The sequence below is a fragment of the Macaca nemestrina genome, chromosome 20 (assembly GCF_043159975.1).
Source record: "Macaca nemestrina isolate mMacNem1 chromosome 20, mMacNem.hap1, whole genome shotgun sequence".
Lineage (NCBI taxonomy): Eukaryota > Metazoa > Chordata > Mammalia > Primates > Cercopithecidae > Macaca > Macaca nemestrina.
In genome coordinates, this window is record NC_092144.1 from 37,896,495 (window position 1) to 38,184,852 (window position 288,358).

The following is a 288,358-nucleotide window of genomic DNA, read 5'->3' on the forward strand; positions in this document are numbered from 1 at the left end:
TCAAATTAGCCAAGATTTTAAAACTCTGTGTTCAGTGCCAGTGACCATGTAAGAAGATGCTGATCCACAGCCAGTTGAAGGCCGATTCTGGGTTCCCATTTCCCGGAAAGCGACGCTTAGTGGGACGGGTAACTTGCCCACGTGACGCAGCTGGTAGCAATGCGGGCTGGCTGTGTTCCATGTCTAAAGTCGCAGAGGCTACATCAGGCTGGCACCGTGGTCTACGAACCTGCCACTCTCCATCACCTTTTTATTCATAGGGATGAGATGGGTCACTCTCAAAAATAAGAGGCATAGCTGTGGGCAACGACAGAGCACCAAGCAGGGAAGGTAGGTAGGTCCCCAAATAGTGGCCTGAGAGGAAGGACATACATGTGTAGTGACCCTAGCTTCACTCAGACGCTGTGCATAAGTAGGCGGCAGAGAAAGGCGTGTGGCAGAGGAAGGCCCAGTTGCAGTGTGTTCCCCCAGGCAGCTCTGCAGGTTGAGGACACAGCCAGGTCAGTCCTTTCTGCTCCCACATCCCTCCCTAATCACACCTGTTACTGGGGAACCCCAGTGACAGGCTGGGTTCTAGGTGCATCTGGGGACTGCCAAACCTAACATGGCCTACTACTTGGGAGGACTGCAATATCTGATAGTCCAGTGTTTCCAAAGGTTGGCAACTGAAACAGAGAAGTTAAATAATTTGCCCAAGGACACACAGCTGAGTCAAGGAAGTGGGGCTTGTTAGGCATTTCGGCCACCTGCAATCTACCCTCCAAATTTTATTCCCATCTTTGTGTCTCTTCTATTATTTACCTTAAACAGTTTTAACCTAAGTAAAACTACTTTCTAAAGATTTGGCTCAATAAAAAGGTTATAGGTTTTCCAAAAAAAAAAAAAATTAAGTTACAGTGATAGAGGCAGGAGGCAGCCAAATGCCTAGACAGATAGAGAAGGGTCCCCACTGAAACCCACCTTCAAGTCTAAAACAGCCTGAGGACTGAAAGACAGGACCGCTAGTTTGCGATGAAACCCGTGACCCAGAGGGAGAACTTCTGCCTCTATTTGCCTGCCGCTTCCTGACTGATTCTTTCTGAATAATGCCATTCAACCAGTCAAATGTTGCCTTTTCCGATACTACCTATGGCTTGCCTGGGCATGCCCACACGTGTACTAGGAGAATGGGTGCAGCCACCAGGAATTCACGTCTGATGCAGGGGAGGAGCCTGGGCCTCTTCACCTCCTATGCAGTTGCCCTGGCATTCAACTGTGAAGGGAAAACCTGCTTTGGGAGCTCCTCTCTTTGCTGGGAGCTTTCCTTTTGCTTAATAAATTCCACCCTCATCACCCTTCAATGTGTCCATGTGACTCATTTTTTTTCTGGTCATGAGAGGAGAACCTGGATTTAGCTGAATGAAGGAGCAAAAATCCTAAAAAAAAAAAAAAAAAACCATAATCGTAGGTTTTATATATATTTAAATTCACTTTAAAGTAAATACATAACTATTAAAATTTGTACAAAAATCATCTCACACACAACCAGCAATTTTTGACACACTTAGGAGGTGAGGGCTCTCGCGACCTCTGAACCATCCTGTGGGTACAGCTGCAGGGCTGTTTGTTCACACGTGTGATACATGGCCTCTACTTGTTCACAAGAAGCAGAGTGAGAGGCAGACAATTTGCTCACTGTCAGCCTCGACAGGAAGGAGGCTCACTGCTGGATGCTCCTGTGTGGAAGGTTCCGCTCTGTCCAGGCAGGCAGGCAGGCAACAGAGCCCAGCCCAACAGACAGCCCCCATGAGGCTCCAGTGCACCCTCGGCTACAGTATTGAAGGATGCTCTGTTTGGACCAGGGCCTCTAATTTCCCCTTTGTGAGATGTGCCTGGTTTGTGGTGTCTCTTTCCCAGTCCCTTGACTTCCAAGCACTGCCCAAGGATCCCAACCCCCACCTCTCTGTTTTCTGCTTTTCAGAGTGAGAACTGTTCTACCCCTGACTGTGAAGTCTAGTGACTGATCCAGAGGCAGCACACTCTGATGATTAAATCAGGAACAGGCAGACAGAGGGGTGTGTGTGTTTCAGAGAAAGCTGGTGATTTGCTAAACCAAAAATGACAAGGAGAAAAAAATCAGGATTTTTATAGCACATACAGAACATTAAACATGGAGAGACTTTATCCTTCTAGAGCATTCGTTTAAAGCTCATGCCTACAGTCCTGAGTGTTTCCCTTCCTCTAAAAAGCATCAAGAAGATAGAAAAAATGGTCTTCAAAAGTTAAAAAAAAAGAAAATTAAAGGGTCATTTCTGAAATTAGCCTGGAATGTTTCATTGCTTTATAGTGAGGCAGCAGCCTCCGAGAAGCTTAGCAGCATCCGCCTCTTGTCTGAGCTTCTACGTCAGTTTCTCCAGGGCAGATTTTATTACATAAACAGCAAAGAGGCCGGGCTCCTGAGCAGCTCAGAAACTCTTGCATCTTTGAGGAGCTTGCACATGCTCACGCCACTCTGGAAAACCAGGTAGAGAGGCACTTTTCAGGGAGACCCCAAGGTGCTGAAGCAAGAAGGGCAATAATTTGGTTTTCTTTAAATATATATATATGTGTGTGTGTGTGTGTGTGTGTGTGTGTGTATATATATATATATATTTGAGACATAGCTTCACCAGGCTGGAGTGCAATGGCGTGATCTCGGCTCATTGCAACTTCCATCTCCCAGGTTCAAGCAATTCTCCTGCCTCAGCCTCCTGAGTAACTGGGATTACAGGCGCGTGCCACTACGCCCGGCTAATTTTTGTATTTTTAGTAGGGATGGGGTTTCACCATGTTGGTCTGGTTGCTCTTGAACGCCTTACCTCCAGTGATCTGCCCGCCTCAGTCTTCCAAAGTGCTGAGATTACAGGTGTGAACCACCGCGCATGGCCAAAAAATTGAGGTAAAATCTTCCTATATAATTTATCATCTTTACTATTTTTAAGTGTACAGTTTAGTGCTCATAAATATTTATAAGGAGGGTAATGATTTGAAGAGAAATTCAGTGCTCCCAGGCCCTCTGTGTCCCTGCTGACTGAGACAGGATCTGAAGCAAGGCTTGAATCTCTCTGGGATCAGTTTTCTTGTCAATAGAGTTGAGATGCACTTGTCCCTCTGCTTCCTTCCGGGGGCACAAAGGAATTACTGGCCTGGAGAGACTTGGAAACACACAAGGAGCGGTGCTGATGAGAGGAGCTGGTTTAGAATAAGGCAGAGACAGAACAAAGAAGGATCTTTCCCGGGGTAGAGGGAGGGTGGCGGGAGGACAATGGGGAATGCAGGGTTGAGATTCTTTCCAAATGTTCACAAGAGACTGAAAATAGACTCAGTCCATTCATCTCCTTTATGAAAACCCTACAATATCAATGGGATGATTTCTATGAGTAAAAATTAGGAAAACTAAGAGATTCAGCATTGGTCAAGGCTTATCAGCAGTCTTAATTGCTTTAATTTTAGTCAACAGACATCATCTTCTTGTATAAGGCAATGCTTTTGTCCTGGTGACTGGCAGGCCTGGTCCACTAAGTGCCTTAGCAAAGCAAGCTGGGCCCTTTGGTCATTAACACTGCAAACATCCACACGTTCCCTCCAATGCTCCCTTGCAACCTCGCTAAAAATAAAATGGACTTTTAATAACCTCCACAGCCCGCCACTGTCTCCTCTGTTTTGAATGTTCACTGAGGACCCCAGTAAGAAATGGAAATTACCTCGAATGCTCTCTCCTCTGCCTTGACAGTGCCGCGGCCGGCCGCACACTCTGCTGGGGGAAGGGCAGTGTTGATCAGAAAGCGAGCTCCTTGACTGACGTTATCTCCTCCTGGGCAGAAACCAATTTCAGCAAGAACTTTGTAATTTGGAATTCAAGGATATAAGATGCATTCAGAGAACCGTTTTCCCCCTACAAGTTACAGGTCTGTCATTTAAGAGGTTTAATATCACAAAAAGGGCCTGCTTCTGCCTTTTTTTTTTTAATTTTAAAAAATGCCACACTGATGCTCTCAGAACAGAGGCTTAGGAATGAGAAGAATGGCCTGTACTTCAAACAACCCCATTGTTCCTTACTAGAGGCAGAAGAATAATGTCAGACAAAAATAGTTATTTATTCAGCAAGCTCTTGAAGTGCTCAGACAGACTGGTGGACCTCAATGCCTGGCATATAGCAGGTGTTCAATAACTATGTGAAGGAAGGAAGAAGGGGAGGGAAGGAGGCAGGGAAGAAGAAATACATGTGTAGTAGGAATTCCGAGACATAGTACATTATTTTATCCAAACACAAACACATCTCACAACGCATAGTATTTAATCGAGATCTTCCCATGATGCACTGGGGCAAGGCAATCATGTGGGAGGAGGGGGCCCAGGCAGCAAATGTCTAGAATGAGAAAACTGGGTCACAGGCCAGGCTCTCAAGTCAGAGTGATGCTGAAACCTCCTCCCTTTCTTTCTTTTTTTTTTTTTTTTTGAGACGGAGTCTCGCTGTGTCTCCCAGGCTGGAGTGCAGTGGCGTGATCTTGGCTCACTGCAAGCTCCGCCTCCCGGGTTCACGCCATTCTCCCGCCCCAGCCTCCCAAGTAGCTGGGACTACAGGCGCCCGCCACCACGCCCGGCTAGTTTTTTGTATTTTTAGTAGAGACGGGGTTTCACCATGTTAGCCAGGATAGTCTCGATCTCCTGACCTCGTGATCCACCCGCCTTGGCCTCCCAAAGTGCTGGGATTACAGGCTTGAGCCACCGCGCCCGGCCAACCTCCTCCCTTTCTTACCAGTTGTATGACAATAGGCAACCTGCTTTATCTCTCTGAGCCTCGGTTTCTTCATTTAGAAAACAGAGCTTACACCTATTTTGGAAGACATTGTTAGTTCACTCAAGACCCAGTCAAATGCAGTGCCTCATGCCTGTAATCCCAGCACTATGGGAGGCTGAGGTGGGAGGATTGCTTGAGGCCAGGACTCTGAGACTCGCCTGGACAACAAAGTGAGACCCCACTGCTACAAAAAATTAGCCAGTTGTAGTGGAGTGCACCTGTGGTTCCAGTTTCTCAGGAGGCTGAGGCAGAAATATTGCTGGAGCCTGGGAGGTCGAGGCTGCAGTGAGCTGTGACAGCACCACCGCTCCCTAGCCTGGGAGACAGAGTGAGACTGTCGCAAAAAAAAAAAAAAAAAAAAAAAAAAAAAAAAAGACCCATTCCTAGCCCTCTTTCTTTCTTGTCTTTCTCAGTTTTAAAGAGTAGAACACTCAGTGCCGCATTTCCAAGTGTGATGCTGGGGGAAGATGGCCACGGGGCTTAGGAGAAAGCTAGCACCTTCTTGGTAAAGGGAAGATGTGGGTTTGGTCTCCTGAAGAGCAAGGCTTCTGAGAGCAGAGGCCATATCTTCTTCTCCCATGGGACCCCAACTTGCCAAACCCAGGGGTGCTCGTGGAAAACTCAACTTGAAATCAGGCATGACCGGACCTGCATTGAGCTGTGTGTGTGTTTCACTCACCTTTGAATACAAAGGCCAAAAAAATTCTTTGTGGTTGGCTTTGGAGAGATTGTCAGGAAGAGCTGTAAGAAAGTGATGATCCAGAGCAAGGAAAACAATGGACGAAATAAAAAGGCAGCCTGCAGACAGGGAAAACATATCTACAAAATATCACATAAGAGGTTCATATGCAAGATTTGTTAAAAACTCATGCAACTCTGCCGGCACGGTGGCTCACACCTGTAATCCCAGCACTTTGGGAGGCCGAGGTGGGTGAATCATGAGGTCGGGAGTTTGAGACCAGCCTGGCCAACATGGTAAAACCCTGTCTCTACTAAAAATAGAAAAAATTAGCTGGGCATAGTCACAGGTGCCTGTAATCCCAGATACTCGGGAGGCTGATGCACAATTGCTTGAACCTGGGAGGCAGGGGTTGCAGTGAGCTGAGATGGCACCACTGTACTCTAGCCCAGGCAACAGAGTGAGACTCCATCTCAAAAAAACACGAAAAACAAAAAACAAAAACCAAAAGAAACCCCACAAAAAACCTCATACAACTCAATAGCAAGAAAACATATAACTCAATTAACAAATGTGCAAATGACTTGAATAGGCATTTCTCCAAAGATGAAATGAAAATGACCAACATCATTAGGAAAAAGCAAATCGAAACCACTATGAGAAAACACCTCCCACCTGTCAGGGTGGCTACAATAAAAAAAAAAAAAAATGATAACAAGTGGTGGTGAGGGTGTAGAGAAAGGGAACCCTTGTACACTGTTGATAGGAGTGCCGAGTGGCGAAGCAATTATGGAAAACAGTATGAAGGCCTCAAACAAAATTAAAAATAGCACTACCATCTGACCCAGCAGTCCCTCTTCTGGGTACACACTCAAAGGAGATGAAATCACCACCTCGTCAAGGCATCTGCACTCCCATGCTCACCGCGGCACTTCACAGCGGCCAAGGTACAGACACACCCTAGGGGTTTATCAATGGACAAATGAATAGAGAAACCATGGTGTGTGTACAAAACAAAATGTTACTCGGCCTCAAAAAAGACGGAGATCCTGCCACTTGCCACAACATGGATAGGCTTAGAGGACATCATAATAAGTGAAATAAGTCAGACACAGAAAGATAAATACTGTATAATATCTCACTTATATGTGAAATCTTAAAGGTCAAACATATATATATATATATATATATATAGAGAGAGAGAGAGAGAGAGAGAGAGAGAGAGAGAAAGAGAGAGAGAGAGAGAATAAAACAGTGTTGGGGTAGGGGAGCAGGAAGAAACAGACATAGGTCAAAGGCTCCCACATAGCAAATATACGGGATGAACGCGTCTAAAGATGGAATGCACAGCAGGAGGGCTGTGGCTGATAACAGTGGATCCTCTTCTTTGCTAAATGAGAAGATTATAACTGCTCTTGCCACAGGGAGAGGGGGATGCCTTAAAAAAATAAAATGATTATTGACAAAGTGATAAATAATGAGAGTGAAGGAAATTTGATGATTAAGTTTGCAAAGAGGGGAAATAAAACAATTTGTCCGGCACTACACCATAGCACAATAACGTGTTTAAAATATAAAACACAATAAAACTGGGTCAGATGTATTTGTTTTTTGTTGTTTTGTTTTTAATTTTAAATTCAGCCGTTCTCTCAAGGGCCCGTGGGCATGTGCTCATGATGAAAAATACATTCCAGTTTTTACAGCTTCCATAAGACCACATAAGAGCAGTAGGTAATTTCAAGTGACTTCTCCTAAACTACAGCTGGGGCCCTTGGCTCTGTGTTTCGTGAAGTCTTGCAGGAGCCTTGATGATAAAAACCACATCTGTGGACAATTCCGTCTCTGGGTCCCCTGCTAGGATAGAGCTTACTCCAGCCCCTATTGGCAGTCCACTCTCCAAGCTGCCATTCCTTTACCCAGGACACTCACAGATACATCTCCAACCCACACTTTGGGTGAGACATGTCTTGGGCTAAACTGCGAGTTATTATTCAGAAACTGAGAGCTCTTCACAATACAAATCCATCCTCCTTCCCTCCCTCCCTCCCTCCTTCCCTCCTTCCCTCCTTCCCTCCTTCCCTCCTTCCTTCCTTCCTTCCTTCCTTCCTTGACAGGGTCTCACTCTGTCACCTAGGCTGAGTGCAGTGGCAAGCTGATAGCTCACTGCAGCCTCAATCTTCTAGGCTGAAGTGATCCTCCCACTTCAGCCTCCTAAATAGCTAGGACTACAGGCATGCGCCATCATGCCCAGGAAATTTTTAAATTATTATTATTTGTAGAGACAGAGTCATGCTATGTTGTCCAGGCTGGTCTCAAACTCCTGACCTCAAGTGATCCTCCTGCCTCAGCCTCCCAAAGTGCTGGGTTTACAGGTGTGAGCCACCACACCTGGCCTGATTTTTTCTTTTAGTTAACATCAGGTGTTCATTCTGGTCCCCAAAGTTCAGCAAATGTATAAATACTAAGCAGCAGTGTGCCCATGCCCCTCTCCCTGGTCAGGCTTTACAACACTGAACACATGTGTTATGCTCCCAAAAACTCCCCCTTAAGAATGGAAATATGCAAGGGAAACACAACACTAAACCTCTTTTGTTAGCATTCCTGTTAAATTCACATTTATTACTCCAGTGAAAATTGTCTGTATGCAGAGAAAGTGCTTTAAACAGAGCAGATTGGTCAGCCTCTGGTCCCCTCCGGCTCCTACAAACTTTCCAGTCCTTTCACTTTGAAGCTGGGTCACTGCAGTGAGGTGCGTGTTGTTGTTCTGAAGAATCCAGTTGCATTTCATCACAGAACTTTCATAAGAATCCATTTATCAAATCGTTCCTTGGAAAACTGGAGTGGCACAGATCAAACCAACTGAGGAGCTGCGTGACATTTTAAGTCCCGATGTCAGTGCTGCCCAAATACAAACTAGATTATCAAGCGCTTTTCAAGAACACTTTAATGCCTTGTTCTCATAAACTCTGACAGTCTGACGATTAGGATTACAATGAGCCATTTGTAGGAACTGTGTAAGGGCCTGGAAGTTACAGCCCTTTCAGAAAGCACTCCTGCCAGCCCTCCCACCAGGAGTCAGGGGTGGCCCAGGATGTGCATGTCACCTGGGCTCTGGAAGCTCACTGTGGCACCCTGTCTGCAGCAGACATCTGTGGGCGTCCTACTTGCACCCCCTTGGTTCCTGGCATCTGCGTTTCTGCTGACTAGAGGGCCAACAGCCCGACTGCACTTCTTTTCCTGCAGGCTTGCTTCTGTCCCGGGAACCCACTCTGCCCATAGATGTGGCAGGCCAGAAATGCCAGGGAATTCGGCTCTCCAGGAGTGACCCTCAGCCAACGGCTGACAGAAGCTAACGAGGTGTGCCCCAGCTCTCTCATTCATTTGTGGGTAACACTGAGTCCTGAGTGTAAGTTCCCCCAGAGTTCCCAGCAAGGCTAACTCCAGTGACCCCTGGGTGACTGGGTGGTTACTCACCTTCTGCTGCTGTCTTCCCCTCCATGCCTCTCTTCCACACTCCCCTATCTGTGCTTCCTGGGTTCACTTCCCAAATAAACCACTTGCACTCACATCTGGGCCTCGGGGTCGGCTTCCAGGGGAACCCCAGTCTAAGACATCGCTATCCTTGCTGGGATTTAAGATGCAGTGCACATCTCCCAGACTAGGGAGGGAACACCCACAGCCACCGCTCTCCCAGAGGCTCTGTCCCAGCTGGGACCATTACGAATTTACATCACTTGACCCTAGATGTGAAATCAAGAGCTGGAAGAAGCCATCACAGCAGACACAGCAGTGGCCACCCCATGAGTTTCCAGAAGCTCTTGTGCATGCTCCAAGGACTGGAGTTGAACAAATGGGAGGAGGAAGAATGAATTGTTTTCCTGCTGTGTCTCTTTCTACAAGCAGCTTTCCACTGGCTGTTACCCCTCTTGTCATATTCTGTAGGCTTAGAGAGAAAATCACAAGGTAAGAGAGAGGATCTTGCAATCATAGAGCTGTGAGCCGTGACGAAAATGTCAAGTTCCTGTGAGCCTGCATGTGAGAATAAAGGAAACTTGCATCTTTGTTGCTGACAGAAACACCAGTTCTGCTAGCAGAGGCCTCCCCAGGAAATTCAGTGTCTGTAATTCTCTTATTGTGAGAAGATAAATAGCATTCTTATTCTGTGAATTTGAACCCATCAAAGTTTTGTATTTGAGAATGCTACATTCATGTCCATCCAAGGAGCATTCCCTGACTCTCCACGGTAGGGCTGGCCTGTGCTGAGAGTGGGACACAGGGAAAGAACACACAGTCCCAGCCTCTTCAGCAGCAAACAGGAGGGAGACATACACCAAGACACAATGGCGTGAAATGACATTCACCACAGCGAAAAAGCAATGGGCCATGAAATATGGGGCACTGATTCAGTCACTGAAATCGGGGAGGTTCCAGAAGCAAGTGACATCGACGTTGAGTGTTGAGGGTGAACTGTTAGCAGAAGAAGGGGCATGAGCAGACAGCATTCCAGGCACCATGAAAAAGGCAGAGAAGCAAGAAAAAGAGCTCAGGGTTTAAAGAGCATCATCTGATTCCAAATAATTGAGAAAATATTGCTGTTCATGCAAGTGAAAATGATGTGGCTATGTTAACGTAAGTATGTTCACATTTAACAATGCTTTCTTTTTTGTATTAAGTAAAATACAGGACTCAGTAGACAACCCTGAGGCTCCATCCTTAAGCTTCAAGTGAGCCTCCCCAGAGCTGAGAGCTGCAGTGCACAGGAAGTAAGGGATGCCATGTGGAGGTGAGGGGTGGAGGAGGAAGTGAAGGGTGGGAGCAGGCAAAGAAGGGCAGAGGTGAGGGGTATGGTGAGTTGTGGAGTGTGAGAGGTGATGCAGGGAGCGGCAAGAGATGGAAATGGAAGGAGGGTGGGGATGACCTATTTATGTTTTCTTAACGTAATTGGTTTGGGAACCATCACAAAACATGCAACTTGTCAGATTGCCCAAGGCCCTCCAGCTCTCTCGCTCTCTCTCTCCCCTCTTCATGTAACATGCACACAGACGTTCACCACACGGAGCTGTGTCCCTGGATGACCAACCAAATGGACTGTCTAGGGCCTGTCATTACATTTCCATGACTGCCTCTAAATCACTTTGTCCTGGTTTCAGAACCAAGGCACTAACCTCCCAACCCAATTTCCTTGAATCTTACCAAGGTGATGATGAATTAGTGTTGATAGTAAATAAAGTCAGAGCTTTGAGACATTACTGAAGAAAAGACACGGGAAAATAAAAACAATACAATTAATTAGCTCCAAGTCAGTATAATTTCCTACCTAAAATAATAAAGAGGCCTTAAAGAAAATAACCACTAAAGCCTCTCTTTGTGCCAAAAAGTCCACAGAGCCTTATCGTCTCACAAAGGCCCCTCCAAAGGTCATCAACCTTATTCCCATTTTAGAGAGACCTCAGCCTCTGGAATTGCTGCAAGAAAAGTATGACTGCCCCAAAGGACTGAGGCATTCAGATTTCATGAAAAACATCTGTTTGCCCTTTATGGCTGGTTTTACAGAAGATGGAGATGTTAGTAAATATTCCATTTTTTAAAAAATGACAGTAATTTTAGTGACTTTGTCCCTCAGTAACACATGAAAAGTGAATAGATGATGCAAATGTTGAAAAGATAAACATCAGTATTTACATAACGAGCATTAGTCAACGAGTTGAGTGGAGCACAGAGGGGATTCTTATAAAAAGAGACTGTCCTGAGCCTCAAAACACTTTCAGTATTTGTGGAGACAAAAGTCACAACAAAGAACACAGAATCTCACATGGCGTCACGTGGGGTGGACTGGAAAATGGTGGGAACCCACGTGTTCTCCAGAAGGAGCGAAGCATGTATACATAGAGCACTTTACAGTTTACAGATGACTTTCATTTTTCACCATCACATTTACCCCCCCACAACAAGCAGGCAAGCAGTCTTCTGTTCTACACAAAGCTAAGAGGGGCCCAAGGCTGTACAGCAATTCTGGAACTTGAAACCAAAGTCTTCTAGGACCAGCCCTGGGCCCTTTCTCCAGAAACTCTGCAACAGGCCTCCAGGGTAACACCACTCTGCCCTCACCACAAGGCACAGTGAACGTCTTTAAAGGATGGATGAGCACTCAGAAGAATGAACGAGTGAACCCTGCCCCCGTGGGCGTCTGGCTCACTCCCCTCTGATCATTCTCTAATCCCTAAAACTCCAGGACTCCAGGTTTTTCACTATTCAGTGGCTGCAGGAAGACTCCAGGTTTTTCATATTTTACGCATGCAGCTCCTCAGAGGGTCGCTTTCTAAGAGAAGCACTGAGCATTGCAGAGAAAAATCTTTCTTTCTAATCAGGAGTAAAGGGCTTTCAAGGTCCGAGGCTGAAATCTGCATTGTGAATGTTCAGAAATGAAATGCATGTTTCATTTGCATCTTTTGAAAAGGTCTGCGAGGATGCATTTTGCCTAGGTTTAAATGGAAAATACCTTCAGACTTTAATATATACAAAATAAGATGAATTAGTTTTTCTTGGATGAAACTTGAATCATGCAGCTTTTGGAACCCAACTTAGCACTTCCATTTTGTTCTCTTCTACACACAAACACGCACACACACATACTTGTGTGCTTACATATGCATGCATACACAGTCACATCTGCATGCATCACACACATTCACGTGCACACCTACACACCTGCACATACGTGCACTCACACTTCAGACTTCTCATGCACAGACTGATTTAGTCAACACAGAAGAGTAGAAATAATCAGTATTGGTCTGTACTGCCTGCTGTGTTTGAATATTCAACTATTTAATTCCAACTCTTAATGTACTTCCCCCTTGCTATTCTGCTGATGTTTCACTTCTAGAGACTCCACTCTGCTGAATCATTGTACCACAGAATTCTGAGTTAGGGCAGCTTAAGGCCACCTGAGGCTACTTTACCCCTAAAGCATGAATCCTCTCCCAACAGTAACCAGACCAAGAAGTTCAGACTCTTTGGGATGCATCCAGGAATAGAGAACTTGTGCCCTGCTGAAGAAGTTCATTCTTTTACTCATGTCTCTTGACTGCAAAGCTTATCAGGTCATAAAGTTCAAGTCCTGTTTCTGCTTCTGCCCTGTGGATTACCATGGATACATCAGTTTCTGTTCTAAGTCCCAGGTTTTGCAAGAGGGTATTGGAACAACTGATCTTCAAGGTCCAACTAAAATGTTTTAATAATGCAGACACTTAAAATATCCTGCCTTATTTGGAGCCAAAAATCTCCTTCCTTACAGTGTCCACCCCCTGGTCCAAGCTCTGACCTCTGGGATTATACCTTCATTCGTGTGCAAGTGAGTGATTGCTGTACCATTTCCTCCAGGTGGGACTCCCCGGATCTCTCCAGGGAGCTCTGTCCCGGGTACTTCTTGTGCCTGCCTCCCATCATTGTGGTCCACCTTTCACTCCAGCCGTTGCTGTGGCAACCAGCTTGTGAGGGTACAGCTCAACAGCTCCTCATCTCAGCTGCACTGTATTCCTCCCACCTTCTGCTCTAGAAGTAGCTCACGTTCTGATGCCCCATTGTGGAGCCTGCAGGCCAGCCTGGACTAGAGGGACCAAACATCTCGGTGTTTTCAGGACTGAGGGGATTTTTGGGTTGCAGCAGTGTTTTTAGTTGGAAAATCAGGACAGTCCCTGGTCAAGCAGGATAAGCTGGTTGCCCCAGCATGGGTTTAGGAGGGCTTTAACATCCATGGAATGACCCTCAGCAATGGGGGGCTCCAGGAGCTGGTGGCTGAACGCTCCCCTCCTCCTGCCCTGGACAGACTTGGTGGGTACATTCTATACATACAGCTCCTCAGAGGGTCATGGAAGCATGAGGTCCCATTGCCCACAGTGGTGATTAATTTGATAACTCCCCAATTAGAAAAGGCTTTTCCTCCTATCTTGTTTTGTGCTCCTCAGTATCCCCATGTCTGTTTTCTGGAATAGGATCTCACAATGAATGAATTACACACAAGTTCAGCCTTGGGTTCAGCTTTGGGAGGGGATTCCAGGCTCTGGCAGGCACCTGGGAGATTTGGATAATGAAAATGTCACAGGGTTGCACATTTTGGATGCTGGACTTCTCATCCTAAGGTCCAGATGGTTATTCTTCTCGTGTGAATACCACCAGAAAGGGTCTTGGTTTCTTGACAGCTTCTCAGTATTCTTGCTTGCACATCAAGACAGCCAGGTTACTGCAGAAAATCATTTCTGTAGTTGTTGGTTCATTTCCTCAAAATATGGGATTTGGGTGCTATGTCTGAGAACCACACAGGGGATCTTGCCTCTGATCAAAATAAAATCAAAACACCTCCTGTGGCGACAGAGCAGGCATTTTGTTTCCTGACAATATTTCTCCCATCTGATTCAATTTCAGCAAAGCAAATTTAAGTAGATGCAGGTGAAAGAATTGAGAACCGAGAGTTACCTGACTTGTGTTCCTCAGTAACAAACAAACAAACTGAAATATGTTTAACAGAAGAGGGGGAGAAGCCCACTTACACATATTCTGAGTCAAGTTGAGCTTTTCTGGGGGCAGGATGAGGAAACAAGGTGACTGAGTATTTCTCCAGTACTCATCACTGCAGCTTCTGCAGCACTTTACACATAATATCTTACTTAATTCCTTAGAATGACCCCAAGGTGACCTTTGCCCTTGTGACCCCATTTTATAGCTGGAGAAACTGAGAGTCCGGAAGGTAAGGGAATTTCACCTACATCACATAACTAGTCATCTGCAGACTGGGGCTCAAATCTGGGCAGTTCCAGCTCCAAAGTCTGTATCCTTCACCAGTGCACTGCCTGGCCTCTCTAGAGAGGTAGAGTCCAGACAGGGTCAGGGAGCCCCTTGTGGTATCATCTCCCCCTCACCATGCCTGCCCCTCTATGTCATTACTCGAGTTCTTTCCTCTATGGAGAATTCTTTTCCTACCCACCCCCGCCACCCCTACCCCACCCCCCTGCCCCACAGCTCCGGCTATGAAAACTCTGCCAGTCCCTCTTGGCCCAGATCATGCCCCACCTCCTGAAGCTTCTTCAGCTACGTGCTGGGCAGCATCTCTCCCTCCACTGAATTCTCAGAGTTGTTCACATTGATGCTACGTAAATGCACACATCAAATACTTAATGAACACTTACTATGCACCAGGTCCTACACTAAGCATTTTACACATATTATCTCTACATCAAATCTATCTCAAGTTACTATTATCTTTCCTATTTCATAACTGAGGAAAACACCATCCAGAGAGGTTAAGTATGATGGGGCCCACTCTTTCACTCCCTTCCAGACTCCAGGCTGGAGAAAGGAGTGTTCACAGTGACACAGGTCACCAATGCAGCCGGCTGGCCAGAGGTGCTGCAGCACAGTAAGTTTTCACATCAGTCTCGATTTCCAAAGCTTTTTCCTGGCCCCTTGGTACTGCAAACCTTCCTCCTGGATCTCCCTCCCACTATGTCTAGCTTCAGCCTTCAACCAACAGAAATGTATTGAGTGCCTGCTACATTCTAGGTACTGTTTCAGGTGCCCAGAAGGTTCTTTTTATTGGGAGAAAGACATGATAGATAGGTATAAAATAACAGAGAGAGATAGAAAGACCTATCACTAGCTTCTGTTTGTTTGTTTGTTTTGCTTAACATAAATTATCCAGAACTTGGTAAGAGACATCTGAATCTTTCTACAATCCATTAGGACCCAGGCATTTTACAATTTTATTTATTATTTATTTTTATTTTATTTTTTTTGAGATGGAGTCCTTCTCTGTTGCCCAGGCTAGAGTGCAGTGACATGATCTCAGCTCACTGCAACTTCCGCCTCCCGGGTTCAAGCGATTATCCTGCCTCAGTCTCTGGAGTAGCTGGGATTACAGGTGTGCGCCACCACGCCTGGCTAATTTTTGTATTTTTAGTAGAGACGGGCTTTTGCCATGTTGGCCAGGGTGGTCTCAAACTCCTGACCTCAAGAGATCCGCCTGCCTCGGCCTCCCGAAGTGTTGGGATTACAGGCGTGACCCACCACACCTGGCCATTTTACAATTTTATAAAACTGTTAAGGTGCAATAAATAATTTTCTGTCTAGTAGTGACGATAACTTCCAAGGTTGGGATTTTATTGCCCTGTGTGATATTAACCAGTTTTGATCTAATTTCATACTTCTATCTTAGCATTTATTTTTTCCCTGCTGACATTAAAATCCCAGTTCCTCATATTTCTTTTTTGAACTTGGCTTGTCATTAATGAGTTAAATAAAATGAAGAGACATGTGAAAGCTGCAGCTACCAGGGTAAAGTTGTTCTTGTCAGACCTGGATAAAACAGAGCCAGGGAGGCACAAAAAAGGAGGCGGGACGGGTATGCTTTCCTCTCTGAGATGAGAACTGTTCCAAGGACTGTCTGAAAACCCCACAGGAAATCCCTCACGTCCTTCACGCATCTCCGGTTCTGCACAGCTTGCATGTTTCTCACGTGTGCACATATTTCTATGACAAGGTTTATGACTAGACAGTCTTTAGGACCACAACAATTCAGATAAGATGCTCTCAAAGAACACCTGCTCAGGAACGGCATCTCCACCAACAAATTCATGCCGACTCAGGCGTTGAGCCTCCGGTGCCCATGAATTCTGTTCCCACGCAGTGTACGTAAACTTCCCCCTTCTGCCAATAAAGCTGCTCTTTACCTTTCCCTCAGCAGATGTACCCAGGGCTTGCTACAGTGCAACCTGGATTCCAATGCAAGAGGAAAAAGAAGATCCTCTTCTTTTTCTTTTAGACATGGGGTTTTGCTCTGTTGCTCAGGCAATCATAGCTCACCATAGCCTCAAACTCCTCAGCTTGATTCTCCTGCCTCAGCCTCCTCAGTAGCTAGGATTACAGGCACGAACCACTGTACCTAGTAATTTTTAAATATTTATTTTTGTAGAGACAGGGTCTTGCTATGTTGCCCAGGCTGGACTGAAGTTCTTGGCCTCAGGCAATCTACCTTGGCCTCTCAAAGTGCTGGGATTACAGGTGTGAGCTACTGTACCCAGACGTCTTTTCTAATCACTGAATAAATTCAACATATTTGGATGTATTTTTCTCTGATGTCTTTTTTTAGGTTGACAAATGCATACTACAACCATATGGGAATTATGTTTTTAACATTTTTAGTATCCTAACTGATAATCATATTCAGAGAATTAAAATGATTGATGTAATCATGAGTCAATGAGTTGGTCCCTCTAGAATGTGGTCAGGAAAGACTTTTCAGAGGAGGTGGGCATGTGAGCTAAAGGCCAAAAAAAAAAAAAAAAAACTGGGCCTGCAAAAATGAGGATGAGGTTATTTCAGGTGGAGAGAACAGCTTAAGCAAAGGACTAAAGCAGCTGGCATGTTCAGTGGTATCCTGATAAATGCTTAGCAGCTGGCTGGGTCAGGGGAGCCCTGATCTGTGGTGTTTGCCCATTTCCGTGGTATAAATACTCCTAGGATTTTGAGTGATGATGCAAGGTCACTGAGTTTGGAGTTGGAAAGCAGTGAAAATAAGCCAATCTGAGCTAGTTCCACCACACCTCTTGGCCTGTTCCAAGAAAAGAAATAAGGCCAGAAGAGCAGAGAAGACAAAGGAGACAGTTGCAGGAGATGAGGTCAAAGAAGCATGCAGGAGGCAGATCTTGGAAGGAGTTTAGACTGCATTCCATTTATAACAGGAAGCCATGCGGAAGGTGTTAAAGCACATAGTGATGCTCCCTCTTCCTTTTTACCTTCTTGGTGTTTTTCTCAAAAGGAAACAAAAGCAGAATGAGGAGTAGCACAAATTCCTCTCCTCGTCTTATGTATCAGCAATGAACATGTCCTTGGCATCTCACCTCCTACCTCCTGAGGCATAGCAACAAACACCATGGCACATCATTTTCCAGTTTTTCTCAATAGTGAGTGCTCAGTTGTTTTTGAGAGGAGGTAAGTAAATTCATTCTCTTAAGACTATACAGAAAAGTCACTGTTAAGTAAAATTGTTTTAAAATGGCTTTTACTGTTTCAAACTGTTAAAAATGGTCACAGAGGTAGTTTAATGCCTTTTAAAGGGCAATTGCTGTCAGCCACAGTTGGTTGACTGCCTGCGCACTGAAGCTGCTGGAAGAGAAAGACGGCAGCCATTGTGATAATAAAATGGCTGCCAAGAGATGTGACTTCGTTCATCTCAGGCCCAGAGCTGAGGGTGGACGCTGTGGAAGACCTGTTGCCAAAGCTGTTGGGGAGCTTCTTGCCTCTGTGGCTTATCCCATTTGATCTGGTGGGTTACTGGCTCAGGCATCAGGGGCCTAAGGAATGGTTATAACCTTTCTTCTGAGTTTCACTCTAAATTGGGCGCTAGAGCTGCGGCCACAGAAAATGCCCTTTCCAGTTTGCCTCCTACTTTCTTCTCCCAACTGTGATCTCCTCAAGGGAAATGTTAAAGAAAAAGTTAGTCAGTGCTATTTGTAAAGCATGGTAAGTAAGACTTTATTCAGGACTATTGCAATAAGTATGGGAGCGGGGAGCTTGGGCTCAACTCCGAATATTGCATGAGCAAGTGAGAATTTATGGCCAAGGAGCAGCATAAGTGTCAGCGAATGGAAAATTACATCAGGCGTGAGGGAGGTTCTGGGTAAACTGACCTAATAGGTTCTTACTGAGGCATGGTGGGGGGTGATCCTATATCACCTGGGGGATGGCGGAGGATGAGAAGCCCGATCAGATATCAAGGGCGATCAGATATTGACGGTGGCGGGTGCTACCCTGACTTGGCAGAGTTCTTTGCTAAAACTAGATCTTACAAGGCGGTGCATGAGTGAGCCCAGCAGAATATTCAGAAGCCTGACTAAACTGGCACAGCAAAGAATCTTTGCCAGAGGAGCCACATATGATTTATTCCCATACCTCCCACAGTGCCCAGTGAGTGCTTGGTCAATAATGAATTTTCATTAAATGCGCATCCACCAGCAAGCAGATTTCACTGGATATTCCATATGTGCCTGGCACTAGATAATTGCCAGGGACTTAGAGATAAACAAGATACCACACTACCATCAAATGGAAAGAAACGGTCAGAAGACAGAGAAAGGAGGGGGCACGCAGAGAGAAACAGAGGCAGAGAGAGATCGAGATAAAGAAAATAATACACCATAAGAGTTCTACAAAAGATCTAACAGGGTTAACAGGTTTATAAAGAGATCAACAATCAGAGAAAGAGAGCCAACGAGATCTACAGAAACAGTGGGTGCTGAAATATCAGTTAATTAGAAGGTTATGGCCATGGCAAGGAAATGGCAATGGTGCTCTAAATTGTTCCAGGTAACATTGTTTTCACTGTGCCTAATAGTATAGAAATTCAGCAGGGCTGGGTGTGGTGGCTCACACCTGTAATCCCAGCACTTTGGGAGGCTTAGGCAGGCAGATCACAAGGTCAAGAGATGGAGACCATCCCAGCCAACATGGTGAAATCTCGTCTCTACTAAATACACAAAAATTAGCTGGGCATGGTGGTGTGCACCTGTAGTCCCAGCTACTCGGGAGGCTGAGGGAGGAGAATCACTTGAACCCGGGAGGTGGAGGTTGCAGTGAGCTGAGATCGCACCACTGCACTCCAGCCTGGTGACAGAGCAAGACTCCATCTCCAAAAAAAAAAAAAAAAAAAAAAAAAAGTCAGAAATTCAGTAGCTTAAATCACGTGTGGGAGCAATCCCAGAATGGTTTTCTGATGAGCATTCAAGCCCTGCTTGCACAGCCAGGCAGGATCAGGGTGGCCGTCACCCTGTACAGACTCTGAGGACCCAAAGTGCCATCAGCCCCCATGTGATATAAGTAAGGAGGTACGGGGGTCAGGTGCTAAATGGAGTCCTGGCTCAAGTGTGTCTCACAGTGGAGTGGGTCCCCATGGCAGTCATTGCTCCAGCTCTTGAATTTATCTTTGGAAGGGCCAAATAATGGCTGCAGAACCCAATAATTGGTTTCCTGACTTATGGAATAAAAGCTATCACAACAGGAATAACCAAATGGAAGCCTCTGAAGGTACCCCTTATCCTTTAATCCTGATCCAAAGAATAAATCAAACACACCACATCCTAAGGAGAGTGAAGACAGGTATCACTCCCAAAGACATAAAGGATGCAGGAGCAATGGTCTCTGTTTAACTCACAAGTCTAACCTCTTCAAAAACAAGATAGGGCATAGAAGACAACAGCAAACTACTACACATTTGAGCAAGTAGTACCCCTACTCACAGCTATGCTGGGTGTGTGTTTTTACTAGAACATATGAATGCACACACATGTGGAATGCAGCTACTGATTTGGCAAATGCATTGTTTTAACACCCACCACGAAAGAGATTCAGAAACAGCATTCTTATGGATGGACAACAGTAGACATTTAGAGGCAGGGCAGTGTTAACTCTGCTCTCCATTACCATATAACCAGAAGGGACAGTCCAAAGAACATCACACTGGTACAGTATGTTGATGACATCATGTTAATCAGACCTATGAACAAGAAGAAGAGCAAATATTCTAGATGCTTCATTAAGAAACACGCTAGAAGGTGGGAGAGCAACCAGAAAACCTTAGGGTCCTGCCATTTTGCTGAAGCTGCCTTTTGGGTCCAGTGGTCTGGGGTTTTCTCAAACATCACTAGAGAACTATGGGCCACTCAAAGAGAGTTCCTGACATCCTGCTGGGCCCTGGCTGAATGAGTGTCTGACCATGGGACATCAAGAGCTTCAGGGAAGAGCTATGTAGATGGACACATGAGGGTGGGCATGGAGTGTGAGGATCTTAGTGTTGTAAGTTAACCCTCACTAGAAAGCATCCACTGCTGAGACAACAAGGAATCAAGTGGATAGAATGATCCAGCCAGTAGACATCAGCCAGCCTCTGGCCCTGGCTACTGCTGCTCTTGTGAAGTGGGTTCATGAGTGGCACAGTAGTGGAGGCAGAGATGGTGGCAGATTGAGGCTAACATGACCCAACATCATGGGCTCCCTCTCCCCAAGGCTGATCCAGCCACAGCTACTGATGGGTGTCTAACTACAGCCACAGAAGATGCGTGTCTCACTAACCAGTCACTTGCAGGCAAGTTGATTACACTGAATCTCTTCTACCCTGAAGGGACTGTGAGTCATCTTGACTAGAAATGGCATATATCTATGAATATGGGTTTGTCTTTTCTGTCCACAGGCCCTCAGCCAGTCCTGCAATCCTAGGGCTCCTAGAGTATCTGTAGATCTACTCTATGCATTCAGTGACATAGGATTTCACATAGCATCACCTCAGACCAAAGGGTCCACTTTACAGCAAGAAAAACATAGCGGTGGGCACACAGCCATGGCACCCACTGGTCCTACCATGTGCCACACCACCCAGGAACTACTGGGGGATAAGCAATGGGATAGCCTATTGAAGACACAGCTGAAGAACCAGCTTAGAGATGACACCCTGCAAAGAGAGTAGCACCCTTTAAAATGTGGTATGCACTTTGAACAAAGGGCTGTTATATGATGCTTGGTCCCCAAGAGGCAAAATGCTTGGGTCAGGAGAGTGGAGGCAAGCCACCGAAACCAATGGAAGTGCCAGCCTCACCAAGAGACAGGGAGATTCTGAAAGCCTGATGAAGAAGGTGGGTGATGAGTATGACGCATGGCTTCAGGAGTGGCAACAGTGGAGGGCTATGGTTTGTCCCTAGTTCTCTTCTTGTGAGTTTCTCCAGAAATGGTGATCAACCAGAAGCCTGGAGAAGCTGTGCACCAAGGAGGAGAACTTGAAATATATATATTTCATATGGTGATTCTGATCTCCAAGGATAAAGTTAAAATTCCCAAGAACTTTTTCAAAAGTAAAAATTCAGGTTACCTTAAAAATAATAAAAATCTGACTGCCATCAAACTGCTCATTTGCAACATGGTATTCTGGAAATAATAAAACTTTGCCTTCAAACTTTTTAGGGAAAATTATTTTTACTGATTGATTGAGACAGGGTCTCCCTCTGTGGCCCAGGTTGGCATGCAGTGGTGCAATCACAGCTCATTGCAGCCTTTACCTCTCAGGTTCAAGCAGTCCTCCCACCTCAGCCTCTTGAGTAGCTGGGACCACAGGTGCACAGCACTACACCTGGCTCATTTTTTTTTGGAGAGATGAGAATCTCTGTGTTGCCCAGGTTCATCTCAAACTTGGGTTCAAGCAATCCGTCCTCCTCAGCCTCCTAAAGTACTGATATTATAGGCATGAGCTACTGTGTCTGGCTGGGAAATTATTTTTAGCCCAGAATTCTATATCCAATATCAAGAATAAGGTTAAAAATAAACATATTAAACTCATAAAAATTATCATAAATTCACCTTCTGTGCGAAAATAAATTACTGGAGGATGTTCTCTGCCCCTCAGGGTCTGGGGCCTCAGCAAAAGCAGCAGGAAAAGGCTGGCATCATTGGGACACACCTTCCCTCAGGTGTCTGTGGCTCCTACCAGCCCGGGCTGGGGCTTCTGCAGGGCTGTCAGCCACAACCTCTCCTGTGGGCCCTCCACGTGACCCCACCACATAAGCTAGTTTGGTTCCATGGGTGAGCATCTCAAGACAACAAAGCATATAGGCATGGTCTTTCACGGTCTGGGCTCAGAGGTCATATAGCATCACGTCTGCTGCACTCTGCTGATCAAGGCAGTAATCCAGACCCAGCCAGGGTCAGGGAGAGAACATGGTGTAGCTGTAAAGCATGGGGGCTGGCAGACATTGCTGCAATCATTTTTAGAAAATATGACCTGCCACAGCAGTGAACGAGGGCACCAGTGACATCCATAGTCAAATCCAAGTAATTCTCAGTGGTGTGACTGTGAGACATAATGCAATTGACAAGAATGAGAATTTTTAAAGCTTTGGCCTATATAAAAAAATTTAAAAATGAATGAAATATAGAACTAAGATTCCAGGTTATTTCAAAATAATGTGGATGTTTGGAGTAGAGGTGGAAAGGAGAGTATAATGTGTGCTAAGTGTCTTTTTCATTTGAAGTGGTTACAGGTAGAAATTAATTCTGGACATTAAATTATGACTATATTCACATGAATTGGTAAAATGTGTAAAACTATTGTATAATACTTTGGCATTAAAAATAATAATTTTGAGGCCAACCATTAGAAGACTAGACATAAGATGTAATTTCTAAAACAGTAAAATAATAAAAGTGACAAAAAACAATACAACAAATAAGAAGGTATTTTAAGTCCAAAATATGAAATAAGGTGGTAGTAATTATGTAAACACATCATTTAGTCACAATTAATGTGAATTTAATCTCCCTTTTAAAGACATAAATTTTTAAATTGGAATGTTTTAAATTCAGCTGTATGTTATTACAAAAGAGCATGACTAAATTTTGGGGAAAAAAAAGAGAGAGAAGAAAATTTGAAAATAAAAAAATAAATGAAGATATACCGGGGAAATGCTAACTAAAAGAAAGCAGAAATGGCAATAGCAATAGCAGTCAAAATAGAATTGAAAGTGAGAAGCATTAAATGCATTAAATAGGAATGAGAAATATTTATATTATAAAAATTACAGTCACCCCCAAAATATAATAATCATTAACCTTTATGAACAGAACAATATTATATTGATAGAGTTAAAACACCTGGAAACATAAGAGACACTGACAAATCACAATCTTGGCGAGAGATTTTAAAACCTCTCCAAGAAATTAAGATACCATCTAGAAGAAAAAAAAAATTAAGCCATAGAGGACATAAATAGCTATTGTACTTTCATATAAATTGTCTGTTTCTAATTTAATTAACTATATAGTTGCATTGCTAATATGAGTCGTTCTCAGTAAAAAGGCTGCACATTTTTTTCAAATACCTGTTGGATATTTTTATTTTTTGTTTATTTGTCAAACCAGGATATTTAGCATATCCATTACCTCCTACAGATTATTTCTTTGTGGTGAGAACATTCAAAATGGTCTCTTCTTGCCTTTTTAGAGTATACAATAGAGTAATGTTAACCATAGTCACCCTCCTGTGTAACAGAACACCAAAACTTATTCCTCCTATCTAATTTTGTACTCATTGACCAACCTCTCCCTATTCCTGGTGGAACAGTCTTTAACTGCCCTTTTATTAGTCAAAATATATAAATAAGTTGCCAAAAGTCAAAAACCACACAGGTCACATTCACTGAAGTGATCCAATAAAAATAAATTTTGCAAAAACCTCGTTTGGAAATTAAAGCAATTCTAAATATATCTTAGTTTAATGTGAATATCAAAACTGAGATTACATCTCTTGTATGAGACCTAAAATAGTAAAACACATGGAAGAAGACAGCAGGATGGTGGCTACCATGGCATTGAAGGAATGTGATGTGGGGAGTTGTTGTTCAACAAGGATAAAATCAGGTTTTTTTGTTTTGTTTTGCTTTGTTTTGAGACAGAATCTTGTTCTGTCACCCAGGCTGGAGTGCAGTGGCACGATCTTGGCTCACTGCAACCTCCGTCTCCTGGGTTCAAGTGATTCTCCTGACTCAGCCTCCCAAGTAGCTGGGATTATAGGCACGTGCCACCATGCCTGGCTAATTTTTGTATTTTTAGTAGAGATGGGGTTCTGCCATGTTGGCCAGGCTGGTCTCCAACTCCTGACCTCAGGTGATCCTCCCACCTCGGCCTCCCAAAGTGCTGGGATTACAGGCATGAGCCACTGTACCCGGCCAAAAACAGTTTTAAGATGAGTAAACTCCAGAGATGTGCTATACAATGCAGCCCTTGTGGTTAACAATAATTTAAAGGGTAGATTTCGTGTTAAGTGTTCTTACCACAAAAGTGGGTGAAACACAAGGAAACTCTGGGAGGTGATGGGGATGTTTATTACCTTGACTGTGGTGAGGTTAGCATAATATAGACACAAGTCCAAACTCACCAAAGTGTATGTATTAATTATGTGCAGTTTTTTGGTATATCAATTATACCTTGATAAAGCTGGGACAAAAAAATTTGCTTACACTAAAATTACAAAGTAAATAGAAATAAATGTCAGTGAGAGTACTAAAGATAGTTACTTTTCTTTGGTTACTTTTATTCTTTTAGTATTTTAGAAATTACATCTTATGTCTAGTCTTCTAATGGTTGGCCTTAAAGTTATTTTTTTAAATAACAAAGTATATGGATGTCACCAAAGTCATATTTGATGCCAATTTTGGTCACATTTGCATTTATTAGCACATAAGAAAGACCAAAAATAGAATAAGAATTCTACTCAAGAAGGTAAAAGTAAATACATCTTTAAAAAGTAGAAATTTAATAAAAATACAGCAGAAATCAGAAAATTCTTTCAAACGAATGCTAACTCATAACCAAGTATGTCATCCTGAGAATGCAAGAACATGGCAACATTAGGAAATTTATGAAAAAAAATACACTGTATTGAAAAGGGGATGCCACGTGGTCAGCTCAAGAGGCAGAGACACATTCTGTTCCCCCCTCCTCCAATATTTTATTATCCAGGAAAAAATTGACTTTGTTAACTTGATAAAAGGTAGCTTTCAAAACCTATAATAAACAACATACTTAAAATGGCAGCATTAGAAATCTATTAAACCCAATATACAGTAACTATCATCTTAACTATCCAGCATTATTCCAGAAGTCCTGGAAAACCCCAGAAAATGAAAACAAGAAATGCGTGTTAATATTCAAAAGGAAGGCAGCGGGGGTGTGGTGGCTCATGCCTGTAATCCCAGCACTTTGGGAGGCTGAGGCGGGTGGATCACTCGCAGTCAGGAGTTTGAGACCAGCCTGGCCAACATGGTGAAACCCCATTTCTACTAAAAAAATACAAAAAAAGTTAGCCAGGCATGGTGGCGCGCGCCTGTAATCCCAGCTACTCAGGAGGCTGAGGCAGGAGAATTGCTTGAACCCAAGAGGCAAAGGTTGCAGTGAGCCGAGATTGCCCCACTGCACTCCAGCCTGGGTGACAAAACAAGACACTGTCTCAAAAGAAAAAAAAAAAAAAAATATATATATATATATATATATATATGTATTCAAAAGGAAGAGATAAACCTATTTTAATCTATTGATTATAAACATGATTGTTTATACAAAAAATAATCAGCTACAAGTTGTTAGAATCTATGAGTTCAGTAAGGTGGCCAAATAATTAAACAACATTCCTAAACCAATAGGTTTCCTGTACACCAGTAGTAATGAATTAGAAAAAGTTGAATTTCGGTATTTATAGTTTTCTAGGAATTGGTCTATTTCTTCTAAGTTGTTGATGTTATGAATATAGCATCATCCTTTTCACGACCAAAAGATCTGTAGAGATATTTCCTGTTTTATCTGGACATTGGTGATCTGTGTCTTTTTTTCTATTGTATCAGCCTTGAAAAAGATAAAAAGAAATTGACCAGGAGATTTGTCAATTTTGTTGTTTTTTTTTTTTTTTTTTTTTTTAAAGAACCGCCTTTTAAATTTTATTGATGTTCTCTCATTGTTCACCTGTTTTCAATTTTATTGATTTCTGGTATCTTTCTTACTCCTTTCTGTTTGCTTTGAGTTTACGTTGTTCTTTTTTTTTCTAGGTTTTTCAGGTAGGAACGTGGAAAGCCTCTGAAACATCTACCTGGAGCTCTCTGTGTAGGTGTGTGGATACCTCCCAGGTGTGCCTCTCTGGGAGGACAGGTCTGCCTTGAGCTATAAACGTGGCATCTGTCAGCATGCACGCTGTTGAAAGCTGTGGGATTAGGTGGGGTGATAAGGTGCAGTTGTGTAGGCAGGGCCCAGGACAAAGCTGCATTGTTTTGAGGTCTGGAGAAGAAAATCCAGCAAAGGAGACTAAGCAGGACGGCCGGGGTGAGGAGGAAGAGAATCAGTCAGAAATAATGTCACTTTGGGAGGCAAGGTGGGCAGATCACTTAAAGTCAGGAGTTTGAGACCAGTCTGGCCAACATTATGAAACCCCATCTCTACTAAAAATATAAAAATTAGCCAGGCGTGGTGGCGGGCACCTGTAATCCCAGCTACTCGTGAGGTTGAGGTGGGAGAATCACTTGAACCTGGGAGACGGAAGTTGCAGTGAGCCGAGATTGCACCATTGTACTCCAACCTGGGTGACAGAGTGAGACTCCATCTCAAAAAAAAGAAAAAAAGAAATAAAAAAAAAAGAAGTCAAAAGAGCAGCACTTTTCAGAAGGAAAATATGGACAACTGTGGAAAGGCGATGAGAGATCAAACAAGGTGAAGTCCTAAATGGTTCACTGGAAGCAGCAACGTGGAAGCCCTTGGTGACTTTGACATGAGCAGTTTCACTGGAGTGTGGCAGAGAGAACCCGACTGAGGAGCAGGGGGTCAGGGTGGGAGGGGATGCTCAGCAGGGAAGGGTATCACATTTGTTAATGAAAATGTTCTCTCCTTTGAATGAGATGATGCATTTAGTGTGTAACAGTGTCTGGCTCACGGTCGGGCCTTGCTAACACTTTGCTTTCACTCACTTCCTTATCTTTCATTCATTGACCAAAAGGTTAATGGTGGCTGTTCCTCTTTTGAAAAGCAGGTTGGGAACCCCAGCATAGCTATTTTAACACTGGGATTTCTGTTAGGAAAGTAGATGTGACTTATTCCCTTTGGGTGGAACTCGTTTTCTAGAAGGGGAGGCAACACACACGTTGGTTAAATCTCAGTGTCTTGAGTCAGGCTGTCACAAGTTAAATCTCAGTTCTGGCACCTGAGCCATGTAGCTATGGGGATTTTACATGAACTCCTGAGCCCTCAGTTTTCTCACTATCAACCATTCATCAGAATAGTGCCTACCTCACCAGTGCACATCTTAAGCACCCAGCGCCTCTGTTAGCTACCATTTAAGTTGAGAATTTCCCTGTGAGGTTTTTTCAGAGGAGGTTCTCTCTACAGTAAAACACCAAGTATTTGGTCCCCTTTTGCAGAAATCCATCCACACCATGTATAAACACAGGGGCTGGGAACTTGCATGATAAACCAGGTCAGCCAAACACGGATGAACAATGCCAGGCCCGTTTCATCTGCAGAGTATCAGCGACTCTTCAATCGGCAGGTCCCCAGCTGCCTTGCAGCACAGCCAGGGCCTAGCATAGCGTTGCCTCCTTCCCTTTCACTTGCCCCCAGGAATTCCCGGAGATCCGGGTTGAGGCTTCCTTAGTCTAATGAGAAGGAGGCATTCTGACTTTTTAGGTTATTTCCTCTTCCCAGTCCCCGGCAGATGGAAAAACAACAACAACAACAAAAACAAGCAAAAAACAAAACAAAACAAAACACAATAATTGCTGCTTGCATGAATGACCTCACTAGGAGAAGAGTGCTGAGCACCTAAGTCCTTGCACTGCTGCCAGGCCTGGCGTCATCGTGATTAACACAGCAATCACCGGCCAGGGAGCCGGGCCGCTCTGCCTACCAGACACCCTGACGGGGTGACTTATGGCTTTATATTTTTAAATTGGCCTCTCTAGCACCGTCTGATAAATCAACACACAAGCCATTAAATGGTTCATTATCCCAGTAATATGATTCATTCTTTGTGCCAAGAAATGCAGGAGATGTCAGGAAACTTAAAAATATCTCATTTGAAGCCATGAGCGCCCATCCACATAACAGATTAACTGGATGAGAGAGAGAGCGGTTGGACACAGAGGTCAAAGAGAAGGCTCAGCAGGTGGTGGTCTTCCCTGCAGCAGTCCTTTACCTCCTGCTGAAAAATGTAAGTCACGATCTCACTAGGTAGGCTCTGTGCCTGGCCGCACTTTCTCCCTCATAGGCTCAGAAGGCGGTCATGCTGGCTGCAGGCAGCTGCTAGAGAATTTACAGCCGAGTGCACTCAGCTAGGGTCATTTCTATAGGAAGAACACCAGGTCCAGAAGATGATGGGGCCATGTGCTATGGAAGAAAGAGCACTTGGTCTATGTGCTATGGAAGAAAGAGCACTCAGACCAGCACTCAGGCCACCAGGTCTGAAACTCTGGGTACATTGTTTGAAATGAAATCACAATACTTTGTTGTCATCATCTGTCAAAAAAGAAAGTCATTCTCCATATTTTTCAAGTTCTTTCTAGCTCTAAGATTCTATGACTCTGGTGTGTTGGAGAAGAGAGGAAGGCAGAGTTGAGAGCTTGGTCAGAGCTGAGCTCCAATGTATCTGATATGTGGATTATGTAGGAGACTCTTCCACCAAATCTACATACACTATTTTGCATGAAGATTGCTAATTTATGTTGATTGTATCAGTGATGGCTCCTTTAGTAGAAAGAAGAAAAAAAAATGTAAATGAAACTGGTTTAAGCATTAAGGACATTTATTTGCTTGTGTATTCTGCAACCTCTGAATGTCTGCTTTGATCTCCATTACAACACCTGGGACTAGAACAGAGTCCCTAGACTCATGGAACTTAATTCTAGTTGGGGCAATAGATAATAAAGAAAACATATGTAACTATATTATCTAATGTCAGGTAATGGCAAGGGCAATGAAGACAAACAGGACAGGTGACTAGAGAGATTCTTTTTCACACAGGATGGTGATAGAAGGCCTCTTTAAGGCAATTAATAGCTGATACAATGTTGGTAAATAAAGGCATAACAAGAAGACTATGAGACCTTCAGAGAAGATTCCTGCCAGGAAGCATCACTACCAAGAGCACAGATATGTGATTAGGCATACGGGGGGAACCCAGTGAAATAGGTTTCTGTGGAGGATGGAAGGAACCAGCATGGTCTGCCCTGTTGGGGAGCTCAAAATGGAGCTGATAGTGTTGGCTGAGAAGTTTGGAAGTGTTCCTATGACAGGGCCACATGTTGCTATAACCAAGAGCTCAGCATCTGCCAAGGACTCAAGTGAATCTTCAGGCAGATTTCTACAGCCCCCACTTGCTCAGCTCCCTCTTCTCCAGTGGCCTCCCTCACAAACGCCAATGGTCCACAATCCTGATCTTTGAATACTTGGCTGAGTGAGATCACTGCTTTTGTTGAGTTTCTACCTCTGTGCATTTCAGAAAAAAAAAAAAAGGCCCAAGAAAGAAAGACCCCTTTTTCAGAGGCATGTGAACCAGAACAACTCCATCTTGAATAGGGGCTGGGTAAAATAAGGCTGAAACCTACTGGGCTTCATTCCCAGATGGTTACGGCATTCTAAGTCACAGGATGAGATAGGAGGTCGGCACAAAGTACAGGTCATAAAGACCTTGCCTATAAAACAGATTGCAGTAAAGAACCTGGCTAAATCCTACCAAAACCAAGATGGCCACAAGAGTGACCTCTGGTCGTCCTCACTACTACACTCCCATCAGTGCTAAGACAGTTTACAAATGCCATGGCAACATCAGGAAGTTACCTTATATGGTCTAAAAAGGGAAGGTATGAATAATCCACCCCTTGTTTAGCATATCATCAAGAAATAACCATAAAAATGGGCAGCTAGCAGCCCTCAGGGCTGCTCTGCCTATGTACTCATAACCCATTCTTTTATTCCTTCACTTTCTTAATAAACTTGCTTTCACTCTGCACTGCGGACTTGCCCTAAATTCTTTGGGGTCTGGATCGGGATTCCTTTCCTGTATTTCTCTGTTCTGTAACACCTTGAGGCTCATTTTGTGTGTTTCCTTTCTCTCAACAATCACAGTTCTGCACTGCGTAATGTTCAGTGTCTGAAAACATCTGCTTCATATTTGTCTAATTTAATAGTAGTTTTCTGTGGGAGTGAAAGTCTAGTACTAGTTACACTGTCGTGGCCAAGACTGAGGGCCTTTTGGGTGTCTTCTAAAACCCTTGATTCTTATTGGCAGCTGCCTACTCTGAGTAAATGCTCAACAAAATATGAAACAGCTCAGCTTCATATCTTCCAACCAACCTCAGAAAAAACATAAAGTCTGATTTAAATTTCATATCAAAAGCAGTATTTCAACTATTAAAGCTACAATAAATATACAACCATATGGAAATCTGTAACCAAATATAAAACTTTCTAAACTAAAACATTTAACACAGCAGAGACCACCAATGTAACACTGGGTTAATTCATTTTTATGTAAAACTTGTAGTAAAGTGTACCACCACATTTATGTTTAATTTAAGAGCCTCTTTACTCCAGAAGTATAAGGGGCCCAAATCAGAAAACCCATTGATATAATTTACCACATTAACAAACCAGGAGATTATATGGTTATTTCAATAGGAAAAGAAACAGTATTCAATAAAATTCAATCTATACACATAATAAAACATACATTAACAATAAGAACAGTAAAAATGAAAGACTTAATGAAAGGTATTGAATTTAAAAGCCACAGAAAACATCATATGTAATAGTGAAATTTACAAATTATTCTCATTAAAGTCATGCTCAACACTAAGGTGTCAAGTGCCTCTGCTTGTATTCAACATGTCATTCACCATTGTTTTTTTTCCTGTGGTATCTCTTGACCTGGTCTCAAGGCAGCCAGAACTCCAGAAACAGAATAAGCATTGATAAAGAGATCTCAAAGAGAAGTCCTCTAGTTCAGGCTCAAGAAGAGGAAAAGGGGTCTCCTGTTAATACAAGTTGTGGCAGCCAGAACCCACAGTACTAGAAACCTGAAGGAAGAAGAGCCTTCCTCTTCAGTGAAAAGAGCTACAGTCCAAAGGCGGTGAGGCAAGTTCCTGTTGATTTTTCCTCTCTGCCCCACCACCCTCTCCAGATACACATTGGTTGGCCTTGGATATAGACACAGTTCCAGAAAGAAAGTGGGAAAGCAAAGTAAATAAAACTCCAGGTTTCTGGCTAGAGGACTAAAAAAGGAGAGTCCCAGGGAACCATAAAATACCAAGACTGCGGAAAAGGAGGAGCTGGGGAAACAATACCATTAAGGTATTTATGAACTCCTGAAATCAACCTCAAGTTTAGCATTCAGGTTCTGATTCAAAGCAGCCAGAACTAAACTAAGATACCATGACCCATGTCCCAGATTGACCACCAGAGGGTACACACGTAGGACAAATTTAAATAGGACTGCAAAGGCTGTTAAAATTAAATTAATATAGAGACTTTATTCCAGAGAAGGCCACTCAGAATTTACAATCTAAGCCCAATCAGGTCAATGGCTGCTAAAATAAAAATGTCAATATTCCCCACAGAGTATAAACAAGACCCAGTCCTATATTACACAATATTGAAAATGTCCAGAATATAATCCCAAATTACATCGCACATGAAGAACCAAGGAAATTACAAATTGCATGAGAAAAGACAATCAACAGATGACAACAGTGAGATGTTGGAACTCATCCAACAGTAAATCTTTCCAACTGATGTTAAATTTATCCGACAAAGGCTTTTATAATGATCCCACTAGTAAGGGTAAACATATTTATTTTTATTTTTAATTTTTTGAGACAGAGTCTGGCTCTGTTGCCCAGACTGGAGTGGAGTGCATGATCTCTGCTCACAGCAACTTCTGCCTTCTGGGCTCAAGTCAATCCTCTCACTTCAGCCTCCTGAGTAGCTGGGACTATAGACAGACACCACCATGCCCAGTTAACTTTGATTCTATCTGTCTGTCTGTCTGTCTGTCTATCTATCTATCTATCTATCTATCTATCTATCTATCTATCTATCTATCTATCTAGTAGAAATACGGTTTCACCACGTTGCCTGGGTTGGTCATAAACTCCTGGGCTCAGGCAATCCACTTGCCTAGGCCTTCCAAAGTGTACGGAATAAAGGCATGAGCCACAGCACCTGGCCTAAGCATCTTTAAAATGACTCAGGTAATAGAAAGTCTCAGTCCAAAATAGAGTCAAACATACACAAATGTATATACAATACACAAAAGAACCAAATATAAAATTCAGAACTAAAACATACAACGAATAAAACTTTAAAACCCATTAGGTATACTCAATAGCATAATTCAGATGACAGAGTAAAAAGTTCACTGGAACTTGTGGATAGATCAATAGAAATATTCAACCTTAAAAACTAAGAAAAAAGATTGATTAGAAATTAATCGGGGCTGGGCGTGATGGCTCATGCCTATAATCCCAGCACTTTGGTAGGCTGAGGCAGGAGGATCACCTGAGTTCAGGAGTTTGAGACCAGACTGGCCAACATGGTGAAACACTGTCTCCACTAAAAACACAAAAATTAGCTGGGTGTGGTGGTGGGTGCTTGTAATCCCAGCTACTCAGGAGGTTGAGGAATGAGAATTGCTTGAACCTGGAAGGCAGAGGTTGCAGTGAGCCGAGATTGTGCCACTGCATTCCAGCCTGGACAAGAGTGAGACTCTGTCTCAAAACAAAACAAAACAAAACAAAATTAGTCTGTGGGATAAAACAGAAATGTCTAGCCTTTGTTTCATCTGAGTCCCAGAAAGAAATAATACTGCAGTGGAGACATAATATTTAAAGAAATAATGTATATAAACTCTTCAAGGTTTGGGGAAAAAATAAACCTACAGATTCAAGAAGCTCAGAAAATTCTAAACAGCAAAACACAAATAAATCAATGCAAAGACATATAACAATCAAACTTTGAAAATAAAGATAAAGAAAAAAATCTTAAAAGCAGCCAGACAAAAAAGGATGCATTGCTTAAAAAAAGAAAGCAGTACACAAGACAGTGGATTTCTCATCAGAAATTTTTGATGCCAAAATTAAAAAAAAAAAAATCTGTCAACCAAGAATTCTAGGTCCATCAAAAACACTCTTCAGAAATGTACATCAAAACTACAATAAGATACCACTTCACATCCACTAGGATGGCTATAATAAAAAGGATAATAACAAATGTTGGCAAGCAGGTGAAGAAATTGAAACCCTTACGCATTGCTCATAGGAATACAAAATGATGCAGGTGCTTTGGAAAACAGTTTGGCAGCTCCTAAAAAAATTAAATATAGAGTTCCATATGCCCCAACAATTCTACTTCTAGGTATAGACTCTAGATAATTGAAAACACATATTCACACAAAAACTTGCACATGAATACTCATAGCAGCATTATTCATAATAGCCAAAAGGCAGAAACACTCCAACTATCAATCAATTGATGAGTAGATAAATATAATGTTATATCCATACAGTGAAATGCTATTCTGCCATAAAAAATGCTTAAGTTCTGATACATGCTAATATGGATAAAACTCAAAGAAATTGTGCAAAGTGAAAGAAGCCAGAAAGAAACGGTCACATATTCTATGATTTCAATTATAGGCAATGTCCAGAATAGACAGATTCATAGAGACAGAAAGATTATTGGTGGCTAGCGGGCTAGGTAGAAAAGAAGAATGAACTGCTAATGTATACAGGGCTTTTAGGGGAGGTGGTGGTGATATAAAGGTTCTAGCTTTAGATAGTGGTGATAGTCGCACAACTTTGAGAATATGCAAAAAAAAAAAAATTGTGTACTTTAAAAAGGTACATTTTATGGTATGTGAAGTATGTTTCCAAAGAAAAGGAGAAAAAGTTCTCATTTGAAGTAAAACCAAGAGAATTCATTGTCAGTGGACCTGTTCTAAGAGAATTGCTAAAGTTGTTCACCAGACACAAAGGAAATGGTACCAGAAAGAAACTCTAGAGCAGAAATTTTAAAAAAGCAAAAGAAATTTAAAATACATGAAAAAATTGAGTAAACTATTCTTCTGTTGAAATCTTTAAAATATGTTATATGCTTCAAGGTAAAACAATATTTTTAAATGAAGTTTCAAAGTATGTAGATGCAATATGTAATAAACATATAAGAAATTACAACATAAAGAGGGAAGAAGAAACCTATAGACAGGTAAGATTTCAAAACACATGATATAGTAAAATACTGATTCTGTGTAGATAGTGAAAATTTAAATGAAAATATTGTAATTCCTAGGGCTACCACTTTTTAATTTTAAAAACGTACATACACAATGAGATATATTCAAAAACACAATATATAGAATTGAATTAAAAATTATTAAATAAGCCAGGCACGGTGGCTCACACCTGTAATCCCAGCACTTTGGAAGGTGGAGGCGGGCTGAGGCTAGGAGTTCAAGACTAGCCTGGCCAACATGGTGAAATCCCATCTCGGGCAGGGCGCGGTGGCTCAAGCCTGTAATCCCAGCACTTTGGGAGGCCGAGACGGGCGGATCACGAGGTCAGGAGATCGAGACCATCCTGGCTAACACAGTGAAACCCCGTATCTACTAAAAAATACAAAAAACTAGCCGGGTGAGGTGGTGGGCGCCTGTAGTCCCAGCTACTCGGGAGGCTGAGGCAGGAGAATGGCGTAAACCCGGGAGGCGGCGCTTGCAGTGAGCTGAGATCCGGCCACTGCACTCCAGCCCGGGCGACAGAGTAAGACTCCGTCTCAAAAAAAAAAAAAAAAAAAAAAAGAAATCCCATCTCTACTAAAAATACAAAAATTAGCCAGTCGTGGTGGCACATGCCTATAATCCCAGCTCCTCGGGAGGATGAGGCAAGAGAATTGCTTGAGCCTGGGAGATGGAGACTACAGTGAGCCAATATTGCACCACTGCACTCCAGTCTGGCTGACAGAGCAAGACTCTGCATAAAAAAAATAAAAAAATAAAAAAATAAAAATTATTAAATAACCCAAAAGAAGGCAGGAATGGGAACACACAGGGATGATAAACAGAGGAACAAAGAGATACAAACAATAAAATGATAGAACTATATTCAAACATATCAATAATTACATTAAAGGTAAATGATCTAAATGCACCAAATAAAAGATTGTCAGAATAAATTCTAAAAAATACATAACACAATTACATACTGTCTATAAAAATTCTGCTTCAAGCATAATGATATCAGTACATTAAAAGTAAAATTATGAGAAAAGATACAAAATGCAAACACTAACCAAAAGAAAGCTCAAGTGGTTATATTAATATCAGACAAAGTAGACTTCAGAGCAAACACATTTAGCAGGATATCATATGATAATAAAAGAGTTTACTTATAAGAATTACATAAAAACCCTAAATGTATATGAAGCTAACAACAAAGCTTCAAAACATATAAACTGAAAATTAATTTTTGGACAAATTAGACTACATCAAAATTAAAAACTTTAACTCCGAAACAACACTGCTAAGAGAATAAAAAGATAGGCTACAGATTGGGAGAAAATATGTGCAAATCACATATCCAACATAAGACTCGCATTCAGAATCTAAAAGGAAATGTTAAAATTCAACAGTAAGTCAGCAAACAACCAAATTAAAACATGGGCAAAAGAGCTGAACAGACACTTTACCAAACAGTATTTAAGGAGAGCAAATGAGTATATGAAAAGATACTTAACATCATTAGTCGTTATGAAAATGCAAATTAAAACCTTGTTGAAATGCAATTAAACACATAAATAAAAATAATGACAATGTCAAGTGAGAGTGAACATGCAGAACAGAGAGGAACTGTAAACATTGCTGTGGGAACACAAATGGTTCAGCCACTCTGGGAAACAGTTAGTATGTTTCTTATTAAACACACACTTACCATATGACAGACATATCAGTCCTACTCCTGAGTACTTAGAGAAATAGAAATTTATGTTCATACTAAAACTGGTACAGGAATGTTGACAGAGGCTCTCTTTATAATTGCCCACTGGAAACAACTCAGGTGTTCTTCAAGAGATGGATGGTTACATAAATGAGCCAAAGATGGCCTCTGTGTTTTGGCCCCTATGTTGTTTATTTCTTTACTGTAGGTTGAGACCAGTTAGCTCAAAATCCTGCCCAAACCAAACTCAAATTTGTACATGCCCAATTATTTATAACATTGCTTGAACAAGCAAATTTTTAGCTATTTAGACCTTTCCTGCTTTGCATACTCCAAGAAACCTCACCCAACAGCTGTTACCTATTGATAAATAGGGCCTTGCAGTTATAAAACCCCAGATTCCTGCTGCCCCTGGTTTGCCTGACCCAAGACTCCCTGCTGTGCTGCTGTGAGACATCCCTGAGACACATACATAAGCCTCATCTTCAACCCTCCCTCCAGAGTTCTCTTGCCTTATTCCCTTTCTCATTGGTGGTCTCATTAGACTGTCTCATGCAACCCTGTCTTAGTGCCACTCAATAAAGTTGTGTGTTACTGCCTCTCATTGTCATATGTTTTTCCCAGCTCAGCCCCCAAATCCCTAAAACCCTTACACGAATAGATAATAGATAAGCAAACTTTAGTACATCCATAAAATGAAACACTACTTAACACTAAAAAGCAACAAACTATTGATACATGTAACAATTTGAATGCCCAGTAAAAGAAGCCAGAATCAAAGTTGATATTACAGATTTCATTTATATAACAGTTTCCAAAAGACTACAGTGATAGAAAACAGGTAACTGATTGTCAGGGATTGGGAATGGAGGTGAGTGTGACTTACAAAGGAACACCATCAGGAAAGTTTTAGGGTTGATAGAATTATTCTGAATTCTGACTATAGTGGTGTTTACATATGTGTTAATATGCATGCATCTGTGTACCAATATACCAAAAGGGCGAATCATGCATATTAACAACATACATATGTTAATATGTAATAGCATAAAGGACCATAAGAGGAGAGTAGACTTTTACTGTTAGAAGGTGTCTGTACTGTATAAGTAGTGGCACAATATGCACTCTAAGTGGACTATGATAAGTATATGTATATATAAACACTTAGAAAAATCTCTAAAATATGCAATGAAGTTAAGCTAAATATCAACGGATAAATTAAAATGAAACACTGAAAATATCTGATTAATCCATACGACAGCAAGAAAGGAAGAACAAAGGAAAAAATAGTTGGGATGACTAAAATATAGCAATATGATAGATACACTTAACCTAGCCATACCAATAATTACATTAAATGTAAATATACTAAACACTCCTATTAAGATGCAGTAATAGTCACACTAGATATTAAAAGTAATATCTAGAATACCTGTCCTAGCGATCGTGGGCGGAGCAAGATGGCTCAATAGGAATAGCTCCAGTCTCCACCTCCCAGCGCCAGTGACACAGAAGACAGGTGATTTCTGCATTTTCAACTGAGGTACTGGGTTCATCTCACTAGGGAGTGCGGGATAGTCGGTGCTGGTCAGCTGCTGCAGCCCGACCAGCCAGAGCTGAAGCAGGGTGAGGCATGGCTCACCTGGGAAGCGCAAGGGGGAAGGGAATCCCTTTTCCTAGCCAGGGGAACTGAGACACACAACACCTGGAAAATCGGGTAACTCCCACCCCAATACTGCGCTCTACCAAGGATCTTAGCAAACGGGCACATCAGGAGATTATATCCCACACCTGGCCGGGAGGGTCCCACGCCTACGGAGCCTCCCTCATTGCTAGCACAGCAGTCTGCGATCTCGATCTCCCGGCAAGGCAGCAGCGAGGCTAGGGGAGGGGTGCTCGCCATTGCTGAGGCTTAAGTAGATAAACAAAGCTGCTGGGAAGCTCCAACTGGGTGGAGCTCACAGCAGCTCAAGGAGTCCTGCCTGTCTCTGTAGACTCCACCTCTGGGGACAGGGCACAGCTAAACAACAACAACAACAACAACAACAACAAAAAAGGAGCTGAAACCTCTGCAGACGCAAACGACTCTGTCTGACAGCTTTGAAGACAGCAGTGGATCTCCCAACACGGAGGTTGAGATCTGAGAATGGACAGACTGCCTCCTCAAGTGGGTCCCTGACCCCTGAGTAGCCTAACTGGGAGACATCCCCCACTAGGGGCAGACCGACACCCCACACCTCACACGGTGGAGTACACCCCTGAGAGGAAGTTTCCAAAGCAAGAATCAGACAGGTACACTCGCTGTTCAGAAATATTCTATCTTCTGCAGCCTCTGCTGCTGATACCCAGGCAAACAGGGTCTGGAGTGGACCTCAAGCAATCTCCAACAGACCTACAGCTGAGGGTCCTGACTGTTAGAAGGAAAACTAACAAACAGGAAGGACACCCACACCAAAACCCCATCAGTACCTCACCATCATCAAAGACCAGAGGCAGATAAAACCACAAAGATGGGGAAAAAGCAGGACAGAAAAGCTGGAAATTCAAAAAATAAGAGCGCATCACCCCCTGCAAAGGAACGCAGCTCATCACCAGCAACAGATAAAAGCTGGACAGAGAATGACTTTGACGAGATGAGAGAAGAAGGCTCCAGTCCATCAAACTTCTCAGAGCTAAAGGAGGAATTACGTACCCAGTGCAAAGAAACTAAAAATCTCGAAAAAAGAGTGGAAGAATTGATAACTAGAATAATTAATGCAGAGAAGGCCATAAACGAATGGACAGAGATGAAAACCATGACACGAGAAATACGTGACAAATGCACAAGCTTCAGTAACCGACTCGATCAACTGAAAGAAAGAGTATCAGCAATTGAGGATCAAATGAATGAAATGAAGCGAGAAGAGAAACCTAAAGAAAAAAGAAGAAAAAGAAATGAACAAAGCCTGCAAGAAGTATGGGATTATGTAAAAAGACCAAATCTGCGTCTGATTGGGGTGCCTGAAAGTGAGGGGGAAAATGGAACCAAGTTGGAAAACACTCTTCAGGATATCATCCAGGAGAACTTCCCCAACCTAGTAGGGCAGGCCAACATTCAAATTCAGGAAATACAGAGAACGCCACAAAGATACTCCTCGGGAAGAGCAACTCCAAGACACATAATGGCCGGATTCACCAAAGTTGAAATGAAGGAAAAAATCTTAAGGGCAGCCAGAGAGAAAGGTCGGGTTACCCACAAAGGGAAGCCCATCAGACTAACAGCAGATCTCTCGGCAGAAACTCTCCAAGCCAGAAGAGAGTGGGGGCCAATATTCAACATTCTTAAAGAATTTTAAACCCAGAATTTCATATCCAGCCAAACTAAGTTTCATAAGTGAAGGAGAAATAAAATCCTTTACAGATAAGCAAATGCTTAGAGATTTTGTCACCACCAGGCCTGCCTTACAAGAGACCCTGAAGGAAGCACTAAACATGGAAAGGAACAACTGGTACCAGCCATTGCAAAAACATGCCAAAATGTAAAGACCATCGAGGCTAGGAAGAAACTGCATCAACTAACGAGCAAAATAACCAGTTAATATCATAATGGCAGGATCAAGTTCACACATAACAATATTAACCTTAAATGTAAATGGACTAAATGCTCCAATTAAAAGACACAGACTGGCAAACTGGATAAAGAGTCAAGACCCATCAGTCTGCTGTATTCAGGAGACCCATCTCACATGCAGAGACACACATAGGCTCAAAATAAAGGGATGGAGGAAGATCTACCAAGCAAATGGAGAACAAAAAAAAGCAGGGGTTGCAATACTAGTCTCTGATAAAACAGACTTTAAACCATCAAAGATCAAAAGAGACAAAGAAGGCCATTATATAATGGTAAAGGGATCAATTCAACAGGAAGAGCTAACTATCCTAAACATATATGCACCCAATACAGGAGCACCCAGATTCATCAAGCAAGTCCTTAGAGACTTACAAAGAGACTTAGGCTCCCATACAATAATGGGAGACTTAAACACCCTACTGTCAACATTAGACAGATCAACAAGACAGAAAGTTAACAAAGATATCCAGGAATTGAACTCATCTCTGCAGCAAGCAGACCTATTAGACATCTATAGAACTCTCCACCCCAAATCAACAGAATATACATTCTTCTCAGCACCACATCACACTTACTCCAAAATTGACCACATAATTGGAAGTAAAGCACTCCTTAGCAAATGTACAAGAACAGAAATTATAACAAACTGTCTCTCAGACCACAGTGCAATCAAACTAGAACTCAGGACTAAGAAACTCAATCAAAACCGCTCAACTACATAGAAACTGAATAACCTGCTCCTGAATGACTACTGGGTACATAACAAAATGAAGGCAGAAATAAAGATGTTCTTTGAAACCAATGAGAACAAAGATAAAACATACCAGAATCTCTGGGACACATTTAAAGCAGTGTGTAGAGGGAAATTTATACCACCAAATGCCCACAAGAGAAAGCTGGAAAAATCTAGAATTGACACTCTAACATCACAATTAAAAGAACTAGAGAAGCAAGAGCAAACACATTCGAAAGCTAGCAGAAGGCAAGTAATAACTAAGATCAGAGCAGAACTGAAGGAGATAGAGACACAAAAAACCCTTCAAAAAATCAATGAATCCAGGAGTTGGTTTTTTAAAAAGATCAACAAAATTGATAGACCGCTAGCAAGACTAATAAAGAAGAAAAGAGGGAAGAATCAAATAGACGCAATAAAAAATGATAAAGGGGATATCACCACTAACCCCACAGAAATACAAACTACCATCAGAGAATACTATAAACACCTCTACGCAAATAAACTAGAAAATCTAGAAGAAATGGATAATTTCCTGGACACTTACACTCTCCCAAGACTAAAGCAGGAAGAAGTTGAATTCCTGAATACACCAATAGCAGGCTCTGAAATTAAGGCAATAATTAATAGCCTACCAACCAAAAAAAGTCCAGGACCAGATGGATTCTACCAGAGGTACAAGGAGGAGCTGGTACCATTCCTTCTGAAACTATTCCAATCAATAGAAAAAGAGGGAATCCTCTCTAACTCATTTTATGAGGCCAACATCATCCTGATACCAAAGCCTGGCAGAGACACAACAAAAAAAGAGAATTTTAGACCAATATCCCTGATGAACATCGATGCAAAAATCCTCAATAAAATACTGGCAAACCGGATCCAGCAGCACATCAAAAGGCTTATCTATCATGATCAAGTGGGCTTCATCCCTGGGATGCAAGGCTGGTTCAACATATGCAAATCAATAAACGTAAGCCAGCATATAAACAGTACCAAAGACAAAAACCACATGATTATCTCAATAGATGCAGAAAAGGCCTTTGACAAAATTCAACAGCCCTTCATGCTAAAAATGCTCAATAAATTCGGTATTGATGGAACGCATCTCATAATAATAAGAGCTATTTATGACAAACCCACAGCCAATATCATACTGAATGGGCAAAAACTGGAAAAATTCCCTTTGAAAACTGGCACAAGACAGGGATGCCCTCTCTCACCACTCCTATTCAACATAGTGTTGGAAGTTCTGGCTAGGGCAATCAGGCAAGAGAAAGAAATCAAGGGTATTCACTTAGGAAAAGAAGAAGTCAAGTTGTCCCTGTTTGCAGATGACATGATTGTATATTTAGAAAACCCCATTGTCTCAGTCCAAAATCTCCTTAAGCTGAAAAGAAACTTCAGCAAAGTCTCAGGATACAAAATTAATGTGCAAAAATCACAAGCGTTCTTGTACACCAGTAACAGACAAACAGAGAGCCAAATCAGGAATGAACTTCCATTCAGAATTCTTCAAAGAGAATGAAATACCTAGAAATCCAACTTACAAGGGATGTGAAGGACCTCTTCAAGGAGAACTACAAACCACTGCTCAGTGAAATCAAAGAGGACACAAACAAATGGAAGAACATACCATGCTCATGGATAGGAAAAATCAATATCATGAAAATGGCCATACTGCCCAAGGTAATTTATAGATTCAATGCCATCCCCATCAAGCTACCAATGACTTTCTTCACAGAATTGGAAAAAACTGCTTTAAAGTTCATATGGAACCAAAAAAGAGCCCACATTGCCAAGACAATCCTAAGTCAAAAGAACAAAGCTGGAGGCATCACGCTACCTGACTTCAAACTATACTACAAGGCTACAGTAACCAAAACAGCATGGTACTGGTACCAAAACAGAGATATAGACCAATGGAACACAACAGAGTCCTCAGAAATAATACCACACATCTACAGTCATCTGATCTTTGACAAACCTCAGAAAAACAAGAAATGGGTAAAGGATTCCCTATTTAATAAATGGTGCTGGAAAAATTGGCTAGCCATAAGTAGAAAGCTGAAACTGGATCCTTTCCTTACTCCTTATACGAAAATTAATTCAAGATGGATTAGAGACTTAAATGTTAGACCTAATACCATAAAAACCCTAGAAGAAAACCTAGGTAATACCATTCAGGACATAGGCATGGGCAAGGACTTCATGTCTAAAACACCAAAAGCAACAGCAACAAAAGCCAAAATTGACAAATCAGATCTAATTAAACTAAAGAGCTTCTGCACAGCAAAAGAAACTACCATCAGAGTGAACAGGCAACCTACAGAATGGGAGAAAATTTTTGCAATCCACTTATCTGACAAAGGGCTAATATCCAGAACCTACAAAGAACTCAAACAAATCTACAAGAAAAAAACAAACAACCCCATCAAAAAGTGGGCAAAGGATATGAACAGAAATTTCTCAAAGGAAGACATTCATACAGCCAACAGACACATGAAAAAATGTTCATCATCATTGGTCATCAGAGAAATGCAAATCAAAACCACAATGAGATACCATCTCACACCAGTTAGAATGGCGATCATTAAAAAGTCAGGAAACAACAGGTGCTGGAGAGGATGTGGAGAAATAGCAACACTTTTACACTGTTGGTGGGATTGTAAACTAGTTCAACCATTATGGAAAACAGTATGGCGATTCCTCAAGGATCTAGAACTAGAAGTACCATATGACCCAGCCATCCCATTACTGGGTATATACCCAAAGGATTATAAATCATGCTGCTATAAAGACACATGCACACGTATGTTTATTGCGGCACTATTCACAATAGCAAAGACTTGGAATCAACCCATATTTCCATCAGTGACAGACCGGATTAAGAAAATGTGGCACATATACACCATGGAATATTATGCAGCTATAAAAAAAGGATGAGTTTGTGTCCCTTGTAGGGACATGGATGCAGCTGGAAACCATCATTCTCAGCAAACTTTCGCAAGAACAGAACACCAAACACTGCATATTCTCACTCATAGGTGGGAACTGAACAATGAGATCACTTGGACTCAGGAAGGGGAACATCATACACTGGGGCCTATCATGGGGAGGGGGGAGGGGGGAGGGATTGCATTGGGAGTTATACCTGATGTAAATGATGAGTTGATGGGTGCTGATGAGTTGATGGGTGCAGCACGCCAACATGGCACAAGTATACGTATGTAACAAACCTGCACGTTATGCACATGTACCCTAGAACTTAAAGTATAATAATAATAATAAAAAAGCAATATCCAACCATATGCTACCTATAAGAGGCATACTTTATATACAAAACTGCAGATTGTTTGAGAGTACTAAGATGCAAATATATAATCCACACAAAAAGCAAGCCTACGAAAAAAAAGCATTTGTTTGAATAACATTATTAGCCAATTTTACTAGGTTAACAATAAACACTGCATCCATACCCTATAAATATATGACTTGTTCATGTGCACATGAAATATATATTTAGACACAATATGCTGGGACACAAAATAAGTCTCAATGCTTTTAAATGATTGAGATGTTACATAGTATGTTCTCTGAACACAACAGAATTAAATTAGAAATCAATAAAAATAAGATACCTGGAATCATACAAAATATTTAGAAATTAAACAACTACTTCTACCTAATGCATAGGTCAAAAAAAAATCTCAAAGGAAATTGTCAAGAACCATGAAGGGACTGAGTTTGTATTCTGTTTGCAAGCTAACAAGTTTGCCTGCCACAGTTTCATAGATGGTGGCAGAGGACACAAAACTCCTGAGTCAAATGTAAAGAGATTAATTGTCCGTAGCACAGCAAACGGCATGAGTTTCATATTTACCCAAGCCCCTCTTACCCCTCCAGTCCAGGGGAGAGATGTGGAGCTGCCCAGATTAATGTTATACACACGGTAGTTTTGTATCACATTTAAAGAACCCTAAGTTTAGGAAATTCAGTAAGCAAACCTGTACAACATTTTCTCCAGCGGTAGATATTATCCTTATTACATTAGGCAGCAAAACTTCTCTCTGCTCCAGAGAACTGCTGTCTCTATTTTCTAATGATATTTGCTATTCAAACCTCCTTGAAATGTAGCCTAAAACTAAAGGTGCCAGTGCCTCTATGTGTAAGACAAACAAGAATTATTTCTAAATGGAAATAATAAAATATTTTGAATGCTAAAAAATTAGGCATATAAAAATCTGTGAGATGCAGGTAAAGCAGTTTTTTGAGGAAAACATATAGCTTTAAATGTTTAAAAGCAAAGTAGATTTTAAAACAATTATTTAAGCTTCTACTTTAAAAAGCTAGAGAAAGAAAAGCAAAGTAAGCCCAAATAAGTAGAACACTTGTTTTTTTATATTTTACCTGAAGTGATACATTCAGAAAAAAATAGTATGTTGAAGGAAGAAAATAATAAAAATAGGGTAAAAATCAATACATAGAAAACAAGCAGTAAAGTCAATAAAATTAAAAGCTGGATCTTTTCAAAGATTAAAAAAATTGATAAACCCAAGTGAAACAAATAAAGAAAAAGAGAAAACACAAATACCAACATTGTCAGTGAAAGAAGGGGTTATCATTAACACAACTTACCAAAACTAAAACAAAAGAGATTTAAAAAATCTAATAGCCCAATCTGTTAAAGAAGCTGAGTTCATTTCAAAACAATTTATCATAAAGAAAACTCCATGCTCACATTGTTTTATTAATGAACTCTATCAAGCATTTAAAGACAAAATAGTGCTAATCTTTTTTTTTTTTTTTAATACTTAAATTCTAGGGTACATGTGCACAACATGCAGGTTTGTTACATATGTATACATGTGCCATGTTGGTGTGCTGCACCCATTAACTCGTCATTTACATTAGGTGTATCTCCTAATGCTATCCCCGCCCCCCAACAATAGGACCTCGTGTGTGATACTTCCCTTCCTGTGTCCAAGTGATCTCATTGTTCAATTCCCACCTATAAGTGAGAACATGCGGTGTTTGGTTTTCTGTTCTTGAGATAGTTTGCTGAGAATGATGGTTTCCAGCTGCATCCATGTCCCTACAACTCATCCTTTTTTATGGCTGATCATAGTATTCCATGGTGTATATGTGCCACATTTTCTTAATCCAGTCTGTCACTGATGGACATTTGGGTTGATTCCAATCTTTGCTATTGTGAATAGTGCCGTGATAAACATATGTGTGCATGTGTCTTTATAGCAGCATGATTTGTAATCCTTTGGGGTCCCAGTAATGGGATGGCTGGACACTTCTCAAAAGAAGACATTCATACAGCCAACAGACATATGAAAACATGCTCATCATCACTCGCCATCAGAGAAATGCAAATCAAAACCACAATGAGATATCATCTCACACCAGTTAGAATGGCAATCATTAAAAATCAGGAAACAACAGGTGCTGGAGAGGATGTGGAGAAATAGGAACACTTTTACACTGTTGGTGGGACTGTAAACTAGTTCAACCATTGTGGAAGACAATGTGGCAATTCCTCAAGGATCTACAACTAGAAATACCCTTTGACCCAGAAATAGTGCTAATCTTAACCAAACACTTTGAAAAATAGTAAAGGAGGGAATATGTTATAGGACCAGCATAAGTTTTGACGTAAAACTTGACAAGGTAATTATAAAGCAAAACAAAACAACAAAAAATACAGACCAATGGTCTCTCATGACTATAGTTTAAAAAGTCTTAAACAAAATATTAGGAAATAAAATCTAGTGATATTTTAAAAAGTATAATGACCAACTGTGATTACTCCAGAAATACAAAATTGGTTTAACATTTAAAAATCAACCAATGTCAAAATTCAACACATTTTTTAAAAGCTTTCAGAAAACTGAGAATAGAATGTAACTTTCTTAACCTTATAAAGAGTATCTGAGAAAAACCTACAGCTAAGTCATTTTTAAAGGCGAAACATTAAATACTGCCCCTTTAAGAATAAAAAAGTCAAGATATCCACTCTCATTATTCTTATTCAACATTGTCTTGAAAATCTGATCTACTTCAATAAGGCAAATAAATAAAACAAAATGCATAAAAATTGAAAAGAACAAAGTAAAACTGTTTTTATTCATAGACTTGATGGTTTCCATAGAAAATTTAAATAATCTACATAAATATTTAGTATGATCACATGATACAAGGTCAATATAAAAAAATAAAAAATAAATTGTATTTCTATGTACTAGCAGCAAACAACTAAACATTAAAAATTTAATTTATAATAACATCATAAAATATAAATATATAGGAGTAAATTTAACAAAAGACATACAAGACCACTGAAAACTGAAAACATTGCTGAAAGTAAGAAAAATTTAAATAAAGAGATATGAAATAGTTATTGATTAGAAGACTCAGTATTTTATTTTATTTATTTTTTTGAGATGGAGTCTCGCTCTGTTGCCCGTTGGAGTGCAGTGGCACTATCTCTACTCACTGCAACCTCTGCCTCCTGGGTTCAAGCAATTCTCCTGCCTCAGCCTCTGGAGTAGCTAGGATTACAGGCACACACCACCATGCTTGGTTAATTTTTCTATTTTTAGTAGAGATGGGGTTTTGCCATGTTGGCCAGACTGGTCTCAAACTCCTGACCTCAGGCGATCTGTCCACCTCGGCCTCCCAAAGTGCTGGGATTTCAGGCTTGAGCCACCGTGTTGAGCCACTGCGCCCGGCCAGAAGACTCAATATTATGAATATGTCAGTTTCCTATACATTGATCTACATAGCTCATACAATACAAATCAGAATTTCAACAAGAACTGTAATAGAAATCACAAGTTAAGCCTAAAATTTATATGGAAATAAAAAGAACCCAGAATCACTAGAACAACTTTTAATGAGGAGAAAAAGTTTGGAGGAGTCTCACTAACTGAATTCAAAATTTACCATAAAACATATAGTAAAAAATAAGACAATGTGATACTGTCATAAGAATAGACAAATAGAGAACAGAAAAGAGGAGGAATCCAGAAAGAGTTCTACACGTTTGATTCATTAGGTTTTCAACAAGCTGCCAAGGTAATTCAATTGGCAGGGAGCTGACAGCAGCCCTCCTTGGAGACCACCAGCCACAGCTCTTCTGCAGCGAGCAGAGTAGGAGACACCCTGGTCTTGGAGGCCAGTGCATAAGTCCCTGGGGCTGCTTCCTGTTGGGAAGAGGAGACCAGTTCTAAGCCTTAGGTAGAAAAGCTCTCTCTGCCTTGCCTACTTCTCTAAGCTTGCTTTCCTCTGAAACAATATGTCTCCATCTTTGAGTGGTTACTGGGCCTGTGTCCATAGAGGGAAAAGACGAGCTCAGGCTACATTTGGTAATAGAAGCCCTCCCAGCAGTCCTGCCTCGATCACCAAAGGATGACTTTCAGGTTGGGGCCAAAATCCTATTACAGAACTCACATTTGGGGTATCTTCCAAGCTCCCAAGAACCCATTAGGCAGGGGCTGTGCTGGAGCAGGGTTCTAGAATTTGGAGGTCCTAGGTCTCAGCCAGATGCTACTAGGACCTCAACATATCTGGGCTTCTGAAAATGGATGTGTTTGTAGGATCTGTTTCTGTTCTGCGAGGTAGTTTGGTGGGGTGAGATGGAATATGGCTGCACTGGGTTGGCGGGGGAGAGCAAAGGGAAGCTTGGCTTTCCTCCTCCTGACCCAGAGCAAAGGCTAGGGGATGGGCCACTTCAAACACTGTATGCACAGCAGCCTCCCTGGATCTCAGTCAGGGGTATTCTGCAACCTCCAGGGGACTCTGGCAATGTGCACAGATCATTCTAATTGTTACAATTGGGAGAATGCTACTGCATCTAGTGGGTAGGGGCCCAGGGACACTGCTTAACATCCTCTAGTACACAGCATAGTTCCTCACAACAAAGAATTGTTCGGTTCAAAATGCCAGTAGTGCCAACGTGGAGATGTGCCCTGAAGAACCTTCAATTTCCCCTTTTGGAAAATGTGATACATGTATGTGACAGAATACTATTCAGACATAAAAAAGAATGAAATAATATCTTTTGCAGCTACTTGGATGGAAATGGGGGTTATTATCCTAAGTAACTCAGGAATGGAAAACCAAACCAAATCCTGCATGTCCTTACTTATAAGTGGGAGCTAAGCTATAGGTGCACAAAGGCAGAAAGGGGTATGATGGACATGGGAGACTCAGAAGGGGGAGGGTGGGAGGGCGCAGGGATAAAAACTACCTATGGGGTATGCTACATTATTTGGGTGACAGTGCACTGAAAGAACAGACTTTACTGATATACAATTTATCCATGTAACCATAAAACACCTGTACCCCTAAAAGCTATTGAAATAAAATTTAAAAAAGAAAAATGTTTTAAAAATTCCCCTTTTGCCCTTACATAGCTATAGGGAAGCTACTTAGAAGCGGAGGAAAGGACCCTACATTAGAAGTGTGTTTATGCGTTTAGCTGAATGATCAAGAAGGCTTGTGAAGGCAGCCTGATTACTGCTTCATCTCCAGGCAAGGCTCTTTTGCTTGTTTCCATTTTACTACTCCCTCGGTCTTTGAACGTTGTTTCTGCTCTCCCATGACAGGCAGCACACGATTGCAGTAGGTTTTCATCTTTGTTTATTACCATTTCCCCTACACCCTCACCGATTTCCCTCCCCTATTAAAAGATCTGGTTCTCTGTGAGAAGCACAAGCCAGGCTAGGGCTGCATTAATAATTGATTTTCTACTTCTCTCTCAGCAAGCTATGGTGTTTGACTTTAAGCAGTGGCTTTTTAAAAAGCCACAGTGTCCTTCCAGCACAACTTTGAGTTGCAAGGATCTTTGGTAGGTGATTTCTTTTTCCTCTTATTGTTCAGCTATTAGCAGAATAATAATGATCATAACATTTTCATCCTTTCAGATCTCATACAGGGGATGACACCTGTGAAAGGGCCTTGAGCTTCTCCAATGATATCTTTGTAATTTTTTTGAGCTCTGCCGCAGCAGCTCCAGCTACTCATTAACCCGCCACTGGTAATGAGGTGTCACTGATGTATCTGGGGAGTCTGATTTGTCAGGGGGCAGCAAACTGTGGCCTGGAGGACATGAGCTACGCCCTGTCCTTCCCCTGATGTGACAATCCTGACATTTTCACAGCTGAGATGGCATGCGACTCTCTCCTCAAGCTTGCACTGGATTCTGGTTACTCACCTGCATCATTCCAAACCATGCCCCATGCCCAGCACTGATTAAACACATTAGGCTACATTCATTCCTGAGAATACCATACAGACATTAGATACGACAAAGCATATCTATACTAGTAAGGCAGTAAAATAACCAAGGTCTATGAAGTGCAACAGAAAATTGCCTAACAACACGCACAGATGATCTCACTGAACCATATTACCTACCATTCATATATTACCATAGGCACAGACAGCACCTGGAAAAACACAGTAACAACTGTTCACAGTGACTACCCTGCAGTTGGCAAGGAAGCGGGGAAAGTTATAAGGAACTTTCCTCTTCTGGGTTTTGTGGGGTTTTTCTTGGTTTTTTGTTTTTTTCTTTTTTTGAGATGGAGGTTTTTTATGAGATGGCGTGACCTCGGCTCACTACAACCTCTGCCTCCCAGGTTCAAGCAATTCTCCTGCCTCAGACTCCCAAGTAGCTGGGATTACAGGCGCACACCACCACGCCCAACTAATTTTCTGTAGTTTTAGTAGAGACAGGGTTTTACCATGTTGGCCAGGCTGGTCTTGGACTCCTGACCTCGGGTGATCCACCCGCCTCGGCCTCCCAAAGTGCTGGGATGACAGGCGGGAACCACCACACCTGGCCCGCTGCTGGGTTACTGGGTTTTGTAATGAGCACATCTGTGGTGGAAATGTGTCAACTGCCTTCCCAGTGTCCAGTCCACACTCTTCTGAAGAAAGAGCCTCCACCTCACCCACCTCAGTCCATGTGCTTAGGTGGGGTCATGTGATACAGGTCTGAGCCAATTGCAACCCCCAATGCAGTGATAAGGTCAGACATGGGCATGTGACTAAGGTGGTCCAATCAGAGTGACTCTCTGGATTTGTGTGGAAACCACCCCAGAGAAACCCTTTTGCTGCCACCAGAGGTGCATCCGGAGTGGAGAAAAACAGCTGAATCTAGAGACAGTTGTGGTGGCTCACACCTGTAATCCCAGTAACTTGGGAGGGTGAGGTGGGAGATCGCTTAAACTCAGGAGTTTGAGACCAGCCTGAGCAATGAAGCAAGACCCTGTCTCTACAGCTAAAAGAATAAATGAGTACATAAATAAAGAAATAAGCTGAATTCTGAGGAGGCTTTTACCCTCCTTAAGACCACCTGAAGTCAACCCTAGCCCTCAAGCTGTTCAGCTACAGTAGCCAATACCTTCTGTTCCCTGAATCCACTTTGGCTGGGATTTCTTTCAGTGGTGGTCACTGGTTTCACTAGGATTCGTTATATGCTGTTTCTTTGTTCCAGGCTCAGAACAAGGAGCACCTCCTTCTGGAAGCTTTTCCCCAGGGATCACTCCTAATGACAATGCCTATGCCCCTCAATTTGGTCCCACAAGATGAACAGTTTCACAGAAGCCTCAGTTTCATTCACACAGATCTGGTTTGTCCTGAAGAAACCAAATCTTTAAGGATAAGAAGTAATAATTAGCATAACAGAGAACATCTATTAGAAGCTTCCTAAGAACTAAATGTTTTATATGGATAATTTTATTTAATTTTTATAATATCCCTAGGAGGGATTTCCTTGTCTGTAAATAAGTAAGTCTGAGAGATGATAAATGGCACAATTACCTTTTTTTATCCTGCTGCTCAGCAACGACCATTCCTTTCAGAATGACCACCATGCCCCTGCTCTGTAAGCTGCTACTGGAACTGACTGCCCCACAAGTTTAGAGGCAGAGCTTACAGCCCTAGCCTGGCCAATCAACGACCCCCTTCCCCCAGTGCCATATGATTGGCTCAGGTGGACATGGAATTGAAGTCAGTCCATTCAGAGTGGATCTCAGAACATTGCTAGAAAGGCTAGACTTGTGCCCAGAAGTAAATGCTGCAGAAAAAATGCTAATGGCCATTTTGCAACCAAATGATGACAGATGTTAGAATCTGACAGTTCTTTAAGAAGCAAAGTCATCAAATGGAGAAAGATTCCATTCTGTCACACCAGTTGAGCCATGGATCAAGCTATATCTTAAACTTCATCTAGCCCTAAACTGCTCAGTTGACTGAGACCCTCTGATAGGCACCAATCCCCATGGAGGCCTTTGTTTTCTTAGATCTTCTGTGGATGGAAGCTGGGATAGGGGTGGGCAGGAGCCCAGTGACTATGCAAGCACAGGACTGGCTACAGAAATGGAAAAAAACAGCCCTAAAGGATTCTTTATGAAGATTATGGAAGAGAGGCATATAAAAGAATTAGGAAGCAAATCAACAAAACTGTAAACAAAGATAGAAATACAGCTGGGCGTGGTGGCTCACACCTATAATCCCAATACCTTGGGAGGCCAAAGGGGGTGGATCATGAGATCAGGAGATCGAGACAAGCCTGGCCAACATGGTGAAACCCTGTCTCTACTAAAATACAACAAATAAATAAACAAACAAACAAACAAATAAAAGAAAATAAAATAAATTAGCCAGGTGTGGTGGTGCTGCCTGTAGTCCCAGCTACTTAGGAGGCTGAGGCAGGGGAATCACTTGAACCTGGGAGGCGGAGCCTGCAGTGAGCTGAGATTGGGCCACTGCACTCTAGCCTGGCAACAGAGTGAGATCCACCTCAAACAAACAAACAAACATAGAAAAACAATTCTCCCCATGGACCTTAAACACAGGCCAGATGGTCATGCTTCACACACATGACTGTGTGCACACACATATCACACATTTCTCACTCACTCCTCTCTCCCTTCTCCCCTCTCTTTGTTTGAAAGTACCCAAAGGCCTTCTAACCATTTCCTTCATTTCACACACAGATGATTTTATAATCTCATCTAAAAACTGTTGATACGAAACATAACAACAGAAATACAAACAGTGAAAACAAGGTGAAAACAATAAAATAGCCAAACTGGAGAAGACTTTGATTCCAGCACAAACCCTTGATGCAGAAGATCTTACAGCCTTCAGTTAAATAACCTGTGTGGTTCTGAGGACACAGAGTACCATGAGGAGGTGGACAATGATCAAGCCAGTCTGTGAAGGGCTCAGCTGTCAGCCACCCAGTGATGCCATTAAGAGACCTGCTTTCAGGCAGCTGCAGAGAGCTCTGAACTGGGCTCCAGCCTGTGCCCCATCAGGCTTTAGCCACACAAACTTAAACACGCCTTAGAGCACGTCTACACAGGAAACCTGAGGTGACTGTCCACATAATTCTCTCCTGGAAGATGAACACGCTCCAAGCACACTGGCCTGAACCACCCCCAGGCCCCTTTCATTGGGCCTTGAAGGAAACTGCAATCCTCAGCTGCTCCCACCTCACAGAAGCCTGTTACAGGAACTAGCACAAAAACAGAGAAACAGTTTGGTCTAGAGAGCTCCTCTGCACAGGGCTGATAAAGGAAATCCAGGAGGCCACACATGACCTTTCCCCCAGGTCCCGCAGCAAGAAGAGTTTTTGAATCTGATCTTTGCAGCCAAAGTCAGGACCCAGCAGAACCGCATCCCTCCCTTCCCACTCCCTGGCCTTGCTATGAGCCACAAGATTGCACCTTTCCAAGGAGAAGGATATTGGTCATCCAGGGGAAGACAAATGGAAATCTCAAGGAAAGTATTTCTCCAGAATCATTATTTCCCCTCTATCTAGTAAGCATCTTCTGTCCTGCACGCACGTGTATCAGCAGCCATGCTCTTCTCCTCCACACATATTCTCTTGGCTTCTGGGCCCTGTGCTCTTCCTTCCAGCTCTCTGGTCAGGCTTTCTCAGTCCATCCCTGGCCCCTCTTCCTCTCCCTGACCCTCACACCTGCTGTGGTCAGGGCCTCGTTCTGAGCCTTTCTCTCACTGCACACGCCTTCCTCCATTGCCCTCCATGTCATCTCCTTCTATAAGGCCTCTCTTTTAAGCTTATTGTGTTCAAATAAGTGGGCTCCCTCAGCCGTGGCATGTTGTGGGAAGAGCACTGGGCTAGAACTCAAAAGACCTGCATGTGACCCCAGATTCCCTGATATCCACTGTGAAACCCAAAGAAAATTCACCTGCCCTGTGAGGATCCAAATTGTCTTCTGTAAACTGATGCCAGGCCACAGGATCGTGTGAGGATAGTGACATCACATGGGTGGGTCCTTCGTAAAAGAAAAAGGCCAGCCCTGTGGGGGCTACTCTTCCTGATACCAGGTAGTGGACCAGCACCCTCAGATGAGGGAGGTCAGCTGGGGCCCTGTCCTGGGCAGGGGACATTCTGTGAACCAAGTGTTATAAGTTACTGTCACTACTGAAAGACTCCCCACCCTCCTCTTCCAAATAATTCTGAAAACATTTTGAAACAAATGATTTTGGTAGAGAAAATATTTATGCAAGGAAGATATTTTAAAACCCCTTCCAGGCTAATTTTCTAAAATATTTCTCACGGGAAAAAAAATGCCTTTTGAGAAAGTTTCAGGCAAGATAGAGCTTGGACATAGGATGTCTGTGCTAGAAGATTCTTCATAGAAACTCTGGGAGCTGCAGAAGTCTTAATGTTAAAAAAATAATTTTCTAGAAAACCCCATAACTTTAAATGCGTTAATATGAGCATTAAAGGATGCCAGGGGCTGGGCGCGGTGGTTCACGCCTGTAATCCCAGCACTTTGGGAGGCCGAGGCGGGTGGATCACGAGGTCAGGAGATCGAGGCCATCCTGGCTAACATGGTGAAACCCTGTCTCTATTAAAAATACAAAAAATTAGCCGGGCATGGTGGCGGGCGCTTGTAGTCCCAGCTACTCAGGAGGCTGAGGCAGGAGAATGGCGTGAGCCTGGGAGGCAGAGCTTACAGTGAGCCGAGATCGAACCACTGTAACTTCAACTTGCGCGACAGACCGAGACTCCGTCTCCAAAAAACAAATAAATAAATAAATAAAAATAAAAAAATAAAGGGATGCCAGGGTCCCTGGACCCCTCCTGCTTGCCCACTTCCTCACTCCTTTAGTTCTGGAAATCCCTGGGGAATTCTTGGTTTAGACAAATTAAGTTTGAGAACATTGCTCTAACTTACCCCCTCCTTTGGTGAGTTAAGAAAGGAGAGATGACTGGCCAGACACTGTGGCTCACGCCTGTAATCCCAGCACTTTGGGAGGCCGAGGCGGGTGGATCACGAGGTCAGGAGTTCAAGACCAGCCTGACCAATATGATGAAACCCCATCTCTGCTAAAAATACAAAAATTAGCCGGGCATAGTGATGTGTGCCTGTAGTCCCAGCTACTTGGGAGGCTGAGGCAGAAGAATCACTTGAACCCAGGAGGCGGAGGTTGCAGTGAGCAGAGATCATGCCATTGCATTCCAGCCTGGTTGACAGAGTGAGACTCCATCTCCAAAAAAAAAAAAAAAAGGAAAGACAAGAAGAAAGCTGTGTCTATGGCCATATCGACAGCAGCTCAGAGCAGATCAGCTGTATCCTGGGCCACCAAGCTCACATGGTGCCCGCTGGGGCAGCTGTACGACCTCTAGCATGGCAGTCACCCATGGACTTCTGGCAGGAATGATGCCCATCTGTGATCCCAAATGCTGCTCAGTCATCAAGGGACAGTGTTTGTTTAACGGCCTAGGACACTCATGGAGAGAGGGCAGAACACAAGATTTTTGCTCAGAAGCAACAGAAAGAGAGGCTAGAGATTTATATGAAAGATGAGGACTAACTAAAACAACAGGAACCCCAAAGAACCAGACTCAGAATAGGCCACAGCCTTGTCAGGGTGCCAGAGCTACAGGGAATGACCTCCAACTCCTTCTTCTATCCTCTGATTACCCAACTCAAATGCAAAGTTCTTGAGTCATAAGTTCGTCTCTATGCAGGCAGAAAACCTTGACTGAACATCCCACCAAGAAGGAAACCTTTAAGTGTATTATGGAGTTGATGTATTTTTCTTTTCTTTTCATTTTTTCTTTTTTTTTTTGAGTTGGAGTCTTACTCTGTCACCTAGGCTGGAGTGCGGTGGCATGATCTCAGCTCACTGGGACCTGCAACCTCCACCTCCCAGGTTCAAGTGACTTGACTGTCTCAGCCTCCTGAGTGGCTAGGACTACAGGTGTGCGCCACCATGCCCGACTAATTTTTGTATTTTCTAGTAGAGATGGGGTGTCACCATGTTGGCCAGGCTGGTCTTGAACTCCTGACCTCAAATAATCTGCCTGCCTTGGCCTCCCAAAGTGCTGGAATTAAGGCGTGAGCCACTGCACCTGGCCATTAGTTTTCACATTTCATATTAAAAAGTACAATGGGGCTGGGCATGGAGGCTCACATCTGTATTCTCAACACTTTGGGAAGCCAAGGCAGGAAGGTCACTTGAGCTCAGGAGTTCGAGTCCAGGCTGAGCAACACAAGGAAATCACGTCTCTACAAGAAAAAAAAAAAAAATTAGCTAGGTATGGTAGCATGCGCCTGCAATCCCAGCTACTTTTGCCTTCTTTATCAGAATGTTTCAGGCAAACATGCATTTGGGCATCTGAAATATTCCAATAATTTTCTGGTAGTTAACTTTCTTAAATTTCTTAAAAGCCAGGAAACTTCCTTACTTTATTCCAATAATTTTCTGGTTGCTACATCCTGATAGTTAAGGAAGTTCAAATAGCTCCTGTAATCTAGGAATCCATTTTTGCTTCAGTGGATGTAATGACTGCATGAAACTGTTGGTGAACGACATTTGCTCAATGCAGACTCCACATCGATACTGCTCCAGGTGCTTTGTCTGTATTGACTCCGTTAATCCACTCAACATTCCAGTTTCTTATCCTCATTTTGCAGATAAGGGAACTGAGGCACGGAGTGTAAGTAAGTCACTTGCCCATATTCCCAGAGGATGTAAGTGGCGGAGGCAGGATTCAAGCCTGACAGTCTTGGCTCTGGAGCCTTTGTGCTTAGCCACTCATTATCCCCAAATCCCTGTCAACCAAGGTGAATAGTGAGCAAAACTTGACAAGCCTTAAACCACTGCGTGCTGCCCCTGACCTAGGACCAGTTAGACCACAGCTAGTGCTGCTTTGAAGACAACACCATCATTGCACACCTGCTCAGTGCCCTTCTCAGCACTGGTGAATAAACCCAGTCTGGAGTCCGAGAAATGGGAAGTGCAGCTCACATGCCTGATGTTCTCTCTCCCGAGTGAGGACCTGAAGCTGCTGTCCCAGAAGTGGGTTCTTGATGGAAGGCACTCATAGGCTCTCTGCAGAGGAGACCCTGCCAGTTCTATTTTAATTGATTTTTGCTTTGCACAAAAGCCTCTTAAATCAAACCGAACTCACTAGGAAATGGGGGAGGTTGCAGGTGCACTGCCCTTTGTTTGTCTACAGTGCTTTAAAGGTGTGTCCTTTCTTCTAAATGGCTCAGGAGGCCAAAAGCTGTCCTGAAAGCATTACCTCAACTCTCTGCCTTCACCTCTGTCAACCTTAAGGCAATTCTTGATGCATTTGATGTTGTTGCTTCCTGCCAGCCACACAGTTCATGAACTCCGAGGACTCTAAGACAAATGGTGCTGCTGCTGCATTTCTTTCCTTGGCTGTCTGCCCTCTCTGCTGCAGTCTAACCTGAGAGGGAAAGGAATTTGTGGTTCCAAAGTCCCAAGCAGAGGGGTCAGCATGGTCACCTGAGATGCGTGCCCGGGTTCCTGGCCCTCTCCTTGGCATCCTTTAGTGCTCAAGTGTCACTTACTCAGAAAGCCCTTTTCTAGATTTCCACTGTTAACCAAAAATAATATTCTGAGCCCCCCCAAACAACTGAATGTATCCCCCTTTTGACCAAGGGAATCCCAAAGAAAGCTGGAAAACTAGTTCAGGCCATGAAGGAAAAAGAGCGTCGGACATGCCTCCCTTTGGAGTTTAGGTACAGTCGATAAGCATGAACATTAAAACAGATATTAAGACTGACAAAACAGACTGCAGCAATAAGACACTGAATTCCAACCTGACTGTGGCAGAGCATAGCATGACAGATAGCAGACAGCAAAGTATCTTAACCCCAAAAATGTTAGTCTGAGATGTTCCTGAAAGGCTGTCTCTTGTGGGGGAAATGTACATTCTGCAGAGAATCTCCTTCCCTTAGTAGGTTTTTTTTGGAGAGTCTGACATCTATTTATTTTTTATTTATTTATTTATTTTTGAGATGGTGTCTTACTCTTGTTGCCCAGGCTGGAGTGCAATGGTGCAATCTCTGCTCACTGCAACCTCCGCCTCCCGGGTTCAAGTGATTCTCCCACCTCAGTCTTCCAGGTAGCTGCAATTACAGGTGCCCACCACCACGTCCGGCCAATTTTTTATATTTTTAGTAGAGACGGGGTTTCACCATGTTGGCCAGGCTGGTCTCAAACTCCTACCTCAGGTGATCCAGCCGCCTCAGCCTCCTAAAGTGCTGGGATTACAGGCATGAGCCCCTGCACCTGGCCCAAGTCTGACACCTTTTAATGTCCAATAAGAGACATTTACCATCTATTCTCTGTGATGGCTGCAACCTGGGGGCTTAATCCACGTGACAAGAACCTAGGCTTTCACAACCCCCTTTTAAAACTTGAGCATTTATTTCTGCTGACTTCAAATTCTTCAGGCAAGGCTTAATTCTTTCAACCAATTGCCAGTCAGGAATCTTTGACTCCACCTATGACCTAGAAGCCCCTGGCTTCCAAATGTCCACCTTGCCAGGCCAAACAATGTGTATCTTCCATGTATTGATTTACATCTTTGCCTGTAACTTCTATCTCCCTAAAATGCATAAAACCAAGCTGTAACCCAGCCATCTTGGGCACATGTTCTCAGGACTTCCTGAGGCTGTGTCACAAGCCATGGGCCTTAACTTTTGGTAAAATAAACCTCTAAATTGACTGAGGCCTGTCTCAGATACTTTCTGGTTTTCACACTCAAAAAATGCCATGTCTTTATGATCTTAAGGTAAGTAAAAATATTTAAACAGGGCACACACATGAAACATATAAGGCAAACTCGACAACCTGGTCTATATTAAAAATAAGAACTTCTGTCTACCGAAAGAGACCATTAGGAGAGTGCAAACAGCAAGCATGAGAGCAGAGTTGTATACTCATTATACACATGGCAGCAAAGGCCTCAGGGCCAGAATGTGTCAACCAGAAATAATAACACCCTCCCCATGTACCTCAAATTCCATGATGAATGTGGACAGATTTTGAAACCCACAAAATGCTTCATCAATGTAAGGAATGACAGGCTTGGTCTTCCTGGTGGGTCACTGCAACAGTCCCAGAGGGGGCCGAGGCAGTCTCTCCGTTGCGCATGGCAAAACCAGGGGTCACCACCCTCCCACCGATGCCCATAACCTACCAGATGCCACCCAGGGTCCTTGGCATGTCTTTTACAGATCTTCATCCTTTAGTCCTTGCTGTCATATCTCCCCTTATCCTCACCATGGCCCCATCCGTGCTGAGATCCAGCCCCAGTGAGCTGCTTCACTCCGATTACACCATACTCATTAACATCCCTGGGCCTTCCGCAAGCTCTTTCCTCTTCCCAGGATACTCTTTCCTCCCTGCACTGGCAAGCTACCACACTCAGCTGAGGATTTCAGGGGTTCAACACGACAGCTGCTGTGTGGCCTGCTTTAGAGAACCATACAGACAGGGACTGTATACCAAGCAAGTCAGCCCCACTCCTTGGTCTTGGGAATGGATACAAAGAAAGCAGAGGTGCCACCGAAAGAAAGGAAAAAAAAAAAAGCCTGGCAGGGAAGTTCCAGATGATGTTGTGTGAGAGGGGAGTCTCAGAATAATCACAGCAGACGCACATGCACTTCCTGCCTTCCCTACGAGACTTCCCTGTGAGACTGTGACACAGCCCTGAATCCTGGCTTTGGTAGCCGACAGACATGGGTCCAAGTCCAAGCTCTGCCAGTTACTAGAAAAATGACCTTGAGCAAATTATTCCAGCTCCCTCAGTTTCCCCATCGATCACTTGGGGTAACAGAGCCAACCCTGCCACTACAGACATCAGACTAAGCCACTCTTGTGTTTTGAAGATAGTGAGGGGTATCTGTTAGATTCTAGTTGAGCATGCTGATGATGCATCAGTTCAAACATCATGTGGCTTTCCTATTTCCTGTGTCAGTTGCAGGGCCTCTAAAATGGCCGTGACTTCCATCATCTGCCCTATTCGCGGCTGTCTCCAGGCATTGGAAACACCCTAACTTCATCTGCTGTGCCAGGCATGCTGGCCTCCCCCAGGCTTTTCAGAGACTCTGAAGATTTCCCAGGCATGAACACCTCACACATCCCAGACACAGTCCATTGCTTGCAGCACATGTAGCATCAAACACCCTTTGTGCTTCTGAGGTTCATAAAAAAACATTACCCAAAAAGTTTCCTTTTAAATACCAATGGTTTTCTCTGCCATGCTGCCCAGATTTCAACCGTATGCAGCTTCATGCTAAGAGCTTCACTGAAAGTAAATGAAAGCGACAGCTTTAGAGTTGGCTGAAAACTGTTTGTTTGAAGGGAGACGGTATAAGTTAGTATAATGTTTAATTCTGGATGTCTGGTGGAGAGATCTCTCTTAGTAGCTATGGGAAGAAAAAATAGATAGGTATTTAAGGGTTTTGAACTTGGAAACAGAGTGGAAATAAATGAGCAAATGTGCTTTGGATAAATCCAAAGTGACATGTTTGAATACACACACACACACACACACACACACACACACACACACACACAGAGCTATACTGAAGATTATAGCTGAAGATTCCTAAACAAGTCTAAAGCAAGCCCTTCTTAAAGAAGTGTACAGTTGGGATATATAACTGCTGCAACAAAACTCAAGATTTCAATAGCCATAAAGAAATAGTATCCCAGGTCAGATCACAGTGGTTGAGCCACTCTCCTGGACAGCCCTCCTCCATATGATGACACAGGTGCCCAAGCTCCTTCTGTCTTGCAGCTGTGCCCTGCTTGGACCTTCCACATCTACCCCATGAACCCAGTGGAAAGTTTGGGAGGTTCCATATGCAGGGCCGATGGGAGCCCATGACACTTCTGCCCACATTTCACAGACCCCATCTCACGGCAGCAGAGTCAGACATGAGTCCCCTGTGTACCTGGGCTTGGTGAACACATAACCATCTCCGTCATTAGAAGCATCCAAGCTAGCAAAAATATTTCCCTTATCATTTGATGTCTAACCTTTACTGACCTTTTAACAACCTGTTGAACATCTGCCCTGTGCCAAGCATGTTAGGGCAGGAGACCAGAGAAACACACGTGCATGTGAGAAGGGACGGCACAGGAGTTTGGGGCCCCGGCTCTGCAGTTGGAATCTACAGGCTCAAATTCTGCTTCCATCCCTTTTTAAGCAAAATAATACCATGGGCAATCAATTTAATCTCTCTGTGTCTCTATTTTCTCATGGGTTTAGTGGAGATAATAGTGCTTATATTACAGATGACGGTGAGAACCAAACAGGAAAATACAAACTGGGTGTAAGCCCTGCCCAGGCCTCCACAGTCCTACCTCCTCCTCCTGGGACCAAGGGATCCCCGCAGGTGGTGAGGGGTTTGCATGTTTGTTTCATCTTTAAAGGTGGGGAAGAAAAGCTTCCCCGAGGATGCCGGGCTATCCTAGAGACAGCTGGGCCAGGCCCCCTTAAGGCCAGCATGCAAAGGCCACAGTGAGGGGCCCTGTGTAAGTCACATATATCCAACTGGTTACCAGTTACCAACCAGTTATTATATCCCCAATCCACAGGCTTAGAGCCCTGCTACCATTACCTGGAGAAGCCTGCCCTACCCTGCTCCTCTCTACATGGGTGCCAGTCACGATGCCCTGGCCCTGCCTCTCCTATAGCTTCTCTCCCCATGCCAGAAGCAGGCAGCCTACAAATGTTAAGGCTCATCTTAGGACAGAGCTGCCCAGGTGGGCAACCCGCAGAACAGACTTTCCCCTCAAGGACAAAGACGGCCTGGGAGGAAGGGATGGCAGCCACTCTCCAGCCTGCCTGGCCCAGGAAGCCCTGTGGTAGGAACCCACATAGACAAACTAAGTTCTCCTGTGTTTTTTTCTCTGCCCATCAGGGATAATGTGGTTTTAGTTATTGTTGTTATCCATGCTATTATCATAGGAAAAGGATAACACTTTTAACAATAACAACCACATGTAAAGCGCTTTATATTTTTCAAATTATTTATGCCAGCATAGCGGCTTCATTCCTTGAAGCAAGGTGTGACAGGCTGGGAATGTATGCACCAGACGTTTTAAGTTTCCTCAGCAGAGGGGTCAGTGGCTTGCCCAGGGGCCCTGGACAGAACTGCAAATCAGGGCTGCTGACTCTTCCGACCAAGGCCAGAATCAGGGCTAGAAGGCACTTTTGGCCTTGGTATGGACTACTTCATTAGACAAAGTTTTTTTCTGGCCCTTATATCCTTTCCACTGTCAGCACAGCTGTCCCCCAAGATCAGAGATAAAAGGCACTGCCAACGCACCATTAGACACCAGGAAAGAAGTCATTGCAAGAAGGTGAGGAATGAGGCTCTGGAGTCAAAGTAAATCAGGCCGAAGGACAATAGTTATTGAACCTACCACCCTACCCGCTTCCCATCCCAAATGGATAATGAGAAAGTTGAATTAGGATAACCCTGGGTTCCTGATTCCAGCCAAACCTTGATCCCTTAACTCAGCCAAGTGCTGCACTGAGTGCCAGGGACAGGGGTATAAGAGGACTGGGGGAGGACTCAGCTCTGCCCCCAGGGAACTTGCAGTCTAGCACCGATTTTCTATTCTGGTGTCTATCATCAACATTTCTCCCCAAATTTCCACAATCAATCAAAATGTGCTAAGCTGTAAAACCTTAAGTAGAAATTTGCTCCTAATAGAGTCTGGAAATTTTGATATTGCCCTCAGCACAGTCAGGCGGAAAGTAGGAGGCTACATAGAGATGGAAGGAGGCTTGTGAGAGGTAACTAAGGAGCAGACTTGGTGCTTCTGATTTTCTGCAGGGAAAAAAAATCAGGTATCAGGGACCTTTTAGATACACATGAGAGAAACCCTACCCCAGGGTGGGCCTTGCTGCCTCCTATAACGGAGGAGCCTGGAGGCGTGCCGGCTTCAGGTACAGCGGGATCAAAGAGCATGTGTGTGTTTCAGGGAAGCCTCCTCTCTCTCTCCTCTCCATTAACTCCCCTCTGAAGTAGACCCTCCTCAGTGGCAGGAGCAACTCCAGGGCACCCAACCTGTGCTGTTCCAGCAAAGTGGAAAAAAACAAGAGTTTCTCTCCTAGAATTCCCAGCAAAACCTGATGGCATCTTATTGGTCATAACTGGGTCACATGCTAACTCCAGAATCAATCAAGGAGGGCAAGGGAGCGGGATGTGAGGACTGCCTCACACCTACCAACCAGGCTACCACCTCCCAGAACCTGAAAAGGGTCACATGATCCAGACACAAGGAACAGTGTAGTCTCCCAGGGACCCCAGTGGTGCCCAAGCAGAGGCCACATGTCAGATATGTGGTGCTTATCCAAGGGGCAGGGTCTTCACCCATTCTAATGTGTAATCCTCTGAGTGCAAGGACTCTCTGAAAGTCTTGGCGCACATCTGAAACCTTTCAGGGTTGTTGTAAAGAACCATTACAGCTGCAGACAGCAAAACCCCTGAAAGAGGGCACATGGCAGGTTGCCAAGTCCCCTCCTATTCCTCTCCAGAGCAGGAACCCCATTTCATCTTCCCATGGAAGAGAATGCTGCAGGCCCCCTGTCTCCCCTCCCACAGCCTTTCCTGCTTATCAAACACATCAGAGAGCCATCTCTAAAAAGTCCACAAAACCCAATACACATCCAAGAAAATAATAATTAGATATCTGAAAGCTGGGCTGAGTCTAAATGAGTCACATAGGTCTCATTCGCATCACACGAAATAAAGTTAACTGTCTCAAAAAAGAGAGGAAGAAAAAAACTTTGTGGCATCTTTGTTCTTCTGGCAGCAGCCAAATGTGAGCAAGTAATAAAACAATTCCGTTTAAATTGCACCTGCTCTCAATTCCCTCGCCCTCTTTGCAAAGCAGATTACATTGTCTTATTTTTTTCCAAATCAATGCCCTGACTATAATGATGTTATAGAGTAATAATTAATCCCGATGATCACTGGGAGCCTAATCCTCAAGGCTGCTGGTGTTGGACCATTTCCTCCTATCCTGAAGGTCAGGTCCTTGCAAGAAGTCAAAGCCCATTGAAAGGATTAAATCAATTGTTGAAGCAGTGAGATGGTGGGGTTCACCAATTTCCCTTTCATGGAGGAAGATTCTGGAGAGAGGTAGTGAAACAGATGAGTCCGGGCCAGAAGGCCCCCATTTGCCAAATCTTAGCATGCAACTTTCTTTGGAACTCAGAACAAACTCTTTCAACAGTTCTCTGCAGTATATCTTTGCCGGCCCTTCAGCAATATATCAGGTGATTTTGCAGTGTGTTTTAAAAATAATTGAATCCAGACATATTTTCACTTCAGTCTCAAAGTCTTATGGTATTCTCAACACAAATGCCAGATCAAGTCTAACATGAATTATTGCTCAATCTTTTTTTGGTCATTATTTAAAATAATATTTGACAGCACCTTGCTGGGTGAGGAAAGGCATACATAGATATTTGACTACCTCTGGTAAGTACATATTAGATATACAGGTGCTCAATCATTTTGCTGGGAGTTTCAACTGGCACAATGCTTTTGACGGCCATTTGGCAAATGCCAACATTTTAAAATGCATTAACTCTTTGACCTGGTACCTTTGTTTCAAGAAATTTATACCCCAGATATTCTTGTGCCTATGCAGAAAAATAGTCTATACAAGGATATTTACTGTAACATCAATGTCTGCAGAAGCAAAAGACAAAGCATCCTAAATACCCATTATTGGAGGAGGTGTTAAATAAATCATAGTGCATCTAAACAATAATATATTTTACAGACATTAAAAACAGAGAGTCTGCTTTGTATGTATGGATTTAGAACAAATTCTAAGATGTGCAACAAAATAAAACAGCAGGGTAAATAACTGTGTATAGGATGCTATCATTTGTCACGGGGAAAAGAAGGTAACTCATATACACTTATGCTTGTCAATATAGAGACAGTCTCTGAAAAGATTCAGTAGGAACTATTTCCTTGTGAAATCTTGGTCTTCTGATGGAGAACGTAAAGAGACCAGGGGACTTGATCCAGGAAGATTTGCTTTTCACTCTATACCCTCATGTGCAGTGTGAGCTACCTGTTGAAAAGTCTAATTTAAACAAAGTAAAACAAACAAAAAAATTACTGTTTTTATTGAAAAATATCAGTACATGTTCACTATAGAGAAATAATAAAACAGAGATAAACAAAAGAAAAGAAAAATTGGCCACAGAGAATCCTTTCATATCCTTCCAGGAATGATTCCAAAAATTCTGAAACTGGTTTCATACTCTTCCAAAACTATTTCTATGCACTTTTAAATTAAAAGGGGATTATACTGGTAATAACATGTTTACATTATAGTTTTATTAAGAGAATTAAACATGTGAGTAAAGATATAAACATGCTATTATCTGCTCCACACTGTCCTAAGTGACATAAATATAAACATACATATTTATAAATATAAATGTATAACAGTAATTGGCTTTGTAAATTTTTTCACTTAAAACATTGCAAACAACTTTTAATGTTAGTAAATATTCATCTAAAGCACCATTTTTAAGAGAATAAACTTTATTTTTCAGAGAGGTTTTAGGTTTATAGGAAAATCAAGAGGAAAATACACAGTCTTCATATACCCCATCTCTGCACACACAATCTCCTCACTATCAAAATTCCCCACCATAGGGGTGCATCTGTGTTAACTGATGGACCTACATTGACACATCATTATCACCTAAAGTGCATGTTTACATTAGGGTTTCTCTTGGTGTTGTACCTTCTGTGGGTTTTGACAAATGCATGATGACATGTATCCACCACTGTAGTATCACACAGAATAGTTTCACTACCCTAAAAATCCTGGGTTCATCTATTCATTCTTCCCTCCCTCCTAACTCCTGGATATCACTGATCTTTTTACTGACTCCAAAGTTTTGTCTTTTTCAGAATATCCTATAGTTAAGTGATGCAGTATGTTGCCTTTTCAGATTTGCCTTTTTCATTTAGCAATGTGCATTCTCTTAGTAATATTCACTTAGTAATATCCACGCCTTTTTATGGCCTCATAGCTCATTTCATTTTGGCACCGAATAATATTCCATTTTCTGAATGTACCACACGGTTTATTTGTCCATTCACCTACTGAAGGACATCTTGACTGCTTCCATGTTTCAACGATTATGAATAAAGCTGCTATAAATATCCATGTACAGGTTTTTGTTTGAATGTAAGTTTCTATCTCCCTTGGGCAAATACCAAGCAGTATGACTGCTGAATTACATGTTTTGTTTTATAAGAAACTGTCAATCTGTCTTTCAAAGTAGCTGTACACTTTGCATTCCAACCAGCAATGAATGAGAATTCTGGTTGTCCCATATATTCACCAGAATTTGTTGATGTCAGTGTTTTCAATTTTGGCCATCCTAACAGGTGGGCAGTGGTATCTCAATGTTTTAGCTTGAAATTCTCTAATAACATATAATGTTGAACATCTTTTTATATGATTACTTGCCATCTGTAAATATTACTGGGTGAGATGTCTATTCAGGTCATTTGCCTAGGTTTAAATTGGTTGTTCATTTTTTTTATTATTGAGTGTTAAGAGGTTTTTGTATATTTTGGATAAAAGTCCTTTATGAGCTATGTCTTTTGATGATATTTTCTCTCTATCTGTGGTTTGGCTTCTCATTCTCTTTGCATTGTCTTCCATAGAGCCGAAGTTTTTAATTTTAATCAAGCTCAAGTTATCAATTATTACTTTCATGGATCATACCTTCGGTGTTACATCTAAAAAGTCATCACCATACCCAAGGTTACCTAGATGTTCTCCTATGTTATTTTCTAAGAGTTTTATAATTTTGTGTTTTACATTTAGGTTTATATCCATTTGGAGTTTAATTTTTGTGAAGGGTGTAAGCAGATAGTGTCCAGATTCACTTCTTTTGCATGTGGATGTATAATTGTTCCAGCAACAATTGTTGAAAAGACTATCTTGACTCCACTGTATTGTCTGCTTTGTCAAAGATCAATTGATTCTATTTATGTGGGTCTGTTTCTGGGCTCTCTATTTTTTTCTGTTGATCTACCTGTCTATTCTTTTACCAAACCATACTGTCTTAATTACTGTAGCTTTACACTAAGTCTTGAATCCAGAGAGATAGTGTCAGTTCTCTAACCTTGTTCTTGTCATTCAATACTGAGTTGGTCATTCTGGGTCTTTTTCCTCTCCATATTACTTTAAAATCAGTTTGTTGATATCCACAGAATAACCTGTTGAGATTTTTATCTAGATTTCATTTAATCTATAGATGAGTTGGGAAGAACTGACATCTTGACAATGTTGACTCTTCATTCATAAATAGGGAATATCTCTCCATTTATTTAGCTCTTTGATATCTTTCATGAGTCTTGTAAGTTTTCTTGTATAGATCTTACATATAATTTGTTGGATTTTTGCTATTTTCAATGTTCAGGGTACTAATGTAAATGGTATTGTGTTTTTAATTTCAAATTTTACTTGTTCATTGCTGGTATATAGAAATGCAATTGACTTTTGTATATTAACCTTGAATCCTGAAACCTTACTATAATTGCTTATTCCAAGAATGTTCTTGCCAAATCTTTTAGATTTTCTACAGAGAGGATTATACTCTGCAAAGACAGTTGTATTTTTTTTCTTACCAATGTGTATACTTTTTGTGTTTTTTTTCCTGTCTTATTACATTAGCTGTACTTTCAGTGCAATGTTAAAAAAAAAAGCGGTAACATTCTTTGCTTTGTTCCTGATCCTACAGGGAAAGTTTTGAGTTTCTCACCACTAAGTGTGCTGTATTTCTTTTACTTGTTTAATGGTTGCCCTAGAGTTTTCGATATACATTTACAACTACTCCAAGTCCACCTTCTGATAACACCATAGCACTTCACAAAGTGCATGTGTTTTATAATAACAAAATATTCTTAATTCCTCCCTCTGCCCCTTGATACACATTTTGTAGTTGTCTCACAGTTCTTAGACACTCTGTTCTTTTTTTTTCCCCAGTCTTTTTTTTCTGTTTGCTTTTGAGTTTTGGCAGTTTCTATTGTTATATACTCAAAGATCTTTCCTCAGCTTATATTATCCATCTGTTCTTGCATGTTATGTACTTTTTCATTAATACCCTTAGCATATTACTTATGTACATATTTGTAAAGTTTCCGGGCTGATAATTCCAACATTCCTGCCATATCAGACTCTGATTCTGGTACTTGTTCAGTTTCTTCAAACTGTGTTTTTTTCCTTGTAGTATGCCCTGTAATTTTTGCTGCAAGGTGGACATGGTATACTTGGTACAGGAACTGAGGTGAACAGACGTTTAGTACTGCAATGGCAAGGTGTGTGGAGAGAAAAACATCCTATGATAAAGTCAGTTTTTCACTTGTTATTAGAACAAAGTGGAGACTTCTGAGCTCCAACCTGCCAGATAATAAACCAGAAGTCTGAAAAGCAGCATTTTAAATTTGCATACTATACTTTATCCCCTTCTTTTGTGTGTAATGTAATTCTTCTTTCTTTTAAACAAATTCAAAGACCACCTAAAGATTTCAAGCTGACCTACTTGAATTTGCTTTACCTCTTATTTTCTCCTCTTGTTTTTCTTAAGTGCAGCTGATGTGATTTTGCTTCTGAAGTCTGACTTTAGAGCTGGAGACTTAATTTGGATACTGGGCTAACAAGCTTTACAAAGGAGTTAGAGGATTCAGCTAGCAGCCATTGAAATTCAATATATCTTGTGTTTCTTAATTCCCATAAAATACTTTAATGTTCCATTGATTGCCAACTCAACTGTTTTAACCAGTATCTAGAACCTACTTGGCAGACAGTGAGTTTTGCAAGATATTATGCCATTTAATTGCATGATAATATTACATTCATGATGGTAATATAAATGAGGCAGTAAAAAGCAGTTGTGAATAATTAAATGTCAAGGACTAAGAAAATACATTGGAATGACACTGAAGCATGGTATAACTTTAGAAAGACACCCTTCAATTTTGAACACAGGCAGGCAGCGTATTTAATGAGCAGCCTATATTCTTGTTAAGTTTCACTGCTACAACCAAACCTATTTTTTCATAAAGGTTCACCAGTCTTTAGATTCTGCTAAAACTCAGTTGGAAAATTTCTTTTCACAGCTTCTAGTGTCTAAGGTTTCACAATATAAGAAATATAAAGTTTCTCCTCTCCTAAAGTTTGAAAGTTTTATATAAGAATTTTCTTGCTTCTCCATTTTCCTCCTCTACTGATCATGACTCCCTCCTGCTACCTCACATCCTTTGGTTCCTAGGCAGGGGAATTGTTCAGAAAATAATCCTTCCAATCACTCTCTTTCTGTCCTTTTCCCCTCAGGTCTAGATAAGACAAGTCCCCTCAGGAAGCCAGGGCAAAGACGTGGGAGAAAGGCAGGTAGAGTGGTCAAGAAATGTTCTTTTCAGGCAGGAATTGGGGTCCTCAGTCTATCTTGACAGACTCCAGCAAGAAAAATATCTAATTCATTCATCCAATCAAGTGGCTCTTAAGCACCTGTGTAGGTTAAGAGCTAGAAGAGAAGTGGACGGGCAAAGATAAATACCCTCCATCCGATGTAGCAGAGAGGAAAAGTAAGGATCCAGGGAGTAAGGCAATAAAAAGGAGAAATCTCTAATTGCCAGGACTCCTCTTTGAGCAGCCAGAGCCCTGTTTTTGGGGGGATACGCTCTGATGAGCTGCTTGGGGTTGGTGTAGGAATGAGGGTGACCCTGAAGGATCACAAGACTGACATCCCGTGGGGTCAGGGTGAACAAGATGGAGGCAGAAGCTCAAGCGAGGATAACTGTAATCTCCAGTATAGAAGAAAGAGGAGTCAGTCAAGGTAGTGCCTGCTGGGAAAGAGAAGAGAGCAAAACAAGACCACTCACCTCCAGGAGGCTGGCCAAGCAGGGATTGAGAGCACAGAGACCCAAGACATCACTGCAGCAGTGGGCTCTCCTATGTGACACTCCTCTTCTTAGTTTCCACAAAATATCTTTGTATGAGTGTTTTCTTTTAGGAAACCACAAAATAGAATTAGATATAAACTCAAACAAGTGCAAGACTTAGTCAACTGGGGTTGCTATAATAAAATGCCACAGACTGGGTGGCTTATAAACAACAGGAATTTATTTTTCACAGTTCTGGAGACTGGAAAGTTCAAGATCACGGCGCCAGCCGACCCAGTGTGTGGTGAGGGCTGCTTCCTGGTTGGCAGCTTCCTGTCTTCACTGTGCTCCCACATGGTAGAGAGCAGAAGGAACAGATCTCTGGCTTCTTCTCATAAGAATGGGGGCTCTGCCCTTGTGACCTAATTACTTCCCAGAGGCACCACCTCCAAATACCATCACACTGGGGGTTGAGATTTCAACATTTAAAGTTTGGGGGAAACATAAACATTCAGTCTGCAACACAATACAAAGAGAATCATAAGATTCACAAGAAACAGGCAGATAAAGAGACAGGCTACAAGAATTCAGGGGGCAAAGTGGTCATTTCCAGATGGAAGTTAAAGGCAGGCTTCGCAGAAGTGGCATTGAAGAACAGAGGAGTTTTGAGGCTAGGCAAGGGGAGGGCGTCAGCACACTAGGAAGGGAATACCAAGCATGGGGAAGGGTGTCAGCAAAGGCATCAAGGTAGGAAAGTGCAGACCTGGGCAGGTACCAGCTTAGGGTCAGGTGGTTTTGCACCAGCTCCTTCTGCCCCTTCCCACAATTTCTGTGGAACAAGGTAATGGTCTATTGGCTTTGCACAGCTGTGGCAGATTCTCAGGTTATCCAGATACATCCTCTAGAAGGAATGTAATTAGGGGACAGAAAGGCATGGGGTAACTTTAATCTTTCTAAAGAGCTGCCTGTCCCTCCCTGGAGCCAACAGCTCATTTTCATTCCTCAACTCCTCAGCTCCCAGAACTGATTGCTGATGCTGGCTGTTTGGCAGAGGGCGATCGTGCATGTCCTGGGAGTGCTGGCCAGCTTCCATTTATTAATGGAGACTAAACTTACCCCTGTCTACCTCCTCTCCCACTTAACAGAGGAAAGTTTTCTCAGTCCCTGTCATACACGCCACTGCTTTCAGAGCCTAAGACAGGGCTGCACCTTAAAATGAACTGGATTGTCACTAAACCACCACACTCTGTGATCACCTGTGGAGATCTTTGTTGAGGACTCCTGGGTTCCCGCAGCAGCTGGAGAACAAGCACCAATAGCTAAATGTGCATAGTCATTGACATGCTTCATTTTTTTATCAAATGAGTCTAGCGGGTCTCACACCTCTCCCACTTTCTCAGCAGCCTCTCCTCTTTCCTAATCCAGTGCTCTTCCACATTCTGCAGTGGCAACTACCCAGTTCCATCGATAGCCCCAGATGCAGCGTACTTGAGAATAAAGAGCAGGCCTAAAAGAATTGTGATCTGGCAGCTGTCTCTTTCCTTGCTGTATGACCTTGGGCGGGGCAACTAACCTTTCCGAGCCTCCGTTAGCTCATCTGTAAAATGTAAATAGAATGCAAAGTTATTATTTCATATCTCCCTTACAAGAAGGTTTTTCAACCGTGACACTTTCGGCATTTGGGGCCAGATAATTCTTAATCATGCATGGCTGTCCTGTGCATGGGCTATTTAGCAGTACTGCTGGCGAGCAGCACCCCCTGAATTGCAGCCATTAAAGATGTCCTCAGGCATTGTCAAATGTCCCCTAGGGGGCAAAGTCACCCCCAGTTAAGAACCACTGTCTTACAACCATCTTGTGAGCCAGGCAGAATAAAGGGTAGAACATGTCCAGGTTTGGCAGGATAGACATTTGGGAATCAAAGAGAATGCTCTGGCAGTGGTGACATCCTACCCCAGATGGCCCAGGAAGTGGGGGTTCTTCTGATAAAAAGCAGATCCAGGAAAGAGATGAATGTGAGAGATGACAAGGGTTTTGAAACCAGTTCAGATTTTCTTTAAGAGAAAAGACAAAGGTAGGTTTATTTCTGAAACACCTAAGGGCAAACCCTCTTCATTACTGTGAATAGTAACCTTCTTCCAAAGACTCTGTCAGTCGAGTCTCACCAGAGGAGCAGACATTTCTCTTATTAACAAGACCTTGGCCCTGTTTTTTTCAAAATAATAACCGTAGCACTATGTGTCTAAAGAAAGAAAAGATGGTCTTGCCTTGAAGGAGCTTCCCATAATAAACTATTGGGGCTAAAATTTCTACTAATACTATATTGTTGTGTTATAGTACAATTTCAAAAAGATAAAAACTTGACTTTTATGCAAACACAGGATAAATATGTGTCAAAGGTTTCACTTAACTCATTAAGAGGCAACCAGCAAGACGTCGAAACTCTATCAAATGAGAATCTGAGGAAGAGGGTATTTTAGGCAACTTAAAAGAATGTTAGGACGAGTGCTATGTTAGATGCAAAACTAGGTAATGCTCTCAGGGCCGATACCCATAACCATTGGGGTTACCTGTTCTTTATTGTTTTTCTTAGAGACAGGGTCTCTCTCTGTCAGCCGGGCTGCAGTGCAGTGGCATGATCATAGTTTACTGCAGCCTCAAAGTCCTGGGCTCAAGCGATCCTCCTGCCTCAGCCTCCCAAATAGCAGGCACACAACGCCACACTCAGCTAATTTTCAATTTCTATTTTTGTAGAAATGAGCTCTCACCATCTTGCCCAGGCTGGTCTCTAACTTCTGGGCTCAAGTGGTCCTCCTGCCTTGGCCTCCTAAAGTGCTGGGATTACGGGCATGAGCCACTGCACCTGGCCAGGGTTATCCTTTCTACCATTTAGAAATTATTTGTATCTCAACCAGACCAAAATCTATAGGTTCACTTCTGCCCGGTGGAACTGTAATGTAGCCCTGTCAGTAGAAAATCAATGAGAGGTGTCAATCCAGCACTCCCTAGAAAGAACACCCAGCAATCCCTTATTTCTAAGTTTGGGTTAATTCTTCTAATAGTTGAATGAATGGACGCTGCCCTCCCAGGCTCTGGGCGAATCCCCTCTGCCCCTGCCTTCAATAATTAAAGTCTAGGAGAGCAACAGACACAAAAAAGTTAATAACAATTATGTTGTCAGATAAAAATATACATTATCCCATCTGGAATTTGTACACATTCCTGGTGAAAATCCACACTGGTACAACTCTTTAGAACAAGTTTTTTATATATATAAATTAGACGGGGTCTTGCTCTGTTACCCAGGGTGGAGTACAGTGGTGCAATCATAGCTCATTGCAGCCTCAAACTTAAATTTTTTTGTAGAGATGGGGTCTTGCTTTGTTGCCTAGGCTGGTTTTGAACTCCTGGGCTCAAGCAATCCTCCCACCTCGGTGTTCTAAACTGCTGAGATTACAGGCATGGTGATGCCTGGCCATACTTCTTTTTTTAAAATAGTATTTTTTTGTAATTTTTAATTTTTGTGGCTACATAGTAGGTGTATATTTTTATGAGATGCATGAGAGATTTTGATACAGGCATATAGTGCATCACAATCCCATCAGGGTAAATAGGGTATCCATCTCCTCAGCATTTATCATTGCTTTGTGTTATAAACATTCCAATTATACTCTTCTAGTTATTTTTAAATATAAAACAAATTATTGGTGATTATAGTCCCCCTGTTGTGCTGTCAAATATTAGCTCCTATTCATTTTATCTGACCATATTTCTGTACCTATTAACCATCCTCGCTCGCCCTGCCAAGTAATAATTATTAATGGAGACAGGGCCCCGGCCCTCACCTCATGAGCTGTGAAGCAAACATAAGTCACTGTCAAAGTTGATGCAACAAGAAATGTAGAGGCTTAAATATATAAAAGTAGCCAAATATAAAAACTAAACATAATAATAGGAATAGCAAACATAGAAAGGAGGAGAGAGGTACTTAAAATGCCATCTGTTGATACACTGGGGTACCAAGACATGTCTAAGAAAATTATATTTTATGTTGTATTTTGGAGGTAACCTCCAGCAATCAGAATAGAAACGGCTAGAAAGGCTGTCTGCAGGGTGGGCTTGTGAATAACGAGGAGGGGACGCCCTGGCTACAGCAGGACACACGGGAAGCATGCTCATGTTTGCCTGTAGGAGTGTGGGAGGCTCCAGTGAGCAGCTGCATCTGAGTAAGGCCCAGAGACTGATGGGAGATCGCTAGTTTGTCAACTGGACAGTTGGAGGAAAAGCATTCAAGGTAGAAGGAACAGAAGGTACAGCAGCCCAGAGGCAAGAAAGAGCAGGATGTTCAAGGCTGGGAGATGGGTCCAGGCAGGTATCGGCTGGACCACAGAGGCCTTGTGTGATGTGCAACAAAGTTTAATTTTACCGTGTAGACACAGGACACCAAAGAAATACAATTATTTTTGCTGTGTATCTTACTTTGCAGGAATGGATATAACCTCAGGAAAGTGAGACAGAAGAACACCCAGTCTCACGGAGGAGACAGAGCAGAGATACTTATATATCTTCTGTCTTCACTCTCCATTTCTCAGGACTCATCACACCCTATATGCTAGATACTAGGACCACAATCTAAATCAAATACAGTCCTTGCTTCTCAGAGACTCACATTCTAGTAAAAATTAATTTTTAACAAGAGAGTTAATAGCAGTACCAGTGATTTAAAACAAACAAACAAACAAACAAACAAACAGACAAACAAAACCACCACCAGGCAGTTCCAAATGAGAAGCAGAATGAAGCAGCAAGAGCCCAAGACACGAGACGTGGGTGGGACTGATACCAGGCCCCTAGATGCAGGGTGGGCTTCCTGGAAGAGGAAGGCCTTACAAGAAAGTCAAATACCGTCTAGCGCAGACAGGACCAGGGCTTCCAAGACAGAGGCATGGCACGGGCAATGGCACGAGTCTATAGGATCGAGTTCCATCCCTCGTCCCCAGTTTCTGATTCCTGCTTTTCAGAGCTTCTCTAACCAGGCTTGATGGGATGACATTGTTGAGATTTAATGGAGGCTTCTTCCAGGCCTTCAACTTTCTTAAATTTTCTCTCTAGATCATCTCTACCCTGAGGGCAGTGCAAAGAGTCAGTTCCTGACCTCTGAGCTTCCAGAACACCTTTTGTGTTTCTAAGACAGAGGAAATCTTTCAGAGAAAGGGCTTCTTGAGAATCAAGAACTTAGGCAGCAGAACGAGCACGGGTCTGAGCAGCATATGCCTTCCAAATCCTCCTGCACCGAGAGAGGTGGTTCAAGAATAATAAAATGAAATGGAAATTAAAAAGAAACACCTCTTGGGTGGAAGAAGGGCAGATACTTTACTTAGAATTAGAATAGATGAGCTTTAGGGTGAGTGTCTGAGGGGAGAAAGAGCCCAACCCCTTCTTATTCTGAGATCAAACCCCTGGGTGAAGCCAGGCGTAGTGGCTCATGCCTGTAATCCCAGCTGATTTTGGAGGCCAAGGTGGGCAGATCACCTGAGGCAGAGTTCGAGACCAGTCTGGCCAACATGATGAAACCTCATCTCTACTAAAAATACAAAAATATCAGTCGGGTTTGGTGGCAGATGCCTGTAATCCCAGCTACTTGGGAGGCTGAGGCAGGAGAATCGCTTGAATTACTCCCAGGAGGCAGAGGTTGCAGTGAGCTGAGATCCCGCCACTGCACTCCAGCTGGGGTGACAGAGTGAGACTCCGTCTCAAAACAAACAAATAAACAAACACACCCCCGCCCCCCGCAAACAAACAAACAAACAAACAAACAAACAAACAAACAAAACCCTGGGTGAGAAGGGAAGTCCATAGGACTCCCCAGAAGTTTAGGAAACCTGACAGCATAGGAGACCTGAGCTACCACTTTTGGGGGTACAGATGCCAGAGCCTGCAGGCCCTCCATAGGGGCTTCATGAAGCTGGCTGGGCAGAGGGGGCTGTCTAGGCAGGTGCCCCCTTGCTAAGGCCCCTTGGAGAAAGAGAGAGATGGGGAACAGGTCAGGGGACCCTGATAAGTTCTGAAGTTATGGAGAGGACACAGAAGTTCTGTTGGGTGGACCCAACAGAAACCGAGGCCCATACAGGAGATGCCAGCCCAAGTGTCAGACCCACTCTCATTTCAGGTGACAGTGCTGCTTGCTTGTTCCTGACCTCCCTCTCCCTCCCGACCCACCACCCCACAGCCTGCACCATTCACACCTGAGCCGCTCACAGTGATTCCCTGGGGGAGCCACAGAATTCTAAGTAAGTTGAGGGATCAGAAGGAAGGAAGTTTAAGCTTCAAGATTCCCCGAGTCTACCTCAATGGGTACCATTACATTTTAAGTAACATGTGAGGATGGAAAATGAATTCTGGTTATAAAGAAAATTCCTTTTTTTTTTTTTTTTGCATGCCCAACTTCCAGGCCCATGAAATCCTCACCTGTTAGGTAGGAAGGTCTCTTAAATTGTGCTTTCACGATTCAGCCTCCAGCCCAAGGGCCAGAATCAACTGCACTTTGGAAACTCCTGGGGTGCTTTTATAAGATAAACCAGCGCCATGGCCCATTCCAGATCAATTAGGTAAAGATTTCTGGGAAGGGGGCTCAGGAAATGTATGATTTTTTTTTTTTTTTAAACCTCCCCGGTTTATTATAATGAACTATCAAAATTGAGAACCAGTCTTCAACCCCAAATCCAAAGCCAAGGCTCAGCTGAAGTCCGTAAACCAGGCAGGCTGCCCTGGAGGCCCACTGCCCGGGGCTGCTGTTTGCAGGATTTACGGCTCCATCCTCCAGGAGTCTCTTGGGCACAGGGTAGCTCTGGTGCTGCTGCTCTTCCATTTACGTCCATGATTGTTCCTCTGCCTTCCCAGGTGCAGCCTGGCTCACAGCTGGGCCCTCCCAACCGGCCCCTTCCTCCATGCAATGTCTCTCATGGAAGCTTTCAAATTCCTGCAGCATTCTGACCCCTGAATTTATTGTCTATTGATTGCCTGGGATTCATTACTTTCTATTGACTGCTCATGCTGCTGGTATTATGGAGAAATGCTAATTTCTCAATAAATTTATTCCATATGTGGATCATCCAAGGCAAAAAACACTTTTTTTCTCCCTTTTATAGATTTTGTTCATTTCCTTCTGGGGAACATCATGATCCACATGAAATCCGGAAAAGAATATGTCAAATTATTTTGATTTGCAGCCAGGCTGACAATGCAGCCTTGGCTTCCCATTGACACCGTTATCGGACGGTAACTCAAGGGAAATTGGGGCCTTCAAGGAGATGAGCCAAGAAGTGGGGTGCTGTCCACAAGAGAGGGGCATCAGGCAGGGTTGAGATAGCCCTGAGTCTCCCAGCAAGCCCTCAGCCCTCTAGGAGGTTTCTGTTCTCACCCCACAGACCCAGCTTTCTCTCTGCTGGAAATTAGAAAGGCAGTGAACAGAAAAGTTTTCTTTGTCCTAAGAATAAAGACCCCCCCCTCCCCCAACCTGTGTTCTCACGTCCAGAATCCCTTCCCACAAACTAAGCCTAAAGAACACCTTTCTAAAAAAAAGGTAATAAACAGAAAGTCATGGTTTAGAGTACAGGCTCCAAAAAAGTCAACCTGGGTCTAAATCCTGGCTTCTATGTGAGCTTGGACACATTACTTCACCTTTCCACTTCTACTTCCTCAACTTCAAGTCAAGGATGCTATGGAAATGAAAAATGCCCCAGCTTAGTACAGCTTGCGTAGGAGACAGTGAACCTGAACTCTATCCTCCCCAGCTTGACCTGTGAAAGGGCCATGAACTCTGAGCGTCCTGGAGTTCCAGACTCTGTATTGCACCTGTCTACAGTTGCTCTCGTGAGCAATGCCCATGGTTTTTGTTTAAACCAATGATGTTCAGACACATGGACTTATTCCATCTAATTCAGAGTGCTAGCGTCCAATCCCTAATCAACAGAACTGCCATGAACTATATGCCCTTCTCCCCTAGCATTTCAAAACCACAAACTGCTTGGTAAATTTCTTCATTGGTGTGTATTTCCTTGCTAACTCCCAGAGTTCAGGAATCAAGCTGTTTTTTTTTTTTTTTTTTTTTTCCTGGGTGGTCTTTGTTTTCATCATTGACAATAGCAGCAGTACTTTTGCATAGGATGTTGAAAGAATTAAATAATGCATATGAAATGCTTAGCACAGTGCCAGAAACAAGGAAGGGCTTCTCTCAGTATTATTCATGAGCCTGGCATAAAGTAGTGTCTCAACAAATGTTTACTGAATGCATGAAGATAGTCTTTTTTTTCTTCTTCTTTTTTTTGGGGGACAGAGTTTTGCTCTTGTCTCCCAGACTGGAGTGGAATGCCATGATCTCAGCTCACTGCAACCTCTGCTTCCTGGGTTCAAGTGTTTCTTCTGCCTCAGCCTCCCCAGCAGCTAGGATTACAGGTGCACATCACCACACCCAACTATTTTTTGTATTTCTAGTAGAGACAGGGTTTCACCATGTTGACCAGGCTGGTCTCAAACTCCTGACCTCAGGTGATCCGCCTGCTTTGGCCTCCCAAAGTGCTGGGATTACAGGTGTGAGTCGCCGTGCCCGGCCTTTTTTTTTTTTTTCTTTTTTGAGACAGGGTCTTGCTGTGTCACCCAGACTAAAGTGCATGGTGTAACCATGGCTCACTGCAGTCTTGACCTCCTGTGCTTAAGCAATCCTCCCACCTCAGCCTCCTGAGCAGCTGGAACTACAGGCACACACCAGCATACCTCGCTAAATTTTTAATTAATTAATTTACTTTTTGTAGAGATTGGATCTCGCAATGTTGTTGAGGTTTATCTCAAATTCCTGAGCTCAAGCAATAGTCCAGCCTCAGCTTCCCAAAGTGCTGAGATTACAGGAGAGAGCCACTGTGTGTGGATAATGAAGGTAGTCTTTTATGCATTTCACATCTGTTATCTCATTCGAATCTCTTCCAAAGCCTAATAAAACAGGCTATATAGATAAGAAAATGGAGGCTCAGAGGCCAAAGTGGCTTGCCCGTAATTGTACGTGTAGCTGGAGTTGATCCATAACTCAAGCGTGCACCCCAAGCTCCAGGCGAAATGTGCTCTCCTTCACAGAGCACTATGACTTCAGGTGGGGACACTTATGGAAGCAAGAACACGGTGTTCACACAGTACTTCCACACTTTGCCTTTCTTCCATCCCTTGCCTTCCTTTGCTTTTCCTCTCATTTGTCAAAATCTCCCTTATCTACCCTCCCCAGTCCCACTTTCCCTCTGAAATCAGTTTCCCTATGGGAAAAATGGGGGACTGGACAGATAATTTCCAAATGCACCATCACCCTCTTTGACGGGACATAAGTTCTTGAGGTGTGGGTGGCTGATACCTAAATGCCTGTCCTGGAAGCAGACCAAGTGGGTGACCTGGGAACACAAAAGACCCTGATTCCTCAAATGTGATGCTAGAAGGTGCACTGGGCTGAGGAAAAAGAAAGGAGACTGAGGGCAAGAAAGGAAAGCTAAGCAGCAGGAGGTGCAGGAGTTAAGAGCAAGGGCTTTAGACCAGACAACACAGGTTCAAAACCCAGCCCTGCCACTTATTTGCTGTGTGATCTTGAATAAGTCACTAAACCTGTCTGTGCCTTAAGGTTTTTATTGGTAAAATGTAAATGATGATGATAACACTACCCAGCTCATAAGCCTATCGTGGAGGTAAAAGGAGGTCATACAGGTAAAGGACAGAATAGTGTCTGGCAATCAACTGACATCTATTTTTATTATTTCAGGTTTACTCATGGCAAGGCCTTCCTCTCAATGAAGCAATTCACCCCTTTTATCTGCAAAAAGAAAATACTGCTGGTTAACATGGTGAAACCCCATCTCTACTAAAAATACAAAAAATTAGCCGGGTGTGGTGGCGGACGCCTGTAGTCCCAGCTACTTGGGAGGCTGAGGCAGGAGAATGGCGTGAACCTGGGAGGTGGAGCTTGCGGTGAGCCGAGATCTTGCCACTGCACTCCAGCCTGGGCAACAGAGTGAGACTCCATCTCAAAAAAAAAAAAAAAAGAAAAGAAAAAAAAGACTGCTAGGCATGGCCACACATTCAAGCCCTCCAGGATCCAACCCTTGCCCATCTCTCCAGCTTCTATCTCGTCACCTTATAAAGTCCCCTGTCTGCTTCCCCAAGCCCTCAAACCTGGCTCTCATTCTCTCTGGAGCTCAAGCCAGTTCCCTGATGTTAGTTCCTATCTCCCTTCAGGCCTCAACTTCTCAGACAGGCCTTGCCTGACTCCCATGGCACCTTGAGACATTCAGCAGGCTAAATGGCATCTTTCTGCATGAAAATGTAAACTCCAGGACAGAGAGCCTGCAAGGTGTGGTAACATATGCAATAGTTTGGGGCTGAGTTAGTTTTTGCGTGTTTCTTCTTAAGGAACACACATTGACATGCTTGCACACGCATAAGGCATGTGTGAAGGATGTGCAAGAGCTGGAAGCACAAGCTGCACTGAAATCACCTGCTTTTCACCGTAAGTCCTGGGTGCCATTTAAATTACATCATGGAGAATTAGTACTTAATCAAAACAAATTCACAAATACACATTTTTAAAAATTAAATTTGAAAGGCCGGGCTTGGTGGCTCATGCCTGCAATCCCAGCACTTTGGGAGGCTGAGGGGGGGTGGATCAACTAAGGTCAGGGGTTCGAGACCAGCCTGGCCAACATGAGGAAACCCTGTCTCTACTAAAAATACAAAAATTAGCTGGGTGTGGTGGCGTGCACCTGTAATCCCATCTACTTGAGAAGTTGAGGCAGGAGATTGCTTGAACCCAGGAGAGGGAGTTTGCAGTGAGCCAAGATCGCACCATTGCACTCCAGCCTGGGTGACAAGAGCGATACTCTGTCTCAAAAAAAAAAAAAAAAAAAAAAGTTAAATTTGGAAACTATGATCCTTCAAACAGGGTAACAGTGAAATGAATTTTAAAAAATTGGTCAATAAAGAACAGAACAAAGAGCCCAGAAAAAGATGCAGCAGGAGTTGCTGGAAGGCTGTTGTTCCTGGCTTCCTGACAACTAGCATTGCTCAGGGGATGCTTCTGTACCTAACCAGCAGCAGTCACAGAACACACCAGTACACACACGCCCAGGCACAAAACGGCCTCATAATTCCCAACCACAACACTAGAACTTTAAGAAGACAAAGCAGTGTTGATATGGTTTCGGTCTGTGTGGGTGACAGTGAACAGATTTCGGTGAGTGAGTGGGTGACAGTGAACAGGTTCCCACTGTGGTGAGTAACTGACAGTGAACAGGTTCTCATTATGGTGAATGAGCGGGTGACAGTGAACAGGTTCCCACTGTGATGAATGAGTGGGTGACAGTGAACAGGTTCCCACTGTGATAAGTGAGTAAGTGACAGTGAATAGGTTCCCACTGTGGTGAGTGACTGACAGTGAACAGGTTCCCACTGTGATGAATGAGTGGGTGACAGTGAACAGGTTCCCACTGTAATAAGTGAGTGGGTGACAGTGAACAGGTTCCCACTGTGGTGAGTGACTGACAGTGAACAGGTTCTCACTATGGTGAATGAGTGGGTGACAGTGAACAAAGCTCATATTGAACTGTAATCCCTAGTGTTGGAGGTGGGGCCTGGTGGGAGGTGATTGGACCTTGGGGGTGGTACCTAATGGTTTAGCACCATCCCCCTACTGCTGTCTCATGATAGAGTTGTCATGAAATCTGGTTGTCCAAAGCACGTGGAACCTTCCCCTTCGCTCTCTCCCTTCCTCCTGCTCCTTCCATGTCAGATGGGCCGGCTTCCCCTTTGCCTTCCACCTTGACTGTGAGTTTCCTGAGGCCTCCGTAGCCATGCTTCCTATACAGCCTGCAGAACTGTGAGTCAATTAAATATCTTTTCTTTATAAATTATCCAGTCCTGGGTAGTTCTTTGTAGCAGCGTTAGGATAAACTAATACAAATATCTTTAAAATTGCAAAAGAAAATTCTAGAATTCTATACACAAGCTATCAAACAAGTATTAGGGTAGACTTAAGATTCTTTCAGAAATTAAATGCCTCCAAATATGCATGAATGAGACATGCCTCCTTAGCAAGCTACTAGAGCTTGTGCTCCCCCAGAATGAGGGGGTAATCTATGAAAAGGTAAGACATAAGGTTCAGGAAACATAGGATCTAGCAAAGGAGAAAGGTGAAAGAAACTTCAGACCCTCCCCTTTTGTCTGAGATTGGAGTACCCCAAAGCTGACTCTGAGACAGGAGCTCATGCGCAGGCAGTTAATTTAGAGGCAATCCCAAGAATCGCAATCAAAGCATGGGGAGGTAAGATGAGGAGGCAAGAAAGGCCAATGAGTGGGTGACAGTGAACAGGTTCCCACTGTGGTAAGTGAGTGGGTGACAGTGTACAGGTTCCCACTGTGGTGAGTGAGTGGATGACAGTGAACAGGTTCCCATTGTGGTGAGTGGGTGACAGTGAACAGGTTTCCACTGTGGTGAGTGAGTGGGTGACAGTGAACAGGTTCCCACTGTGGTAAGTGAGTGGGTGACAGTGAACAGGTTCCCACTGTGGTGAGTGAGTGGATGACAGTGAATAGGTTCCCACTGTGGTAAGTGAGTGGGTGACAGTGAACAGGTTTCCACTGTGGTGAGTGAGTGGGTGACAGTGAACAGGTTCCCACTGTGGTGAGTGAGTGGGTGACAGTGAACAGGTTCCCACTGTGATGAGTGAGTAGGTGACAGTGAAGAGGTTCCCACCGTGGTGAGTGGGTGGGTGACAGGGAACAGGTTCCCACTGTGGTGAGTGAGTGGGTGACAGTGAACAGGTTTCCACCATGGTGAGTGGGTGGGTAACAGTGAACAGGTTCCCCACTGTGGTGAGTGGGTGACAGTGAACAGGTTCCCACTGTGGTGAGTGGGTGACAGTGAACAGGTTCCCACTGTGGTGAGTGGGTGACAGTGAACAGGTTCCCACTGTGGTGAGTGGGTGACAGTGAACAGGTTCTCACTGTGATGAGTGAGTGGGTGACAGTGAACAGGTTCCCACTGTGATGAGTGAGTGGGTGACAGTGAAGAGGTTCCCACCGTGGTGAGTGGGTGGGTGACAGTGAACAGGTTCCCACTGTGGTGAGTGAGTGGGTGACAGTGAACAGGTTTCCACCATGGTGAGTGAGTGGGTGGGTAACAGTGAACAGGTTCCCACTGTGGTGAGTGGGTGACAGTGAACAGGTTCCCACTGTGGTAAGTGAGTGGGTGACAGTGAAAGGTTCCCACTGTGGTGAGTGGGTGACAGTGAACAGGTTCCCACTGTGGTGAGTGGGTGACAGTGAACAGGTTCCCACTGTGGTGAGTGGGTGACAGTGAACAGGTTTCCACTGTGGTGAGTGAGTGGGTGACAGTGAACAGGTTCCCACCGTGGTGAGTGGGTGGGTGACAGTGAACAGGTTTCCACCGTGGTGAGTGAGTGGGTGGGTAACAGTGAACAGGTTCCCCACTGTGGTGAGTGGGTGACAGTGAACAGGTTCTCACTGTGATGAGTGAGTGGGTGACAGTGAACAGGTTCCCACTGTGATGAGTGAGTGGGTGACAGTGAACAGGTTCCCACTGTGGTGAGTGAGTGGGTGACAGTGAACAGGTTCCCACTGTGATGAGTGAGTAGGTGACAGTGAAGAGGTTCCCACCGTGGTGAGTGGGTGGGTGACAGGGAACAGGTTCCCACTGTGGTGAGTGAGTGGGTGACAGTGAACAGGTTTCCACCGTGGTGAGTGGGTGGGTAACAGTGAACAGGTTCCCCACTGTGGTGAGTGGGTGACAGTGAACAGGTTCCCACTGTGGTGAGTGGGTGACAGTGAACAGGTTCCCACTGTGGTGAGTGGGTGACAGTGAACAGGTTCCCACTGTGGTGAGTGGGTGACAGTGAACAGGTTTCCACTGTGGTGAGTGAGTGGGTGACAGTGAACAGGTTCCCACCGTGGTGAGTGGGTGGGTGACAGTGAACAGGTTTCCACCGTGGTGAGTGAGTGGGTGGGTAACAGTGAACAGGTTCCCCACTGTGGTGATTGGTTGACAGTGAACAGGTTCTCACTGTGATGAGTGAGTGGGTGACAGTGAACAGGTTCCCACTGTGATGAGTGAGTGGGTGACAGTGAACAGGTTCCCACTGTGGTGAGTGAGTGGGTGACAGTGAACAGGTTCCCACTGTGATGAGTGAGTAGGTGACAGTGAAGAGGTTCCCACCGTGGTGAGTGGGTGGGTGACAGGGAACAGGTTCCCACTGTGGTGAGTGAGTGGGTGACAGTGAACAGGTTTCCACCGTGGTGAGTGGGTGGGTAACAGTGAACAGGTTCCCCACTGTGGTGAGTGGGTGACAGTGAACAGGTTCCCACTGTGGTGAGTGGGTGACAGTGAACAGGTTCCCACTGTGGTGAGTGGGTGACAGTGAACAGGTTCCCACTGTGGTGAGTGGGTGACAGTGAACAGGTTTCCACTGTGGTGAGTGAGTGGGTGACAGTGAAGAGGTTCCCACTGTGATGAGTGAGTGGGTGACAGTGAAGAGGTTCCCACCGTGGTGAGTGAGTGGGTGACAGTGAACAGGTTCCCACCGTGGTGAGTGGGTGGGTGACAGTGAACAGGTTTCCACCGTGGTGAGTGAGTGGGTGGGTAACAGTGAACAGGTTCCCCACTGTGGTGAGTGGGTGACAGTGAACAGGTTCTCACTGTGATGAGTGGGTGACAGTGAACAGGTTCCCACTGTGATGAGTGAGTGGTTGACAGTGAAGAGGTTCCCACTGTGGTGAGTGGGTGGGTGACAGTGAACAGGTTCCCACTGTGGTGAGTGAGTGGGTGACAGTGAACAGGTTCCCACCGTGGTGAGTGGGTGGGTAACAGTGAACAGGTTCCCCACTGTGGTGAGTGGGTGACAGTGAACAGGTTCTCACTGTGATGAGTGAGTGGGTGACAGTGAACAGGTTCCCACTGTGATGAGTGAGTGGGTGACAGTGAAGAGGTTCCCACCGTGGTGAGTGGGTGGGTGACAGTGAACAGGTTCCCACTGTGGTGAGTGAGTGGGTGACAGTGAACAGGTTTCCACCGTGGTGAGTGAGTGGGTGGGTAACAGTGAACAGGTTCCCCACTGTGATGAGTGGGTGACAGTGAACAGGTTCTCACTGTGATGAGTGAGTGGGTGACAGTGAACAGGTTCCCACTGTGATGAGTGAGTGGGTGACAGTGAAGAGGTTCCCACCATGGTGAGTGGGTGGGTGACAGTGAACAGGTTTCCACCGTGGTGAGTGAGTGGGTGGGTAACAGTGAACAGGTTCCCCACTGTGGTGAGTGGGTGACAGTGAACAGGTTCTCACTGTGATGAGTGAGTGGGTGACAGTGAACAGGTTCCCACTGTGATGAGTGAGTGGGTGACAGTGAAGAGGTTCCCACCGTGGTGAGTGGGTGGGTGACAGTGAACAGGTTCCCACTGTGGTGAGTGAGTGGGTGACAGTGAACAGGTTTCCACCGTGGTGAGTGAGTGGGTGGGTAACAGTGAACAGGTTTCCCACTGTGGTGAGTGGGTGACAGTGAACTGGTTCCCACTGTGGTGAATGGCTAAGTCCTGCTGGGAACCTGCTATATGAGGCCATTTCTGCATTGCTATAAAGCAATACCTGAGGCTGGATCATTTATAAGGCAAGAGCTTTATTTGGCTCACAGTTGTGCAGTCTGTGCTGAAAGCATGGTGCCAGCATCTGCTTCTGGAGAGGACTCAGGAAGCATCCACTAATGGTGGAAGGCAAAAGGAGAGCAGGTGTCCCACCTGGTGGGAGTGGAAACAAGAGGGTGGGGAGGTGTCACACACTTTTAAACAACCAGATCTCATGAACACTCACTCATTATTGCAAGGAGAGCACCAAGGGGATGGTGCTAAACCATTCATGAGAAATCCATCCCCACGATCCAGTCACCTCCCACCAAGCCCCATCCCCAACACTGGGGGTTACGTTTCAACATGAGATCTGGGGGAACAAATATTCAAACTACTGAACATTTAAGAACTCCACAGAACACACTTCAGAATTATACTGACAAGGTACCAAGGGCCAAGGAATCTGGATTCAATCCCTCACATTATGTCTGGGGGCTATCACCACCCATTCCCATCCTATACTGACTGAGGATTACTCTCTTAACCTCTCAGCCTTTTAGGGCTGAGCCCCATGGGCCACAGGCCATGAGCATTAATGGCAGAGAAAGTGCTCAGAGAGACACACAAGTATTCAAGATAGGATGGCATCAGTATGCATGGAAACTGCTGGTGGCCTCTGGTGTGGGTCAAGGGGATATGCGTGGGGCACTGGTAGTGTCTGCTGCATCTGATAAAATTCAAGCTCCTGAGGATGGGCCTGCACTGCTCCAGCATCCAGCACAAACGCAGTTACTTAGTCCTGGGTGGATGTTTGGATGAATGGATGGATGGATGGATGGATGGATGGATGGATGGATGGACGCAGGCGGTTGGATGGATGGATGGACAGTTGAATGGATGGATGGATGGATGGACAAATAAGCAAAAGAATGTAGTAGAAAATAGGATGAACAGCAGGTGCCTGGGGAGAGAAGGAATTTGAAAATGGAGCTTGAGCTCCAGGCACACTAAACTAATTGTCTTTATAATTTTGAGACAATTTTGCTAAAAAGTGGCCCCTGCCGACCCCTCACACACACCTTCAAAGGTGATGGGGACTCCAAACCATGCCACAAGCTTCACTCACTGTTGGCCTCTGTCCACTCACTTTAAGCCCATATTTTGGTTAGAAACTTTCTGTGGCAATGCTTGCATAAATCATATTAAATATATTCTTTGCTCAATGGTATTGTGCACCAGGGTAGCCAGCTGTGCCAAGACAGCTGCTAAATTAGAATGCTCTTAAATCAGCTGCAGATGCCTAAATGTTTATAGCTCTCAAGTTCCCCCAGCCATGCCTCCTCCTTCTCCTCCCACCAGCCTGATCTTTATGATGCTTTTTACAGCCAGCTGCAGGGTAAGTGATGTTTGAAACTTGGCACACGGACAGAGGGCAGCAGTGCACATGTGGGGTCAACCACACCCCCAACCAGCCCCAGCCTGTGAAGGAAGACAGGGAAATGAGGGAAAGGATTCTTTCTCGGAGCAGAGTCATGGAAAGTCACAGCAGAACAGGCACCAGGGGACATCCAGGCCTAGAACTCTCCAGCTTTTTTTCACTCAAGGCCCTGAGCTCAAACACAACCTTAAGCAGAAAACATAAACAAATGCACCAAGAGGGTGGAATGAAAAGTAATTTTGTTTATTTTCAAAAAAAGCTGCCAGCAGCTTCTCAGGCTGGGTGGAAGAATGTCACGTTGGAGAAGGTCTTTCTGAAAAGCATCATGTGAGCAGCCCCCTCTGGCATGCAGTGGAAGGTGGGGGCACCAGCAAAAGTGGGATGGGACATTTCGTGGCATCATGCCCCCGGAGTGGAAGGGGAGGAGTGGGGTGGGAGGACACATTTGCAAAGGAGCCAAGGAACCTCCAGGGAGGAAGCATCAAGACTAACTCTTCCTTCTGGAGCTCTGACATGATGAGAACCTCTGGGGGGTTTGGATGGTCCTCACTGAGGCTTAGGGCCCCAGAAGAGAACCGCGAATGAGCTGAGTCCAGACTAGCAGTGGGGTGGGAGGATCTGTTCTAGGACATCAGGAAAAGAAGGCCACCCGGGCCCAGTGTTTTCTCCCTGGGAGGAGGAAGCATGGCAGTGACTGACAGGAGACCCCTGCTGCTGCCTTGGACTCTAAACGATGCTGAGTTAGGGCATCAGGAAGCACTGGGCTTCCCTGCCAGACTAGACAGGTAAATGCTCAGAAATGGAGAGGAAACAACTGTACCTGCACCTCAGGCTGATGGGTTATGCTAAACAGATGCAAGAGACCAGGTGGGGTGGCTCATGCCTGCAATCCCAGCACTTTGGGAGGTTGAGGTGGGAGGATCGCTTGAGGTCAGAAGTTTAAGAGCAGCCGGGGCAACATAGCAAGACCCCATGTCCTCAAAATTTTTTTTAAAGGAGATGGGTGTGATGGCAGGCATCTGTAGTCCCAGCTATTCAGGAGACTAAGGTTGGACGATTGCTTGAACCCAAGGCTGAGGCTGCAGTGAAGTGTAATCGTGCCCCACAGCACGCCAGCCTGGGCAACAAAGAGAGACCCTAGCTCTAAAAACAAATAGCAAACAAGCAAACAAAAAAAAACAAAACCAAACAGAGGCGAGGCTGAGTGTAGAAGAAGCAGATTTTGCCAGGTTAGCTTTAAGTTGGAATCCTAAGTCTAAAGGCAGAGGTTGCTCCCTGGCACTGGTCATGTCACTGTGAGATGCCCAGAAAGTACAGATACTTGGGAGAAAATAGGTTTTACTACTGGAGACCCTCCCCATGCACACGGTGGAATGCTTAAGGGTTCCAGTTCTTCCCCTTTCCTGTGTCCACATTTTTGAACCAAATTTGCCTGGGTGCAGAAGGAAATACCCTGACACAGGATGCAGTCACGTGACTTGTTCTGGCCAATAAGACACTGGCAAGCATGGCCCACATGCTACACCTGCATGGTGGAACTTCTCAACCTGTGCCTCTACCATCACCTGGGAAGGCAGAGACTTAGAGAAGAGCTGCCCGGCCCAGAGCTCAGTGCCAGCCACGCGAACTGCAGAAACCAGTGGCTGGGATTTTGAGCCACTGGTTTTTGGGCTGCTTTGCTGTGTAGCATTTTTGTGGCAATAGCTGACACAAAAATTCAAGAAGAAATGGGCAGACCAGTCAGCACTCCAGGAAGCACTGTTGCCTCTCTCAGCTGAAACAATGGGCTGTCCTGGAGCAGCTGGCAGCCCTCTCCTGAGGGCAGAACCATTAGGATGGTGTCTCCCAGGCCCTGCCCTTAGCCCCACTCCTCCTCATCTCTGCCCACCTCTTCCCCCACCCCAGCCCCAGAATCCCTGTGGGCCACACCATCTGTGCACCCTCTTCTGGACATTGACTTGTCCCCAAGGCCCCTGTTATTCCAGAGACGAGGCTGGAATTGAAGCTGCTTCCTCAGGATATTCCAGCAGAAGATAATGGAAAAAACCCAGCTTGATTCTCTAGGATATGGGTGTTATTAATGTTCTCCTGAAAGCAGAACTGAGCTGCGGACTTGGGTATAGGTGGTTTCTTTAGAATTTGATCCCCGGAAGCTGGAATAAGAAAGTGGAGAGGGTGAGGAAAGAAAAGGAGAGAAGCTACGGTGGGTCTGCTGGGATCGTTGCCACTGTGGGAAACTGAGGCTCCATCCTGCTGGGGACTGTCTGGGGAGCTGTAGAGAAAATATCTCAGACTCATCCCTCTAAAACACAGGAGGCCGGGGCATTTACCCACAGGTCCTATCCCCACGGACAGCTGCTGCCCCTGGTATCTTAATTCCCTCCCCCCAACCACAGCCATTCCCACCCTGCACCTGCCCTCCCTAGGGCTGAGTAAGTACACAGTTTGGAGAAAGCCTTGAGAACTGCTGAGAGCCTGGATGGCCTGAGGTGAGAAGCTTGCAGCCTGCAAATGAAGGCAAAGACAGGGCAGGAGACAGCACGGGCACCAACTAGGTCTGCTACACTGAGGCACCATGAGCCAAATATGTGAGCTTTGCACTGTGATCTTGCTAGACCCTCAGAGCAAACCTAAGAGGATGCCAGGGATCATGAACCCTGTCTTACAGGTAAGGAAACAGGCTCCAAGCAGTGAGTGACTTCACCAAGGCCAGCTAGCAAGTGATGACTTTTGTCCCCAAAACCCTGGCAGACAGATTCTGAATCCATTGTTCTTACCCTGATCTCAGGGCTTTCCCATTAACTAATTAATTTACTCAACAAATATTAATTATGATGTAGACACTGTGGTAGGTGATAGGGAGGGTTGCCGAGTACAGTTGTACAATTTGTGCACTGTGAAAAGACACCATATCTAGGTCCCACCACAACAGCATAGAATGCTGTATTATGCTAATTTTCTAGCAGATGGTAATAATGTGCCTTGTTCTAGAAAAGTACTAAGACAATGTTCCAGCAGATACATCAAGTGTCCTGAGGAAGGGCCCCTGTCCACTTTGCAGAAAGGTACCATCTGGGCTCCTGGCAGTCCTGTGATCAGGGGAGTACAGTGTACAAGTGAAACAGACACAGTTCCCGCTCTCATCAAAACTGTGGATTAGCCAGAGAGCCCCATATCCAACTAAACATGTCACAATTTGTATTTATGCATGTATTTATATATACCGTGGATGAAAATAACCTAGTAACAGTTTTTGCTCAGAAAGCCTTTCCCGGCCTATCTCCCTGGATGAAAGAAGAATGAGAAGAAACTACTCAGGCAAAAAGTGAGAGAGCGTGTTTCAGGCAGACGGAACAGCAGGGATTCAGGCAGGAGGGAGGTAGGCATGCCTAGGGAGCTTTTGGAAGGAGCCAGGAAAGAAGTGAGTTCAAGCGGAGGTGAGGGAGAGGCCGACAAGGCAGGACACGCAGGGCCCTTAGAACAAGGTATGTGACTGAGGGCATCGGAAACCACAGGAGGGTTAGAAGCAGCCTCATGGCACTAGCATCTGCATCACCATTTTTTTTTGACAGGGTCTCATTCTGTCACCCAGATTGGAGCGCAGTGGCACGATCTTGGCTCACTGCAACCTCCGCCTCCCAGGCTCAAGTGATTCTCCTGCCTCAGCTTCCCGAGTAGCTGGGACTACAGGCAGGTGCCAACACACCCAGCTAATTTTTGTATTTTTAGTAGAGACAGGGTTTCACCATGTTGGTCAGGCTGGTGTTGAACTCCTGACCTCAAATGATTCAAAGTGCTGGGATTACAAGCATCAGCCACCACGCCTGGCCATGCACCAGCTTTTTTTTAAAGCAGCCTGACCTGCTAATTTGCAGGATTGGAGGGAAGCTGAAACGAGGTAAATTATCAAATAGAAGAGCCTTTTTTTTTTTCCTGGGGTAAGAAAAGGCCCTGTCCTTGAGCTCCATCCATTCCACCAGCTCTGTGGAGTCAGCAGCACTGGGCAAAGTAGCAAGTGTGACAGGTAAACAGTCAGCCTGGAAGAAAATTGGAGGGAAAGCAGCAGTGGTGTTGATTATTGTGTATGGGAGAAGAGATAGAGAAAGCTAACTAGGTGATGGGAGATCTCACCAACTGCAATTTCAGCTGTCCACAGCACCCTGAAGGCTGCAATACCACTGAATTATGCTGAGAAACTGAAGGAAGGAGACCACAGGGGGTTCACACCCTCAGGTGATGAATCGACTTCTAGCCCTGAATTTTTTGGTTTTTTAACTGCTATTCAGAGTAGGGTCTGGAAAACTCCATTAGCAATACTGAGATTCACCGCACACCTGAATAAGACCTGGAGCAGGCACAGAGCAAGAGCTGAGTTGTTAGTGCCCAGCTCCCCTCACCTCACGGGTCTCAGAAGAACTCTGGGAGGTACCGATTCTCTACCAATGACGGAACTGAGGCGTGGGGCTAGGGTCATTTTCTAGGATGACACAGCCAGTGAGTGTTCCAGTTGGGATCTGTGTCAGTTCAGCAGGTAAGCTCTTGGGTAAACACTATATGACCCCACCCCCTCGCCCACCCCAGGCCTCCACCTTAGTCTTCTCCGAATTCCAGCTTAAGTCATTCCTAATATCTCCTACTGGAGCTTTTTCATCTCATGGCAGGTACATAAAATCGCCTTCCCTCTTCTGTCACAATTTGCCCTCCTCTCCTGGATTCAAAGGTCTCCCCTAGGAAACCTTCCCTGATCCCGTGATGGGGCTGTCAGCTCCACATGTGACTCTCTGTACACGCATGTGCATCTGAAGTGATGCGCCCCTTTTTCATGAACTGAGACTCAAGGAAGTCAAATGCAAAACACGTGGCCAGACATGGTGGCTCACGTATGTGATCCCAGCACTTTGGGAGGCTGAGGCGGATGGATCATTTGAGCCCAGGAGTTCTAGACTAGATTGGCCAACATGGCAAAACCCCTCTCTACTAAAAACACAAAAAATTCCTGGGTCATGGTCATGCGCACCTGTAGCCCTAGTTACTTGGGTGGCTGAGGCACAAAAATCACTTGAACCTGGAAGGCAGAGATTGCAGTGAACTAAGATCCTGCCACTGCACTCCAGCCTGGGCAACAGAGCAAGACAGTGACTCCAACAAAACAAAACAAAATAAAACAAAAAAAAAAAAACAAGTAAGAATCCACAAAGAAACATCCATGAAATTAAAAACAAAATGCAATTCTCATTGAGATGGAGTGTTTCTAAGACAGTAGGATCTCATGTCTTGTGGGAAAAAAAAAAAAAGACTCAGGACCTCCATGCACTCTGCCATAAGGAAAAAATTAAGATGAAAGCTGAGACAGGCAAGAAGTTGCCTCTGCATTTGTTCCTGAGCAGAGCTACATAAAAAAGGTTAAAGATCAGCTTTTCTTATTTAAACTGCTGATTTACTGAGCTAGAGAGGACTTGTGACTGACTACTCCCCCTACTACTCCTCCTTTTCCCTTGCCACATGTGGATTCAGTAATGTGACCATGCTCTTCCTCTTTCCTCTCCAGCCTGCTTTTCCCCTTAAATAGTGAAGCCCTCAGGGTTATCTTTGGAGAAGGCACAGATCACAGACTGTTTTTGGGATTCTGTATTCCTTTCTTCCAGGCATGTCCTTAACCTTGGAAAATAAACTTCTAAGTTGATTGAGAACTGCCTCAGATACTTCTCAGTTTGTCTGCCGTCCACTCTCCCATCGTATAGACATTTGAGAAATCAATCCCAATGAAATAAATATAGGCCACTGTAATTGTGGCAGTTCATTAGGAGCAGAGAATTTCTTTAAGGTTTCGAGGCCAAATACCTGCTGATATAGTCAAGAGCAAATACTAATAACTGCGTGCAGAGAACAGCAGTGACAGACCAGGCAACTGCGATATACATGAAGGCATATTCCTCATGAATATTTAAGGCCTTCTTCTAGGAAGAATTAGGCACATGGTTGCCTGACTGGGTAAACAGGTGATCAGCATTTGCAGCAGATCCGATGTAAAAATATGGCAGCTGATGTCGGCATTGAGGCCACATGCCAGAAAATAGTATGGGGAAAGTCTTCCTGGTAAAAAAGTACTCCAAAGATCAAAACAGTCCCCTCAGTGATAGCCCTGAGCAGTCATTTTGATGTTTGTCCCTAATGGAGTGGGAGAATGTCAACCAAATGGCCTGAAATTAATGGCAAATAGGCATAAAGGAGGCAGCTTCCAGGCCTGGCAGGAGCCAGGAGGCCCCGGTCTGAGTCCTGCTTCTGCCAAAACCCTTTTCATCTCCTGCCCTCCTTCTAAGGCCATTGCCACCTCTGACGTTCCATAATTCATGCATGGAGGAAATGCACACTCCTCTTCCATAATGCCAATGCGGCTTCTGGCTGAGTGTGGACCGTGCACCAGATGTTGTGCTGAGAGCTTCACAGTGGAGCACACTGCTTTGACCTCGGGCTCCAGCTCAGTGTGGAAGATGTGGTTCCACTCTCTTATTTGATCTTCACATCAAGAAACAAGTCTATTATCCAAATTAACATTCGAGAGGCTTATAGTAAAACAGAATGGCATAAACTCTGCAAGGATAAAGAGCCATCTCCTTGCTCTCTTGGAGCGATTCAATGGGCCTCACAGGGGAAGAGGCCACCAGCTGCTTACTGACTTTGTTGGTTCAGCACCATGTGCACAGTTATTGCCCTACAGCGTTGCATAAACAAAGCCTGTATGCTCTACTGGGTGGTGACTGAAGGGATTTTTCAAGGCCTGATTTAGCAATAGGCATTATACCACCAGGCCTGGCATTTCATTTCAGGTCGGAGTCTGCAAACACCTTCAGGGCCAGTTAAGGCATGACTGGCTAATCCACCTGGAAGGACACAGCCTGACTGCCTCACCTTTTCTAAACAGGCCAACAGTGGTGTGCATGAGGACACCACTCCCCCAAAGCTGCACCCTAACACACACACACACTCATACACACATGCACACACCCACACACACTCATACACACACGCACACACAGGCTCATATGGTACATACCTTCCTTGAGAGAAACTGTTCTTGACAAATCACTACTACCTCCTACCATCAATGAACTTGAGTCTTTACAACTAGGAGGAATGGAACCCTGGCCCACTGGGAAAGGTAGAAACTGAATATTAGGGCGGCGTGTAATTTGGAATAATCTTATGACTCATTAAACCTTCAAAACTTAAAGAGATGTTTATTTTACACTCGAGCTAAAATTCAGCAGTCAGCACACCTTCCAGCCCCTTCTTCGTGGGCAGGACAGCAGTCGGCTCTCGCCTCTGTGTGAACTAAATCTGTCTTCAGTCACAACAGACCTAAGCTTAATAAGTTCCATCTGGTCTTCGTAGATAAGCGACCTGCACCACACAAAAAGACAGGGAAGTTTCCCTGGGAAGGCGTTGGGACGTGAGGGTTAGGGGACCTCTGGGGCTGGCACCAGCCCTCAGGTGGCCTTGATCTGGAGACAGCACTGTCTCAGGGCTTGTAGGGGCACCATGTGGGCTCCCGATAGTGCCATTCCTCACATGAGTTCCATTCTGTTCCACTAGAAGCCTCTCTAGATGGCCAGCTCTCCAGTAGCCATCTTGACTTTCCCCTCTCCCCAGCTCCTAGACTGGTAGCCCACTGGAGGATTAGCTTGTGTTTCTAGCTGGTGTCAGGAAGCTATCCGGGTCACCCTTGGGGGAAGTGATTGCAGGGTGGTGCAGGATATTCCTGGGGGGGGGCTTGTTGCAAGGGTACTGCCTGAGGAAGCATCTCTGCTCCTTTACAGACCACCTTAGGTGCTGCCAGGCGCCACCCTAGAGGAGAGAAGCGTTATAGTTTCATCAGAAGAAGTTGTTTCTGGTGACGATGGTTGCCCCTTATCCCACATCAGTCCTTTTGTGTCTGGAAGGCTTGGACCCATTGCAGGCAACAAGCTCTCCCGTATATGGAGGGTGTGGAATGCCCAAGAGGCTTTGGGAGTGGTCCACAGTGGACCTGGGACTGGAGAGTGGGCGGGGAACAAGGTTCTGAAGTAACTGAAGCCCAGACCTCTAGGCAGAGAGGCTGCTCAGGGAAACAGTTGTAGAAGTGATGAGACCCGTCACTATCTCATGTTCTCAGCCTCCATCACCGCTGCCGCCCCTGTCCCCAGCTCCAGACTGGTTCTCTGTTTCCAACCCTCAGCTCCCTCTATAACCTCCTGACTGTTAACTTATGCCTCAGTTCTCTCTAAAACTGAGTACTCTCCCTAAAACATCTTTCCCTTTAGCACTGCCAGGCTGGAAACTTCAGGGGCTCTTCACTGATGCCCAGATGAACTCCACATGCCTTGGTCCTCTGCAGTCCGGGCACACTCTGCTCCCACAGCCCTGCCCCTTCCTATGCACAACTTGTCACAGCCCAGCTCTGGGCCCACCAACTCCATGAAGGCTTCCTGGCCTGACCACTCCAGCCTACACCACTTCTCCTTCCCCAGGGCCTGTCCCCTGCACCCTTCCCTTGTTCCTGCCTCTTGATAACACTCTTGGGAACATGTGATTATCACATTTCTTTGATTCTAAGACACATCTTTTCACACAACAACCCCTCTGAAATGGGGATGTAGCAGTGAAAAGGAGGCCCACCATGACTAGCTGCATGTATTCCAAGCTCACTATGGGATAAATTTTGTTTCTGGTTTAAAGCAAGGATAACCACAGCAGGGTCAGTGATGTCTCCTGGCCTGAAGCAGCTTTAGGCTGCAACTCTCCTAAACAGCTCTGAGGGGGACCCTGCACAGGCCACCAGCCCCTCAAAGGGACAGCAGCAAGACATTGATGTGTCTCTTCTTCTCACTCTCTATTGTTTCTGGAGACGAAAGAAGCCCTTGAAATATTTATTGAAGTAAAAAAATGTCATTTAATTCCTTGAGTCTAAGGAAGAGAAGATGGAGACCTGTTCCCAGGGGTTGTCTTTGAATTTCCCCCCAGGACATGCCAAGGCTGCCTCAGATACATTCTCTTAAAAGTGGAAAATGTCTCTGCCTGATGCTGCAGAGTGACTGCTAATGGAAGAGCCCTAACCTGCTTCCTGTCACCACCAAAAGGTTCGTGATTTTGACAGCTCAGCCCTGGGGAGGAGCTGGATTCGGGCCGGGTCACCAGTCCCTCACATGCTAGATATGCTCTTGGCGATTAGTGTCACAGCAGGCAGAGGCGTGAGTGTCTCCAGGAAAGGGCCCTTCCCCCTGCATGTATCAGGAGAAGTAGGACTGGACGCCAGATACAGCAAAACAAGCCAAGAAGCCAGGCCTGGGAGCACCATGGTCAGTAGATGCCGGCTCTTCCCGCTGGAGAGATCGGCAGTTTTGGACCTTAACTTCAGGTGAGTGAGGCTTAGGGGAGCAGGCTGGCCCCAGGTCATGCAGGGGCAGGGCCACCAGCCCTTTACGCTGTGGGGTTAGGAAAGCCCAATATTGGAAACAGGGCCCAGAGGAGATAGCATCCAGGGGCTATTCATGGAGACCACAAATCTGGCCCTTCTGGGAAGAACAGAACCCACCCACCCAGGAGCCCTAGAGCTAATTCCAATACCAGGCAAATAGAAACCAGCATCATTAGAGAGGGCCAAAGGGTGAGGAAACAGCCACTTTCACTTGAGATAGTCAGGAAGACTTCAAGGAGGATTTTCAGTGCACAGAGTACAGGATGAAGAGAGTGAGTTTTCCAGGAGGAGCACGTGGCAAGAGCCAGGGCCCCATGATACGATGTCCCCAAGGGTGCCCAGCAGCCTCTGGGGAAATATCTGCAGGTGCATCAGGCCCTTGGGGAGGCATCAGAGTTTTCAAAGGCCTCTGCTGGAATGCTTCCCAAGACACCTATCAGTCTTCCAGAAAGTTCTCCCTCATGTCTATCAGCAAAAATCTTACACTTTGTCTTCATAGGTTCTCAGGGGCCTGAGGCCACTTTCTAGAATAAAAACTGAATAGATGCAAAACACAGTGGTGTATTTATTTTATTTTCACCTTTTACAAGTATTTTCAAATACATGTAAGTATCAGAGTATAACGAATCCCTTCGTACCCATTACTCAACGTCAGTAATTATCAACATTTTGACAGTCCTGTTTCATCTGTTATTCCCACCTCCATAGCCTTGAGGTACATTTAAAATTCAGCAAATAAAGACAGTTTTAAGACCAAAAAAAGAACAAAAAATATCTACATAGCTGATGCTTACATGCTAGTTACAGAATTTGTAAAAATATATATGCATTCATGGTGTGCCTGAGGCAGTGCACGCCGAGAATGGAACGTCAATCTGAGCTGCTGGGTAACCATCTTCTTCCTCTCCATCAGAGCATCCATGCAACTGCAGCAGAGAGATGTGCACCATCTGAGTGTGGAGGCCTGCAGGGATGTGACCCTCACAGCTCGGACAGACCCTGCCCCAGCCAGCCCCCAAGTGCAGCCAGGACTACAGCCGGGGTGGGAGGACGGAGGCTGAAAGGGAAGTGGCGGTGCTTGTGACATGAGAACCCTCCTGGGCTGTCACTGAAAAAGTCTCCTCCTTCCAGCTCTCCCCGCCCCTGCCAGCTCACTTGCATGGTACAGAGGTTGGCTATTAGAGTCAACACACCAATCAAGCCTTTCATACAGCGGCCTGTAGACACTGGCGTGGCAACAGAAGGAAAAACTGTGACTGTCTCATTCGATTTGTCTTCCTTCTGTTTTGAAGGGAAAAAGAAAATGCTCCCTGGCAGTGATTATTACTGCCTTGGTGAAATATCATCTTTAATCTTAAGATCTGAACAACCCCTCTAGGTGGGCATTTTTAATGTTTTCTGTCTTCCCACAAGCAATTAGAGGTTTCAGCTAAGAGAGTTAATTCCCTACTTATTATTTTCACTCAAACACTTTTAATGGAATCATACAGACCCCACATTGTCTAATTAGAGCATTTAAAATGGTATCATGAGATTATAAAACAAATGTGTGATGAAATGTGTGTGAAAATCAGAGCAGGGTGAGGCCTCAGAGCAGCATGTGTATAGACAATGCCAGCTTAGATGTGTATTTCCAAGGGGTTGTTGCCACCTAGCCCCTCCTGGAAGCACTCAATGCAAAAGAAAACCAACCCCCAAAATGTAGGGGGTTAGTGGTCCTGAGGACCTGGATCCAGGGAGAACAATGGCTTCCATCTCATTACATCCTGGCCCTTCCCACACATCCTAAGCAAACCAAAAAGTTACTAAGAAAGGTCTCAGTCAATTCAGAAGTTTATTTTGCCCTGGGTTGAGGTTGAGGTTGAGGACGCGGCTGGGAAGAAGAAACACAAGTCCCAGTAGGATTTGTGACCTGTGCTTTTTCAGGAGGATTTTGAAGACTTTAATATTTAAAGGAGAAAGAGCGATAGAAGAGAATGAGGGATGAAAAAAGCGGGGAGGGTAGGCAATGAGGCCAGTGGTTGTGTGCTTATGAGGCTTTGCTTAGTGCTCAGTGAAACTACATTTTACACGTGAAAAAAGGGGGTAGAGAAACAGTCAATTATCCACATCTTACATAAGATAACGTAAGCATATGGGCCATGGCTCACACTTGTAATCCCAGAGCTTTCGGAAGCCAAGAAGGGAGAGTCTCCTGGGGGCAGAGGATCACTTGATGTCAGGAGTTTGAGACCAGCTGTAGCAACACAGTGAGACTCCAACTCTATTTATTTTTAAAAATCATTAATAACTAAAAAATTTTAAAAATTTAAAAAATAATAGAGAAAGTAAGCCTGTGAAATTACAGCTGTCTGCTTGGGAACATAAAAAAGAAGGCAGAATTGGTGACTTGGTTCCCAAGCTTAACTTCTCCTTTGGCATAGTGAGCTTGGGGTCCCCAAAATCTACTTCCTTTCACATCCACATACCCCTTCCTGAAGACCCAGCCCCAGGCTCAGACACACCTGCTGGGACCCTGGTCATGGAGTAAGAAGCACATGTGCCCCTGGACTCCCAGCTGGTCTGGCCCCACCCACCTCTCCACCCTCCTTTCCTGCTGCTCTTATCTCGCTTACTCTCTAGGTTTCCACTGCACTGGGCCCATCTCTCTCCCTTTCAACAGTCAAGCCCTCTCCCATGGAGGGGGAGCTCCAAGATCTTCTGGACATACACCCCTGTTTTGGGGCCAACTTCTTGTCTTTCAGGACTTGGCTGAAATGCCGCCTCCTCAGACAGGCCGCCTGTCAGCTTTTGTCATTCTCTGCCCCACTCTGTGTTGCCTCCACAGCGCTCCCCATCATCTGTTTTCTCTGCTTTCACACGTTCTGTGTTCCAAACGAAAATGGAGGCTGTGTAGAAAAGGGACCATGCTTATCTTACTTAGTCCTTGAACCCTAGCACCAGGCAACCACAGGGACCAGTACACAGGAGACACAACGTGAAAACATGGCAATGAAATGAACAAGCAAGGGGGGTGCCCAAGATGGCCGATTGGGAACAGCTCCAGCCTCCAGCTCCCAGAGTGAGCGACACAGAAGACTGGTGATTTCTGCATTTCCAACTGAGGTACCAGGTTCATCTCACTGGGTCGTGTTGGACAGTCGGTGCTGGTCAGTGTGTGCAGCCCAAGCAGCAAGAGCTGAAGCAGGGCGAGGCATCGCCTCACCTGGGAAGTGCAAGGGGGAAGGGAATTGCTTTTCCTAGCCAAGGGAAACTAAGACACACAACACCTGGAAAATCAGGTAACTCCCACCATAATACTGTGCTTTACGAAGGGTCTTAGCAAATGGCACACCAGGAGATTATATCCCACACCAGGCCTTGAGGGTCCCACGACCACAGAGCCTCCCTCATTGCTAGCACAGCAGTCTGAGATCTAACTGGAAGGCAGCAGCCAGGCTGGGGGAGGGGTGCCCGCCATTGCTGATGCTTAAGTAGGTTAAAAAAGCCCCTGGGAAGCTCAAACTGGGTGGAGCCCACCACAGCTCAAGGAGAGGCCTGCCTGCCTCTGTAGACTCCTTCTCCGGGGACAGAGCATAGCTAAACAAAAAGTAGCAGAAACCTCTGCACATCTGCAGACGTAAATGTCTGTCTGACAGCTTTGAAGAGAGCAGTGGTTCTCCCAGCATGGAGGCTGAGATCTGAGAAGGGACAGACTGCCTGCTTAAGTGGGCCCCTGACTCCTGAGTAGCCTAACTGGGAGACATCCCCCACTAGGGGCAGACTGACACCTCACACCTCACACTGCTAGGTATGCCCCTCAGATGAAGTTTCCAGAGCAAGAATCAGACAGTAACACCTGCTGTTCAGCAATATTCCACCTTCTGCAGCCTCTGCTGCTGATAGCCAGGCAAACAGCGTCTAGAGTGGACCTCAAGCAAACTCCAACAGACCTGCAGCTGAGGATCCTGACTGTTAGAAGGAAAACTAACAAACAGAAAGGACACCCACACCAAAACCCCATCAGTATGTCACCATCATCAAAGATCAAAGACAGATAAAACCACAAAGATGGGGAAAAAGCACTGCAGAAAAGCTGGAAATTCAAAAAATCAGAGCACATCTCCCGCTCCAAAGGAATGCAGCTCATCAACAGCAACGGAACAAAGTTGGACAGAGAATGACTTTGACGAGCTGAGAGAAGGCAGCTTCAGTCAATCAAACTTCACAGAGCTAAAGGAGGAACTAAGTACCCAGCGCAAAGAAACTAAAAACCTTGAAAATAGAATGGAAGAATGGATAGCTAGAATAACCAATGCAGAGAAGTCCATAAACGAACTGATAGAGATGAAAACCATGACACGAGAACAAGGTGACAAAGGCACAAGCTTCAGTAACCGACTCGATCAACCGGAAGAAAGAATATCAGTGATTGAAGATCAAATAAATGAAATGAAGTGAGAAGAGAAGTTTAGAGAAAACAAGTAAAAAGAAATGAACAAAGCCTCCAAGAAATATGGGATTATGTGAAAAGACCAAATCTATGTCTGATTGGTGTGCCTGAAAGTGACGGGGAGAATGGAACCAAGTTGGAAAACACTCTGCAGGATATTATCCAGGAGAACTTCCCCAACCTAGCAAGGCAGGCCCAACATTCAAATTCAGGAAACACAGAGAATGCCACAAAGATATTCCTCAACAAGAGCAACTCCAAGACACATCATTGTCAGATTCACCAAAGTTGAAATGAAGGAAAAAATGTTAAGGGCAGCCAGAGAGAAAGATCAGGTTACCCACAAAGGGAAGCCCATCAGACTAACAGCAGATCTCTCAGCAGAAACTCTCCAAGTCAGAAGAGAGTGGGGGCCAATATTCAATATTCTTAAAGAAAAGAATTTTCAACCCAGAATTTCATATCCAGCCAAACTAAGTTCATAAGTGAAGGAGAAATAAAATCCTTTACAGATAAGCAAATGCTTAGAGATTTTGTCACCACTAGGCCTCTCTGCAAGAGATCCTAAAGGAAGCACTAAACATGGAAAGGAACAACCGGTACCAGCCATTGCAAAAACATGCCAAAACGTAAAGACCATCGATGCTAGGAAGAAACTGCATCAACTAACGAGCAAAATAACCAGCTAATATCATAATGATAGGATCAAGTTCACACATAACAATATTAACCTTAAATGTAAATGGACTAAATGGTCCAATTAAAAGACACAGACTGGCAAATTGGATAAAGAGTCAAGACCCATCAGTTTGCTGTATTCAGGAGACCCATCTAACATACAGACACACATAGGCTCAAAATAAAGGGATGGAGGAAGATCTACCAAGCAAATGGAAAACAAAAAAAGGCAAGAGTTGCAATCGTAGCCTCTGATAAAACAGACTTTAAACCATCAAAGATCAAAAGAGACAAAGAAGGCCATTACATAATGGTAAAGGGATCAATTCAAAAATAAGAGCTAAGTATCCTAAATATATATGCACCCAATACAGGAGCACCCAGATTCATAAAGCAAGTCCTTAGAGACTACAAAGACACTTAGACTCCCATACAATAATAATGGGAGACTTTAACACCCCAGTGTCAGCATTAGACAGGCCAATGTGACAGAAAGTTAACAAGGATATCTAGGAATTGAACTCAACTCTGCACCAAGTGGACCCAATAGACATCTACAGAACTCTCCACCCCAAATCAAGAATATACATCCTTCTCAGCACCACATCACACTTATTCCAAAACTGACCACATAGTTGGAAGTAACGCATTCCACAGCAAATGTAAAAGAACAGAAATTATAACAAACTGTCTCTCAGACCACGGTGCAATCAAACTAGAACCAGGACTAAGAAACTCAATCAAAACTACTCAATGACATGGAAACTAAATAACCTGCTCCTGAATGACCACTGGGTACATAACGAAATGAAGGCAGAAATAAAGATGTTCTTTGAAACCAATGAGAACAAAGATAAAACATACCAGAATCTCTGGGACACATTTAAAGTAGTGTGTAGAGGGAAATTTATAGCACTAAATGCCCACAAGAGAAAGCAGGAAAGATCTAAAACTGACACCCTAACATCACAATGAAAAGAACTAGAGAAGCAAGAGCAAACACATTCAAAAGCTAGCAGAAGGTAAGAAATAACTAAGATCAGAGCAGAACTGAAGGAGATAGAGACACAAAAAACCCTTCAAAAAATCAATGAATCCAGGAGTTGGATTTTTAAAATGATCAACAAAATTGATAGACTGCTAGCAAGACTAATAAAGAAGAAAAGAGAGAAGAATCAAATAGATGCAATAAAAATGATAAAGGGGATATCACCAACCCCACAGAAATACAAACTACCATCAGAGAATACTATAAACACCTCTACACAAATAAACTAGAAAACCTAGAAGAAATGGAAAAATTCCTGGCCACATACACTCTCCCAAGACTAAACCAGGAAGAAGTTGAATCCCTGAATACACCAATAGAAGGCTCTGAAATTGAGGCAATAATTAATAGTCTACCAACCAAAAAAAGTCCAGGATCAGACAGATTCACAGCCGAATTCTACAGAGGTACAAGGAGGAGCTGGTACCATTCCTTCTGAAACTATTCCAATCAATAGAAAAAGAGGAAATCCTCCCTAACTCATTTTATGAGGCCAACATCATCCTGATACCAAAGCCTGGCAGAGACACAACAACAAAAAAAGAGAATTTTAGACCAATATCCCTGATGAACATCGATGCAAAAATCCTCAATAAAATACTGGCAAACTGAATCCAGCAGCACATCAAAAAGCTTATCCACCATGATCAAGTGGGCTTCATCCCTGGGATGCAAGGCTGGTTCAACTTATGCAAACCAAAAAACGTAATCCAGCATATAAACAGAACCAAAGACAAAAACCACGTGATTATCTCAATAGATGCAGAAAAGGCCTTTGACAAAATTCAACAGCCCTTCATGCTAAAAACTCTCAATAAATTCGGCATTGATGGAACATATCTCAAAATAATAAGAGCTATTTAAGACAAACCCATAGCCAATATCATACTGAATGGGCAAAAACTGGAAAAATTCCCTTTGAAAACTGGCACAAGACAGGGATGCCCTCTCTCACCACTCCTATTCAACACAGTGTTGGAAGTTCTGGCTAGGGCAATCAGGCAAGAGAAAGAAATAAAGGGTATTCAGTTAGGAAAAGAAGAAGTCAAATTGTCCCTGTCTGCAGATGACATGATTGTATATTTAGAAAACCCCATCGTCTCAGCCAAAAATCTCCTTAAGCTGACAAGCAACTTCAGCAAAGTCTCAGGATACAAAATCAATGTGCAAAAATCACAAGCATTCTTATACACCAATAACAGACAAACAGAGAGCCAAATCATGAGTGAACTCTCATTCACAATTGCTTCAAAGAGAATAAAATACCTAGGAAACCAACTTACAAGGGATGTGAAGGATTTCTTCAAGGAGAACTACAAACCACTGCTCAGTGAAATCAAAGAGGACACAAACAAATGGAAGAACATACCGTGCTCATGGATAGGAAGAATCAATATTGTGAAAATGGCCATACTGCCCAAGGTAATTTATAGATTCATTGCCATCCCCATTAAGCTACCAATGACTTTCTTCACAGAATTGGAAAAAAACTGCTTTAAAGTTTATATGGAACCAAAAAAGAGCCTGCATTCCCAAGACAATCCTACGCCAAAAGAACAAAGCTGGAGGCATCATGCTGCCTAACTTCAAACGATACTGCATGGCTACAGTAAGTCAAACAGCATGGACTGGTACCAAAATAGAGATATAGACCAATGGAACAAAGCAGAGCCCTCAGAAATAATACCACACATCTACAGCCATCTAATCTTTGACAAACCTCAGAAAAACAAGAAATGGGGAAAGGATATCCTATTTAATAAATGGTGCTGGGAAAATTGGCTAGCCATAAGTAGAAAGCTGAAACTGGATCCTTTCCTTAGTCCTTATAGGAAAATTAATTCAAGATGGATTAGAGACTTAAATGTTAGACCTAAAACTGTAAAAACCCTAGAAGAAAACCTAAGTAACACCATTCAGGACATAGGCATGGGCAAGGACTGCATGTCTAAAACACCAAAAGCAACGGCAATGAAAGCCAAAATTGACAAATGAGATCTAATTAAACTAAAGGGCTTCTGCACAGCAAAAGAAACTACCATCAGAGTGAACAGGCAACCTACAGAATGGGAGAAAATTTTTGCAATCTACTCATCTGACAAAGGGCTAATATCCAGAACCTACAAAGAACTCAAACAAATTTACAAGAAAAAAACAAACAACCTCATCAAAAAGTGGGCAAAGGATATGAACAGACACTTCTTAAAAGATGATATTTATACAGCCAACTGACAGATGAAAAAATGCTCATCATCACTGGCCATCAGAGAAATGCAAATCAAAACCACAATGAGATACCATGTCATACCAGTTAGAATGGCAATCATTAAAAAGTCCAGAAACAACAGGTGCTGGAGAGGATGTGGAGAAACAGGAACACTTTCACACTGTTGGTGGGACTGTAAACTAGTGCAACCATTGTGGAAAACAGTGTGGCGATTCCTCAAGGATCTAGAACTAGAAATACCATTTGACCCAGCTATCCCATTACTGGGTATATACCCAAAGGATTATAAATCATGCTGCTATAAAGACACACACACACGTTTTTTTATTGCGGCACTATCCACAATAGCAAAGACTTGGAATCAACCCAAATGTCCATCATCAGTGACAAACTGGATTAAGAAAATGTAGCACATATATACCACGGAATACTACGCAGCCATAAAAAAGGATGAGTTCGTGTCCTTTGTAGGGACATGGATGCAGCTTGTTACCATCATTCTCAGCAAACTATCACAAGAACAGAAAACCAAACACGGCATGTTCTCACTCATAGGTGGGAGCTAACAATGTGATCACTTGGACACAGGAAGGCTAACATCACACACCACGGCCTACTGTGGGGAAGGGGGAGGGGGGAGGGGTAGCATTAGGAGATATACCTAATGTAAATGACGAGTTAATGGGTGCAGCACACCAACATGGCACATGTATACATATGTAACAAACCTGCGTGTTGTGCACATGTACCCTAGAACTAAAAGTATAATTTAAAAAAAAAAAAAAGAAGTAATGAACAAGCAAATGAATGAAAGCACAAACAGAGAGTGGAGGCCGCTTTGGGAGATTGCCACATCCCCTTAGGGGAGCACGCTGCACATGGGAAAGCCCCTTTGGGAGACTGCCACAGCCCCTCAGGGGAGCACACTGCAGGCGGGAAAGCCCCTTTGGGAGACTGCCACAGCCCCTTAGGGGAGCACACTGCAGGTGAGAAAGGCTACTCAACACTTTATGTGATCCTGTCTGGCACTAGAATTAGTGAATAAAATTCAATTCAATTCAGAAAACCTTTACTGAGGCTTATTGGAGGGGGGATGGTTCGATCTTGTGCAAGCTGTTATCAGTCCAAGATCTTCTCCTCTATGTAGGAACTGGAGCTTTGTAAGGTCCCTGAATAATAAGGAGACCAAGTAACAGAGAAGATTCTATTTTGGCTCTCTCCCTCCCCTTGACTACTCTTTCTCTGATTCTTTTACAGCAGTTTCTCAACCTTGCAGGATTGAGGCTTGGGGCCAGATAATTCTTTGTGGTGGGGTCTGTCTGCACTGTACCTTGTAGGATGGTCACCAGCATCCCTGGTCTCCACTCACTAAATGGCAATAGCACTCCCATCTCCAGTGGTGACAACCAAAGATGTCTCCAACTATTGCCAAATATCCCCTGGGGCAAAACTCTTGAGAACCTCTGCATTACAGACTTTTCACCTCCTGACTTCTAAACATCAGAATGAACAAGACTCATGTAGATGGGTTTTAAAACCATGAAATTGGATGAGATTCACCAGGCAGTGAGCACAGAGAAAGAAGAGTGTGAGGACTGGTAACTCCTGTATACACATCTCTGGGCGTCTTCCCTTGTCACAACCAAACTGAGGTGCCCTTGCCTGGTGTGGTGCCCACAGCAAGGTTTCTGCAGTGACAGGGAAGAACGTGTTTACTTGCAGGGTGCCAGGTGAAGAGTACCAGGCAGCTATTGCTCAAATCCTGGCCTCCCTGATGGCCTGCAGGCGAGGGTTTTTAAAGGCAGGGTAAGTGTCAGGAAAGAAGCTACAGGCAAAATCATAAATCAAATATACCATGGAGGTTTTACATTGGTTTAAGCTTAAAAAGGTAAGGTACCTTGAAGTAGGGGGCTTATAGGTTGTAGGTAGAGTCAAAGATTTTCTGATTTTGTAATTGGCTAAGGAAGAGAAGCTTTGTTTACAAAGTTTGGGTTACTGGAAACAAGTTAACTGGCTAAGAGTGATTTTCTTTAAGGCCCCCAGGAAGAAGCAAAGCATCGAAGCTTAGTTCTCACTTCCCCCTTGTCTGCATCTGGACTCATTGCGGGGGTCGGCACCTCTGAAGGACAACTCAGGGACACAGGTAAAGGAGGCCTTTAGTTTCTATAGTGAAACCAAACATCTCTGAAGCTTTAACTTCCTGGGCCACTGTTTTAGGCTACGATAACCTTTTATTTTAACAAGTTGCTTATTTACTCCTGGGGCTAGCTAGGTGCCTGAAATTTCTCTTGAAATAAGTCAGGATTTTCCTTTATTTCTATGCTTAGGGTCTATAGGCCCCTAAAAGAAGGGGTCCCTGCTTCATCTCACCCTGAACTCCAAGATCATATATCCGACATCCAAGCTGGCATACCCACTTGATTTGCATCTCAAGCTCAGCGCACCCACTGCTGAGCTCCTAATCCTACTCTCTGCTCTTCCCGCTATCTCTCTCTCCCGGTCTCAGTCAATAGCAACTCTGTCCCCAACTGCTCAGGCCAAGAGCCCTGTGGTCACACTTGACTCCTCTTTCTTCTCTCAACACAACTATCCCATCACCAACTAACCCATGGGCTCTGGCTGCAAAACTTCATTTACTCCCCCTAGAGTTGCCATCCTGGGTCAGGCTCAGTGATGGCTCATCAGTGTCATTTCACGGCCACCTAACAGGTTCCCAGCCTTTGAAGTGGCTGGGTCTTCAGGCAGCAGCTGCAATGGAACTCCTAAAATGCAGAGGAAACCATGCTACTCCCTGCTGTCAACCCTCCATCAGCTTCCCTTCACACCTACAAGGACGTGCACACTCCTGGCCAAGGACTGGAGGCCCTGTGTGATCTGCACCCTGCCTGCTGCCTGACACACTGGCCCTGTGCTCTCCTGCTTTGCTCCTCAGTGTCCAGTACCTGCTGCTCCCCCTGCGAGGCTCCACCCTTCCAAAGATAGCTGGGTGCTTGCTCTCTTCCTTCCAGTGTCTCCTCAAATGGCAGCTCATCAGGAAGGCCTTCCCTGGCTACCTTACGTAAAAAGCAACTTGCTAGTCTCCCTCACACCCAGCTGACTTAACTGGCCTAACTGTTCACCATCGGACTGTCCTGAACTCACTGATGTATGTGTGATGCCTCTTGCAATAGGATGTGAGCTCCATGAGGGCAGGGACTCTGTTGTGTTCACTGCTGCATCTCTAGCACTTGGAAAACAGTACGCACTCGGTCAGGATTTGTTGATGAGAAGGTCTTTTGCTTTACACACCTAGATGGAATACAACCTTCACAAGGCACTGGTCAACACCATTACAATGCCTCCAGCCGGTCTCAGAGACTCACCCACAGTTATGCTATCCTCTCCAACACCATATGAATTCTGTCTCTACCTGTCCACACAAGAGTCAGTGCCAGGAGGGGCTTCTGGGGAATATTTTCTGGAATCCGATCTGTTTTTCTGACATTCTTGATTTATAATACTGCCAATTAATTCTGGATATTCCAATTATTCCAGATTTTCCAGTACTCACCATAACTTATACCCAATAATACCTTGAAGATTCCAAATTTCCCCATTTTATATGTCATATAGGGGAGATGGGGTTGTTTCAGGCATAGCCATAAATCACTATCAATAAGGAAATGCAAGATGAGTAGAATAAGTGTTTTTAAACTGTTGTTAGGCTTCATGGTCAGGCAGGACTAGGCGGTGTTGCATGCAACTAACAAACATCCCTTAGCATGGGGGCGCTTTGGTTTCCTATACTCATGTCCAAAACCCACCCATATGTTGACTTCACTGCTGGAATCTGTAAAAGGTTGGTTGGTATCTCTGTAAGATACTGATGGCCAGGTGGCCAGCACAGGTGGGATGGCCCTAACCTGCCCACCTTTGTGGCCATAGTTGTCTATCATTATATCAAGTTCCAATGGACAGATTTAACCCATAAAGGTTGACCAATGGCTAGCAGGTCATGAGGTGCAAAATATGTTAAATACACGTCTTTCCAGTGCTTCGGGGCTTTAAGGAGATGGTTAATTCAACAGAATATCAGTCAGCAGAAAATCAGTCCTTTCTTTCAGGGAGAGTCACAAAAGGACACTGTACTGGATGACCAGGAAGGCCCATGACAGAAACTATGGCCAAAGCCTGCCAGGTCTTCAGAGAATTTGGAAATAAATTTTAAAAAGGAATAGCACATGAGTCAAAGTCATCTCCTCAGGGACTGGTCTATAATGACCCTGATGATGGTTGGTTTCTTTAGAGTTCACCTTTCAATAAACCTTTCCCCTACCACTATCACCATCACCACTAGTAAAAGGGGTTCACCTGTACATCCCCAACTTGCAATCCACAGAATGCACCTGCCACCCCTTAACAGTGAAGCCTCTTCACCTTACTTGAAGAACGACTCTCTCTTTGTAGAAACTGCTATTAACTTCTCACAAAAGGAACCCACAGACTGTTCAAAACAGGGGTTGGAAAACTACAGCCCATTCACCAAACCCAAGGCTCTGCCTGTTTCCATGCATAAGTTCTACTGGATCATAGCCACACCCATTCCTCCACCCACTGCCCATGGCTGCTTCCTGCTAGGACAGCAAAGACCTGGGGCCCACACCATCTAAGACACTTACTACCTGATCCTTCATTAAAAAAATGTACCAATCCTTGTCTTAGAGCAGGCAGCCAAATAAACAGACACAAGAATGCCATTGTAAAAACACACGGCCATGCAGGATTGCTGTCCTGTCATCCACTTCCACAGTTAGCACACAGAGGAGAGCAAGCAAAGGAGTTTTGCCCATCAGCATCGTGACAGATGCTGTGTGCCCCACAGCGTCCCCTGACTCCCACCTCTAGAATTGAAAGTTGCTTTCTGCAAATACCCTAGACTGTGCTTGAAATTTTTTTCTGGCCAAACAAGGCAAGCTGAAAGCTGCCCCACAAGGCTGATCTTAATCATAGACAGATGGGTAGTTGATGAATAAATACCTTAGCTCTTTCACTCTTCAGTTGGGCTAACAGAGGTACCTCCAAAAAATTCCTTTTTTGTTTAAACTAATTCAAACTGGGTTTGTAGCCATTGTAATTTAAGAGTCCCAACTAATCTCAGTGAGCTTTTCCACAGCATCTTCTCCAGGAATTGATCTGGGGACCAAGGTGCCCAACACAGAATCACTGGGCACCCAGGGCTCTGCAGGGACAGAAATCCCAGGTAGGCCCCTTGAGCACCATGACAGTCAACACGCCTTGGCTCAAGACAGCAACGTTGGCCTCCCTACTCCCACCATTCAACCAGAGACTCACACTTGATGGCAAGTCTCCATGGTTTCTGGGGCTATGATGAGAAATGACTTCTGTCCTCCAGGGGCCTGCATGACCTGCCTCTGACTCTCTCCATGCTTGAGGCTGCCTCAGCCTCTCCACTCATAACTCTGCAGCCACACTGCCTTTCTTCCATTTCTTTCACCAGGCCAGGCCTTTGCTTTCCTGGGGCACTTTGCAGTTGCTCTTCCTTCTGCCTGGAACATTGTCTCTAAGATTTTTAAATGACTGGCTCATTATGGTCATTCAGTACTCAGCAAAAATGTCACTTCCTCAGAAAGGTCTTCCTTGACTACCCTGTCTAAAGTGGGGCTGTCACTCCTGCCCCCACACTCTTAACACATCACCCTGTTTTACCTTCCACTTAGCACTTGCTACTGTGTGCTTGTATTATCAGCCTCTCTCTAACACAGTTCATGCTCCTGAAGAGCAGGGACTTCTCTCTTATTTACTACTGTTACCCCCAGCACCAAGAGGGCCCACTATAGGTGCTATATCAATGTGTGTTGGGTAGATGAAGGAGTAAATGAGTGGATAGAGGGAAAGAGGGAAGAACTAAGGGAGGGAGGGAGGGAGAGAGGAAGGGAGAATAGAAATAAGACTGATTCCTCTCCAGAACTGCCCAGATGTTGCAGCTTGGGGCTGGGTCGGTCACTACTTGAGCCAGATGTTTTCCCATAAAATAAGTATCAATGAGAAATGTATTAAGCTGCAAAACTAAACTACAATAGCTAAAAGATATGAAATTCTTTTTCTTTTTTTTTTTTTTTGAGACAGAGTTTTGCTCTTTTTGCCCAGGCTGGAGTGCAATGGTGTGATGTCAGCTCACTGCAACCTCTGCCTCCCAGATTCAAGCAATGCTCCTGCCTCAGTCTCCCGAGTAGCTGGGATTACAGCTGCCCACCACCACATCCGGCTAATTTTGTATTTTTAGTAGAGATGGATTTCACCATGTTGGCCAGGCTGGTCTCGAACTCCTGACCTCAGATGATCCACCAGCCTCAGCCTCCCAAAGTGCTGGGATTATAGGCTTGGGTCACCGTGCCCGGCCTATTTTTCTTACTAATAATAATTCTCATGTTAGGCAGCTGCTAGCACCAGTTTAGCTGTTTAATGGTGTCACCAGAGACCCAAGCTCCTTTCCACTTCACTGTCTTTAGTGTGGTGGCTCTCCCATATGTGTCTTGCCTCATGGTCACAAGATGGCTGCTGCAGCTCAAACATCACATTCACACTCAAGCAGAAAGAAAAGGAAGAGGTGATGACAGCCTTACCTATCTAATTCCTTTCAGGAAAGCAAAAGCTTTTGCTGAAACCTTCCACCAACCACATTATATCACATTAGAACCAGATCCCATGACACAGCTGCAAGGAATTCTGGGAAAGTGACTATATATCCCTTTCAGCCTCTATAGCAGAGAAGCAGGTGAGAGACAGGGGGTTGGAAACAGGTGTTCTGTTGAACCAAATTCTAGCTGGTCACTGAGCGTATCCCCAGCAGCCATGACAACTGAAAGAGGGAGGAGAGGAAGCATCCAGTACTGACCAAGGAGTGTTAACAAGGCCACCAGAGAGAAATGTTTCTCTCACTGATTCCAGCCACATCGACAACTTGCAATGCAGTGAGTGTGCTGAATACAATGATTTGGGAAAACACAGCCCAGGAGTACTGAAACCAAGTTGTTCTTATTTCAATAATCGGTGGGCTTCACAATTAAATTAAATGAGATGAAATAATAATGGTGGGAAAATGTGTCAGTTTATTTTTTTTTAGAAAGGCTAAATAACTCACTACATTTAGTTATGAAGTTGTTACAAGCTGTTAATTATTTTCAGATTAGGTAAAAGAAACAAACCTGGGAGATGTGTCTGGTGTGTTAATACATATTATTTACCCTGAGGTGACATTTTAATAGCAGGGAAATCACAGGCGGTCTCCCAGCCCTGCACACATTTTGCCACAAGCCGCTGTGAGCACATAAATCTTAGCTCTGTCAACAGTAACGAGGCCCAGAGAGTAGGCACCTGCTGGGGCCTTGAAACTTTTTCTGAGGAAAATCTACATAATTAAGGAATTGTGAGCACTCACGTCTGATTTATTATTAAAACAACACACCTGAGGCCACATTTGCTCCCTGACTCGTCGGTGCTAAACAGACAAGTGATTAAACATCAGCCTCACAGGGAGTCCCCCACACTCTCCCCGCAAACTTTCCACATCCCGGCCCCTCTTCTCAGAGAAGGAAAAGAAGGCACGGAGCAGCGCGGCAGTGAGGGTGGGAAGTGCATGCTGGGAGGCCTCTGCTGGCCCAGCTCTCAGAAGAGCAGGGCTCACGGTTAACAGCACTGACTCTGAGATGGGCCACACCTGGATTCAGAGTCCATCTCTACCATCGAATTCCTGTGTGCTCTTCTACTTCTGAACCTGTTTCTTCACTGGTAAAGTAGGGTGGATAATGGCTCCTGCTTTATAAGGTTGCAGTAAGGATTAGATATAGCCCTGGGTGGAGTTTCCAGCAAACAGTCATTGCTCCTGGTCATGGGACAGCTGCCAAACAGCTAACATATCCACATGCAAGGAAGGAAAGGCGAGAAGTGGGTGACACTAGCCATATCTGTGCTATTAAATCTCCCCAACCCCTTGCCAATAGCAGTAGGAACTGCAGTGAGCTTTTCTGTGCTCCCTGAGGCCTAGGCAGTTTCTTTGCCATGGTTTCTTCTATATCCTCTACCTATGAAGATTCCGTTCCTAAACCCACTTTCTTCTGCAGGAAGCCACTCTCTGACCAAATGAGAGCTCGGTACCATGTCAACTTCAGTGAGGGCTACCACAGTGCATCTTCAAATCACCATCTCTGTGGACACAGAGTGGGAGGAGATGGCAAGCACCCACCAGTGGGAGCTTTCCCCAGTACTTTGTTATGATGCCTGATACCATGAAAAGACACCAGAGCGCCAGTGTGAAAGCAAGCCCACGCGCAGGGTGGAGGAGGTCATCATGGACTGCTCTATCGCCAGAGCCGGCTCCCCACAAAGCAAGGAGGGCGCCCCACCCTGCCCGACACTGGAGCCAGGCTGCTCCTCACAGTGTGTGGCTGAGCAAGTGGGAGCTGGGGAAACTGGTAATGCATCAGAAAGACTCTAGACGAGGGCACTGCTTCTGACAGAAATAGCTCCCAGGATGCTCTAGACGAGGGCACTGCTTCTGGCGGGAATGGCTCCCTGGATGTTCACCTGGGTAAGGGTTCACAAAGGCTTCTCCATCTCTACCTGGGGCTCAGGGTTGGTGTGAGACAGAGAAAAATGCATGAGGCCCGACCCTCAGGTTATCGCTCCGTGACAGCTGCATGGCTCATCTGACACTGGGTAGCCCAGGTGGTGAGCCCTCTCTGAGCTGGCAGGACACAAAAGTGGCCCTTCAAAGGCTGGGAAGTGAAGCAGGGCTGCTAGGGACAAGAGGGACTGGAAGGACAGTGAGATGCCAAAAGGCAGGGGGAGGGCTAGGGAATGGAGGTAAACATGGGCAGGCTGGGTCCCTAACACTGTATTTCCTCAACTCGAAGACATCAATTTGGGGATGAGCTTTTGAAACTCATGCAAACCCTCCCTTAAATGACACAAAGGTAAAGTGCATCCTAATTCCAGAATCTCCTGATGTGGGGGTGGACTTGAGAGCGGCCACACCTGCATCAGGCACTTCTTGTCTCCATCTCTGGTGCATGTGTGCCCTCATCTCATCTTCACAACCACTCTATGAGGGACAGCATTGCCAGTTCTATTTTACACAAGGAAGCTGGAAATTGGGGCCTGGTGATTTGGTCAAGGCCTTCTCTAGCCCTCACTGGCTGGAGTTCCTGCAAAGCTCATGGGGGGCAGGGGCTGTGGATGGGGCAGGTCCAGTTGGGGGAAGAAGAAAGGGAGTTGCCCAGGCCCCGGCCCCCATCATCACCCACCTGTCTCATCCTCCTCCACTCAGCAATCAGGGCAACCTGCCTTCCCTTTGCACTTGGAGTGAAATCCAAGCACCTTGCACAACTGACAAGTTCTTATCCCACGCGGCCTGGGCCACTCCTCCCCACATCCTTTCTCTCTCTTGAAAAGAAAGGACTCAGCCTCTAGTCATTCAGCCCATGGCCTGCTGACCTTCCAATTACAGTAACAGTAGTCTCCTCTATTTCCTTCTTAGCTCTCTGAAATTGCCTGTTTCACTTCTGTTTGCTTGTTGGCTCCCTCTGGCCACATACACACTGGAATGAGAGCTCCACCACAGCAGGGACTTTTGTCTTTTTCTCACTGTTGCACACCTTGTGTTCTCCGAATGCATAAACCCACCCCACCCTTAACTTTGAACAAGTCACCCAAACCAGGGGGCCCAGTGGGACCCAAGTAAGAAGCAAACACAGAGCTGAGCAGTGTCCCAGCGGCTCATCCTAGCCTGTGCAGATGACCCGTCTCTAAGCCCTTCTTCCCTGAGAATGAGACACTTCCTAAGTGCTCCTTCCCGCCTTCTGCTCTGCAACTTCAGACCTGGTTCTTCTCTGTCTTGTCCTGTTAGGAGTGGAGCTCAGGTGCCTCTCCATGTCCCTGTTTGTCTTCACACACCAGAGGCAGCCTCTTCATCGGCACTGGCATCCCAAGGCTGCTCAGCATTCCCGAGTGATAGGAACTACTAGGAAAGTAGTTTCAGAACCTTCTTTCAGTGGAAAGCCATTGGAAGCTTGTGACCCTTTCAGGACATCAGTTAACCTGTGCTTAAAGAGGCCTGGCCTGGCTCACCTTGGGGTTTATGAGAGAAGATGTAGTCCTGCCTTTGGAGAACTCAGACTCCTTAGAAAACCAAGACTGGTGCTTGCACAACTACTAAAGATTCATTCAGAATTATGTCGCCTTTAAGGCTAAATTGTGAAATAAAAGCAGCAGGTGCCTGAAGAGTTCACAAGCCATGGCGGGCTGGAATTGCCAGGAAGGGTTTCTTGGAGGAGGTGGGAGAGCACGCAGCCTCAGCCTTCACAGACTTACAGGGATGAATTCTCTGGGACAGGAAGGTGCTTCTGAGACCTTAATTGAAGTCTTGCTGATGTTGAGGTTTTTCCAACGCTCCCATGGGTTGTTTTTGTTGTTGTTTTATTTTCTAATATATTTTACAACTTCTACACATGTCGAAGTCAGAGATGAAAACTGACAATTCCCAATTAATGCCACTAAAACGTCATTCTGACAGTTCCATCAGGCATCTACAGTTTCAGGCCCCTCCCAGCTTTGGGGAGCTGGGAGAGAGGGGCAGGAGCTTAGCCCACTCCCATGCCTTAACTGGCCCCAAGGATGGCTGGGGTTTGCAAACCACAGTCAGAAGTAGAGAGAGAGGAGTGCTTCCCGGGAGAAGGAACTCAATGGGTAAGGAAGGTTCCACAGATGGAAATGCATAAGGAATTCACAGGAGTCTTACTGAACATGCATGGAAGCAGCAATTCCTATCCACCAAGAGCCCCGTTGCAGGTGCTGGGGGAGGAGCCCCCACTGCTGCAGCTGTGGGACAGCACAACGTTTCTAATTCCTCTGCACATGCAGAGGCTCCGGCCTAAGATTACTACTCACTGTGATTACAGACAAAACCTCCAATGTGCATTTGACACTTGAAACCCTTTATTTCATCAGATCTTCAAAACAGCCCCAGAAGAAGCAGAATCTATAAGCTGAAGAGACTGAGGCTAGAGAAATTGAGTGGTTTGCCCTGGGTCACACAGCCAGTAAAAGCACTCAACTCCGCCTGGCATTCTTATCTTCCATTCCCCTCACTACGCTCCCCCGCAGAGGCCTCATCCCGCTATTCTACCTGCGGTCCTCACGAGTGTACACACTGAATCCAAGTATCAGACTGAGGAAATAATTTTTTGGTGCAGTGTTTCCCCATTACAAAGTGATATTGCCTTGTCTTTTCATATTCCATTTTCCCTCAAAGCTGTACCATTAAGGAATATATTCTGACTTATCCAGTAAAGTGTTTAACCTTTTTTAATGTTTTATTGATTCTTAAAGCTTCAGTTACCCCAGAAGATCCTGACTGCTACATTAACAATGTCATTGATATTCTTTTAACAGGCCCTCTGCAACATAAAATGCAGCATGGGAAAGATGGCCCCAACGACCTGTTAATCAATGAGCTAGTCTTGCATCCACCTGCTGCACATTTCAGGCGAATGGGTGATGAGAAGATCGACTCTCAGGTTCTGGCGGGGGCTGTGACATCCAAGCCCAGACAGCTGGGCTGCCCGAGTGTGGAGCAAATGCCCCCTTTGGAGGCAGTTGGTGGAAGAGGATAACATTTTTCTCCAGGCTGCCCCCTCCAACCCCTTACAACCAACCTGGTTTTCACAAAGCCAAACTGAATTTCAAGGCCAGCCATGCATTACCACTGGAAGCTTTCAGCAGAGGTGAGATATACAGTTCAAATACTTTCTTTTTTTTTTTTCCCTGAGATAGGGTCTTACTTGTCACCCAGGCTGTAGTGCAGTGGCACAATCACAGCCCTCTGAGGTGCAAGTGATCCTCCCACCTCAGCCTCCTGAGCAGCTGGAGCTATAGGTGTGCACCACCATGCCTGGCTTTTTTATTTTTTGTAGAGACAGGGTTTCACCATGTTGCCCAGACCAGTCTCGAACTCCTGGCTCAAGTGATCCTCCTGATATAGCCTCCCAAAGTGCTGGGACTACAGACATGAGCCACCACACTCAATCAAGTCCAAAATCTTTAGTAAGGCATGCAGGCCCTCCTGTCCTGGCCTCCGCTCCAGCTGGCAACCTCATCTTTCTTCACTTGCCCCTCTCTGAAATCTATGCTGCAGCCACACCCACCTACCAGGATTAGCGTAAGGCAAGGGAAGTACTCACCTCAGGGGCAAAATTAAAAGGGGCAACAAAAAACTCAGTGATCGAGATAAATGTTATTGTAATGCAATATTTTTTTAAAAATCAAATTCAATGCAAAAGATCCATGGTTAACAAGGTATCAGAAGTTAAAATAAAGACATGATCTGCCCTGCACTCGCATGTTCCGGCCTCACCTGCCACAGTCGAATCCTGGCCCCACCTACTCCTTCTGGTTTTCCAAATTGTGCTCTATCTCACCTCCTGTGCCATCTTCCCTACCTAGAAGACTCCCCTGTAAATCATCCTTCAGGCATGAGCTGTGATGTCACTTTTTTTAGGCAAGTCTTCCTTGACATTCACAATAACTACCCACACACGCACATGCACACACCCGGGACTCAAGCCCCTACTCTGTGCTCCAGTAACACCCTCCTAGTATTCACCACATGCCATCACAATTGCCTGGCTGTCTCCCTGACCCATCTGTAAGCTCCATGAAAGTGGAGGCTGAACCTCTACTGTTGCTGTCACCACTGTTTCCAGAGCTGGTGGAAATGGTTGGGACTATGGCTGCAGTGACAGCTCCTGTGAAGGCTGCCTGCACCAAGTCAGGCTGGGCCTACATGGAGACAGGTCCCTGGGAAGTCCTGATGGGCTGGGAACCTCAGGCAGGCTGTTGGCTCCCCCACCTGAAACCGCATCTGCAGATGCTGTGAGATTAGGGTTGATGGACCTGAAACACTGAAGGATAAACTGAGAGACATCCAGGAAACACATAAGTTTGGGTCCCAATGTGAGAGAGACAGTATCCCAAAGGACCACGTGTCATTTTCAGGGACAGGTTAGGGACAGCTGGTTTTTCATCAGCCTTTCCCTGGGTGGTCCGTGCCCATCCATTTACTCTTGCTGGGATATTTTCTGTCTCTCAGTAGTAGTGGCGAGGCAGTCATGACAAGGAGCCTGGGTGGGTGGCTTCTGACAGAGCCAGATGCAGGTAGACTGGCAGGCCTTGTGCATTCCCTGCTTCCCCAGCCCACCTCCCTCCCACTCCTCAGGTTTGGGTGATTACAGCCAAGGATGACAGCTCTTGAAATGGACAGGGGCTACAGCAAAAGTGCCAAGACTTTAATAAGATAAGGTGGGAAGTCAGAGAGAGAATGGGGCTGATAAGCCTGGGCCATCTCTACTACACAGCACCACCCCTTCTCCTCCTAAATCGCCTGCCCCTAGTCCATTACTTCTCCTACCACCCCCTTGCTAAATTTACCCAAAGAGACATGAGCTAGGGCTTGGGCTTTAGCTCAATATATACTCCATGGTATTTACTTAGCAGCCAAAGTAGCTGATTACCCCAGGGAAATGTGAACTCTGAGAGGAAGGATAACGAGACACTGAAGGATGTTCCTCCATAAAAGAAAGAGTATGACACCCAACAGCCTGCACTCCACTGACAAAGCCTTTCTCCTCAACCCATCTCCAGCCAGGCTCCTCTGAGCCCTCTTCTCGTCCAGGCCTCAACCAAATTCACAGGGTTTCTTTTTTCTTTTCTTTTCTTTTTTTTTTTTGTTTTGAGATGGAGTCTTGCTCTGTCTCCTAGGCTGGAGTGCAATGGCACGATCTTGGCTCACTGCAACCTCCATCTCCCGAGTTCAAGCGATTCTCCTGCCTTAGCCTCCCCAGTAGCTGGGATTACAGGCACCCACCAACATGCCCGGCTAATTTTTGTATTTTTATTAGAGATGGGTTTTTGCCACGTTGGCCAGGCTAGTCTCGAACTCCTGACCTCAGGTGATCCTCCAGCCTTGGCCTCCCAAAGTGCTGGGATTACAAGTGGGAGCCACTGCGCCTGACCCGTTCACAGGGTTTCTAACAGCTCAAGGCCATACCCCTAGGATGACCCTGGGCCCACTTAAAGTGCCTGCCTGAGAAAACTCAAGGCTGCCAAAAACATTTACTGTTTTTTTCCAGCCAGCACCTGAAGACAGTATAGAGCCTCTGTCTCCCACTCTCTGAAGGAGGACAGGATCCTACCTCAGTAACTGCCAGCCTTAGCCACAGCTGACTTACTCGCATTTACATGAAGTCTGCATTTTTCACTTCCCTAACTCCGCTTAGCTTCTGCTTTCCTGTCCCCACTCCCTCTCTGTCTCTTAAAATACCTGTTCCCCTCTGCACAAATCAAAGAATAGTTCAGTTCTTGCAGAACTCTTTTCCCTACTGCAATAGTTACTGCTGATTAAAATCTGGCCTCCCCACTTTAATCAGTGTCCAGCTTTGTTTATCTTTGACATTCAGAATAAAAATTTATGACAAGCATAATAAATAAACACAAAAATATATGAAAGGCTACTGACTACGCCATTATAAACAAGATATAATTAGAAATTTGGAGACTGGAAATGAGAATGATGGAAATATAGAGCTCAATAAACGGGCTGATGGTAGAGCGGAGGGGCAGTGAGTCAGAAGGCCGTATGTTTCTTCAAAATAAGACCCATTGATCAGCAGTATCTGCATCCCCTGGGAACCCGCCCCAGACCGCCTGTGTCAGAATGTGCCTTTAGCACTACTCCTGAGTGAAGTGTATGCATGGTAAGTCTGAGAAGAGGTAATGTGCTTCTTAGCCTTGACTGCACACTGGAGGGATCTGGGAGCTTTAAAAAGTACTTAGGCTTGGGTCCTCACTGTCAGAGAGCTTCCAAGTAAGTAGCTTGGGGTATAAAATTGTAAACGTTCTGCTGGTCATTTTAATTTACAGCCAAGTTTGAGAACCACTGACTTAGACTCTTAGAAAAGGGATAGGGAAGAAAAATGTAAAAATTACAGGAAATAGAGCACAGAATTAGAAGAATCATTATACATAAGACAGAAGTCCTACCTGGAGAGACAAAAGAAAAAGGAGAAGAGGGAATACTTTCTTTAAAAAAAAAATGACTTAAAATTTCCAAGAATAAAGAAAATGTTCAAGACCCTATGATAATATATCGAAAGAACTCATAGAGTGCCAAAAAGGAAACAATTTTAAACATTCACATAGAAAAATATAGGCCGAATGTGGTGGCTCACATTTGTAATCCCAGCACTCTGGGAGGCTGAGGTGGGAGGACCGCTTGAAGTCAAGAGTTTAAGAAACATTACATTGATATTTGGGAATATTAAGGACAAAGAGAAACCTTTAAAACTTCAGAGTGAAGAGGTAAATACCCAAACAGGAACAAGAACTAGACGACAGATGTCTCAACAGCCGCACCCCAATGTCATTTTGGTCTTTTCATATATTTAAAGTAGTGAAGAGAAAAAAAAATTAACTCAGCATTTTTTATCTAGTTAAACTATCATTTAAAAAGAGGGTGGAATATCCACAGTGGTACAAGGCCTCAGAGGGTTTGCCATAAAAGACCACCTCTGAACCACCTGTGTCATTCCAGGTCCATGCGTGAAACAGAGCTGGAAGTTCAAGCGCTGCAGTGGGAAAATGGAGGAGAAAGATCAGGCAGAGGCGGCAGGGGAGCAGCTCAGACTGGTCCTTCGGCCCAGGCTCCAATATGGCTCAGCACAGTGATGTAGCTGATGCTGGCTTTATTTAAATATGTGAGACTTTGCTCATTATGGATTTTGCGTTAATTTTGATTTTTCAATATTACTTGTCTTTAATTGCTCAGTTTAACAATTAAACTGACACCCCCTTAAATTTTGCTCCTGAGGCAAATGCCCCACCCACCTGACCCTGTAGGCCTCTAAGGATAGGGATATTTGCAAAAACCACCTCAGTTCATCAATGCTCCAGTCCAGGCAACATCCAGGTTCATGGTTCTTCTCTGGTTGTGAAAATTAAAAACCGGGCCACCACCCACTTCTTGGCCCTATCCCGAGCCAGCCAGCAGAGCATTGCAGAATGGGGGCTTGCATAGTGAACACTCTGAAGATTGAAATTCAGCCTGAGAACTTTGTGGCTGGAGATGGCTCCTGCTGCGAGAAGGGAATATGATAGATGACATAAGATATTACAGTAATTTTACTGACAAAGCACTAAGCATATCATAGAAGAAGTTCAAAATCAATTCATCTGCTTCCAAGCAGAAGCACGTCTAACAGGCAGTGAAGCATCATCTTGATAATGTAGTTGTTCCAAAAGAAGAATGAATTAACCAGCCTACCCTAAATGTGTCTGTATGACATGCTTTTTTGTTTCCGTTACCCTGATAAGGACTTAAAATTCCATTTGTATGGAAATAAACCAAGCTTCCGAAGTTATCTTCCTGTTCCGGGGAGTTATCTCAGGAGGTCTGCTGCAGAACTTTCCTCTGACTAAATGGGATCTTAGGCTCAGAGCCTGCAAGGTTTCAGCTTTTGTTGTTAAATGGTAAAGCAAACCCTAATTCCAACCACTACAACTTCGATTCTTTAAGGGCCGTATCCATTAAGGTTGTTTGATTACAAACAAAGAAAACTGGCTCTGAGCAACCTGCTATCCTTTCAACAAGTTCTTTTTCTACTTAACATTAACTAAAGAATCAGCTGAGCAGGTTAAAATTAGAATGGGCACCATGCAGTGCATTGGGTGGTAGAAAATAGTTGACAACTCTGTCAGAGTTTATTCATTCCAACAACAGAACCCTTGCATCCATTCTTTTCTGCATTCTCTACAATTTTTTCAGTATGTTTTTTAGTATGATGTTTTACAATCTAGCATTCTCCCCTCAAGACTGAAAGTCCCAAGAAAATGAGTCCAACTGTTCATGTTTGAGTCATATGCCCACACTAGGTTGACAGTCTTACCAAGATGTTCCTCAGTGAGTGAGGAAGGTTCGCCAAAGAGACATGGCAGTGCTGTTCCAAGGAAAGAAAGAGCTGGGTGCTGGGTGGACAAGGACCACAGAGAAACTGAGAAGAAAAGTCATTTCTCCTACTGTACCATCTCCAAAGAAGAGGAGGAAGTAAAAATTGAAAAATAACAGACTGATTGGCACCACTGGTCAGGCCTGTAGGTTAAAGATTAACCCCCACCCTAACCACTTGTGTTATCTATAGATCACAGACAATGGTATGAAGAAATACTTGCCCTGCTCACCATCTCCACCTAGTCAAGTACCCCATGCTTGCTCGATCTATCATGACCCTTTCACGTGGACCCCTTAGAGCTGTAAGCCCTTAAGGGCCAGGAACTCTTTCTTAAGGGAGCTCAGTTCTTGAGACACAAGTCTGCCAACACTCCCAGCCGAATAAAGCCTCTTCCTTCTTTAACCCAGTGTCTGAGGGGTTTTGTCTGCAGCTTGTCCTGCTACATTTCTTGGTTCCCTGACCAGAAAGCAAGGTGATTAAGGGACGGTCATGGCAGCCCCTTAGGCAGCTTAGGCCTGCCCTGCGGAGCATCCCTGTGGGGGACTCTGGCCAGCTTTAGCAACATGAATCCTGAGAGCACTCCTGGGTAGGCATTTGCCCTGGTGGAATGCCTCATCAGAGCAGTGCACACAGTGCACGGCAGGACCCCACAGAGGATCAGCGCAGTGCTGAACACCGGGAAGGAACTGGCGCAAGCAGTCCGGACATCTGGAATATGGTAGTACCAGTCCTGGGAACTTACCCACTCCATTTGAGTGGAAGTGTGGCCTGATCACCCACAGCATGCCCTTATTGGCACTTTGGTCTCAGTTTTGATTTTGTTTTGGCTTGGCTTGTTTGAAAAAAAGGAAAGTGAAAGTGAGTGAATGCTTGTGTTTGAAATGGGCACCAGATGGGCAGCGGTTGCATCCGAAGTGAGTGTTGAGCCCCGAGCTGCAGTTCTGTAGGATACCTCATACAGCTAAGTGGCAGTTCATACTGGCGCCTGGTACCAGCCTTCCTAAGCTAAGAGGATCTGAGATTCCTGCAAGGGAAGCAGCCAGTGTCGGGCAAGGTGAGTGAATGACCCCTTTACCCTTTCCCTTCTTGTGGCGTGAGCGTCGTTTTTGTCTGGGGAGTGGGGGTGGGGGGTGGCAGCGGAGATGGGTGAGATGCAAAGTAAGCCCACTCCATTAGGAACTATGTTAAAGAATTTCGAAAAAGGTTTTAATGGAGATTATGGGGTTACTATGACCCCAGGAAAACTTAGGATCTCGTGTGAGATAGATTGGCCAGCATTAGAAGTGGGTTGGCCATCAGAAGGAAGCCTAGACAGGTCCCTTGTTTCAAAGGTATGGCACAAGGTAACTGGTAAGCCAGGACATCCAGACCAGTTTCCATACATAGACACTTGGTTACAGCTGGCTTTAGACCCCCCACAGTGGTTAAGAGGACAGGCAGCAGCATTACTAGTGGCAAAGGGACAGACAGCCAAGGAAGAATTCCGCTCCACCCGCCGAGGGAAGTCAGCTCCTATGACCCAACATCAGAGGATTCATGGTAAGAAATGGTGCCAGTGCCCCCCCCACCCTTCACCAAGAAGGAAGCCCTCCCACTCCTGAGCCCACTGTGCCCAAACTTCCACAAGGCCTATGGACCCCTAGGCCACCCAGAGTAGAAAAGAAAGGATGTGAGACCTCGAGAGAAACCCTCCCTTGGCAGCCCGTTTGAGGCCTAGAACTGGGATACAAATGCCCCTGAGAGAGCAATGGTATACTGGGGTAGAGGAGGACGGGCATATGGTGGAAAGGCATGCCTTTGTGTACCAACCCTTCACCTCTGCCAATCTCCTCAACTGGAAAAACAATACCCCATCCTATACCGAAAAGCATCAAGCAATAATTGATTTGCTCCAAACTATTATCCAGACCCACAAACTACTTGGGCTGATCGCCACCAGTTGCTCATGTACCTCTTCAACACAGATGAAAGGCGAAGGGTGCTCCAAGCAGCAACTAAGTGGCTAGAGGAACACGTTTCGGCTGATTACCAAAATCCCCAAAAGTATGTGAGGATCCAATTACCAGGAACAGACCCCCAGTAGGACTCAAATGAAAGACAGAGTATGCAAAGGATAAACTGGTACAGGGAAGCCCTTCTGGAAAAGTTAAAAAAAGGGAGCTCAGAAGGCCACAAATGTTAAAAAAAAAAAAAGTCTCTGAGGTCATTCAAGGAAAAGATGAGAGTCCTGCACAATTTTACGAGAGACTATGTGAGGCCTATTGTATGTGTACTCCCTTTGATCCTGACAGCCCTGAAAATCGGCACATGATTAGCATGGCTTTAGTTAGTGAAGGTGCAGAAGACATTAGAAGAAAACTACAAAAACAGGCTGGGTTTGCAGGCATGAATACTTCACAGTTATTGGAGATAGCTAACCAGGTGTTTGTGAATAGAGATGCGGTAAGCTGCAGAGAGAACTACAGAGAGAGCGAATGCAAAGCCTGGCGAAACACCGACCTGCTAGCCGCAGCTATTAGAGGGGTCCCCCTAAAGAGGTGAGAGAAGGGGGGCCCCGGGAAAAATACGCAGTCTGGCAGTCCACGTTTGCAGCGTAATCAGTGTGCTTACTATAAGGAAACAGGACACTGGAAGCACAAGTGCCCCCAGTTGAAAGGCAAACAAGGTGGCTCTGAGCAGGAAGCCTCAGACAAGGACGAAGGGGCCTTGTTCAATCTGGTAGAAGAGTTACTGGACTGAGGGGGACCGGGCTCATGTGCCCCCAAAGAGCCCATGGTCAGGATGACAGTTGGGGGCAAGGACATTGAGTGTGTTGATACTAGTGCTGAACATTCAGTAGTAAACACTCCGGGCACCTCCTTATCCAAAAAGACTATTGATATAATTGCAGCCACAGGGGTTTTGACAAAGCAAGCTTTCTGTTTGTCCCGGACCTGCACTGTGGTGGGGCATAAGGTAATTCACCAGTTCCTGTACATGCCTGACTGCCCCTTGCTTTTACTGGGAAGGGACCTACTTAGCAAGCTGAGAACCACTATCTCTTTTACAAAGCACAACTCTTTACAGCTAAAGTTACCTGGAATGGGAGTCATCATGGCCCTTACGGTTCCTTGGGAGGAGGAATGGAGACTCTTCTTAACTGAGCCAGGACAAGAGATAGGACCAGCTATGGCTAAGCGGTGGCCAGGGGTGTGGGCGGAAGACAACCCTCCAGGGTTGGCAATCAACCAGGCCCCCTTACTCATAGAAGTTAAGTCTGGGGCCCAGCTGGTCAGGCAAAAGCAGTACCAGGTCCCCACAGAAGTACTTAAGGGCATCCAGGTCTATCTCAAGCACTTGAGGGCCTTTGGAATTATAGTTCCTTGTCAGTCTCCATGGAACACTCCCCTCCTACCTGTTCCCAAGTCGGGGACCAAGGACTATGGGCCAGTACAGGACTTGTGCATGGTCAACCAAGCTACAGTGACTTTGCATCCAACAGTACCTAACCCGTACACATTGTTGGGGTTGCTGCCAGCTGAGGACAGTTGGTTCACCTACTTGGACCTAAGAGACACGTTCTTTAGCATCAGACTAGCCCCTGAAAGCCAAAAACTGTTTGCCTTTCAGTGGGAGGATCCAGGGTCAGGTGTCACCACTCAGTACACCTGGACCCAGCTCCCCCAAAGGTTCAAGAACTCCCCCACCATCTTTGGGGAAGCACTGGCTCAAGACCTCCAGAAGTTTCCTCCAGAGACCTAGGCAGTTGTGTGCGCCAAGGGAACGGATACCCTGCTTCGGCACCTGGAGGACCGTGGGTATAAGGTGTCCAAGAAGAAAGCTCAGATCTGCAGACAGCAGGTACGTTACCTGGGATTTACTATCCAACGGGGAGAGCACAGCCTGGGATCAGAAAGAAAGCAAGTCATCTGCAACTGGCCAGAGACTAAGACCAGAAGGCAGGTGAAAGAATTCTTAGGAGGTGTAGGGTTCTGCAGGTTGTGGATCCCAAACTTTGTAGTATTGGCTAAGCCCCTGTACAGAGTCACAAAGTGGGGAGATAAGGAACCTTTCAAATGGGGCTCCCAACAGCAACAAGCTTTTCATGAGTTAAAAGACAAACTCATGCCGGCCCCAGCCCGGGGCTACCTGACCTAACAAAAACTTTCACACTGTATGTGTCAGAAAGAGAAAAAATGGCAGTTGGAGTTTTAACCCAGATGGTGGGGCCCTGAACAAGACCGGTAGCCTACCTCTCCCAACAGCTAGATGGAGTTTCTAAGGGTTGGCCCCCATGCTTAAGAGCCTTGGCAGCAACTGCCCTGCTAGCACAAGAGGCAGATAAGCTAACTCTTGGGCAAAACCTAAACATAAAGGCCCCGCCATGCTGTGGTAACACTAATGAACACCAAAGGACATCATTGGCTAACAAATGCTAGACTAGCTAGGTACCAAAGCTTGCTCTGTGAGAATCCCTGCATAACCACTGAAGTTTGCAACACCCTGAACCCCACCACCTTGCTCCCAGTATCAGAGAGCCCAGTTGAACATAACTGTGTAGAAGTGTTGGACTCAGTTTATCCTAGCAGGCCCGACTTCCGAGACCATCCTTAGACATCAGTAGACTGGGAGCTGTACGTGGATGGGAGCAAGTTCGTCAACCCACAAGGAGAGAGGTGTGTGGGATATGCAGTGGTAACCCTGGATGCTGTCATTGAAGCCAAATTGTTGCCCCAGGGCACTTCAGCCCAGAAGGTCGAACTCATTGCTTTAATTCGGGCCTTAGAGCTAAGCGAAGGTAAGACTGTATGTTTACACTGACTCTCAGTATGCCTTTTTAACTCTCCAAGTGCATGGGGCATTACACAAGGAAAAAGGTCTGTTGAACTCTGGGGGAAAATATATAAAATATTAGCAAGGGATCCTGCAATTATTAGAGGCAGTTTGGAAGCCCCAAAAGGTGGCAGTCATGACTGCAGAGGACACAGGCGAGCTTCCACCTTGATTGCCTTGGGGAACTCACGAGCTGACTCAGGGGCTCAAAAGGCAGCATCCACCCCCCTCCAGGGCATCAATCACAGTCCCCCTGCTCCCTCAGGTGACCTTGTACCTACTTATTCTAAAGAAGAGAAGGACGTTCTCTAGGCAGAGGGAGGGCAGGTGATAGAAGAGGGATGGATCTGGTTATCGGACGGAAGAATAGCTGTGCCACAACTGCTAGGAGCCACAGTCGTACTGGCTGTGCATGAGACCACTCACTTAGGCCAAGAGTCACTTGAAAAATCATTAGGCCGGTACTTCTACATCTCGCATTTGTTGGCCCTTGCCAAAACAGTGGTGCAGCAGTGTGTCACCTGCCGGCAGCACAATAAGCAAGGTCCAACTGTCCCACCCAGCATACAAGCTTATGGAGCAGTTGCCTTTGAAGATCTCCAAGTAGACTTCACTGAGATACCCAAATGTGGAGGTAACAAGTATTTGCTAGTTCTAGTGCGTACATACTCTGGGTGGGTGGAGGCCTATCCAGCACAGACCAAGAAGGCTCGTGAAGTAACCCATGTGCTTCTCCGAGATCTCATCCCTAGGTTTGGACTGCCCTTACAAAACGGCTCAGACAACCGGCTGGCATTTGTGTCTGACTTGGTACAGAAGACAGCAAAGGTACTGGGATCACATGGAAACTACATACCACCTACCAACCACAAAGTTCCAGAAAGCGGATGAATTGGACTATCAAAAATAGTTTAGGGAAAGTGTGTCAAGAAACAGGATTAAAGTGGGTACAAGCTCTCCCTATGGTATTAAGATTAGATGTACCCCTTCTAAAAGAACAAGATATTCCCCTTATGAAATACTATATCATAGGCCCCCTCCCATACTACAGGGACTCCCAGGCACTCCTCGAGGGCTAGGTGAAATTGAGTTACAGAGACAGCTACAGGTTTTAGGGAAAATTACAAACACAATTTAGGCCTGGTTAAATGAGAGGTGCCCCATCAGCTTATTCTCCCCAGTTCACCCTTTCTCTCCTGGTGATTGGGTGTGGATCAAGGATTGGAACGTAGTCCCCTTGCGGCCATGGTGGAAAGGACCCCACACCTTCGTCTTGACGACTCCCACAGCCATAAAGGTAGAGGGAATCCCAGCCTGGATCCACCACAGCCATGTAAAACCTGCAGCACCTGAGACCTGGGAAGTGAGACCAAGCCCGGACAACTCCTGCAAAGTCACACCCGGAAGCTGACTGGTCCACGCATGGCCGAAGCATAAGGAAACTCATCGTGGGACTCATTATCCTTAAATTTTGAACTTGTACAGTAGTACTTCAACTGACCTTCCTCAGATTGAGGACTGTTCCCAGTGTATACATTAAGTCACTGAGGAAGGACAAAAGGTTGCTGCAGTCCTATTATTTTATAGTTATTATGAGTGTACCGGGATTCTAAAAGGAATTTGTTTGTATAATGCTACTCTATACAAGGTATGTAGCCCAGGAAGTGACCAGCTTGATGTGTGCTATAACCCATCTGAGCCCCCAGTGACTACCATTTTTGAAATAAGATTGAGGACTGGCAGCTGGGGAAAAGCTGACCCGAATAAATAACTGGAACAGAAGAGAAAGGAGTCCCCAAACAAATTATCTTAAAATTTGATGCCTGTGCAGCAATCAACAGTGACCTGTATGGAAATAGGATAAGATGTGGCTCTCTAGATTGGGAAAGGGGCTACATAGTAGAAAATAAGTTTGTTTGTCACGAATTAGGATTGTGTAGTGATGAATGTAGTTACTGGTCCTGTGTCATTTAGGCCATCTGGAAAAAAAGATGAGAAGGACCCTGTCCGCCTTCAAAAAGGAAACAGTAACTCTTCCTGCACTAGTGATCACTGTAACCCATTAGAACTACTAATTACCAATCCCCTTGATCCCCGTTGGAAAACAGAAGAGTACGTAACTCTAGGCATTGATGGAACTGGACTGGATCTCCGAGTAAATATTTTCATCCAAGGGGAGGTCCACAGGTGTTCTCCCAAACCAGTGTTTCAGACCTTTAAGATGAACTGAATCTGCCAACACCAGAGCTTCCATGAAAAAAAAAAAAAAAAGACAACTTGTTTCTCCAGTTATCAGGAAATGTAGCTCATTCCCTCAATGTTACTTCCTGTTATGTATGTGGGGGAACCACTATGGGAGACCAGGGGTCTTGGGAAGCCCGAGAATTGGTGCCTACTGATCCAGTTCCTGACATAATTCCAGTCCAGAAAGCCCAAACTAGCAACTTCTGGGTCCTGAAAACCTCGATTATTGGATAATACTGCATAGCTAGAGAAGGAAAAGACTTCACCATCCTTGTAGGAAGGCTCAATTGTCGAGGACAGAAGCTGTATAACAGCACAACAGGGACAGTCACCTGGTGGGGTCTAAACCATACTGAAAAGAATCCCTTCAGTAAATTTCCTACATTATAGACTGCTTAGGCCCATTCAGAATCTCATCAAGACTGGATGGCTCCCTCTGGACTATACTGGATATGTAGGCACAGAGCCTACACTCAGTTACCCGATCAGTGGGTAAGGAGTTGTGTCATTGGCACCATTAAGCCATCCTTTTTCCTACTGCCCGAAAAAACAGGTAAGCTCCTAGATTTCCCTGTCTATGCCTCCTGAGAAAAGAGGAGCATATCTATAGGAAATTGGAAAGATGATGAGTGGCCCCCCAAAAGGATCATACAGTACTATAGGCCTGCCACATGAGCACAAGGCGGCTCGTGGGGATACTGAACCTCCATCTACATGCTCAACCAGATCATACGGTTACAGGCCGTCTTAGAAATAATCGCTAATGAAACTGGCAGAGCTTTGACTCTTTTAGCCTGGCAGGAAACCCAAATGAGAAATGCCATCTATCAGAATAGATTGGCCTTAGATTATTTTCTGGCAAATGAAGGAGTCGTCTGTGGAAAATTCAAATTGACCAACTGCTGTCTGCAAATAGATGATCAAGGACAAGTAGTTGAAAATATAGTTAGAGACATGACAAAGCTGGCATATGTGCCCATGCAGGTTTGGCATAGGTTTGATCCTGGATCCTTGTTTGGAAAATGGTTTCCAGCTCTAGGAGGATTTAAAACTCTTATAATAGGAATAATAATAGTGTTAGGAACCTGCATGTTACTCCCCTGTATGTTACACGTATTTCTCCAGTTACTAAGAGGTTTCGTAACCACCTTAGTTCATCAAAAGACCTCAGCACAAGTATACATGAATCACTATCGATCTGTCTCACAGGAAGATCTAGATAGTGAGGATGAGAATGAGAACTCCCACTAGCGAGTGAGGTTCTCAAAGGAGGGAATGAGGAGAGAGGCCATTTCTCCTACTGTCCCCTGTCTCCAAAGAAAAGAGGGAAGTCAAAACTGAAAAATAACAGACTGATTGGCACCACTGGCCAGGCCTGTAGGTTTAAAGATTAACCCTCACCCCAACCACTTGTGCTATCTATAGATCACAGACAATGGTATGGAGAAATACTTGCCTTGCTCACCACCCCCACCTAGTCACATACCCCATGCTTGCTCAATCTATCACAACCTTTTCACATGGACCCCTTAAAGTTGTAAGCTCTTAAAAGGGCCAGGAACTCTTTCTTCAGGGAGCTCAGTTCTTGAGATACAAGTCTGCCAATGCTCCCAGCCGAATAAAGCCTCTTCCTTCTTTAACCCGGTGTCTGAAGGGTTTTGTCTGTGGCTTATCCTGCTACAGAACCAATTCTTCTCAAGTCAAACCCACACTTTTATGCATGCTGAAGTTTTGAGGTTTTCCAACAATGAAAGGTTTGGAAAATGCACTTTGCACTGATACAACACACAAAATCTTATCATTATCATCTTCACCATTATCAGCTAATGTTATTATTTGGAAAATCTGGCCGAGTATTAATAAAGGTGGGGTGTCTACTGTGGGAAAGTGAAGGCTGTCTTGAAATGGCTTTTTATCTCAATAGAAGAAATAAAAAAGGGTGGCCGAGAGTGGTGGCTCATGCCTGTAATCCCAGTACTTTGGGAAGCCAAAGAGTGGATCACTTGAGCGCAGGAGTTTGAGATCAGCCTGGACAACATGCCCCATCTTTACAAAAAAAATATACAAATTAGCTCGGTGTGATGGCTTGTGCCCATAGTCCCGGCTACTCATGGGGCTGAAGTGGGTGGACCACTTGAGCCCAGGAGGGGATCAAGAGGTTGCAGTAAGCCAAGATTGTGCCGCTCCACTCCAGCCTGGGCAACACATTGAGACTCAGTCTAAAAAAAGAGAGCGAAAATACAGAAGTGAGAAAACTGGTTATTGTTGGTACCTGCTTCTGGAGAGCCTGGATTCCTGCTGCAGCCTGTGGGTCACTGCCCTGCCACACAAAGGACCATGTAACCATTAGGCACAATGGGCATACACTTAGGGGCACACACAAGTTTTTTTTTTAATTAGAAGAAAAAATGAATGTTTAAGTTGAAGAAAATGCATAATGTTATGTATTTGTCTTTATACCAAAGCAGCTGCAAAATTTAACCACAAAAGTCATAATGTAGCCCCAAGTTACCCCCACTACCGTGGAATTTGTATGCTCTGTACAGGAGTGCAAGGGCTAACTTTACTCCCATTCCTGACCAACGATCTTCCTCCAGCTCACATGGGACCTTGCTGAATCATCCCCAGTGCTTTTCTCAGAAATGGGATCTAAAGTTATTCACAAATTCTGCATTCTTTCCTTTTTTAAAAACTCTACTTCTGTGACAGATTACAAATCCTGCATTCTTTATTCAATAGATATTAATTAAGTATTTAGTATTACACATGGAGACACTCTGCAAAATACTGGGACAAAATTGGCCAAGATAGGCTTAGTTTTTGTGCTTATAGGGATTAAAGACAAATTGTGGAAGCATGTAATCAATGTGCTTATCTTACTGGGCTGTAATTACTTAGTTAATAGGGGAATATATATCCATGTCTAAGATTTTCTACATTTATGCTGATCATAGCATATATAACCTACACTCTGTACTTGACATTCACACACACACACACACATGCACAGAGTTCAGACAAATATGTTGCCTCTTCTTCTGTAACTTTTCCCCAAAATGCCTATCCTAACTACCCCCATGAAGTCCCCCGATAAGAACCCTTATTCAAACAAGTCCAGAATACAGACTTCTCATTGGGACCCTGCAAGAACAGAGGAAAGAATGGATGAATGGATGGTGTTAAATTAATATGTTAAGACCCTACCCCCCAAATGGATGGTATTAAGACAATGGGTCTTTAGGAAGTAATTAGGTCATGAGGGTGGAACTTTCACGATGAGGCAGTGCCCTATAAGAAGAGACACGCAACAGCTTCCTCTCCACAATGTAAGAAAACCTGGACCCTGCTGGCACACTAATCTTGGACTTCTCAGACTCCAGAACTGTGAAATGTTTGTTTAAGCCACCCAATCTATAAGGTACTTTTGTTACAGCAGGTCAAACAAAGTGGGATGGATGGATGGATGGATGGATGGATGGATGGACAGACAGACGGATGAATAATAGACTGAATAGATGAATAAGACACGGATGGGTGGAGGGAAGAAATAACGAGGATGAAAGAAGATGAATAGGGAGATTGAGGAGTGGATGTCTAGATAAATAAATACATAAAAGAAGAAAAAGAAAATGAAAGAAAAAATGAATAGATAGAAAGATGGATAAATTAATATACATATAGAACTTTGACAGTAGGGATAAATAAATGGGTAGATGGAAGGAGAAAGCAAGAATTGATTTGAGGAAAAAGAGAATGAAGGGATGTGTAAATATATTATTTAAAAAATTATAGAGGATTCAGTAAGCATGAACATAAGGGTGAAATGAGTTAATGGATGAATAGATGGACAATTAGATAAATGAACATAGTGATGGGCTACTAAATGGGCAGATGGAAGAATCAAGTAATGCAGTAAGAAGGGATAGATGTAGGGAAGGTCGAATTGATATTTGGAAGGGCAGATATACAGATGAATAGGAGGGTGATGCAAGATACATACACTGATGACTGAATGGATAATAATGAGTGGCCAAAGTAACATAGGTAGAAATAGACGGAGTTTCATTTGGTCGGGTACAGGGAAAGGTAGATTCGTGAGTACATGAATTTATGAGTGGATTGCATGAATAACTGGATGAGTGGATAGATGAATGGATGATGAATTGGTGAATGAAGATTCAATAAACACGTGGGCATATGAGCATATATGAGAAGATACTGTATTTAAAATGATATACTAGAATGTGGAACACAAAGTGTTATGTTATAGCTTGGCCTAATACTGCTTTCAACTCTTTGGGGTCTGAATGTCTCAGAAGGCATCTGAGGTAATTAGCTCTGTAAAACCTTGAAAGCAGATTTTCATTTGGGCTGCAGTGACACAGGAAGACTTTATAGGGAGGCTGGCATATTCACCAAAGTGAAGAAAACATGGCGCTGAAGGGAGCTGAGGGCCCCACCTTTTCCTCCTCAGGATGAAGAATTCCTTACCTCCTATTTCTCTGAGATAATTTGTCTGTCGGAGATTGTCACTGATAAATTGTTTGTTGCTATTAAATAACAAAACATTCGGGGTGGGAAGATATTCTGCAGGTTCTCAGATGTTCCCTTTTCAGTTGTGGCACATATGCATTTATTCTTCTAGTTAGATTCCTGTTTAGAAGGGCCTGCTCTGTGCCAGGTCCTGGGCAAATCCCCATGTGGATGACAGGAAAGAGTAAGACAATCACTGCACTGCACTGAGTCCCAGAGCCTCTACACTTAATAGCCACATGACCCTGGGCAAGCTCCCTATCTCATGTCATTGTCATAGCAATCCCATGAAGTGAGTACTATGATCATCCCAGTTTCAAAGACGAGAAACCTTAGGCACAATGTGATTGGAACACATAAAACACTCCCTGTATAACAGGCACTGTTTTAAGTGTTCAAAAACATTAGAATTTTTTTGTTACTCTGCTGTAGGTTACAAAATTCGCCCCAATCCCCAACTCTCTCCCTGACTTTGTGATTTTGTAATGTCACTGCAGCAATTCCCATCAAGAGATGGCATCTATCTCCTTAATTCTTGAATCAGGGCTGGCTTCAGCCAACAGAATGTGGCAGATGTGATGTTGTGCCAATCCCAAACCTAGGCCTCAAGGGACACTGAGGGTTTTTCTGTCTCTTGGACCTGACGTTGCCATGTGAAAAAACTCAAGCTAGCTCCTAGAGGATGAATGACTTTATGGTTGAGAACTCTGGACACCTGGTGACAAGTAGCCAACTTCCAGACCTGGGAGTGAAGGCTTTCTAGACCAGTCAGTCCCCAGATGACCCTCAACTAGTCGACTACAACATGTAAGTGAGCCCATCTGAGATCAGTTAAGCTTCGCCTAGATAAGCAGAACTGCCCAACTGCTCCCCAGACTTGTGAGCTAGACTCATGGCTATTGTTTTAAGCCACTGAGTTAGGAGTAATTTGGGAGACATGACAGGAACCTACAAAAGCCACGTAAGTTTGAAAGATAGACCAACTTAAAATGACCAAGATATGAATACATGGCAGCACAAAAACGGAAGGAACTCTCCTCCACAAGGCAATCAGTGAGGTTCCTGGAGAGGGTGGTGTTGGGATCAAGCCTTGAGAAAAGTAGAGTCAAGTTCCTGCCAGGAGTGTCTGCAGGGCATCACCATCACCATTGGCAGAGAAGTGAAACCTAAGCCCCAAAAGCCCACCCAAGACCCTCAGACAAATAGGTGAGTCAGGCTTTCTTCCAGCTACCAGAATCATGACTTGGGTAGGCACCAAGCTGGTCAGGACAAGCAGCACAACATCTCCACTTCGGGGCCAGACTGCTGGACATCAAGCTACAATCTAAAACACCCAGCCAGGGGCTACGCCCTCCATCTCCCTGCTTCTCCCACCCATGCACTCACCAAATCCCTTATCCTCCCATACTCCCATCAGCATTCATAACAGCTCCTGTCAAGAACCAGGTAGCTCCAGACTCAGGGAAATGCTCAAAGCCATGTTCAATGTCAAAATGAGACAGAAGAAATTATGTTTAATTCAACAAGGAAGCAACTGGCCTTGGAGATGAGATGTGGCAGGCAAGAAGACAGGGGTGCCTGCCAGCTGCAGTTACCACAAAGAGGTGCTCTGTGTGCAGTATATACCACACACCAGCCATGGGGCTAGTGACTCTCTGGGAAGGAACACACGGCCAACTACTGAGTGGGCAGCTGCAGAGGGAGCTAGGCATGATATCTAAACTGGCTTTGATCAAAAAGATATACATACTCATAGTTTAAGAATCAAGTACATTTACAAGACTTGCTACAAAAATAGCAGCCTTCTGCCTCTCTCTATTCCTCCCACCCCCAACTCCCAGAGACAACCACTTTCAACATTTAGTTGATTCATTTGATATTACCTTGATATCTCTGAAATATAAAAAAGGACCAATATAGTGTGCTTTTAGTTTTAGGTATTATCTCTGATCTTCCATAGTTAGAACATTCCTCTTTCACAGCTCCCCTGCCTCCACCATACCTTACCTTCCTTCCTGCCAACTTTCCCACATAGGTCTTCTTGAAGGAATCTCTCCAGACCATTCCGACTTGCTCCAGTCTGCACGAATCACCCTCATATCTGGTGCACAGCTGTTGCCCTGGGGTCTCCCTTCATTCTGTATCTGAGAATTTCCTTCACAACTCTTTTCAGTTAGATATCCTGCATTTCCATTCTCTGTTTTTCTCGCTCCCCTGATTTAAACCCTACTTTTGGTGGAGCACATCTCCTAATAATTTGATAACAGAGTATAGGAGACTTTAATGTCTAAGAAAGATATTATTCAGTCCTTACATTTGCTTGATAGCTTGTCTGGATGAAGATGTCTAGGTTGAAAAGTATTGTCCTTCCAATCTTCCAAGGCATTAAACCAACACTGGCTTCTAGCTTCCAGTATTGCTGCTGAAATGTTTCAAGCCATTCTGTTTCCTGATCCTTTGTATATGACACAATTTTTTTTTTCCCTTCCTGGAAGCTTCTAGTATCTTCCCTTTGTCCTTAGTATAATAAAATTTTATAATACAACAAAAAAGCTATAAAAAGAAACATTCAGAGAACAAGTATTGAACGCTAAAAATTGTAGAACATGAACAAAAATTCCTACAGAAGTGCTGGAAGACAAATATTTAAAAATCTACAATAAAGGCCAGACACAGTGGCTCACACCTGTAATCCTAGCTCTTTGGGAGACCGAGGCAGGTGGATCGCCTGAGATCAGGAGTTCAAGACCAACCTGACCAACATGGTGAAACCCCATCTCTACTAAAAATACAAGTATTAGCTGGGCACAATGGCGGGCACCTGTGATCCCAGCTACTCGGGAGGCTGAGACATGAGAATAGCTTGAACCCAGGAGGTGGAGGTTGCAGTGAGCCGAGATCGCGCCATTGCACTCCAGCCTGGGCAACAGAGCAAGACTCTGTCTCAGAAACAACAACAACAACAACAACAACAAAATAAAATAGAGAGGAAAGGCAATCTGAGGATACTTTTGGTTGTGCTGACTTCTTTCATGTAACAGGCTTTCCTCAGCTGTCTGGAGATCCTGAGCTATCTGTGTAATTCAAGGTGAGGACACTAACACACTGATGGCAGGCTCAATCACATGATGAGATCTATCAACTATGGGCTTTACCAGAGAGGAGTCATGGGGCATTCCCTTAAAGACCCTCCAATATCAGTATCACTGGGGAAACCGACCAAGAAGAGAGACCTAAAGATTTCTCTAAACCCCTGCCTATAGAGTACAGGCCTGGCAGTCAGCATCCTGGAAGCTGAGTGTGAGAAGAAAACCAGGGGTCATTCAATATAGAAATGTTCATATAACCCCATTTTCAGTACAGCGCCCCTGCTGTCTTTCATGCCTGGTGTTTCACCCTCTCTGAGAAGATATACTTTCTGTTTTTTCAAGCCTCATCTTTACCTCCACTTCCAGAAGTACCCGGAAGTGCCAATTCCCGAGCCTTTAGTGGTTCTTCAGTGTAAATCAGGCTGCTTCTCAGTAGACCAGAGAAAGCTGACTCCTAAGCCAGAGGGGGGAGAAGCAAATCAGTTCCCACTTGTCCATGTGCTTTTCAACTCCCCAAATTTCCATGTTTTTGTTTCCTCTCCCTTTTTTTGAGTTTATATATATCCATATTTTAAACCTTCTTACTTTCTCTTTACTCAGAACTGCACTAATACACTAGTTGATGTATACATTCAATCAGCCATCTATACCTAGAACCTAAGCTGGCTTTCAACCACCAAAGAAATCCCTACTTCCCTTTTAGTTTCCTAAGAACAACCAAATACCCTTCCTATGGAACTATGAAAGAGAGAAAAGGTCCCACAATCTCTCACTCTGGGCTGTAGTAGATGATAACAGCTATTGTTTGGGACTGCCCAGCCCCATTCCCTTTCTGTGGTTGGGCATATAATCCACAAATAACCAATCATAGCATCTCATTACCGAGGGCAGTGATGGGCTCAGGAGTAGACATACGATTCAACCAAGACCGATCAGCATCCTTTCCTGGGACAAATATACAGATGTTGGGAAGAGCAACTGCAATAGAAAAAGAGTTTCTACGATGAAAAGTTGTTAATCTGGGGCTGCCAGGGGCTATCTTTTCAACACATAGAAAACACCTGTTTATAATGAGGAAAAAAAAAAGCCAAGCAGAGATGTGTGAGAGAGAAAGTGAGTCCAAAAGAGAGGTACAGAGAATGCTGACAGCATGCAAACAGGAAAAACAGAAAGGGAAGGAGATCTGGAATAAGATGAAAAGAATTTTGTACCATGGACATGGAGACTGGAAACAGTTTTTAGAATGGGAAACAGGGAAGAAGTACAAAACTAACAACATGAAAATAGATGAAAGTATAAAACTCACTGTAAAGATAAAAATGTAGTCAAATTCAGAATACTCTAAACTGCAATGGTGGTGGACACATCATTTTTAACTCTAGTGTAAAAATTTAAACACAAAAGTAATAAAATAACTATAGCTGTAATAATTTGTCAATGGGTATGTGACCTATAACAGGTGTAAATTGTGACGTTAATATAAATTGTTGGGGGAAGAGAAGTTAAAAGTGTAAAGCTTTTGTATGAAATGAAAGTTAAATTGATATCAGCTTAAAATATAATGACTTAACTATGATGTAGGTAAGCCTTGTAATCACACACACACACACACACACATCTGACATAGATACACAAAAGATAAAGAGAAAGGATTGCCCCTACAAAAAGTTATATCACATAGGAAGACAATGAGAGAGAAAGAATGGAACAAAGGAAGTACAAAATAGTAAGAAAACAATAAAATGGCAATATTAAATTCTTACCTATCAAAAATTAATTTATATGTAAATGGATTAAGTTCTCTGATTTAAAAATACAGAGTGGCTGAATGAATTGAAAAACAACATTCAGATAAATTCTGCTTAAAAGAGACACAGTTTAGCTTTAAGGACTCAAAGACCTGACTTAGGCTTTCAGTCCATGACTGAAAGGGACAGAAAAATATATTTCATGATGATAGTCATGAAATCCTTGTCCATGCCTACGTCCTGAATGGTACTGCCTAGGTTTTCTTCTAGGGTTTTATGGTTTTTAGGTCTGACATTTAAGTCTTTAATCCATCTTGAATTAATTTTTGTATAAGGTGTAAGGAAGGGATCCAGTTACAGCTTTCTACATACAGCTAGCCAGTTTTCCCAGCACCATTTATTAAACAGGGAATCCTTTCCCCATTTCTTGTTTTTCTCAGGTTTGTCAAAGATCAGATGGTTGTAGATGTGTGGTGTCATTTCTGAGGGCTCTGTTATGTTCCATTGGTCTATATCTCTATTTTGGTAGCAGTACCATGCTGTTTTCTTTACTGTAGCCTTGTAGTATAGTTTGAAGTCAAGTAGCGTGATGCCTCTAGCTTTATTCTTTTGGCTTAGGATTGTCTTGGCAATGCGGGCTCTTTTTTGGTTCCATATGAACTTTAAAGTAGTTTTTTCCAATTCTGTGAAGAAAGTCATTGGTAGCTTGATGAGGATGGCATTGAATCTATAAATTACCTTGGGCAGTATGGCCATTGTCACGACATTGATTCTTCCTACCCATGAGCATGAAATGTTCTTCCATTTGTTTGTGTCCTCTTTTATTTCACTGAGCAGTGGTTTGTAGTTCTCCTTGAAGAGATCCTTCACATCCCTTGTAAGCTGGTATCCTAGGTATTTTATCCTCTTTGTAGCAACTGTGAATGGGAGTTCACTCATGATTTGGCTCTCTGTCTGTTATTGGTGTATAGGAATGCTTGTGATATCCTGCACATTGATTTTGTATCCTGAGACTTTGCTGAAGTTGCTTATTAGCTCAAGGAGATTTTGGGCTGAGACGATGGGGTTTTCTAAATATGCAATCATGTCATCTGCAAACAGAGACAATTTGATTTCCTCATTTCCTAACTGAATACCCTTTATTTCCTTCTCTTGCCTGATTGCCCTAGCCAGAACTTCCAACACTATGTTGAATAGGAGTAGCAAGAAAGGGCATCCTTGTCTTGTGCCGGTTTTCAAAGGGAATGCTTCCAGTTTTTGCCCATTCAATATGATATTGGCTGTGGGTCTGTCATAAATAGCTCTTATTATTTTGAGTTACGTTCCATCAATGCCTAGTTTACTGAGAGGTTTTAGCATAAAGGGCTGTTGAATTTTGTCAAAGGCCTTTTCTGCATCTATTGAGACAATCATGTGGTTTTTGTCATTGGTTCTGTTTATGTGATGGATTACATTTATTGATTTGCGTCTGTTGAACCAGCCTTGCATCCCAGGGATGAAGCCAACTTGATCGTGGTGGATGAGCTTTTTGATGTGCTTCTAAATTCTGTCTGCTAGTATTTTATCGAGGATTTTAGCATGGATGTTCATCAGGGACATTGGTCTAAAATTCTCTTTTTTTGTTGTGTCTCTGCCAGGCTTTTGTATCAGGATGATGCTGGCCTCATAAAATGAGTTAGTTAGGATTCCCACGTTTTCTATTGATTGGAATAGTTTCAGAAGGAATAGTACCAGCTCCTCTCTGTATCTCTGGTAGAATTTGGCTGTGAATCCGTCTGGTCCTGGACTTTTCTTGGTTGGTAGGCTATTGATTATTGCCTCAATTTCAGGGCCTGTTATTGGTCTATTCAGAGATTCAAATTCTTCCTGGTTTAGTCTTGGGAGGATGTATGTGTACAGGAATTGATCCATTTCTTCTGGATTTTCTAGTTTATTTGTGTAGAGGTGTTTATAGTATTCTCTGAGGGTAGTTTGTATTTCTGTGGGATTGGTGGTGATATCACTTTTACCATTTTTTATTGTGTCTATTTGATTTTTCTCTCTTTTCTTCTTTATTAGTCTTACTAGCGGTCTATCAACTTTGCTGATGTTTTCAAAAAACCAGCTCCTGGATTCACCGATGTTAGGCTGTCGATTTTAGATCTTTCCCACTTTCTCTTGTGGGCATTTCGTGCTACAAATTTCCCTCTACACACTGCTTTAAATGTGTCCCTGCGATTCTGGTATGTTGTGTCTTTGTTCTCATTGGTTTCAAAGAACATCTTTATTTCTGCCTCCATTTAATTATTTACCCAGTAGTCATTCAGGAGCAGGTTGTTCAGTTTCCATGTAGTTGTGTGGTTTTGAGTGAGTTTCTTAATCCTGAGTTCTAATTTGATTGCACTGTGGTATGAGAGACAGTCTGTTGTGATTTCTGTTCTTTTACATTTGCTGAGGAGTCCTTTACTTCCAACTATGTGGTCAATTTTGGAATAAGTGTTATGTGGTGCTAAAAGGAATGTATATTCTGTTGATTTGGGGTGGAGAGTTCTGGAGATGTCTATTAGGTCTGCTTGGTGCAAGGACTTCATGACTAAAACACCAAAAGCAATGGCAACAAAAACCAAAATAGACAAATGGGACCTAATTAAACTAAAGAGCCTCTGCAGAGCAAAAGAAACTACCATCAGAGTGAACAGGCAACCTACAGAATGGGAGAAAATTTTTGCAATCTATCCATCTGACAAAGGGCTAATATCCAGAATCTACAAAGAACTCAAACAAATTTACAAGAAAAAAACAACCCCATCAAAAAGTGGGCAGAGGATATGAAGAGACATTTCTCAAAAGAAGACATTTATGCAGCCAACAGACACATGAATAAATGCTCATCATCACTGGTCATCAGAGAAATGCAAATCAAAACCACAATGAGATACCATCTCACACCAGTTAGAATGGTGATCATTAAAAAGTCAGCAAACAACAGATGCTAGAGAGAATGTGGAGAAATAGGAATGCTTTTACACTGTTGGTAGGAGTGTAAACTAGTTCAACCATTGTGGAAGACAGTGTGGCGATTCCTGAAGGATCTAGAACTAGAAATACCATTTGACCCAGCCATCCCATTACTAGGTATATACCCAAAGGATTATAAATCATGCTACTATAAAGACACATGCACACATATGTTTATCGAGGCATTATTCACAATAGCAAAGACTAGGAAGCAACCCAAATGTCCACCAATGATAGACTGGATTAAGAAAATGTGGCACATATACACCATGGAATACTATGCAGCCATAAAAAAGGATGAGTTCATGTCCTTTGCAGGGACATAGATGAATCTGGAAACCATCGTTCTGAGCAAACTATTACAAGGACAGAAAACCAAACACCGCATGTTCTCACTCATAGTGGGAACTGAACAATGAGAACACTTGGACACAGAGTGGGGAACATCACACACTGGAGTCTGTCCTAGGGTAGAAGGCTAGGGGAGGGATAGATTTAGGAGAAATACCTAATGTAAATGACGAGTTAATGGGTGCAGCAAACCAACATGGCACATGTATAACTATGTAACAAACCTGCACATTGTGCACATGTACCCTAGAACTTAGTGTATAATTTAAAAAAAAAAAGAAGAAGAAAAAGAAAATGATACACATAAAAGAGCCAGCCTGGCTATTTTTATATCAGACAAAATAGACTTTAAGTAAAAGAAAATGTCACAAGAGACAAAGAAGGTCATTATATAATGATAAAGTGGTTAATTCATCAAGAGGATATAAGAATTGCAAATATATAATGCATGTTGGTTGCACACTGGAGCACCTATTAAATAAAGCAAATATTATTGGGAGGGAGAAATAGACAACAATACAGTAATAGTAGAGGACTCCCATTTTCTCTCTTTCTTTCTCTTTCTTTCTTTCTGTCTTTCTTTCTTCCTTTCTTTTCTTTTTTGAGAGAGAGAGTCTTGCTCTTCCGCCCAGGTAGGAGTACAGTGGTATGATCTCAGCTTACTGCAACCTCTGCGTTCCGGGTTCAAAGGATTCTCATGCTTCAGCCTCCCGAGTAGCTGGGATGACAGGCATGCACCACGATGCCCGCTAACTTTTGTATTTTTAGTAGAGACAGGGTTTCTCTATGTTGGCTAGGCTGGTCGTGAACTCCTAGCCTCAAGTAAACCACCTGCCTCGGCCTCCCAAAGTGCTGGAATTACAGGCATGAGCCACTGCACCAAGCCAGTAATCCCACTTTCAATAATTTATAGATAATCCAGTCAGAAAATAAATAAGGAAACAGTGGACTTGGGGCTAATGGCCCTAACAGACATATACAGAACACTCCACCCAACAGCGGCAAAATACAAATTCTTTTGAAGTGCACATGAAAAAACACCCAGGACAAATCATATGTTAGGCTACAAAACAAGTTTTAACATATTAGAAAAGACTGAAATCATATCAATTTTCTTTTCCAACAAAATGGTATAAAACTGGAACTCAAGAACAGGGGGACAGTTGGAAAATTCACAAATATGTAGAAACTAAACAATACACATCTAAACAATCAACAGGTCAAAGAAGATGTCAAAAGGGAAAACAAAAAAAAAAAACCTTGAGATGAATGAAAATGAAAAAATAGCATATCAAAACTATATGGCATGCAGCTAAAACAGTTCTAAGAGTTCAGTTTATAGTGACCAACACCTACATAAAGAGAAAACATCTCAAATAAGCAACCTAACTTCACACTTTAAGGAATTAGAAAAAAAAAAAAAAAAAAACAGCAAACTAAGGCCCAAGTCAGCAGAAGGAAGGAAATAAAAATCAAAACAGAAACAAATAACTGAAATACAGACTAGGAAAATAATAGAAAACATCAGGAAATTAAGACTTGTGTTTTGTTTTTTAAGAGATAAGCAAAATTGACAAACCATTAGATAGACTAAAAAAAGAAAACTTTCAGATAAAAAATCTTTAAAATTAATAAAATTATAAATGAAAGAGCAAACATTACAACTGACATAACAGAAATATAAAAGATTTCTAGAGATACTAGGAACAATTATATGTCAACAAATTGGATAGCCTAGAGAAACAGATAAATTCCTAAAAACATACAACCTACCAAGACTGAATCATGAAGAAATAGAAAATCCAGGCTGGGTGCGGAGGCTCACGCCTGCAGTCCCAGCACTTTGGGAGGCTGAGGCGGGTGGATCATAAGGTCAGGAGATCGAGGCCATCCTGGCTAACACGGCGAAACCCCGTCTCTACTAAAAACACAAAAATTAGCTGGGCGTGGTGGCGGGTGCCTGTAGTCCCAGCTACTCGGGAGGCTGAGGCAGGAGAATGGCGTGAACCCAGGAAGCGGAGCTTGCAGTGAGCCGAGATCGCACCACTTCACTACAGCCTGGGCTACAGAGCCAGACTCCATCTCAAAAAAAAAAAAGAAAGGAAAAGAAAAGAAAAGCCAAACAGACCAATAATGAGTAAGGAAATTATATCAGTAATCAAAAACTCCCAATAAAGCCAAGACCAGTACCTGACAGTTTTATTGGTGAACTCTACCAAACATTTAAGGAAGGATTAACACCAGTCCTTATCAAATTTTTATCTGAAAAACTGAATAGGAGGAAGTACTTCCAAATTCATTTTATTAGGCCAACAATATCCTGATATTAAAGCCAGACATTATAAGACAACTACTAATCAATATCCCTAATGAACACAGACATAAAAATCTTCCACAAAATACTAGCAAATCGAATTTATCAGTACATTAAAAGGATCATACATTATGATTGAGCAGGATTTTTTCTTTGAATGAAAGGATGATTCAACATACACAAACCAATAAATGGGAACCCACATTAGCAGAATGGAGGACATAAAACATGATTATCACAACAGATGCTAGAAAAAAAATCTGACAAAATTCAACATGCTTTCATGATAAAAACTCTCAACAAGTAACAACTACATATGACAAACCCACAGCTAACATGACACTTAACTGTGAAAAGTAGAAAGTTTTTCCTCTAAGATCAGGAACAAGACAGGGGTGCCCATTTGTGTCACTTCCATTCAATCTAATACTGGAAATCCTACTCAGAGCAATTAGGTAAGAAAAAGAAATAAATGGCATCCAAAGAGGAGAGAAAAAAGAAATTGTCTATGTTTGTTGATGACATGATCTTATATATAGAAAACCCTAAAGATGCCACCAAAAAACTGTTAAAACTAACAAATTCAGTGAAGTTGCAGGATATAAAACTACATACAAAAATCAGTAGCAACTATATATACTAACAACAAAGTACCTGAAAACAGAAATAAACAATTCAATTTATAATACCATCAAAAAATAAAATAATAATAAATTTAACCAAGGAAGTGAAAACACTGACAAAAAAATTGAAGATGATATAAGTAAATGAAAAAATATATTTATGAATTGGAAGAATCAATATTGTTAAAATGGCCACATAATCAAAAGTAATCTACAGTTTGAATGCAACTCCTATCAAAATTCCAATGTCATTCTTCACAGAAAAAGTAAAAATAATCTTACAATTGGTATGAAGCCACAAAATAACACCAAATAGCCAAAGCAATCATGAGTGAGAAGAAAAAAGCCAGAAGCTTCCATATTGTTTAGAAGTTAGAAATGAAACAAAACAAAAATCAAAGCTGAAGGCATCACACTACCTGATCTCAAAATATATTACAAAGCTACAGCAATTAAAACAACATGGTACTGGCAGAAAAACAGACACATAGAACAATGGAACAGAATAGACAGTCCAGAAATATATCCATATATATATATACACACATATATATACAGCCAATCTTCAACAAAGGTATTAAGAATACACAATGGGGAAAACATAGTCTCTTCTTCAATAAATGGTATTGGTAAAACTATGTATCAACATGGAAAAGAATTAAATTAGATTATACCATATACAATAATAAACTCAAAATAAATTACTCAAATATAAGACCTGGAAATGCAAAATGACTAGAAGAAAACATAGGAGAAAAGCTTCTTGACATTGGTCTGGGTAATGATATTTTGGATATGGCACCAAAAGCATAGGCAGCAGAAGCAAAAATAGACAAATAGGATTATATCAAGCTACGAAGCTTCTTCACAGCAAAGGAAACAGTTAACAGAAGAGACAACCTACAGAATGGGAGAAAATATTTGCAAGCTGAATATTTGATAAAGGGTTAATTTCCAAAATATATGAAGAACTCAACTCAATAGCAAAAAACAAACAAACAAAAAACAACCAAATAACTTTATTAAAACACAAGCAAAGGGACCAGGTGCGGTGGCTCACACCTGTAATCCCAGCATTTTAGGAGGGCAAAGCAGCAGGATCTGTTGAGCCCAGGAATCTGACACCAGACTGAGCAAAATGATGAGACACTGTCTTTACAAAAAAAGAAAGAAAAAAAAATTAGCTGGGTGTGATGGAGCATGACTGTGGTCACAGCTTCTCAGGAAGCTGAGGTGGAAGGATTACTTGAGCCTGGGAGGTCAAGACTGCAGTGAGCCACGACTGTGCCACGGCAGTGCAGCCTGGTTGACAGAACAAGACTCTGTCTCATATGTAAACATATGGATATATGTCTCAACATAAAACAAACAAAAATCGGCAAAGGACCCAATAGACATAAAAATAGCCAACAGTTATATGAAAAAATGTTCATCATCACTAGTCTTCAGGAAAATGAAAATTAAGACCACAATGAGACATTACCTCACACTTGTTAGAATGGCTATTATCAAAAAGACAAAAGTAAGCGTTGATGAGAATGCTGAGAAAAAGGAACCCCTGTGTATTGCTGGTAGAAATGTAAATTAATACAGCCACTTTGTAAAACAGTATTGACATTCCTAAAAAAATTGAGAATAGAATTACCATAGGATCTAGTTGTCTCGCTTCCAAGTATTGTGAAAGTTGATTCTACAAATTGGGTCATTCTAACTGAATGAAAACAGAGTTGAGAAGCCAGAGGGGAAAAACACTCAGGGTACGTAACACAACTCCAAGAATGTAGTTATTTGCAAGCCTGGCTATGAAATTGCCTGTAGTAACCTGAAGTCAGTTATATCTAATAGCTACTGGCACAACCTGGTGCAAATCTAGGACTAGTTTTACCATCACCACCACTCACCAATCAGAGCTTGCTCACTCCCCAGAACTTTACAAGTGCCACGAACTTTCTTGAAGAACAAATACGTAACATTTCTCCTTGTTATAAAACTTCCAACCTTCTCTTTGTTCTTTGGTTACACCGAAGACCACGCAGTCTGTGTATATCTTCCCAATTGCAATTTTTCCTAAACAAAATATTTTCATGTCAGAGATTCGTCTCTATAGTTTATTTGACTTCAACAGTATATATCAAAAGGAAATGAAATCGGTATGTCAATAAAACATGTGCACTCCCATGTTCTTTGCAGCAGTATTCACAATAATCATGATACAACATCAACCTAAGTGTCCATCAATGGATGAGTAGATACAGCAAATGTGAGATTGATATATATACACACACACACACACATACATATATGTATAATGGAATACAATTCAGCTTTGAAAAAAGGATAATTCTGTCACTTGTTCTCACAAGTGACATGGCTCCGGGACTCACACCTCCATCACAGAGTTTTACAATCCTAGCCACAGGAGGGCCCCCATAATCCTCCTTAGGCCTCCAGCTGAACACAGAGCTACCCAGAGACTTTGCAGAGGCACCGCTCAAGCCCACCTGGAATCCCACAGTCAGCCTGGTGCCAGCTGCCATGCCAAGGAGGGAGGCCAGGCTCTTTGCACACCCCCAGGAGAGACAGCACAGCTGCTGTGCAGAGGAGATGCCAGACCACACACTACACCACTCCTGGCCTCGGCTGCTTCCTGCAAAATGGGGCTTACCTGCTGCAGGTCCCCCGTGCAGTTGACCCACCCCTGCAGAAACACTGGCCTTGGCTAGGTGTTTCTCTGAGACCCAGACTCCCAGAGGCCACCGACAAGCCACAGACATCTGCCACTTTCTGCTGACCCCAGGCCAGGGAGAGAGGAGGCCTGGCACCTCTGCATGCCCCCAAGAACAAAATCCAGAACTGATTCTGCAGGAGCAAAGTGTGAGTTGGCCATGTGCCCCCCGGATGCCAATCTCCAGTGCCCTGAGGGGCCCTCCCTTCCCCCGTGAAAGGCCACCTGGCTCCTGCCTGAACATTTCCGCTGTAACCACAGCTCTTCTGAGAGCCCAGTCCCCACAGGCCTGTGATCTGCCCTCAGGCTCCCACCACCTGGGCCTTCTGCCTGCCCCCCGCCTGAGGGTTCTATCAGCCTCTCAGGGACCAGGCAGCCCCCTCCCTGTCACAGCCAATGCCTGAAGCCTAGGGTGCCCCAACCCCAGTCCAGCCCCTTAACGCATTTATGCCTGAGGTTGCAATTTTTTAAAATTTTTCCAATCAGACCTTAGCGATGATCTTGAGCAGTAGGATATAAATAAGTCCCATATGCTTAGCATGCCAATAATGGAACACTAGGCATAAATGGGTTTTAAGGACCCATGCTCTCTGTCCAGTAGGCCATCTAAGGGCTTGGGAACTGTGGCACTATGTAGACCAATCCAACAGGGCTGGCACCTGACCACTTTTCCCAGGGCCTGAGGTCAAGCCAGCCCAACCAGTTGACACCACCACAACAGACACCCATCCACAGGGGCTGAAAGGCAGGGTATATCCCCTGTCCCTCACAATGCAACAGCATTACCACATCAAAGGAAAGAGAGCCATACACTGTTCATATTGGGCTGAAAAGGTTCTGCCCCAAAACCACTCTTGTGGAGAGTCTCAAGACAGGTGTGTTCCATAGCTCTCAACCCACTGTGGCCTGGATGTAGACAACAGTGAGGATCTGAACTAAGAATAATGAGTCCCAGGACTGGTGTGATTGGGAATAGATCACATTCCTGCCTATCTAGCACATGGAGCTGGTGCAGCCCCCTCACCCCATGTAGAGACCTCAGCACATGTCACTGGGAGCTCCCAAAGCCGATCCCCATAAGGGTTGGTCCCTATACTTGGCACTGGAGTATTTGTGGGCAAGCCAGGGAGGCCAGCTCTGCCCAGTTCTACCCACCCCCTGCTGAACAGAAAACTCAGGGCACCAAGCACCTCACTGTCCAGCCCATCACCCGAAGCAACAGAGAGCACCTCCAGGTAAACAAAGACCAAGTACCTACCTATCTGCTGTGCTACAAGCTGGCTCTTACCGATCAGCGCCATCTACTAGCCTGCAGGTTGAACTGCACAGCCAAACATAAAGCTTGGCCAACGGAAGGGCGTGGGCTATAGAAGCAAAGCTAAAAGACCCTACACAACATACTCTACAGTCACTCCCTAGGGAAAGGGAAGGATGGAGAAAGAAAAAAATAATAAGAAAAAAAATCCCATCTAAATAAAAATAAATTCAAAAATAAAAGTGGCTTTCTATGAGCAGCTGCTCCAGATGAGAAGGAATCAGCGTAAGAAATCTGGCATCATGAAAAAATCTGAGTGTTGTGACATGACTAAAGGATCATATTAGCTCTCTAGAAATAAACCCTAACCAAAATAGAAACTGAGAAATGACAAAGAATTCAAAGTATAAATTGCAAGGTAATTAAATGAGATTGAAGACAAGGTTGATAACCAACACAAGAAACTATAAAAACAATCCAGGAAATGATGGGAAAGATAAGTATCTTTTAAAAAATGCAAAACGACTTCTTGAAATAAAAAGTCCACTTAAGACATCTGAAAATATAGTTGAAAGCTTTTAACAATGGATTACACCAGCAGAAGAAAGAATTTCAGAGCTTGAAGACTGATCATTGAAACTAATTTGTCAAAAGTAAAAAGGATTTTGAAAACCAAACAAAGCCTGTGAGAAATATGAATTATCTAAAGCAATAAAACCTATGACTTGTTAGCATTCCTGAAAGAGAAAAAGTAAGCCACTGGAAAACATATTTGAAAATAACTCAAGAAAATTTTCTTAATTTTGTTGGAGAGTTGGACATCCAGATACAAAAAATTCAGAGAACATCTTTGGGATTCTATACAAGATGAACATCACCAAGGCATACAGTCTTCAGACTATGCAAAGTGAATGCTGAAGAAATAAAAAATATTAAAGGCAGCTAGAGCAAAAATTCAAATCACCTAGAAAGGAAAATTGATCAAACATTGGACTTCTCAGCAGAAACACTACAAGCAAGAATAGATTAGAGGCTTATTTTTAGCCTCCTTAATGAAAATAAATGCAAACCAAGAATTTTACATCCTGCCATACTAAGCTTCATAAATGCAGGAGAAATAAAGTCTTCCCCAGATAAGCAAATACTAAGAGAATTTGTCACCACTAGACAGACCCTACAATAAATGCTCAAAGGAGTTCTAAATATGGAAATGAAAATACTATACTATCAGAAAAAGATACCAAAATACAAAGCTCACAAATCCTATAAAGCAATTACACAATTGAAACTCCAAAACAACTAGTTAATAACACAATGACAGGAACAAGACTTCACATATCAATATTAACTTTCAATGTAAATGACCTAAATTATACACTTAAAAGATACAGAGTGGCAAATTCGGTTATAAAAAAACATAAGACGCAACCACATGCTGTCTAAAAAAGACCCACCTACTGGCTAAAAACACATTCAGACTCAAAGTAAAAGGGTAGAAAAAGAAATCATGCAAATAGACACTAGGAACTCTTAAAAGGGAGGAGCATGGAAGGGGAGTGAGGGCTAAAAAATTACCTGTTGGGTACAGTGTTCAATATTTGGGTGATGGAAACACTAGAAGCCCAATTTCTACCATTATGCAGGCAATACCCTTGTAACAAACAAACACATATACCACCAGCGTCAAAAATTAAAATTTTTTAAATGAAATAAAATTTCAAACTCACAAAAGCAAAGAATAGTGTTTGCCAGGTACTGGGGATGGGGGAGCAAAATGAGATGTTGGTCAAAGTGAACAAAGTTTGGTAGACAGCATGAGTAAGTTCTGCAGATCTATTGCACTGAATGTACAATAATAACGTATACTTGAAAATTGCTAAGAGAATAGATCTTAAATGTTCTCACTGCAAAAAATAAATCTGTTAGCTTGATTTAATCTTTTCACAATGTACACTGTATAAAAACATCACATTGTACACTGTAAAGATATATAATTTCATTTGTCAATTACACCTTAATAAAATTGGCAGGGAGGGATGGGTGCAAGAAATAAGGGATATGACCAAGAAATGAAAGGCATCTGTGCTGGGCTTGACTTTTCCAATGTATTCACTTGTCACATTGGTGACAGTCTCATGTTCTAACTTTTCTGACACTGTAGTCTGGAAAAAACTATCCCCTATATGCAACACAGCCATTAAAACACACAGACATACACACACACACACACACACAGAGAGAGAGAGAGAGAGAGGAAGTTAATACAGTAATATTCAATATCGGCAACTTTGCCTGTTACCATGGTAACCAGCAGCATTAAGTCCTGCTGCTAAAATTTTAAGAGCAGATGACATGAACTATTTATGTATAATTGCATTTTATAAAGAGAAAGAACTTGTCTTTCATATAAAATATGATGGTGTCTCAGATGAGATAGGTGATTATATCACACTGCTGTCAGAACAAATGTAGCAAGTCCCTTGTCCCCATGCCCTCTACCCCAGTGCATGTTACTTCCATATGGAAGTGGAAAGCAAGATGGCAATCAGGGATTAGCCTCCCACAGAAAGTGCCTGACCTGATTTGAGCTGGCGTCATTGCAAAGATGCTCAGGGCTCAAGTATTCACTTCTCCAAATTGAGTTAAAAGATTCCTTTTCATTTCTACTCTTACAAGCTTGTACACCTGCTGTCCCCTGTGGCTGGCTGGTTCTTGAGCCACAGCCACTTTTATAAGTCATCAGCTTGGAGTGGACACAGACCAGGTCAAAAGTCTTCATCTGTATGTAGAGATTGAGAGGGGTAATAACTGGATGTTTCTCGAGACAGGGTTGTGGTCAGTAGTGGCATCCCTTCACCGGAAATAGCATAGGCCTAAACTAGTTCAGCATTGGATCATGTTGATTTTTCCCTCATCCGGGGGTTTTCACTTTCACAGACCATCATCCTTCCTGAGCCAAGCTATCAAGGAACAAAAACAGCAGGTGTTACCTATGTGGTGACAGCTCCCACCCTTGAGCATTGAGCCTTGTTCCTGAGCATTGCAGCACTGTTCACAGCCAAGCAAACTGTCTTCAAGAAGCCTTCGTCACTCCTGCATTCAGGACCAGGAAAAAGGCTTATTCAATAACTAAGTAAGGTTATATGATTATCTCTTTAATCACATCTTTAATAAGTTTTCTGGGAATGGTAGAGGTTTTAAATGAGAATGTATTCAACCAGATAACGTTAAGCTCCTTGACGGAAGAAACAAATTCAATGTTTTATTCAAGGTGTGATCCCAGTGCTGGTACAGAGCCCCCCACAAAAGTGGTTCTGTTCTGATGCTTGTGGGATGGGTGGGAAGATAGACAATACATGGATGAAAATTTCCAAACAGGAAAATACATCTTGAATGAATGAATGAATGAAAATACTGGTTTTAGAAAGGAGGGAAGGATGGAGAGATTATCAGGGCAGGGAAGATCTTGTAGAAAACGAGCAGGCTTTGGTGAAAGGGTTTCTTGGTCATGGGAAAGATCCAGATGGGGTTGGCCTGCCATTTACCCCGCTGCAGGAAATTCCTCCAGGCCACACCATACCTTCTCTCATTTTCTCAGCTGCCGAACCTTGATTGAGCTGTGTCCCATTATAATGCCAGAATTCAAAAGGAGAAAACAAATGCGAAAATAAATTGTGATAATAATTTCTACTGCCTTAACAAGACACTTGCATTCATGTTCTGTGTGCCATGTTCTGTAGTTACCAGTGCAGTTCTGTAGTGAAAAGGTTTCTTGAGCCAAGGAAAGACCCAGAAATGGACCCTTGGTGGCCATCTGGACAAAGTCTTTAATCAGCCACCTATAATGCCCACTTGCTAGTCCTGCATCCAGGTTCATGGGAAGTCTACAGCCATGACAGGTTCTGCCTGGGGTTGGCCCTCCACCAAAGGGCCTCTGGTCCCTGCCTTTTGGGGCACAGAACCCTACCACCCCCAGCCAGACTTGCCCCAGGCCTCTTCAGTCTTTATCACCACCGCACCGTGTGGTTTGGGTGGCATCTGGTTCTAAAATGTTCCCAGGCTTCTGCCTCACTCCTCAGGTGCACCAGTCTCTTCACACATGTCTGGGCTTCTCTGAAGCTGCTGCAGTTACTCCCAGTGGCCAAATCATTTCTTATTTCCCCTAATAAACAAGGCAACAGGGTTTTGATTAAAGAGTTCCTTCTTTGGAGGGCAGAACGGCTTCCTTCCCTTGATTAAAATGTTTGCCAGATGTTTCTCATTCTGGTCTCAAGGTGGCTTAAATCTTCAGGAAAGTCAGACACTTCATTCACTGGTAATTATTTTTCCTTATTAAAAATCTATTTGCCTCCATGTGACCAACATGCAACTCTCCATCATGATGTTGAGCCATTCCCACCTCTTCCATCCATCTCCACTCCAATTTGGTTTTATCATCTGATCCCACCAGGTAAGAGAGGGCAATTAGCCCTCTGCCCTTGAAGTTTGACCCCTACAAGATTAACCCGGTTCCTCAGAGTGTGTGAGCACCTGGTGAAAACAAGCGGGGCCTTTTGTCAGGTCTCTCCTCACACCTGCGAAGGTCTCTGTTCATGACTACAAGGCACGACAGCATTCACAGCACAAAACACTTCATCAACATTTTAAGTATATCCTTGCAGCTAAAAACAGTCAGTACTTGAAGGTTTTCCTCTTCAGAGATGGTCTTATCACAACAGCACTGTGTGGTCGTTCTCCTGAGTGCTGTTGCACTGCAGATAGGTCCAAAGCCCAACTTGCAGTCACTTCTTCACTTTGCTGCCCAAGATTGCACAGGACTTCTGAGGTGCTGAGGTTGAGGAAAGACCGGATACAAGAACACCTCAAGAATTTTGCATAAATGTTTTAAAAAGAAAGACAATTTTCCATGATCTTGGAAATTTCTAGGTCAGATTGCTTTCACACCTATTTTGGAAAAGAGGCCTACTCCACCCTTGCATCAACCATAGCAAAGAAAGTCAACAAAGACTAAAAATATATCTGAATGAATGGGTTTTCATTTATTCTTTCAACAATTTATTGATTGATTACTCTGCATCAGGCAAGGTTCTAGATGAAGGCACTAGGGCCTCTATTTAATCTGAATTTATCTTTTCAATACATGAGTCAACTTCTGCTGACTGGGAAGCACTAATGAGACAATTAAACAGAAATCTAATCTAGAGTGACTGGGGCGGTGCTGGTTCAGTTTGGTTAATCAGGGCAGGCTCTCTGAGGAAGCCCTTGAAGGCATACATGGGAGGGCCTACTCTCACTTGCTGGGCCTGGCCACCTATACCCCATCCTCTTCTGAAAACAGCATTTTCAAGATCACAGAGACTAAACTGACACCACTGTCAAAATCTAATTAAAACCTCTCTTCTAGTAAAGATGTTAACAATGGATAAAGCAGATCTTCATCCCCCACCAAAAAAAGAACTTCTTTTAATTAAATATCCAATTTTAAGTTGGTTTTATTGCTATTGTTGTGTTTTTGTTTCCATTTGTGCCAGATGGAGGACCGGAAGGCTGCAATCTCTTACAAAACATATGAACATATGTCCTAGAAAGCAAGATCCCTAGGCATGCTCCTCTGAAGTCCTCAGTCACACTCTCACTCACAGACATCTGCTGGGGTGGAGGGACTGTCAAAAACTTTTTCAGGTAATCTGGTGAGATGTATTCAAAGACTTAAAAATGTATCTTTTTTTTTTTTTTTGCACTTGTCTTTAATTATTTCCTTAATCTCTGGAAATGGAATTTATCTGCAGTGAGGTTCATTATAGTGCCATTTGCAAAGATGAAAGGCTTGCAACAACCTAACTATCCAGCCACAGGGGATAAGATGCATTCATCTACTGCGGCATGGGGCACCATCCCACGAGAAGGTGACGTGATTTACAAGAAATCTAGAAGGTGCCGTTGAGTGAAATGGTATGGACCAGTATGATCGCACTGTCATTGATTTTTAACTGTATATCCATAAGCTCAAAGAAATCCAGTTAAATCCCAAAATGTTCAGAGGAGTGACATTGTGGAAGATTTTTATTTTCCCAGCAAAATTTTATTATTTTACAAACATCACATATATGACTTATCTTTAAAGTTAATGTTTACAAGAGAACACAACAGTTGCCCAGAGTAACCCTGTCTTCTAAGTATACCTCCTACCCCAAAGTGGGCAGTAACTGGCTTGCCTGGCACCCATGGGTGATCTTGTCTAAGCTTGCTGCCCTGTACTTAGGGTCAGAGGCTACCTGCGTATTAACTTGAGTCTGTGGATTGCAGTGAAGTCCTTGAGAAGGAGCAGGCCCTCCCAGAGTACAGACACACTCGACCATGCAGTGCCCACCCTGCCAGGACTCATGGGAGAACCAGCCATTCTACTCAGCTCCTGGTTAGTCAGTCCTTTCCCTGCTCAATGTGTCCAAGCACCCACCCTCAGTGCATTCACTGAGAGTCCCCTGACCATCACACAATCACTGTCCACAGGCCATGAGGGAGGAAAGGGCGTCACTGAGGCTGCTGGACCTGCTCTCACATTGCCTGTCAGTGGCATGGAGGTTCCTCCCTCCCTGATCCACCCCCTTGGTCCTCTGCCCATGTGAACGCTGGGAGTGGGCCTGAGAAAGAAGGAAAATTGCTTCTGCTTCCAAGACTAGCCTTTCTCACGTTTGTCATGAGTGTACTTCTGAGCAGAAAAACAAGCCTCGCAAACTTCATGACTCACCTTCATGTTTTCTGCATGCTTCCCTCTCCCCTGCCTTGTCTCACTGATCCCTTTGAGGCTCCCCCTCCCCAGCCCACATTTACTCCATAGCTTCCAGCAGAGTTTCAGGTTCCCTGCAACGTGCAAATATACACACAATTCTGTGAGTCAGGCAGAATCTTAAAGAGGTTCCATTACACCTGAAGGTTTGGAGTCACTAGCCTGTTTGTGGCATGTCTTCAAGGATGAATGAAAGATTTGAACTCTTCAGCCTTAAAATAATAAAATAAAATCTGAAAATGAAAAATCTCACCAAATTATGCTTCTACCCATTTTAGAAATCAAGGGCAACCACGGAGGAGATGACTCAGTTCTTAAAGACAAGGTTACCCAAATGGATGCACTGTGGGGTCCAGGAAGGATGCTTTTGAGCTTGTTGAGCTTAGCAACAGCACAGACACCCAGCTAGTCCGGGAACTCAGACAACGATCAGGCTCTGTCCTCGTGGGTTAAATCTTAAATCTCTATGTAGTCCATTACTATCAGCAAATGGATCTTTATTTAAGCTCTGATCTTGTATTGTGTGTATCCTTCTCCCCAGCTCTGAGCTCTCTGAGAGGACAGCCTACAGTTTTTCCATTTCTCTCTCCAGGGCCTACTCCCAAAAGATGAACATTCAGCTGTCTACATTGCACATCTGGGCCTTCAGCATCACTGATGTGCCAGCTAGCGCTGTGCTTGCATCTGCCATGTCATCTTGGGGTCCTGGGCCCCTGAATGCAGCAGGCCAGCTTATATGGCCCCATCCTCTTCATCTCTGTCTCCCTCCGCAGTGTAGACAGCTCTGAAGTCACATCAGCCTAACTTCTAAGCCCAGACCTGGGGTGAGCCAGATCGCCACATCATTCCTGTATCCAGATCCAGATTTTTTCTGCTGTCTCTGTTCTTCCTAGGCCGCCCCTGTTACTCAGGCCATCCTTGTCCCACTGCCAACATAAGCACCAAGAACCACACCATTCCATTGCTTTCAGCATTCCCTCCATCAATGGTGGCACCGTACATAGCTGTGGCTGTGTAAAACAAGAGCTCCCCTGCCTGAGTTATGCGGGGTGCCCTTTGCTGCAATCTCTTTAATCTCAGATTCTTTTAGAAGAAGTTTCATTCTTTTCCATGAGGACTTTTCTTTCATCCACAGGCATCAAAAGCCCGTTAGAAAGTTCTTCTCAGTTCTGCCTGCATGTCAATATTTCTAAACAGTCTCATTTTTACTCCTGTTGTTGTTAAATAAATGCCTTACTGTCCCCCTTGCCCACACTGACTGTTGCAATCTGCCTGGCCATGCCTCGACCTTCCCAGATACCATGCACCTGTCCTACCCCATAATTAAAATTTACTGCAATCTTAGCTTTGTCATCTGGTCCGTGCCATATAAAAAGAAAGGCATAACCTCAGAATGTTTTTCCTTCTAAATTGCTGTAAAATTATGAATTATGGCAACTACAGTAAAACTTCAATTATTCAGATGCACTAGGGGAACATGACCAAATTTTGAATGAGTGAAGCGGCTTTACAAAAAAGCAGGGTGTGCGTAAGGAAAGAAGTGAGATTTCAGAGCTTCCCATTTCTGCTACAGGACAATCAGCCTCGCGCTGCAGCAGAGGACAAAAGGAACCCACCTCGGAGTAAATCAGAAAGCACCCTGCAAATCAGCTCCCCTGTTAGGGTAAGGTGGAAATACACTACTGGAGGGAGGCCTCTCCCCTGTGCCCATGTGAGATGTTGGCTATAAACCCCACCCTGGTCAGAGCAGTGATTTTCCACTAGGCAAATTTAAACGTGTGTTATTGTCTCGTGTGTGAGATAACAAAACTTAAGATAAACTTTCACTCACCAAAAACTTGCCATATCTCAAGCACAGCATCCTCCCTCTTTCTTGCCCACATCTCACCTTCATTCTAGTCATGGGTGCTTTTAAACCCTATTCTGTTGGAGACAGAAAGGGTTAACAAGCACCACGAGCCAACCCAAGTTCAAGATATCATATACATTTGATTATCTGTTTTGGAAATGTTTATGCCAAAGGAAATGTTAAAGCAGGTGTCCGAATTAGAACAAGTGTCCATGTAATGCAAGAATATGGATTCTGGCTACCAAGAGCCACAAGAGCAGAGAGGGAACCAAAGGCAAGATGATGTGTCACGAGGTACGAGGAAGCAGAAGGCAAGCCACTCACATCTCTTTTAGTTCTTTAGGCATTTAATCAGCTAGAAAAGCTGGTGCCTGCTGCTCCACTCCCAGTGGCCTCTCCATTATCACTAAAATAATAATGACAAATTGAGAAAGGCACAGAGGACAGGCAAATGTGAAGCCAAGTGTTGAAGACGGCAACAGGAGGTGACAGCCAGCAGCTCTCAAACACCAGGAGGAGCCAGCGTCAGCCTTGGGGGCCTCCTCCTCTGGGGAGCAAAGTCAGCTGTCTACATTCATAGCCCACCAGGAAGGGCGGATGAGACAAGGAGGGCTGCAGGACAGTGACAAAGAATTCAACCCTGGAGCGCACTAGCTGTAAAGCAGCCTTGCCTCATTTCTGCCTGAGTAAGAGCAAGCCCTGGAATCACAGTGAAGGGATTACATTAGACAGGACCTATGTTAGACAGGAGCAGGGTCTCTGACAACTGGGCTTAGCTGGCAGGAAGGGGAGCTGCCTTCTGCAGGTTGGCTCACCTAGCTCACCTGCAGAGTTGGCCACTCAAATGGCTATCCAGAGCCCAGCCTCTGCAGCTGTCCAGCAGTCCCCTGATTTTGGGTTGCAGACTCTAGCACCCAAATTCCAGAATCCTCTTCTGTCTTATAAGCTCATAGGTTAAGGTACAGCCTGGCTTATTATCCTGCACGAAATCCCAATGACTTAAATTAAAAAAACAACAACAAACAGAAAGGCCCATCAAGCACCTAGAACTCCCTGGAGCTCCAGCTTCTTAGGTCCTAAATATCAAAACATCATCTTATGACTTCATTATTCTCTGTGTTTCCATTCTTCCTATAATTCCCTTCCCAACAACCTTCACCCAGGTAACTCCTGCTACTCCTGCTCTTCTTCAGAGACCACCTTGCATACCACCCCTCCTCTCCCATTACATTAGAGGCCCAGTTGAGCACTTTATTTTACCTTTGGGACATTTATTCCTTTCTTCATTCACTCAGCAAATATTTATTGTGCATCTACTAGTCATAGGCACAGAGCTAAACACTGGGGATTCTACCATGACCAAGAAAGAAACAAACAGTCCATGTCTTCTTGGAGCTTGCCATCTAAAGGGGAAGACATAATTAACAAGACAAAACAAATATCGTATGATAGCATGTGGTGTTTAAATGCTAGAAAGAAACAGCACACTGAGCTATGAGAAAACAGAACATGCTGGACCTGAGGTGAGGCCACTACAACTGAAGCACTACCGTAAACTTAGGCAGTTTTCCTTCCCAGCCCCACCACCTCCTGACAGGAAGCACTCTCCACAAGGCAGTGTTCCACGACCAGCAGCTCACACCACAGCACAGGGCACCAGGCACGATGGAGGGCCGGCAAGGGCAGGGACTCTTCACCCAGAAGACTCTGAAGTCTGGCTTTCCTTCACCTTCCTCTGCACCCAGTCGCACAATTTGTTCCTCATAATTAATCCATTTGACAAGTGAGCAAACTATTTTCAAAGTAAACAAAATAAATCAAAATGGTGCTAACTTCTCTCCCTAATGTCCTCCATCAATCATGGATGACTCGAGCTTTTTGAACAGAGAGACTGAGGGAGTGGAGGGAGTGAAAAAAGCTTTAAACTCAACTGTGCTCCCAGCTCTATAACATTAAGATGCTGGAATTGATTTGTCATTAAAAGGAGAGTTGCAAGTACTATCAATGCCTAGAAGGAGGAGGGAAAAAAATCAACGGTAAACCATGTAACTGGGGGGAGAGGTGAGGAAGTAGAAAAGGGTATATTCCTTATTGACTCAGAGAAAAACGCAACAAAGAGTCAAAACACCCTCATTTAATGCCTCACTTAAGGCTGCACAAGGCAGAGTGACAGCGCCAGGAAGATATAGAATAAGGAAGTATTAACTTGTCGGACCCCACATGACAACTGGGGTCCCTGAAAATGACTCTCATCAGCCTCTAAGGGCAGGAGCTGAGCTGTTTGCTGAAAACCAAAAACTCACAAAGGAGAAGTGGGAAAAGAGGAAACAAGGATAGTGTCGGTCCTCTAGAGAAACAGAGAAGACAGAGCAGCCAGCTTTCCAAATCGGAAGTCACATGCTCATCTCCACACTACCTGTAAACAACTTTTTTTTTTTTAAGTTTTTATTTATTTAATTTTGAGACAGGGTCTTGCTCTGTCACCCAGACTGGAGTGCAGTGGTGTAATCATAGCTCACTGCAGCCTGCAACTCCTGGGCTCAAGCAATCCTCCTGCTTCAGCCTCCTGAGTAGCTGGACTATAGGCGTACTAGGTTAATGTTAACCTAGTACCTAGTTTAATGTTTACCTACTAGGTTAATGTTAACCTAGTACCACCGTACTAGATTAATGTTTTAATTTTTTGTAGAGGGCAGGCTCTCTCTATGTTGCTCAGGGTGGTCTCAAACTCAGGGCCTAAAGTGATTCCCCCAACTCAGCTTCCCAAAGCACTGATATTACTGGCATGAGCGACCACACTTGGCTCTTTAATTTTTGTACAGTGTATTGCTATGTTGCCCAGACTCTACTTAAACTCCTGGCCTCAAGGTATGCTCCCACCTCAGTCTATCAAGTGCTGGGATGACAGTCATGAGCCACCACACCAAGCTGCTTAATGTTTTGCCATTCAAATTAAAAATAAATGTAGGTACACTGGGATGGCTACAGTAAGAAATATGGACAATTGCCAGGTGTTGGCAAAGATGGGAAGAAATCAGTGGGAACCTAAACTGGTGCAATCTCTTTGGGAAACAGTCTGGCAGTTCTTCCAAAAGCTAAACAGGGAATTCCCATATGATCCCAGCAATTCCATGCCTGGGTATAAATCCAAGAGAACTGAGAACATATGGCCAGAGAAAAACTTGTACATATATATTCATAGCAACATTATTCATAATAGCCAAAAAGTGGGAATAAACCAAATATCCATCAACAGATGAATGGATAAGCCAAATGTGGTGCATGCACCAATGGAATATTCACATATAAAAAGGAATAATGCACTGATACATGCTACAATATGCAGGAACCTTAAAAAATGCTGAGACAGTAGCCAGACATAAAAGACAACATATTGTATCATTCCACTTATATGAAATGTCTAGAACAGGTAAATCCATGGATACAGGAGTTGGCTTAGTCACTGTCAGGACTGGAGGAAGGAGAGTGGAATGAGAGTGACTGCTAGAAGTACAGGTTTCTTTTGGGGAGATCGACATGTTCTGGGATTAAACAGCGCTGATGGTTGCACTCCTTTGTGAATATACTAAAAACCACTGAATTGCACATGTTAAAATATTTTTATGATATATGAATTACATTTTAATAAAAAGAAAAAAATAAAAAGAGATCTTATTTAGAGATCTTATTGTTTCTAAATATGCCCAATCTTATTGTTTCTAAATCATGCCCAATTTAGCAACACCTTGAAGTAGATGGTTTGAGGTTAACTATTATGGCCCTGAAAATGGTAAAAATATTACTTTTGAAACATTTTGTAGTACCAATTTTTTAACAAATTCTATTTGGCTTCCAATAGTTATGTACATTAGGAAGGTATTATGGGCTGAACTGTGTATCCCACAGAATTCTTATGTTGAAGTCATAACTCCCAGTACCTTAGAATGTGACTGTGTTTGGAGATAGGGCCTTTAATAAAGAGGTAACTAAGGTAAAATGAGGTCCTGTGGTTGGGCCCTAATCCAATATGAGTGGTGCCCTTATAAGAAGAGATTAGGATGCAAACAGGAACAGGGGAAAGACTACGTAAAGGAACAGGGAAAAGATGGCATCTACAAGCCAGTAAGAGAGGCCTTGGGAGAAACCACCCTGTCAACACGTTGATCTCAGATTGCCAGCCTCCACAACTGTGAGAAAATAAACCTCTGTGGTTTAAGCCACCCAGTCTGTGGTACTTTGTCATGACAATCCTAGGAAACTAATACAGAAGGCGTTCATGTGTTAAATTCAGATTTAACTCTGTATTTATTATATGCTGAAGCATATGAGAGTGAACTAATAAAGAGTGAACTAACCACTACAAGAGCTATTCCAGTTCCTAAAAGCCATCATTAAGCATTTAACTATAAGGGTCCACCGCCAAAGCAAAACAATTTTTTTGTTTTTTTTTTTAGAGACAGGGTTTCACTCTGTCACCCAGCCTGGAGTGCAGTGGTGCAATCACGACAGCCCACTGCAGCCTCGAACTCCTGAGTTCAAGTGATCATCCTGTCTCAGCTTCCCCAGTAGCTGGGACTACAGGTACATACCACCATGCCCTTCTAATTCTTTTTACTTTTTTTCTGTGGAGACACAGTCTTGCTATGTTGCCCAGGCTGGTCTTAAACTTGTGACTTCAACTGATCCTCCTGCCTTCTCCTCACAAAGTGCTGGTATTACAGACATGAGCCACTATACCTGGCCTAAAATTCTTTTTAGAAAATGAAATACTTTTTTTTTGTGTGTGTGTGTGTATGCACACTTTAAAAGAATTTTATGATATATGAATTACACACACACACACACACACACACACACAGAGTAGAGTATTACTCAGCCACAAAAAGAAATAAAGCACTAATAAATACTTTCCTGTGGTATCAATGTGGGTTGCTACAACCTGGAAGAACTTCAAAACCATTATGCTAACCGAAAGAAGCCAGCGACAAAAGGGTACATACTGCATTATTCCATTTAGATGCTCTATCAAGAACAGGCAAATCCAGAGACAGAAAGTAGATTAGTGGTTACCAGGAAGTGAAGAAGGCAGAAATAAGGAATGGTTACTTAATGGGTACAGGGTGTTTCTCTGGAATTAATAAAAAAGTTCTGAAACTGAGAAAACTGGTGCTTACACAACATTTAGTGAATATCCTAAACAACACTGAATTGTACACTTTGAAATGGTAATTGTATGTTATGTGAATTTCACCTCATTTAAAAAATCATACTCCTACTAGTATAGCAGGATACCTCTTCCCACACAGTTTCTAAGAAAATAATCAGCTAAATGTACAGTCACACATGGGTAAAAATGTTTGTTTTAGCATGCATACGGTTAAAATGTTTTATAATAGTGAAAATTTGCCTAATGTTCATCAAAGAGTAGATAAATAAACCAGGGTTCATCTATATATTGGAATACTAAACAACCAATAAAAATAATTAGGTAGATCCACACAAAAAAGTCCCTTCACTTAGAAGCACATTAAATTCCTAAGTGCTATTAAAAATGTAACTGTTGGCCAGTAAAAATGATACCACACACCTGAGTACTTGCCGCCTGTCAGTTAAGTTTTAAGAGGAAGTTCTGCAGGTCATATATCACAGACACCGCACTTTGTCAATAAGTAGAAAGAAGATTACAAACAATGTATCTGGAAAGCTGCCATTCTGAGAAATATAGACATATACATATGTAATATGTGCCAAGAAATAAGTCTGGAGACATATACATCAAAAAGTTAACAGTGATTATCTTTACGTGGTGATATTACAAATGATTTTAAAATTTTCCTTTGCATGTTGTCTGAATTTTTCTTTTAACAATAAGCACAGACAACTTTTCTAATCAGGAAAAAATTGAAAAAGCAATAAAGCCATTTCCATGTAGAAAATAAATTCACCTTATTATCTATAATTCAATTCTGAAGACTGTTAATTGGGCATGCTAGATGCTTTCACTGAACTGCTTTGGTTGTTCTGAGGTGCTAAATCCATTTAGTTCTCTAAAATAAACAACTTACTCAAAGAAATACAAACCCGTTCAGGAAATGCCAACAGTAGTAATGTCTAGCCACACGTACTGGTGGGCCACTGTTGGTCCAATTATTAAGAATCCTTCTGTTTTGGGTGCAATAAGCAATAGGCTCACTCAGTACTTATCAGGCACCAATAGTACCTGCTACTGACATTAACTGGCCAAAGCCCCCAGAGTGTCATTAGATGGGAGAAACCGTCCAGTCAGTCAATAACCAGAGGTTAATGAAAGAACACTCCACCAGCTTGCTATTCCCAAAGACCAGAAAGCTGCTATGCTCTTCAGAACTCTTAACAAAAACGACAACGACAAAAATTGCTTTCCTTGACTCTCACCTTGGGAACAAAATACTAAACCAGAGTACAATGACACAACAGAGTTTCTTGTATACTGTTTTCATTTCGGTGTCACTTCTGTTTTCTGTGACTCTTACTTTGGGAGTAATTAAACGTCATTTCCTCCAGGATCCTGAACTGGTCATACATAAAATCTTCCCGGCAGGACAAGCCTCAGGTGGACAGGGAGTCTGGGAAGTGGGGAGTCTCAATCTCAACTCCTGCAGAGGCCAGTGTGGCTCAAACCTGGCGACCTCACTCATCGAAGGGACATGAGGCGAAGGGTGCGGGTGGTTAACCTGTGCCAGACTGAAGGGTCCCGCTGCCTGTCAGCTCCTGACATGCCCGACTCAGGGTCCAGGAGCCACATCCTCCAGGCTTTAAGCAGACAATAGAAATTCTGATTTTTATGTAAATGCCTGTTTTTTGTTCTCTTAGCCACTAATTAGATTTTTTAAACACTATGCAGTCCAAACCAAGAACATCTATGGGCCACCAGTATGCGACACCTGAGCATTTGACCTTGAGTTTGATACTGACTCCAGGCCTTTCTACTCCTGGCAAGTCACCTACACAGAGGACAGTTCATTATCTCAGGACCTTTGGACTTGAATTCCCTTTTCATCTTTATTTCGTGAGTTTCCTCATAAAACTCTGGGGGAGATGCCCCTCCTAAGACTATGCTGTTGTTTGGAAATCACATCGATTACAATCCACAATCAATTTTCCCCTCTAGTCAACTGCAAAATAGGATTATAGGCCCTATTCCTAGAAAGTGTGCTTAGAAAACCATTAGCAGATGTTCACGACCTGAATTCCCTTACTCCACACTATCCTGGATTCCAACAAAGACCGGGGAGCCAGGGCAGCTCTGAAACCAGACTTGCTAGAGTGGGAAGTGAATGACTTCCCTTCAGTGGCCCAAAAACCTGGCAAAGAGGAATGATGCCTTGGCCCCAACAGCCACAGCAGAGGCTGGCACTTACCCCACTGGAAACCTTCGTGTCCTTCCCCTACATGCCTACCCCTCAGTCTGCTGCCCTGCCACTCCTGCATTTCTCTCTACTCCAAATGTTCTCGTGCAAAGGGCTTGGAGGCAATCCAGACTCCCTCTCTGGCCAGCCCACCAGGCTTCCAGGGCACTAAGGAGCAAACACAAATCTCCCTCTAAGCTAGAAGGATGGGACAGAATAGGTCCACACTGCCCATCTGTACTGGATTTGGTAGAAATGAAGTCCATGCACATGTGCCATCTTCCCTGTAGTCCTCATAAAAGCTCTGAGAGAGGTTTCATGTCATTTTCACAAAGGAGATGGAAGCTTAGAGAGGTTACTTTAATAAGAGAGAAGCCTTCTTAGAGAAGGTGAACTTCCAAGCAGGATCAGAAGTCCTGGCAAGAACATGAGGGGCACACTGGGAGAACAGTGAGTTTCCCCAAACTTAGCTTTCCCAAAGCACCCCTACTAGAGCCCACCAAGTCCTCAACACTCCAGTCACACGGGCTACCATGGGAAGATTTAGGGAGCTTCAGCACAGAGGATAGGCTCCTTATAACACAATCAAAGACTTCAGAGCCGGATGAAAGGCATGATGAGAGAACACGGTCAGCCCCATAGCAGACAGTTGGAGATGACAGCCTGAAAACCAAAACAGCCCACAGGTGTTTAATGAACACAGGCCCTGCCTAAAAGAGTCCATTAGCCCTACTGCTCCTGTCCCGGTTACTTCACACACACATGCACGCAGATGCATGCACACATGTGTACACGCACGTACACACACACACTCACACATATTTCTTGCAGCAGGCAAGAAATAAGGGAGACTTGAATGAAGTGCAGCAGAGGGCCTGGGAGAGAGGCCTGCAGGAAATTGCTCAGGGAAGAATATGTGGGATTCAGCAACCCAGAAAGTTGCAGGTGGAGATTGAGGGGAGGCTGTCAGGAGAGGGAGAATTGACTCTTGTTTAATAACAGCACACCCCTACAGAGCTGTTCTTCCTGTGTCGTGTTTAGACATCTAGTTTGCCCTTCGTGTGGCTATCTGACCCACAAGCATCTCCATCAAAAGTAAGGGTTTGGAGCTTGATGAAATGTCAGCGCTGGAGACACTGCTCTGAGAATTTTCTGCATAAGAATTATATTTGAAGTTGTATATATAGATGTAATTAGCAAGAAAGAGGGTATAGAGGAAAGCGGGACAAAAGCAATGAATGATGCCAGCAGCAGAAACAGAGACTGAGTCTGGGAATCTCCTACTGAGTACCTTTCCGGTAAACTCCTTTCTGCTTGTTAACGAAGGCAAAGCGGTCTGAAAGGACAGGACCAGAGCAGCGGTGGAGACCTCAAAACAGAAATCACAAATAACCACTGCCTTTAGGAGAACCAAACCCCCATCATTTTTATTCTTCAGTCACTCTGCTCAGGAACAAGTTTCCAGGGTGTTTGGCTGGGTGGCTGCGGTGATCCACAGACATGTCACCAGAAGTGCTTCCTTAGATCACAGGAAAGTGGCCAATGACTGTCCCATTTTACCCAAGAAAATTAAATGGTCAGACCCAGATGACTTGGCAAGACCAGGGCTAACAAATCTGGTTCCCAGGTTCCACTGCTGAGAAGCAGGTCAAGGGCAGTGCATGCTTCCTGGCCTGGGCCCTTGGGACACTGCCATAGGCTGCAGAAGGGCTTTGTGTTACAGGGCTAGAAGTGCTATGATTTTTGTCTAAACAAACATTACATAACTTCGCATGCTGTGAAAACACTCATTTATTTTACATCTTCATTTCACATTGTTGCAATTTAATTTTATTGTTACTGATATCCTTCTACACATTAATCTAATATTTCATTTGGTCCAAGAAGTCAGACACTGTGAATTATGCCCATCAGTCAAAATTTCATCCAATTTAACAACCTTGATATGATTTAGAATGTAGCCATAGCCCTATCTTTAAGATAATAATAATAGATAAAAATGTTTGGAAAACCCCAAGAAAATAGATGCCAGGGTATGTTTGATAGCCTAAGTTTGCATCACCTATCTACCTCTTGGCCAGAAGAGAAAAGAAAACCTTCAGTGACCATCCTTCCCAACATCGCATCCAATGAGAGAGGAAAGATATTTCCTCTTATTAAAGTCAGGGTGCTTTACCACGTGATCTTAACCACTCATACAGAGACAGCTACACTGATTTTGGGGCCAGGGTATTATGTGTGAGCTTACCTGTGACTACTTATTCAAGAAAGCTTTCTCAGCAGATGATGCCACAGAACTCAGACTGCCTTCTCCTTCCCGTTTTCTCAAATCCATGTAGAGACAAGGGAAGGTCAAGTGTAGAGCAAATGCTTAGGGGATGTGTTGGGTGGGGCCATGCTCAAAGTTCAGTGCAATGCACAAACAACTCACTTGTTGCCAAGTGAACAAGCAACAACCAACCATGAACTCAAAATACTCTAGGAAAACTTCAAAATATACCCCTTGTGAATGAGGGATTCCAAAAAATCTTAGGAGGCAGGAATCCTGCTGGCACCCCCCATGCGCTACAGCCATGGCCCACTGTAATAAAAGATCGTCCCTACCATGCATCTGTACTGCCTAAAAGCACCTGAGAGAGTGACTTTCCACCTTTGACAAGAGCAGGTAGGCTTAATGAGTTAATGTTTTCAAATGTTTTCTGAGCTCTTTGATGGGAGCAGCTGTGCCACTATAAAGCAGCCTTTCATCTCCAGGACTGAAATAGTCTCTCTTTCTACCCCCTCTATCCAGCTAAGCCTAACCAACCTCAACAAGTTCACGCTCTCCAAGACAAAAGGAAAGGGAACAGCTCACACAGAATGTGGCCTCTGATCCTGTCTTCCTTTGCCTAATGCACCCTGGCTAATTTTTCCCTAACAGTATCATCAGCGGCACATGTGGCCCTGCTGCAATGCTCTGTGCCATTTGAAAAACAGGAGAAACCCTTCTGCTGGAAAATGAATGCAAATAGATTCTAGTCAATAGGAAGAGCTCAATTAGAGCAAGTTCAGCACACTTCAAAGGTGTTGCTATTTTCTTGCTGGCTTATCCCACTCAGCCATTTTGAGTGGCTCGACCTTGGGAGCTGGCTGGCTACAAGGGCTGTTCTAGACAACTCTGTAACTGGACCAGCAAACTTCCCACCATCCTGGATGTCTTTTGCAAGCCAGAAGAGGGGGAAAACTCCTTATTTCAGTTCAGAGCCACATTTCTCCTCTTGCACACCCCAGCACCTCCATCAGAACACTGAGGGCAACTCAGTGAAGACCTGTGCCTTGGCCACTGGTCTGAAAGGCCCTGGGGTATAGCAGCACCCAGGTCATCACAGCCACCTGCAGGAAGTCAGCTGCTTCTTCAATCTGCAAGGAACAGACTCCTTCCCAGGAGACCTCAGGTAATGAGGTGTTAAGAGTATAAGAGCCGGGGAAGTGAGGCAGAACAGGAAACATGGCCCATACGCCAAGCACTGTTTTCTGGGTTCAGATCTTGGCACTAACTACCTATCAGCTGTGCAATCTTGCAAAGATTACTTAACAATCCTGCAGCTAGGTGCTATTGTCATCCCTGGTTTATAAAGGAAACAAAGGCCGAGGTGGGTGGATCACTTGAGGTCAGGAGTACAAGATCTGGCCAACAGAGTGAAACCCCATCTCTATAAAGAATACAAAAAAATCAGCCGGGTATGGTGGTGCACATCTGTAATCTTAGGTACTCAGGAGGCTGAGGTGGGAGGATTGCATGAACTCAGGAGGCAGAAATTACAATGAGCCGAGATCATAACACTGCACTCCAGCCCAGGTGACAGCGAGAAGACTGTCTTCAAAAAAAAAAAAGGAAAAAAATCCTCTCAATATCTCAAAGCCTTAGGAAGAAAGAAAACTATTTAGCACAGTAACAGGTGTACAGTAAGCATTCAATAAATGCTGGCTAATGATATGCCTTCTGCTGCTGTTAGTAATACCGACGTGCTGGAAAATGTTGAGAGGAACTCTGAAAAAGAGCTAGTGGTCAGGATTTTCAGGAAAAGCTGCCTACATCCTCCTCTGTGAGTTTCATAAGGCACATTTCTGTGGTACTTTCTCAGGACTTTTAATGTGTTAAAGACAAGTTTAACTTTGAGAAACACTGAATTAAATAAATTTTTTTATATATTTTTGCTACAAAGAACATCTGTAGATAGATCAAGATGGCCAAATAGAGGAATCTACCACTCATCTCCTTCAAACAACCGACAAAAACAACATAAATAACTGTACTTTGAGTAAAGTGACTAAAGGAAAACACTGGAAGTGACAACAACTCTCTTAAGCATGAAAACTTGGAAAGCTAGCATAGGGAGGGAAGCGAAACACCTGGCCAGGATCTGCTCGGGGCCAAGGGAAAGGTAAGCAGGGGATCCCCCATGGTCTCCACAGTCACTGAGGCTGCCTGCAATCCCAGCTACAGGCTAGCCCCACAGTCCCCATAGGTCTTGAGTGCAGTGGAGGAAAATACCTTGAGTCCACAAGGTCACATTGCTCCAGAGAAGGGATGCATGCTGAGTCACCCCCACCTCCAAGAAGTCAAGCACAGTTCCACAGTGGGACAGAGTCACTGCGGGAGCGCATTCTGCCCTGGAGGCCATTAGCCGCTATATATACATCTCCATGTCCCTGGGCCCCTGCCATCATTCTACTGTGCCCACAAAAAAGGCTGAGTGCTGTGATCCCAGCTAGACCCAATGGTGCAGTTATCATCCCTGCCCCCAAGCCCATGCAGTGCTCTACACTCCAGGGAGCAGGCAGAGCACACAGAGGACAGGATGCCCCAGAACTAGGGGAGCCAGTGTACATGTTGAGCAGAGACCTAGAGCTGACCACCTCGCATCTGCCACCATCAACAACCCCTCCAGTGGCGGAGGTGCTGCACATGTGTGCACATCCTCCAGGAACTAAAGTGCAGCCAGTGCAGTGATTCCCATCACAGATGGCCACACCTCCTCCAGAGGTGGAGCTGCTGGATGCCATGTGTCCAAAAGGAGTGGCCCATCTGGTGCCTACCAATGCAAGTAACCCCACCCACTCCAGGGCCAGAGCCACCCCATGCCATGCACATCCCCCAGAAACCAAGGAGTGACCTGTCCAGCACTGCCAGCATCCCCACTCCCAAAACCAGTGGAGCCACTGTGCCAGGCGCATCCCCCCAGGGCCTGAGAACCACCTTGTCCTGCAACCCCCCTCAATCACAAGCAATGCTGCACCACTGCCTTTACAAACACCCGCAATTTAAGATTCTGAGGAAATCTCAGACACTGCTGCATTAATTACAGTCAAAGAAATCAGACAGGGGCTACATTATGATGCCCACCTAGAACAAAAGCCAAAGCACCCTACCCAACAGACACCATAGGAAACGTCTATAGGAAAAGGTATTTCTCCACAAAAGTGACTCCATATATTTGGAAGACGTGACTATACTCCACCAGATGTGCAGATATCAGTGTAGGAACCAAAGAAACATGAAAAAACAAGTAAACATAACACATCCAAAGAGCACAACTCTCCAGTAATAGACACCATAGAAAAAGAAATCTATAAAATGACTGAAAAGGGATTAAAATAATATCAAGGAAACTCAGTGAGATATAAGGGAACACAAAATCAGAAAAACAATTTGCAATCCAAATAAAACATTCAACAAAAAGATATAAAGAAGAACCAAGCAGAAATCCTGGAGCTAAATAACTAAATGAATGAGATAATCAAGAGCTTCAACAATAGACTGAGCAAAAGAAAAAAAAAATTCTGAACTTGAAGACGAGTATTCTGAAATAACCTAGTCAGACCAAAGAATAAACAGGGTGGGAAGAGAATTAAAAGAATGAAGACAGTGAAGAAAGCCTACATGACATATGGCACACCATCAACTGAGTAAATATTCAAAATTTAGGAGTTCCAGAAGTAAAAGAGATTTAAAAAACTATTCAATAAAATAATAGCTAAACTTTTTTGTTCCCTCAGGATGGTAGATTGGAGGCTTTTAACATGCCTCAGCCACTTGGAAATAGTAAAATAGTGAGTAAAGACCAATTCTGAAGTTTTAATTTAAGAAGGAAAATGTTAATTCACCAGAATAGTGAAGAATACCCCAAATCCCTTTGAGAAAAATGTAGGCAAGCAGCCGTTGTGATAGCGTTTGGCTGATAAACATGAGTGAAGCCCCTGTACATGAAAGGAGCAAAGAGTTTTCCTCTATGACTCACCTTTCCACTTGGGATCTGTGCAACCCATGCCAAGAAAGAGCACCCTGATTCTCCCAAGCCCTGGAACTACCATGAGGAGAGGCTGAGAGACACCGAGAGGGAAAGATATTGGAAAAAGTTGCATGTATTTTCCCAACCTTGGACCAAGGGGAAGATGTCACTTTTAATCCACACTAACACAAAGTCAGTCATTGTTTGGTGACCTAACAATGCAGCCATGCAGGCATTTTAGTCTCAGACTAGAGACTGGAGCCCTTGCTTTGGAGTGGGGTAGAAGCCTTCCAGCCGAAATGGAGCAGCTAGTGCGGAAAGTGCCCCAGCAGTAAGTACTGGAATTGGGCAATTTCCCACTACGGGACTAGAGTGGGAGGAGGGTTGCTGAAACTGTGGTTTCCTCTGAGAGGTGAGACTTGCAGCCAAGAGCAGCTTTGTAACCTGGAACTGGTCTGCGTGTCATTGCTTGGAGTTCAAGCATTCTCCCCTGAGACCATGGTGTAGCAGGGCCCTCTATACTCTATGCCCAGGCCAATCTCCAGGCATTTGAAGCACTCACTTCCCTACCTTAGCAGCCTAAGCTGCCCCACGCTTGCTAAGCAGATAATTTGGTACAGTGGGGCTCTGTTTCACACCCAGGCAGATCTCCAGGCATAAGTAAGGAGCACCCATCTTCCTGGATTAGTAGCCTAAGCTACTTCATCCCTTCTATGCAGAGACCATGGTGGAGCAGGGTCAACTCCACTCCTTGCCCAGGCAGATCTCCAGGCATATGGAGCATCCACTTGGCTGGATCAGCAGCCTGAGCCACCCCAACCTTCTTCTGCAGAGACCATGGTGCAGCGAGGCTGTCTCTGCTCCACAGTCAGAGATCTCCAGGCACTCAGAGAACCCACTCACTTGATTTGCTTGAGCTGCCCACCCCACTTTCCTACAAAGACCTTATTGTACAACTAATTACTCCACTCTTCACCAGTAGATATATTTCCAGGCAATCAAATACCCACTCACCTAGATTAGTAGCCTGAGCTGTCTCTCCCTTCCCCTGCAAAGACCTTGTTGCAGCTACAGTTTTTCCAAGGCAAACTTTCAAGTATGCAGCATGCTTGCTCCCCCGGATAGGAGCCTGAGCCACCCCTCCCTTCCCATGCTGAGATCTTGGTGCAGTGGCACATTCTGTGCCCCATGACTGGACATGTCTCCAGGCCTTCAGTGCACCTGTCTCCTGGAATAGAAGTATGAACTGTTACACCTTCCCACACAAAGAAATTAGTATAGCATTACTCCCTTCACTTCACATTCAGATATAACTCCAGGTATTTGTCACACCTGCTCCCATGGATAAGGAGTTTCAGCTACCCCTTTGTCACAAGTAAAGACTTTGTAGCGGCAGCAGTTTCTCTGCTCCTTCCCCAGGCATATCATCTGACACCGGGCATACCTGGGATGGGAGGAGCTTGACCCACTCCTCCCATCCCCTGCAAAGACCTTGTTTGAACAGCAGTTTCTCGACTCCCTCCCAGAGCATGTGGCACACCTGCTTGCCTTAATGAGGAGCCTGAGCTGCCCTTCCCTTCAGGTGCAGAGACCTTAGTACAATGGTACTCTTTCATCTTGATGCTCAGACATACCTTCAGGCATTTGGAGCACCCAGTCGTCTAGATTAGGAGTTTAGGGCATTCCTCTCTCCCTTCCAGAAACTTGGGGCAGGGAAGGTTTTCCAATTCCATGTCTAGACATATCTCTGAGTCCTTGGCAGCTTCCACTGCACCTCCTCAGAGCTCGTGCTTGTAACTGTCATTAGGGGACCTGAAGGTTCGTCTGCCTAGTTTGGCCCTGCCCATATTGGTGCCCCTACCTGGGACTGAGCAGGGAACTCAGATTGTGCATTCCACAGATCAGGCCCTTGTTTGAGGCAAGAGAGAGCTTCCTCCACTAAATAAGGATCAAGTATATACCTGTCAAGTTTGGATGCAGCCAGCTGTTACCCATAAGCATCACCTACTGGTCTGGAGGTTGAAAGATAAAACATAACAAGAAATCTGAAACAGGTGCACAGTACTGGGGAACAAGGTAAGCTTCCTAAGACCTCTACTACCCTGGCCAGAGAAGGGGTCAATGAGCCTGCTCATATGCCCAGTATATAGTTACTGCAACCAGCATTTAGTAAAGTTGCCAAATAAAAACTATCTAAAACCATGGAACTTAATGTAGACTATTTGGTACTAAAAACACCCGGAACCAAAGCCATAGGACCCTACATAACAACATATATTATAGCTACCTTCTTCAGGGGTGGAAAAAAGATGCCATCCAAACAAAAGCAAACCCAAAAAAGGAAAGATAGTTTATCCACATGAGAAAGAACCAGAGAAACAATTCTAAAAGTATGAAATAAAAAAGTATTACAACACCCACAGAGTGAAACAGTAACTCTCCAGAAACAGAACCTAACCAAGATAAAATCTAAATACTAGGTAAACAATTCAAATTATTTATTTTATTTTGTACTTTTCTGAGACAGAGTCTCACTCTGTTGCCCAGGCTGGAATGCAGTGGCACAATCTTAGCTCACTGCAACCTCCACCTGCCAGGTTAAAGAAATCTTCTTGCCTCAGCCTCCTAAATAGCTGGGACTACATGTGCACACCACCACGCCTGGCTAATTTTTGTATTTTTAGTAGAGACAAGGTTTCACCATGTTGGCCAGGCTGGTCTTGAACTCCTGACCTCAAGTGATCCACCTGCCTCAGCCTCCCAAAGTGCTGGGATTACAGGCATTAGCTACTGTACCTGGCCTCAAATTACTCATTTTAAAGAAGCTCAGTGAAATCCAAGAGAAAGCTTAAAACCAACATAAAAGAAATCAGATTAGCAAGTCAAGACATAAAAAAAAAGAGATAGGCTTCATTAAGGAAAAAACCAAACAGAACTCCTGGAAATAAAAAATTCATTGTAGCAGTTACAATATACAGTTGAAAGCTTTAACAATAGGCTAGAACAAGTAGAAGAAATAATTTCAGAGTTGTATGATAGGTCTTTCAAACTTACCACACAGATGAAAAGAAAGGAAATAAAAGAATTTAAACAAATCAACAAAGCCTTCAAGAAATATGTTATGTAAACCAGCCAAAGCTACGAGCTGTAGGTATTACAGAGGAAGAAGAAAAAAAAGCTAAAAATATAAAAAACATATTTGAAGAAATAATTCAAGACTTCTCTGGTTTTGTGATATAGATAGATAGATAGATAGATAGATAGATAGATAGATAGATAGATAGATAAGATAGATAGATAGATAGATAGACAGACAGACAGACAGACAGACAGATAGACAGACAGACATGCCATCCAGGTAAAAGAAGATCAGAGAACTCCTGGAAAACACATTGCAAGAAGAAATATACTAAGACATAAAGTCGTAAGACTATCCAAAGGCAATGTGAAGGAAAAAATTCTAAGAGTAGTAAAAGAGAAAGGTCTAATCAGCTATAAAGGAAATGCCATAAGACTAAAAGCAGACTATTCAGCAGAAACTTTACAAGCCAAAAAAACTGGGGGCCTTTTAGCTTCCTTAAAAAAAAATGCCAGCCAAGAATCTTACATCCTGCCAAGCTAACCTTCACAGATGAAGAAGTATTTCCCAAACACTGAGGAAATTTGTAAAAATTAAAATGGCCTTTCAAGAAATACTCAAAAAGTTCTAGACATGAAAATAAAAGGATACTTGCCATCATAAAAGACCATATACGTAAAAATCTCACAGATTCTCTAAAGCAATTACACAATTTAAACTCAAGGGTAACTAGGCAACAATACTATGACAGAAATAAAACTTCATATATTAATATTAACCTTGATTGTAAATGGCCCAAGTGTTCAACTTAAAAGATATGGAGTGGGAAACTGGACTAAAAAAAAAAAAAACAAAAACAAGATCCAACCACCTGCAGCCTACAAGAGACAACACCTCCTGGCTAACGACAGCTACAGACCCAAAGTAAAAGTAAATGGGCGAACAAAGATATATCATGCAAAAGGAAAACAAAAGAAAGCAAGAGTAGCCATCCTCATATCAAATAAAAGGACCTTAAATAACAGTTATAAAAAAGACAAATAAGAGCATTATAAAATAATAAAGAGCTTAATGCAATAAAAAAGATATAACTATCCAAAATAACTATCCAAAATGTTGATATGATTTGGCTATGTGCCCACCCAAATCTCATCTTGAATTGTGTAGCTCCCATAACTCCCACATGTTTTGGGAGGGACCCACTGGGAGAAGATTGAATCACGGGGGTGGTTCCCCCATACTGTTCTTGTGGTACTGGATAAGTCTCACAAGATCTGATGGTTTTATAAGGGAAAACCCCTTTCGTTTGGTTCTCATTTTCTCTCTTGCCTGCTGCCATAGAAGACAAGCCTTTCGCCTTCCACCATGATTGTGAGGCCTCCCCAGCAATGTGAAACTGTGAGTCCATTAAAACTCTTTTTCTTCATAAATTACCCAGTCTCGGGTATGTCTTTATCAGCTGCGTGAAAATGGACTAATACACACATGCATCCAACACTGGAGCATAAAACAAATATTACTACACCTAAGAAAACAGATTGATAGAAATATAATAATAGTGGCGGAATTCAACACCCCACTGACATGACAAGACAGATCACTGAGGCAGAAAATCAACAAAGAAGCTATGAACTTAAATTGGAATATAGACCAAATGAACCTAATAGTCACTTACAGAACATTATATCCAATGATCGTAGAATATCCATTCTTCTCATTTCTGCATGAATGTTCTAATACTGACCACATGCCTGACCACAAAGCAAGTCTCAGTACATTTTAAAAACCTAAAAATCGTATCAAGCATCTTCTCAGACCACAGAGAAATAAAATTAGGAATCAATACCAAGAGAAATGCTCAATACTACACAAAGCTAAACAACTTGCTCCTGAATAACCTTTGGGTAAACAACAAACTTAAGGCAGAAATTGAAATCTTTTTCAAAATAAATGAAAATAGATACAATATACCAAAACCTAGGGCACAGCAAAAGCAGTGCTAACTAGAAAGTTTATAATGTTAAACACCTACATCAAAAAAATAGAAAGATGCAAATTAACAACCTAATGTGGACCCTCAAGGAACCAGAAAAACAAGAACAATACAAACTAAAATCTAGCAAGAGAAAAGAAAGATTAAGCAGAACTAAATGAGATTGAGATCAATAAAATAATTTTTCAATAAATATTACAACTGATAATACAGAAATACAAAAGAGCATCAGAGACTAGTATGAACACCTCTATCCTAAAGGAAATGGATAGATTCTGGGAAATATACAACCTCCCAAGATAGAACCAAGAAGAAATGAAATCCTGATCTGACAATTAATGAGTAATAAAGCTGAATCATTACTTCCAATAACAACAACAAAAAGGCCTAAACCAGACAGATTCAAAGCAAATTTTACCAGATATATAAAGGAGAGCTGTTACTAATCTTATCGGAACTATTCCGAAGTATTGAAAAAGAAAGATCCCTCCCAAACTACTTCTATGAATCCAGTAACACTCTGATACCAAAATTAGGCAAGGACACAACAACAATAAACATGACAGGTTAACATCCCTGATGAACATAAATGCAAAAATCCTCAACAAAAATAGTAGCAAACAAATCCAACAGCACATCAAAAAGATAATTCATAATGATCAAGTGAATTTTATTCCAGAGATGCAAGGATGGTTCAACACCTGCAAATCAATAAGTGTGATTCTTTACATTAACAGGACTAAAAACAAAACCCATATGAAAATCTCAATAGATGGAGATAAGGCATTCAATAAAATTCAAAATCCCTTCTAAATAATAAATCCTCAACAAACTACACATCAAAGGAACATATCTCAAAATAATGAGAACCATCTGTGAAAAATCCACAGCCAACTTTATACTGAATGGAGAGAGGCTGAAAACATTCCCTACTAGAACTGAAGGAAGACAGGATGTCCACTCTCACCACTCCTATTCAACACAGTACTGAAAGTCATAGCCGGAGCAGTCAAGGAAAAAAATAAACAAATAAAACCCAAATTAGAAAAGAGGAAGTCAAATTATCTCAGTCCCTTAATGACATGATCATATACCTAAAAAAACCATAAAAACTCCTCTATTAGTTTGGTAGATTTCAGAAGTGAAGCTATCAGGTCCTGGGCTTTTCTTGCTGGGAACTTTTTTTTTTGTACCCTGAGGTGTATCACTGGATTATTTGAAAACTTTCTACTGTTTTGATGTATATGTTAATTGCTATAAAATTCCTTCCTAGTGTTACTTTTACTGTATCCTATAGGTTTTGGTATGTTGAGTTTCTATTTTCATTTGTTTCCAATTTTTTTTTTTAATTTCCTTAATTTCTTCATTGACCCAATGATTGTCGAGGAGCATGTTGTTTAATTTCCATATATTTGTACAGTTTCCAAAATACCTTTTGTTATTAATGTCTTTTGTATTCCATTGTGGTCTGAGAATAGACTTGACATGATTTTGATGTTTCAAAATTTGTTGACACTTGTACTGTGGTCTAACATGTGGCCTATCTTGGAGAATTTTTCATGTGCTGATGAGAAAAATGTGTATTCTGTAGCTGTTGGATAAAATATTCTGTAAATATCTGTTAGGTCCATTTGGTCTAAAGTAGAATTTAAATTCAATGTCTATTGATTTTCTGTCTAGAGGGTCTGTCCAATGGACAGAGTAGGGTGTTGCAGTCCCTAGCTATTATTGTATTAGAGTCTATCTTCTTTTTTACACCTGTTAATATTTGTTTTATATATCGGGGTGCCCTGGTGTTGACTACATATATCTTCTTGGTGAAATGACTCCTTTATCATTATATAATAATCTTCCTTGTCTCTTTACAGTTTCTGACTTAAAGTCCATTTTATCTGATAAAAGTATAGCTACTTCTGCTTTGTTTTGGTTTCTGTTTGCATATTTATTTCTATCCCTTCAATTCAATCTATGTATGTCATTAAAGGTGAAGTGACTTTCCTGTAGGCAACATGTTGTTGAGTCCTGTTATTTCCTTTTTTAAATCCTTTCAGCCAGTCTATATCTTTTAACTGGAAAATTTAATCTGTTTGAAGTCAAGGTTATTATTTATAGGTGAGGACTTACTTCTTTCATTTTGTTAATTATTTTCGGGTTGTTTTGTATATTGTTTGTTCCTTTCTTCCTTTCATTTTATTCTGATAAAAGATTTTTTTTTAACTACAGATGCAATTCCATGACTTGTTAATGGTCTGATCAGGATTTCTGTTTCTTCTTGGTTCAATCTTGGGGGGTTGCCTGTGTCCTAGAATTCATCTTCTTCCTCTGGGTTTTCTAGTTTGTGTGTATAGAGGTATTCATATTAGTCTCTGATGCTCTTTTGTATTTCTGTATTATCAGTTGTGATGTCCCCTTTATAATTTCCGATTGTAGTTGGAATCTTTTCTCATTTTTTCTTGATTAATCTACCTAGTGGTCTTTCAATTTTGCTTACCCTTTCAAAAACCAACTTTTTGTTTCATTGTTTCATTGTATAATAATTATTTTTTCATCTTAATCTCAATTAGTTCTGCTTGATCTCTTTGCTTTCTTTTCTTTTGCTAGATTTGAGTTTGAATTGTTCTTGTTTTTCTGGTTTCTTAAAAATTTTTAAACTTTGATCAAAGAAACTGAAGAGTTCACAAACACCTACAAAAAATAGAAAAAATATCCCACGATCATGGATTGTAAGAATGTTGTTAAAATACCTATACTACCCCAAAAGATACAAAGATTCAATGTAATTCCAATTGAAATACCAACAACATTCTTCACAGAAATAGAAAAAGCAATCCTAACATCCACATAGGATTGCAAAAGATCCCAAACAGCTAAAGCAATATTAGGCAAACAAAAACAAAAACAAAAAGCAAAGTTGGAGGCATCATACTACTGGACCTCAAAATTACTACAAAGCTGTACTAACCAAAACTAAAAAACTACCACAAGAAAACATAAGGGAAACACTTCAGGCTTATATCCTCAGAAATAAAACCTCAAAAGCAGAGACAACAAAAGCAAAGATAAATGGGATTATATAACACTAAAAAGCTCTGTGCAGCAAAGAAAACAATCAACAGAGTGAAGAAACAACCTATAGTATAATAGAAAATGTTTGCAAACTATTTATCCAACAAAGGATTAATATGTAGAATATACACAAGGAACTCAAACTACTCAACAGCAAAACAAAAAAAAAATAATAATAAAAATAATCAAAGTAGCAATACAAATGGTCAACTATATGAAAAAATGTACAACATCATAATAAGAGAAATGCAAATCAAAATCACAATGAGATATCATCTCACCCCAGTTAGAATGGTGATTATCAAAAGGACAAAAAAAAACAAAACAAACAAACAAAAAAAAACCAAAAAACAAACAGTTGCTGGTGAGGATGTGGAGAAAAGAGAACTTTTATACACTTTTGGTGGGAATGTGAATTAGCCATCATAAAAAAAGTATGGAAGTTGCTCAAAGAACTAAAAACAGAACTACCATACGATCCAGCAATCCCACTACTGGGTATATATCCAAAGGAAAGGAAATCAGTATGTCAAAGAGATATTTGCACTGCGATGGATATTGCAGCACTATTCAGAAGAGCCAAGATACGGAAGCAACCTAAGTATCCCTCAACAAATGAATGGATAAAGAAAATGTTATTATATATAAATATAGATATCTATATATAGATATGAAGATCAAATAGATATCTATATCTATATCGATATCTATACTATATCGATATCTATATCTATGTGTATCATTTAGCCATAAAGAGTGAATGCCTGTCATTTGCAGCAACATGAATGAACCTGGAAGACATTATGTTACGTGAAATGAATCAGGCACAGGAAGATAAATACCACACATTCTCACTCATATGTAGAAGCTAAACAAGTTGATCTCCCAGAAGTAGAGAATAGAATAGTGGCAACTAGCAGCTAGGAAGGGAGGAGAGATAGAGAGACGGTAGTTAAAGGACACAAAAATTACAGCTTGATAGGAGTAAGTTCTAGAGTTCTACAGCATTGTAGGCTGACCATAATTAACAATAATTTATAGTTTCCAGTAGCTAGAAGGGAGGACTTTGAATGTCCCCATAATGAAATTATAATGGTTTGATGTAATGGATATGCTAAATACCCTGATTTGATCATTATAAATTATATACAGGTATTAAAATGTCACAATGCAAGCCATAAATATGTACAGATATTATGTGTCAATTTTAAAAGAATACCTGTAAACATCAAGATACATGAATGTTATGAAGATCAAATTGAGAACTGCTAAATCAGCATATTCTCCATTCAGTCTCCTTTTCTTCCAAATAATAACATACCTGACAGACATACAAGACCCTGTGCAACATGTGAGCAGGTAGCAGGCTGAGATGTCTGCCCAGCTCAGTATTTGGATATTAACCTCCACTGTATTTCACTTTTCGCTTCCTCTAGACTGGATCATTCCAGGCTAGAGAACATTGTTAATTTATCTTCTATTTGCTTTTGAACTTAGTACATTTCAGGGTTTAGTTCTGTTTTTGTTTTATAATATCTAGCTACATATTTCATCTCTTTGAAAAATAAAAAGAAAATTGAGCCAAGACATTTGGGTTAATTTTATCAAAAAACTTTGCAGCCTTTAAAAAAAAAAAGAGGCCAGGCACGGTGGCTCACGCCTGTAATCCCAGCACTTTGGGAGGCCGAGGCGGGCGGATTACGAGGTCAGGAGATCGAGACCATCCTGGCTAACATGGTGAAACCCTGTCTCTACTAAAAATGCAAAAAATAAGCCAGGCGTGGCGGCAGGCGCCTGCAGTCCCAGCTACTTGGAAGGCTGAGGCAGGAGAATGGCGTGAACCCAGGAGGCGGAGCTTGCAGTGAGCTGAGATCCCGCCACTGCACTCACTCCAGCCTGGGCGACTGAGCAAGACTCCGTCTCAAAAAAAAAAAAAAAAAAAATGAATTCGATTAGTCCATTCACTGTCCTAGTATCTGCAGCCCCAATTTAAAGCCTTCCTTTTTAATTACAAAAATCTAAATTGGGAAAATGCTTCTCCCCATGAAGATTTTAATATATGGGAACAGGGTAGAGTCACCCCAATACAAGGCCCTAAGCAGCAGAGGTGGGCCCCAGGACCCCTATGAAATATTTCTTGCACTGTTTCTTGTGTGCAAAAAGTGCCCAGAGATGGCCAGCAAGACTCTGCAACTTTCAATTCATTATTCCATACCTGTCCTTCTAAACCTCTATGCTGGGACGAAAGTCCTACTCTACCTTACCTTACCAGGGATTGTACGGTTTTCTTATGGTAAAAACAAAACGAAACGAAAAACAAAAACGAAAACAACAACAACAAAACACACACACACACACACTCAAATAAATAAAAACCCTTAGAAGCTTAGGTCCATATCCTATAAAAATAATGTCACAGTTGCACTTTCAATCCCCATGTTTTGACTATCTGAGCTTTCACCCATAGCAGAAACTCAGAATGAAACTCAGACTCCTGCCCACATGACCTCCCTGAGGATAAGCTGGACTTGTAACAGATAGAGGTATGGTAAAGAGGCAGTCGCAATTAGCCCTTCCATTTTGTCCCCATATGGAGGTAGGGAGACAGTGCTTTAGTTCCTTCCCAGACTCCAAGATGCCCTCCTACAGCCAGATCTGACTCAAGTGCAAGGCAATAAAGAGGTTAGGAGTTCAGGCTCTAGAGTCAGCCTGCTCTGGGTTTGACTTCCAGTTGTGTGATCCAAAGAAGGTGGCCTAACATCTCTGAGACTCACTAGCCCAGTTTAACAGATGAAGAAGCTAATAGCTGTCTCACAAGCCATAGTTTGGAGAGAGAGAGAGAGAACATAAATGAAGCTCTCAGCTCCTGGAACATAATTAATGCCAGCCAATATTTATTAAGAATTTATTACCATAATTAGTAACTAACTAATGGGCAACAAATGCTCACAAAAAGGAGAGAAAGAAAAAGCACAGAACCAATCAACAGGGAAACAGTTACGTGACCTTGCATGTTGCTTTTGGGTTTAGGAGGCACTGGTACAAACATTGCCTCATTTTATTATGGTGAACATGTAAAAGAGGCAGGTACCATTATTCCCACTCCACAGGTTGGAAGTAAAGCTTGGAGTCACAAAGAAAACGAACACTTAAACAATGGATTTCTCAGCAAAGCAAAATTTACTTCTGCAGAAGGGTGCTGCTCTCAAGTCTGGTCACCACGAGAGCACACCCAACAAACAGGGGAAGAGGCTTTTATCCCTAATGGAGATTGTCCCTACTACTGTGTCCTGCATCCATTGGCTGGAGTTGGACTGCACAATCTAAGCTGCACCCGACTGGCTAACTTGAGAGGTGCAGGAATGTGGTTATACCAGCGAAAAGGGCAGTTTTGGAGGGAAGAGCTGTTGTGACAGGAGGGGTAATTCACAGAGTGGGTTAGCAGATGTGGTCTCTGCAGATAAGGACTGGCGGGAAAGTTGTTTACTGAAACTAAGACAGGGAGGCATAAGGGATAAGGAAGTTGGTTTGGGCTTGAAGTAGGGAACAAAGAACAAGGGTGCTGAACAAGCTAAACCTTTGAAGAGGAACTTCTTTTGTATCTGACACACAGACTAGAAAAAGTGTACTAGGCCGGGCACGGTGGCTCATGCCTGTAATCCCAGCACTTTGGGAGGCCGAGGCAGGTGGATCACCTGAGGTCAGGAGTTTCAGACCAGCCTGGCCAACATGGTGAAACCCCATCTCTACTAAAAATACAAAAAACTAGCTGGGCGCAGTGGTGGGCACCTGTAATCCCAGCTACTTGGGAGGCTGAGGCAGGAGAACCACTTGAACCCAGGAGGTGGAGGTTGCAGTGAGCCAGGATCGTGCCATTGTACTCCAGCCTGGGTAATAAGAGTTAAACTCTGCCTCAAAAAAAAAAAAAAAAAAAAAAAGTTCTAAAAATGTGGGTGGGTTTGCCAGAGGCCATATGACCAGGAGGCAGAGAATCCAGGAGGAAAGGAATCCAGATGTTCTGTCCCTAAATTCACTCAGCTAAGTTGTTTCCCACGGAAAACTGAACTCCTTTCTTTATAACCTTCCAAGAGGGCTAGCTTTTCAAGCAACCAGTTCTGAAAGCATGTTCGCTAATGAAGAACTCGGGAAATGCCAAAGAAACCTTCGCATGGGTGACCTTCATCTTGCCTCCGTATCCTAGCCACCAGAACTCTGCTGTTCTTCGTTATTTTGCATTGAAACAAGATATGCCCCAAAATTTCCTGATATCTTTTCCATCCACCCTACTATATTTAAAGCTACCAGCTCTGCACAGAGGATGGGAACTCTGGAACAAGTTCATGGGACTACTTCTTAAGAAATTAAATGGTAATTTTAAAAAAGCCACACCTGAAGAAAAAAAAACACAAAAACAAAAACACCAGTGTAGTACCTTAGATATAACAAGGCCTGAGTGACTTTTGAGATTAAAAGTGAAACATTTCTTAGAAAATGATGATTGACTTGATGTCTTAGACTCTCCAGTACAATTGCTGGCCTGGGGCCTCACTGCTGCTGCGTTCTCGAGCTGGGGTCCTTTCTGACTCACCTGCAGACCACAGTGACACCTCCTAATTAAGACTTTACCTCTTCTTCTCTCCCTGCCAAGTCACTGTGCACCCAATAAAGTCTCTTTAGAATACTTTCAACGTCATTGCCTTGTGTTCAATGTATTTTGCATCGTATTCAACACTCTCCATACCCCAATCTCCACCTCTCGGCTCTCTCTATTACTGTTCCACTACACATCCCATTCTGTGGCCAGATAGCTCTCCAAGGGAAGACCTCTGCTTAAAAGGCAGAGTGAAGTGTTTCATAAAGTCCTCTAAAATTCTGTCCTCCCAACCCCCTTCCTAAAAATCTGTGGTCAAGTTAAGAAATGTTGCTTGGTAATCCTTGATCTAGTTTCCTTATAGTTGTTACATTATTGCTTGGTGGCCATATTTGCAGAAAGCCCAGAACTCTGAATATTTAGAGTTGTGTGAAATTTTTTTTCCTGACCTCTACCACCTACTAGTCATGTGATCTTGAACATGTGAAAACTCATCTGTGAATACTTTCTCATTTAAAAAATGGGAGTAATACAGCTCTGCCTATATGCTTAGAATACACTTCAGAAGGGTTCCTTAATGTCTAAGTCTCTTAACTAACATTCTTATGAGAATGTCTGAGCATTCCCCAGTGGCATATCTAGACAGTGCTCTGTAGAAGGCATTCTACTGGGTGTGTGGGAGAGTGAAAGATATATGAGATCTAGCTCCTGTTCCAATGAACCTTTGTAGGTGAGGAGACTCCTACCAAAAAAGTCTGTACTACTGCACATTAATAGTCAAATGATAAACTATGATGTACAGAGAAAAGAGAAGGCACTGTAGACTGTGTGGTAGGGGGATCAGCTCATCCTGGTCCGTCTGGGACTTCCCTTGTGTTAGCACTGAAAGTTCCATATCCTAGGAAACCCTTCAGTTGCGGGCAAACCAGGAGGGCTGGTCACCCTACAATGGTTAAGGAAGGTGTGGCAGTGATTGGAGTGTGTCTCAGAGGGGCATCTTTAGGTGGTGGGAAACACATAAATTGCCTCTCTACTAAACAAACATACACCCACCCTATGACTCAGCAATTCTAGCGATATAACTGTGAGAGATAAGTTCATGGCAGCATTATTTATAATAGCCCCACTGCAACCAAGCAGATGTCCACCAATAGGAGAAGGGATATAGAGTTGTGCATTTATAGACTGGACTGTTAAATACACACAGGGTGAATTTCTCAGGTATAATATTGAGTGAAAGAAGCCAGACTTACAAAAATCAGAATCTGTATGACTTCTTCCACATGACAGAAGAGAGAATTAGGAGCTATTCAATAGAAGGTGGCACAAGGGAGATTTGGTGTGCTAGAGAGGTTCTATGCCATGATCTAGGTGGTGGTTATATGGGTGTGTACATATACATAAGTTAATCAAGCTGTTTACTTAAAATTTGTGCACTTTATTGCATGTATTATTCCTCAAAAAAAATTTTTTAAGCTGCCATTTATTAAGCATATGTGCTCAGCACAGTGTTAAATGTTTTTTTCCTCACATTCCTGTGAGGTGTAGACATTGGCCATTTTATAGACTAGGACCAGAAAAAGAAAATTTCTCATACCAAGTGTTCCTCAAAAAGTGTTTCAAGGAATAGTAGTTCTGCAGGTGTTAATCTGGAAAAAAAAAATGGCTTGTGTTCAACTATGTTTGGGGAACTCTGGGATTAAAAGGGTTAAATACCTTTTCACTGCAGGATTAATATGCCAATGTTCATACCTGATCTCTTTTGTAAAGCCTCCAAGGTGTAGTAAATACTGCAGAGAAATACCTGTAGACCAACATTTACATTTTGAGAAAATGATTTAGCTTTATATTGTCAATATTTGCTTTAATATTCTGAGATTTTCCCCCATGACATTATGCAGTTAATTTTACAGTATAAGCGCTTATTTAACAGTAACAGCTCACGTCAGCCCCTCCTCCAGAAATGCTTTTAGGTGATAGTGTTCTTCCCTCATCACAGCATAATGCCATCAGCAAATTAGTTATTACATTTCACAGAGCCTAGTAGAAACCTCTCCTGCCAATTACTGAGTAGTCAATTACATTCTGGACATATGCATTTTACACTGATTAAAAAAAGAATTACAGCCGTTGATTTTGCTTTTCAAATTAAGAGATAACATCTATGTAATACAGAATTACAGTAACTTGACTCAATAAAATAGTGATTTAAAAGAAAAAAAATGGGATTTAAAGAAAAACTGTGACCAAGACATTATGACTTTCCAAAAACAAGGAATAAGAAATTTTGTTAGCCTTGGCTGGGCGCGGTGGCTCATGCTTGTAATCCCAGCACTTTGGGAGGCTGAGGTGGGCAGATTACGAGGTCAGGAGATCGAGATCACAGTGAAACCCCGTCTCTACTAAAAATACAAAAAATTAGCTGGCATGGTGGCAGGTGCCTGTAGTCCCAGCTACTCAGAGAGGCTGAGGCCGGAGAATAGCATGAACCTGGGAGGCAGAGCTTGCAGTGAGCCGACATCGCGCCACTGCACTCCCACCTGGGCGAGAGAGTAAGCCTCCGTCTCAAAAAACAAAACAAAACAAAACAAAAAAAAACAAAAAAGAAAGAAATGTTGTTAGCCTTTCTAAGCCCCAAAGACGGAAAGACCTCAGGGAACTGTAAACTCTAACTTAATACCAATACTATCTTGAAAAGCCAAAATGTTAATTTCCTCCAGGACTGGAGAGGATTTGTCTTACTAGAAAATTTTAGATATAAACAAGTCAAAAATAATTCTTCAGTGACTCTGAGCATTCTGGCAATGACAACAGATTTGAAACGCATTTTAGAAGCAATGACAGGGAATTAAATAGATTTCTAGTGCTGTAAAGCTTAATATTACTTCACAAAGTGTTAAAGTGTCTGATCTTCCGTCAGTTCATTTGGTACCTTGTGAGCACTGAAGAAAAGCTAAGTGCAGGAGCACTTTATTAATGTATTGGAAGCCACATCAATGGTATTATGCCTAACACCTTCCAAAAAGTTTTGAGAAATCTAAAGTAAAACGACATGTGAGTTCCTAAAAGCCTTGATGGAAAATATTGGCAGCTAACAACTACAAAGCTGCCTCTAGCTAAGGGCCAGCTATAAATTAGAGATATTTAATTTTGCAGTAACACTCACGAGAAACTACAATGTATTATGCTTCCCCTGAAAATAATGCAAAGATTCTAATTAGTTTTTAATTGCTTGCTAAATTGTTCCAATTTTATTCAAAATGACCTTTAAAGAGCTACACACCAAAAATACTTCCAATATTTCTGTGAGAAAGTTGTCAGCCCTCTTGGCCTGAAGGCAGCAGAAACTGAACTCCGCAAGTGCACAGGCATGGGGGGCTCATATGCTTTTTAGTAAGGGAGGATTTTATTTCAACCACCTGTGACCTCACCCAAACAAACAGGTCTGAGTGCAGAAAACAACTTGATGTAAGCAAATGGAATCTGGGTTGCTGAGATCTGGGATATGAATGTGTTCACCTGGAAGAGATAATGTCCTGGGAGGTCACTCCACCCAGACTCCCCTTTATCTAAATGTTCTCAAATGTTTCTATGGTCAAACAACAACCATTTTAGTTAAGAGCTATACAGAAATGAGTCCGAGAAACTCTTAGAAATTTGACCTGGTTACCAATTGGCTACTAATAGAGTCCTCCACTTCCTTTGGAGATAGTTCCAATCTTGAAGATTCAAGACAACTTTAGCTTTCAGTCAAGATTGAGTAACAGGTATCAGATTTACCCTCCTGCCTTAAATAACTACAAAAGTGGACAAAATATATGAAGCAATGGTTTTCTGGACATTAGATATCAGGCAACACAGGACTGAGATTCGTAAGAAGGGAAACAGAAAATATGTTTTAAATAACTGCCTTAAATGCCTTAAATAACTACAAAAGTGGATGAAATATATGAAGCAATGGTTTTCTGGACATTAGATATCAGGTAACACAGGACTGTGATTCGTAAGAAGGGAAACAGAAAATGTGAACTCTACAGTTATACCAGCTTTCTACCGGAAGGCAGTTTCCAGGCCTCAGTACAGGGAGGGGAAATGAAGCTCAGCTGATTCACTAATTCAGGGAGACAGAGTCAGAGTTTAGAGGACAAGGCAGCCAGAATTTGTAAGGCAGAGCATAGGAGATGAGGGAAATGCAGAGCCAGAGAGCACCAGAAACCTGCAGAGTGTCTCCTCAAGGATTATTTGAGTTCCAATCTGTATGGTGTGAGAAGATAATACTCAGCGCTGGGAAAGAGCCACCAGAAAGGAATAAGTGGGAAAAATCTCACTCCTACCAGCCAGAGTGAAAAGATCACATAATACATGAGGGACCAGACAGATTTCTTTAAAATAAAGGGGACTCACATGAGGTATCTAAATAAATCAAAATCACAGAAACAGAAGTTGGAAGATGGTTGCCAGGGTTATTGAGAGGAGACAGAATTAGTGCCTAATGGACATAGAGTTTCAGTTCCGCAAGCTGAAGCTCTGGAAAACTGTTGCACAACAATGTAAATATACTAACATTACTGAACTGTACACATAAAAATAGTTAAGGTGGCAAATTTAACTTTATGGGTTTATAACTACAATTAAAAATAAAATTTAAACATAAATAAAAATAAAATGAATAAAAGGGGAAGGAGGGCCTAAATTAGCCCGAGACTGCTCTGCGTGTGCCCAAACGAAGCTTACAAGCAAGCACTGAAAGGATCCAACTAATCCCAAATAAGTGTACTCCACAAAAAAGCCACATTACTTAAAGAAATAAAACCAATCACAGCAATAATACGAAATTCTTCATATTCATCATCCAGTCAGAAATAAGACAGCAAAGAAATGGAAAAATATGACCCATAACCAAGAGAAAAAGTAATCAATAGAAACAGAGACAGAGGCAAGAAAGGTGATAAAAAGAGCAAATAAATATACTAAAATGGCTATTAGTAAAACATGATCAAGATGAAGAGCGAAAGACAGTAAAAACCATTTAGAAATGAAAAATACACTGTCTGAAATAAAAAATTCACTGAATGGGATTAACAGCAGCGTAAATAGTGCAGAGGAAAAGATGAGCAAACTTGAAAACATGGTACTAGAAATTATCCAAAAAGAAAAAAATGACAGAAGAATGAATAAAGCACCAGTGACCTGTGGGACAAAATGAAAGAAGTAACACGCATGCAAGGAAGAAGAGAAATGAGAAGGTGGAATAGAAGAAAAATATGAAGAAATAAACTCATATGATGAAGTACAATAAACTCCTTGCAGAATAAAAATGAAGAAAACCACACAAACACACAATAATGAAACTGTTGACCAGTAACACAATGAAAATCTGAAAAAACATCCAAGAGAAAAAGATACATGACAGCAGCATTGTCAGAAATTATGTGTACCAAATGACAGCGGAGGAACGTCCTTAAAGTATTGAAATAAACTGTCAATTCAGGATTCTCTACCCAGCGAAAGTCCTCTTTCAAAATTAAAGACATTTTTCAAATAAAAGAGTTTGAATTCAGTTGTCAGCAGAACTTAAGCCAAAGAAATGATGAAGTAACTCAGATGGAATAAGACACTAAATAGAAATTTGAACCTTTACAAAACAATAAAGAGCACTGGAAGTGGTCATTATATTAAAACTATTAAAGAAATTTTAAATCTTTATAAAGGATAAAGTTTCAAACAAAAATAACAATATCTTCAGAAGTTTATAAACATATGTAAAGGGTACAACATATGACAACAGCACAAACAATAGGTGGGAAATGGACCTTACACAGAAGGGAATAAAATATTATTTACAGGTAGTACATGCATGTTGTAAACCCTAAAGCAGGGGTCAGCAAACTCTGGCACAGACTAAATCCAGCCTGCTATTTTTGTATAGTTCAGAAGCTAAGAATGGTTTTTACATTTTGGAAGAGGTCAAACAAAATCTAAAATATTTGCTACCTGGTTCTTTACAGAAAAAGTTGCTAAGCCCTGTCCTAGAATAAAATTAATCTACCTTGGCGCTACTGACATTTTGAGCCAGATAATCCCTTGTTGTGGGGGTTGTCCTGTGCACTGTAAGGTGTTCAGTGGGATCCCTGGCCTCTATCCAATAGATGCCATGAACACCCGCCCCCAGTGGTGACAATCAAATATGTCTCCAGACACTGACAAACATCCTGGGGGTGAGAGAGAAACCTGACTGCAGTTGCGAACTACTGCACTAGAGTACATCTAATTTTTTTTTTTTTTTTTTAATAAAAAAGTGGTAGAGCTTGGCCAGTTATGGTGGCTCACACCTGTAATCCCAGAACTTCGGGAGGCCGAGAAGGGTGGATCACCTGAGGTCAGGAGGTCAAGACAAGCCTGGTCAACATGGTGTAACTCCGTCTCTACTAAAAATACAAAAATTAGCTGGGCATGGTGGCACCTGCCTGTAGTCCCAGCTACTTGGGAGGATGAGGCAGGAGAATCACTTGACCCCAGGAGGTAGAGGTTGCAGTGAGCTGAGATTGCGCCACTGCACTCCAGCCTGGGTGACACAGTGAGACTCCATCTCAAAAAAAAAAAAAAAGGTAGAGCTGATAAGCCAATAGTAGACATAAAATGAATTTCTCAAAAAACATTTTTAAACTCTCATTCCAAAAGAAGTCAGAAAAAGAAAAAAGATTTTTCAGATAAGGCATAAGTATAAACCACAGAAAAAATATTGATAAATTAGACTTGATTAAAATTTAAATTTCTGCTCCTCAAAAGACACTGTTAAAAAAATAGAAAACCAAGCCACAGACAGAAGGAAAATATCTGCAAAACACACATTTGATAAAGTCCTAGCTTCTCTGCCCCGCGCCCCCCCTCCCGCCCTGCAAAAAAAATATATATATGACTCAAGACAACCTGATTTGGAAACAATATAAAAAGAAGGTCAAAGATTTAAATAGACACTTTACCAGAGATATAAATGGCAAATATGCACATGAAAATATATTAAACATCATTAATAATAAGAGAAAATCAAATTAAAACCAAAATGAACTACCACAACACATCCACAGAACACTGAAGATTTAAGAGACGGACAATAGCAATTGCTGACAAAGATGAGGAGCAACTAGAACTCTCAGGCATGGGTGATAAGACTACAAAATGGGACAGCCACTTCGGAAAACAATTTGAAACTTTATAACGAAATAAATATGCACTTACTCTATAGTCCAGCAATCTCACAGGTATTTACCCCAAGAGAAATGAAATATATGTTCAGGCAAAAATTGTTGCCCAAATATTCTTAGCAACTTTATCCATAATAACCAAAAACTATGAACAACCCAAGTGGTCCATCAACTGGTGAATGAACAGATAAACAGAAAGAAACAAACTACTGATACAGGAAACAACAGATGAATTCATTTTAAGGGCATTATGCAAAGTGTAAGAGCAACAGCAAAGACTATATACTGACTCATTTCTTTTCTATGTAATTCAAGAAGAGGCAAAACTATAGTGACAGAAAGCACATCAATGGTTGCCAGGTTCAAGTATGGGCAGGGGAATTTGCCTGCAAAAGAAAATGAGGGACTTCTGGAAGTGATACAAACATTCAATATTATGATTGTGATAGGTATACAACTGCATATATTTGTCAAGACCCAGAGAATCACTTAAAATTGGTGATTATTTTATTGTAGCAAAAAAGATGATATAAGCTGATTTAAAACAAAAATAGCTAAGAAGCCTTTAGAAATAAGAATGGAGTAAGAGTAAGACTACATTTTCCCCTAGTCATTAGTAGGAAAAACAACTTGCTACATTCAGGATGTCTGGAACATAGTCCTTCTGGTCAAATTTGTTAGGGTGCTAGTGCTTTGGGTCCTTGTAGCAGAATATACGTTTAACTAAAATACTGGTTGGAAGTATTTAGGCCAGAGGGTTAACAGTAGGCACATGTGGGAATTTAGTATTATTCCCAGTAAATGGGGAAAGAATCAACTCTTCAATAGACAGTATCGTGAGAACTCCTGAGGCATTTAGAGAAAAATAGCTCCATATCATACAGTACACAAAATCAAATTACAGATGGAATACAAATGTAAATTTAAACAAGATTATAGTCATTAGAAAATATTAAATTTTTTAAATCTTGTGATAGATAAGGTCTATATAAACAAGTCACAAGACCCAGAAGAGTAGATCTGACTACAAGTAAAAATTAAATAAAATACCATAAACCAAGTTCACAAGCTCAGGCAGCCCAAGAGAATACTTCATACTTGAAAGTATAAACATTTCTATAGATATGAGTATGTTACCTACATATATACTTATATATATATGATGCATTTGTTTAAATACTAAATGATTAAAAGCCACACTGTATACAATAACTATAAATCAATTTAAAAACTCAAATCCAATAGAACAGGCAAAAGATGTACTGGCAATTTTCAGAAAAATAAACCTGTGAAAATATAGTAAATGATGAGATAATCAAATCAAATAACAGTAATCAAATACAAATTACAATTTTTTTTCATTCATCAGAGAAGCAGTTTTTAAAATTGCTAATATTCAGTGTTATGAAAGCATGTCAAACTGTCACTCCCATATACTGTGGGTAGGAGTGTAAAACAGTGCTCTGTTGTTCAGGACATTCTGGCAAAAGCTATCAAAATTTTAAATCCACAACCCTCAACCCAAAAAGTCTTCATCCAACAATCTAAACATAGAATATCTTAGAGAAGACACAAAGTGTTGCATTTTGAATCCTTTCTATGTATCTATTTGTAATAATGAAAAACTGGAAATTTGAATACCCATCAATACTGGGGAATAGGTTAAGTAATGACTCATCCATCCACAGCAGACATTGATGTTTTTGCCTGCAAAGCAGTCTTTCCACCTTCTTCTAGCAACAGAGCCTGCCCCTTTCCCCTAGAAACTGCCCTTCCATCACCTGGAAGGCATCATTCACGCGGCTCTACCCGCTCTCTATCAGGATAGAAACGTGATTTAATAGGAACAGATGACTCCATTTCTCTGGTTGTATAGTGAGTGGTCAAAACACAAGCAGAAAATACGGCCAGAGTCAAGCAGATGCTAGAAGAAAGAAGTCTCTCTCTCCAAGTCCATAAAAACTGGGGCTGCTGAGGCCATCTTTGGCACCGCATCGAACAAAGCCAACCCGAGAGTGACAGCCCCACCAGAAAAGGCAGAACTAAAAAGATGGATCCACCAACCATGCCTAAAATCAGCTCTTGTCCTCAGACTTCCTAGATCCAGGATCGACCCGTATAAGGCCTGCTGGAGCTGAGTTTCTGTCACTTACAACTGAAAGAACTCTGGCAATGGAGTAGAACACAAATACACAGGGATGAGGTGGATTTGCATGTACAGACATAATTTTCCACAAGGTGTTAAGGGAAAACAGCAATAGCAATTTTCAGAGCATTATTATATTATGCCTGGTTTGTTGTTTTTAAGATATATATTTTTCTGTTAATAGTGAGAGCTGGCAAAAGAGGAGAACGTTCACTTTAACACTAACACATAAAAGACCTTGAAAAATATTATTTATACACACTTTTAAAAATCACACTATAAAATAAAACTTGATGCATAAAATTTGCATCAAAGCCCAGTCATCAAATTTATCTTAATTTCCAAAGAAGCCCATGGAATTTTTTTCCTAGAAAGGAGAAGAAATAGCAGCAGCAAACTGAATTATAAAGAAACAAAAGTAGTATTGCTCCCATGAGGTCATCAGTGTTTGATATACAACTTTCTTCATCTCCATCTGGAAAGCCAAATCCAGAAAATAAATATTTCATCATCCTTCTACAACTCCAGGAAAGGGGGATATACTTGAGGTCAAATGATCTCTAGGCAGTTTTTAAAAATACATTCATGTTTACATCTATGGTGCAATGACAGAACAAGAAACCTAGGAAAGGTGATACTTGTGAAGCTCAAATGTAGTCAATTAAGGTACAGAATTTTGCTACCTGCCATATTCAGGTTACACTAAGGGAAGACCAGAAAGAACACAGGGTAGCTCAATCAACACAGAAGACTATCATTTTTCCACATCAGCATTTTCATCTAAAATGCCAAAAATCCATACCACTCCAGGGTGCTCTCAATACTCCCTACACTATGCCATCTGAGATGTATGACTCTCCATGACTGAGAAAAAATCTACTCTCGTAACATAAACAAGACCACATAAGGCCTATTCACTAATAACTAATCACATGAATAAAAATTAATATTAGCTTAGATTTAAACTGAAATCAAAATAAACTCTGAAAAACTATCAGGAACAAGGATGGTATTAACTTCACTGACCTATCTGTATATTGTCTTGACACTCTAGAAAGTTACAAAAGAATATACAAAATCTAAACTCCAAGATAAAGTGAAAATTCAATTGAAAAACCAACATGTTTTTTTTTTAAGATGAATAAATGGCTTTATCTTAAAGCATCATATCTAGAGGGAAAAAGAAAAAAGAATAAATGGTTTTTAATCAATATTTGGCTGAAGTTGAAGTAGAATTAATCAGCATTACATTTTAAAACTCTTTGCAACAGGATTTTTAAAAAGAAATAAAAAAAATTTCAGTGATCAAACAATAAATCTAACATATATCTTTCTACATTTAGTAGCATCTTAAAAATAAGAGTTTTTTTTTTTTTTTCAAATTTAAGAAACAAACATAACCACACTTAGGGAAAAAAAACAGTAATACTCTTTCTGAAACACCAAAAAGATAAAATACGGTGGGTTCTTAAGATAATCACATAGGCTACACTGGCACTATGGTCCATAATGGGTTTGAAAAAATAACAATATTTGATTTTATTATTTCATCACTATAATCTTAATCATGACGCATATTAATGTCATATACACTTTTTAAATATATATTATTAAAAGCTGTGTCTCAACAATATGATACCAAAAACACACAACCGATATAGGTTGTATAGGTAATCATTTTGACTGTGAAAGAAATATGATCAGAATACTGTTACAATGAAGGAAAAATACCTTCTTTTTAATCATTCTCATTCAGCAATAGTAAAAATGCTCTATGTACATGGTGGCTCTGAACAACACATTTCATCTCTTTTTCAGACCTGCTGTGCTACCTATTGCTGTTTTGATGATTACACAGTTCAACATGAAAATGCATCCCATTCAGATTCCCAATAATAAGTCTGATTAGGCAGATAACTTCCCAATCATAAAAGCTTTTATTTTAGGACAACTATTATGCAAATCTAGGGTGGAAATTGGACTCACTGTAATTGGGATAAGAAGACACTCTGAGAAGAAGGCTGTACATGTGACACCTATTGCATTTTATGCACTCGACTCACATTCTCTTCCTTTCTTCCTCCTCTTTGAAGCGCCCGATTAAAGTATAATTACACTAGACAGTTACAAATGGGCTTATTACAAGAGAACTATATGTTTAAGAAAGTGAGGCTTTCAGATAAGAAATCTCCAAATATTTTCTGTTATATGTTTTTACAATCTTTCTTATAAAGAAGGAGTGTTTGATGTGCAACATCTGCTAACAGAAATAAATCTATACTCAAGCCCAGCAGAATAATCAAATATAAAATACAGACATAAAGCAAACTACAACGGCAACAGTGATTCTTCGGGCAGCATGTACAAAATATACTATCTTGCTATCTAATGTCATTGTGATCAGAAATGTGCCAAAACACTCTTTCTCATTCCACTTGAACTGGATCCCCATAATTCCAACAAACATCACTTGTGGCATTAGGTTGTCATCAGCTTGCATGATCCCCAGTTCACTTAACCTTTTCTTCTTTATCTGGCCTTTTTGTGTAAAGGCAGGAACCAGTTCATTTACAATTTCCCTCAACTTGCTCAGAAAGGTCAGATCTTGCATAAAGTTCCATTTCAGCAGGTGCACATTACATCAGCTCCTCTGGATCTACTCTTTCAGCTACATCTGCCTTTCTACTCGTCTGAATTTTAAGTGCTTTATTTTCTGGAGAAACAAACTATGACAAAGTTCAGTATACAAGCTAGCCCAACTAAAACATGACTATTTCTACACAGTTTGTTAGAGCTTTCAAGTTTTTTCTGCCAAGCATTCCTCCTGTCATCTAACTGGAGTTTACAAATTCCTTGCCATAAGAATCTCAATGAGCGATTGTCTTGCTCTTTTATGTGGTTTCCTGATCTTCATACAGGATCACAAATTTTGAACAATTTGTCTACCCTTTTCATCCTAGAATCTTCTCCACTCAACAGATATTTATTGGATATTTACTATCTGTTAAGCATTGTGTTAGGAACTAGGATGCAGATAGGTAAGACAGTGCTATTTTCCTTGAATTCCCAATCTTGAAGCAAACTCTAGATGAGCCCCATGATCCCAGCCCCCTGGCATTATTTTCATGACGATAAAATGGCAAAAGGACTTTGCACTGCAATTTGCAATGTAACTAAGGTTCCTGATCAGTTTTCTCCAGCTGGTTGGAAAAGAGGAAGTCAGAGAGATTCAAAGCATGAAAGGTTTGCCTTGAGGGAGGTTCTCTTTTGCCGAGATAGAGGGGACCATGGGGCAAGAATCTGAGAGCAGCCTCTAGAAGCTAAGTGCAAGCCCCAGCCAATAGCCAACAAGAAAACAGAGACCTCAGTCCTACAACCTACAGAAATGAATTCTGTTGATGAATAACATGAATGTGTTCGGAAGTAGGTTCTTCCAACTGAGCTTTTTTTGTTTTTTTGAGATGGAGTTTCATTCTTGTTGCCTAGGCTGGAGTGCAATGGCGCAATCTCGGCTCACTGCAACCTCTGCCTCCCGGGTTCAAGCGATTCTCTTGTCTCAGCCTCACGAGCAGTTGGGATCACAGGCGTGCACCACCAAACCTGGCTAATTTTGTATTTTTAGTAGAGACGGGGTTTCTCCATGTTGGTCAGGCTGGTCTCGAACTCCTGACCTCAGGTGATCTGCCCACCTTGGCCTCCCAAAGTGCTGGGATTACAGGCCTGAGCCATTGCGTCCAGCCCCAACTGAGCTTTCAAATCAGAGCACTGTCCAGCTGACACCTTGACTTCACCCTTCAGACCTGTGAAGAAATAAAGAACTAGTTCTTCAGGAGTGGACCCTGAAGGATGACAAGGAGTACTCTTGAAACTGCTTTAAACTTTCCTTAACTCAGTCAATGCTTAATTCTTCTCTATGACTGAGATTTAGTAGACTGAGATCTATGTCATCGCTTTGAAGTTCACAAATATCCAGTGAGTTAGCTCACCTTTGCTGCCAAGAGAGGCAGATGACAGGGAGGCACTTCCTTCTACCAATAAAAAATGGAGGCAAACTCCACTATCCACTCCAGTAAACACAGCCCTCAACCTGGCACATGGATTTCCCCACCTCCAACCTCAACAGAAGCCAGCCAGAGCCACCACTGCTATCACACACCCATCCTCATTCTATCTGTTTATAGAAAGCCAACCACGGTAAGAAGGGAACTGCAGGACCACAGAAACCACAATGTCAAAGTTTTGAATGAACAGTTGAACTAGCTGACTTTTGAAAGTTCCTTTCTCCCTCAGATTCTATAATATTATAGCTTTACCAAACTTCTCTTTCTCCATGCCCAAATATATTCTGGCAATCTTAAAAAAAAAAGAAAAAAGAAAAAAGCAGGAAGACTCAGATCCTTAATCAGATTTTAATGCTAAAAACAAGTAAATTAGGTCTGATTTTTCTATCTAAAATTCCTAAATATTGCATACCTTCAGTTTCATCTTGGGCATTTTCTTGCAGGTTAGAGAAAATTGTAGCTGTCACCAAGAAAACACCATAACCTTCATTTTATGATATTACTCACCACGGATATTTTGGGAATGTCATAATGCTCATCTAAGAAGACCTGTGACACTGAAACAAATGTTTCAAGGAACTGTCTTTTCAACACTGCCTGCTTAAAAAATCTTGGCTTTTTTCACACTATTTTAAAAATAAAGCAGAAAAACTATGCTGATTGACATGCTGTAGCACAGTGTGATACAGCATTCCTCTGTCATTTCTGCAGATCTATAGGCAACAAAGCATTCTTGCAAAAGACTTTCAATCATTAGCTACTGATATTATTAGAATTTATATACTATTTAGGCCTTTCAAAATCAGAAAACAATAGGACCCAACATGGGAATGTAATAAAGCATAATTTCTTAGGTGAAATCATTCCAACCTTTAGAAAGCAAGTGTCTCAGCTGATGTTCAGCTTAATGAGGAGCCCTTCCTTGCAACAGCAGGTCCATTCTCACTCAGGGAACCCTCACTTACTCCCGTATATTTCTACGCCAGCACCCTGCAAGTTACAATTTGAGATAATAACAATCAGTTCCAAAAACGCAGGAAGAGTTTTATTACAATCACTTTTTAGCCGTTTACACAGTGCAAATGCAAAGCACAAAGATAAAGTGTTTTACAGATAAGCTTTATTAGATATTTTAAACCAACACTTCATTTGTTCCAGATTAGCAAGTCATTAGCATGCATCATTTTCAAACCACCCCATCCCACCCCAACACACAGACTGAGTGTCAACATTCAATTCCTGTTCCACTGTCTTTCATTTTAGACAAATCAGTTTTCAGATTCTGCCAAAAGTAGAAATTCTTTAACAATTTTGTTGAAAGATGCACTTATTCAAAATGACCATTCTCTCATATACTCAATTAGTGAAGAACAGTATTTGAGTTTAGTAAAGTATAATTTGAGACTAGAAACAAGGCCCTACATTAAAAAAAATGCCAATTATAAGATACCCCAATCCAACTTAAAAATTGCTTCTATGAATTAAGTAATGGCCTTCACTGCTACACAGGTTAAAATTAACAACTAATTCAAGTGTACTGCTTTGTCTAGTCAAACAACTAGGCAACCTAGAAAGACTGAAAACAGATAATAATACCTCCATTCCAGCCAAACAGCACAAAATAAAAGAGCAACCCCATTCCCATCATGCCAGCCAAGGTCGAGAAGAACCTGGACTTTCGCCCTCTGAAGGCTATAACCAGGTATCCCAACACTCCCACTGGGGTGGAATCAGTGAAAGCAAAACAGGGAGCCAGGACTTTCATCCTCACTAACTGGTTACAAGGCCCTCTCTGCAGCAGTATCAGTGACGACTGAGGAGCCTGGGCTTGTACCCCCACCTAGCAGCAACAAGATGCTTGCCCCCTCCTCACTGGGGTGGTGTCAGAGCAAGCCTAGTGGCGATTACAACTTTCACAATTAGCCAATGGTAAGAAGACCAGCCCCGTATACCACAGTATCAGCAGAGACCAAATGGGAAGCTAGAATTACCACCCTTACCCAGCAGTAACAAGGAGCTCCTCCACCCAGCTTGAGTATCAACAGAGGCCAAGGGGAAACTATGACTTCTACCTTAACAAGTTGATGGCCACCTACCCCCATCTTTTATCTTCCTGCAGGAATGTCAGAGAAGTTAGAGAAGATCCAGACTTTCATAATGTAATACAAAAAATGTCCAGGATTCAAATGAAAATTACTTGTCATACCAAGAACCAAGAAGGTGTCAAATTGAATAAGACAATCAACTGATGCCAAAACCAAGATGTCAGAGATGACAGAATTAGCTGACAATAATTTGAAAGCAGCCAGGATAAAAATGCTTCAACGAGCAATTACAAACATACTTCAAACAAATGAAAAATGAGTCTCAGCAAAGAAATAGAACATAGAAAGCATCCAATTAAAATTTTATTTTTATTTTTTATTTCAATAGCTTTAGGACTGTAATATAGTTTGGATATTTGTCCCCACCCAAATCTCATATGGAACTCTAATCTCCAATGCTGAGGGTAGGGTTTGGTGGGAGGTGTTTGGGTCATGGGGGCAAATCTCTCTTGGCTTGGTTCTGTCATTTCAATAAGTGAGTTCTTGTGAGATATGGTCATTTAAGTGTGTGCCCCCTCCCACCCCCTTTCACTTGCTCCTGCTTTTGCCATGTGAGGTACCTGCTCCCTCTTTGCCTTCCACCATGATTGTAAGCTCCCTGAGGCCTCCCTAGAAGCTAAGCAAATGCCAACATCATGCTTCCTCTAAAGCCTGCAGAACCATGAGCCAATTAAACCTCTTTTCTTTTTAAATTACCCAGTATCAGGCATTTCATTATAGCAATGCAAGAACAGCCTAATACAGAAAACTGGTACTGAGGAGTGGGGCATTGCTTTAAAAACACCTGAAAATTTGGAGGCAGCTTTGGAACTGGGTAACAGGCAGAGGTTAGAAAAAGTGTGGAGGGCTCCAAGAAAGACAAGAAGAGGAGAAAAGTTTGGAATTTCTTACAGACTGGTTAAATGGTTATGACCAAAATGCTGATAGTGATACGGACAATGAAGCCCAGCCTCAGATGGACATGAGAAACTTACAAGAAACTGGAGCAAAGGTCACGTGTGTTACACCTTGGCAAAGAGCTTGGCTGCATTCTATTCATGCCCTAGGGATCTGTGGAAGTTTGCACTACAGAGCAATGACTTAGAGTATCTGACAGAAGAAATTTCTAAGCCACAAAGCACTCAAAAAGTGGCCTGGCTGCTGCTTCTAACAATCTACGCCCAGATGCAAGAGCAAAGGAATGACTTTAAGCTGGAGCTTTAAAGAGGGAGCAGAGCATAAAAGTTTAGAAAATTTGCAGCCTGGCCATGTGGCAGAGAAAGAAAAAGCTTTCTAGGGGAGAAGAATTCAAGCAAGCTGTGGAACAACTACTTGTTAGATATTTGCTTAACTAAAAGGGATCCAAGTGCTAATATCCAAGACAGTGGGGAAAAGGCCTTGAAGGCATTTCAGAGCTCTTCTCACCAGCCCCTCCTATCACAAGCCCAAAGGCCTAGGAGGGAAGAATTGTTTGCGTAGCCAGGGCAAGGTTCCCAAAGCCTGCACAACCTCAGGACAATGCTCCCCACATTCTGGCTGCTCTGGCTCCAGCTGTGGCTCAAAGAGTCGCAGATACTGCTCGTGCCACCAATCCAGAGTGGGTAAGCCACCATAGCCTTTGGCAGCTTCCACATGGTGTTAAGCCTGTGAGTGCACAGAGCATAAGAGTGCATGAGGCTTGGTACCCTCTACATAGATTTCAGAGGACGTACAGAAAAGCCTGCTGGGTGTCCAGATAGAAGTCTGCTGTAGGGGAAGAGCCCCCATGGGAACCTCTACTAAGGCAGTGCCTAGAGGAAATGTGGGGATGGAACCTCTAGAGTCCCCACTGGAGCACTGCCTAGTGAAGCTGTGAGAAGCAGGTGGCCAAACTCCAGATCTGAGAATGGTAGATCCGCCATCAGCTTGCACCCTGAGCCTGGAAAAGCCACAGGCACTCAACAGCCAGTGAGAGCAGCTGCAGGAGCTGAACTCTTGAAAGGCACAGGGGAAGAGCTGCCCAAGGCCTCAGGAGCTCACCCCTTCCATCAGTGTAACTTGGGTGTGGGACATGGAGTCAATGGAGATTTTTTTGGAGCTTTAAGATTTCATGACTGCCCCGCTGGGTTTTAAACCTGTATGGGGCCTGTAACCCCTTTCTTTTGGCTGGTTCCTCCCTTGTGGAATGGGAATGTTTACCCAATGACTATAGCTCCATTCTATCTTGGAAGTACATAACTTCCTTTTGACTTTACAGGCTCATTTGTGGACTGGACTTGCCTTGTTCAGATGAGACTCAGATGAGATTTTGAACCTTAAACTTTGAGTTAATGCTGGAACAAGTTAAGACTTTGGGTGACTATTGGGAAGGCATGATTGTATTTTGCAATGTGAGAGAGACACGAGATTTGGGAGGGTCCAGGGCAGAATGATATAGTTTGGATATACATTTTTCCCTGCCCACATCTCATGTTGAATTGTAATCCCCAATGCTGAAGGTGGGGCCTGGTGGGAGGTTTTTGGATCATGGGGGCAGATCTCTCATGGCCTGATGCTGTCTTCAGGATAGTAAGTGAGACCTTGTGAGATCTGGTCATTTAAAAGTGTATGATACCTGCGGCCCCTCTCTCTCTCTCTTGCTCCTGGTCCAGCCAGGAGCCGCAATGTGCCAGCTCCCCCTCTGGCTTCTGCCATAATAGTAAGCTTCCTGAGACCTCCCTAGAAGCAGATGCCACTATGCTTCCTATATAGTCTGCAGAACCATTAGCCAATTAAACCCCTTTTCCTATAAACTACCCAGCCTCACATATTTCTTTATAGCAGTGCAAGAACATCCTAATACAGAGTACATGTGCTTTTTGGTTACAGGATGAATTGTATAGTGATGGAGAGTCTGGGATTTTAGAATATACATCACCCAAATAGTACACATTGTACCCAATAGGTAGTTTTTCATCCTTCACCCTCCTTCCAACCTTATCTATTCTGAGCCTCCAATGTTGGTGATACCAGTCTATAAGCCTTTGTACACCTAAAGCTTAGCTTCCACTTGTAAGTGACAACATGTAGTATTTGATTTTCCACTCCTGAGTTACTTCCTGTAGAATAATGGTCTCCAGCTTGATCTAAGTTGCTGCAAAAGACATTATTTATTTTTCATAGTTCATTATTTTCTGAGTAGTGTTTCATGGTGTGTATATACATACATAAATATATACACACACACACATAAAAATTTTAGAACTGAAGAATAATTGAAATAAATAGCTCAATGATAAGTTCAACAGCAGAATGAAAAGAACAGAGGAAAGAAACAGTGCATACAAAGATAGAATAATAAAAATTACCCTATCTGAACAATATAGAGAAATTAAACTGAAAAATAAACATAAACAGAGCTTCAGGGACCTAATTGGACTATAACAAAAGATCCAATATTTGTGTCATTACAGACCTAGAAGGAGAGGAGAAAGAAGGTGAGGCCAAAAAGGTAATTGAGAAAATAATGACTAAAAGCTCCCACATTTGGTAAGACACAATAAGCCCATAGAGTCAAGAAGCTGAGCAAACTCCACACAGGATAAACTCAAATAAATCCGTGAAAACATATATCATAATTAAATTACTGAAAACTAATGGCAAAAACAAAAAGGAAGTATTGAAAGCATCAGTGAAAAATTTACACCTTACCCACTGGAGAGAAATTGTGATTGAGAGCATCAGAAACCATGGATGGCAGACAAAAGAGGCCCACTATTATTTAAGGGTGGAAAGAAAAAAACTGTCAATCCAGAATCCTATAGCCAGTAAAGATATTCCTCAGGAATGATAAAGAAATCAAAACATTCTAAGAAGAAGAGAAACTAAGATAATTAGCAACCAGCAGATCTACTCTAATAGAATGGGTAAAGAAAGTTCTCTGAACAAAAGAGAAATAATAAAAGAGGGAATCTTGGAACATCAGAAAGGAAAAAGAAGCAAAAGTAAGCAAAAATACCAGTAAATAGGCTTTCCTTCTCCTCTCGAGTTTAAATTATGTTTGAAATTTGAAATGAAAATATTATTACTGTCTAATGTGGTTCTATATGTACATAAAGGAGATGTTTAAGACAATTATAAAAAGAAATTGCAGGGAGCCAAAGGCTGGTGGGATGTCACCAACTCAGCATTCCACTGGAGGCTGTATGATCAAACAACAAACTGTTTTTCATGAATGCAGGATGTAGGCAAACTCACGACTGCTCCTGCTGACAGAAGGTTTGCTGGAGGCAATCACTCCCTGGTGCTGAGGTTATCTACTGTGACATCTACAGCCCATTGTTCAAAAACTGCATTCTTGCAAGCCTGCTCTGGACCAAGCAGCTGATCCCTTCTTCCATGCCCCTTCTCACTATCTCTTTGCCTAATAAATATGGAAGACTGTGTAAAGCTCAGGGCTCTTGTCCACTAGAGGCAAGGTGCCCCCTGACCGCTTCTTCCAAATATACTCTTTTGTCTCTTGTCTTTTATTCCCACATTTGCCCAGCTTTGTTTGGTCCCCTTAGGTTCATGCGGGTTACATAGTGGTGACACGATCAGCGACAGAATCGGGTGCTCCACAAGAGATGTAAAGAAAAGCAGAGTTTCTCTACTTCACTTGAACTGGTGAATGAAGACACCAGTAAACTGTGAGGCTATGTAGATATATTACCTGAAGCAATCACTAAAAAAAATAGCTATACAAAAAGATATACTCAAAAACAAATGAAACTATGAAAACTGCTCAGGTAATCCCCAGGATGGCAGAAAAATGCAAATCAAGAAATAAAAAGCAGAACAAACAGAAAACAACAAATAGATTAATGACTAAACATCAATAATTAAATGTAAATGGTCTAAATATAAAGACATTAAAAGACACAGATTCACGGAGTGGATTAAAAACATGACTCAACTATAGGCTGTCAACAACCAAATTTAAACAAAATAATATAGGCAAGTTGAAAGTAAAATGGTGGAAAAAGATGTATCATGCAAACATTAATCAAGGGAAGGCAAGTGTGGTTATATTAATGTCAGATAAGATAGACTTTGGAGCAAAGAAAATTACCAGAGACAGATAATAACATTATATAATCAGAAATATGTTTCACCAAAATGACAGCATAGCAATCCTAAATGGGCATACAACAAATAACAGAACTGCAAGATACGTGAAGCAAAAACTAACAGAACTGAAAAGCCAAACATATCCATACTTGTGCTTAGAGATGCTAGCAACCCTATCTCAAAAACTGAAAATCAGAAAGAATACAGAAAAACTCAATAATACCACCAACCAATTTGATCTAGTTGATATTTATAGAATGAAATACCCAACAACAGCAGAATACATATTCTTTTCATAGGGTCACTTTACACTTAACAAGATAGACCACATCTTGGGTCATGAAACAAACCTCAACAAATTTCAAAGAGCTGAAGTCATACACTGTGTTTTCTGACAACCATGGAATCAAACTAGGGATCAACTAAAAGATAACAGTAATACTCCCAATACTTAGAAACTAACACTTCTAAATTCTGCATGGGTCAAATAATGAAAATACAAAATATAAAAATTTGTGGAACACAGCTAAAGTAATGCTGAGAGGGAAGTTTGTTAACATTAAGTGTGCACATTAATCAAAAGCAAAACAAACCCAAAACAGGCAGAGGGAATGACATAATAAAAACAGCAAAAACCAATGAAATTGAAAACAGAACAATTTCTAAAAATCAATGAAACAGAGTTGGTTCTTAAAAGAGAGAGAACAAACGAGCTACCAATATAGATTACAAAACAGAGATTATCACTACAGACCCTGCCAACATCAAAAGAAAAAGAAAAGACTATAAAAAATTTCGATATATGTAAATTTGACAACTTAGAAGAAACGGTTCAATACTGCTAAAACAAAAACTACCAAAATTTACTCTATATAAAATAGGTCATTTGAATAGTTCTTTACCTATTAAGAAAATTGAATTCATAATTTTAAAAATTCCAAAAGATAAATTTCCTGGCCCAGATGGTTTCATTGGAGAAATCTATTAAACATTTGAAGAATTAACAGTAATTCTACAAAATTTCTTCTAGAAAATAAGAGAAAAAAAATGCTTCAGAGTTCATTTTATGAAGCTAGTATTAGTGATACCCAAACCAAAGACAGGAGTTCAAAAAAACAAAACTACAGACCAATATTCTTTATGAATATAGATGCAAAATTTCCTCATAAAACACTAGCAAGTACAAGTCAGCAAAATATAAAAAGATTATACACTATGGCAAAGTGGTATTAATGCCATTGAGGCAAGGGTGGTTCAAAATTTGAAAGTCAACCAGTATGACCCATCATTATTTTTTTTTCTAATAATAAAAATCAGGTGATCATCTCAGGAAATGCAGAAAAAGCATTAAGGAAAGTCAACATTCATTTATGATAAAAGTTCTCAGAAAAAGAGAAATAGAGGAGAACTTCTTTAACTTGATAAAGAATATCCATAAAACACCTAGTTAACCTCATTCTTAATGATGAAATATTGAATATACTCCCCATAACATGAAAAATAAAGTTAAGCTATCTACTCTTATTCAAAATAGTGCTGGAAGTTCTAGCCAGTGTAATAAGGCAAGAAATTTAAAAAAAAAAAAAAAAAAAAAGCATACTAATCCGAAAACAAAACAAAAACAAGAAAAAACAACTTTTGATACTTACAGATAACATGATTGTCTACATAGAAAATCCCAAGGAATCTACAAAAACACTTCTATAACTAATAGGTAACATTCAGCAAAGTCACAAAATACAAAATGAACATACAGAAATCAATTATATTTCTATATACTAGCAATAAACATATGAACATTGAACTTAAAAATATAGTATGACAATCTAATAGTAACAAGCAATGGAGAAAAACTCCCTATTCAATAAATTTTGCTGGGATAACTGGCTAGCCATATGCAGAAGATTGAAACTGAACCTTTTCCTTTCACCGTATTAAAAAACCAACTGAAAATGGATTAAAGACTTAAAAGTAAGATCTAAAAGTATAAAAACCTTAGAAGAAAAACTAAAGAGCTACTGCAGGGTATCAGCAAACTACCTACAGAATGAGAGTAAATATTTGTAAGCTATGCATCTGACAAAGTCTTAATGGCTAGAATCTATAAGAAAAAAAAAAGGCAAAAACCAAACAAACCCATGTAAAAATGGGTAAAGGACATAAATAGACACTTCTAAAAAGAAGATATACACATGGCCAACAAGCATATGAAAAAATATTCAATATCAGTAATCAGAGAAATGCAAATAAAAGCCACAATGAGATACCATCTCACACCAGTCAGAATGGTCGTAATTAAAGTCAAAAAATAGCAGATGTTGGTGAAGTTACAGAAAAAGGCATGCTTAAACACTCCTGGTGGTACTGTAAATTAATTCAGTCACTATGGAAAGCAGTTTCAAGATTTTTCAGTGACCTTAAAACACAACTACCATTTGACCTAACAATCCTATTACTGGATATATACCCAAAGGAATATAAATCATTCTACCAAAAAGACACACAAACTCGTATGTTCATTGCAGCACTAGTCACAATAGCAAAGACATGGGAACAACTTAGATGCCCATCAACGGTGGACTGGATAAAGAAAATGTGGTAAATATATACCGTGGAATACTACACAGACATAAAAAAATCATATCCCTTGAAGCAACATGGATGCAAATGGAGGTCATTATTCTAAGCAAATTAACACTGGAACAGAAAGCCAAATACTGCATGTTCTCACTTATAAATGGGAGCTAAAAACTCAGGACACATGGACACAAAGATGGGAACAACAGACAACAGAACCTACTTTAGCAGGGAGAGTGGTAGGTGGATAAAGGTCAAAAAACCTACCTATTGGGTACTGTGCTCACTACTTGAGTGGCTAAATCATTTGCACATCAAACCCCAGTGACATACAATTTACTCATGTAATGACCTGCGCATGTCCCTCATGAATCTAAAATGAAAGTTGGAAAAAAAAAAAAAACACAAACAACAATTGTATGCTGAAGACTACATAACGTTGATGAAGGAAATCAAATATATAAATAAACAGAGAAATATGTTCACAGACTGGAAGACTCAACATAATAAAGATGTCAATTCTCCCCAAATTTATATACAAGTTTATTAAAATTCCTATCAAAATTTCAGTATGATTTCTTGTGTATACAAAATTATTCTAAAATTTATATTGAAAGGCAAAGAACTTGGGTAGCTAAAACAATTTTCATAGAGACCAAGCGGGAGAAATCACTCTATTTGATTTCAAGATGTAAATCCAGCTACAGGTATTAGTGAAGAAATAGGATCAGTGGATCAGTGAAACAGAATAGAGAACACAGAAATAGACCTATACAAATATGCCCAAACAATATTTTTAAAAAACGTAAAACCAATTTATTGGAGGAAGGACAGTCTTTTCAAGAAATGGTAAAGGAGCAACTGGACACCCACAGGCAAAAAAAATGAACCTTGACCTAAACCTCCCATCTTACAGCAAAATTACTAAGAACTGGATCACAACTTTATATAGAATGTAAAACCATAAAAATTTCAGAAAAAAATAGGGGAAAATATTTTGAAATCTACAGCTAGGCAAAGAGTTCTTAAACTTAACACTGAAAAGCTCAATCCATAAAAGGAAAAATTGATAAATTGGACAAAATAAAAACTTTACTCTGTAAAAGCTCATATAAAGAAGATAAAAAGACTAGCTACAACGCAGCAGAAAGTATCCGCAAAACACACACTTGACAAAGGACTAGTATTCTAGAATATATATATAACTCTCAAAACTACAGTAAAAAAGGACAAACAATCCAATTAGAAAATAGGCAAAAGTCAAATAGACATCTCACTAAAGAGGATAGAAGAATAGCAAAAAGCCTATGAACAAATGTTCAACATCGTTAACCACTACGGAAATAATTAAAACCACAGTTAGACAGTACTACACACCTATCAGAATGGCTAAAACAAAAAATAGTGAAAACATCAAATGCTTTCAGGATATGAAGAAACTGGATCACTCAAACATTGCTAGTGGGAATTGAAAATGGTACAACCACTCTGGAGAACAGTCTGGCAGTTTCCTTAAAAAACTAAACATGTAACTGCCATAGGACCTACAATTGTATTCCTGGGCATTTACCCCTAAGAAATAAAAAGTATAGTCTCATCAAAATCTGTACACAAATGCTTATAGCAGCTTTAGTGACAATAGGCAAAAACTGAAAATAATCTAGCTGTCCTCCAATGAGTAAATAAACAAACTGTAGAACCACCACACATTGGACTACTACCCAACAATAAAAAGGAACAAATTACTGGTACATACAGCAAGCGGGATGAGGCTCCAGAGAATTATGCTAAGTGAAAAATGCCAGTCCCACAAGGTCATATCCCAAAAGGAATGTGATTTCATTTTTAAAACTTTTTTGAAATGATGAAATAATAGAAATGGAAAACAGATTAAGGTTTGCCAACAGTTAAGGAAGAGACTGGTGGGAGAGGGAAGTAAGTGAATGTGGCTATAAAAGGGCAACTGGAGGAATCCCTGTGGTGATGGATGTGCTCCTCAGCCTAACTGAATGTCAGCACTCTGGCTGTGCTACGATACTGTGGTTTCATAAGGTGTCACCACTGGGCAAAACTGGTAAAGAGCGTACATACGGGATCTCTCTGTGTTATCTCTTACAACAGTAGTCAATCTATAATTACCTCAAAATAAAAAGTAATTAAATAAAAGCAACTGAGCTTTAACTGTTACAGAATTGTTTACAAAGTTATAATTTTAAGGTCTAAAATTCTCTGAAAATTACCATAAATTGTGAGATTTATTTTTCTTACTATGTTCTGAAAATGCTACATAAGAACCTTGTACAATTGAGCTTGCATGACTTAGTAGATATAAATGTCTGAACTTCTTTGAAGAAAGAGAATAGGAGTATGCACTTACATCTTGGTCTCACATTTTATATATTTATTTACAACTTAAACTATTTCCCACAAAAAGCTCATCATATCTTGTCACCGTGTAAATCCAAGTTCTTCATTAAAAATTCTATTGATATGCGTGCTGTGCCTCATGCTACTTCACACGGCAGCACAGTTTTCTGATGGAGTCTCACTACGGTGAGTGCTTGTGATGAAAACATACAGCTGACTGCTTTAAGAAGTAATGTACCTTTTCCAGTATCAGGGACAGCCTGGAGCTGACATTAGATATAGTCTAAATATTTAAAAGCTTCCATTTAAACTTGAATTAGAAATTCATAAAATACAAAACATGACTATTTTGAGTTATTTTCTAAAATCTAAAAGCAACATTCTTAAAAAAGAATGACTTGACCTCAGAAATGCAAAAGCACTTTTCATTACCACAAAAGAATATCAGAGAGCAACTTTGCCCCATATCCTGGGAAAAAAGTATCTTATTCAAGAAAGAAGACACAGATCCTAGGAAACAAATACTACTGCAATGTGAAGACAGCTAGTTTCAGTCTAGTGATAAATTGAAAACAATGAACACAGACCACCACATTGGAAAGTATTAAAAGAAAAAGATGACTGCACCGAGAAGAAATTAATATTAAACTAACACATTTTCAAGAATAGGCTGAACTATTTTTCACTTCAGGGTAAGATTCCTAAGTTGTCATGCTGTGTACACAAATAAATAATCAGCCTTCCACATATAGGCATATTGTCATTTCAACAATATTCAGTCTCTTTACCAGGAGTAGATTCCATCTCAAGAAATCATCTTCTTTGCTCATCCATAAAAAGCAACTCCTCACCTGTTCAAGTTTTGTCACAAGATTATAGCAACTCAGTCCCATCTCCAGGCTCCACTTCTAATTCTGGTTCTCTCACTATTTCTACTACATCTGCAGTTACTTCCTCCACTGACATCTTGACCCTGAAAGAGTGTGGGAGTGTTGGAATTAACTTCTCCCAAACTCATGTTAATGTTGACATTCTGACCTCCTCTCATGAGTCTTGGATGCTCTTAGTGACATCTAAATGGTGAATCCTTCCCAGAAGGTTTTCAATTGACTCTACCCAGATCCATCAGAGAAATCACTATCAATTGAAGCTATAGTTTATGAAGTCTATTTCTTAAATATTATGACTTGAAAGTCAAAATTACTCCTTGATCCATGGGCTGCAAAATGGATGCTGTGTTAGCACAAAAAGAACATTAATCTCCTGGCACATTTCTGTCAGAGCTCTCAGGTGGCCAGGTACATTGTTCAGTAAGCAACAATATTTTGGAAGGATTTTTTTTTTTTTTTTTTTTTTCTGAGCAGTACATCTCAACAGTGGGCTTGAAATATTCAGCAAACAATGCAAATAACAGATGTGCTACCACCCAGGCTCTGTTGTTCCATTTCTAGAGCACAGGCAGAATAGATACAGCATAATTCTTAAGGGCCCTAAGATTTTCAGAATTGTAAATGAGCACTGATTCAACTTAAAGTCACCCGTAAAAGAGTTGGCCAGTCTTTTGAAGCTCTGAAGCCAACTAATGACTTTTCTCTAGTTATGAAAGTCCTAGATGCATCTTCTTCCAATAGAAGGTCATTTCATCTACAGTGAAAATCTGCTTGTGTAGCCACCTTCATCAGTGATTTCAGCTAGCTCTTCTGGATAGCTCGCCACAGCTTCTACAATAGAAACTGCTGCTTCACCTTGCACTTTCACGTTACAGAGATGGCTTCTTTCCTTAAACCTCAATAACCAACCTCTGCTAGCCAACTTTTTCTTCTGTAGCTCCCTTGCCTCTCTCAGCCTTCATAGAATTAAAAAGAGTTAGGACCTTGCTGTGTAGGCTTATGCTTAAGGGAATGTTGTAGCTGCTTTAATCTTCTATCCTGACCACTAAAACTTTCTCCATATTAGTAATAACGCTGTTTTGCTTTCTTATTCATGTGTTTGGCTTTTGACTTGCCTTTCTCACTAGGCTTAATCATTTCTAGACTTTGTTTAATGTGAGGGACGGGCAACACTTCCTTTCACTTGAACACATAGATGCCATTGTAGGGTTATTAATTGGTCTCCTTTCAATATTGCTTTGTCTCAGAATAGAGAAGTCCAAGAAGAGGGAGAGAGAAGGGAGCATGGCTGATTGTAGGAACAGTCAGAACACACATAACACTTACTAAGTTCACCATTTTCTATGGTGATGCAGTTCATGTCACCCAAAACAATTACAGTAGTAATATCAAAGACCACTGGTCACAGATCAGCATAACAAATATAAAATAAAAATGTTTGAAATATTGTGAGAATTACCAAAATGTCACACAAAGGCATAAAGTGAGCACCAGTTATTGGAAAAATGAGGCCAAGTAGACTTGCTCCAAGCAGGGTTACCACAAACCTTCAATGTATAAAACATTCAGTATCTGCGAAGCACAATAAAACAAGGTATTCCTGTACTTAACAGTGGCATTTCATTAAATTCTCTCTTCCATAGAAAGTAAAGTTTTTCTTCAAAGCCTAGAATGAGTAAATACACCAAACAGTCAGACACTTACTTAAGATTCCTTCTACAACACCATGCTGAACAAATCTTAAGCCTGAGATGTTAATATCCTCATTCATGCAGTCCACAGAAGTGTCACCATTTTCCCTATTTTCTGTCACAATATCAATTGGTAGACCACATCCTAAGGGAGAACAGAAACATTTAAGGTAGGTGAGGGGAAATGTCCAAACACAAAAATGTAGAACACATTTCTCTACATGAAATGTAGAGACTCGAAATGATAATGAGACCAGCCAACCCAGATGCATTTAAATAAAGTTGATCTCCCCACATATCCTATTTAAACCAGGGCATCAAATTTTTAACAGTAACAACTTCCCAATGTGTCCCCATATTAGCAAGACTACTCTATCAGCCATCTCAGACCAGCCCAGCACAAAATTCATATACAAAGCTGCCATAAAAGTTAAAAAATAATCCTAAGGACCTACAGCTGGGTGAAAGGGCTTTAAAGCATTCAGCACTCTTAAGCTGTTTTCTAACTGCATGGGTGCTGTGGAAGGAACCTTAAGTATCTGAGATTCTATGATTCTAATATAAATTACATTTGAATAAACCTAAGCAGTTCTCAGGATTACCTAATTTTAATATTCTTGTAGAAAGAATGACTTAAAATCTGACAAACTGACTTAGGACAGTTTAGCTACAGGAAAAAACAGTCTACCTCATTAATTAACAAAAACCATCAGATCTCTATAAATCTTAATCAAATCAATAATATAGGCCAAGCCTCTGAGTGGGCTTACAAAACCTTGAAATATCAGAAAACTAAAAATCTCGCTTGATTTTCATTATAAAACAGAAGACAAACACACAGACAAAGCTGTAAGAAAGAAAGACCTCATTGTCTAATGATAAGTCCTTGAGTACATGAAAGCAGTAACTGCAGTAAACAGGCAAAGCCACTGAACTTATCTGTACTTGAAGGGTACAGACAAGCCTTTGGGGGCACTAGAGAAGGCAAGACGACTCCATACACTAGAATGCTATCGGGGTGGTCTAGAAATGACTGAACAGTGAGTAATTTTGTTTCTGATTCTGTATGTGTCTGCCTGTACTTTGAATATTTTCCATAATAACCATTGTTTTTTTTTACCATTAGAAAAATTAAAAATAGAAAATTATTGCATATTGAAGAAAAAACAGATTTTTACACAAATTATGTATTCTTTTTTTTGTGGATCTTAATTTCCATCTGATTTTCTTTTTTTTATTTTTATTTATTTTTAAAATTATTTTTTATTATTATACTTTAAGTTCTAGGGTACACGTGCATAACGTGCAGGTTTGTTACATATGTATACTTGTGCCATGTTGCTGTGCTGCACCCATCAACTCGTCATTTACATCAGGTATAACTCCCAATGCAATCCCTCCCCACTCCCACCTCCCCATGATAGGCCCCGGTGTGTGATGTTCCCCTTCCCGAGTCCAAGTGATCTCATTGTTCAGTTCCCACCTATGAGTGAGAACATGCGGTGTTTGGTTTTCTGTTCTTGCGATAGTTTGCTGAGAATGATGGTTTCCAGCTGCATCCATGTCCCTACAAAGGACACAAACTCATCCTTTTTGATGGCTGCATAGTATTCCATGGTGTATATGTGCCACATTTTCTTAATCCAGTCTGTCACTGATGGACATTTGGGTTGATTCCAAGTCTTTGCTATTGTGAATAGTGCCGCAATAAACATACGTGTGCATGTGTCTTTATAGCAGCATGATTTATAATCCTTTGGGTATATACCCAGTAATGGGATGGCTGGGTCATATGGTATTTCTAGTTCTAGATCCTTGAGGAATCGCCATACTGTTTTCCATAATGGTTGAACTAGTTTACAATCCCACCAACAGTGTAAAAGTGTTCCTATTTCTCCACATCCTCTCCAGCACCTGTTGTTTCCTGACTTTTTAATGATCGCCATTCTAACTGGTGTGAGATGGTATCTCATTGTGGTTTTGATTTGCATTTCTCTGATGACCAGTGATGATCAGCATTTTTTCATGTGTCTGTCAGCTGTATGAATGTCTTCTTTTGAGAAATGTCTGTTCATATCCTCTGCCCACTTTTTGATGGGGTTGTTTGTTTTTTTCTTGTACATTTGTTTGAGTTCTTTGTAGGTTCTGGATATTAGCTGAAACTGGATCCTTTCCTTACTCCTTATATGAAAATTAATTCAAGATGGATTAGAGACTTAAATGTTAGACCTAATACCATAAAAACCCTAGAGGAAAACCTAGGTAGTACCATTCAGGACATAGGCATGGGCAAAGACTTCATGTCTAAAACACCAAAAGCAACGGCAGCAAAAGCCAAAATTGACAAATGGGATCTCATTAAACTAAAGAGCTTCTGCACAGCAAAAGAAACTACCATCAGAGTGAACAGGCAACCTACAGAATGGGAGAAAATTTTTGCAATCTACTCATCTGACAAATTATGTATTCTTACCAATTTAAAACATAAAGCCATTACCTAAAGTGAACAGATTTTCTAAAGAAGAAAGAGAAGCCCAACTATAAGTACTATTAATACCCTGCACATAGTAGGTACTCAATATATCTCGTTTTAAGTGTTAGCTATAGATTACCATCAGATAAGCTTTAATTTACTCATAAGCAAGTGCTCCATATATTCACACCAGAGATACCATTTGATTCCTCAGTTCTCAGAAATGTCCTCTGTTAGTAAATTTACAGTCATTTTTACACTCAACTATCAGAATTTGATAGGTTATTTATGACACTCTGGCAATTACATTGCAATTTCCTCACCAATCTAAGAACTCTTATCTACTATACAATTTATAATATCAATGTTATTTTTACTCTGCCAAAAAATAAAGTGTTTTTATTGCAGTGATTTATCCTGCAGATGTGTTACTTATACATACACATCTATTATAAATCAAGCATTGGAGATGAGAAAGAACAAAATTAAAAAACATAAAACAAAAAAGGGAGTGAGATGATGTCCTAGTGAACAGCAGGAAATTAAACTCCCAGCCTTGCTTCCATTAAGAAATTTTGGCGAGATAAAGATCAAGAGCACAGCTTAAGCAGTTTGTGAACAGCTGCACAAGTCCCAAAATGATATATGATTTTTTTGCATTACAAGCTTCATTGCTAACTTGTAGCAGTTTTGGTAAATAGTTGAACAGGTACAATTAAATTTGATACATTATGGAAATACACAGGACCAAGATGAACAATTGTAAAGTAATCTAAACTTAGAAATTACTCCAAATGAACAAAAAGATTATAACTTGAAAAGTTATTTTTAATAGATATTAAAGATATCTATTAAAGCAGATAATAGTTATCTATTAACTAATATATTTATTTTAATATTAATATTTCAACATTGTTTTCAAAAGCATACTGTGTCGAGAGACAAAGTGTAGCATTTGTGACACTCAGCAAACTTTTAGAAAATTAAGATAATTTTTGATACCAATTTCAAGTAAAATGTCCTTCACCATATCTCTCATAAAAATAAGCTAAATTTAAAACAAAAAAGTCATGCACTAAGATATCACAATATCTATGAGATAAGAGTAAGCAACAAACTAAAAACTACTGAAATTTTAAAAATATATTGTTGCAATTTTTTTTTTTAAATTTTAGAAATTTGACATCCTTTCCATAAATCACTACAATCTGTAAAGTATGCTTCTTCCTCATGGTCCTTTTTCTATATAGGCCTGTAAGTAACTTCCCAACATATACACTGCTACAAAGAACCACAAGTCCACTTACTCAAAAACTGGGTCAACTCCTTTTAAGCTTCCAATGCCTTTAATGTTTCAAGGCAATTCAATAATTCATTTGAAGTCAAATAGGTTGAAATCACATTCTTGGAGCTTTGACAAGAACAGTCGTTTATTGTTTACTTAATCATGTCATGCATGAGAGTTTGGTTGTGTCTTCCATACCCACCTTCCAACTCAATGGAGTCAACACTGCACTCCATTATGCCATGTACCACAAAATGGCCAGGACAAACAATAACAGTGTCACCTTCATAGCAGGCATTTATAACAATGGATCACTACAGAACTAGAAAACAACATACTTGCAAATATACACCCTCACATGGTTTGGATCTGTGTCCCCACTCAAGTCGCATGTTCAATTGTAATCGCCAATGTTGGATGTGGGGCCTAGTGGGAGGTGACTGGGTCATGGGGACAGCTTCTAACAGTTTAATACCATCCCCCTAGTGCTGTCTCATGATAGAGTTCTCACGAGATCTGGTTGTTTAAAAGTATGTAGCACCTACCCTCTCTCTCTCTCTCTTCCTCCTGCTCCAGCCATGTAAGCCTTGCCTGCTTCCCCTTCACCTTCCGCCATGACTGTAAGTTTCCTGAGGCCTCCCCTGCCATGTGTCCTTATGACCTGCAGAACTGTGAGCCAATTCAACCTCTTTTCTTTATAAATTACCCTGTTTCAGGTATTTATAGGCTGTGTGCAAAGTGACAAATATACACCCCCACAAAGCAACTTGAGTATTATTCCAAGTGCCTTCATATCTCACTCTGAAAATAGAGCCAACACTGCACACTGAAGCATCTCCTTTGGTAGTGGACTGAACCAAATGAACACCTGGTAAATGGTTACTGCTGATGAAAGACAGGGTTCTCACTACTTCCTATATAACAGAAAACCATCTCTGGGAAGCTTTTTGTAGAATTCATGAAAACGTATGGTGAATCAGAAGGAAAAAAGCCACTTGCAGCAAGAAACTCTCCTTTTACCTGTATTTCTATCTCTTCCCCCAAGGCACCTGGCAAAGCCTGTCCGTGAATAGGGTCCACAGCAGACCAGTCATCTTGGTGAAGGAGATCTCATGGGTGGAACTACTGACCACTGGATGGACACCCTTTGCTTAGATGTTAGAATTCTGATAATCAAACACATACCATGAAGAAACCAAACAAACGTATCAGTTCTCAGTAAGACAGCAAGGAAGAAAAGATGCTAACTAGCTAAGAATTACAAAGACACACATACCTCAACAAAGGATTCTCCACGAGTTTTAGCTTTTGCTTCACCTGTTCAATCTCTGAATACAATTTTAACCCTTCAACCATGGAGATATTTTCCTGCTCAAAGCTACAATTTGACAAACTGCTTCTCAGATTAAAAAATTTGCTGTAAATCTCCTCACATTGAGACAACAGATTGTGGCAGTCACGTCCTGAAGGAACTCCAGTTTTCAAGAATGTCATAATGCCTGAGAGTTTAAAAGCAAACTGAAATCCATTGCCTTTCAGACACATTTTTTCTCATTAAGAAAGCCCATCTAGTCCTCAAAGACCCACTAAGAAAAGTGCTTTATAACTCAGGTACATGTTAAGTCTCCCTGAATAGTACTCTAAGTGGTAGCTGTTGAAAGTTTGAAGCACCACTTCATTAAAGTCACTAATTTTTCTTCTTTTGAGGAATTGTTTTTTCTTAGATCCAAACATTTGTGCTTTAGAATTACCTAAAGTTCATATTGTACAATTTGTAATCATTATTTAATAAGAAATTATTTTCTTCTCATATCTTAGATTCAAAATCTTAATAAGGAGTGGGTGGCAAGGGCCAACTGGGGAATAGGTATATAGAGCAAAGTAAATTGTTTCACAATGGTTAAGACTGCCATGTTTTTCAGAGAACTGAATGTAATTTTAAAATGTTTTAAAAGATTACCATATTTATAGGATCAAAAATTAGAAATTACTCAAATTGTCTAGTCCTTCCTTGCACTTAAAGCACTATATAAGCACAAAATTGTGATGAATATTCCCTGAGAAAGATCACGGGATTTCAAAAAAATAAACCTTTGAGATTCTGAGGGGGAAAAAATGCTGTCATTATTAGAGAATGATTAACACAAAATAACCTCGTACTGGACAACCTTACTAGCACTTGAAATTTATTCATTTACATAAATTCTCAAATATAATGACAGAACAAAAAGTATGTCTCAATGTAATAAAATAACTTATAAATGTACAGTCAATAGATATTAAACTAATGGGTTTAACACTAAAATATTGCCATTACCTGTAGTTTTAAAATAATTGCTTTATTTTTCAGTTAAATGTATATCAACTAGCTGTTCCTTAGGTTACAGCTTCTCAATTCTGATATTAGAATCACCTAGGATCTTTCAAAAATACAGATGCTCAGGCCAACATCCAGAGCAATAAAAACTGGTCTCTGAAAGTAGAGAGGTATTTTTTTAAAGTTCCCTAGGGATGTAATGTGTAGCCAAAGTTGACAACTACTGTCTTAGATGACTATTATTTTTTTAACTTAGTCATGTTCTGAAGAAGATGGGGGGGAAAAGCAGAACAAAACCCTAATTCATATCAAATTATGGTGAACACTCAATATTTAAAATGAACAGAGGATTTTATTTTCTTGCTTTTCAAGTAAATGTATTACATAAAGCTTGAAAAAGTAGGGATTTTGTCTACTTTGGCTACCCACACTCAATTAAAGATATTCTAGAAATCTACTTTGCAGATAAGAAATTAGGAACCAAACCACTGGTCTATTAAGTCATTAAGATTAAGACTAAAATTTTAAAATAAGTTTCTTAGCATTTCCAATATCCATGCAAGTTAGCTTATTTCTTCTCATTAGATTGAAACTTCATAGTCTAGAACCAATAAACCAACACCATCTTCAGACCCCTAAGTTCTGAAGCAGTGTGTTTTGAATTAGAAAGGAAAGTATTTGCCACACGGTGCAAAATCAAGACAGTGATTTGATCTTGCTGGCTGATAGCTCTACTCCTATCTTAGCCCAAGGACCTCTTTAGAGTCTGCCTGCATTTGGTAACATTCCAGTCCCTCCATCAAGTACCACAGTTTCTTCTCCGTAACTAAAAACAATTCCTCCCTTATGCTGTCCCATCTGCCAGTGATGTACAAGGCATGTATGGAAATCATTACTTGTTCACACATGCAAGGTTCTCAAATCAGAGTACAATTTTTTGTCCACATACAGATCAAATTTGCCAGATATGCATTATATTCTCCTACCATTACATTCTACTTCAATCAAAACCAATGACTACTCTTTAAGAGCAAGTGTATCAAACCTAGAAAATACTCAAGCTTTTTGATGTTCTGGGATTGTACTGAACACACTATAGAAAAATAAGAAATACACAATGGAAAAATTAGAAAGGCTAAATAGAAATCACAGCCAACTTATGAAAGCTGAAATCAGACATACATAATTCTAAACCACGTAGAACCATTAACCAGATTTTCATTTTTTAAATTTTGTTATTATTTACTACTTAAACCAAGAGAAACTTACTAAATCAAATCAAACTGCATGAAAATGTAAAGGCTTCTTGCCTTGTCTTATATAGTCAAATCATCTTTCACATAGGAAAAACAAATTACCTTCTACAATTTTTTTTAATGTGAGTTCTAATTTTATTGCAGCATTGCCTAATAATTTACTGCTCATGAATATAGGAGAAAATTACTGGTCTTAGGGCACCATCTAGTGGAAAGATAAGTGTCACATGTAACAAGACCAGCATAGAACAACTACTTAATTTAGGTTGCATGATTAATTTTGGTATTTTTCTATGGAAGGGATTTTCCTTGTCAAAATATGATAAATTAGAAGAATGTGTTTAGGTATTTTGGATTCATCTGTTAGTTTAACCTAGTATGTTTTACTATAGGAACTTAAGAGTAAAGCCATATAGCTTAAAAAGTATTCTTTAAAAGTTTAAAGCAAAAAAGTCTCTATAATTCAAACAAGTTCACTCTTTGAAAACAACAATTGTCATTGAATAGATGTTCACAAACCTCCTGATTTTAGACTCAGTTTATAAACAGTAAAAGCAGGTTTCTCTGCACTTGTTCGTTTCATTTAATAACTTGAAAAGGGGTTGCACTATTTGTATATTGGTCTATTTCTGTCTATAGGCCCTTGGAGTAAGAGTGTGCATGTGTGTGTGTTGTGCATGCGTGTGTATGTGTGTCTCACAAAGGTAAAATTAAGCCATGATAACTATTTTTTCAATATGTACAAGATTAGTAATAAACACAATCTCAACTGAGGTTCAACACATCCGACAAAATAATCATATGCATCATCCTTTTCTTCACTCCAACTCTTCCAAATGTTTTGGTAGGAAAACCTGAAAAATAACTTAATATCATTCAAATTTAATCACTGGCTCCAAATGTTAGGATTCTGGAGGGATGAGAGCTAAAGAATAAATCAAAGCAATTCTCATATCTCAGAGAATGCTGCATATTTGCTATGGTTATCAGTTGAGTCACACAAGATAATGGCCTTCTTTGGATCAGCTAGAGGGGTTTTTCTACAACATTCTTTTTTTAAAACTTTCTTTTTATCAGAAGTAGTATTTATTTACCGCCTATAACTGGGCAGATAGTAGTTCCATTTGTTGAGATAGAAAACACTGGGAGAGAAACAGGTTTGGGGTTGAAAATGAAGAGTTTTGTCTTCACCATGTTCAGGTTGAGATGACTATCTGACCTCCCAGTAATGATGTCAAGTGTGCAGAGGAATACACAAGCCCAGAGATCCAGGGAAAGGTCAGGGCTAGAGACATAAATCTCGGAGGTGTCAGCATATTAATAGTTTTAAAGCAGTAAATGAGATCATCTAGGGACATAATATAAAGCAGCAGTTATCAATCCTGGTTGCACATTAGGGTCCCCCGGGACACTTTAAAAAATTGATTCCCTAGCCCAGACCAATAAATCAGATATCTGTGGAGGGAGGGGGGTTAGCATCCACATGTTTTTTAAAGCTCTCTAAGCACTTTAACAAATTTTTATGACAAAAAATTCTAAACATATAACAGATAAAATAGTATCATGAATATCATGTATCCATCAGTCAATTCCAATAATTACCCACTTAGAAGCAATCTAATTTCATCTCTACCTCACCAACCTACCCTCTGCTCCTCTCCTCCCACCATCCTTACCCTGGCTTATTTTGAAGCAAATCTCAGATACATAAAATCATTCACAAATTTTTAGCTCTAAAATAAATCTTTATGCCAAAAAAGTTTTAATTTCTAATATTACCAAATACCCAGTCAGTACTCAAATTTTCCTAATTTTCTCTTTGCTGTTGTTGTTTTACAGTTGACTTACTCAAATTAGGATCCAAACAAGGCCAGCTGTGGTCCTTAATGGATGTGTCTCTTAAATCATTTTTATTCTATACATTACCCCTTGCTCTTTTTACCCTTGTAATTTATTTAATAGCTTCCCATACGCTGAATTTTGTTGATTACTTCTCCAGGGGGTCATTTAACATGTTTTTCTGTTTCCTTTCTTTCTAGTAAACTGATAGTAAGATCTAGAGCCTGATGGGCTTCAGGAAACATTTGTTGGCAGGAATACTTCAAGTGAGGCATGATGTACTTACATCAGGAAGCGCATATAGCAAGTCCTCTAATGTCAGCCTTTCATTCAATGTCTTTCATTATATAAGGGAATAAACATCAATTCCTAGCCATAGTCACAGCCTGTGTGGAGTTTTCATGTTTTCCCATGTCTGCATGGGTTTTCTACATGTACCCTGGCTTCCCACATACGAAAGATGTGCATGCTAGCTGAACTGGTGTGTCAACATCCTCCCAGTCTGAGTGTGGGTGTGAGTTCACCGTGGGATGAAATGGCATTCTGTCTCATGCTGGTTCCTATCTTGCACCCTAAGCTGCCATGATAGGTTTTGGCCACCTGCAATCCTGAACTGGAACAAGCAAGTTGGAAAATGAAAACATGAATATGAATTACTGTCAAATAAAAAATTTTAAATTAGACAATAATCATACAAATGCACAAAAATAAACAATGCAGTATAAAATCGCCCAGCAAGTCCATCAAGTTTGTGACTGGTTTGAACCACGTGGTGGTAAAGGGTAGTCCTTACAATATTTACTTTGCTGACATTTATTCCTCAATTTGACCAACAACCACCATGAATGACTGCCATGACTCACTGATTCACCAAAAATTGGGTAAATAATTATTTTGTTTTCTTACATGTATACAGGATTCACATTTATTTCAATGTTCAAGATTAAAATTGTTTTGGGTCTTTATTAGAAGTTTGGTGATGTTTTTGTGACCAGAAATATGCCATAGGACCTTTAACTTTTGTTTATATGTATTAGCCTATGGTAACATTAGTTTTGCTGTTTCACTTAAAGTTGAAGTTTCCAAGAACCTGTCAACAACAGTAAGTGAAGACCTCTATAATGCCTAGCCATCTCTTTTTGTGAGGTTAAGACTGATCAATGGATTCAGGTGTTGTCAACCTGATTCATCCACTACAAAGTTCTCTATTAATTTTTTACCTAAAGATTATAGCAGTCATGGAGGATCACTGCCTATAACCTTTATTTCATTAGTGGTTACAAAATATGGATATTCTATCATTCCTTCTTCATGTAGTGGTTGGAACTAAGGAAAATCCCCAAGTTATTATAATGTGCTTCCAAGGTAGAGTAGATTAGAAAAAGAAGAGTAATAGGATTGATCCCTTGATAACTCGAACACTCTAAAAAGTTAGAGCATGAGAGAAGAGCTGGGCAAGATGGCTAGAAAATCAAGCCAGTGAGACACGAAATGAACAGTGCTGTCACAGAGGCTGAGAGGACAGTGTGTTAAGATGGGAATGGAGGAGGCGGAGCAAGGTGGTAGAAAAGAAGGCTCCTCTGATCATCCTCTGTGCAAGGACACCAATTTAACAACTAACCACACAGAAAAACAACTTCGTCAGAACTAAAAATCACACGAGCACCTATAGTACCTGGTTTTAAGTTTGTATCACTGAAAAGAGGCATGGAAGAGATTGAAAAAACAGTCTTGAATTGCCAATGCCACCCCTCACCCACCCTCCTGTGTGGTACAGAGAGCATATCTGGGCGCTGGAGGAGAGAGAGCACTGCAATTGTGAGGCGTTAAACTCAGCTGTCCTGCTACAGCAGAAAGGAAAACTGGACCAAACTCAGCTGATGCTCACCCATGGCGGCATTTAAACCAGGCCCAGCCAGAGCGGAATCACTCCTCCCAGCAGTCCAAACTTGAGATCCTGTAAACCTCGCCACTGAAGGCTAAAGCACTTTGTGTCTCTAAGTAAACTTGAAAGGCAGACTAGGCCATAAGGACTGCGACTCTTAGGTGAGTCCTAGGGCTGAACCGTAGGGCTGAACCGGGCCGAGAGCACAGTAGACTTGGTGGGGGCACACAACCTACTGAGACATCAGCTGAGGTGGCTAAGGGAGTGCTGGCATCACCCCACTCCTAAACCCAGACTGCAAAGCTCACAGCTCTAAAGGAGACCCCTTCCCTCCACTTGAGAAGGGGAAGAGTGGTGACGTCTTCATCTTCCATCTTGGATACCAGCTCAGCCAGAGCAGGATACATCACCAGCCAGATTTGTGAGGCTCCCTCACCCCACATTCCAGGCCCTAACTCCCAATCCCCAATGACATTTCTAGACACATCCTGGGTTACAAGGACCCAGTCCTGCCAGCATTCATCGCTTGCCAACTGAAGACCCCTTGGGCCCTGAATAACCAGCAGTGATACCCAGGTACTATGTCAAGGGCCTTGGTGAGCCACTGAGACTTGCTGGCTTCAGGGGAGACTCAGCACTTTCCCAGCTATGGTGGGCCACAGGCCGAGACTCCTTCTGCTTGAGAAAAGTAAAGGGGACTTCATCTTGCACCTTAGATACTGGCACAGCCACAGCGGGGTAGAGTACCCAGTGGGCTATTAGTGTCCCTAATTCCGGGACTTGATTCTTGAATGGCATTTCTGGACCCGTCCTGGGTCAGAGGGAGGGAAGCCCACTGCCGTGAAGGGTGAGTCCCAGGCCAGGCAGCATTCACCACCAACCAAGTCGAGAGACCTGGGGCCTTACGGGAACATCAACAATAGTCTGGCAGTAGTCCTTGTGGCCTGGGATGGTGGTAGCTACGGGGTGAGGCTCCTCTGCTTTTGGAAAGGGGACAGAAGTGTGAGAAGGACTGTATCTTGTGGTTTGAGTGTCAGGTCAGCCACAATACAACAGAACACCAGGCAGACGTCTAAGGTTTTGACTCTAGTCCCTGACTTCAGGACAACATCTCTGGATCCAACTGGAGCCTGGGGGACCTCATCACCCTGAAGGGAAAGACACAGGCCTGGCTGGCTTCGCCACTTGCTGATTGTTAAGCACCAGGTTCTTGAGCAAACATAGGCAGTAGCCAGGATGTGGTTATAGTAGGCCTTGGGTGAGACTCAGTGGCATGCCGGCTTCAGGTCTGACCCAGTACAGTCACTGTAGCGGTGGCCACAGGGTGGTTGTGTCACTCCACCCCCAACATCAGGCAACTCAGAAGAGAAACTCTGCTTGGGAGAAAGTAAGGGAAGAGAAAAAGAGTCTCTGCCTGGTAATCCAGAGAATTATCCTGGATCTTGCCCAAGACCATAAAGGCAGTACCTCTATGAGTCTACAAGAACCATAGTGTTACTGGACTTGGAGTGCCCCCTAAAGCAGGTACAGCTTAGATCACAACACTCAAGTCTCTTCAAATATCTGAAAAGCCTTCCTAAGAAAGACAAGTACAAACAAACCCAGACAGTAAAGACTACAAGTAAGTACCTAACTCTTCAATGCCCAGACGCAGATGAACACCTACAAGAATCAAGACATTCCAGGAAAATAATACCTCACCAAATGAACTAGATAAAGCACCAGGGCTCTTCCTGAAGAAAGAGCGATACATGACCTTTCAGACAGAGAATTCAAAATAGCTGTTTTGAGAAAACTCAAGAAAATTCAAGGCAACACAGAAAAGAAATGCAGAATTCCATCAGATAAATTTAACAAAGAGACTGAAATAAAAAGAATTGAGCAGAATTTATGGAGCTGAAAAATGCAGTTGGCATACTGAAGAATGCAACAGTGTCCATTAATACCAGAATTGATCAAGCAGAAGGATAGTGAGCTTGAATATAAGCTATTGGAAAATACACACTCAGAGGAGAAGAAAGAAAAAACAATGAAGCATGTCTACAGGATGTAGAAAATAGCCTCAAAAGGGTAATTCTAAGAGTTATTGGTCTTAAAGAGCAGGTAGAGAAAGAAATGGGGGTTGCAAGTTTATTCAAATCCTCCTTAAGGATAGGTCATATGTTAGGTATCAAAACAAGTCTTCAAACATTCAAAAAAACTGAGATAATATCAAGCACCTTCTCTGACCAAAAGAGAATAAAACTAGAAATCAATAAGAGGAATTTTGGAAACTATGCAAATACATGGAAATTAAACAATATGCACCTAAATGACCAGTGAGTCAATGAAGAAATTAAGAAGAAAATTGAACAATTTCTTGAAACAAATGATAATGGAAATACAACATAGAAAAACCCATGAGATACAGTAGAAGTAGTACTCAAAAGAAAGTTTATAGCTATAAGTGCCTACATCAAAAAGAGGAAAAACTCCACATAAATAATCTAACAATGCATCTTAACGAACTAGAAAAGCAGGAGCAAACCAAGCCCAAAATTATAAGAAAATAAATAATAAAGATCAACACAGACATAAATAAAACTGAAATGAAAATACAAAACATCAATGAAACAAAAGGTTGCTTTTTAAAAAGTTAAACAAAATTGACATACCCGAACTAAAAAAAAAAAAAAAGATAAGAATAAATAAAATCAAAAATGAAAAAGGTGACACTACAACTGATATTGTAGAAATTCAAAGAATTTGATTCCTAGTATCACTGGTGGATAGTATAAGCAACTATATACCAATAAATCAGAAAATCTAGAAGAAATGCACAACTTCCTAGATATATACAACCAATCAAGATTGAATCAGGAAGAAATCTAAAACCTGAACGGACCAAGAAGTAACAATGTTGAAGCTATAACAAAAAGTCTCCCAGTAAAGAAAAGCTCGGGACTGATGGCTTCACTGCTGAATTTTACCAATCCTCCCCAAACTATTCCAAAAAATAGAGAAGGGGGGAATACTTCTAAACTCATTCTACAAGACCAGTATTACCCTGATATCAAAATCAGACAAAGATACATCAAAACAAAACAAAACAAAACAAAACAAAACAAAGAAAAGAAAAAGAAAGAAAACTACAGGCCAATATCTCTGATGAATATTGATTCAAAAATTCTCAACACTACCAAACCAAATTCACTAATATATTAGATCATTCATCATGATCAAATGTAATTTATCCCTGGGATGCAAGGATGGTTCAACATACATAAATCAATGTGACATATGATATCAACAGAATGAAGGATAAAAACCATGTGATCATTTCAATTGGTGCTGAAAAGGCATTTCATCAACATCCCTTCATGATAAAAACTCTCAAAAAGCTGGGTACAGAAGGAACATATCTCAACATAATAAAAGTCATATACAGCAGACCCATAGCTCTTATCATACTGAATGCGGAGAACTCAAAGTCTTTCCTGTAAGATTTGGAACACAAGAATGCCCACTTTCACTACCGTTATTCACCACAGCACTAAAAGTCCTAGCTAGAACAATCAGAAAAGAGAATGATATAAAGGGCATCCAAATTGGAATGGAAGAAGTCAAGTTATCCTTATTTGCAGATGATGTGATCTTATATTTGAAAAAAAACCTAAAGACTCCACCCAAAAACTATTAGAAGTGATAAATTCAGTCAAGTTGCAGAATACAAAATCAATATGTAAAAATCAGTAGCATTTTTATATGACAACAGTGAAAAATCTGAAAAAAAAAAATATAAGTACCCCCTTTTAAAATAGTTACACATAAAATTCATACCTAGGAACTACCCAAAGAAGTGAAAGATTATAATGAAAACTATCAAACAGTGATGAAAAAAGTTAAAGAGAACACCAAAAAAGGAAAAATATTCCATGTTCATGGAATGGAAGAAGCAATTTTGTTAAAATGTCCATACTACCCAACGCAATCTACAGATTCAATGCTATCATAAGGAAAAAGAACAAAACTGGAAGAATCACATTATCTGACTCTAAAATTATATTACAGAGCTATAGTAACCAAACTGCATGGACTGGCATAAAAACATACACAGAGACCAATGATAAAGAATGATAACCAAAAAACAAATCCCACACATACAGTGAACTCATTTTCCACACAGGTGCCAAGAACATACACTGGGAAAACTATAGCTTCTTCAGTAACTGGTGCTGGGAAAACTGGGTATCTATATGCAGAAGAAGGAAACTAGACTCCTATCTCTTGCTATACACACAAATCAAATCAAAATGAAGACTTAAATCTAAAACCTCAAATTATAAAAAACCCTTAAACTATAAAACTACTACAAAAAAAAATTAGGGTTTTCTCTAGAACATTGGTCTGGGAAAAAACTTATTGAGTAATACCCTACAAGCACAGATAACCAAAGCAGAAATGGACAGACGGGATCAAGTCAAGTTAAAAAGCTTCTTCATAGCAAAGGATACAATCAACGAAGTGAAGAGACAACCCATGGAATGGGAGAAAATATTTGCAAACTACCCATCTGACAAGAAATTAATAACCAGAATATACATGGGGCTGCAAACAACTCTATAGGAAAAAATCTAATAATCAAAAAATGGGCAAAATATTTGAATAGCCATTTCTCAAAAGAAGACATACAAATGGCAAACAGGCATATGAAAAGGTGCTCAACATCATTGATCACCAGAGCAATGCAAATCAAAACTATAATGAGATATCATCTCACCCCAGTTAAAATGGCTTATATCCAAAAGACAGGCAATAATAAATGCTGGCAAAGATGTTAAGAAAAGGAACCACACCAGGCACGGTGGCTCATGCCTGTAATCCCAGTACTTATGGAGGCCAAGGAGGGTGGAACACTGGAGGTTGGGAGTTCGAGACCAGCCTGACCAACATGGAGAAACCCTGTCTCTAGTAAAAATACAAAATTAGCCGGGTGTGGTGGCACATGCCTATAATCCCAGCTATTCAGGAGGCTGAGGCAGGAGAATCGCTTGAACCCGGAAGGCGGAGGTTGTGGTGAGCTGAGATGGCGCCATTGTACTACAGCCTGGGCAACAGGAATGAAACTCCATCTCAAAAACAAAACAAAACAAAACAAAACAAAACAAAACAAAACAAAACAAGAAAAGAAAAGGGAACCATTCTACACTGTTGGTGAGAATGTAAATTAGTAAAATAACTATGGAGAACAGTTTGGAAGTTCCTCGAAAAACTAAAAATGGAGCTACCATATCATCCAGCAATCCCACTCCTGGGTATATATCCAAAAGAAGGAAAATCAGTATATTGAAAAGATACCTGAACTCCTACATTTATTTGCGGGACTGTTTACAGTAGCTGAGGAACCTAAGTGTCCATCAACACATGAATGGATAAAGAACACGTGAGACTTATACACAATGGAATACTATTCAGCCATAAAAAAGAATGAATCATTTGCAATGACAGAGATGAAACTGGGGATCATTATGTTAAGTGAAATAAGCCAGGCACAGAAATATAAACATTGCATGTTCTCACTTATTTGTGGGATCTAAAAATCAAAACAATTGAGCTTATAGAGATAGAGGGTAGAAAGATGGTTACTACAGGCTAAAAGGGAAGTGGGGGGGTTAGGGGAAGGTGGTGATGGTTAATTAGAAAGAATGAATAGAAACTATTAGTTCACAGCACAACAGAGTGACTACAGTCAATAACATAATTGTACATTTTAAAAGAACAAAAAGAGTCGAATTGGATTGTTTATAACACAAAGGATAAGCACTTGAAGAGAAGGATACACCATTCTCCATGAGGTGATTATTTCACATTGCATGCCTGTATCAAAACATCTCATGTAACCCATAAATATATAAACCTACTATGTACCCGCAAAAATTAAAAATAAAAAAATAAAGATAGAAGTAGTGATCGAATACCTAGAATGCAGTCAAAAGGTCAAGCAGGATGAGATCAGAGAAGTGTCAACTGGATTTGAGAACATGGAAGTCTTTGGTAATCTTGAGCACAATTTTCATGGTGAAGTTAGACTAGAAGTGTTAGGGGGATGCCAAGAAGTACAGACCGTCTGTCTATGACTATAAATAACTCTTTTGAAAAGTTCTGTGTGAAAAGAAAGGAGCACTAAAAATGAAGCCAGCTATCTTTTAATTCTTATGGATTGGGCTGTCAGTCTCTTCACCCTCTAGAGTCTATTTTTTTTTTTTTAAATGAATCTAGGCATGCCTTTACTCAATTCAAAAAAACCTCTGCCGGCCCTTTGTTGCCCTTAAAATGAAATCCTAAACGTGGTAATATAACATGGATTCATAATTTAACTCCAATTACCTCTCTTGCCTCAGAGCCCTTGTGGATAAACTCTCAATTTCACAAGCTCTTTCAAACCTCCATGTAACATGCTGGTCAGGCTGCTGGAAGTGTCTTCCTTCTCCACCTGGTAAGCTTGTATTTACATCCCACAACTCAGCTCAGATATCCTCCTCACCAGTACCATGCCGGGCACTTACACATCATTCATATCTGCACCTCCCCAGTCTTTATTCCTTTAAGCCAGAAACATGGGTATCAGCCTTGACTTCCACATCCACTCATGTCTCATCCCCCATAACCACTTGACCACCAAGGCGCAGCTATTCTACTTTCTCAATAAGCTTCTGCCCCACTCTAGACCCCTCCATATCCCCACTCTAGATCCCTCCATATCCCCACTCTAGATCCCTCTGTGTCCCCATTCTAGACCTCTCCATATCCCCATTTTAGACCTCTCCATATCCCCACTCTGGACCTCTCCATATCCCCCACACCCTCCCATATCTCCACTCTAGACCCCTCCATATCCCCACTCTAGACCCCTCCATATCCCCACTCTAGACCGCTCCATATCCCCCACTCTAGACCCCTCCATATCCTTACTCTAGAACCCTCCATATCCCCACTCTAGATCCCACCCTATCCCCACTCTAGACCCCGCCATATCCCCACTCTAGACCCCTCCATATCCCCATTCTAGACTCCTGCACATTCCCACTCTAGACCCCTCCACATCCCCACTCTGGACCCCTCCATATCCCCACTCTAGATTTCTCCATATCCTCACTCTAGACCCTTCCGTATCCCCACCTCCCTATCCATCTCCCTCCATTTATTTTCCACACAGCAGCCAGAATGAACCTTTAAAAACACAAAGCAAGTCATATTCACCCCAAAATAAAAACCCCTCAATGGTTTTTCATGCTCTTACAAAATGATTCACTGGTTGACAGAGCCCTGCACTGTCTGAGCCCTGCCAACCTCTCTACCCTGACTTCCTATGCCTCTCCCAGCACTATGTTCTGGCCACATTGACCTTGCAGCTCCTTAAACCCACTGAGTTCCTGAACCTGTTCCCCCATCTCCGCCACCCCTTTCACCTGCCACTCCTTTCACCTTTTAGACCTAAATTCGAATGTCATTTCCTCCGGAAATAAGCACAGAACGGCAACCTGACCCAGTCTTAGGACACTCTGAAATTCTTCATGGTGCTCACGGCTCCTTCCAATTGCATCTGCATCCTTATGTGATTATTCTATACAGCTTCACCTCCCACCTGTAGACTGGCAGCTCCCCGACAAAGGTGTTGGTTTTGTGCACCAGTCATACCCCACCCTCAACTGAGAACCCAGCACTCCACACTTACCGAATCAATGGGCAAATGAAAACCCTCATAATTTGACCTTCTCTAGTCACTGACCAGAATCTGAGTCCTCAACATGGAGAGTAAATGTAATCAGGCTCCTCTTGGCCAGGCCTGGTGGCTCACGCCTGTAATCCCAGCACTTTGGGAGGCCGAGACAGGCGGATCACAAGGTCAGGAGATCCAGACCATCCTGGCTAACACGGTGAAACCCCGTCTCTACTAAAAATACAAAAAATTAGCCGGGCATGGTAGCGGGCGCCTGTAGTCCCAGCTACTCGGGAGGCTGAGGCAGGAGAATGGCGTGAACCCAGGAGGTGAGCTTGCAGTGAGCTGAGACCGCGCCACTGAACTTCAGCCTGGGTGACACAGCAAAGACTCCGTCTCAAAAAAAAAAAAAAAAATCAGGCTCCTCTTCCTTAACAGGAACTCTTACCAGTTCCAGGTACTTGTCTTTCTACCAACTTCTATACCCGTAGAGATTGGCACCCTCTCTCCTAATTTCCTAAACTCATCAGTTATCCCTTCACCTTCAAATGCTTCGACTGACAGACTATTTTAAAGCAAGAGAAACATAAGGGAGTTATTTTGGTCCTGGACAGAAACCAGTTCTTTAGATTTATATTGCTTGGCTTAAAAGTGAACACCAGGGTTAAATGTTCTTGCATGCAATTAGAGATTGTCCATAAGATGTCAGAAGCAGCGTCTGAGGCACTCTGCTTCTTTATCAAGTATGTAAACTAAGCTTAGCAAAACCTGGTTAGCTGACTAATGGTATAGAAACAGGAAAGTACTTTCAAAACTACAAAACACCAAGCAACATTATTAACTATTATGATCATTGCATGAGCCAGTCTTCCAGTTACTAGAAGAATATAAGTCCATTTTTACATGGCTAAAAGTAGCCCTCTACAGTGAATATACTTATATATAGAAAATCCAAAAGAACTATCTGTATCAGGCACTATCTGATAGAAGATTTATCTGAAAAAAAATTTTAAATCATACCTATTAATATTAATCCAGGTGTGGGCTTTCTTTCTCAGGTAAGTGACAAAAGTCTGCTTGTACAAGTGGAAATAACTGCCAAAAAGGCTGACTGGCAGGAACACATCCCCTAGGGATCCGGGAAGCAGCCTCAGAAAACACCTTCTCTGACCAGATACCTCCTTGAAGAAAATGTGTATTAGTTAAATGACTGCATACATCATCATCATGGTATACAAACTTCACTTTCTTTCCTTTCCTCTTTCTGTCCTTTTAGACTCAAATATACCAACCATAAGCCTTAGCATCCGTAACTTTTAAGTCGGTTTCTAAATATACACAAACCAAATTAAGAATCCCCTACCTTTTGTTAACATTTGGGTACTAGGTAAAAGACAAACAGGAATGCTTTGTACTGTACTATTTTTGTTAAACTTTTCTGTGAGTTTGAAATTATCCCAAATGATTTAAAACTTTTTTTTTTTTTAGCTTAAAAAAGATTATCCTATCATTGAATATTTTCAACTATTGCCATGACCAAGTTTACAGTTTGAATTTTAAAGCTGGGTCTAACACAGACCAGAATTACTTCAATTCATCCAAAGTTTCTGGCCACAAAGTGATTTTTATCAACTTACCTTCATACCTGACATGCTCAGTTGCAAGTGCTGTCTAGTCAAACACTCCAGAATCATCAAACACCACCCAGCTCCTGCAGGAGCAACTGATGTTCCTTCAGCTCGAGGAGCTCTCTCATACACTCCAAGGTGAAAGTGCTTGCTCAAGATTCACAGAGGTATGGCTCAGCAAGCTGCACCACTGCCTTCAAGGCTGAAATGGCCCCATCTGTCACCTAAAATTTAAAATAATGTGACTTAACATGTGGAAATCAAAATTAAGCTCCACGTATAAAACACTACTAACAGTGATTTTTTAAAAGCATGCAATAGGGGCAGGGATTCTTCTTCCATTATGGAAGCCTATCCTTCCATAAAGGATAAACAAGAGAGGCCTAGCTTTTGTCTCATGGAACTTACATTGTAATCAAGAGAGTAAATAAACAAGATAGTGATGAGTAGGTGACAGAGAGTAACTAGCAGGGTGGTGATCTGGTTTTGCTGGGATGGCCAGGAGCAGTCACCTCTGAGCTGAGAATGAAAAGGAAGCAGCCATCTAAAGAGCATGGAAGATGCAAAAGCCCTGTGGCAGAGATGGGCTTGGCCACTGAAAGAGCAGAAAGGTAGTCCTTCTTGCTAGAGCCAAAGGGAGGAAATTGGGAGCGGGGGAGAAACAGTAGGAGATAAGGTGGGAGAGAAAGGCAAAAAGACCAGGACACATAGAGCATCAGGCGCTTGGATTTTACACGTTCTCCAGCACAATGAGAAGCCATAAAGCCAACACGGAGCCCTTGGTAAATGCAACGCATTAGTAGTTTTAAGCAGAGAAACTGCACACTTCTTTTAAAACAATGACTTTGACTGCTTTTAGAGAAGTGACGAGGGCAGGAGGGGCGGGCACTATCATAACCCAGTGAAAAGGCCTGAACTTCAACTGAAGATATTGGCATAATCCAAAATTTAAAAACTCACAAGGAAGAGCTGCAACCCACTGCCTCGTTCATAATCACTGCAGTATGCAATGCCGTTTACTAAAGGAGCTGCAAAAAAATCGTGTATTCACACTCCTTGGTTTAACATTTTAGCTTAACAGGGCTTTTTGTGGTTCAGTTAACAAACACTGTGAAAAACTCACAGCTGTAATTGGAGTGCAAATTTAATGTAAAAGGCCCAGTCAGTTGAAAAATAAGATTGTTTTTACTTTCTGCAATGAGACACATTATCAAGAGATTAACCACATACCTACAAATTTACTAGGCAAAAATGGGATAGTTTTAAAATGCCTCTTTGGTTTGAGCCACTTAATGGGCTACAACTCAGAAGGTAAAAAATTAATGGAAACTGTTGACCTCATAATTAGGCCTCCTCATTTTTTAAACGATCTCAAATACTTCCTCCACTTCATAGGTTTATAATCCAGTTCCCCTTGTCAAAGGACACTGAAACTTAAGCCACTTTAATTCCCTGGTAGCTCCTCCTCAATTGCCTTTAAAATTTGCGGAACACTTCCTACACCATGGCAATTAGATGTGAAAAACATGCTATTTCAATCAGCTCATAAACTTTAATTAAAAATAAGCACTTTGGCTCTAAGAGTCTGAAGTAAAGTGCTTATAGCTTGAGACAAATGTCTTAACAACAAAATTAACTTCACCTCAAGCAGCACCTTGAGCACATTATGTGCCAGACTGCACGCCATCCAGATGGCTCAAGGACCTTCTCCAAGAACTCAGCTGTGAATTTCCGTGCCTCAGAGGCCTTGCCGTCAGCTACAAACAAATTAAACACAGTAAGAAGTGAGAATGCAGAAAGCAGAGGAAAGTTAATAAATCCACTTAAATCCATTTTCTCAGAACCAACAACTGGCAATCTGAGGGACTGAGATAGGCAATCTACTTATAAACTAAAAAGATAAAAGGGGCAAAAAAGGCTGGGCACGGTGGCTCACGCCTGTAATCCCAGCACTTTGGGAGGCCTAGGTGGGCAGATCACTAGAGCTTAGGAGTTCGAGACCAGCCTGGGCAATATGGCAAAACCCTCTCTCTAGAAAAAATACAAAAATTAGCCAGGTGTAGTGGTGCATGCCTGTAGTCCCAGCTGCTCAAGTGGCTGAGGTGGGAGGATGGCTTGAGCTGAGAAGCAAGAGGTTGCAGTGAGCCAAGATCATGCCACTGCCCTCCAGCCTAGGTGACAGAGCAAGACTCTATCACCAAAAAAAAAAAAAAAAAAACCCAGAAAAGAAACAAAAAAGAGAACCTACTCACCTAAAATGTAGTCTTGATAGCCTGGATTACTCACAGAGCAAAAGTTGATTTGTTTGGAAGATTTCTAGGTGAAGTGGCTTTTTTCCCTCTGGAATAAAACTTCGTAAACTAGAACCTGGCTTATCAAGACAGCTACAACCACTGAGTGAATCTTCATTTTGAAAGAAACCTAAAAAAACACAAAAAATAAGCAGGCGTAAGTATCCCAGATACTTCCAGTGCTCGTAGAGTGCTTCTGTCTTCACATCCTTGCTTGAAATTCCAAACCAACAAGGATTTGAGTATGAATGCTCTACTTTTATCTCTATTACTGTCAGAAGAAACAGCTTTACAAACTTAAAAATATCTCAAAATCCAAGTTCTACTTAAAAACAGTAAGAGCTTAAGACCTTTCACAAGTTAGGTTTTTGTTGTTATGTGGGGATTTGGGGGAAAGCAGAGAAATAACGTTGTTTTTTAATCCAGTGGAAACCACCTAAGTTCTTCTAGGGATCTTTACTATAGTTAGCAAGTTATAAAAGTCAAGTATCTGTTATTTTTTTCCCTCCCAAACACTGCCATAAAGCAGCATTAAAAGAGAGAGCTGATTTCCTATACTTCCTGTCCAATGGGTTGAAACCTCTTTATTTTCTACAATATCAGTCTGCCAATGGCTCCTCAATAAACAGGGATGAGAGATTCTTAATAATGCATAAGGTTTACTTCACTAAGACTACTACTAGGTTCCTCCTCATTAATTTCAATGACTGTGTCTAAGGAAAAGATCAGAAAATGCAAATCACATTAGGTTTGGGCTGTATGTAATTATGTTTCATAAGGCATGATTCAGCCAGTGGCATATCTAATTCTGTGTAATAAGATGTTTTTAAAAGAACGAAATGACTATTAAATAAGCAATGCTGAGGGTAGCACTTAGACTGGCAGAGTAGTTTCCGAAGGCGGTTTCAAGGAAGGTGTCTGAGACGGTAATTAGCAGCAGTCTTTCTTCCCCCACCACCTTTGATTTTCTCCTTTCCCTTTCTCCTTCCTTCCATTCCTTTGTCCCGGCTCAGGCCTCTAGAATTACCTGATCCCACAGATGAGATGATCAAAGCAGGCAAGGGTCTACTACTGTTCACAAACACTGACGCGCATGAGCCTTAGAGGGCATCAACACCTCACTGGCTGTGTGACAATCTGTCTGTGCCTCAGTTTTCTTGCCTATAAAGAGAAGATAAAAATAGTATGCCTACTTCAATTAAGAGAATTAAATAAATTACTTGTTAACCATTTACTACAGTGCCAATTCCACAGTATATATGTATATGTGTTAAATATACCTTACTTCAGCACCACTCTTTACAGCCATTTTGTTTTTCCAGCTTTACCGAAGTAAATAAAAATATTGTATAATCTAAGGTGTACAATGTGATGTTTTGATACACATTATGAAACGATTGCCACCATAAAGCAAATTAACATTTCCATCACCTTGCATTTGTGTGCTGAGAACACTTGTTTCATTCTCGGCAAATTTCAAGTACACATTAGTGTCATTAACTACAGTTACCAAGCTGCACACTAGATCCCCAGAACTTACTCAACTTTGTACCCTTTGACCCGCATCTTCCCCATTTCTCCCACTTGCAGGCCCTAGCAACCACCGCGCTTTCTCTCTCAGTTCTGTTTTATTTTCCACATAGGTGATATTATTTAGAATTTTTCTTTCTTTACAGCCACTTTAAAAATATTCCGCTTCGCACACTGTTTCACTGCGTCTTCACCACAAGAACAGTCACTGGCTCCGTCTTTAGATGGGAAAACTGCGGCCCGGAGACTTTTGCTAGTTGGAAAGGTGGGTCAGTGGTGGAATTAAGTCACACTTTTGTCTTCTCACTTCGCGGCGGCTCTTTCCACTACACGATACAACTGAACGTGTTAAAAGTAAAAAACGTGACCCAGTTTAAAATGTCGGGAGGTGGGCGGGGGAGGAGGAATCTGCCTGAGGAGGAGGCAGAAAGGACCGAGAACGAGGGGACCCCGTTCCATTTCTGGACCCTGTCCATAGGCTGCTCGTCAGACTTGGGGTCGCTCTGCCCTGAGCGATCAGGACAGCTGCGTGTGCTCAGGGTTCCAGCTGCCTTTTTCTTCGGGAGAGCGAATGGCTCGGATCTCCGCGGAGATGGAGCTGGAAAAGCGGAGCCATTGCTCCACAGCTCGCGGCAGTTCCTTGAAGCCCACCCAGGTGGGGAGTACCTGACGCAGCCCGCTCCCTGCAGTCTCGGGGAAGCTGAGACAGAGAGGGAAGCCCCGCCCCGGGTCCTTCCCGACCCCGACGTCCTGGCCCGCCGGGTCCCGAGGCCCCGGCCCGGGCGCCCCACGAGGGTCCCGACGCCCAGGCCTCGCTCGAGAGCGGCTCCTGGCCCAGCCCGGCGGGCGCTCACCTTCCTCCCGGGCACTGGCACCTCCCCGGCCGCCAAGTGCACGCGACCCCGAGCCTCCGTCTCCCGGCAGCCCAGTCAGCCACTTCAAATTCCCGCGGACGGTCCCCCGGACAGTGACGCGACGGTGCGGCGCCTCTGATTGGACGGGCGGCCGAGCTCGTACCCGTGAGAGCCCCGCCCCGCCGCCCCCGCCGAGCGCCCCCTCCCGGCAGGCGGACTGCTGCTCTCGCTCAAGCTCTGGCGTGGGGCTGCGCGGGACCAACGGGAGGGAAGTTGAACGGGGACATCATTGGAGATGATTTTTGAAAAACGAGCAAGCCATGCCTGGAATGAGGGAGAGTGGGAAATACACTGGATTGAGAGTCAGAAGACATGGTGTTTAGACGGGCTTTGGCCATTCTTAGGGGCACTGCCTTGGGCAAATCATTTCCCCTTTCAGGCGCACCTCACCTGTGCCAGGATGCTGCCCCCTCCCCGCCCCCATGGCCAGAAAATTTCCACCACCAAAATCAGTCTCTCTCTCTCCTCTCAACACACACACGCACACGCACAGTGTATTTTCAAAGAATGTCAAATGTAGTATTTTTTTATTATTGATCAAAGGCAGCTGTAGCTTCCAATAATAATGGCTAACATTTACTGAGTACTGTGTGCGAGACACCCTCCTGCATGCTTTACCTGAATTATCTTATTTAATCTTCAAAAACCATCCCGTGAGAGAGGAACTATTATTATACCCATTTTACAGGGAACTAATTGGAGAAGTGAAGTGACTTCTCCAGTCTAACTAGGTAAAGCCAGGAGGCGAAACCAGACAGACTACAGAAGAAACCCTTTAGTGTCTCTGCCAGGCCCTCACTGCCAGGCTGATGAGAGGAGCCTGAGATAGCCCATGTCACCAGGACACCAGGCAGGGTGAGTCCACAGGAGGCCGGGAGCCTGGACATGACACCCAGTGCAGCCTTGTCACAGGGAAACATTTTCACTTACTGCTTGGAAGGAAAACCTGGGCTACAGTCTCTCAGATCCCCTACAGCTGAAATAAAACGGAGCCAGGCGAGGTGATTGTGGAAACCTGCACTTAATTCAGCTAGCTTTGCCAGGAAACAAGATTTCTCTGACTTGTGTGCGGAGTCTGACCTTACATTTATTTGTTCACTGAACAAATATTTATTGAGCACCACAAGGTGAAAACACAGAAAACAATAAAATGAGGACTAACAACGGGGCTGGAGGACTAAGGTAGCTTTTTCATAATTTTTCCCTTTAACCCTCCCGCCCATAAACCTCACAAGTGGCAGCACTTCTCCTTACCCATTTTCATTATCACTGGAGACAACACAGCTCACTTCTTATTCAATTACCAAATATTTCTTCAAACATCGAGGTATTACTCAAACCAGTGCTTCTAGAAAATTATTTGAAAGAAACAGGAAGCAACAGGGTCAGACAAAATACCAATGCTATTGCAAACTCCATTAAGGAGAAACTATTGATTACATGGGATACATTTCCTAGACACAGCCTTTCTCATTTCCAAACCTGTGTCACCACATATTCACTACTTGTTCAGATTCTATCAGAGGTTTTTAGAGTGTCTCCCTAAGTGGAGACCTGTTAAAAGCACATATTTCTTGGGAGTTTTCTTTCCCTGCCCCTCCATATCCTAAAGAAAGTATTTTTCTTCTTCCTCCTTTTCAATCTCTTCCCTTGTAGCCTAGTACAACCTTCTACTTGCCCTAAGGTGGACATCACCTACTGCTATTCTGACTTTTTTATATCTTTGCTCTTTTTATCACTACTAGGTCCTTACCCTCTGTTTAAACATGGGCTCACAAATACCTGCCCTCCCCCTAAAACCTTCCCAAAGCCCAATTTCAACCTTGAGAAACTGTCCTCTTGCTTCCCTTCTTGGTAGCCCCAAACTTTTCAGTACAGTGCCTCCCTCTCCTGCTTTCTTGAAGGCCAGCAGCCCCTCCTGAGGCCCCCAACCTCCACCCCACAGCACTGATGTGGCTGACCACCCACCCCTGTGCTCTTTCCTCCCTTGCCCTCTGTGTCCTCTCGCTTGATCTCCATTCTAGTTCTCTGACTACAGTAGTACCTGGGTCAACTGTGGTCTGAAAGGATTGAATAAAAAATTCCAGAAATAAGTTATAAGTTTCAAATTGTGAGCTGTTCTGAGTAGCAAGACTCATTCCTTTGTCCAGAAGTGCCCACACTGTATATACACTACCCATCTGGTAGTTACTGTCACGGCCGAAGGAAAACTTCTCCTTCACCCTTGAAGGTTTGCTGAAAATCAACCAACAAAAGGCAGATTAATAAGAGAAAAGGCATACAAATGTATTCACGTGCACAGGGCTGGGGATATTTCACAGGATGACCGCACCACGCAGTGGGGTACAGATGGTTGTACACCCTTCTTCTTAGGGCAAAGGGAGGTGAGGAAGTATAGATGATTGGGGGGTAGTAAATTATTTGTGGGGAGAATGCCATGGGCTTAAAGAACATACAATGACCTGGGACGAAATCTGTTGAGCCCACAGAGCAGGCAACGGTTTATGACAAAAGTCTGTCCAAGGGTATTGAAAAACTCCAGTCTTTTTTCCTGCAATATAAATTCATTCAATGAAAATTCAGGGAAGAAACCCAAGGTTTCTTTGGTGAAGAAAGTAGAAGAAGATTCTTTGGTGGGTCAGACTTTAAGCAGAAAAAGGAACTTCAGAGAACAACTTCATCTGTGCTTTGTGAGAGACAGAGGATTGGAAGAAGGGATAGTGAAGGTCAGAGAGACCTTGAGGCTGCTTCTCCAGCTCACCATGACAAAGCACTGTGGTTTGGGGTATCAGTTTCTGGGCCCCAATGTCACTTAGTGGCCATCTCAATTATCAGATCAAAAAGGCATAGTATAGTGTATACAGGGTTTGGTACTACTTGTAACTTCAGGCATTCACTGGGGGTCTTGGAACAGCACAGTGGGAGTACAGTAGTGTCCCCAAGGATAAAGGGGCACTACTGTACTCTTTCCTGTCCTTGTTTTTCTTCCTGCCTCTCAGATTCTCTAAGCCTAGGTGATTCCCGGGGCATATACTAGAGAAGGCCTAGTGCAGGTTATGGTGATTTATGCAAGAAAGTAGATTTGCTCATTCATTTGTCCAATAATAAATATATATAGTATAGACTGTGTGCCAGACATTGTTCTACATTCTAGGGTAACAGGGCAAATAAGACAGCCAATGTCCCAGCCTGCACAGAATTTACAGCCTAGTGGAAATACACGATGAAAAGGTTAAAAAAAAATCAATTCACAAGCAAATTTCAATTATAAAAAATGCAAAAAATAAAATTCAATGATGTGACAGAAAATGAAGGGGAACAAATTCAGATTTTATGCAAAACACTTGGCTTTAAACTGTTAGCAACTACTTTTTTTTAAAGTTAAATATCATGTAAGCCAGAAAAACTTTACTTCCCGGGCCAAATTGGCCCATGGCCCACCAGATTGTGATTTCTGTTCCAAGCCCCAACTACTGAAAGTGTAGTCCAGGGACCAGGAGCTTGTTAGAAATACAGAGCCCCTCCCTCCCTCCCTGACCTGTCCCCAGAGCTGCTGGATCAGAATCTGTGTTTGACAAGATCCACAGTCCCCGAGTGACATCATTCACATTTGATGCAAGGGCCTTCAGAACTCACGTCTCTCCTGAGGCTGTTTCAATTTTCATATTCCTGCTGGAAAACGTGACCTGGGGTTCTTACCTGTGGTTCACCTCCACCTCCACCTCCACTATGCTGCAAAGCCACACCTAAGCACAGCCCATCTTCCAGTTCAGATGTCTCTCACCACATCCCACTCCCCAACCACAGCCTGTGTGGGCTGCCACCATGTCCCCTAGGGTTGCTGGGGCAGCATATAGGAAGTCACACTCAAGCCTCCACCTGCCCCAGCCCTTCAGAATTGACTGCTCCCCTCTTGCTGCTTCTGGTCTAGAGGTCTCAAACTATCCAAAGTCTAGACCAAAGACACAAAGCAGAGAAGTGAGTGCTGCTGTTTCTCCAGTGGGCAGGAGATGAGCCAGTGTTGCCACGTGGGCCTTCCAAGAGAAGCCATAAAGCTAAATGTAATCAGACAATTTCCGTATTAAAATGTTAACATCTAGTTTTTAAAAATTCAAACAGTATCCCTGCCAAATAAAACCTATCTGCAGACCACTAGTTTGAGACATCTAAGACCTAGTCTGCATGGTGCATTGTCACAGAGGCTGTGCACTCTTTGAAGGCAAGAAATGTGTCATGTTCCTCATTGCGTTGCAGGCACCTACCACTAGGACCAATTTAGTAAAGGGAAAAACTAAATTAATACTGTTTCTTTCTGTGTGTGTGTGTGTCCTTTATCTTTTAAATTTTAGATTCAAGGGTACAGATGTGGGATACTTGCAAGGACATATTACATGATGCTGAGGTTTGGGTTTCTATTGATCCTAACACCCAAATAGTGAACATAGTACCTGTATTTTTCCATTTTCACACTGCTATAAATAACCACTTGAGACTGGGTAATTTTTAAAGAAAAGAAGTTTACTTGACTCACAGTTCCGCATGACTGGGGAGGCCTCAGGAAACTTACAATCATGGAGGAAGGCGAAGGGGAAGCAAATCACATCTTACATGGTGGCAGGAGAGACAGAGAGAAAGAGAGAGAGGGGAAAAAGGAAAAGGAGAAGGAGAAAGAAGAAGAAGAAAGAAGCAGCAGCAGCAGCAGAAGCAGCAGCAGCAGCAGCAGAAGCAGAAGCAGAAGCAGAAGCAGAAGCAGAAGCAGAAGCAGAAGCAGCAGAAGCAAATACTTTTAAACAACCAGATCTCGTGAGGACACACTATCATGACAACAGCAAAAGGGAAATCTGCCCCTATGATCCAATCACCTCCCACCAGGTCCGTCTCTTGACACGTGGAGATTACAATTCCATATGAGATTTGGATGGGGACACAGAGCCAAACCATATCAGTACCCAATAGGTAGTTTTTCAGCCTTTGCCCTCTTCCATTTCTTCCACTTTTTGGAGTCACCAGGGTCTACTGTTCTCATCTTTATGTCCATGTAAACCCAGTGTTTAGCTCCCACTTACAAGTGAGAACATGCAATATATGCATTTCTATTTCTGCATTAGTTTGCATAGGATAATGGCCTCCAGTTGCATTCATACCGCTGCAAAGGGGATGAGTTCATTCTTTTTTATTGCTGTGTAGTATTCCATGGCATATATGTGGTACATTTTCTTTATCCAGTCTGCCACTGATAGGCACCTAGGCTGATTCCATGTCTTTCCTATTGTGAACAGTGCTGCAATGAACACATGAGTGCAGGTGTCTTAGGTAGAATGATTTCTTTTCCTTTGGGTATATACCCAATAATAGGACTGCTGTGTTGAATAATTGTTTTATGTTTAGTCCTTTGAGAAATCTCTAAACTGTTTCCCAAAGTGGCTAAACAAACATTTCTACCAACAGTGGACAAGTGTTCTCTCTCTCTCTCTTTTTTTTTTTTTTTGCAACCATGCCAACATCTGTTATTTTGTGACTTTTTAATTAATAGCATTTTGATTGGAATGAGATGGTCTCTCATGGTGATTTTGATTTGCATTTTTCTGATGATTAGTAATACTGAGCACTTTTTTCATAGGCTTGTTGGCTACATGTATGTCTTCTTTTGAGAACTGTCTGTTCATGTTCACGTCCTTTGCTCACTTTTCAATGGGGTGGTATTTGTTGTTGCTGATTCATTTAAGTTCCTTATAGATACTGGATACTAGTCCTTTGTTGGATGCATAGTTTACAAATATTTTTGGCATTCTGTATTTTCGGTTAATAGTTTATTTTGCTGTGCAGAAACTCTTTAATTTAATTAGGTCCCAACTGTCCATTTTTGTTTTTGTTACATTTGCTTTTGAGGACTTAGTCATAATTTCTTTGCCCAGGCCAATGTCCAGAGAGTGTTTTTCAAAAGTTTTCTCTAGGAATGTTATAGTTTGAGATCTTACATTTAGTCTTTAATACATCTTTAGCTCATTGTTATATGTGGCAATAGATAGAGGTCTAGTTTCATTCTTCTGCCTATAGTCAGACAGTTTTCCCAGCATCATATATTGAATAAGGTATCTCTACCCATTACTTTGTTGTTGCTATTGTCATTGTTACCTTTGTTGAAGATCAGTTGATTGTAGGTGTGCATCTTTATTTCTGAATTCTCTATTCTGTTTCATTAGTCTATGCATCGATTTAGTATCAGTAACATACATTTTTGATTACTGTAGCCTTGCAGTAGTTTGAAATCAGGTCATGCAATGCCTCTGGCCTTGTTCTTTTTGCTTAGGATTGCTTTGAGTACTCAGGTACTTTGGTTCCACATGAAATTTAGAATAGTTTTTCCTAGTTTTGTGGAAAGTGAAGTTGGTAATTTGATAGGAATAGCATTGAATTTGTAGGCTGCTTTGGGAAGTATGGCTATTTTAATGATACTAATTTTTCCAATCCATGAGTATGGAATGTTTTCCATTTGTTTGTGTCATTTATACTTTCTTTCAGCAATGTTTCGTAATTCTCCTTGTAGAGATCTTTCACTTTCTTGGTTAGATATATTCCTAGGTATTTTATTTTTTTGTGGCTATTGTAAATAAGATTTCAGTCTTTACTTGGTAATCGGCTTGAACATTATTAGTGTATAGAAATGCTACTGACGTTTGTATGTTGATTTTGTATCCTGAAACTTTACTGAAGTCATCCATTGAGTCTAGAGATCTTTTGGTGGAGTCTTTGTTTTTTTTTTTAGGTACAGGATTATATCATCAGTAAAGAGAGAGAACATGACTACTTCTTTTCCTATTTTAATGCCTTTTACTTCTTTCTCTTTCCTTATTGCTCTGGCTAGGACATCAAGTACTGTGCTGAATAAAAGTGGTGAAACTGAATATCCCTGTTGTGTTCCAGTTCCTAGGGGAAATGGCCCAGCTTTTGGCCATTCAATATGATGTTGGCTGTTGCTTTATCATAGATGGCTCTTATTATTTTGATACATATTACTTTTATGCCTAGTTATTTGAGGGTTTTTATCATAAACAAATGCTGAATTTTATCGAATGCTTTTCCTGCATCTATTAGATAATCCTGTAGTTTTTGTTTTTATTTCTGTTTATAGGTTTAATCACATTTGTTAATTTGCATATGTTAAACTAATCTTGCATTCCAGAAGTAAAGCCCATTTGATCATGTGTGAACTAAGTTTCTGATGTGTTGCTAGATTTAGTTTGCTAGTATTTTGTTGAGGATTTTTGAATGTATGTTCATCAGGGATATTGGTGTGTAGTTTTATTTTTTGGTTGTGTCTTTGCCAGATTTTGGTATCAAGATGATACTGGTTTCATGGAATGTTTTAGGAAAGAATCCCTCCTCTTCAATTTTGTTTGAATAGTTTCAGTGTGATTGGTACTAGCTGTCTTTTATGTGTCAGGTAGAATTCAGCTGTAGTCCAGGGCTTTTTTTGGTGAGAAGCTGTTTTTATTTGTTTTTGTTGTTTGTTTGATTGGTAGTGAGTATCGTTCTTTTATTTCCATGTTTAGAACTTCCTTAAGCATCTCTTGTAAGCCTTGTCTGGTGGTCATAGATTCCCTTAGCTATTGCTTGTCTGGGAAAGACTTTATTTCTGGTTTATGAAGCTTAGTTTGTTGGCATATAAAATTCTTGGCTGGCATTTCTTTTCTTTAAGGATTCTAAATATGGGTCTCAATCTATTCTGGCTTTTAAGGTTTTTGCTGAGAAGTCTGCTGTTCATCTGCTGGGTTTCCCTTCATAGTTAACATGACCCTTTTCTTTAGCTGACTTTAAGAATTTTTTCTTTCACACTGACCTTGGATAGTCTATATGCCTTGGGGATAGGTGTCTTTTATAGTATCTTGCAGGAGTTCTCTGGATTTCTAATATCTGCATGTTGACCTCTATAGAAAAGTTGGGGAAACTTTCCTGAATTATATTCTCAAATATATTTTCCAAGTTGCTTACTTTCTCTTCTTCTCTCTCAAGAGTGCCAATATGTCATAAATTTTTATTGCTTTACATAATCTCATGTTTCTCAAAAGCTTTGTTCATTAATTTTTTTTTTCTTTATTTTTGTCTGTGTTGATTCAAAGAAACAATCTTTGAACTCTGAGATTCTTTCATCTGCTTGGTCTATTCTGTTGCTAAGGTTTCCAATATAGTTTGAAATTCCTGTAGTGAATTTTTAAAATTTTCAATTCCAGAAGTTCTGTTTATTTCATAACATAACTACGTTGTCTTTCAAATCTTGAATCACTTTTCTGTTTCCTTTGTGTTGGATTTCAATTTTCTCTTAGATCTTGTTGAGTTTCTTTGCCACTCATACTCTGAATTATATTTCTGTCATTTCAGACATTTCTTTCTGGTTAGAATCCATTTCTTGGGAGCTAGTAAGATACTTTGGAGGTGACAAAACACTCTGGCTTTTTGTATTACTGGAGTTCTTGTGCTGATTGTTTCTCATCTGAGAAAGTTGACGCTTTATTTTTCAAATGTGCTATCATTTAGATGGGGCGTTTTGATTTCTTATCATTTTTTCCTTTGAGGATTTGACTGTGGTTTATGCTGTGTGTGATCAATTGACTTCATATCTGAGAGCTTTCAGAGGGCCTGGGTTCCTTGGTTGCAGACAGAGTCGTATGGTGGCTTTCTCGGAAACTGCTTGGTGTAGCAATGTGTTTTCATTTGGTGCTATAATTCAGACTGCAGTAAAGTTGATGGCACCTCAGGGTAAGAGCCAGCATGAGGGTCTCACTTTGCCTGTGCTCACCCTCAGCAAGGGTGGAGGCAATAGAGAAATACAAGAGCACCCTCCCCGAGTACTGCTGTTCTTCAGCAGAAGTAGAAGCCCTTGAGAAGCTCGAGAACTGCCTCTTTCAGCCCACACTTCACGGGACCCAAGAGGAAGATCTGTGGCTGCATCCACAGCAGTGCACTGGGGAGAGACAGGGGCAATTAAACGACCTCCTCTCCATGTTTGTTTGTAGGCTTTGGTGTTGGCCCCTCCAGTGGTTGGCACTGCGCTTGCATTTCCTTTGACCCAAGAGAAGCTCTGACAGGCTGTGTTCTTACTTCCCTCAAAGGCAGTCCTCACCAAGGGTTAGGTCTCCAGGACAGCGGTGCAGGCGGGGAGGGGGAGGGGTGCCTCCCTTCCACTCCTCAAAGTTGGTGAGTCACGCTTCGGCAGCTGATCAAGGGAGCAAGCTGGGGCACCCCAGCAAGGACACACACTGACTGGTTCCAGATTGTAAAACTGTTCTTGGCTGCAAATCCTACTGCTAAGGAGAAACCTCTTCTTCAGCACTTCTCCTCCTGTGGCAGCCCTGTAACAAGAGAATCTAATTTCACTGGCTGCTCCTGGGGTGCTCTCCACACTCACCACTCCATTCTGGCTGTGGGGGCCCTTCCCCTGCTCCAGGGCAAATGCTTCACTCTCTGGCCTGAGACTAAAATGTTTGCAGAAGACACTATTGCCAAGTTGCCACATAGTGACTGCCTTGGTATGAGCCCAGATTAAAAATGGTGTCACCCTCTCAGTCCCAAGTCTGGGAAAATGCCAGCAGCTTTTCCCAGTGTCTTCCCTCCATCTCTCAGCCTCCCCCAAGCTACCTCCAGGGCTTGGGAAAAAAAGTGGTGCTCTGTCTTGGTCTGGGTTGCACAGACCCCTAGCAGAAGGGTGAGACACAGTGGGAGACAGGCTGCCGCCCTTGCAGACAAGGGCTTCACTCACTGATCAGCCAAATGCTGTCATGGAAGCTGCTTGTGCATCTTTCCCTCCCCAGAGTCTGGTGTGTCTTTCACTAGTCTGAATTCCTGTCTTCCTTCTTGAGTAAAAGTTCACAGAGTTGATCTTTAAGCACTATTTTTCTATTTCCCTGTGGCTGTGGCATGTGCAATCTCTCATCTGCCATCTTCATCATTACCAGATTCTCTAATTTACTGCTTGTTTTATTTCCCTCCCTCCCTCTCTCCCTCCCTCCCTCCCTCCCTTCCTTCCTTTGCATTCTCTTTTCATCACCAACATGGTCTCTAACCCCTAGTGGGCCATTCAGATAGTGGTTTGCCTACAGTTCTTTTTATGTATAATAATACAATGTCATTAGCCGAATAACTTGGGTTTAGAGTCCAGCAGCCAGGGCTGGGACCATGCTGGCTGCTTCTGCCCAGATGCTTCTAGGAAGCAGATTCAACATTGATGTCATTACCCGAGTCAGGGTCAGTGAAGGCTGATTGTGTTGGTGACCCTCCTTTGCCTGCAAATCATCTCAACATCTTCCCTAAGAACAGAAGCAGCCTTTCGGGTGGTAACTAACAGCATGGCTAAGGGCTTTGATTCCCTGGGAGACACGTACTACTGTAAGTCATTATTGGACATTCATGTGAATGGATTTCAGAGAGCAGATATGGACCAGACAGACAGCACATATTCTGAACAGCAGAGAAAGGGAGAGAGGGCCCCTGATTGTAGGAGGGGTCCCATTGGGGTAAGGCTTGTCTCTCTATCTGCAGCTGTATGGAGCTCCACTTGGGCCCGGGGTGGGCCTGAGCACTTTCCATAAGAAAGAAAGGTAGCCCACAACACCCATCGGCTTCAGGGAGAGAAGAGATACTAGCTCACTGCTACTGATTTGAGTATCTGGGGCTCCCAGATGATTAAAACAAAACCAAAGAAAAGCCAGGCCCAAATCTTGACATGTATTTTCCACTAGAGGGCAGCTTAAACTTTCAAAATAAAATAAATCTTGCACACTTTGTAAAGCACTATATGTAAAATTTGTATGTACACATCACGTGAAACTAGTGCTCATATTCTAGTCTTTGCAAACCCGTACAAGCAGGTCAAGTGTTTAATTGCATATGTCTGAATGTATGTATCCTAGGAAACTAGTCTAGGATACAACTGAAAAATTCTTAAGGAAGTTAAGAGAAGTGCCAATGCCCAATGATCTGCCCTCTCAGTCCAAGACTCAGGCACCACCCGCCCTGCATGGCCCAGTGTTTATGTTTTTATCAGGCCTATGGAGAGAATGCAGGTCAGCGTGTCTGCTTCTAGCTATGATGAGGAACTGAAGTTAAATTTACCTTCCCACTATAAGCAACTAGAAAACCAGACAAAATATATGAAACAACAGTTTTTAAACAATGGTCACGGCAGGGCTGTGATCCCTAAGAGAAGACAAACAAAAGTTGTGAGTCCTGTAATCCCCCTGGCTTTCTGCCTGCAGGCGTCTCTGGACTGCAGAACTGGAAGGGGGAATTTGAACAGAGCACAGCATTTCACCAAATTAGGGAAAGAGAGATCAGAGTTTGGAGAGACAGAAGTGGCTGGAATTTTTAAAAAGAAGTGTCAGGAGAAAGAGCTGATTTCAAAAAGAGCTTGAGAAATCTTTAGAAGGTTGCCACTCTAGTCTGATTCTGAATACTGAGCCACATGTTACTAGGGTGAAACTGCATGGGCTGAGCCAAGAGTTAAACAATGACCACAACTCACACAGGTGTGGGATACATGGAGTTCAGACAAGTCAGAGTGGTGACCCCTCAAAGACAACTATCTAAAGTACATAAAGCACTCACAAAACTCTGAAAACAGCAAACAATGAAAGACAAAATAGGCAAAAAACACAAATAGACATTTCACTGAAGAGGATATAAGGATGCCAAATAAGTACATGAAAAATGTTCAACTTCATTAACTATAAGAGAAATGACAAATGAAACCTGATGGCTCATGCCTGTAATCCCAGCACTTTGGGAGGCCGAGGCTGGTGGATCACCTGAGGTCAGGAGTTCAAGACCAGCCTAGCCAACATGAGAGAAACCCTGTCTCTAATAAAAATACAAAAAAATTAGCTGGGCATTTTGTGGTGCATGCCAGTAATCCCAGCTACTCAGGAGGCTGAGGCAGGAGAATCACTTGAACCTGGGAGGCAGAGGTTGCAGTGAGCAGAGATTGCGCCACTGCACTCCAGTCTTGGTGACACAGCGAGATTCTATCTCAAATAAATAAATAAATAATGATATTACTACATACATATCAGAATGATTAGAATAAAAATTAATAGAAGTAGCATAATGCTTCTAAGGATACAGAGAAACTGGATCACTCAAACATTGCTGGTGAAATGTAAAATGGTACAAACACTCTGAAAAATAGTTTGGCACTTTCTAAAAAAAAAGATGAAACCTGTAAGTACCATATGACACATCACTGTATTCCTGGGCGTTTATCCCTGAGAAATGAAAATTATGTTTATACAATCACCTGTATGCTAATGTTTATAACAACATTAGTCATAATAGCCCCAAACTGGAAACAACCCAGACATCCTTCAATAGGTGAACTGTCAGACAAATTGTGATGCCTTCAAGCCATGTGTATAAATTAAACTTCTCCAGAGAAAGAGGATTAGTATAAGATTATATATGAGGGGGTGGGGGAGAGACAGAGAGAGAGAGAGAGAGCTCTAGAGAGAGAGAAGGGGAAAATTTTTAGAAATTGGCTCACACAATTGTAGGGGCTGGCATTTTTAAATTTTGTAGACCAAACAGGCAGACTGAAAATTCAGGTAGGAGTGGATGCTGAAGTCTTGAAGCAAAATTTCTTTTTCTTTGGAAAAACCAGTCTTTTCTATTAAGGCCTTTAACTATTTATATGAGGCCCACTACATTATTGAGAGTAATGTCTTTTACTTAAAATCAACTGATTGTAGATGTTAACCATGTCTACAAAATACATTCACAGCAACACCTATATTGTGTTTAATTAAATAACAGGGTACTATGGCTTAATCATATTGACACTTAAAATTGATCATCACACCATACTCAGCAATTAAGAGGAGCAAACGATTGATATACATAACAAACTGCGCGATTCTCCAGTGAATTTTGCTGAGTGAAAAAGCCATTTCTAAAAGGTTACATACTGTACAATTCCATTTATATGACATTTTTGAAATGACAAAATTTTAGAAATACAAGACTAATTACTGGTAGCCAGAGTGGGAGAAAGAGGTGGGAGTAGATAAGAACAAGAAGAAGGAGGGTGTAGTTATGAAATTACAACATAAGGGATCCTTGTGATGCTGGAACTGACCAGTATATGAACTGTAGTGTTGAAGACATGAACTTATACAAATTCTAAAATAATATAATACTTAATCCACACACATGATGAGCACAGCAAAATTAGGGAAATTGGATTATGGTCAGTAGATTATATCAATGTCAATATCCTGGTATAATAGATACTATATTATACTATATTATAGTGTATAATGAACATAATTTTCATGTCTCAGGGATAAATGCCCAGGAGTACAGTTGTGGGTCACATGGTAGTTACATGTTTTATTTGTTTTTAAGAAAGTGACAAACTGCTTTTCAGTGTAGTTGTACCATTTTACATTTCCAGCAGCAATGTTTGAGTGATCCAGTTTCTCTGTATCTTTGGCAGCATAACACTATGCTATAACATACTATCTGTTATACTGTATTATAGTATATTATATATAGTATATATTAATGTGTACTATATTATACTATAGTTTTTTCAAGTGTTACAACTGGAGGAAACAATGCAAAGTGAGCAGAAAACTCTGTATTATTTTTTAACATCAACTTTATTTTTATAATTTACATAAATAAAATGCAGCCACTTTAAGAATACACTTTAAAAGTTTCGACAAACATATGCAATTGTACAATCATCACCACAAGAAAGATATAAAATATTTTAATCATCCCAAAAGAGTCCCTTGAGTCACTTCCCAGTCAACCACCTTCTCCTAAAAACTTTGTTTCCAGCCCCTGGTAAACATTGATCTGCTATCATTATAAATTTATCTTTACTAGGTTTCACATACATAGAATCATGGAGTGTGCCTACTGTAGAATTCCAACTATATGTCATTCTGGAAAAGGTAAAACTATGGTGACAGTAAAAAGATCAGTGGTTGCTGAGAGTTATGGGGAGAGAGTGGGATGAATAGGCAGAGTAAAGAGGATTTTTAGAGTAGTATAATTTTTTGTATGAGGCTATAATACTGGATACATATCATTACAGTATACCTTTGTCAAAACCTACAGAATGTGCAACATCAAGACTGAACCCTAAAATAAATTATAAACTTTAGGGGAAAGTATTCCCTATTTAATAAATGGTGCTGGGAAAATTGGCTAGCCATAAGTAGAAAGCTGAAACTGGATCCTTTCCTTACTCCTTATATGAAAATTAATTCGGGCCGGGCGCGGTGGCTCACGCCTGTAATCCCAGCACTTTGGGAGGCGGAGGCGGGCGGATCACAAGGTCAGGAGATCGAGACCACGGTGAAACCCCATCTCTACTAAAAATACAAAAAAAAAAATTAGCCGGGCGCTGTTGTGGGCGCCTGTAGTCCCAGCTACTCGGGAGGCTGAGGCAGGAGAATGGCGTGAACCCGGGAGGCGGAGCTTGCAGTGAGCCGAGATCGCGCCACTGCGCTCCAGCCTGGGCGACAGAGCGAGACTCCGTCTCAAAAAAAAAAAAAAAAGAAAATTAATTCAAGATGGATTTGAGACTTAAATGTTAGACCTAAAACCACAAAAACCCTAGAAGAAAACCTAGGTAATACCATTCAGGACATAGGCATGGGCAAGGACTTCATGTCTAAAACACCAAAAGCAATGGCAACAAAAGCCAAAATTGACAAATGGGATCTAATTAAACTAAAGAGCTTCTGCACAGCAAAAGAAACTACCATCAGAGTGAACAGGCAACCTACAGAATGGGAGAACATTTTTGCAATCTACTCATCTGACAAAGGGCTAATATCCAGAACCTATAAAGAACTCAATCAAATTTACAAGAAAAAAACAACCCCATCAAAAAGTAGGCAAAGGATATGAACAGATACTTCTCAAAAGAAGACATTCATACAGCCAACAGACACATGAAAAAATGCTCATCATCACTGGCCGTCAGAGAAATGCAAATCAAAACCACAATGAGATACCATCTCACACTAGTTAGAATGGCAATCATTAAAAAGTCAGGAAACAACAGGTGCTGGAGAGGATGTGGAGAAATAGGAACACTTTTACACTGTTGGTGGGACTGTAAACTAGTTCAACCATTGTGGAAAACAGTGTGGCGATTCCTTAAGGATCTAGAACTAGAAATACCATTTGACCCAGCCATCCCATTACTGGGGATATACCCAAAGGATTATAAATCATGCTGCTATAAAGATACATGCACACGTATGTTTACTGCAGCACTATTCATAATAGCAAAGACTTGTAATCAACCCAAATGTCCATCAGTGACAGACTGGATTAAGAAAATGTGGCACATATACACCATGGAATACTATGCAGTCATCAAAAAGGATGAGTTCGTGTCCTTTGTAGGGACATGGATGCAGCTGGAAACCATCATTCTCAGCAAACTGTCACAAGAACAGAAAACCAAATACCGCATATTCTCACTCATAGATGGGAATTGAACAATGAGATCACTTGGACACCGGAAGGGAAGCATCACACACCGGGTCCTATTGTGGGGAGGAGGTAGGGGGGAAGGATAGCATTAGGAGATATACCTAATGTAAATGACGAGTTAATGGGTGCAGCACACCAACATGGCACATGTATACATATGTAACAAACCTGCACATTATGCACATGTACCCTAGAACTTAAAACATAAAAAAAAAAAAATTATAAACTTCAGGTGATAATGATGTGGCAATGTAGGCTCAGTTGTAAGAAATGTACCACTCTGGCAGACAATGTTGATAATGAGGTAGGCTGGGGAGGACAGTATTAATACAAGGGAACTCTCTGTACTCTCCACTTAATTTCGCTGTAAACTAAAACTGCTCTAAAAAAAAGTATTTTTAAAAAGAAAAAGTAAGAAAAGCTCAGAGCCTCCCAGACTCATAAATGTTAGTGTTATTCAGGGATGGCCTCACTTCTTTTATGTCTCTTTTGTTTCAGTAGATAATTTCACCCAGTCAACCCAGCAATCTCCTTGTTGGGTATATGCCCAAAGCAACATAAACTCTTCCACCAGAATGCATGTCCACACCAGCATTCACCATAGCAGAGACAGGGAATCAACCAAGGCGCCCATTAATAGCGGACTGGATAAAGAAAATGTGCTAAATATATACCATGCGATACAACAAAGCCATAGAAAACAATGAAATCATGTCCTTTGCAGCTACATGGAGGCAGTTGGAGGCCATTATCCTTAGTGAAACAGTGTAGAAAGAGAAAACCAAATACCACGTTTTCACTTATAAGTGGGATCTAAACATTGAGTATACATGGACATAAAGATGGGAACAACAGATACTGGTTGCTACAAGAAGAGAGAGGGTTAGATGGGGGGCATAGTACCCGTCAGGTACTATGCTCACTAACTGGATGATGGTATTATTCATACCCCATACCTCAGGAGCACACAATTTATTCATGTAACAAACCTGCACACATATCCCCTGAACCTAAAATAAAAGTTGAAAAAAACCCAAAAAGTGTGTTATTATTGAATAAAAGAATAATTTTGAAATTACTTATAGCACTCTTTCCAAGTTTTGATCCCCTGTGTTAGACCTTAAGGTATTGATTTGCTCTTAATATTATAGAAAGTTTTGATTTTTAACTCAGAGATGTTCAACTTTTGTTGTGTCTTACTGCTTTCAGCTTTCTGTCCTCTTGAGAAGGCCTGAGAGGATAACTTTCTCTTTGTAACTTTTTCATCAGTGTTTGTAACTTTTTTTCCTATAACTCTAAATGCTGTTGAAGCCTGATGCTAAAATATTTTATCTCGAAGGTCTCAAAGGCAAAGGTTTCCTCCAGTATAACTTGATTCTGCACTCTTGGTTTTTCTTAGTATGTCTGAATTGTTTCATGAAAAGGAAAACTTGACTTATGAATCCGAGTAATTTGAGTATTCTTTCCATCAGGTTTGACTTCCAGGTGATCTGAATGGGCTTCCCATAAGGGGAAGCCATCACTACAGAGGGTCTTTCTTTGACTTTTGGTAACTGGTCTAAGAAACAGATCTTATGTTTTATTGAGATAATTCCTATATCATCATTATTAAATTTTTTATTTGCTTAAGAAATATATCTATATAACATTCTGTATTGATTTTAAAATCCTTGTGTGGTTAAGTTACAGGACTTTGACTCCTGGGTCTTGAAAAAGCACCAATTCCTGCTAAATCTTGAACATTTAAAATGCATTTGTGAGACACAGGGCCAGAAATTAAACTTATTCAATCTTTCTCAGCCCAGGGACTACTATGAAAGAGGTGGGCACGTGAGATTATAGGGGCTTATCTTGAGAGAGAAAATTAGTTCAGAGTTTCTCTGTAAATTAAACGTTATTATGAAAAGCACATTGATGCAAGGTCAGCATCTAGGTCCCTGTGTTGGAATAGCAAGGTTTCCGTGAGGTGCTAATCTTATCCTTGACTAAAAAAGTAATAAAAGCTTATAAAAGATTTATGGAAGTTATATCTTACCATCAAGCTGATTAAAATTAGATAGATATGTTCATAAGGTTTATTTATACTAGCTTAAATATTAGTAATACATTATATGAAGGTAAAATTCAGTATTCTCTTTTGAACAAAATGTTTCTGTAATATTAAGAAATAGTAAAAGATTTTTGCATGCCCTTTGAGTGAAAAAAGAAGAAAAAATCAGGAATAGGGAGAGAGACAGACAGACCCACTGGCCTAATGATGTCTTTATTAGGTCTTATTATTTGGGAACATGAGTCTCTTCTATGTTAAGAGTAGAAGTTTCTGCTTTTTTGAAATCTTTGAGTTATCACTTTGGCTAACTGAATAACTTATTTTCAGTGACATATAATGCCATTTTGTGATATTAAGTGTTTTAAACCTTTGTTATTTGACAAATTCTTCAAAATCAAATTCTAAATTCAGTCTTTTGGCCTGAAACTAATTTTTTGGAAGTCCAAGAAAGACATGTTTGTCTTATTTGGTAAAATAAAATAAAACAGGAAGCATTGTCAAATATACAAAGGTGTTTAACTTTCTTTGGGTTACATTTACATAAATGTCTTATTTGTATGTGCTTCAAAATCATATGATTCCTACAATTCTAATATGTCTGAGTATATGTTATCAGTAATAATTATAACTATTATGTTAAATTGTTGTGTGTTACAAAATAGTCAAATTTCCTTGTCAACTGTATCTCTAACAATGGCAATTCTAAGATTTTGCCATCCACAAATATTGTATTACTTTAATCCTTTTCAAAAAGTGGTTTATAATCAGCTACAGAACTTCAAGAAGTGCTCTTAAACATAGGTTTCTGATAATTTTGGAGACTGTGTTGCTGGAATAGAAAAATATAACTTCCAAGACTCTAATTTAAGTTAACGTGTTCATGAGAATTGCCAACACAATATCAAATGGAATGAGTTAATTGCATGGACTAAATAACAGAAGACTGAAATAAATTTTTTGACTATTTTTGTTAGAAACATTGTTGATTCTTTTTGTTTTGTATTTAAGAGCCATAAAAACATTTTTCTTTTGCTATATTACAGCTATTAGCAATTGAGTATATTCTTTTGAGTAAAATTCGAAGCACATTTCTTCCTCTCTACCTGATTTCTTTAAAATTTGAAAACTGTTTGTTAGTATTCTTAATAAATGACAATATAGTTATTTGCATAAACTCAATAAGAATCTATTTTCTTTTGCACAGGACACAATTGAAGACACTATTTACCAAGGCTTTGACTGGCAGGGCATATTTTCATACTGTCTTAAGAAACCGAAATTGACTTATAGAGCCAAGAAAAGCTCCTTGGAAAAACTGACCACATACCTTGTCTATGCAGGTTCTTTACAGAATTTCTGGTCTGCGGAATATAAAGACTATCACTTTCTGACCAGCCCAGAAACCCCAAGTTATCGTGGGTCCTTAAAAAAAGAGAGGAAATATTCATACAGGTATTTGTGGGAAAAGACAAATCTTTGTTTGGGCTTAAGGGTTTGAAGAAATCTAACCTGAGATTTATCGTATTAAAATGTTCCAGTAAAGCCAATTTAAAAAAGAAGCCTATATGGAAGATAGTTTTCCTTCCTGGACTTTATGCAAATAATCAGGCCAAGTATAATAAAACTAAAACTTTTATTTTTTCTTTTATAAAAAATAAATTAGTCCTTCTATGAGTTGTCTTTGGTAAAAATGGAGAACTGAAAGAGAAAAATTATCTTTCAAAAGAAACTACAGTATATGTGTTATTACATTCTAGTCTTATTCAGTGATTTTTCAGTTTTTATTATTTTCTACAATTTGGACCAAATCCTAAAGTTTTCCTGGCTACAAGTTTTCCAAACTAATGTTTTTAATTTTTTCCTTTTTTTTTTTAAATCTCCAATTTGTCTAATTTGAAATCACTAGAAATTAAAGCTGTGTTTTCCTTAAAGCCCTATGAACTGAAGCTAAACAACTTAGGATGAAATAACAACCTATTCATGTCCTAAATCAGTTTTCCAGGATTCTTTTCCCCTTTTGTTTTTATGATCTCTCCTCCCTCCTTTTTTTCCCCTATTTTATTTCTCTGTTCTTCTCAATGGAATGTGAGAATTCACAACCTGAATGAGCCTTCCTAACAATGTGGGACTTATCCATCTAGGAATGAACTATCCTAGTGATGAGAGATCAGACAAAACCCAATACCACAGATTCATTTTCATTGAAAATACTTTATTTGAAAGTTCCTTTTAAATACGGGGGAAATGACAAAGAAAAAATAGAATGTTGGGACCCCAAATTAACTATGCCAAAAGAGAAAAGTTAAAGCTTAGAAGCTGAGTTATTAAAAAAAACAACAACAACAAAACAAAAAACTGCCTTTCCTTTTGTTCCTAAACTGATTGCTACAGATAGAATGCCACATTTCTCCACACAGGGCCTCCCTCATCCTGACAATGTAAATTAACAGCTTATCTTCATGGATACAAAACAAGAGGAGACTGGGAACTGTCCCACTACCCACCCCAAGACAAATGCATACTTGACTGCTTCCTCGACTCAATGTTTACTTTATCTTATGTAAAGTGCATATTTACTGAACATGAGATGAATGCATAATTGACTTTTCCCTCTATGTCCTCCTTTTCATGTGCAACAGGTGGATTTGGTTAACCTAATAGAAGCCTCACAAGAATGTGGCCACATCTATCTCTTTTCTTTCTTTCCCTTTTTCCCTTCCACCACATTTACCCTTTAAATATTGAAGCTATCAAAATCTTCTTCAGAAAAAGCACAGGCCCCAGATCCTGTTGTAGGTTATCTGTTTTTCCCAGGTACATCATCAACCTTGACAAAATACATCTCTAAAATGATTAAGACTCACCTCATGGTTTTATCTGCCTCTGGTCTTTGATGATGGTGACGTACTGATGGGGTTTTGCAGAATGGGAGAAAATTTTTGCAATCTACTCATCTGACAAAGGGCTAATATCCAGAACCTACAAAGAACTCAAACAAATTTACAAGAAAAAAACAAACAACCCCATCAAAAAGTGGGCAAAGGAAATGAACAGACATTTCTCAAAAGAAGACATTCATACAGCCAACAGACACATGAAAAAATGCTCATCATCACTGGCCATCAGAGAAATGCAAATCAAAACCACAATGAGATACCATCTCACACCAGTTAGAATGGCGATCATTAAAAAGTCAGGAAACAACAGGTGCTGGAGAGGATGTGGAGAAATAGGAACACTTTTACACTGTTGGTGGGATTGTAAACTAGTTCAACCATTATGGAAAACAGTATGGCGATTCCTCAAGGATCTAGAACTAGATGTACCATATGACCCAGCCACCCCATTACTGGGTATATACCCAAAGAATTATAAATCATGCTGCTATAAAGACACATGCACACGTATGTTTATTGCGGCACTATTCACAATAGCAAAGACTTGGAATCAACCCAAATGTCCATCAGTGACAGACTGGATTAAGAAAATGTGGCACATATACACCATGGAATACTATGCAGCCATAAAAAAGGATGAGTTTGTGTCCTTTGTAGGGACATGGATGCAGCTGGAAACCATCATTCTCAGCAAACTATCGCAAGAACAGAAAACCAAACACCGCATGTTCTCACTCATAGGTGGGAACAGAACAATGAGATCACTTGGACTAAGGAAGGGGAACATCACACACCGGGGCCTATCACGGGGAGGAGGGAGGGGGGAGGGATTGCATTGGGAGTTATACCTGATGTAAATGACGAGTTGATGGGTGCTGACGAGTTGATGGGTGCAGCAAACCAACATGGCACAGGTATACATATGTAACAAACCTGCACGTTATCCACATGTACCCTAGAACTTAAAGTATAATAAAAAAAAATTTAAAAAAAAGACTCACCTCATTTTTTCTGATATGAAAAGAGGGTCTATATTTACATTAATCTCTAAGTGTTCTTGGCCTCACTGAAGACCCACTTCCAAAAATTAGACACCTTCTCAGAAATTGGGAGGAATATAATTTTTTGCTTCAAATCTCACCAAATGGCCCAGAATCTTCCTGACATCTTGGAATGTCTTTTAAGAATCCCAGTTATCCCAGTAACCATTTTCACATGCAACACAGCTGGACTGGCTGGTTCATGATATAAGTAGACCTGTTCTGTCACCCCTACCCCATCACTGCTGTCACACAGACATTCTTCCTCCCCTTCTAAGGAAAGGTCTTTATAATGTGTATAATGTGGCAACACCTTTCTCAGGAAGTCTTGCAGTCCTTATTTCTGAGTGAGCCTCATATTGCATTATTTTTGGAGGATACTCCTGGCCAGTTGGGGTGATGGTACCCTAGGAGAAGGTATCATTCCATACTAGTCTTGAGCTCAGAAGCAGATCCAGTCTCTTAAGCACTAAGGGTTTTTCCTCTTCTCAATCTATATTCATTCCTTAGTTTATCCCACCCAGTCTCATGGCTTTAAACTCCATCTACATTTTTACTTTTTAAAGCATGCTCTGTGGACCAGTAGCAGCATCTGGCAGCTGGCTGGAAGTGCAGCTTTCTGGGCCCTACCCCAGTCCTACAGAATCATAATATGCATTTTAACAAATCCTCAGATGACTTGCCAGCATGTGGTGGTGTGCTGCCCCATGCCTGGTACCTCTCAACTTATCTCCTGTCCTGAAATCTCTCCCAGCCACTCTGCAGCTGCTTACGTCACAGTTCAGCTTGAAGGTCCACCAGGCATATTAAACATATCCAAAACCAGATTCTTAGTTCCTGCTCCCTAACCCTGCCCCTCCCTCAGATTTCTCCACTCCAGCAATTCCCTTTATCCAGTTGTTCGGAACAGCAATCTTGTCATTATCCCTGAAGACTGCCTCTCATACTTTCTTTTTTTTTTTTTTTTTTTTTTTTTTTTGAGACGGAGTCTCACGCTGTTGCCCAGGCTGGAGTGCAGTGGCGCGATCTCGGCTCACTGCAAGCTCCGCCTCCCGGGTTCCCGCCATTCTCCTGCCTCAGCCTCCTGAGTAGCTGGGACTACAGGCGCCCGCCACCGCGCCCGGCTAATTTTTTGTATTTTTAGTAGAGACGGGGTTTCACTGTGGTCTCGATCTCCTGACCTTGTGATCCGCCCGCCTCGGCCTCCCAAAGTGCTGGGATTACAGGCTTGAGCCACCGCGCCCGGCCCATACTTTCTATCCAATCTCCCAGAAATGCTTCCATCCATTTCTTACCACTCGCCCTGCTGCCTGTCCAAGGCAACATGGCGTCTGACATAAAGTGATACAATTTCCTCCATCTTCCTACTTCTAATCTTACTCCCACAGCAGCCATCATGACCCTTTAAAAATCCAAGTAAGAGCAGTTGCTCCCAGGGTCCCATCTCATGTTTTGCAGTGCTGGTCACAGGCTTCACCATGGCCTCCAGGGCCCTGCAGGATCTGAATATGCCCCCAGCCCAGCTCATGGCCAGCCATTCTCCCATGACACAGCTCACCAGCCAAACCAGCTGCTTCGTGCTCCTTGAAGTGTGAACACGTGGGCACACTCCTAGCCACAGTGCCAGTATGGCTCATGCTTCTTCCGCTCATGTTTCTTCTTCATGGAGGTTTTCCTCACCACTTCATCAAAACGATGCTTCTGCCTATTCTCTAGTCCCGTTTTCTGTGTTATTTTTTTTCACAGCAGTTCTTGCCACCTGACATTTTTCACATTTATTTACTTATTTATTTATTTTCTGTTTTCCCAACTAAAGTGAACATGGGGCTTTGTGGTTTTGCTATCTCCAGTACCTAGCTCAACGTCTGAAACATAGTAGATTTTTCTTAAATATTTGCTTGATAAATGAATTTTACTGCTCAGTGGACACCGCTCTTACCCCTGAGAAAGAGTCTTATCATTTTTCTAAATAGGCCAGGAGAAGAGGTCCTGACTGGTATCATTAATCATTAATTAGTCCACTAGTTTTGCCTAATGGAGTAAACATATCCTAATAACTTTTTCCCAATGTTTGCTTACAAAGTCCCTTCTGGATCAAATTCTTATGTTACAGAAAGAAAACAGTATACGATGCATTTGAAAGAAAGCATAATTCCATTTGCCTTTTATTGCCACATATCACTATAGGCCTATGGAGTAACCAATACAAAATGAAAAATATTCTCCTAACATTTGTAAACGTTCACTTAGAAAAACTTTCTCGGCTGGGCGCGGTGGATCACGCCTGTAATCCCAGCACTCTGGGAAGCTGAGGTGGGTGGATCACGAGGTCAGGAGATCGAGACCATCCTGGCTAACATGGTGAAACCCCGTCTCTATTAAAAATACAAAAAATTAGCTGGGCATGGTGGCGGGTGCCTGTAGTCCCAGCTACTCAGGAGGCTGAGGCAGGAGAATGGCATGAACCCGGAAGGCGGAGCTTGCAGTGAGTCGAGATCGCACCACTGCACTCCAGCCTGAGTGACAGAGCGAGACTCCGTCTTAAAAAAAAAAAACAAAAAAAAAAAACAACAAAAAAAAACTTCTCATTCACTGAACTCTTTTCATACCCCGAGAAAAAATAATGGTAAATGTTTTTAAAAGCAAGTTTATATTTACTTCTTATGAGTGGATTTCTCTATAAGTCTTAGTACATATCAGAGAAAACAACATGTTCTAAAACTTCTCAATGTTTGCTAACAAATTCCTTTCTGTGTTAAACCCTTCCAATTACTAAAAAGAAAATAGTTTATAATCCTTTTGATCAAACTATAATTTCTTACAAATGTTTTTCTATGTAAAAATTTTTCATTCACTTTAATAAAAGTTAATGATATATTCTAAGAAAAACTCTTTCTTACATTTGTCTTTTATTGCTGGATGTCTTTATTGGTAGATGAAGGCCAGAAGAAGTAAAAAGAAGTTCAAATTATATATATATGTGTGTGTATATATATACACATATATATAAAATTATATATATATAATTGATTAGAAATTAGTTTTATTGTACAACTCATTCATGCACTGAAAGAAAACAGTTAATAATAAATTTTGATAAAAGCAAGCTTGACATTGACTATAGGTGGATTGCTCTATCATCCTCTAGGCCAGGGGTCAGGGACCAGTACTCCTCAGTGGCCTGTTAGGAAGTGGGCTGCACAGCAAGAGGTGAGTGGAGGGTCAGTGAGCAAAGCTGAACTCCAACTCCTACTGTGAACTGCCCCTGCGAAGGTTCTAGGTTGCACACTTCTTATGAGATTCTAATACCTGATGGTCTGTCACTGTCTCCCATCACCCCCAGATGAGACCATCTAGTTGCAGAAAAACAATCTCAGGGCTCCCACTGATTCTACATTATGGTGAGTATGTAATGATAATAGAAATAAAGTGCACAATAAACGTAATGAGTTTGAATTATTCTGAAATTATCTCTCCACTATATGTGGAAAAATTTTCTTCCAAGAAACTGGTCCCTGGTGTGAAAAATTTGGGGACCACTGCTCTAGATAGCCATTAGCAAAAGGAATATGTTCTAATACACATTCCTCAATATTTGCTTACAAATGCCATTTTGGGACAAATTCTATTCACCGACAGGAAACAGTATATGATAAATCCTAGGGGGAGGATGATTTCAAATGTATTTTATATCTAAATATCTCTCTAGGTCTATCAGCACTGAATGAGAAAAAAAATATTCATATAACAAGTTCTAAATTTTCACTTTGTAAAACATCTTATTCATCCAACTTTTCCATTAACTGAAAGAAAAGTTAACGAAGAATCATGAAAACTGCAAGCTTACATTTACTTTGTATGCCTAGATTTCTCTATTGGCCCCCTGACATAAATGGACAAGGATACATGTTCTAATAACCTATTTTCCAAATTTGCCTAAATATGCCTTTCTGTGTCAAACTCTTCTATGTACTAAAAAAAAAAATTTATGATGCATTCTTAAAGAAGCATAATTACATTTTCCTTTTATTGCTGGGTATCTGTGTTGGCTGATGAGGGCTCCAAAAACCCAGATATATATTAGAATACTGTATTAGTCCATTTTCACACTGCTGATAAAGAGTACCTGAGACTGGGAAAAAAGAAAGGTTTAATTGCACTTACAGTTCCACATGGCTGGGGAGGCCTCAGAATCATGGCGGGAGGCGAAAGGCATTTCTTATATGGTGGTGGCAAGACAAAATGAGAAAGAAGCAAAAGTGGAAACCCCTGATAAACCCATCAAATCTCATGACACTTATTCACTATCATGAGAATAGCATGGGAAAGACCAGCCCCCATGATTCAATTACCTCCCCCTGGGTCCCTCCCACACATGTGGGAATTCTGGGAGATACAATTCAAGTTGACATTTGGGTGGGGACACAGCCACACCATATCATTCTACCCCTGGCCCCTCCAAATCTCATGTCCTCAAATTTCAAAACCAATCATGCCTTCTTAACAGTCCCCCAAAGTCTTAACTCATTTCAGTATTAACTCGAAAGTCCACAGTCCAAAGTCTCATTGGAGAAAAGGCAAGTCCCTTATGCCTATGAACACGTAAAATCAAAAGCAAGTTAGCTACTTCCTAGATACAATAGGGGTACAGGCATTGGGTAAATACAGCCATTCCAAATGAGAGAAATTGGCAAAAACAAAGGTGCTGCAGGCCCCATGCAAGTCCAAAATTCAGCAAGGCAGTCAAATCTTAAAGTTTCAAAATGATCTCCTTTGACTCCATGTCTCACATCCAGGTCAAGGTAGGTTTACGTGGGCTTGGGCAGCTCCGCCCCTGTGGTTTGGCAGGATACAGCCTCCCTCCCAGCTGCTTTTATGGGCTGGTGTTGAGTGTCTATGGCTTTTCCAGGTGCATAGTGCAAGCTGTCAGTGGATCTACCATTCTGGGGTCTGTGGGATGGTGGCTCTCTTCTCATAGCTCCACTAGGCAGGGCCCCAGTGGGGACTCTGTGTGGGGTCTCCCACCCCACATTTCCCTTCTGCACTGCCCTAGCAGAGGTTCTCCATGAGGGCCCCAGCCCTGCAGCAAACTTCTGACTGGACATCCAGGTATTTCCATACATCCTCTGAAACCTAGGTGGAGGTTCCCAAGCCTGAATTCTTGACTTCTGTGCACCAACAGGCTCAACACCACATGGAAGCTGCCAAGGCTTGAGGCTTGCACCCACTGAAGCCACAGCCTGAGCTCTACATTGGCCTCTTTCAGCCACAGCTGGAGTGGCTGGGACACAGGGCACCAAATCCCTAGAATGCATACAGCATGGGGATCCTGGGCCTGGCCCAGGAAACCATCTTTTCCTCCTAGGTCTCTGAGCCTGTGATGGGAGAGGCTCCTGTGAAGACCTCTGACATGCCCTGGAGACATTTTCCCCATTGCCTTGTGTATTAACATTACTTATGCAAATTTCTGCAGCCGACTTGAATTTCTCCTCAGAAAATGGGTTTTTCTTTTCTACTGCATTGTCAGGCTGCAAATTTTAAAAAACTTTTATGCTCTGTTTCCCTTTTGAAACTGAATGCCTTTAATAGCACCCAAGTCACCTCTTGAATGCTTTGCTGCTTAGAAATGTCTTCTGCCAGATACCCCAAATCATTTCTCTCAAGTTCAAAGTTCCTCAAATCTCTAGAGCAGGAGAAAAATGCTGCCAGTCTCTTTGCTAAATTGTAACAAGGGACACTTTTACTCCAGTTCCCAACAAGTTATTCATCTCCATCTGAGACCACCTCAGCCTGGACTTTATTATTCATATCACTATCAGCATTTTTGTCAAAGCTATTGAACAAGTCTCTGGGAAGTTCCAAACTTTCCCACATTTTCCTGTCTTCTTCTGAGACCTCCAAACTGTTCCAACATCTGCCTGTTACCCAGTTCCAAAGTTGCTTCCACATTTTCAGGTATCTTTTCAGCAACACCCACTCTGGGTACCAATTTACTGTATTAGTCTGTTTTCACACTGCTGATAAAGACATACCCGAGACTGGTGGAAAGAGAGGTTTAATCAGACTTACAGTTCCACATGGCTGGGGAGGCCTCAGAAACATGACGGGAGGTGAAAGGCATTTCTTATGCAGCAGGAGCAAGAGAAAATGAGGAAGAAGCAAAAGCAGAAACCCTCAATAAACCCATTATATCGCATGAGACTTATTCACTATCACAAGAATAGCATGGGAAAGACCGGCCCCCATGATTCAATTTCCTCCCCCTGGGTCCCTCCCACAACACATGGGAATTCTGAGAAATACAGTTCAAGCTGAGATTTGGGTGGAGACACAGCCAAACAATATAAAATACCATAATTAAATTTTTAGTTAAAAATTATCTCATTCATCCAACTATTTTATTCACTGAGATAAAGCAGTTGATGATAAAGTTTGAAAAAAGTTAACTTACGTTTACTGTTTAAATTTATGAATATCTTTTCTGGCTGTTGGTGTCTATTGGAGAAAGAAGCATGTCCCAATAATGTCTTCTCAGTGTCTAATTACAAATTATTTTTGTGTTAAACTCCTCTATTCACTATCTTAAAAAGCAGTTCTTGATGCACCCTATGGAAAGCATGCTTACATTTGCCTTTGATTGCTTGACATCTCTCTAAGCCCATAAGAGCACAACAGGGAATAAAAATGTTCAAATTATGTAACACAAACCTTTGCTTAGAAAAGGATCTTCTTCTTCAAGCTCTTTTATTCACTGAAAGAAAACAGTTAATTATGAATCTTAAAGAAAGCAAGCTTACATTTACTCTTTATAGGTGGATTTTCTATTGGCCCCTTGCTTTCTACTAGAAAAAGAAACATAATAATTTCTTCTTTGTGTTTGCTTAAAGATGATTTTTTTTTCAAACTCTCCCATTTACTGAATGAAAAAATACTGTGATGCATCTTAAGGAAATTATAATTAAATTTGCTTTTTTAAAATTTTTTTCTGGATAGCTCTACTGGCCAATGAAGGTCCAAAGAAGAAAGAAAAATGTTTCAATAGCGTGTTCTCAGTTTTCGCTTAGAAAATTATCTTATTCATAAAAACTTACACTGACTAAAAGAAACAGTGAACGATGAATCATAAAGAAATACGCTTACATTTACTTTTTATACGTGTATTTTTCTATTGGCTTATTGGTGCCTTTTGGAGACAGAAATATGTTCTAATAACTTCTCAACATTTGCTTACAAACACCTTTCTTTTTGAAACACTTCAATAAAAAAGGAGTTTATTATGCATTCTAAGAAAACCATAATTACACTACTCTTTTATTGCTAAAAATGTCTTTAGGCCTACATGGATACAATGGGCATAGAAAAATATTCAAATAACATGTTCTAAACTTTTGGTTAGAAATGCATCTCATTTATCAAATTCTTCTATTAACTGAAAGAAAACAGTTAATGATTAATCTTGCAGAAAACAACCTTACATTTTATAGTTGGATTTCTCTATCAGCCTCGGTGCTCATTGGAGAAAAACCATGTTCTAATAATTTCTTCTAAATGTTTACTTACAAATGCCTTTTAGTGTCAAACTCTTTTATTCACTGAATGAAAACAGTTTACAGTGTTTCTTATGGGAAGCATGATTACATTTGCCTTTTATTGCTGGATATTTCTGTATGTCTATGAAATCTCAGTGGAAAGAGAAAAATGTTCAATAACATGTTCTAAACTTCACTGAGAAAAGCATCACAGTCACCAAACATTTCAGTTCATTGAAATAAAACAGTAAATAATCAATCTTGCAGAAAGCAAGGGTACCTTTCCTTTCTATGGGTGGAGGTTTCTTTTTTCTTGGACTTGGCACCTGTTAGAGAAAGAAACATGACCTTCTCAACATTTGGTTATAAGCTCCCTTTTTGTCAAACTATCATTCATGGAAAGAAAAACAGGTTATAATGCTTTTTATGGAAAGTATGATTCCACTTGCCTCTTGTTACTGCATATCTCTATAGGCCTATGAGGTGTCAGTAGGAAGAATAACATTAAAATAATACGTTCTACAATGAGAACACATGGACACTGGGCAAGGAACATCACACACCGGGGCATGTTGGGGGGTTGGGGGCTGGGGGAGGGACAGCATTAGGAGAAATACCTAATGTAAATGATGAGTTGATGGGTGCAGCAAACCAACATGACACATGTATACCTATGTAACAACCTGCATGTTATGCACAGGTACTTTAGGACTTAAAGTATTATATATATAATACTTTAAGTGATATATATCTATATATAGTCAAGTGCTTCCATTTGTTGAAAGAAAACAGTTAATGGTAAATCTTGAAGAAAGTAAGTTTACATTTACTGTTTTTTCGTAACTGTTTTTGCATCTTGGCATCTATTACAAAAGACACAAGTACTAATTTATTCTCAATGTTTGTTTACAAACTCCTTTTCTTTCAAGCTCTTTTATCCACTGGAAAAAAGAGTTAATCATGTACCCTTTTTTTTTTAATTTATTTATTATTATTATACTTTAAGTTGTAGGGTACATGTGCATAACGTGCAGGTTGGTTACATATGTATACTTGTGCCATGTTGGTGTGCTGCACCCATCAACTCGTCATTTACATCAGGTATAACTCCCAATGCAATCCCTCCCCCCTCCCCCCTCCCCATGATAGGCCCCGGTGTGTGATGTTCCCCTTCCTTAGTCCAAGTGATCTCATTGTTCAGTTCCCACCTATGAGTGAGAACATGCAGTGTTTGGTTTTCTGTTCTTGTGATAGTTTGCTAAGAATGATGGTTTCCAGCTGCATCCATGTCCCTACAAAGGACACAAACTCATCCTTTTTGATGGCTGCATAGTATTCCATGGTGTATATATGCCACATTTTCTTAATCCAATCTGTCACTGATGGACATTTGGGTTGATTCCAAGTCTTTGCTATTGTGAATAGTGCCGCAATAAACATACGTGTGCATGTGTCTTTATAGCAGCATGATTTAGAATCCTTTGGGTATATACCCAGTAATGGGATGGCTGGGTCATATGGTACATCTAGTTCTAGATCCTTGAGGAATCGCCATACTGTTTTCCATAATGGTTGAACTAGTTAACAATCCCACCAACAGTGTAAAAGTGTTCCTATTTCTCCACATCCTCTCCAGCACCTGTTGTTTCCTGACTTTTTAATGATCGCCATTAAAAAAGCATTATTACTTTTTATTTTGGAGATGGAGTCTCACTCTGTTGCCCAGGCTGGAGTGCAGTAGCACTATCTCGGCTCACTGCAACCTCCGCCTCATGGGCCCAAGTGATTCTTCCACCTCAACCTCCCAAGTAGCTGGGACCACAGGCTCACAATGCCATGCCTGGCTAATTTTTTGTATTTTTTTGTTTCACCGTGTTGCCCATGCTGGTCTCGAACTCCTGAATTTAGGCAATCTGCCCCCTTCGGCCTCCCAAAGTGCTAGGATTACAGGTGTGAGCCACCACACCCAGCTGCATTATTACATTTTTTAAAAGCTAGATATATCCATAGGTCCACGAGGGCACAAATCGGAAAAAAATGTTCAAATAACATGTCCAGAATTTTTTTAAAAAGACATTAGAGAGGAGAAAAACCAAGAGGAATGACCTGACACGGTGAGAAAGAACTTCTCACTGGGAGACCAGAGAATCAAGAAGACCAATACTCCAAGCAGATTGTCAGAAAGAACACATTGTGTGTGGAGGAGGGACACAGACATTGGGCTGAAGAGGGAGAAATGTGGAAACCCTGCAAAGGGTTGCCAAGCACCAGGATTTGTTCCTGGCGTTATGCAGCTCTTGGGGAAGGGGTGAGTTAAATAAGCATGGAGTGGTTCACTCTCACCATGGACCTCCAGAATCCTAGCTGCAGAAGATCCCATGACCCCCTGGACATTTGAGATGGCAGGGAGAGCTGTTTGAAGAGTTGGCAGAGAGGGGACTCCAGCCTTTGTGGAGCCCAAATGGTTTGACATGGGAACAACTGCAGTGCAGCATGGCCAGGGATGCCCATCCCCCAAGGCTCACCACACTCATTTAGGCAGCTTTGGCCTTTCTTGGCTGTTGGATCTGAGTAGAATAAAGTTACCTTGCCCACGGGATGGAGCGATTCTGATCTGAACACCCTCCTGTGTGCCAGTCTCTCCTATGGTCTCTGCCTGGCCACAACCACTAAAAGTGAAGCCTCAGATGCTCAAACAAGGTGCTTCCCAGTGGCCACCACCATAGGTCCTTCACTGGAAGATCACACCTAACTATCAGAGAGCATCTGTTCAAGGGACCCCACCAGCACACAACTGCCCACAGCCTCCCCCGACTGCTTCACTGGCACACACTTGCCTGCAGCATCCTCCCACCACTTTGATGGCATGCAATTGCCCCAAATTTCTGCCAACTGCTTTGCTGGTGCATGTGAGTCTGTGGGCCTCACCATCCTGGTGCCATCAGTGTAAATGTACGCACAGACCCTGCTGAGCCACCATCCTGCCACTGCTGGTGCACATGTGGACCCTGCTACACCACTGTCCTACTGCCACCAGTATGTGAACATGTGTGGACCCTGCCATGCTGCTGCCACTTGTGTACACACAGGCATGTACACAAATGCTGCCGTAGCATTGCCCTGTTCCTGCTGGAATGTACCAGTGCACACCCTGCTGCCATTACCCTGATGAAGCCCTTTTAACAGCACCTCCATCAAAGTGTTGTTGCCAGCAGACCCAGGATGCCTTGCTACCTCCAGTGAAGCAGATGCTTAACATTGAGGAGCTAGAGAACAAAGCCATGGGCCTGGTCCCAGGCCCCCAATGTTAGAATATACAGCCCAGGAGTACTGAGCTGAGCCTCAGCCCTCTGAAATTATCCAGCAAAATAGCCAGTCAACTGAACCCAACTGTCACCACAGTAAGGTCCTCAAGGATATCAAAGAATATAAAAGCAAAAAGCTCCATCCAAGGAATAGCAACTTCAAAAATTAAAGAAACATCACCCCACATAGAATAGAGAATCGGTGCCAAAACTCTGGCAACTGAAAGGGCAGACATGTCTTCCTATCTTCAAATCCTCAAACTAGCTCCTCATTAATGATCTTTCCCAGACAGAAATTACTGAAATGTCAGACATATAATGCAGAATCTTTATGGCAATGAAGATCATTGAGATTCAGGAGAAAGTTGAAACCCAGTTCAAGGAATCTAAGGAAATCAACAAAATGATACCAGAGCTGAGATACAAGATAAAGCCATTTTAAGGCAGAATCAAACTGATCTAATGGAACTGAAAAACTCACTATAAGAATTTTATAAATCATTAACAGCATAATATACCAAGCTGAGGAAAGAATTTCAGAGCTTCAGGACTGGTTCTTCGAACTGACTCTGTCAGACACAAATTTTAAAAAAGAACTTTAAAATAAACAAAATCTCTGAGAAATAATACAATTATGTGAAGAGACTAAATCTATAATGCATTGGTGTGCCTGAAATAGAGGGAGAGAAAGCAAGCAACTTGGAAAACATATTTGAGAATACTGTTGATGAAAAATTTCTCAACTTTGCTAGCAAAGTCACCATTCACAGTCAGAAAATTTAGAGAACCCCTTCAAGATACTAGACAAGAAGACCTTCCTCAAGACGCACAGTCAGCATATTCTCCAGGGTGAATGCAAAATAAAAAAATATTAAAGGCAAGTGGAGAGAAAGAGCAGGCCACAAACAAAGGGAATCTCATCAGCTTAACAGTTTACTTTTCAGCAGAAATCTATAAACCAGAAGAGATTGAGGGCCTATATTCTGTATCCTTAATAAAAATTCCAACCAAGCATTTCATATCCATCCAAACTAAGCTTCATAAGAAAAAAAAACCCTAATTCTTTTCAGATAAGTAAATCTTAAGGCAATGACTACCAGATCTTCCTTAAAAGAGATCCTGAGGAAGTGCTAAACATGGCAATGAGTGACTGTCACTAGCCACCAGAAAGCACATTTATGTATATAGACCAAGGACACTATAAAGCAGCTACAAAATTAAGTCTACATAAATGCCAGCTAACAAAATGATGACAGGATTAAATGCATACATATCAATAAATCTTGAATGTGAATGGAATAAATGCACCACTTAAAAGTCACAGAATGGCAAGTTGTATAAAAAAGCAAGACTCAACTGCATGCTGTATTAAAAATACCCATGTTAGTTGCTGTGACACTCATAGGCTCAAATTATAGGAATATAGAAAAATTTACCAACAAACAAAAAAAGCAGAATTTGCTATTCTTATTTCAGACAAAACGGACTTTAATCAACAGTAATGAGAAAGGACAAAGAAAGGCATTATATAATGATAAAGGGTTCAGTTCAAGAGGAAGACTTAACTATCTTAAATATGTATGCACTCAACACTGCAGCACCCAGATTCATAAAGCAAGTTGTTAGAAACCTACAAAGAGACTTAGGTAACGACACAACAATACCCAAACAACTTTAACACCCCACTGACAGATCATCGAGACAGAAAAGTAAAAAAAAAAAGATATTCAGGACTAAAACTTGACACTTGGTAAAATAGACCAAACAGACATCTACAGAATACTCCACCAAAAAACCAACAGAATATATATTATTTTCATCTGCACATGAAACATAATCCAAAATCAACTGCATGCTCAATCATAAAGCAAATCTCAACAAATTCAAAAAGCTGAAATCATACCAACCACACTCTTGGACCACAGAAAAATATAATTGGAAATCAATATCAAGAAGATATCTCAAAAAATAGTGAGAATCAGAGCTGAACTAAATAAAACTAAGATATGAAAAATCATATAAAACATCAAATGAAACCAAAAGTTGGTTCTTTGAAAGAATACATAAGATTGATAGACCACTAGCTAGACTAATGAAAAAGAAAAGAGAGAGAAGATCCAAACAAGCACAATCAGAAATGACAAATGGGATATTACCACTGGCCAAACAGAAATACAGAAAACCCTCAGAGACTATTACAAACACCTCTATGAGCACAAATTAGAAAATCTAGAAGAAATGGATACACTCCTGGAAACATACAACCTCTTGTGATTAAACCAAAAGGATTTTAAAACCCTGAACATACAATAATGAGTTCTGAAATTGAATAAATAATTTTTCAAAAGCCTACCAACCAGAAGAAGCACTGGATGAGACAGATTTACAGCTTGATTCTACCAGATGTATAATGAAGAGCTGGCACTAATTCTGCTGAAACTGTCTCAAGAAACTGAGGAGGAGGGACTCCTCTCTAACTCATTCTATAAGAACAGCAACATTTATGATACCAAAACCTGACAAGGATACAATATAAAAAGAAAACTTCATGACAATATCCCTGGTGAACATACATACAAACATCCTTAACAAATACAAGCAAGCTGAATCCCAGGTAATAAGAAAAGTGAATCCACCACAATCACATAGTCTTTATTCCAGGGATGCAAGGTTGGTTCAACATACACAAATCAATAAAAGTGATGCATCAAATAAACAGAACTAAGAACAGAAACCACATGATCATCTCTATAAATATAGAAAAAGTTTTTGATAAATTTCAACATCCCTTCATGTTAAAAACTTTCAACAAACTAAGCATCAAAGAAACATACCTCAAAATAATAAGAGCCATCTATGACAAACCCACAGCAAACATCATACTGAATGAGCAAGAGCTGGAAGCATTCCCCTTGAAAACTGGAACAACACAAGGATGCCAATTTTCACCACTCCTGTTCAATATACTAGTAGTACTAAAAGTCCTAGCCAGTGCAATCAGGTAAAAGAAAGAAATAAAAGGTACCAGAATAGAAAGAGAAGAAGTCAAATTATATTTTTTTGCAGATAATATAATTCTACACCTATAAAATCCCGTATTATCTGCCCAAGGGCTGCTAGATCTAATACACTACTTCAGCAAAGTTTAAGCATAAAAAACCATTGTACAAAAATCAATAGCATTTCTGTTTACCAATAATATCTAAGATGAGAGCCAAATCAAGAACACAATTTCATTCATAAAAGACATAAAAACAACAAAATATCTAAGACTACAGCTAACAAGAGAGTTGAAAGATCTCTACAAGAGGAATTACAAAACACTGCTGAAAGAAATCAGAAATTACACAAAAAAGTAGAAAAGTATTCCATGGTCATGAATAGGAAGAACCAATAGCATTAAAATGTCCATACAGCACAAAGCAATTTACAGATTCAATGCTATTCCTATCAAACTACCAAATGATTTGTCAAAGAATTAGAAATAACTACTTTAAAATTCAACTATTCACATGAAACCAAAGAACCAAAATACTAAAGCAATCTTAAACAAAAACAACAAAACTGAAGGAATCACAATACCTGTCAACTTATTATACTACAAGGCTCCAGTAACCAAAATAGCATAACACTGGTACAAAAAGAGACACATGGACAAATTAAACAGTTTTAGAGAACACAGAAATAAAGCTGCCCACCTACAACTTATATTTGAAAAACTTTTTAAGAAGCAATGGTGATAGGACTTCCTATTCAATAAATGTTGCTAAGGTAACAGGACACCCATATGCAGAAGACTAAAAATTGACACTTTCTTTACATCTTATATAGAAATCAATTCATGGTGGATTAAAGACTTAAATGTAAGACCTAAAATTATTTTTAAGAATCAATAAGAAATCTTAGGATACAGCATTCTGGACAGAGGCATCAGCAAAAATTTTATGGTGAAGTCTCCAAAAGCAATTACGATGACAACAAAAATAGACAAATGGTGCCTAATTAAACTACAGATCTTCTGCACAGCAAAAACAAAAACATTAACAGAGTAAACAGACAGCCTACAGAATTGTTAAAATATTTACAAAATGGTTGAAAATATCTGATAAACTCAATACCCAAAATCTACGAGAATTTTAAACAAATCAACAAGTAAAAAATGAACAACCCCATCAATAAATGGGCAAAGAACATGAACAGACACTTCTCAAAAGAAGACAACATGTGGCTAAAAAGCATGAAAAAAAATTCAACATCACTAATCATTAGAGAAACACAAATTAAAACCACAATTAAGCACCATTTTGCAGCAGTCAGAATGGCTATAATTGAAAACACACACACACACAAAACACAAGTTGATGAGGATGTGGAGAAAAAGGAATGCTTATACATTGCCAGTGGAAATGTGAATTAGTTCAGCCACTGTGGAAAAATTTTAAGAATTTTCAAATAACTTAAAATAGAACTACCATTCAACCCAGCAATCCCATTTTTGGTTATATACCCAAATAAATAAAAATTATTTTCCCCAAAAGACATGTTTGTTTTTGTTCATTGCAGTGATATTCACAATGGCAAAGACATGCAATTAAACGTAGATGCCCATCATCTGTAGCCTGGAAAAGGAAAATGTGGTACATATACACTATGAAATACTATGCAGTCATAAAAAGGAATGAAATCATGTATTTTTCCTACCAACATGGATGCAGCTGGAGGCCATTACCCTAAGTGAATTAATTCAGGAACAGAAAAATCAAATACTGCATGTTCTCATGTATGAGTGTGAGCTAAACTTTGAGCACACATAAGCACAAAAAGGAAAACCATAAATGTCAGGGCGTACTTGATAGTAGAGGGGGAAAGGAGAGTTAGAATCAGAAAACTACCTATTGGGTACTACACTCACTACCTGTGTGATAAAATCATTTTTACACCAAACCTCAGTGACACACAATTTACTCAGGTAAGAAACATGTGCATCAAACCCTGAATTTAAAAGTTGAAAATAAAAATTTGATCTTCTCTTAAAATTACTGGGTTTCTTTTTGAGAGACTATAATAAGAGATTATAAAAGGCTTTTTTTTTTTTTAAGTTGTAGTACTAAGATTTTATTTATTTATTTATTTATTTTTTATTTATTTTTATTGTTTATTATACTTTAAATTCTAGGGTACATGTGCACAACATGTCAGTTTGTTACATATGTATACATGTGGCAGGTTGGTGTGCTGCACCCATTAACTCGTCATTTACATTAGGTATATCTCCTAATGCTATCCCTCCCCCCTCCCCACAATAGGCCCCAGTGTGTGATGTTCCCTTTCCTGTGTCCACGTGATCTCATTGTTCAATTCCCACCTACGAGTGAGAACATGCCGTGTTTGGTTTTCTGTTCTTGCGATAGTTTGCTGAGAATGATGGTTTCCAGCTGCATCCATGTCCCTACAAAGGACACGAACTCATCCTTTTTTATGGCTGCATAGTATTCCACGGTGTATTATGTGCCACATTTTCTTAATCCAGTCTGTCACTGATGGACATTTGAGTTGATTCCAAGTCTTTGCTATTGTTAATAGTGCTGTAATAAACATACGTGTGCATGTGTCTTTATAGCAGCATGATTTATAATCCTTTGGGTATATACCCAGTAATGGGATGGATGAGTCAAATGGTATTTCTAGTTCTAGATCCTTGAGGAATCGCCTCACTGTTTTCCACAATGGTTGAACTAGTTTACAGTCCCACCAACAGTGTAAAAGTGTTCCTATTTCTCCACATCCTCTCCAGCATCTGTTGTTTCCGGACTTTTTAATGATTGCCATTCTAACTGGTTTGAGATGGTATCTCATTGTGGTTTTGATTTGCATTTCTCTGATGGCAAGTGATGATGAGCATGTTTTCATATGTCTGTTGGCTGTATGAATGTCTTCTTTTGAGAAGTGTCTGTTCATATACTTTGCCCACTTTTTGATGGGGTTGTTTTTCTCTTGTAAATTTGTTTGAGTTCTTTGTAGGTTCTGGATATTAGCCATTTGTCTGATGAGTAGATTGCAAAAATTTTCTCCCATTCTGTAGGTTGCCTATTCACTCTGATTGTAATTTCTTTTGCTGTGCAGAAGCTCTTTAGTTTAATTAGATCCCATTTGTCAATTTTGGCTTTTGTTGCCGTTGCTTTTGGTGTTTTAGACATGAATTTCTTGCCCATGCCTATGTCTTGAATGGTATTACCTAGGTTTTCTTCTAGGGTTTTTATGGTTTTAGGGCTAACATTTAAGTCTCGAATCCATCTTGAATCAATTTTTGTATAGGGAGTAAGGAAAGGATCCAGTTTCAGCTTTCTACTTATGGCTAGCCAATTTTCCCAGCACCATTTATTAAGCAGGGAATCCTTTCCCCATTTCTTGTTTTTGTCAGGTTTGTCAAAGATCAGATGGCTGTAGATGTGTGGTATTATTTCTGAGGGCTCTGTTCTGTTCCATTGGTCTATATCTCTGTTTTGGTACCAGTACCAGGCCTTTTGGGTTACTGTAGCCTTGTAGTATAGTTTGAAGTCACGTAGCATGATGCCTCCAGCTTTGTTCTTTTGGCTTAGGATTGTCTTAGCAATGCGGGGTCATTGTTGGTTCCATATGAACTTTAAAGCAGATTTTTCCAATTCTGTGAAGAAAGTCATCGGTAGCTTAATGGGGATGGCATTGAACCTATAAATTACCTTGGGCAGTATGGCCATTTTCACAATACTGATTCTTCCTATCTATGAGCATGGTATGTTCTTCCATTTGTTTGTGTCCTCTTTTATTTCACTGAGCAGTGGTTTGTAGTTCTCCTTGAAGAGGGCCTTCACATCCCTTGTAAGTTGGATTCCTAGGTATTTTATTCTCTTTGAAGCAATTGTGAATAGGAGTTCATTCATGATTTGGCTCTCTGTTTGTCTGTTACTGGTGTATGAGAAAGCTTGTGATTTTTGCACATTGATTTTGTATCCTGAGACTGCTGAAGTTGCTTATCAGCTTAAGGAGATTTTGGGCTGAGATGATGGGTTTTCTAAATATACAATCATGTCATCTGCAGACAGGGACAATTTGACTTCTTCTTTTCCTAAGTGAATACCCTTTATTTCTTTCTCTTGCCTGATTGCCCTAGCCAGAACTTCCAACACTGTGTTGAATAGGAGTGGTGAGAGAGGGCATTCCTGTCTTGTGAGCGTTTTCAAAGGGAATGCTTCCAGTTTTTCCCCATTCAGTATGATATTGGCTGTTGGTCTGTCATAAATAGCTCTTATTATTTTGAGATACGTTCCATCAATACCAAATTTATTGAGAGTTTTTAGCATGAAGGGCTGTTGAATTTTGTCAAAGGCCTTTTCTGTATCTATTCAGATAATCACATGGTTTTTGTCTTTGGTTCTGTTTATATGCTGGATTATGTTTTTTGATTTGCGTAAGTTGAACCAGCCTTGCATCCCAGGGATGAAGCCCACTTGATCATGGTGGATAAGCTTTTTGATGTGCTGCTGGATTCAGTTTGCCAGTATTTTATTGAGGATTTTTGCATCGATGTTCATCAGGGATATTGGTCTAAAATTCTATTTTTTTTGGTGTATTTCTGCCAGGCTTTGTTATCAGGATGATGTTGGCCTTATAAAATGAGTTAGGGAGGATTCCCTCATTTTCTATTGATTAGAATAGTTTCAGAAGGAATGGTACCAGCTCCTCCTTGTACCTCTGTAGAATTCGGCTGTGAATCTGTCTTGTCCTGGACTTCTTTTGGTTGGTAGGCTATTAATTATTGCCTCAATTTCAGAGCCTACTATTGGTCTATTCAGGGATTCAACTTCTTCCTGGTTTATTCTTGGGATTGTGTATGTGTCCAGGAATTTATCTATTTATTCTAGGTTTACTAGTTTATTTGCGTAGAGGTGTTTATAGTATTCTCTGATGGTAGTTTGTATTTCTGTGGGGTCGGTGGTGATATCCCCTTTATCATTTTTTATTGTATGTATTTGATTCTTCTCTCTTTTCTTGTTTATTAGTCTTGCTAGTGGTCTATCAATTTTGTTGATCTTTTCAAAAAACCAGCTCTTAAATTCATTGATTTTTTTGAAGGGTTTTTTGTGTCTCTATCTCCTTCAGTTCTGCTCTGATCTTAGTTATTTCTTGCCTTCTGCTAGCTTTTGAATGTGTTTGCTCTTGCTTCTCTAGTTATTTTACTTGTGATGTCAGGGTGTCAATTTTAGATCTTTCCTGCTTTTGCTTGTGGGCATTTAGTGCTATACATTTCCCTGTACACACTGCTTAAATGTGTCCCAGAGATTCTGGTATGTTGTATCTTTGTTCTCATTGGTTTCAAGGAACATCTTTATTTCTGCCTTCATTTTGTTGTGTACCCAGTAGTCATTCAGGAGCAGGCTGCTCAGTTTCCATGTAGTTGAGGGTTTTGATTGAGTTTCTCAGTCCTGAGTTCTAGTTTGATTGCACTGTGGTCTGAGAGACAGTTTGTTATAATTTCTGTTCTTTTACATTTGCTAAGGAGTGCTTTACTTCCAACTATGTGGTCAATTTTGGAATAACTGTGATGTGGTGCTGAGAATAATGTATATTCTGTTGATGTGAGGTGGAGAGTTCTGTAGATGTCTATTAGATCTGCTTGCAGAGTTGAGTTCAATTCCTGGATATCCTTGCTAACTTTCTGTTTCGTTGATCTGTCTTATGTTGACAGTGGGGTGTTAAAGTCTCCCATTATTATTGTATGGGAGTCTAAGTGTCTTTGTAAGTCTCTAAGGACTTGCGTTATGAATCTGGGTGCACCTGTATTGGGTGCATATATATTTAGGATAGTTAGCTCTTCTTGTTGAATTGATCCCTTTACCATTATATAAAGGCCTTCTTTGTCTCTTTTGATGTTTGTTGGTTTAAAGTCTCTTTTATCAGAGACTAGGATTGCAACGCCTGCCTTTTTTTTTTTTTTCTATTTGCTTGGTAGATCTTGCTGCATCCCTTTATTTTGAGCCTATGTGTGTCTCTGCATGTGAGATGGGTCTCCTGAATACAGCAAACTGATGGGTCTTGATTTTTATCCAATTTGCCAGTCTGTGTCTTTTAATTGGACCATTTAGTCCATTTACATTGAAGATTAATATTGTTATGTGTGAACTTGATCCTGCCATTATGATATTAGCTGGTTATTTTGCTCGTTAGTTGATGCAGTTTCTTCCTAGCATCAATGGTCTTTACATTTTGGCATGTTTTTGCAGTGGTTGGTACCGGTTGTTCCTTTCCATGTTTAGTGCTTCCTTCAGGATTTCTTGTAGGGCAGGCCTGGTGGTGACAAAATCTCTAAGTATTTGCTTGTCTGTAAAGAATTTTATTTCTCCTTCACTTATGAAACTTAGTTTGGCTGGATATGAAATTCTGGGTTTAAAATTCTTTTCTTTAAGAATGTTGAATATTGGCCCCCACTCTCTTCTGGCTTGTAGAGTTTCTGCCAAGAGATCTGCTGTTAGTCTGATGGGCTTCCCTTTGTGGGTAACCCAACCTTTCTCTCTGGCTGCCCTTAACAGTTTTTCCTTCATTTCAACTTTGGTGAATCTGATAATTAGGTGTCTTAGAGTTGCTCTTCTCGAGGAGTATCTTTGCCTTCTGGTCCTGTGGTGCCTCCAATGCACTGGCTATATCAGCATTTATTATTAAGTTTAGTGAGGATGGGCGTAGGTTAGTGAGGGATTTAGGGTCGTTTGATTATGAGGTGAGATGATCACATGGGGATGAAGTAATTCTCTAACATAACATCGGTATGCAGAAGTACAGTATACAGAGATAAGAATTTACAATATTGTGTGTGTGTCAGCAATTTCTAACACAGCTTTAAAACAGAAACACAGTCTATACATAACCTATGTTTAGTAAGATACTAATCAGCAGTAATAATTGCAGCAAAAGTTGGTGGCAAACAATGAAATAGAAACAAGACATGAAACTAGACAACCAGTTAGGCCACAAATTCTCAGAAGGGAGTATGCCTTAGCCCTAAAGAGACCTACAAGAGCTATGGCAAGATAAGGGCATTTATAACCCTATCTTTTCCATATGAACAGGCGCCCTTCATGCATCTGTTTATAGGCTCTCCACAAGGGTCACATTCCATTCCCAGAGCTATGAACATTTGCTTTTCTGGGATAGGAATCTTGGTGATGCAAAACCTCCCTAACTGCAGGTCCGTTTATAGGCTCTCTGCAGGGGGAAGCACATCATGCACTGTTGGCTCATTCTGGCAGCCCAACCTTGCATTGTCTTTACACAATCCTGCATGCAATTTTGTATTCACAACAATCAGGAGCATTTCATCTTTTATTCCATAGCAATAGTTTCAGGGGGTCTCCCTAAAAGAACTTCTGCAATCAAAGACACTTTAAGGGAACTACAGAATTCAGTAGAAAATTTTAACAAGAGACAAAACCAAATATAAGAGAGTTTCAGAACTTGAAGACAAAACTTTTAAATTAACCAAATCAGAAAAAAAATCAAAAATGATCAAATTCCCCAATGAATAGGAGATTATGTAAAATCGCCAAACCTAAGAACAAAACGTATTTCTAGGTGAGAAGAAAAAACAAAATTTTAGAATACCCATTTGAGAGAATTATTGATAAAACTTCCTTGGTGTTGCTAAAGATCTGACATCCAAATACAAGAAGCTCTAAAAACTTCTGTGAGATTAATTCCAACAAGTATATCACCAAGGCCTAAGGTTAATGTGAAGGAAAGAATTCTAAGAGCAGTGAGACGAAAGCATCAGGTAACCTATGAATTAAAACCTATCAGGCTAACAGCAAACTTCTCAACAGAAACCTTCCAACCCAGAAGTGACCGGAATCCTAACTTTAGCCTTCTAAAAAAAAGATGACTGTCAACCAAGAATTTTATATCCAGTGAAACTGTTTTATAAATGAAGGGAAAAAAGTATTTCTCAGATAAGCAAATGATGAGGAAATGCATCAGTACTAGAAAAGTCCTACAGAAAATGCTAAAAAAAATTCAACTTTGAAATTAAAGGTTGATACACGCCACAACAGAAACTCTTAAAAGCATAAAACTCATGGGGCTTATAAAACAATAACACAACGGAGAAAACAAAGTCACTTGGTAACAATCAAACTGGAAAATTACCTCACATCTCAATACCAACATAGAATAAAAATGGTCTAAGTGCTCTACTTAAAAAATACAGATAGGTAGAATAAAGTATATTACAAAACAAATATCTGCCTTCTTCAAGAGACACACATAATACATAAAGATTCTTTAAAATTCAAGGTAAAGGGGTAAAAAAGGATATTTCATGAAAATGGAAACCAAAAGCAAATAGGAGTAGATATTCTTATATCAGAAAAACAGTAAAGAAACAGTAAAAAAGACAAAGAAGAACATTATATAATAATAAAATAATCAATTATACGATAACATATAACAATACTAAATATATATGCATTTTACTCTGGAGCTCCCAGAATCATAAAAGTATTACTACTAGACTAATAAAAGAGATAGCAATACAGTAATAATGGGGAATTCAATATTCTACTGACAGCATTAGACAGATCATCAAGGTGAAAGTCAAAAAAGAAACCCTGGACTTAAATGTAGTCTAGAATAAATGGGCCTAACAGCTATTTAGAAAACATTCTACCCAAGACGTGCAGAATATACAATCTTCTCAGCAGCACATGAAACATTCTCCAACATAGACCATAAAATAACCCATAAAACAAGTATCAATATTTTTTTAATATTGAAATTATATCAAGTCACTTCACAGACCATAGTGGAATAAAACTAAAAGTCAGTTCCAAAAGGTCCCTTAAACCTACACATGTACATAGAAATTAAACAATCTGCTCCTGAATAATTTTTGGATTAACAATACAATCAATGATCAAATTTTAAAAATATTTGAAATGAATGATAACAGGGAAACAAGGTATCAGGACTTCAGTAATACAGCAAAACCAGTGCTAAAAAGAAAACTCACAATTCCAAATACCTACATCAAAAAGGCTGAAAAGAATCTGGATGGCAAGAAACATCATCGAGATTCAGGAGAAAGTTGAAACCCATTCCAAAGAATCTAAAGAGTCCAGTATAACAATTCAAAAAATGGAAGATAAAATAGCCATTTTAACATAGAACCAAACTAATAGAGCTGAAAAATTCACTATAAGAGTTTTACAGCACAAACAGAAGTATTTTTTATTTAAATTTTAATTGAAGTTCATATACAGGTTTTATATAGGTAAATGTGTTATGGCAGTTTGTTGTACAGATTATTTCATCACCCAGGTATTAAGCCCAGTATCCATTATTTTTCCTGACCCTCTCCCTCCTCCAAACCTCCACTCTTTGATAGGTAGGGGGTGTTGTTCCCCTCTATGTGTCCATGTGTTCTCATCATTTAGCTCTCATTTATAAGTGAGAACATGCAGTATTTGTTTTTCTGTTTCTGCATTAGTTTTCTAAAGATAATAGCCTCCAGCTCCATCCTTGTTCCTGCAAAGGACATGATCTTGTTCTTTTTCATAACTGCATGCTATTCCCTGGTGTATATGCACCATATTTTTTTAATCCCATCTATTACTGATAAACATTTAGGTTGATTTTGTGTTTGATATTGAGAATAATGCTGCATGCATGTTCTATATAATAGAATGCTTTCTCTTCCTTTGGGTATAGACCCAGTAATGAGATTGCTGGGTTGAATGGCAATCCTATTTTTAGGTCTTTGAGGAATTGCCAAACTGTCTTCCACAATGATTTAACTGATTTCCACTTCCATAAACAATGTATGTGTTCCTTTTTCTCTGCAGCTCTGCCAGCATCTGTTATTTTTTGACTTTTTAATAGTAACCATTCCAACTGATGTGAGATGGTATCTGATGGTGGTTTTGATTTGCATTTCCCGAATGGTCAGTGAAGTTGACCTTTTTAAAATGTGCTTGTTGGATCCATGTTTGTCTTCTTTTGAAATGTGTCTGTTCATGTTAATTGCCCACTTTTTAATATGGTTGTTTGTTTTCTTCTTGTAAATTTGTTTAAGTTTCTTATAGATGCTGAACAGTAGACCTTTGTCAGATGCATAGTTTGCAGTATTTTTCTCCCATTCTGCAGGTTGTCTGTTTGCTCTGTTGATTGTTTCTTTTGCTGTGCAGAAATGCTTTGGTTTAATTTGATCCTATGTGTCAATTTTTGCTTTTGCTGCAATTGTTTTTGGCATCTTTGTCATAAAATCTTTGCTCCTGCTTATATCCTGAATGGTATTGTCTAGGTTGTTTTTCAGGGTTTTTATAATTCTGGGTTTTACATTTAAGTCTTTAATCCATCTTGTGTTAATTTTTGTATATGGTGTAAAGAAAGGGTCCAGTTTCAATCTTCTGCATATGGCTAGCTGGTTATCCCAGTACCTTTTATTAAATAGAGGGTCCTTTTCCTATTGCTTGTTTTTGTCAGGTTTGTCAAGGATCAGATAATTGTAGGTGTGTGGCCTTATTTATGGATTCTCTATTCTATTCCATTGGTTTATGTGTCTGTTTTTCTACCAGTACCATGCTGTTTTGGTTACTGTGGCCCTGTAGTATAGTTTGAAGTCAGGTAGTGTGATGCCTTCAGTTTTGTTCTTTATGCTTAGGATTGCCTTAGCTATTCAGGCTCTTTCTTGATTCCATATGAATTTTAAAATAGTTTTTTTTTTCTCAATTATATTAAGAATCTCAGTGGTGGTTTAATAGAAATAACATTGAATCTACAAATTGCTTTGGCCAGCACAATCATTTTAACAATATTGATTCTTCCCATCTCTTGAGCATGGAATGTTTTTCCACTTGTTCATGTTATCTCTGATTTCTTTGAGAAATATTCCATATTTCTCCTTGTAGAGATCTTTCATCTCTCTGGTTAGCTGTATTCCTAGATATTTTATTTTATTTTTTCTGTGTGTGGCAATTGTGATAGCAACTGAATTTCTGATTTGGCTTTTGGCTTGACTGTTGTCAGTGTATAGGAATGTCAATACATTTTGCACATTGGTTTTACATTCCGAGACTTTGCTGAAATTGTTCAGGGTAAAGGAGCTTTTGGGCTGAGACTATTGAGTTTTTTGGATATAGAATCATGTCATCTGCGAACAGTGATATTTTGACTTCCTCTCTTCTTATTTGGATGCCTTTTATTTCTTTCTCTTGCCTGATTGCCCTGGCTGGGACTTCCAATACTATGTTGAATAGGAGTGGTACAGCATCCTTGCCATGTGCCAGTTTTCAAGAGGAATGCTTCCAGCTTTTGCCCATTCAGTATGATGTTTGCTGTGGGTTCATCATAGGTAGTTCTTATTATTTTGAGGTATGTTTCTCTAATACCTAGTTTATTGAGAGTTTTTAACAAGTACTGTTGAATTTTACCAAAAGCCATTTCTGCTTCTATTGAGAAAATCATGTGGCTTTTGTCTTTAGTTCTGTTTATGTGATGAATCATATTTATTGATATACATATGTTGAACCAAACTTGCCACCCAATGGATAAAGCCTATTTGGTCTTAGTGGATGAGCTTTTGGATGTGCTGCTGGATTCAGTTTGCCAGTATTTTCTTGAGGACTTTTGCATCGATGTTCATCAAGATATTAACCTGAAGTTTTCTTTTTTTGTTGTGTCTCTACCAGGTTTTGGTATCAAGATGATACTGGTCTCACAGAATGAGCCAGGGAAGAGTCCCTTCTCCTCATTTTTTTTTTTGAAATAGTTTCAGCAGGAATTGTACCACCTCTTTGTACATCTTGTAGAATTCAGTTATAAATCTGTCTCATCCTGGGATTTGTTTTGTTTTTTAGGCAATTAATCACCAACTCAATTCCAGAGCTCATTATTGGTCTGCTCAGGTATGCGGTTTCTTCCTGGTTCAGTGTTGGGAGGGTGTACATGTCTATGTATTTATCCATTTCTTCCAGATTTTCTAGTTTATATGCATAGAGGTGTTTATAATATTCTCTGATGACTGTCTATATTCCTATGGAGTGATTGGTAATACCGCCCTTGTTTCAGATTGTACTTTTCTGAATTTTTTTCTTCTTTATTAGTCTAGCTAGTGGTCTATCTGTTTCATTATATTTTTTTTCCAAAAAGCTAGCTGCAGGATTCATTGATCTTTTGAATAAATTTTGATGTTTCAATCTCCTTCAGTTCAACTCTCATTTTGGTTATTTCTTGTCTTCTGCTAGCTTTAAGATTTGTTTACTCTTGATTATCTAGTTCTCTTAGTTGTGATGTCACATTGTTATCTTGAGATTTTTCTACCTCAAGTTAGAGGTAGAAACTTCTTTCTACTTCTATTGAGGTGAGAATTCAGTGTCCCAGAGATTCTGGTATGTTGTTTCTTTGTTCCCATTAGTTTCAAAAAACCTCTTGATATCTGCCTTAATTTCATTATTTACCCAAAAGTCATTCATGAGCAGGTTATTCAATTTCTATGTAATTGTATGATTTTGAGTAAATTTCCTAGTCTTGCTTTCTAATTTGATTTCACCATGGTCTGAATGATTGTTATGATTTCAGTTTTTTGCATTTGCGAAAGAGTGTTTTACTTCTGATTATGTGACTGATTTTAGAGTATGTGTCATGTGGCAATGAGAAGAACGTATATGCTGTTGGTTTTGGGTGGAGAGTTCTGTAGATGCCTATTAGGACCATTTGATCCAATGGAGTTCAGGTCCTAAACATCTTTGTTAATTGTTTGTCTCAACGATCTAATATTGTCAGTGGAGTATTAGTCTCTCAATGTTATTGTGTGGGAGTCTAAGTCGCTTTAAAGGTCTCTAAGAACTTGCTTTATGAATCTGGGTGCTCCTGTATTTGGTGCTAATATTCAGAATGGTTAGAACTTTTTGTTGAACTTTTTACCATTATGTAATGTCCTTGTTTCTTTTTAAAAAAAATCTTTGTCGTTTTAAAGTCTGTTTTATCTAAAACTAGGATTGCAACCCCTGCTTTTTTTTTTCTTTTTTTCCATTTGCTTGGTAAATTTTTCTCCAGCTCTTTGTTTTGAGCCTATATGTGTTACTGCATGTGAGATGAGTCTTTTGAAGACAGCAGCCCAAGGGGTCTTGGTTCTTTATCCACCTTGCCACTCTGTGTCTTTTAATCGGGGGCATTTAGCTCATTTACATTCAAGGTTAGTATTGATATGTGTGGATTTGATCCTGTCATCATGATGTTACCTGATTTTTCAAACTTGCTTATTTGGTTGCTTTATATCATGACTGGTCTGGGTACTTCAGTGTGTTTTTGTCAGGAGCTCTTGGAGGGCATGCCTGGTGGTAAAAAATTTCCTCAGCACTTACTTGTCTGAAAAGAATCTTATTTCTCCTTTGCTCATGAAGCTTAGTTTGGCCAGATATAAAATATTGGGTGGGAATTTCTTTTCTTTAAAAATGTTGAATATTGGTCCCCAATCTTTTCTGGCTGGTAGAATTTCTGCTGAGAGATTTGCCATTAGTTTGATGGGGTTCCCTTTGTAGGTAACCTAACATTTCTCTCTAGCTGCCTTTAACATGTTTTTTCCATTTTGACCTTAGAGAATCTGATGATTACATGTCTTAGAGTTATCATTTTGTGAAGTGTCTTACTGGGGCTCTCTGCATTTCCTGAATTTGAATGGTGGCCTCTCTAGCTAGGTTGGGGGAAATTCTTATGGATGATACCTTGAAATACGTTTTGCAAGTTGGTTCCATTCTCCCCCATCACTTTCATGAACACCAATGATTCATAGAGTTTATCTCTACATACTTCCATATTTCTCAGAGGTTTTGTTCATTTTTTTCTCATTCTTTTTTCTCTGTTTGTCTGACTGTCTTATTTATTTCAGCAAACCAGTCTTGAAGCTCTGAGACTCTTTCTTCCACTTGGTCTATTCTGCTTTCAATACTTGTGACAGCACTATGAAATTCTTGTTGTGTGATTTTTAGCTCTATCAGGTTGGTTATGTTCTTTACCATGTTGGCTGTTTAGACTGTCAGTTCCTTATTATTTAATCATGATTTTTAGCTTCTCGGATTAAGTTTCAATGTACTTCTGTAGTTCAGTGATCTTTGTTCTATCTATGTTCTGAATTCTAATACTGTCATTTCAGCCATCTCAGCTTAGTTCAGAACCTTTGCTGGAGAGCTGATGTGTTCATTTGGAGGAAAGGAGTCTCTGTGGCTTTTTGAGTTTTCAGAGTTCCTGCACTGATCCTTTCATTTTTGTGGGCTTATTACTTTCAATCTTTGAGGTTGCTGACCTATGGGTGAGTTTTTTTCTTTTATCCTAATTGATAACTTTGAGGGTTTGATTGTGGTATAAGGTGGATTCAGCTGACTGGCTTCATTTCTGGAAGATTTAAAGTGGCCAACACTCAACTCCCAGCTCCTGGACTGCATGCTCTAAATCTTGGTGACTTGTATTGGGTGCCAACTTTGTTCCCTTGCTCTTTGAAGTCAGGAACCCACTGTGCTGGGGGCCAGGGTAAAGATAATATGATCCTAGTCTACTGGTCACTACACTCTGATAGGTGGTATCAGCCAATCTGTTCTGAAGAGCAGGGACAGTGGGATTCATCCTCCTTCACACATGCCAACAGCAATGGTAGTGGTAGCTGGCAGAGTGATAGCAGGTACTAAGGTACCTGCCTCCCTTCAAACCTCAGTCCTCACCAAAGCTCCTTATACCCTTAGTTGACTGCCAGGTTGTTGCAAGCCCCTAATAACAGGTACAATTTCAGAAAGACCCACAAGATGTGAAACTGGCTCAAACTACTGTGGTAAGTGTATCAGAAGTATTAACAGCAGAATAAACCAAGTTGAAGATAGAATCTCAGAGCTCAAAGACTGGTTCTTTAAATGAAGTCAGACAAAAATAAGGAAAAAAGGATTTTAAAAAATGAAAAGAATTAGAAATATAGGATTATGTAGACAGATCAAATCTATGACACATTGGCATTCCTGAAAAGAGAGAGAGAGCAATCATTTTGGAAAACATATATAAGAATATTGTCCATGAACATTTCTCCAACTTTCCTAGTTGAGATTTAGCTTGATATTTCACCAAATGGACTTAACAGACATCTCCATGATACTCCAAATAACAAACACAAACATGCAAATTCAAGAAATTCAGAGAACCTCTGTGAGATACTCAAATGACTAAGAAACATAGTCATTAGATCCTCCAAGGTCAACATGAAACAATATTAATGGCAGCTAGAGAGAAGTGGCAGGTCACCTACAAAGGGAACCCAACAGGATAACAGCAAATCTTTCAGCAGAATTCTAAGCCATAAAACATTGGGGGGCTATATTCAAAATTCTTAAAGAAAATAAAGTTCAACCAAGAATTTCATACCTGGCCAAGCTAAGCTTTATATATAAGTAAATAAGAAATGACATCCTTTTCAGACAAGCAAATGCTAAGGGAATTTGTTACCACCAGGTCTGCCTTACAAAAGATCCTTAAGAGAGAGTGAAACATGGAAATAAATGTTCTTTTCCAATCACCACAAAACACACTCAAGTACCTAGGCCATGCACACTACAAAGCAATATTTAATCAAATCTACTTAACAATCAGCTAACAACATAATTACAGGGTCAAATCTGCAAATGTTCATATTAATCTTGAATGTAAATGAATTAAACTCCCCACTTAAAAGGCAAAGAGGGACAAGGTGTGTAAAGCAGAAGACTCAACTGTATGCTGTCTTCAAGAGACCCATCTCACATGCAAGAACACCCACAGGTTCAAAATAAATGGATGGAGAAAAACCAATCAAGCAAACAGAAGACCAAAAAGAGCAGGGGTTGCTACTTTGACTTCAGACAAAATTAACTTTAAACAAACAACAATAAAAAAAGATAAACAAGGGCATTACATAATAATAACGTGTTCAATTCAACCAGAATATTTAACTACTCTAAATCTCTCTCTATATATATACGTGTGTGTGTGTATATACATACGTATGTGTATATATGTGTGTATATATGTGTATACATATATATGTGTGTGTGTATATATACACATACATATATATATCTCTAACACTGGAGCACCCATATTTATAAAATAGTTCTTAGAAACATACAAAGAGACTTAGTTAACATCACAAAAGAAGTGGGAGACTTCAACACCCAAGTGACTTTTGGACACATAATAAAGGCAGAATACTAACAAAGATATTTGAGACTTAACTTAACATTTCCCCAAATGGACATAACAGACATCTCCATAACACTCCACATAACAAAAACAAAATATTCCTTCTTCTCACATTCAAGTGGCACATGCTATAAAATTGACACAATGCTTGGCCAAACACAATTCTTAACAAATTAAAAAAAAAATATCAACCACATTCTTGGACCACAGCAAAACAAGAA

The 288,358-nt window shown here is 41.6% G+C and overlaps 2 long non-coding RNA genes and 1 pseudogene across 3 annotated transcripts; 1 reads left to right on the plus strand and 2 right to left on the minus strand.

The window, feature by feature from the left end:
• Positions 1-2,729: 2,729 nt before the first annotated feature.
• On the minus strand, positions 2,730-231,759 carry LOC139355385 (uncharacterized). Its single transcript, XR_011617787.1, has 8 exons — positions 231,231-231,759; positions 211,470-211,601; positions 146,265-146,430; positions 137,213-137,308; positions 136,685-136,784; positions 135,249-135,794; positions 3,723-3,832; positions 2,730-3,173 (listed from the first exon to the last, which is right to left on the minus strand). It is a non-coding gene; the product is annotated as an uncharacterized lncRNA (long non-coding RNA).
• LOC105487649 (uncharacterized) lies at positions 170,836-220,961 on the plus strand. Of its 2 annotated transcripts, none has more exons than XR_011617785.1 (3): positions 170,836-170,970; positions 172,540-172,715; positions 220,827-220,961. It is a non-coding gene; the product is annotated as an uncharacterized lncRNA (long non-coding RNA). The 2 variants fall into 2 exon arrangements; XR_011617786.1 differs by lacking the exon at positions 220,827-220,961 and adding an exon at positions 197,224-197,446.
• Positions 231,760-231,794: 35 nt separating the features above from the next.
• LOC105487650 (SHC SH2 domain-binding protein 1-like) lies at positions 231,795-235,240 on the minus strand (annotated as a pseudogene).
• Between the last annotated feature and the right edge of the window lie 53,118 nt (positions 235,241-288,358).